General features: G+C 44.7%; 1 protein-coding gene across 5 annotated transcripts; it reads left to right on the top strand.

Moving 5' to 3' along the window:
- Window positions 1–14,772: 14,772 nt before the first annotated feature.
- LOC132906162 (homeotic protein spalt-major-like) lies at window positions 14,773–236,745 on the top strand. Of its 5 annotated transcripts, XM_060958065.1 has the most exons (9): window positions 14,773–14,783; window positions 163,422–163,753; window positions 225,445–228,987; window positions 229,882–230,015; window positions 230,999–231,274; window positions 231,697–231,964; window positions 232,518–232,666; window positions 233,119–233,292; window positions 233,861–236,745. In XM_060958065.1, the coding sequence occupies exons 2-9, from the start codon at window positions 163,651–163,653 to the stop codon at window positions 234,266–234,268; spliced, it is 5,055 nt and encodes a 1,684-aa protein (XP_060814048.1). In that variant the 5' UTR covers window positions 14,773–14,783; window positions 163,422–163,650; the 3' UTR covers window positions 234,269–236,745. The 5 variants fall into 5 exon arrangements, with proteins under 5 accessions (XP_060814048.1, XP_060814047.1, XP_060814050.1 ...); XM_060958064.1 differs by lacking the exon at window positions 14,773–14,783 and having other exon boundaries at window positions 162,783–163,753; XM_060958066.1 differs by lacking the exons at window positions 14,773–14,783; window positions 163,422–163,753 and adding an exon at window positions 223,077–223,420.
- The last annotated feature ends 1,354 nt before the right edge of the window (window positions 236,746–238,099 follow it).

The raw sequence follows: 238,099 nt of genomic DNA on the forward strand, positions 1-238,099 counted from the left end.
GTACATTTTTAGGATCGTGGAAGAAGGAGAAAAATCACGAGTCACCGAAAAGTTTCGAGTTTCCCTCGAGAGGAATATTTTAGCGTGTGGAGGAAGGGGACGGGCTGCCCTCTTGAACCAGGGGCTGAAAGTGAAAGTCGGATTCGGTTATTTTAGCAGAGGAAACGTATTTCACCAGAACGAGTAGCTTGTCGATGTTCTCGTGGGAAAAAAATATCGCCTCGTTTGCAAATAATTAAATCGAGAAACATCCCGTCGGGATAGAATTTTCTACCTACTGTCGTCGTGTTAGCTTTTAATTCTAACGATCGAAGGATGGTAGATCGGATAGCGAAAACCGACAGGAAGAGAAATTTTCCCAAGAGCAAACAGATACTCGCATTGTTGTCAAACCACTTTATGAAGAATATGCTTCCGCGTAAAAATTCACAAATCTATGGATAAATGACGAGAAAGGATAACCCTGATGGTGGAAACTTGCTCAAAAAGAGAGAGAAATTGCTTTAGAGGGGCAAGTTCATCGACGAACGCGAGCGACGGGAACAAAGTTGTACGTATAATGGCAAACCGAAGAACAAACGTCACGGTTATCTCGATTCGGGGCAGAACCGTGGGCGGTTTTGAGATCGATGCCCGCGAACGATCATTCCCGAGGACTGATCATCGCGTTAAATCCTGATTCGTGCCCGGAGGGACGGGGGAGTAATCAGAGCGGTGGAGCAGTTAAATAGCATCGCAACCGCGACCGAATTGTTAGCACGTGGAACATGCAAACGGGCACGTTGCTACGGGCCACGAAATCCCGTTTGCAAGAGTCTGCGAGCCACGGTATTACGCGCGTTTTCCTACACGTTGTCGCACACGCGCGTCGTCCAATCTGAAGTGCAATTTGTCTTTCCCGAGGTTGCTCCATCGTTTCACCGCTGCGGCATTGTTGCTCGGACAACCGATAGAATCTTCATTCAGCGGCCGTTCCTTTCTTTCCTCCCTTTTCGATTTTCATGTCCACCTGCCGGCAAATCTTGCTCGATCGAGTCGTTGCACCGATTGAAAAAATGTATTTCTTTTCCAGAATTTCAAATTTGTTTGATTTTCTCGCGTTTAATTGGAAATTAATCTTTCTAGTACTAGTTGTCAAGTGGAGACTGTATAAATGTCATCTTATCGCCACGCTCACTCTCCTTTTTCAGCACGATTCCCTAGGAATATCAAATTCTATACGATTCTTTGCGATTCTATACGATTCCACGGGATCGTCGCAGAAGCCAGTGGCCCCTCTTCTCGGTCGTTTAATTTCATTTTAATTTAATTGCACCGCGTTAATTTTCCTCACGGAACGACATCAAACAACGTCGCCGGTCGAATGCAGGCCGAACATTAACAACTATTTTTAATAGCGGTGTAGCGAGTGCGTTGGAAAATACAGGCCGGGTTGTTTGCATCCGAGCAGGTGTGTTCCGGGTTCGCGTTGATAACGGTTTAACGCAGAGAAACGTAGAGAGGGTGGTGGATGGGTGGTGATTTGAGGGCAGGGGGCAGGGATGAGGATGGCAAGCACGCGGTTTGCAAGCTTTGTAAACGATAGCGGACCGATCAATCGGCACCGTCAAATTGTAGCAGCCGATTCTGATTAGATTTCCAATTGTTGACGTTATTCGATGCCGGCCGACTTGCCTGATTGCGTCTGATTATTCTCGTATGCACCGTTTCGTGGAATCGATCGTTTTCCAGCTGTAATCAAATCAACCGTGCCGCTTTGTTTGGCAAATCCTCGTCGATGCCACCTCTAACCCCTTTGTATAGGGACAGAAAGTCGTTGAAAAGACTTTTCCAGCCCCTTTGGCCATTTGACCGACCGACAAGCAACAAACTGTCCGACGAGGTACAGCTTTCAGCGTCTCCATTGATTTATTCTCTCCTTATTATCTCCATTGATCCATTTCGAGAAATTCTTACGAATGATCGAAGAATGGGCAACATTCTTTACTAGCTGATCGATCATCGTTGGAAATTACCGTGTCAAAGTAGATTAAATTGCACGCTAAAGCACGTTAGTAATTGCAAATGATCGATTTAAAAAAGAATCTAAAAAAAGGAGAAAATGTTAAAAGAGAGACATTACGTATCCCTATCATATCTTTCTTCGACTCGAGAAATTCCTCGACGATGTATACGATACGTTATATAAGAGTATATAGAGTAAACGGAAATAGATATAGAACATAACAGAATCATCAACGTGATCGCGATGATCGGTAGAATCGTAGAGTGTAGAATCTCGGTTCGAATACTCGACGCGACGTCTATCGTAAGAGGGTTCAACGACTTTATACCTACGATGTTACGATTTTTCCCGGAAAACGGCTAGGTACGCACCAAGCGTGCATCACGGAGCGGGAAAAGGTGTAAAGCAAGCAGAGGTAGACAGATCTCAGCACTTATCGGTCTACGAGATACCCATTAACGAAACTAAAAGCCTCCCCATATATCTCACTCTTCTCTTTCTCGCAACCCTCTCTCCTCTTAACCCATGCGTCCCTCCAGCCCTCCTCTCGCTCCCTTCCCCTGTGCAACCCTCATTTCCCTCGGCTCCACCATCCTTGAGGTAGACACATCACCGTTCGTTGTTTGTCCGAAGCTTTTGTTTTACTTGTTTGATATATATATATTGGCCCTCTTCCCAACCGCTCCCTGCCCAGAAACAGCGGGGGTAGCAAGGCTATTTCCCCCCTTTAGCCCGGTGCTTGGGATGCCGTGGATCTTCCCCGGACGCTTTTCCGTTTCGCCATCCTACAATCCCTTCTCCAAGAATCTTCGTCCGTCTTTTTTCGCGCCGAATGCGATTTCGTTCGCGTCGAACCGTATATACTCGCATCGTCGATGTTGCCGGAGTAACGATCCAACTCCAAATTAATCGTAAAAGCGAGCTAGTATAAAAGTGTCATAAATATAACTAGAATGAAATCACCTATAATAGATATACGTGTTAGATAAATGTGCATTCATATGATAGATGTGAAAGGATTTCTCGATAGCGACCAACGGATAGATATTTCTTTAGAGATTCCGAAAAAATCACAGACTATCGATTACTTATACTACCTATCTGCACAAATAGCTCCGTATAATTAACGATTGTCTATCGGCTATTAAGTTTATCGGTCTATTTATCTCGTTATATCTAAATCGATAATCCAGATCATGACCGTTACTCATCGAGTAATTAATAATTTTCTGAAAATTATTTTATATAATTAGCTTTTCCTACTCGTGTCGCCCTTCTGCTAACGAATAAAGTAAAGTAGGTTTAAGGTAAAGGTTAAATAAAGCAACCACGGTACATTTCCTAACGTTGCTTAATTATCCGTGAGCGAAACAACGGCGCATCGGCTCAACATTTTTACAGTCAAACGCGAGATAGTTAGAAGCATCGTTGTTGTTTTCTGACGGATGTTCGACCGATTTCCATGTTTCGGGAAATTCTGAACTATCCGAGGCCCAGCTCCAACTCCCAAAAGAAAAACAAATATCGAAAACCAATAAACGATAAGCTGCTAATTGGGAGTCGAGACGGCGCCGGTCCGACCGACGTGACGATGCTGGACATCCATCGATTTGAGTCTCGCCATAAACCTTCTATAATAATCATCGAACGGATCGTTAACGAAGCCGTACCTTTCGAACCCGTGAACGTAAAAATCAGCCGATAAGTCTCCTTTTTTTCTCTCGACACCCATGGCGTGATTGTTTACTCGATATTTTAGCGAAGCATGCCGTACACGGTGCTACCTCACACCTTTTCGCACTGCTAACAGGAGGTTGTTTGGTGTGTTTGGTTGTCAGCCTCGTAGGTAGCAGGATTCTGACTTGAATTACGCGAGCTTATAGTCGACGGACGGACGATTACGTTGAATATGTCTACGAGTGAGTCAAAAATTCTTTGCTCCAACACTCGTATACATACATATTCCAAATAATATCAAACAGAGATAGCGATACGAATCGGTCGCCATGATTGATTTGGTTCTTTAGATTCTGAAACTTAAAAAAGAAAAAAAAAAAAAAAGAAAGAAAGAAAGAAAAAAAGAAAAAAGGAAAGAAGAAAGAATGAAATGAAAGTTTCGTTGCTATTAGAGAACCTGTTGGCGTGAAATAAGCTTTAAAAGTTTCCTTTTTTAATAAATGACTGAAATCATTTTACATTTTCTTAAATGCTTTTCCTTGCTTTTCTTGTTCTCGAAAGGATAGGGAAAACGAATAGAAAGTTGATATGATAGATACGTAGAAGGTGCAATGTTGCGAACACTTGGTAACATAAACGCGGGCCTGTAAGCGCCAGATTTAGAGAGGCGACCAACGAAATTAAGAGACGTAGCCGCACGCCGTGGCGCAATCTGTCTGGCGGCTAAGCCGCGACAAATTTTTCATAGGTACTCGCCCGTAAGTTATATTTATGACTCGACCTTAAGGGGGGAAGAACGCGTGGCTGCCGTCAGACGCTAATGAGCGCTGGAAAGTACCGCAGCGCGCGCCGTCTTCGAGGTGACGAATGCTTCCAGAGATCTTTGTGCGTTCAGTCGAGATGAAGATGAGCATTGTCGAGCAAAAATTTCGAATTACTTTCTCTGTCTATGTATTCGGATAGATTCTGCGGATACTTCTTATTGCGCGCGCGAATACGCATAAATCAGTTTACAATTTGAAATTACAGTTTGAAATTTACAAGTTGAAAGCAAGAAAGAAAAAAGAAACAAGGCATGGTAAATTTCTTACAATTAGATTCGAACGAAATTCTGCCGTTATTATCGTTCGAAGCGGAACGACACGTTGTCGATAGGATCTCTCGTTTGTAATTGCCAAAGATCGCCTTTGTCCCTTTTACCTTTGATCTTAACGGGCTATGTATACGCGCCTAAATGAGTCTTAAGCCGGTTGTCTAGCAAAGGGACCGTTTATATGGTATTCGTTCGCATGAGAATAGATGTATAAAGGCGAGAGAGCTGGCGAGCACGGGTCATTTACTGCTCGTACTCTATTTTCGAAATAGATGTTACGGGGCCCACGTAAAAACGAAAGTACGCGATATCGGCGAGAATCTGTGACTCGAGAGGTATACTCTACAACTGGACGATACGATCCAGCGTCCTGATTATCGGACCCATCGCGTTTTACAGGCTTCGTGCGTGGATCAGTTCGACCGGCCGAGAGCATGTGCCTTCGCGATACTTTATCTACGGACATGAAGAGGTACTCGAGAATCGTTTTCAGAGTAATTGAAATGGCACTCGAGTGGAGCCGGTGCCTCGATATGAACGAGGGACTCTTTCGAGTACGCCTCTATCTCGCCTGTTCATCGTTCCTAATATGTTGACGTTTTTCGCGCTGACACGTGTCCGCGCCTTTTAAATCATCGTCCATGATCATTGCATCGCTGAGAATCCAGCTTTCGATACAAGATTGAGTTAGATCGATGCGAGTGAAATTTCCTTTCAACTTTTCACGGCTGTAAAAAGGACACGCAGATAAATAAGGACGATCAAATTTATATCTTACACTTTAACCTACGTATTCTGTATAATTTAATCGTTATCGGTTCATAATCATTTCGATAGAAGACTATTTTAACGCATGGTTCGCAGAAACCAAGAGTCGAGTTTCTCAATACGTAGAGGTTTATAGTAAGAAACTCTCTTTCGATCTGTCCGAAGGTTAAGTAATTACATGGAATAGCAGCTATCGAAAGGCGTACAAATTTTCCGGACAATCTACCTAAATATCTTCAAATACAAGTACGATAAAGGGCGGAATGAGGGAAATATGTTGCGGGAAAGATCGTAAACGAGAAACAGAGAGCGATTTTGTGAGAAAAGCTTTCTCGATCTGTCCTCTCGCACGTTTTTTGAGCGTCAGGGGACCGGTGTACCGAAGACGATCATAAAAGATGCAGCAACCGATGTCCGGTAACAAGATTTCCGACGGAGATATAGCAGGGAATTGACACTGAAAGCGAAGAAAGCGCGATCGTCCACGAGCCTGTCGCGTACGTACGTGTTCAAAACCATGTCCAAGTGGTGTACCGCCGCTGTAGTAACGATGTAAGTAACGTCATCAATGATTCAGTTCAAGATGCTCGACGACACGATAGTTCTGCCGATGAAATTTCCGATGTTCGCTAATCTCTCGGGCGACGTATCTTTGTACGTTGCACTCTATACTCCGTTAGTTTAGATATGTTGACGCTTTACCAAATGTCCCTTTGCACTTTGATCATCGAAATATGATATTATTCTCGAAAGTACCCGCTGTCGAACGTTCGAGAACTTTTCAAAGAAACGCAGAATCCACCTGCAAGTATTTCAAAACTACGTAACACGTTCACCGACGTTTTATCCTCAAACAGTTTCTTCCTTTCTATCGCGATTCTCATACTTGGCACAACCAACGCTAGGCATTTCGCCTTCCCAGCTAAACCGCCGACCGAAACTCTACTTTCACTTTGAAAACCCTGAGAACCTTATCGTCGCGCGATACAATTTTACCCGACAAATGGCAAAATCCAGCGATAAAGTCCGACATCCGGCATAACCGAGAGATAGACAAAGAAACGAGATAGATATAGACACGAAGAGAGGAGGGAGAGTGGCAGAGAGAGAGAGAGAAGGAACGACAATTCGACGATAGAGAGTACGCATTCCGAATAGGGTGGGAAGGGGTGAAGCAGAGGAAGAACACAAACACGTAGCCACGATACAGAGGGCGAACGCTGGTGAGAGCGTAACCGGCCTGATAACATCTCTAATCACGACGAGGCCGGCCCAATCAGCTCTAATCCTGGCCTCTGTATCCATCCAGGAAGGCTGTATAGTCGACGGGTTCCGGGAAACCTCGCTCAGCCCCTCACCCACCTCCCCCTCCTGGGAAACTTGTGAGCCGTATAGAACATCGCGTACAATTCGTGGCTATAGAGGACTGCAAGCTCGGGGGATGCAGCTGCACCGACGGCATCATACACTGCCACGCCGTACGCTGATACCGTCAGCTCGAAATTACACGTATTGATGTATACAGATTGCGAACGGTTACACGGGTCCGACGGTTTCTGTTCCGTTTATGTTTCGGGCGTGTTGGACCGATCGAAACCGGTTATCTGGCCTTCTCTGAAGCCCCGCGTGTTGTTTCGCCCCCTCTGAATCCTGCAGCCCGTGTTGCTTTTCTTTCCTCCAGGAGCTTGCGAATCGAACGGTCCAACGACATCTGTGAATACGCAACGAACGACGGCCCACGTTATAGTATATCTACCTGATTCCTACTCCTGTTGCCATTCGAATGCCGTAAGAATGCCGACCATGATAGCCATGTCTCTCTGAATTTCAAAACGATGGAAGATGCTAAAGCGCCAGTTGTCGTTACAACGTTTTATTATATATATATACATTGCGTGTATACATGCATCAATTTCATTCGTATCGTATATTATATATCGCGTCATATATATCTATATCACAATACGTAGCTATGACGATTGTAAACGATAAAATCATTTTAGCTTGGTTTCTAATGGTTTCAAAGATAGCCAATTGTTCGAATGCTTTTAAATAGTAGCGTGACCGTATATAATCGTTAAGCTTCCACCTACCACTTTATCGACGATTCTCTGACCGTCTACCGTCTTATTCTTCGCGATCTCTTCGAGTGTGATCCTGCTTGTGAAACGGCAATTCACGCGCAAACTGTCCATCTCCGTGTTTGCAGTCAAATTAATCAGGACCAACCGATTAGTCAGGACCTATAGAGTGACCGGGGGTGGGAGGATCGAGCCTGGATACTCGGAGCATTCGAAAATCTCCCAAAGGAACGAAAGATCATCCCCCTGCCTTGTCTAGCAATCGTGTGCCCGAACATGTGGACTCGCAATCATCATCAGCGTTTCGTGATATTCCATGGCCCCTTTTTGCTCTCGTCAGCTCCTGCCAACGACGCGCGACTGCCAATAGTCGCCGTACAAGAATTAGAACCGTTGTTCCTGATGCGTGTTCGCTGCAGGGGTTGAAACATCTGCGAGAGGCGCTCGTTTACCCTTTCCGATCGATTGGTCGGTCACAGTACTGGGTCAGTTTTCTCTTTCAAGATGATCCTCTTGTTACCAAGTATCGAATTGATAATTGCTCGGCGTGAATTACCATGTAATTTTTCAATGACCATGTTAGGCACGAAGGCTATTTGAACGTTCGCTGTCGAGAGCTAGGCTGAATTGTCTGTAATCTTGTGAAAAGATTCGAAACTTAGATTTACCGTTAAATATGAGAAAAACATCATGGAAAATGTAGTACTGGTCTGTAGTTTAGGAATCGTTTTGAACAAAATTTCTATCGACCATTCGTAATATTCGATTCGTAAACCTTCGTATATCGATGCACATACAGATTAACTTGAACGTTGGAAAGGGCGAACAAATACATAATGTAAAAAAGTTCCTGCCATCTGCGTGATTCAATTATATAGTCGGTAAGGTATCGAACGAACGTTAAAGTAGTAAAATACTAGAATACCTAGATAGGAAGCGGGAAAGCTTTTATATGTATATGATGAAACGATCTAGATAAGGGTAGGAGTAAGTGGGAAGAGGGTTCGCCATCAGTCTCAAGACGAAACATTTCTCCGTTAACGAACATCGAACGAATTTCAGAGAGAAAGCACTTCATTTAGCGAGCGTATCGCTGCTGTTTGCCAGAGAGGACCATCTGGCGATTCCCTGACACCCACGGATACTTCATGAAAACCACCCTGTCCGAGTCTAATGACGTATAACGCGTCCTTCGTCCGCTGACCATACTTAGGTCCTTTCTCTCCACTTGGCCGCTGGGGTCAAGCGTTCGCTTCGTTGAACCCAGAGAACTCGTCAGAGACCCCAGGAATCGTTCACCCTCGACCTTAATAACGCAATTACCGTTATTGCTGGACTTTAGAGAAGCGCATATGTCTGCTGTGTTTCGTGTATTCTACGGTGGGAAAGCTCTACTATGGATACTCTGTTAGATACAAGTGCGTTTGCTGTTCGCGAACATTTTAATCGTATCCCAGCGACGCTGTGAGATATTTGTCATTTGGCAATTGGAGAACTGTACTTGCGATAGAATTATACGGAATTATGGAATTAGGAATTAGGAACTCTCGATCGGTATAGATCTTTGGAAAATATCTAACAGTCTAATCGTCGAAACGATGAATTTACGATTTATCGTGAAAAATGTTCTGGCTTTAATTTAGTTAGTACGACGTATATACGTATATTATACTTTCATCGTATATCTACCGATTTGATTTCTTTGGTACGTGTTTCAAGCCTCGATCGTTGGTCCTAGGGTTAACTTTCTCTCGTATCTTGAACCTATCGAGTACCTGACTAAGGTAATCGAACTAATTTGACGATCCTTCGGTCAGTATTTCCCGACGATGTATGAAAAGCTATGGAATTTCTAAAGGTAGACTCGTGAAGAATCGTGAGCCTCGAAGGAATCAAGGTCGTCTATTTTGCACGATCGCGCGTGCAAGATGCAACCGAAGATGTACCGTTACTCGATCTGCACGTTCGTCACGTGGCCATAAGAGCTTCAACATTTGCGATAGTTATCGTGACTGGTCGTGCATCGAATAACGCGCGCATGCTTTGCAGAATTATCGGCATATTACGACGCGCATGACGACAATCCGAATGAAAAAAATTCGCTGGATTTCCGGCTCGACCGATTCTCATTCCGCGAAAGCCGAAACACGCTACCCCAAATGAATTATGCCGTCGCAGATGGAAAATATGATTCCATACGCCGAGCATAATTAAACAGCCGCTTCTTCTTCGACTTTCGTCTTCTTCGTCTTCGTCTTCGAACGTATTTTTTCCCCCTTTCCTCTTCTTGTAACGCGATAAACGCACGTCTAGCAGCGGGACAAATTCTTGGACAATTATCGATTATCTTTTAAACCTTTTGTAATCGTGTTTGACCAACACCTCTGCGCTCCGGTAATTCTGTTTAAATCAACAGAAACTGATTGGAAAGCGGCAAACGTGAAAATTTTACTCTATGTAATTTTATTGTATTGTATCGATATGGATATACATTATACATATATACAAGCGCATAGATGGAAGAAACCATCTGACCATCTCTTCGAGTTGGTGGTCGACGAGTTAAATCGTGCGACTCTAATGCTATTAAAATCAACGATAGTATTCTTAGATCGAGTTCGTGGGAGTTAGCCAACACACGATGGTGTGTTCGTGGAACGAAACGGCAAGATGAGAGCGGAGACCGGCACGACCACGTGTTTTTAATAATTGATAATCAGCATGAGAGTTTGTGAGAATCCGTGGCTCTTGGAACTGTTGCATAAACGTGCTGTTCTTTTCTCGTCGACATCTGTTTATCGAGAGGATCATCGAACGAATATCAGGGCCAAGCGAAATTCCAACATTCTGCGTCAAAACGTTCGTTTCTGCCTACCCTTTATTTTTCTAATAGAAATTGTATGCCGAAAACCCAACAACTGCCAACCGAAACCGGTATCGATGATACGAGGAAATTCGAATTTCGTAGGAAACACGAAGTAAGAGAGAATGTCAGTTGGGTTTCTTCGCAACTTTAACATTCTAGATCGTTCAGAAGCTGAAACCACGTTTATTTGGTCGTCTGCCTCCACTGTTCTATGCGTCGTTCCTCGCGGATAAAATACCGACCGGCTCGATAGATTGTCCCGAAATTCTAACGCATTTCGTCGTTGGGCTTTCTCGCCGGTCTTCCATCGGACATCGTCCCCTTCTCTCGCAAGCGTTCCACCGAACCGGTTACGCACGATATAATTGTATGAATAATTGACAGTAGCTTACTTTCTCTACTTTTATTCTGATTACTTCTTCTATCGTATCGATCGTAAATAACTAAAATAAAATAGATAAATTAAAAAGGGGACGAATCCGTCGACTTTTCTCGATCGATTACCATTCTAACCCTGCGAAATAGAGGAAAATAGTGGAAAGGGCAGAGTAAATCGAAATGGATCAAATTCCTGGCACCATTCACCAACCTCCGCTCGACTTGGCTCACTTTTCCTACCACGATCAGGCTTTTTACCGTTCGCGCGCCTTCAATTTCCCTTTCGCTTCGCAATTACCACGCAACGACGACGACGCGTTATTCCAGAAAAAGGTTGAAGCCCGGACGCGAAAAACACGGACGTGGGCTAATCCCGTGAGATAAAACGGCAACGAAAGATCAGTCTCGTTCGTTTTTCATGGTCAAGGGGCGCCTGGAAGGTGAAGCTCGTTCGGTGTCTACAGGGGAGACACAAGGGGGCTGCTGGGAGTTGCAGGCTTTTCCGGTGCTGGCTAGCCACGAGTAATCGGTTTAATAGGCGGTCCATCGAGAAAGTTAAAACCGGCTCCGCGGAAAATGGTCAATGTTAATCCCTTTTTCGGGCTTCCGGCATGAAATGAGATTTCTGCTAGTCGGCCGACGTACGCCAGCAGATTTACACGCGCCAAGCATCTCGTACGTGTGTGTGTATGTGTGCGCATAGAATGGATTTAGGGTGTAGAGAGAAGTTCTCCGCAGCCATTAGCCGCACACTTGCAAAGCCCTCTACGACACGATTCATACATTTTCCTGGAGGATGAAAAAACAATCTCCTCCAGACTCTGGACATTGGAATGAGCCGTTGCTTGTCAGGCTGCAGCATAGGATACTCGCTTAGTCGTGACTGCCACGCCGAGAGTGGCTTGCCCGTCCTTTCCAACCGATTCTTTCGGACAAGCAGTAAGTTTGATGGTTGGTCGAAACGATGTAGTCTCGTTTTTGACAGATCTCGCGTAATTCTTTGTTCGAGGCCTGGCTCGGTTGGATGTGACGAGATCGAGGGATTGGAGGTACGAGGGGTGTTTTTGCCGAGTTTCGTCTTACCAATGGAAACGACAACGAGAAAGATCGCGCTTTGTCTATCGAAACTCTTGAACTGTATCGTTGGTATCCAGGCAAAGAGATCGATCAGAAAGCAGTCCGTTTGAGAATCCGGCCAACCTAACCCCCCGTAAGAATTCTCCCCTTGTTGCGTCAGTGTACGCGAGCAGCAACGATCAACCACCCAGACGCGTCAGCAGCGATACGTGGAACTAATTCCAGGCATTTACCACAAGCTTGCTTCTCTGGCGAAGATCACAGCAACCCTTCTCAGGGAGGAAGATAGACACATAGGCTGTGTGGAACAGCACGCAGATCCGAGCGAAAGGAGTCGCGTACCAGGATTTCAGGCCACTTTGCGTTCTTTTACACGGACGTAAACGTAGGTGTGTACGAATACGTAGACACGGGTTCTGTCCCTGCGGGGACGACGGCCCCTAAAGGGGACGCTAGTGTGAGAAATCGATGAACGCGATCGAGAGGTAGCCGCGAGAGGTAAAACAAAATCGCAGACAATTCTTCGGCGTGTTGCGTCCCTCCGTTCCCCCCTCTTTCTGCTTTATTTCTGTCCAGGCTTCCTTCTTCCCTTCTCTCCGTGGGCTTCAGGGTGATGGAGGTGGATAAGCTGTGGGAGGAAACGGGCGTATCCCCACCCTTCACCATCTCTATACGTACACATACATACATACGTGCGTACAGTACCGGCCATATACAAGGTGTTTTTATCTTCAAACGGTTCGTTATAGAATGTAGAAAGAATTTTCGAGTTTTCGAATGTTCGAATTTTCGAATTTTCCAAGTTTCGAATTTTCGAATTTCGGTTGAATATAGGAAAGGGGATTCTTTGATCCTGAGATTATGTCTCCGTTTCGTTTACCCTTCCACCTTCTAGTTTTCCACCTTAGACAGGAATTTACGCGATACCGACCATCGATGTTTCCAAGCTGGAGCAGTCGTTGGAGAAATTTCAAATGATAACTCGTCGCCACGTACGCGCGGTCAGTACCGCGTACATAGCTGTACATACATACATACGTATGCGTACATACGGTTTATAGGTATATATGTACGTTTCTATACCTGCGCGCCGCGGATCCCTCGGTCCCTTCCACCGCCCCCCCCCCTCGCGTTCCTCCGCAGACCCTGGCTGCCTTCGTTGGCTCCTAATTAAACATCCAGCTCGTTCGAATCCCCGAGTCGACTTGGCCGTCGATGTTCCGATATTAGTCCCCCAACCCCTCCCTTGCGCCACTCACCCCCTTCTTGTGCCGACTGCCCGGTCTCCGCGTCTCCACCCCCACGCCACCTTTGGAAATCCCTCGCTGCCTCCGCGTGCACGGAGTAAGCAACGCTCTCCTCGCCTTATAAATAGATTTCGGGACGAAGAAGAAGGAGAAGAAGAAGAAGAGGAAAAAGATGAAGAAGAAGAAGAAGAAGGAGAAGAAGAAGAAAAAAAAAGGACGAGACGGGATCGATAGTCCCTGACGGTGGATATCGCACGCGGGGATGCACGCGTTCGAGAACCTCGTCTCGCAGGATCGCGGATGCGTGATTTTCGAACGCCGCCGAATGGAAAGGTACACCAGTCTCGTGCACTTTGGTCGTAAAATTAATTCATTTGGAGACGAAAGATTCGTCGGAACGATGGCTCGATGCCTATTTTAATACTTCTTTGCATAGTAATTGTTAATATTCCGCAGGTTCCAATGAATTCCACGTTGTTCTCCGTATCGTATAAAATCTGTAAAACATCGTTCATAAATAGTTCTCCGTCTCGCTTGATTCAAAGGCGTGACAAATGAGAGAAAGACGCGAATAAATTCTCCGCGCATCTACGTATATCGCACAGATTTTGTGCAACGAGGCGAACATATGGAGGTAGGATCGGATCGAAACTTCCACCAATATTCCTCGATTCGTAATAATTTGCTCACGTAATACGCAGCTACAACGGGGAACACCCTCCAACGTTCGTACCGCGAAGCCCCATAGCTATCGCCCTCGCGACGTTCAACGTTATCAGTTTGCGCGAGTCTCCTCTAAATACTTGGAATCATCGGTTTCCTAGTTGACGATCGATATTTCGCCGTTTCTTTCCTCGCATACGTAAAGTTGCCTGCCTGGTGTACTGTGCTGGTCGCGGCGCTGACCGCGCGCTACGTGGCCGAAACTCCTTGCAGGCCAGCGCAAGGACACGCGTGCAATACCAGCCGTGTGCACCACGGGCCAGCATTCTCTGTTACACGGAGAAGAGATAGCGAGCGAGCGGAACTGTCCAGGCCCCGCACCCGGATCCAGGGTTACCAGCAACGGCAACAGCAACAGCAACAGCAGCACGCGGAGCATCTCAAACACGATCTTGTATTCCAGACCTGGCAGCGCCTACGAGCGAGAGAATAGTCATTAACTAAATAACGGCCTGATCCCCGGCATCCTGCCACTGCCTCCGCTTCTCTCTGCCTCCTGCTCCTGCTGCTCCTCCTCCCCGCCCTTCGTCACCCCACCCTACCCCCGCGCGAACCCACCGCCACGAGGGCGGAGGAGAAAAAGAGCCAACCAGCCAGGAAGCCACCCACCACTCGCTGCAGCTGGATGTTATCAGTCGGTGAACGTTTTACAGCCAATGCGATGCCTTTGCAGCTCTCTCCAGATGACTTTTTTATTGACCCGGAATCGATACACGCGTTCCTCCCCTTGCAACTCGGCGAACCTTCAGAGATTTTCGGTGAGTTCTTTTCGTCTTTCGCTGGGTCGCGAGACCCTCGTTCGAGGTCGCGGCCATATCGACGAGCCAGGCAACGTTTTCAAGTAGCTGACGAACGACGATGGAGCTTGGTTTGGTCGAGTCGCTTCAGCTTTCGCTCGAATACCGTTCGGATTAATACTTAAATCGATTCGAAGGCTTTAAAGACTTTGACGGAAATCGTATCGGACACTTTGTACATAGATTTTCTATTTTGCGTGTTGTCGTGACCACCGGTAAACGCTATTGGTAAATTAGTAAATTGCCAAGTTACAAATTGCCACTCGTTGCTTTACTACAGACGCTTGCCTTTTACGCAAGGAACAAGGCGGTCAGGTCGGTTGGACTCGTAACAAATTTGTAAAATTTCGTTCCTCTTCTTAACAAAATCGTAACTGTTGCGTAAACGAAGAAAGATATGGTTTCAGAACTTGCGACTAACCAGCGAACATCAAGTTATCTTGGAAATTTCGAAATTTCTCGTAGCGACTCCATAAGATATTTAGCAGATCGTGTCGGTTTACTCTGGCAGACCGCGTTGGAACATTTTGCTGGATAACGCTTAGCGGCGAAATGGCGGAGTGCATGGAAAGGACGGGTCGAGTGCAGAATCCCATATTTGCCAGCGTTATACCCCTACGTGTCGCATGTCCGCGAGTTTGAGAGGCCGCAGAGCAACGTGAAAAGTGGCATCGAATGGCGGTGAGAAAGAAGACGCGGCGGAAAAGTACGGCAACTTGCACACGTCGACAATAAACACGCGCCGCTCGTGTATTTCTTCCATTTGCCTCCTCATAAATCCGACATAAAGCCAGAAAGATACAATGCTGTCGAAGAAACGCGGGTTTTAGCTACTACGACAGAGGTACGTTGCCGTTCGTATCGCCTATATTATAGACAACTAATAGAAAGCGTTCAAGCGTTTAACGACAAGTAGAAAATCTTTCGGATTAATTCAATTCATTTATTCCCTACGCTATGCTTGCACTGCTGTTTTAATACGAGAACTCGCGATAATTCTAAACGCTCAAGTAAATATCTTTTACCACGCTACGCTTTTGTCGTTCGCCGCTCTAACTCTGAAAATAACGATGTAAAATGAATCGGCGAAGCCAGTATTTTTACGCAAATGGAAATATCAACCGGTTTAAAGATTAATCGACGTCACCGTCGAAATCTATCCGCTTATTAAGAAACTTGTGCTCGTATGCGATGCCAGGGATGTCTTACTGCTAGTCTAATTGTATTTCCTGGTCGAGTAGTTGTAGTGTTTTGCGGGTGCTCAAGTTGACCGGTTAACTGATCTCCGTCAGCAACCCGATTTAAGGGCTTAGTTAATCGGTTAACCGGTTTAGTTGGTTAACAGGTGCTGCCGGTTGAAAGGATGACCACGCGATACTGCCACTATGCGTCAATTCGACGCGGATCACGTAGTTTCAAGCTGGAATGTCTTTTCGAAGAAACGTTTATCGAAAAGTTACTGCGAGTGAGAATATTATTGTTACAAATAAAGCCTACTGGCGAATATTTTATATACAGACGTAAGAAAAATACGATAAATGGGAAGAGTTTATTAATTCGATAGATCGAAAATAATGCAATTAGCTTTCAAGGCGGCGATATTTTAACGCACTAACTTTTTAAGACGACCGAACCTCCTACGGCTCCTCCACATTGCAATTAGATGTACCTACCGTTTAATTGATATTTGGCTCGCTATTTCGTCAGCTTCGACGGTTCTGTGTTATTCGATTCCTCTTCGATTTACTAATTAGATAATTATTCTATCTATATTAAACCTCGAAAATACATGACCGCTAACGTAACGTACGCGTTACGTTGTTACAGGCATCGCATATCCACCGTTCTTTCACCGTGCCTTAATTTCAATCCTTTGGTAATCTGAACTTTTTGTCGATATTTTGGTTGAACAACTCGAATCGTATACACGCTCTTACGACATTCATCAGTCGGCATCGGGTCGATCGATGAAACAGACGAAATAGACGAAATAGACGAAACAGACGAAACAGACGAAACAAACGAAATAGGCGAAACATCATCGTGATCGATCGGAAAAATATAGCGGCAATTTGGTTAGGCTATGCTGCGAGGCGTCCAGCAGCGTCTATCAGCTTTATGGCAGTGGCCACGTCCGCAGCTGGGCCAACCGGTTTGGCCCAATCTCCTAAACAATTACGTCATTCCACGGAATTGCATCCCGTCCATAACTACGTGCATATTGGAGCCGCCGCGCCATGCATCTCCGCGAGGAACGCGACGAAACAAATGGCGTGCCGTGGAAAATGCGAGGCAAATCAGACAATTTCACGGCAGATAATCCAGGATGGATTCGCGAGCCACCTATACAGACGCGTGCGCGTGTATACGTGCAGGGAACTAGGACGTCTGATCGTTGTCCTCGTCGACGGCCACGAGTCATTTGGACGATGTAGAGAGATCGAACGTCGCTCGAGAACTGGCTGCTTGGACGAGGAACGTCGGAGAGGGGAAACAACGGGGGAAAGAGTAGGAAAAGGGCGCACGGATTCACCGAGCGTTATGATTTGTGCCTGTTCAGACTTCCGTCAATAATTTTCCGGCAAATTAAGCTCTAAACTCGTCCCTGCCTCGCTCCTATCGTAATTCTCGGAGGAACGAGGCGCTCGGTGAGTCGGATCGAATGCAAAAACTTTCAATTCATCGGCCTCCTTGCCGATCCCCGTGATCCGCACCGTTTGCTCCCCTGCAACGATTATTGTATCTGTCACGAGCGCATGCTGCGATACGTTCACGGTAATTAGTTGCCGTCTTACGATACCGGACGGTTAAAGTCGGTGGAAATTCTAATTTGCAGCCGGTTCGTGGCTTATATATATATATAAAAAGGCTGAGGTCAAGTCGGGAAGGAAATGGAAAAACGTTCATTCGTCGTATATTATTAAATAAATCGACATTGACAACGTTTGTTTTACGAATTCGTGTCTTCCACAAGAGTACATACGTCGTACGATGTTTTATCGTTCTTTTCTATTTCTTTGCGATACGTACCGTTTGTACGATATGTACATGCCGGCCACGTAATCGCCAGTATTTGAGATGAAATATTTTCTATATAAAAACGGTTATCGTTAAAAGTAAGCACGACGGTGCTTGTAAATATCGAGTGTACAGCTGATAAAACGATCTATTAATTAACGTATGGTACAGCGCGTTGCGTGTCCGCGACAACATTGCGTAAACAGTGTATAAAGAACAGTTTTCGGCAAGGTCGTCGTTCTTTCTGTGAAGAAAATAGGAAGAGGAAAATGGTGGAAAGGGAAAGAGCAGTAAAATGCAACAACGTCCTCGACAGCGTCACGGATCGAGAAAAGCGGTCGACTGTGAAAACGGCGTGCATCCGTACGAAATGCAGTTGGCCAGAGGTGGCGAAACGGCAGGAAAAATAAAAAAGGGCCGACGATACAGTCGTGTGCGAGGCGCTTCTCTACGGTTCCTCGTAGGCGTTTTATCGCATGGATCGTTCTAACGGCAAAGTTTCCTTAAGAATTATCATAAAAAGTGCATGAAGCAAGTATTTTCTTAAAGCCTGGCAATTGCTAACGTTGCAAATTGCGTTCGATTTGCAAGGAATTCCAAGGAATCCTACCTGTTTACTTCGTTGAAATCAGCGCTTCATCTTTGACGAATGGTAATTGATAATAGAGTAATGGGGACAATCGTAACGTGAAAATTCGTAACTGGGCAATGGTAAAGTTAATTTACGATTGGGCGGTGATGGCAAACGAGGTTAACGGTGGAACGACGCTTTTCTATGATTTCGCGTGAAACTTTTGATAGAGAAATTCCAACGCTTGCCGTGTATATATATATATTGTGCGTGTAACAGATGCGTTAAAAGAGCAGGATGCGTCGGTAAGGGGCAATCGGGAAACGCCGAGGATCGTACAATGGACAATGTACATATTAAGAAGGCGAGAAGACGCTTAACGACGCGTGTTGCGATTCGCGTGTCTCGTCCTCTATAGATAGCCGTAGAAAGCACGGCGTGCGTGAGTGTGCGCGACGGAGGACAGAAGGATTTCCGCCGGAGCGTCTCTCGATCATAAGGGGAGGAAGGAAAAAGAAAGGAAGGTGGCGAACGAAATCGAGAACGAGCGTAAGAATGGAACGGAATGAAACGGAATGGAACGAAACGAGAAGGGAAGCAAAGAGCTGCTCGTCTACTCTGAATCCGGCCACGTGCATTGTTCCGCGCTAATTTTGGAGCCCGTTGTCGCTTTGTGCAACGCTTCTATAGGCGGATCGAGAGCGGATCCAAACGCTATCTTTCCACGTCTGCACGACCTCGTGCATGCATGCATGCATGCATGCATGCTCGCGAGTCACAGAGCCACAGAGAAACGTGGTTAAAAAGGCGAGATCGAAAGGGCCTCGCGGACCTCACCGATGCGACCAACAGGCAGGGATTTACGACCGCGTTGAAGCGGTCTGGATTGTTTCGACGTTTATAGAGTAGCTCCGCGCTGCTTAGCCCGTTCCCGTTGTTTCGATGACTGCGCTACTTTCGGAGGATCGCGACCATCCTGTCGTGCAAATCGCGCAAATCGCGCATGACTGTCGCTAAATGCTTTCGCGCGCGCGATTTCTTGATTTCATCCGTTCCAAGCTTCTTTATTCCTCTTCTCTCTGTTGCAATAGTTTGATTGGTTCTCTTTCTTTTTTTTCTTCTTCTTTCTTTGTTATTTTCTTTCATCTGTTATTTCTCGTAGCATCGTAACTTTAAATGGATTCGTAAACTTCAAAATTTGTTAATATTCGCCATTCTTGGTCGCGACACGTCGCTTTCCTACTTCGTAGACGATATTGCATTAGCTGCGAGATATTTTATTCGTATCCATCTGCTCGACGATTGTCGCAACTGAGACGCGACAACGCCCAGTCACGTGTACGATAGCTTCGAAATATCAAACGAAATCCGACATAAGAGAAACTCGTGTGAATTACCTAGAAATCTAGACACGCATAAATCACGTGATCAGCAACGAACCTCGCATCGTACTCGGAATGGAAAATCAAATTTACGTTCTCGTAGCTGCATCTCCTCAAGATGGAAGCAGGATGATGAACTCACCCCAGATGTATACGTATACAGAGCCGCCTTTGGTAATATCGTTCCATACGATCTGGATAGGCGATCGCATAAATAAGTCAGCGTGGAATCGTCGCGTCGCGCTGGCAATTCTACGCGTTCACAGTCTGCAGGGAGGCAAATCCTCGAGTATATCAAGGAGAAACCATATCCACGGTCGGTGGTGGTGGATCGGATGGAGAAAAGAAAGGAAGAAGGGAAGAAGGGAAGAAGGGTAGAAGGGAAGAAGGGAGGAAAGGAAGAAAGGAAGATAGAGAGACGCTGGTTGGTAGGTAGCAAGTCCCAGAGCAGAGAGAAAACGTGAATTATCCGTGCTCGTCACATATTCCTTTTTATGTGTCCCGCGCCATAAACAGCGAAGGTGAAAGCGCGAAGGGTAGGAGGCTGGCGAGGAGCAGTTTTTGCATGGCCTCCCTCGAGGGTCATCACTCGCACTTCGGGGGTAGTCGGTGTCCAGTTGTCCACCCTCTCGGCCATTCGATCCGGCCTGACAACTGATATTGCGTGATCTATGGCCCCGAGCATTGCACGCCTGGGACAAAACTGCCCCGTACCACCCCCGTACTCGGTCTTCCTTCCAACTTTCCAACCCTCGTCGGGATCAGCAGCGGGTACATCGCCGCGCGCCATCCACACCGGGGAAAACCAGGAACAGTAACAAAGTAATAGATGTCCCCGGACCCGCAATGTCCACTTCGTCAATAAAAAATCACGGCATAATAGAAAAAGAACTCGCGGCCCGTTGCCACCCTCCACGATGTATCGCTACGAACAAGGAGCCCTTGCTTGCAACCATCGTCCCTGCCGATAGCGTGGAGCTGCGCTTCTTGAAATATTTATCGACACTTTGACGATCCGCGGATTAACTGGAATCGAATTTTTCTCTCGGTACGGTGCTTCGAATTCTCTCACATGCTTTATTATCTTTTACTTTTACTTTTACTTTTACTTTTACCTTTACTTTTACTTTTGCCACGATACGCGAATTTCTATCTCGTCCAAGCTGTCGTTCCAACCATCGTCTTAACAAAAATGCTCATTTCCATAAACGTGCAACGAGAAATCTGTCATATTTTTCGAAAACTTTTCGCATCTTTTGAACGGTACGACGGTCGATGAACCGTTGACGAAAGCAATCGGGTTTCGCTATGTTTCCCAAAAATTTCACGGTTTAGCGAAGAAATTGCAGAACGACAAGAATACCGGATCGGGCAAACTCGTTTTCGTTTAAGAAGGAAAAAGTAGTCGGAGTTTGGGAGGTGGTCAGAAACCCGTGAAGAAACGTGGGCGAGCAGTGTTCCACTGGGACCCACAGACTACGATACATATTATATTACATACGATGGGTCAGCAATGAAAACTAAGTGCATATGAGAATCCATGGGGTTGTAAGGCCGTGGAGGCTAAGGCAGAGAGAGAGAGAGAGAGAGAGAGAGAGAGAGAGAGAGAGAGAGGCAGGACCGATATCGGGCCGCGAAATCGAAAAACTCAAAGTCCTTATTTCATGATCGGAACACGTTGGAAGGGCGAAACTCGTTTCGACTTTTTTATGAGCCACGACTATAAAGACGTCGTTGTTAATTTCACCACGGTGAATTATGAACGATATTTATTTTCTCCTGTTACCCACTTTACGATTATAAGTGTATCTCCAGGATGCGGAATTTTACAAGCGGAACGCTTCCAAACAACCGGAACAAAGGAATCTTCGTTCTCTTATTGCCGCCGATTAATGATTAATCCTTTCGCCGATCTACTCATCGGCGAAATTTACGATGAATTTATTTGTCTTTAAAGCCTCGATTTTCAAAGTTTCGCGATTTGTTTCATTAGATAATCGATCGACGGTTCATTCGTTATATGGTGATTTTCGAAATCGTGAAATCGAGCTCGCTATCAACGATATTACCTCGACCAATATGTGATGGAGACGAATATTATTATTGCCACGACGATAAAAAATATAATTAAACCCGAATAACAATATGGTCGCCGAAAATGTAACGGTAGGAATAAGGAAGGTCGATTAACGAGTAACGATTTCTAAAGCTTTCTAACTTTCATAAAATATGCAAAAAGATTCAAATAGAACGTCCGTAGATAAAGACGATGGCGAAAGTAAAGCGACGAAAAGGTCGGTCGCTTCCGCTCGCCGATGAAATTCTAACCAAATGCGGCGTAAACTTTCGAGATTTTTAAAGCGTCCGTCAAATTTATTCGAGGGTCTGTTAAGTGGTCGATATAAATAAATGAATGCAGATCGGCGAAGCAGTACTGCCCGTAGGACAGATGAAACGTTGAATTTTTCATGGCTGATAAGATCTTGCAGGCGCATCCTCGTAAATGTCCACACGAATTTAGTCGGGGAAGATGGGGTGCGTGGTTTCGCACATCGGAACGTCTACGCTTTATGGCGTGTTCATGGCATATGCAGTTACGGAGGTACGACCGTATCGGAGGCGAAACCTTTATGGAAATTTCGCCTCGTTTCTTTCACCGAGAGACGACTTACAGACCACTGCGTTTCCATCGTCTATGAATTAGTTATGTCTTCGACGGCTAAACCCTTGAACTTGTCGGATAATAGTCGATATTCGGCGATTTCGAAATGGCCGAGATTCTGGACCAATAGAGTGTTCCAATAATCAGATCCTTCTAAACAATCCTTGTTTAATTTTATTTTTAATCGACATAACATTTACTTAGAGTCGCGCATGTCCTCGAGAGTATCGTTACCGAGAGTCGCTATCGAAACCCTGACGCGATGACGCATTTATGGTTCCGTCTATCGGCGTTACGACGATAACCATACGCTTGGAAATGGATGGACGCAGCACGATGCGTCCACCTTGACACGTGCATCTCCTTCGTAGAGGGATCGACGCTAACAAACTACGTAATATTGTCGCGAAATATTTTAATTGTATCAATGTTTCTATTATTTCCCGTCCTACGATTCTCGTACAAACGTTTCTGTAATTTTTAATTGTAATTTAAAAATAATTGTAATTTGAAATCCTATACTGTATCACATTATAGAGAAAAAGAAAGAGGAAAGAAACGGAAAGAAAAGAATTGAAATCGAAACGTTAAAGAAAAAAGAAGAGATCTTGTCGTTACGAATATATAAGTTACTTGATATTTGTAGCGGACGGCTGAAAGCGGTTTGCTCAATTTTGTTCGATCGTCGACGACCTTTAATTTTGTTGATGCTTTACGGTAGTTTACGGGGACGAAAGGCATTGTTTAGGTTATTGTTGGATTACAGAGTAACGGTAACAAGATTATGCTCGTCCTACTGGGACAGTATTATCTTCTTGATCCTCAACACGTGCGGACTAGTTTCTGTTCCTGGGGGTAGTTACGGATGCTGCGGGATAGATCCGACCGCACGCTTTATCACAAACACGATATTTTCCTTTTCTGTTATAAGAACGATACGGATAAACGTCAGGGCAATCTGGTACGTAATTCGTAAGTGCTTTATCAGTCAAAGCGATCCCCTGAGTCGCGAACTCTCGAGTATCGATCCGACCGGCGATGCTCTATAGAATTTTCGGTTACGTACAGCGGGTACAGGACTGACGAGTCCTCTTGAAAAATGATCAAGAATATCACGCGGTAAGTTATAAGATATATAAGTAAGTTAGCAGCAACGACGAATCACAAGTATGAAAAAGTTGTCGCGGTGGATAAAACGGATAAGTAGAAGCACCGATCGTTTCGATGATAACACCGTGAAAGGAACAAAAATCTTATTACATGTAAATATAGTGGGTGGTATGTCGCGACGCGAGGAATCAAAGTCGTATTGTGCTTCAGGCGAGAGGAAGATTCGCTCCAGCGAACCGACTCGTCCTCCAAACGAAAGAAATCACGCGGCGATGAACAGACTGGCGAGAAACTTGTCGTAATGACGCTCAAGTAAACTTAAGTAAGGCGCGTGGTATCGAGCGTTCCACTCGATATCCCCGAAAACGAAACGTCGAGCGGTCGGTCGAACCTTTGCAAACATATACCGGGTTTAATAGCAGATCCTCGAGGGATCTTAACCATTTACAAGATTCGATAGAACCTTACGGTTTCTCGAGCCACTGTATCGGGACATCTCTCTTCTCTGAACCCTTTAGAAGCCCGCGCATTAAGTATACTCGTATAAGTCTTTGGCCGGGGTGAATTCAGGCCGTGGACTTGGAACGTTTAAGCGCTTTCCAGCTCGATCGGCCTGCAACATCCACAGTCCTATTGGTCCCTGCTCGTTCTACTCCTTCGACGAGCGCAACTAGCGAGTTCCTCGAGTCGAAATTCTCTTCAGACATCCACCTTAGCGGCGTCTGCCAATAAAAGCTCCGCTCCTACGGAGAGTGTGTCCGGTGTAACTCGGTGATCTCCAACTATCCACCGGGATTACCAACTATTCTCGAAGACGGGACCATCGGGGATTAGAGCTGCCGCTCCCTTCAGACCAGCACGCCCGGTTCCATGGCCATCGAAATCTCTCTTTCCCTCGTGTTTCCTCTGGCTAGCTCCTTGTTCCTCTATCGGCGTTTCGAGCTGGTTGAACGGGCGACGACGCCCGCACCGGCGAGGCGCAGGCATGGAGCGGGCGAGGCGCGGGCGAGGCGCGGGCGAGGCGCGGGCGCGGCGAGCCAATATCAATTATAAGAGAAGACAAGAGCCCCGCAATCACGGCTGGCCAGACCTTAACGGATCAGAGGTCTTCCGGCTCGCCGTTCTGCGGGATCACCAGTTTTTAGATAAGAAATACTTCAATTAAGGCTGCTCGCTCACCGCCATCGCTGCCCACCAGCGACGAGACGCGCAACGCTGCCGCTTTCGGATTAGTCGGATATAAATCCGCACTGGGGGTTGAGAGATGTAAGCGTGTACGATGCAACCACCAACGAAACAGGACCAGTGGCCATGAAAGAAATCGAAGAACGTCAAGGAAATTTGTATGTAGGAAACCGTATATCCTTGACGTTCTTCCAATTTCTGATAAATTTCTGACAGGTTTTTCATTTAGGGAACAAATGGCGTAATTGAAGATCCGCGTTTGTCTAACGATTCGATGATCGGTATAGAGAATGTTTCTTTATAATTTACGATTAAACGTTTGAAAAAGGAAGAGGCAAAGGGGACTAGAGAGAACGTTTAGTTTTAATTAATTTCGCGATCATTTGTCTTTGGATTTATTTTAAGCCTCCTGAGAACGTTTCCAGAGACTACGACGCGTTCAGCTTCACCCTATTTCCGCACCCTTTTTATACATGTCCCTTCGGCCCTACGCATCTGACAAGCTCCGTCTGAGACTCTCGATATTCGAACATAAAAATCAACTTTGTCCCAACACGCCATAGGGGATTGGCATTGCTCTCCGCACGCAAACGCGTCCATCAACATCCATGAAATATTAAACAATAACAGCTCTTTCGTCTACGATCGTACAAATAGCCGAACCTCACGATACTCTAACGATAAGTGAATTTAGAGTGTGATTATACCCGCAACGTACTCGTACTTTGAGAAATTGCTAACAAGGATGCTCGCTTTTTCAAACTAGACAAATTTACGAGAGAGTATAATATTAACAAGTAACGAGTATTCACGTTCAAGTAACAAGTATTTGCACGCAATTTCGACGGAGATTGATAATAAGATGAAAACGATCTGACGCATCTCGCTGACTGCTACAAATGCGAAGGAAAGGGCGGCTATTAAGATACAGACGTTACGAAATCGTACCTAAAACACGATTACTTGCTTGCGTACTTGCACGATTACTTTATATATATAATATATATATCTTCGATATATCTTCCGAGGAAAAAACAAACAAATCACCCGCAACCGGTGATTCCCAGAGTAAGACGGCTCGATTCACCGGGATTATCATCTTGTTTCAGCGTGCGTTACCGCGTAATTGACCGCGTGTATTAATGCGGCCGAAGCCGCAGATACACGCGTCGCATTTCAAATTTCCCGCCGCGCCGTTCCGTGTGAATTTTTAATACGCGTCGGTTCAACGAACGACCGCGGGGCCATTCGATCGATTCGTCCCGAGAAATGATTGGCAAGTTTTAAATTGTCCCATAAATATAACCAATGCATCAATAATGCATCCGCGCTATCAATATATGGACAGAGCAGGACGGGAGGGAAGAGAGGTTATGTATCAAAGTAATGGCGGTCTGGCTGTGCCTGGTCAGGGGATCACGGCGTTTCCGGGGGAATGCGGGGCCCCATATTGCGGCCGAAATGTTTCATCAAATATTTAGGCGGCACCGTGCTGCTATCAGATACGCTTCAAAATTCATGTCGATCGCCGCGCCATGGTCGACGATTGAAAAGCACCCGTTCCGTTAAACCGTTCACGATATTGCCTCCGCAATGATTTCCCATTGCTTTATACTCGCTAATGGGCGATCCTAGTTTCGTTCTCCTGGCTTTTCCTCTCTTTACGAAAAATTTGTTCCCCCCCCCCAGCTGTCTGTTTTAATGTTTTAATGTCGAACGCAGATATTAAATCGCTTTGTCTTTCACTCCAAGTCTTTCGTTCGGCTTTCAGTTCGCGCTCGTCCGATGCTTTGTCAATTAGCGAAAATTGAACGATAAATTAGCATAAATTAGCGAGTTGGTTGATCGACGAGTCACATTGTTCGTTCTCGGAACGATACGTCGCGTTTCGCGAGATTGCATTTGAGATGCCGAACAATTAGTAAATCTGACGACTACGTTTCCATACGTGAAATCATGTGGCTGTGTAAAATCGTTAACGACCACCACCAGGAGACGTCGTTCTACGTTCCATCTCGAGCAATTGACCCGATTCTTTCGTCGATTCTTGTAACATTTCCTGTGTGCTTATTGGAGCGAGGCATTCGCGACGAGGGAGGAAGATATGTACGAAGAGGTGGCGCGTCGCGTTTGGCCTCGTGCTCGTCATACTCTCACGGCGCTAAACGATCGCGATCGCAGGCTTAACGAGTCGCGATGCAAATGCCGCGTATTGCCTACCCAGGACACGCGTGAACAGGGTGGCGATCGGTGGATATTGAATTCCAAATTCCTCGATTATCGGTGCTCTATTTGTTCTACTAGCTGGCACCGAGGCACGTAGCCGCGATCGGCTTCCCGCCACTGAAATATGTCGTTTGCGGTGACGTGAAGGTACGCGACGAGTGCGTCGCATATGTAATTCCTACTTAGAGTCGGCATTACGGTAATATACGGCGCATTAACCAAGTTTCTACCTTCGACTCGCTCGACCGCCCTTTCTCTTCGCCCTACCCCTGCCTCCGCCGCCCCGCGTCGTCTCTCTCCGCGTTCGCCAGCCCCCGTTCACCGTCCTCCACCTCCTCGTCATCCTCTTCCCGTCGCGTCGATGAGCTTCACGTGTTCGTTTCGTCAGGTGTTTTCAGACTTCTCACCGGATACGTTTTACGTTTGTGTAAAACGAAAGAGAGTATTCTTGTCGTGCGAGACCAGTGCTTGACGCAACGCGACGCGACGCGACGCTAAGATTCTCGTAACACTCTGACCGACCAATCTGCAAGTTATTCCCCTTCGAGGCGATCGATCTGTACGCGATACGGTATGAATTATTTGAATATCGTCATACGAACGTCACGGATGCTCGAAGGTGTAGCGTGTAACGTGTGTCGATTAACGTTCGTAAGCACCTTAGCCGAATTTTAACAACGATCGATCGACCTGAATCTCATCGATGAATCGATAATCAGAAGTAACATCGTTTACTCTGTTTCTCGAATCTACAGAACGTTTCGTTGCTCGATTCGTAACGTTTTTTTCTATATTAATTAATAGTCGACTGGAAACCTATCGATTCGCTTCTTTCCGCCCGCCCCCCCCCCTCTAACTTTAACAACGGAAACCAGGTCCGCAACTCTCGAGGACGTTGCAGAATGTCTTTCGAGTAAACTGATTCAGCGTGTCCTGTTATTCTTTATTTATTCAGTTTGAACGCTTTAAAGACCAACCATGCCTGATTTACTGTGTCTTTCTCGCTCGTTCTACACACGCGATTCTGACAAGTATAGCCTTCGACCTTCTCTCTTTACGGTGTTTAAGCGCTATTCTCCGAGTTTGAATTATCGACGTAGCTTCTACGTACGTAGCTGGTCGTTTGTACGTATAAAGTTCGTTTGATTCTTCTGTGCAGAAATTAGTATTTGTAAAATGAACGAGACCAACCTGCTCTTCGTATATACGTATGTAAATAGTTTGTTTTCTGCAACGATAGGAGAATACTACGATATAGAGTATGGACGTTATAAGCAGCTTCAAAGATGTAGATGATTATGTATGTACAACGCTAGAACCAGGCCAAGTAATATACCGACCTGTGATATACGTGGTGGTGTCTGTGTTGAGAGATTCGGTAGGAAAGCTTTTAAGGATGTCGTATTTTGGAGGGAAGAGGAGCAACTGTAAAAACTGCTGGCATCTGATAAATCGAAGTAATTGAAAAGTTGTATGATTTAAGAAAACGTAGTAAAAATATAAAGTACTAGGGGATAAAACGGAGGAGGACGAAGCGAAATGTCGAAGCTATCGAGCCCAAAAGGAAACAAATAATTTGAAAGGTAAATGGTCGCGCGATCCGTTAACCGTGCGAGATATGGGAAAGCCGATGCTGTAAAACGGTATATCGACGGGAACGATACCCCGGGAAAATATCAAAGGCACGATGCAACCAAGCACTCGTCAATTCTGAGAGGGAAACCGTGTATTCCATGATTCTACGCGGGCCAGCCACATCGTATTACGATCCGTCTGTCTGGCACATATTCCCTGTATATGGAACCATACCATAACTGTTTGTCAAATGTGCTTTTTTGCCATGACTCTTCCCCACGGAGACCTATAGCCGAGTATCGGCATTGTCGTTGTCGATCGATCAAATTTCGCGCGCTAACAGGTGTCATGGAGTCCGATCGGTGACAGGAACAAGTTTTTCTACTCAGCCATGTTTCGATAAGAAACGCGATCGAGCAGCGCGATCGATCATGCGAAATGAAAAATACCCGGAAACGGGACGAGCTACAGGACATCTACCGAAGCTCGCTACTTGTCTGCCTAAGAGTAAGCGATATTCACAAAGGTAAGAGAACGTAATAGCGCGTTGCCCGATTCTATGTTTCCAATGCTGCGAATAAGTTCGACAGTCGTCGAATTTATGAATGGTAAACGACGCAGTAATTAAAGGAAGTATCTATATCGTAAACGAATCGTTTATCGTTCGTAAATTGCCGAATATCGTTTGAAACTCCAGCGAGCTCGAGAAGATGGAGCACGGAGAAATTTGTATTTCCGATCGAATTGATGAACTAGCTGCTATTGCGAAACGTTACGTTTCGTTCGATAGTTGATCGTAGGTAAGCGATAAAATAATGCAAAGACCGGTCGTTTGTTCGTTCATATAATTTAATGGATAATTCTTTCGAAATAAGATAACGTATTACTTAAGTAATCGTCTTTCGAATAGTCGATTTGAAACGACGACCAAGCCCGATCACGAGGAATTATTCACCAGGCTATCGTTCACGGATAAAATCGAGGCGATATAAATTTCGGTATTCAAGCCACTCCTTCATAGTTCAGCCTAATAGTCGGCACGTGAACGGAAAGGAAACGAAATTCCCACAGCGAGCGGGAGCGGGTAGCAGTCATCGTCCGAGATCCAGTACAACGGCTTGCGTGTCATCGTGTTATTTTTCCTAAAATCGCCATTCGACACCGCCGGCAAAGAGAATTTTCATCGTTCGCGATGCTCGCCGAGGTAGCGTCCTTTGCTCGCATTCTGATCCTTCCACACGCGTGGAATGGAAAGCCACCAACCAGCCTGTCGCCCTGTGGGCATGTCTCCAGACGAGCATACACACGCTTAACGTCGATATATTAGACGCCTGACGCGCTACCAGAGAGACGTTCGACGTCGTTGAAACGAATGTGACGTTTCCCTTAAGCCACTCGGTACCCCACTGTATGAACGTTCCAAGCCATTTACATGAACGGACGCAGAGGATTTGAATTATTGGCTCCGCGGTTCCCATCCTTCGTAATGTTCCAGCTGCTTCTCTTTCTTCCTGTTGCGGTTGCAACTGTGTTGCGTGCACGTAGCTTCGTCGGTGGCGATCGGTTCAATTTTTATTTTGCAAACCAGTTTATTTCGCAGTTTGTATCGCAAGTAAGTTCAACCGTAATTGGGAATGGGAAGTTTTCAAAACACGCGAGAAATAGTTTGGAGGAAAAAGAGTAATACGCACCTTTAAGTAGATACGGACAAGATAGATTCGGACGCTTGATATATAGTTTGAGAAATCGAAGCGCTACTTTTAAGCAGATATACGTCAATCTTGTGCTCTCGTCTTTTGCAAATTAGAATTTTCTTCTTCCTTTTTTGTTTTCTTCTTTCTTTTCTTTTTTCTTTTTTTCTTTTTTCCTTTGCCAGAAACAAAGATTCCAATTTTTTGAGATCTTTCTTTTCAATCTGCAAAGTAGAAACTGCATGTGTGTATTAAGAGTTTCGTTTAAAATGACGATGCGTTTCAAGTATAACGCGGTGTTGTTAATAAATACGCGGCTAAAGCGGAATAACGACCGAGTAAAACGAGATGTAGGCTAACTTCCAAGTTACATGGAAAATTTATCGAATGATAACGATGATTGCACCAGAGATATCGATTATCCGTGTTGGCAACACGATCTGGCGTCGTATTCCGTACGTTGGATCGTTAGAAAAGAAATGAGGCTCATCGCAGATGTGAATTCTGTGATAATTACGGATTCCCTTAATCCCATCATGTTCATTCCTTACTTGGAATCACGCATGACGGCATGCGAGCATATGCAACAATTGCATCGTGCATCGACTGGATTAGAATGGCCGGGTCATTGTGATTCCTCGATTCCTCGATTGGAGAGGAATCGTAATGACGGGTCACGCGCGCTTTTCGTTTTTCACTGTAAACACCAGGAACGGTGATACGTGTTTCGTTAGTCGAACACGGCGACGCCCCGAGCCGCGTAAACGATCAAATTACGATGACACGTGTTGACGTTGGCGATTGAATAAAAGAATTGCGTATGTATATATTATCGATTTGCAAAAGAAAAAAGGAAAGAAGAAAACAAGCAGTTGAATTATTAATTATTTTCTAATACGCGGCGAGTGACGTTACATAATTTAACAGAGAGAAGATTACGACCGGAAGATCGTTTCACAACCTTTCTGTAAACAACGTTTTATCGTTATACGCCAAAGTTATAAAAGAGACAGAAATTTCTGTTTTAAAAAAAAAAGACCAAAACATTCTATCGAGACAGAACATAACTTCCAGATGAGTAAGTCACGAATCCCTTGCTATTGTATATTCGGAAACTGGCAAATTAATCAACCAAAGAAGAAACCGAACGAGAAAGAAGACAAAAGTTAACCGCGTTCGGAAACGCGGCTGTGGCCTTCCATTTACTAAATCATTCCATTAACCGGTCCAAAATATTCGCTCGCCGAGTGGCCAAGTATGGCTGACTTTAATGACCGTGCTTAAGGGATGAGATGGACGAACGGGTCATTTCGCGAGGACATTTATAAATGACATAGCAGCGGGACCAGAGCGGTATAACCCGACTTGGCTGCCGCCCTGTTCCGGTTAAAGAGGAAGCGGGGGTTGCGACGCCCGCCACGGGCAACACGGGGCGAGGAGGCGGGGAGGGGGAGGGGGAGGGGTGGGCGCAGATCTGAATCGGCCAGGGAAACTCTCAGGATAGTGGTTTTAGATACATACCCGTGTACATAGTTGGTGCACACAGACGCGACCATGCACATTCGGAGGTTGCTTGGTAATGGCTTCGGTTTATTAATGACCGGTCAGCTGAGTTAGCAACCGGCGTGTATTCCACGCGAACCGCCACCCCTCACGCACGCCCACCGATCCCACCCCCGACCGATCGTAAAACGTGCTTCTATAGAGACGAGAGTTTCCTAGCTTCAAGAAAACCTCCACCGTGGATTTTGTTTTTTCCTACTTTGTCGCCAATTCTCGTAGATCGACCGCGTATGTTTATGCATGCTGAATACGCGTCCGCGCTCTAGAAAGATATGCAAATATTTATTCACAGTTTATAGGATCGGGACAGTAGATAGGATCGATATCGAAGAAACGGTTTGCTGTACGCATATTTTCTTTATATCGGAAAGGTTTCGTTTCTACGGTTTGACGATAATACCTAACCTTTGTGTTTTATAGAACGTAACGTGTACGCCATTATTTTATTAAGTATCCTGCGTTACGCTAAATTTTCCGCTACACTACGTCCTCTATTGATCTTTTAAAATATACGATTTCACGCCTTACGTGCACGTAAATATACAGGTTCCGTAAAACTAAGCACGGTTTTTTACAGACAAAAGTATGGTCAATTTGGGTTAAGATATTACCGTTTAAAGTCCTTTTTCTAAACGTTTAAAGGAAACGCTTCACTCTGTTACAGTAATTTAAGCTTCCAATTGTAAAAAAAAAGAACCTGTATTACATGCCTGTTTCTTCGTTTAAAGGCGTCTTTATCTTTTTTCGAGGCAATTTTCTTCCATTTTCTTTTTTCGTTCTTCCTCTTTTTTTTTCCTTTTTCTTTCTTTCTTTTTCTTTTGCTAAGCAGCATTATATTCAAACTCCTAGAACAGGGCCAATAGAGAAAAAGGATTTCGCGGATTATTCGTTTGAAGAAGGGAAGATGTAATTTAACGATTCAAACTAATAATTAGAAGAGATCGAACAGTCGTCAGATATTAGGAACATTCGGTCGTTATTTGCTGCGAATGATTTAGGTTTCCGTCGGAATGTTCCGTATAAGTACGTACGTACACTCGAGTTTCTTCGCAGTCAGAGAAAAAGCGGCAAGCACTAGCCATCCATCCGGGTGATTTCTCTTCGGTGATTAATGATTATGAGTCGGGTATATTAGATCTTTACTATGTAGCCCCTTCGAAGTATCCGGCCCCCACGACCACAAATTATCTAGCAATGTCTTGATTGCGCCAAGAAATATAGAAGGGCGACCATTATTCGCCTTGTTTTTTTCTTTTGCCAGCCCACGCACTCTCCGACCACTTTGACGTTCGATACCTTCGCGACTTACATTAAATTATTATACTTGGGCTTTGTTCCGCCCACTTGCAGGTGTCCCTGCTATACGTGACTATACTATACTATGTAGGTTTTGATGCTCTTTTCACATAGAATTGAATTATTTTGAGTCGTGACACGTCGATATGTGACACGATGTTGATACGCGCGTAAAATTCTAATCCAAGCGATATCTGTTAACGTTTTTAACAAATATGTAGAACGAAATGATGTTAATAGTTATGCCCAGCAGTATCGTAGTATCTACTAGTCGCGCGGGTGAGAAAATTCACGAGATCAATTCGTGAAATCAATTGACGAAGGTGTATCAAGGTGTATCATAAGGGGTTGGAGTCGTAAGGGAGGAAACAAAATTAAATTGGACAGACAGCATCAAACTCCGGGCCAATGAATCAGTCGTTCACCGACGCGACACGACACGACACGACACGACACACGACACGATAGCCGAGACTTCCGTCAAAATTCGCGGCACACGTGTCGCGAGCTGGCTGCGTCGCATTTACAGGGAAAATCGTCTGCACGGATAAGTGACGCGATATGGCAGCTTGATCAGGTCGGTCGCATCGCGCATATTCATGGGCCACGTCTTTCTAATGAAGCTGGAATACTCCCGAGGCAGAGGGGAGATTTCTATCGAGCGATAGGATTGATGTCGCCGTGAGAATCTCAGATGAATAACCTTGCATTGTGACGGCACAATGACACCACGATCGTTTGCCAGCGAGGCCTTACCGTTATGCTGCTCCGCCGCGTCCCGCATAGCAATTTCTTCTTCTTATCCTGCTTCTCAAACTTCTTCTGCTTCTTCTTCTCCTTCTCCTTCTTCTTCTTCTTCGTCGTCGTCGTCGTCGTCTTCGTCTTCTTCTTCTTCTTCTTCTTCTTCTTCTTCTTCTCCTACTTCTTCCTCTGCGTCTTTTTCTCCTTTCACTCCTGCCGTTTCATTTGAATATCCAGCTACCTCCGTTTGTTTTTCCAATGTGTTCACATTATCCGTTTAATTACTCGACTTTGCCGCAGCGAGACGCTGGAAAATTTCAAAAAACATATCTTATTCAAAATCCTGAAAGTTGCGTATCGTTTTTTTAGGGAATTCTATGCATTAATTTTAGTAGATTTCGATTTTAGTTTTATATCTCTGTCGTTGTCCCATCGCACGTTTGTCCCATTCCCTAAGCGATAGATCTCTATTTTCTATTTAGATGGGAGCAATCATTTTATCAATAATCGAACGAAATAATGAAAATTGTGTGGTCGCAGACGTTTCCATAACGCTGTAGAACGATTAGATTTGCGTTAATTTCGTTAGCCGAATCTTTCGTCACACTGCGAATAATAAATGGTATTTGCGATTGAAAGAAGAAAGAATCTTCGACAGAGAGACGTCACTGTTGTTATTGTCGTGGGTTGGCTGCCGGGCTAATTAGGAATTATTTACCGTCGACGACGTATTTGCGAGCATCGCAGTGCTCGCACGTCCGTCGTGCTGGGTTCGCGTTTTAATTTCAGCACGAAAGGGCGTGGGCTGGAATGAAAAGCGGAAGAAGCATCGGGTCTGCGTATGCCGAAGACGCTTCGTTGGATCACGTAGGTGTCGCTCGTTGTCCTGGTGCCCATCGTAAATATAGAAGCGGCGCCAGATACAGTAAATTTCGTAGCGCCACACTAGCATCGTTTTGTTCCTGAAAACGATTCAAACGATCTCGCACTGACCGATGCGACCGTGTTTCCGACAATCGTAAGTGTAGTAGGCAGGCAGGCAGGCGAGTTGATACGTACAAGTGGAAAATATCGAATAAGACGACGGAAGATGACAGCGTAGTATACGAAACTGGAATAACGACGTTAGGATAACATTTTCTTTTTCTTTTTTCTTTTCTTCTCTTTTCTTTTTTTCTTGGTTATCGTTAGGCGATACTCGGTATATTTTATCTTACCTTAGAAATTCCTTTGCCGATGAAAATGTTGCCAAGAATCGGAATTAGTTATTATACAGGTGCGTAAATTAGCAATTACGTTGTCGATGATAAAGCGATAAAAAATGTATTGCAACGGCGAGAGGATGTTACGCTTGCAGAAACAATGTAATAGACAATTAACCTGAAATCGACCTCGGTTAAATCTGCGTGTCATGGTTTCATCAGTTTCTGAACAAAATTCTCTGCCGCGTTCTGCGTCAAGCTGAATAAACGGAGCGTCCTGTCTCGAAACTCGAGGAAAATTTTGCTCATAGTTGGGTTCAATTAATTTCACGTGGGAAGCGTAGCGAATTGAACGCCATAATGAGAACAACGCGATTGCACCGAAGCACGGGGAAGAAACATGGCTGGCTGAAATAATTGTTACATAAATCGCGGAAAGTTTTGGTCATGTTGAGCTCGAGGAAGCTTCGCACCGCATGTACAAAGTGTTCTTAAAATACAGATTATTCCGCTTAACTTTAACCATTAAGAACGTTCTTTCTAATTCGATTGGAAAAGACAAGCGGATTAAGGTTTATATAATTTTGGAAAGCTCGTCGTTCAACGACGTCGTTCAACGACGTAACGATTTAACGAGATACAATTGTATCGCTCTGTATCGTACTCTGTATTGTGAAACCAACGACGACGAACTCCTTACGCGACAAAATAAAATTGCTCGATTGATTGGCGCAAGGATTCCAACAGAACCGGTAGATATAATTTTCAAAGAAAATTCAATGGCATCGCACGGTTAACATAACGTAGGTTTATAATATGTTTACCGGTTCGGTTGGTCGGACCCGAGTGCATTGTGGAAAGTTTGCTTGGAAGCACGGTAGAGTTACCCTATATAACGCGCGCGCGAAGAATGGAAGTCGACGCGGACTGTTTGAGCACAAGGAATGAAATCTACAGTGCGGTAAATTAAAGTGCTCTGTTTTAATGCTGTTATAAGAGTTACTGCCCCCAGGCCTGCCTCTTAAATCTTGTCCAGCTACCTATCCTGGGTTACTTCTTATTCCGCGCTCCCCCATTGTCGCGTATTCTTCCGTCTTCCGTTATAATTGCATTAACACGCCGCCTAGAAGCCGCGGTGAGAAATACTCGCGAGAAGTGCTCGCGGTAAATTACGGACTTTCCGCCATTCCGTTCATGCTTCGATGAGAAACTGATACAGCTGTTCTTGGTTACGTCACGACGGTAAAAGTTTCTACCTTGTGGTGGTACCTTGTGGTAGTGCAGCTGACTGTCTTTCGAATATTTCATCTACGTCTTCCTCTTCGTTTCTACGTCCTTAAATTTTACAATTAACTTTACACATTTTAGATTTTTTTTGATTTCTTTCGTTCGTTCCTCTTTCTGTTACCTATCTTTCCGACTTTTGCAAGTTTCTTTATTTTTTCACGAGGTTCTAGCTAATAACAAATGTATGAAAAGTGTGTTGCGCAATATGTACGTTATTGTACGGTACGTTACGCAAGCTGCATTTCCAATAGAATCGAAAGTATCGTAGAACAAAGTATTATTATAACCATTACGCGTAACCATTGCTCGTCAAGGTAAAGAAAAAATTCGCTATAGATATCGTTTTATTTAACGCTCGATCGAAGATCGCGAACATCGTCATGGGAAATCAGCGTGTTCTTCTGTTGCTGGATAGTTGCCGGTCGCGAGATTCATCCGAGAACGGTGGACGAAGGCAGCGTGAAGCCGTCAGTCGAGACATAAATAAAGCGAAATTTAAGGGCGCGGAGGCAGCCAGCCAGACGGGCAGGTAGCGCGCGGGAACGGGGCTGAAGTGTATAATTACCGTTGTGCAAGTTGCCGTAGTTCTGTTCAGTTCTGTTCAGTTCGGTTCAGTTCGGTTCCAGTCTGCGCGCTTGAATTATAAGTTGCGAAGGAAGACACGAATTAGGCGCGGGACCTCGGCTCTAACGACTCGAGAGCCAACGTTCCTGGATAATCTGCGTATTAATTTCGCCTGCCAGCACACCACGTCACGTCTATCAGTTATCGTCCAATTACCTCGTCTAGATTACTTTTTTACGCAGTCTGTTCAACGTCGTATATATCTTTGATTGGGAATTACGAGTAGCTCGAAACGTGCATCTGAACGTACCTGAACATCGGATACATTCGAGTCATCGATGAGGCTTTTGATTTACGCAAGGTGTCCCGATTACCGTGCCGCTAATTCTCCATGAAGATCAAATCGCTAGGAAATAAGTACGAAGCAAGAAGTAGCGTAGAAAACGGAAGAGTTTGTCGCCAGAGAGTTTGAATGTCTGCATTTAGCTTTTAACTCTCGACAAGTTTATTAACTTTCCAGGTAAGCGACTCTCTCAACCGAATTATCCAATTATAAGGGGAGAAAATCGAACGCTTGGAAGAACTCTTGCTGGAGGTTTTACCAACGATGTTAAAATGTTTGTTCGTTTGTTCGTTTCACAGCGATAGATGTTTCATCGAAACCTAGAGATCGAAAGAAAAAGAAAAGAAAAAAGATAGATAGATAGATAGATAGAGAGAGCGAGAGAGCGAGAGAGAGAGAGAAGGAGAGAAGCATTGTAAAAAAAAAAAAAAAAGTTCTTTCTCGCTGGACCCTAAACCGAGATCCGTGACACGCTCGGTTTTCTCGGCCATCGATCTTGACCCTCTCAGGGGCAGCTAACCGAAGAACTTTCAGATCCAACTACCCCTTATTCTCGCTTGTTCAACGACGTTGAGAGAACGACGTTGCCAGTCCTCGATGTTCGCGGCAACGGATTTAACGACGTATCTTCTGGACACTGCCTTGTGTAATTAAACCGATATTATTGAAATTTCAGAAGACGCTGGTCGCTGTGTTACCACTTGACAGAATCGAACTTGATAACGAACGAGTAAATTATAAACGATAAAGGTGTAGAATAAAATTGTATAGAATTTGTTCGCGTGAAATTGTAAAATTGTAAAATCGCCAAAGAAACTATAATCTATAATTTAAATCTCGTGTAATCGAACTTGTCAACTGACAAATACGTATTGTTAGTAAATTATTGGATAGAAGGATTCTGTGTATTCGTAAAGAGAAGCAGGAGAAGAGGCGTTTACAGGGTAGGGAGAGCCGCTAAGTGACTAATTAATTGGCGATAGCCTTTCACCGCGGCGCGGCGTTATTAATGCCCCTGAAAATAATACACGCTCGTGGTAGACCATTAAAACGCCAGAGGTGAATTTACAAGTCGCGAGGCGCTTAGTTTACGACGACTCGCTTAGGCCTTAGGCCGAGGTAGCTCGTAGCGTTGGCAACGATCCCTGTTTTCTTGTCGCGCCTTCTCGACCGCTTGACACGTTCGACCTGGGCCTGCAACACAAGGCCACGGCCCTGGATTCTTTCGCGGTGAGGATTTCACGCCGCGTTATGGATACCAGATTACGCGTTTGGCACCCGTCGCGTCGCCGCCGTGCCGCGCCGTAACACTGCCATCGATTAACAGTAGATTCCTTTCCTTCGTTACATACCTAATACTAGCATTGCCAAACGATCGTTCATCGAACGATTAGCCGACGATCGTTTGGGAGATTTTTAATTCCACTCGAAAGTATCGTGCAAACGGTATCTGATTCGAACGAATTTCTCTTGCTGATACGAAGCGAGTCGAAATAATTGACGCTAAGGGACACGTAGCGTGTTCCGGTAATACTCTCCGCGGTTCGTGAAATTTGCTTGAGAAGAAGAAAACGTTGCGAATGTTTGCGAATCGTTCTCTACATTCAAGTGATCTCGCAATGCACGAACGGTTAATAATCGATCGTTTCGAAGTCGACGATATTTCTTGCATCTCACTCGTCGTCGCAAGTAGATGCTTCGTCGAATTGTCGCGTAGATTCGCACTTGCTGGCAGCGTACGTGTCAGATGGTAAAAAGTTGCTTGGTCGCGGAAAGCTAGCGTTGGCATGTTGATCAGCTGTCGGGACACGGGACGTGGAAGCTGGCGGTTCTTATCTGGCCGGCAATAACGTTGACCTATCGAACTGGACGACAGGGGTCGACCATCGATCGGCCAACTCGTGACTTTTCGAATCGTACGAACGTCGATCCGTGCGGTCCGATTCGGTTCGGTTCGGTCATCTTGCGTTGCGTGGAATGACGCGCGTCACCAACGACATCGAGCCAGATAATCTTCTGATTTCTAAGCAGGCTTCCGTGAATATCCGATATCCTGTCGGAAAACAGTGAATGAAAACTCGATAAGTATAAAGACCGATTAAAGCGATAACGGAAGGTGTGTTCTCTTTTGAAATTTACCCTGTAATTTGTTTGTTTGCGGTGGATTGTTTGTAGCATGTTGGCGAGGTAAACGTACTTACGTAAGTTCACGCATTTGGCAACAGAGAGACATGTATGTTGCTCGATTGCTCGCTGAATTATTCCACTTATTCCGAATGTTTCGCCATTCTGTTAGATTCTATTCGATTCCACTGAAAATCTATTAAATCGAATTGTTAATCAGCTCGATTTTCGAAAGGTTCGCGTCTCAACGCGACACAATTCGAGAAACACGGTTAACGGGATGCAGGGGAAGGAAGCACCTGCCACCCCCGGCTGACTCGGAATCTTTCCCGGCTGGCCGGTGATGCATGACGGGTCGACGTAGGATTTATGAGCGCGTCGCGCGCCCGCCAACGGTCCATTTATTCGATATCGGAATATGGAAATATTAGCCCGCTGATGTCTCGGGTTACTCCGTGGGATCCCTACTCACCTTGAATCCGTAATACTCCCATGGGCGAAGCCCGCATATCCGTTCCACTGCTCCTCTACTACTACCACCTCCTCTCGTCCTCCTGCAGGGCCCCACGCTCCTAATATTCGCTCTGTCGACCGCGAACAAGTTTATATTTGCAAGCGGGAAGTGTCACTTTATAGCTTCTCGCGGAAACGCTCGAACCTAGCCCTCTCGATCTGCTTCCCCTCGAAGAAAAAGTGAAAGAAAAAAGCAAAATGGAAAGAAACGAAGGAAAAAGGGAAAAGGAGCTGGTCGATAAGCGGAACGTATATATCGTTGTTGGCTTGGATGTTTGCAGCGGATTTTTCAGGGTGCTACCTCGAAGGGGAAATATATATATATATATGTAGGTACACACGGATAAATGTCAAGCGAACGTCTTCTTGCCGGAATATGAAATGAAGCGACGAGAAGCGCTATACGGGCTGTGACCTAATCGGGTCGAGTAAAACGCGCGTAGAATTCCGCTCTCGCTCCATATTTTTCAGCGAGTCGGCTGTCGGTCACCGTAACCGTTTAGCGCTATAGCTTTCTGAATGGAAATTGTTGGCCTCGCGCGATTTGCCACCCGCCGACGCTAATCAAACGCCCCGCTTCGCTTCCGTGATAATTTCCTCGTTGGACGAACCTTCACACCCTGACGACCTAGACGTACGCGATATTTTCTAGGTTATATACACTTGGTTGCGTGCGATTTTGTACCTTGGTTAGTAATCGGAATGTTCGAACTTTTTACAAAAATATGGCCTACCTATATGTGCGGACTTTCGAGTTTAACGATTTTGCGACTTGTCGTTAGACCGTGCCTGAAAGTAGAGATTCTCGATGTCGTTCCAAGTGGCAGAGAAAATTTTTGGAAGGAAATCGGGCGCTGTTACAAGTGCAGTTCTATCGCAGGTGATTTTCAGAAAGTGTCGCGTTATTCGTATGCGAAATCGTAGGTAGAACGTGATCGCCTCGGGCAAAGTATTCGATCGGTCGGGTTCGAAACTCACGCGTGCTGTCTGATATGGATCAGCCGGGTGCGGGACGTGATTCGTTGGCGTGTACGTGACATGAGCCGTGCACGGAGATGGTGGTTTGCCGGAATATGGCACGTGAAACATCGGATTCTGAGTTTATGCGCGCCAGTTCCCGTGCCGGCTCGGAGAATAACAATTTTCATGTCTCACGAGTTGCCGCGACTGCATCGTCCGCCTCTCATGTTCCTTGCTATACGCCGATATCGACTACAGACCGATATTGCACGATCCCGACCAAACGACGCTACCTTCCTGCCAATTTACGCCGCACTCGTCGCGTTGTCGTTTCATGAAAATCCCAAGATCGTGAAATTTCTTCAATTTGTCGATACGCTACCGCGACGTAAGTAAGTTTTGCTTATTTAACTTTATTTTATTTGTTGTATTTAACTTTTTATAACAACCATACATACGATTCATTTACTAGTAAATTGGAATGAACGAGGCGTTTGATCGCAAGCGCCAACGAAGCGATCGCGCGATCGAAAGTTTGCCGTGGCTGTCGAATCTAACAATAAGTAGGTAGGTAGTAAGGTCGAACGTGGAACGTGGAACGAAGCGTGACTGGTCGAGCTGAAATATATGATCGAGATTCGAAGGGGCCAATAAAAGTATAGGAGGTATCGAGCAAGGAGGAATCCCCTTTAGACGTTATGGCCATAAATGAAATAAAATGATATTTCCTGGATAAGAGCGTGGCCGTGCAGAGGAAAGCCGCTTTTATTCAGGGACGAACAAACACGTCGGACGTCGGTCTGGTCTAGTCGTTTGGACGCGGACGTGCCGTGGACGGCAGCGGATCTGGAAGCCGGTGGGGGATCTTCCAGCACTCCATCAAGTCGGAGGTGATTTTGGCTCGGAGCCGCTCGTATGTCACTCCTTCGCTTTTATAGCTTATATCGCGCACCTACGATTCCGCGAAATAATATTAAATCCTCGCTATTTGTCTTTGCTCGTTTAGAGGAAATATGATCGGTTCTAGCCGTAATTAATATTTCACGCTTTTAATTCTCCTATATACCGTATAGACCTCTGTTTTTTAATCAACCGTTGAATTCCTTCCCTCGTGTTATCCACGTTAACTCGTTAACCATTTAATCCCGTTCGCTAAATTCTAAGAGAATATCTTTATCGCGCGATTATCGTTATCCCTAAAAACGTATTTTCAACATATTAAATGCAATCGCGCAATTTTTACAGGGGGCGAACCTCGGCAGATTATATATTTCCGACGTCACCTTTATAAGATCGTAACTACGTTATACGTGTTACGTCGAAATTGATCTTTTTTCAGAACGAAATACGTTTCCAACGACGGCCTAATTTTTTCATCTCGCTGTAGCATCTGCTCGACCGCGGGACGATACAAGCCGTGTCTAGATAATTCTAGTATACGCGATAATTACGCAGCGAGAGTGAACGGTAGAGATAGATGGATGAAGAGAGAGAGAGAGAGGCACGTTGGACGACTAATCTCACGGTGATATCTCGAAAAGTCCAAACTGTGCCGCATCGAAATAAAGATTCCATTCGTATGGCCGGAACGCCGCCTAATATTTCTCCGTCGTGCCTGTGGCTCATTTCTTTTACGCCCTCGATGAATCATCGCGGCAATGTGCCTCTTTATCGGCCACCATCGCTCTAAGAATTTAAACAGGACGCGACGCAATTCCATTTTTGTTCCTTATAATAAATGTCAAGTTCTATTTCGTTCTGCCCGCCTCGCGCGCCGTCGCGTTCTTGCAAGTTGCGTGTTACGCGATTAATCGACCACGAACCCGCTATTTTTGATCATAGATTTCGATTATTATAGTAATATATCAGAATTGTTTCAATATTATTTATTCAAAGGTTTCCAAGTATTTATACTAGTTTGTATCTTTCAGGTTGGCAGATTTCCCGATCCGGCAAGTTACGATTAACACAAGTAAGTTTCTAATATTATTCGACGTTACATCCTCCGTTGGACCGTTAGCGACTAAATCGCGATTCGTCGATAAGACAAGAATAAAGCATATGGCTACTTTCGTATAGGCGGCAAGCGTGCGTGTCACGGCACGGTGATTTTATTTATCGTAGACGGATAAGGATTTTTGTCGCGTCGGAAGATCCGTCTTTTGATTTTCCGATCTTTCGACGGTTATACGTTTTCGCGAGCCGATCGAATTATCGTTATCATCGTCATCTCGATGGATCCTGGCAAAAGCGGAAGGTATCATATCTTCCGCGCGACGTGACCGAGCCCCATCCATTATTCTTTATCTCGTGGAGATATAAAAGAAATGCATTACTTATATCAAGATTGCTGGCCATTCCTTTTCCCCGAGATTCCTCTTGCGGCCTCCTTCCGCTTGACCAATACCGAATGATACGTATGAAACGCTTTATCAATTCTAGACAATTCCATATCTGCACGGTAGGTAATACCGATTACCAGATGTAGGAAAAGTTATTTCGTACGTTACGAGGGTTTTTCGTCGGGAAATGTTTGATTTAGGCGAGAGAACGAGAACTTTTTCCACCAACGATAAATATTACTACCTGCATAACTACTTCTATTCGGTATTCGGTATTCGGTATTCGGTATTCGGTATTCGATTCTTTCGCTATTCCCTTTACATTCGGTTATAGCGTCGTGTATAATTAATATCGATTATAGTATCGAATTATAAAATAAAATCTTCCAGTAGATCGATGAAATTGTAACGTGACATCGGCTTTAAGAGCGAAACGATCGACCACGTAGATGGATAGTTGGGACCGTTGTAACGGATCGAACGAAGCGTCCCGAAGGCAATCGACAAGACACTTGGCAACGAAGGAAAATAAGTAGGAATCTGCTGCGGAGTATAATTGCCCGTCGTTGCTCGCCAACCCGGGTTATCGTTCGCCGACACCGGATTTTGACACTGGTCGAAGGAAGTGTAGTTTCCTGGATGTCTCTTTATTATTGTTAACGAGGAACGCGTCCATCTAATGCAGAAACCATGTCGCAGTCATCGTTGGCTTTACCTCGACCACTCGACCCCGTTAATCGTGCGTCTGTTTCCGCAACTTTTTCCCTACGATTCCGCAAAACCGTGCATCCTACTCCTGCGAGCGCTCGGAACGGATCGTTTCTTGTCCGTAACACCGAACGATCGATCTGTTTTCCATCTGTTTTCCGTCTGTTGATTTTATTGAATTCGAACGGATGGAATAAATAAGTTGCTGGATGAACGCGAGAAACGATTCGAAAGTGCAATCATATCGAAACTGAATAGGAAATTCAACGATTGATACTTCTTCCGATCGAAAAGTAGAAAAGGAGAGAAAGAGCGTTGAAATTTTGGGCGGATGGGAAGGCAAGTGTTTTGAAATTAGATGGCGATTCTACTTCTTTGGAATAGAAGCGAGACGATTAGTTTATAAATCGACAATCTTTGATTCGATACCGAGAAACCGGTATAGGTGTTTCCAAGCTGGTCGAGTTTCTTTCGATGATTCTACGACTATAGAGATATAGGCAGCGTAGAGTTCACGTTGACACGTGAACGCTTCCCCTTTCCGGATGCGGTGCATTTCACGCTACCGACTTTCGAAATACGTTACAGATGCCTGACCGATTAATAATCACGTGAAACGACTAGAACAACGATATTTACTTTGCGTCTGGTGTCGGTAATCGGTAGTCGCCTATTCTGTTTCTTTCGTCGGCGTATCAACGTTGTAGCCTCTTTAGAAATTCCGTGTTTCGGGGCCAGAAAACTCGTTTCCAAGGAACAGGTGCAGGAAGTCATCGAGTGAGTCATTGCGTTTTACGTAACGGGTCAGTGCTAAATAGTCACTTACGGTACAACTATCCCAACTAGCCTAACTAGCGGATCGATGCATGATTTCCGAAAGATAAGATTAATACCTTAGGAATATACGAATCTGTTTTTTCTTCCAAGAATTTTCTGCATTCGGATATAAGAAAAATATATTCTCATGAGATACGTTATAAGTAGACAGAATTAGGAACTTTGTATAGCGCGCGCGCGCGTGCGTGTGCGTGTGTTCTCATTTAATTTAATTACAGAAGCGAAATAGTTTCGAAATTTCCATGCACGATACCAATGTCGAGTACAATGTCGAAAGCAGAGAAAAGCCACGGACGACGAAAGAATCTAGCAAATGGAAATATCATCGTGATAAAATAATTTCTATCGTATTATTGTTTCAATTGGAGGTTGGAGAGAAACACGCTATCGTTTTACACGGTCGGACTAGTTCGTGCGAGAAAGATTTCGTTGGATCCGTAAACACCGCGTAAAACCGATCTACATAGTCATAATTGGTCTACAGTTTACGTTATGCAACAGACCGGCTAACACATCAGATAAGCGGAAGTGAATTAAAGCGTGTCCGCAATTACGCGGCCGGGGGACCCGGTGTTTTCTCACCGCGATAATTATTTCGCGAGAGAAGTTTTCGAGCGGAGCTCGAGGCGTGATCGATCCCAAAGATAGCGATTCTTATCAACGATAGCCGCAAATCCGCGAGATCTACATCGCCCGCTGTCTTTGCAACGTGCGCTCAACGTTCCGTGTAATTTTTCCCTCTGTCTCCAGTTCCTTTTTATGAAGTCGTATTTCTCGAACAGAGTTGTAAAATGTAGCGAATATTTTCTGAGAATTTTTCGGCGAGTACGATACTGTAAAAAAGGTAAAATGTGTACGCACGCGGATTAACTTGTGCAGTTGGGACGAGTCGTAAGTAGGCTGGATGTGTTAAGCAGATACATATTTTTATGAACGTGATTAGGGCAGCGGAACGTAAATAAAGACTTGCTTCGCCATCGAGATATTACAACCTTGCGTATCTTATATATATTTCCACAAGATCCGCGATTTCGTTTGCGAGGGAGAGAACGATGTTAAAAATAAGAGACAAGTTGGAGTGGCATTATCCAACGATCGTGACAAAATTGAGGCATTAATTGCAAACATTCCTCGATATACGACTATATATTGCTCGAATTAGATGTATATACATGTATGTATGTATCTATATGTAAACTTGCATACCTTATCGAGCCTTGATCGCTATCTAAAAATCTGTCGGACGACTCGATATAACGAATTTGCTTTCCGTACAAAGTACACTCTCGTTTGATAAAGAAACCAAGCCATTGGCCATTCGCCAAACTAAAAGTTATCGTTGACTATCTTACATTCCACGCAACCCGGTACGTACTGGCTCGTTCAGCCTGCCTGCCTCCCTCCCTCTCACCCTCTTGCCCTATTCGCACCAACTACTCTCGCAGCTTCTCCACCACGAGCGCACATTCTCCGACGCGACTTGTATCTTGCTATCGGCGAACGAAGGCAAAAGTCGTGGCAGCAGGTTCGAAGCAGCGGGAATCCCGCAGGTAGACAGCTTGGCCACGTGCACGCCTCCGCAGGCATGCACGACTCGCATCATCCACCTGTACCCTGTACGGGCCGATGCTGCCCGTATTAATAATATTCAAGGTGGGAATTAGCGTCTCGGGCGTAATAGAATAGCAAGCACGGCGAAAGGCACGCGCCCCCTTCGAAAACGGGCGGAATGGTCGCGAGGTTGCGCAGGTGGTGCGCGCTCGCCCGCGGGGGTGTTAAACGAGACACCGCGCGGCGCAGAAACGAGAGAGGTCAGTCAGGTGCACGAATATGAATTAGAGAGTTCGATTCGCGGTCACGCGTGCACGTGCTCGCTCGCGAGACTTTTATCGCGCTTAACGCCTGTGGGGCACAGCTGCTTATTCAAAGGCCGAGCCACGAGCTCTTCCACTTACTTTATCGCCGCGCTTTTGGTCAGAGATAGCGAGCCCACCGGAAGTGGAATTTTAATTCGCTGCTCGTGTAAAGGAGCTGCCCGCTGATACCTGGGAGGTGACTTTTCTCTGTCTCGTTCTTTCTTTCATTCTTTCTATCTTTCTTTTTTACTTTCTTTTCTCCTTCAGTCCTCTCTCCCTTTAGCCTCGTTTCTTCCACTCCTTCCTTCTACTTTGTTCTTCCGTCGATACGCACGCGCACCTTCCTTCCACTACGTTCACTTTCGCCAGTGTTCTTGACAGCGATTAGCGTCGCTCTTGAAAATCGCTCGAGTTCGCTTTTCTGCACGGACGATACCGTGCGTGTGGTTTTCACGCTGGTGTGCGATAATCGACTGTAGAGAAATTTTCATCATTTTTAAACGAAAGTAGTCGAAATACAAGAACGTGATAAGTATCAGGATAGCGCAATACGATATTTAAGATGTTGCGATTAGAGGAATTTATGAAATTTCTGTGAAATTTATTTGCCGGTATATGTCACCTTTGGATAGTACGTTTCGCCTTTCGATGATCAAGTCGGCAGTATTGTTCGCATAACGCCGCCGTTTACCGATATCGATGTGAATGATTGTGAATGATTGTAACTATCAGTTGACCAATTTTCACTGAATTTTTACCATGACGCGTTATAGCGTTACAAAGATTGCCCGATAAGCTTTCGATAGTTTATTCCAGCGAGCGTATACTTTATTTAAACGGCTGATAGATGACCAATTAAGTAATTAGAGAAAATTGCCGAGCAACTGGATCGTCAAATTACCCGCATTATTTTCTACGCCACAGATACCAAGTTTCCATAAAAATGGTATTTCGATGCTAAAAAAGGAACAAAGCAACTGAAAGTTTGATGGCACAGACGATAGGAAAGTAAATATCGGAAAATATTAGAAAACGAAGAAACAAAGTATTTCCTTGTATAGAATATATACTTGACAATGCTGAAAATTTCGATATTTCGAAAAGTTTCACGATAATTGACGAACCGACGAAACGTGGAAAAGGAGACAGCTTATACAGGAAACACGTGCAACGTTCGAATCTCTGACTTGCCAATATAGCGTTGCCAATTTTTCTGTTGCACGCGGTCCTACAACGTTGACGCCTGGGAGACAGATATCGATCGCGAGCAAAAAAATCCAAAGAATGTCCATTTCTCGCCGGATCGATAGCGCTTCGCGTCGTTCGAAACTGCGTCGCAATAAAAGCCAAACAATATTCACACTCGGTCTTCTATCAGCGGAACAACCCCTCAAAAGCAAATATGCACGGTGGAGAGCAGCAACGGGAGAAAGGCGAAAACACGCAACCGAAAAAGAGAAAAGAGGAGGAAAAAGGGAGGAAAAGAGGAGAAAGGAGAAAAATAAATAAATAAAAGGGTGGAAAAGAGAACGAATTTCCAGCGTCCCGCCGCGCCGTGTCGCGCCGTGTCGCGCCGTGCCGTGCCGCGGCCGGTAAATTTCACAACCCACACCCAACCGCGTCCGCAACTGGCCGCGCGTAATCGTAAAAAACCGTGGCGTATCGGCCGACTATATACGTCGATATAAAAATCGAGTTGTCAGGTGCGTGCAACGTCCAGTGGATTTGTTAAGGTGCAGCAGGTTCATAAATGGCTGCCCCGCCTCATCCGCTGACCTGTCGCCTGTGTCTACGCAAACAGCGGCCGGAAGTAGCCGATTTGCCCTCTTTTAACAAAATGCCCGGCTCTGACCTCGATGCCATACCGCGTATAATATCGCCACGAGCCACGTGAGCGGATCGAGCTCGCCGAGCATTAAGCGCAATTATGCGACGAATAGGCACTGCTATAGCGACTACGGGTCTCGTTAAGCCCGGTTGAAAGCCTCTTAAGGGCCCCCACGACGAGTACTGGTTCTTCTAGGAGCATGAGCACACACCATGCCCGCGAGTACACGCGTCGCTTCTACCAGGTGTGATAGAGCGGAAAGGTAGCCAGCGATGAAACAGGGATAAAGCAAATCCTGTTTCAAACGTTGACGATACCTTTCATGGCGTGTGTATCACTGTGAAAGATGCAACGGTTGGATATCGTTACGGTATAACGTTATAAACTGATTAATCCGTGGCGATGGAATAACCTGCTATTAACAGAGTAAACGGTATACGTTACATAAAGGAAGACGTTGTTTTCACTTTGCTTCAACGACGTGATAATCGTTGAAATATTCTTCGTTTGAACAGTTTCAATTGAAAATAATTTCGAAATTCTAACGATAATACCATCGGTCACGTGTAACCTAATACGCGATACGATTGCCGTAGTTGAGGTAGCAGCTATTTTATCAAGGTAACGTATATTTTCAATTTGCAGAATTTTAACCTTAACGTTAAGACGCAGTATTGTAATGATTTACGCTTCGAAAGATATTCGGAACGTCTGAACAACCGAATTCTATTATCGGCCGAAAACTAGATTTCGGTGATTTACGGAATTAGTCGGAGGAGACTCGGAGCGAACACTTTATTGCATCGATCGATCGATATTATTTCTTTTGCGTTCTAATTGTTCGCGACGATGACTGTGAAAGTTTGATCGGATCTTGCTAGGAAACGTTACACCATACACGTATCCTACAACTGTCTGCAAACACTCGCGTTACTTTGCAAAAGTTGGAAAGATTATCGATTAGCAGAGGAATGTTTAATTAGCAGCGGAACTAGTAATTAGTAATTGGTAATTAGCTAATTCTTTGTACGCGACGCGTTAATTACCTAGCGATGTAACAGAGATGCTAGGTAGGCGTGAAAGGAAAGAAACGGCGCTGCGAAGGCCCGTCCATTATTATCACAGTGGTTCACGCGATTATTCCGAGATGCACGGCCAAGCTCCTTTCCACGGTTTCCGTCATACGTGGCAGCGTCGGAAGTGGCGGGTATAATAAAATCGTGACACGTATCGTGCGTGCCTGCAAAAACATATTTTTCATCGCGTTCCAGGAAGTTCGCTTATTAAGGGGGCTCCGGTGTTTCTCTGCCGCTCACGCGGAGGGTCGCGGATCCGCCAGACACCTCTCAAGCTTTAACCGTCGTGTAAAACGTGCGACGAATCGCCGACCCGACAAATGAGGCAATAAATTCCTTCGGATATAACCGAAAGTTGCGCGGATCACGCTACGTCTCGCCGTTTTCTGCATCTCGAAACTTTCCACGAAATGGCGCTATGCCATTCGTGCACACGCCAAATGCACATCGCCAGATCTTCTTCCTTCTCGATCGCTCGACACGGTTTTTCGTTGATCGATCGTTTCAGGCGTCGCGCTTCTTTCAACCTTTAATTCGCAACCAACTGAATGAAGATTCCACTCGCGAATTTCAAAATGACTGCTACGACAAAATAAGTACGTTTAAGTACGTTTTAAGTACTAGATAGCTTTATTTTGTAAAAATGTCGGGTTAAAAAACGTATAAAAAGATTTAGTACACCTTTTTCTACGTTGATCCGAAGTCCGAGATCTTGGTAGAATAAAGTTTGTTGTTTCGAAAGAATAATCGTTCTTTATACGTTTAATACCACGGCAGAATAATTCTTGCAAATAGGTAGGTTTCGGTATTAATGGGTACCTATATTATCGGCGCGCTACTGCGGTTAATTCGCTTTTACATCACTTGAGTTAATTTTGAGACCAGTATCAGAGACGATAACACGGGAATCCCATTTGCGTAATCTCGCGATATCGCAACCCTCGCTTTGAAATTCTATAATCCCTAATTTTATAAGATTTTCGTCAATTTTTCGTAATACGTATCCATTAGGATAAAATTTGATAGAGAAGTCAAACGACTCGAGATGCAAGAGAGATAGTGTGCAATGTATCGTCCGATTTTTCATCCGTCCCCTTAATTTTCCACTTCAAAAGAGGCAATCTGTAATGTGTAAAATCCCGAAATCACGAATATTCTGATTCGATCGATTCTTCGATCTTCGATAAAAGTAACAATTCTTATTTCTTGGATGTTAGAACATGATCGAGGCACGAGTGCGAAAACAAACCAAGTAATATGAAACGGATTTGGGAGCTTTTTCTAATAAACTGCCAAGGATAATCGTTTGGTCGGTTGGAGTTTGGTCGTATCGCCCCTCTCTAATTCCAGCGTGAAATTTTAATCACTGATTCTCGATGTATACCCCGATGACCACCCAGTGTGTACGAGGCGTGCGCCAGATCTAACCAGAGAACGTGACAAAGCGATCAGTTGTTAACTAGTAGCCGTGTTCACCTGCTACGGCCGCGTTCAACAATTTCCAAAAGGAACACGCCTCGCGTTGCTTTCCAACGCCTTCTGCGGATCCTCGACGCCATTAAAGCGGCGCTCGCGGCTCGCGTATCCTCGCAGCAAATTATTTATTTATTTCGATTTTCGATACTACCATCGTGATGCGCTATACTTATTTATACCGATGCGGGAGAAAGCATCGCGTAGATACGCCTGATGGCGTACATCGATTCTCGCTATACATTTTTATTCGGTCTTACCGTTGTAAAAATACGTCTGTTGTAACGTGCCGCTGCTATACAATGCAAAATGGCTGTGCATCGTTCGATTCTTCCCCAATGATAAACCTTCCAAGCTTTAAGCAGCGACGAATACTTATATTTAGGAAAATGAAATTCGCAATCTGTCCCTAAAGGCGATAAATTTCAAGATTCACGATGTTAGACCAATACATTTCAAAAATATTTCGTCTGGTGTAACGGTTAATAAAAATACCGAGTTAATGCTGAAACTTGGGTGAAAAAATAGAATTTATGTCGGAGGACGCTGCAGGATATCGGATAACATGTTGCATAAAAGTTTCGAGGGATATCTAAATCTTCGCTTCTTCGGATCGGTGACGTTTATTCTCTTTTTTATGGGATATCGTAGTTAAGTAGGTAGGTACGTAGCTGCGTTGTCTCGAAATGTCGATTATCTTATGTTTCTGGCTTTTGTTCGAGTAAAAAAGATGCATAGTTTCGTCCCTGTATAGTTCCAATATCGTTTGATTACTTTGTTCCGTTGATCTTTATCGTTGTTTATCATTGCGCAAACTTTGTCCGATTTGTTTTTTTTAATAATTTTTCAGTGATTTTAGTGCTAATGCTGCGCGAAGCGATTACGCTGCAATGTTTGTGTGTGTGTGTGAAAAAAAAGCAGCGTTTTGAAAAAGGTATTGGCGGTAAGGTGGATACGAAATTCGATAGGACGTTGGATCGCGACGTTACTCGATCGCCGAAGGAACGTAAAGAACCGATTAATTAAGTGGTACAGAAATTATTTAAGGAACGCTTTTAACGGTAGCAAAGAATAGTGAAATTATTAATATCAGAAGGTTGGAAGATAGAACTGATATTTCTTAATTGAAATCCGTGAAATATCATTGTGAAAGATGTAAACGTTCGATGACTGAGAAATCGTCAAATTTTTCGGTACAGTTCGCTGGAAGATCGAAAGACGATAGAACGATTAACTGGTATAATAAGAAACTAGGAATATGATAGGTGAGACGCTATAAACGAAGGATCCATTTTCCGGGTGTTCTCGTATTATGATAGCTGCGGTATACCCCTCTGCTGTCACAGCCCTCCCATCAAGACGTCGGTTTTACGAGAACGAGAAGGAGAATATCGCGTGTTCACCGAACGTTCGACTCGATCCACGCTGTTTTTATTATCGTTATGCCAGTGTTTCCGCTTTATGGAGTGATCAAGGCGCGTGCGAGCCATTGTTCTGACTTTAGAGCGTCGCGCGACCAACAAATTTTATGCAAAGTCGATGAGAAAGTCGGAAGATTCGAAGAGACATCCGCGCGAATGCGTTATTGGAAAGGTACTACGTAGGTAAGTGTAGGAAAAGGTGGAAACGCATCGTACGATGTATAGGTAGTTTGGTTCGAGATAAAACGAATCGATCGATCGGAACGCGACACCATGTAACGTATTTTCCAACAATTTTAATATCCGCTCGAATATACGATGATCGGAGGATGCGACATTATCTTAACGGTATATAATTGTATTTCTTGAACGTTGTTCGTACTCGATGGCAACGAGTTTGATTTTCCCTTATCACTGATCTGAATACGATGCCCATATCTTACCAAGTCTCGTTTACGGTGATCTAACAGTTCCACGAATTTCATTCTTCGTCTTTCAACCAGTTTTGAGGAAGATTCTCGGAATCGTTTCGTTTCGTTTCGTTTCGTTTCTCGTATTCCTGTGAATCGTAGAAAGTAGAATCACTGATCTTTAGATACGTATCTGATATTTAAGTGTTGGAATATGCTTGAAAAATATTATGCAGTATCTGGTATAAATGGTGTCCCGTACTTTGTTTCTTGAAAGAAGCTCTCGTGTTAAACACAAGACAGAAAATGTAGTACTATTCTATCAAATCTAACACACATATATACGTTATGTAGATACGTTACATCTATACGTGCATAGAGAGATATTGAATTTTGTATAATTGAAAGGGTGATGAAGCGAACGTTGTTAATTAATCGCATATCAGATGTACGTATTACGAGTACGTACGATATAATTAGAGGGCTACAAAGATACCTAGGAATGGATACTAATTCTACTTGTACGTACTCGTACCGGCCATTACGAACGAAAGGTATCGAGAAAGGTTTTAGCCGATTCGTAGAAAACGCTAATCGGACATAATCGACAAAATACAATTGGAACAGAGTCATAATAAGAAAGAGAAACGTGCTTTTCATGCTTAGATCTCTGAAATTGTTACATAATCGTTTGAACCATCCAACTGGCAAACTTTTAAACTCAACGATCGGTTAGATACGCCGAGCTACGGTTGTTCAGCTGCGCCGTTTATTCCGACTGTCTGATATATCCTTTTAGCGTGGAAATCGGCCGTTCCGTTGATCACACACGAGCCGATCTCCGCTCATCGCCGCGCCGCGTCGCGCCGCGTCGCGCGTTCGTACGGAAAAAGGGGAACGCCTTTGCCAACATGTAAATCGTTTCCCATGTACAACGTACGATCTAAAAGCAGCCAGTTTTCCGAGACGTGGGCGCAGATCCTGTTGTAAATCGAATTTTGTGGAATTCTTCGTAACACAAGACCGATTCGGTTTTACGCTACACCGCGAACGGATGATGTGCGTCCAATTTTATTGGGTTCATATTTCCAAACTGGCTCTTTACACTTGGAACCGTGCTTTTATGACGAAACCTTTGATACCAGACGTTTATAGGGATACGGCTATTCGATATGCGGATCAACACAAACTTTTTATCCGCGCTTTATACGTTTCCTCGTATTTTTCTACATTCGTTCGATCATACGTATTTCGATTACACGGCTATTAAACGTGTCTAACAGGTATCCGAAATGTTTCGTTTTTCAGCTTGCGGTTTCTTCTAACGTTCTCTGCGTTCTTCGTTTTCCAATCGAGGAGTTGGTTCGAGGAATAGGGAACGAGGTTTGTAAATGATAGGCGATAGGATGAAAAAGATTTTTTTAACGGGCAAAGATGTAAATTTCGTGAAAATTATGGTTGGAAATGTTACGAGTGTTAGTTTTCAAGGCTATCGTAACGAGTTACGATCGTAAGTACGTGTGTTTTTGATAAGCTAGTAAACGTAACGATTGCGATACGATCTTTACCGTTTGTCAATTTAATAGCGAAAAAATAAGGAAGAAGGAAGCAGAAAGAAGAAAGAAGAAAGTAGAAGGAAGAAAGAAGAAAGTAGAAGGAAGAAAGAAGAAGGAAAAAAGAAATACGAAAGATATTGAGTGGAGGGGCGTGGAAACGTAGGTTGGTCGAAACGCTTCTTCCGCGTGGCTTTCACCTTTTGCAACAGGCAACGCAGGTTGCGGTAGTGGCACCTGGAACAATAACGGGCCGGTTTAACGCCATAGAGTTGTTCCGTCGAGCGGGGATCCGCATGCATTAGCTACAGTGAGAACTACCTAACTCGAGAGCTAGATGAGAGGATCGGTTTCGATGGTATCGGCCTTTGCCACCCGTGGCTTCTCTTCCGCTCTTGGAACCGAGTCGACGCCCCCCTGCCCTCTCTGCAAACGTTAAATTAGCCCCGATGCTGAAACGTTGAGCAAGCCGACGATGCGATGACGACGATGCTGGAAAGCGAGCAGTATTTTCGCCAGTTTTCGCCGCGACTACCTACCCGCTGCTAGCGTGCTCGTCCCTCTTTATCACAGCGATATTACGACGGGCATTTTTACGGTGGCATTTTTCACTGCACGTTGAAAACTAGCTGATTCTCGTTCGTACATTTTATTCGAGGTATATTCGCGAGACGCGCGAGCAAATGTAAGAATTATATAGCGTTCGAAAGATAGTAACATACGACAGGTAGGAATTCGATGCAGCAAAAGCAAGGAACTAAATTTAGAATTTATTTGGAAAAATATAATTCCCGATACGAAGAATAAAAGAATTATCTGCGTCATTTTGGCAGAGTGACGTTCGTAGAATGAACGAGGGAGCGTTCAGGGGTGCGAGGTATCAGTGACTCTCGTGCAAAGATTTTCCGAGATGCTCCGCATAATACCGGCATTTATAACAGCGGCGTATCTACCCCTTCCGCGGCGGCGTAACCATCGTGGTCCCTCTTATCGTGGCACGAATGTATAATAAGCAGCGTCACAACCCCCCTGCGTTCACGTGTTTGATCTATGATCTTCCGGTGATCGTATCGCTGCACGATGGACGTGGAAGGATGGGCCACGGTGGAGGGGAACAGCGAAATTCGCTTTAGAAATCCTTCCGAGATACCTGTTTCATTAAGTGGGCCGCGTATCTAGGGGAAATCATAAGCGGTCGGAGGCCTGTTCTTACGAATCGGTCGGACACGGCTTTCTATCTACTTAAATTTCCACCACGCCTCGCGATTCTTCGCCTTCTCGTTTTTACTAAATCCAAATCTCTTCGATAGATTCATTTTCTTCGTTTTACAGCGCGCCATTTTCACTTTGTCTCGCTTCTTTTCTTCGATTTCAATTTCTTCGAATCGTAGATATTTAACAGGTAATCACGCGTGTACAGTGCAGAGATACGCGTCACCACGCTGACACCACGTTACGCTTGTCCACCTAAGGGGAGTACCGGTGCTAGCGAGTGAAATATTTTTCCCAAAAAGTTTCTTTCTCTGCCGCCTGTGCCGACGACGCGCATTCACGCTCCTTTCTATTCCAAGACACATCTACCTTCGTTTTGGAACGTTCCGATTTCTCTTATCTTCGTTTCGGTTTCAACCTTTTCTGTACGTGCGACTTTCTCGTTGGAAAATTTATTTGCCTTGTTTAAACTAATAGATTCTTTGGTAATCGAGTTTTAATTTTATCGAGACCCTCGACTCCATTCTCATACGATTCGTTCGATATTCCGAAATCTGGCTACTTTGTTTTACGTTCGTTTACTTTTCGCGGCGTGGAAAATGCACCATCTCCAAGTTCAGAGTAAATTTAGTTTCGACGGCGGAGTGAATCGGCCGTGAGAATCGAGTCTCCATGGTATATTCTAGCTTCTTCGGTTAATAACGCGCGTTTATTTAAGGCGTGCGTGGCCTGAATCGCGTGGCGATTCATCAGACAGGTCCATTGTTTACGGAACATTATAACACGATGTTCTCGGGGAATTAACGGCCATTCCCTTTATTTTATGTACGTCTGGAGAACGTCATAGCGAAGCTCCTTCGCTGTTTCTTTCTAATATAAGCGGAAAACACACTGCAATACCGATTACGCTTCGTCGCACACGTAGACGATACGTTATTTACCAGCATCGTTTGTATTGATACAAGTAACTGTAATTTACACGATTAAAGACCATTTACGTTTACACGCTCTAGAATAGTTTACATCGCGGATAAAACAAGATTCCTTTTTAAACGAAATATCACTTTTGGTAAAACGTGCTTTTATCGTTGTAAATTATCATTAAATATATTCCCTATGTAACTGCATAAATTAAAAATCTGTACTACGTTTTAAAGGGACGATCGGCTATTTAACTACAACTGCGATCGATAACTATAATTGAAGTGGCGATATCTAATAAAAACATAGGATAGATACGCGTGTAATTGTTTTTATCTGAATAAAGGTTAGTAGGTATTGATTTTATCAATAGCGTTTATATGTTTTAAACGAAAAAATACGCAATCCGAATGCCTCTATATAGATACGAGTTGCGAATAATGGAACTCTTCGTCGCTGTTTATTGTTATTTGCCTATTGATTTTAAGCAAAAGGACGACATAAATGGAAAAATAGGTAGAAAAATGATGTGGCGATCGTGCTGCTGGAAGGATAATAGGCATATTTGGATTAAACAAGAACCCTCACGAGCAGGAACAGACATTGAAGGGTCGGATTTGGTTTAACTACCGGTTATGATTCCACGGATCCATTCAAGAACGATCGGTTCGCTCCTATATTTTTCTACTTTGGAAATACAATAATGATCAGGTGCCTCGACGCGTTTCTCGATTCGTATAATAGACGCGTCGAAGGGAACGTTAATGTTATGCTGCCATATACGATTCGAAAGAACTCGGACAACCTTTCTATTAATCGGACCAATTATTCGTTTGGATTTTTGCTCTTCGTTTTCGGCTCCTCCTCCCGTTCTCCATACAAGACGTCGGGTAAACCGCGAAGAAAATCGTTACCTATCTTATCGAACGCGTAAATTTTGAAGAAAATTGCTTTCGATCTCGAAACTATTTGGTACGATCTATAAATCGTGTTAAGACAACGAAGAGGGTACTTCTTTTGGGGAAAACGTCTGGATACTAGAGGATTAACTGTTAAGCTGAAGTTTGATATATTACATTTTTGTTGAATGAAACCGTCGACGCGATGAAACGGTTTCGAACAAGTTTAGCGTTTGGAAGTTGCTACGTGGAAGAAGATCATTTGGATTATTCTAGGTACGTTTCAAAAAAGTGGAAACAGCAATATGATACTTTGATAGCTTTTCGTTTGCAGTTCATCGCACGTGTCGTGTCCCGATTCAAAAGAATAACTACATACTGGGTATCACGCGATATTACAAAATTCGACGACACAATTCGTCGAACGATATTCGATAAACAGGAAACCTAATTAACGATTCTTTGGAACCGTCCGGAATTTCTCAATTTCAGCGAACGGCATGAAACCGTCGCGTCGCGTTGCGTCGGGGGCAATTGGCAATAAAGAAGGGCGCGAAGTAACGCGATGCCGGTAGGAGGTTGAAACGATATCTATCAACGACAGGCGTACACAAACGTGGATCCGTTGCAGGAGAAACCATACGCGAAGGCCGGCGACCAAGGGTAAATTGGACCGCGGACGGGGGTTGTCGAGTGGACGCGACTGGAAAAAGGAGGAGGAAGGGGGCATCTGGCTCCTTACAATTAAACGAAGCCTCGGAAGCCCTCGAAACCGAGCCGTCGAGCAGTCAACAGCTGCGCATCTGAATACTAATTTGAAATGTTTACACACCCGCGTGCTGCAGCCGGCACCCACGCTCCTCGGCGGCGGCAAGCCGATGTGCTCGACAAACTTGCCCTATGAGCTAACGTTATTCTCGATTTCGTCTTCCGTCGACTTTGCTACGGGATCGAAGAAATTCTTGGAAATCGCCTGTACGTTGCCGATCGCCGCTAACACGGTCTGCGTCACGACTATGCTGGTATTTGCGGTAGCTTGGCGATTTCAACCAGCGTAGACACGAACGTGTCTTTGGAATTCGAAAGAAGCTGGTTTCTCGTTGTTCGTCGGCACGCACCATAAGCTATACGCCATAAATTGGATCAGTTTCCGAAGATCATCGGCACTCGGCGGACACTTTGCCAGAATTGCTGAAATGGCTCGCGTTCTAGTTCTCTGATATCTTCCGTTTCTACTTGTACAGCGAAACGAAACGTACGCGACACCGTCCTCCTTCTCGTTAAGAACGTCCATTTCTTCTGTCGTATATTCGCCTGCGGAGAGGGCCTTTGGGATGGCCAACCTTTCTCCTTGATCGTTCATCTGGACTATTCGAAAAGCCTTCGATCCGAAATCCCAGTTGCCCAGCCAACTTTGAAGCAGCACCCTCATCTCCATGCAGATTTCACGGTTGTCACGGGTCCCCGGTCGAAACGATCGACCAAATATTTATGAAGATGTAACCGTTATTTTGATAAGCGGCCTCGAATTGATATCGGTACCCTTTTCTCGGTCGGCACGAGGGGCCACATAAGTGCGAATATAAACGCGTCCACGCGTCTCCCCCGAGGACACGGCTAAGATCTCACTGCTGTTTCAATATTGGGGTGACTACGCGGATCCTCGCCGATCAAACACGTTAGGGACGCGTTCGTCACGCTCCCTGAAACGTATTCCAAATAAACTTGTTGTGTAATGATCATTCTTTTCCTGTGTGTGTGCGTGCGCGTGTGCGTGTAAGCGCGAACGATGTTTCCCTCGAAGATTTGCATACGTTATTCGCGACGTGATTCTAGATCAACGAACGTTTGCGCATTCATGGGAAATTCGAGAATGCAAAAATGTCCAACTTGAATTAGACGAGACGCTATCGGAACAACTTGTACCATCTTATGTTTCATTGGTGGCATAAGTCGATGCACTCGAAGTATGTTCGTATCTGTTTGAAGCATGCGGGACAGTTTGAATCATAAGTCGATGCCGTTTAATGTTTTCGCATATACTTTATAAGAAACGAAAGGTTTCTTAATCCTCAAATAGCTAGTCAAGCGAAAATATCTCGTCCTGCTGTTGTCTGGTTGCCTGCATTTTATGTTAATAGAAAAGCTTCTTTCGGTTGTCGGTTCGTACGTTATATAACTAACTTATCAAATAGGTTTCGAATTGTGCAAGCAGGATTGTACCAGGGGATGACGGAACGAATATCCGTATGTTCGTAAAATATTTATGTAGCAAACGTTGAAATATTTCCGCGAGTCATTCGTATTTTCTCCTTTTTCTATTTAGTCCCCTATTTTCCTTGGTTTTAGCAATCGTTACGTCATCCTTGCTACTATCGCTCGCTGGAACGATGTCGTCAAACGGCAATCGGATCCGCAAGATCGTGGGATAGGATTAGCGAGGAAATCGGCGGATTTAACGAATTCTCCGCGTCTCGTCTGGCCTAGGACGCTAAGGGAGTGGAAAATTAGATGCATTTTCATAAATTTCAAACGGCTTAATACTTTATGCATGCAGGATCGCGGATTTGTCTCGGTAAGCTGAGAATGTCCACGTGCGAAGGTCCTGCAGAGGACCGCACCAGGCTACCCTTCGTCGACCCCGCCACCAGAAACGGCACGCGTAGGGTGACGGCCACGTGTGTGCCGAGGGTGCACCGCCCCTACAGACGCGCAAGGTGCCTCCACGCTTATTGCGCACTGACATTCGCCACGGTGTTTTATTAAAGCTACGGGGCAATCTCGTTCTCGAATTGCGTGTCGAGTTTCGACCTGGCAGAAACATCGATAAAAATTTAGGGATTTAGGAGTTGGGCACTTCGATGACTAAAATGTAATGCATGCAATGACATCGTACCTACGCGGCATCAAGTTTTCATTATACAGTTAGACGAAAGTATTGCTAAATGATACGAAATATAATATGTTTAATACACTCGGGAGAACTAGTTAGTTAATACGTAAATGCCATAATACATTTTGTAGTCACTGTAGTAGATGTGTATAGGAAATAATTCGAATGGGAATTGGCATAATTGGTCCAATGTATGCAACATATTGGTTATTAAATTTCTTTCTTGCCACTTTATTTGTTGTACGATTGTCGTTCTAGTTCTCTCGAACAAACCATAGAATCACCGGCAATCGTGTTTGATCCTCGATAGACTATCGCTTTCAAATTCAAACGTCAAAGAAACGACAGTGATAGGTTCCATTCGAGCGCAGCTTCGATTCGATCCCTGACCGTTTTCCTCGTCCCCCCGTTTCGCGCGCGAGAACATATGTACCCGCACCGTGAATATGAACTCTCTGCATCGTGAGTAACCGCCAACCGGTGCTCCGAAAGCGTATGTATACGCGTGAACGCGAAACGTTTCAGTGTGGCTGATTCACCGGGTATCCGTTCTCAAAGGGATCCGCGCGGTGCGAATTAAGAACACCTAATCCTTTGTTCTCATTCGCTAATTTTAATTCTAATTTTTCTCTAATTTTATGAAAATTCTACTATTCCACGGCACCTGTCGTCGAAATCGGCAAGCATTCGCGCGAGTAGCCGTAAATAATGTGAAATTCGAATATTTTGCTTGGAAATATCATCACGCGTCCAAGACTTTAACATTTTCTTTATCCGTCTGTCGGCTATTGGCAAACGATCCAGAAACACCAGAAACGCATTTGTTGGGTTTCTATTGGAAATTTTCGTTCCTGATCGAACATGCTTTAACGTTAGAAGAAGGACACGCAAGTGACACACGACTGTCGTCGACCGGATGAAACGGAGAGACGAGAAATCAGCACACATTTCTACAGGTAAAAAGTATCCTGGCCGAACGTTTAAAAGCTCGCGCCGATAACGCTAGGGAGCTAGGTGGATTGATCGCCATCCGCTACCCATCCTTCTTCCTCTCTCTCTCTCTCCCTCTCTCTGCTACGTTTCCACTTTGTACCATTCGAGAGTGAAACACTGTTGCCGCGATGTTTCGGTACTTCTTTCATTTTGCAACGAGCAAACGTTGTTCTTTTTACGGCGAGTGGATTTGGTATTGTTTAGAGGAGAGAGCGGAGATTGGCGCAGACGAAGGCAAACGGCGATTCGATAAGGAAACGTACAATGCGTGATCTTTTAAGCGAAAGATCAAAGTTTCGAATGAATTGGAACGAAATAACGATAATGGAAATACGTACGTAGCGATTAGCGAACGGAAACGAAAGATAGTTCGATGCTGCTAATGGCGCGTATATGTATAACTTGAGAGTGTATTGGCTTGCGATTATAACATAAAATTTCGATCCTTTTCGCTAGTAAGGAACAAAAGAGAAGAGAAATGAAAAAGCTATTGTCAGATACTTAAATGGTCGTGATTGCAGATACTTAACATTCTGCTGACCGCAAATTGTTTCTCTTACGGACAGATTTCGTCGCTAGAGGACAAACCGGTGGTACATATAGAGATGATTAGTTTGGCGAGAATCGAGAGCAAGCGAAATGTGGAGTACATGGTCTATATCGGGGCGTATATGCTCTATCCGGTGCAACGGCAATCGGTCCGGCTCCTCCGCTCTGTTCGCCACTGTTCATGTAAACAGTTAATCTAAATCCCGAGCAAGCAGCGATGTAATGTTATGCGGCGCGCAAGACTCATTATACTTGTAAACCAGTCCGAGCCTCGACCACAGCCCAAACACACGCGAGCACGGGGCCACGTATCCTCACGTATACACATATACTACACGCGTTTTCACGCACAAGTGCAACCATCTGCGCGGGCGTGCGCGCGTATTCGAACGAGAACGCGTCTCATAGTCTCATAGGTTCGCACGGACCTCAAGCATGCCTTCGCTTCGGTGGTCAGCAAAATGGATGGTTTGAGCGACGCTTCGAAAATCCTCGTTTCACATAGTTTGAGCTATTCTACCGCGTTCATCCAGAGTAGCTGTACGTTCGAACATTTTGCGTTTCAAGCATTTCTGATCAATTTGTTGCTCCAGATAGGCTACCTTCTTTCTATTGGAATTTGGTATTATTTAATACTTTCTAATGGATTTGCTATCACTTGATACTGGAATTATCCAGGACGCAAGCGCAAACAGATGAAAACGACGAGTACGCGAGATAATATTTGACGCGGTGTAAAAATTCATTGGAATATCTGAAAATGAATTGTCGTTTTGATCATTCCGTCAGGTCTATCTAAATCTACGTATCTATTAAAATTGAACGAAATTTAGTAGAGCAAGGGAGACAAACTCGCCTCTTTCCAAATTCAAATAGAAAATGTTCTCTTCCCTATGATAGGGAAGAACCATTGCGCTGCCTTCGCGTGGAGTGGAAAGTGGAACTCGAACGCGCAACGTAACCAGACCCCCCAAGCGAACCGTGCTTCGTAGCCACGCTACTTTTCCTTTCGACCAACAAAATACGATTCCGGACAGCCGTGAAAAATCGACCAGCCAGCGAATTATCGCGAACTGCTCGGTTCGCCTGTGCCCCGTCCGCCACCGCTCACCCTTCCCTCCCGCCCCCGCCCCCTGCCCCCCGCCCCCTCCGTCCATCGGTGTGCAAATTAGCGCGAGCAACGTTGTTCAAAGCGATCAGCGTGCTTGTAGGTACGTTGAGTTGCAAGAGCGAAGCGCCAATCAGAGCTCGTGGAACCGGCCTTCTCGCGGCTTCCGCCGTCTCTGTCTGGCCTCGTGGAACGAAGCCACCGCCAGCCTAATACACACGTTTGAAATTTTTCACTGGCCGATTCCATTTCCACGCCGTTTCCTTCCTCCTCTTTTTCCCCTTTTTTGCTCAGACACGGCCCGTTCCACGGCATACGCGGAGAACAATGCCCGAGATCCGACGCGGATAAATCGATTTTTACGCGACATAACTTTCATACCACCTGCCCTCCCGCGCCTCCTCGCTCCTTCTTCTCCTCTTCGTCCAACGAGATCCCACTCCCTTTGAATCTGGATAAAAATCTGGCAAACGTGCGTGTCTTGCGTTTGCACGACTACCACAATTGCAGCCGGCTCCCGAGGCGTGAACCCGTGGATGAAGTTATGTTACGTTTCCATCGGGATTAGCAAAGCTAATTCGGCCGTTCCTCAACGGCCGGCGAGCAGTTCTAGCCGCGATGCGACGCTTCGCGGCAACGGAACACGCCTTGCCCTCGCTCTGTTTCTTCAATCGTTTCGACCATCGACGATGCCATTTTTCAAATTCGTTTCTTCATTTCCCGCTCGAACATGTACATCTCGGTTTATATTAGCTTGTATCGAATCCAGCGTGGATTTTATTTTGCCTTTAACGTACTCACCTTGTCACACAAATTTCTACGTTTCTCCGATACGATACTAGGTCTCGTCAACGTCTATTCGAACGAACAACGAGTGATAATTTTTGCCGAAAGTAGCGAGTGAAATTTTTTCGTCGAAAACGACGTGTATCGAAAGTAACGGAGTAGCGGGGACGCGTGGATGGAACGTCGTGAATGGGCTGACCACCATAGTGGATGACCTCCGTGGTAACGCGAATGTCCTTCGTTATAGTATAGATTCGGAAGCGAACAACCGGCTACATACCGAGATCCGTTGCAGTCTGTCTGTCGGATTATCAAACGACGGATAAAACGTATCGTTATCGTTGGCAAGAACGTGTTCGTTTGCCGCTTCCGTCGATCCGTTGAAAGAAAAGTTGTTCCTCGTTCACGACTAACTCGGTTCGTTCGTTATTTCGCATTTGAAAATTATTCGCAGGAAAGAAAATATTCGCTTAATTTAGAAATTTCTTTCTTATCCGTCTCGTTGGCAGAGTTATATTCAACGTAGCAACGAGGTTACGAAACTTGGGCTCGAGGGGTAACGCATCATGGCAGTTAGAAACCTACGGAAACGAAAAATCTGGCGCCCATATTGGACCATCTATATTTATAAGATCTATATCGCGAGACGCCATCAAGATCCAGCGGGTTTCGGTGTGTGGTGCTCTTTGACCCAGGAAATTATAATACATCTGGCTGAAAGTTATGCGTCCTTCTGCTCGCGAGGCTTCTGAGATCCAACTGCGTTCATCCGGCACGTTGATTCCTTTAATTTCACGATTTGCATAATTGCCTAAGGGGAAGGGCTGTTTATTTTCCCCGGCGAAGGAATGAAAATGAGACACGTGTGCGCGCGCTCCGTTCACCGGGAAATTTAATAAGCACTGTACACTGTACACAATCGCGTTACGAGCTCGGTTCGGTGAAATCGTTAAATCGCCATAGAAATCTCGCCTCCCCCCCCCCCCTCTTCCTTTCGGACCAATTCTTACGAGAAAAAACATGCTAATGCGGCCGACGATTTCAAAATAATTTCGCAAAATCTCTATCTCGATAGAAGAGAGGGAAATTTAGCGTTCAATCGAAGGATTTTTTAAATGTTATCTGCGAATTGATCGCAACTGAATGAAACGCGATATCCTATCTATTACATAACGTCTGTTTGCTTGATGAATTTTTTCTTTATCGTCTTCTTCGCACACGGCGATTTCTGTTTCGACCGTTTAAAGTTCAAAGTTATGTTTCGTACGTACGAATGTAATTAACGGAGTTTGCAAGTCTGTGATACGATAGCGTTGTGAAACAAAGAGAAATCTAATTTACGAGGCTTTCCATTTTGCATGTAGTAATATCCGTCTACGCATTTGCATTGGCAAATTTCGAAAGCATCGAAGAATTTATTGGAAATTTCCAGATTGCGTGGTGGTTTCGAATATTGCTTCTGTTATAGTGGCTGAGACAATGGTAAGAGGGACTTGGAAGTGAAATTAATCCGAGATCATTCGATGTATCGTATTTGCATATAAACGTGGAAGAGGCACGAAACTTGTCGAATCTTATGCAGACGGATCGCATGTAAATTCCCATTGAACGTCTCTTAAACGCACAGCTAAATGTTCCTAGACGTCGAGCCGGGATTGTAGGTAATCGAGGATGATCGATAGTCTGATGATAGTTTACGCATTCGTGCAAAGATACGAGAAAGATACAAGATTGTTATAATGTTCGTTAACTCTGGTTAGTTTTTGGCTTGGGTTTGCTTTGAGTTTCGGTGTTAGGTTTGATTCGATTGTATCGCGTTTACTCGGCTACCTTGGATTACGTCCGACAGACTTTGGTTACATCGTTGTTTCGTCTTTTTCAAGCGATCGCCGCTCTTATTAGGTATTTGGCTGTCGTTTGATCAATTCGGATCAGATTATACATAATTTAGTCGGTGAAACGAATCTCTTGGTATATCTTTGATGTTTACTCCGTGTCCGTGAAAATAATATGAATTTGCACGATAAATTGCATCCTATAGCAACGGATGGAAACGGTAAACGGTAGCAAAGAATTCTCGATAAAAATACGATCATGCCGATTGTCTTTGGTTGCACGGTCGGGAAAGTAAGTCCGCCTTGTCGACATTCACATATTACGATATTATCAATTCAACGCGATGCATATGGTTGTCACTCGCCCGCATCTTCTCATGGGGATGTATAATATCCGCTGGTGAATACATACATGCATGAATAGACAGATACACGTGCATTTGAATACGTTAATATACAGCCTGACTCACAATCAGCATGGATACATAATACACATACATGGACGCAGGCACACGTGAACGCGTGGGGATCGTTGTGTTTTAGAGAAGTATGTATTCGGTCGTCCCTGTGTTTCTAGCAAATTGAATGTATAGGGTGTTTCAGAACTACAAATTTAACTGTTTACGGTCGAAAGGCAATTCCGCCTGCATGCTTTTGCTAACAACCGCCATTAGCGCAGCTTCAAATTGTGGATTTTGGAAGGTCAATATACACGGGACTCGTTTAGCTTGTTGACCTTAAATTGTTTGCGAGAAAAAGCTTTTCGCATCGTAAAGAAATGACTTTTTAAATGGGAATTATCTGGCGCGAACAGCCATCTACCTTTTGTTTAGACGGAAAATCCCCAATTTGCTGATTCTAAAAGAACCAGTTAGATTACTTGTGGGTAATACTGTACCGCTATAGTAGCGTTCGAATTAATTATTCATCGGATGGACAAATTTAATTGTTCGTCAGATCCGTCAGATATATGTTTATAAGAAGTGTTCAACCTGTAAGACCCTTACGCCTCGAGCTTCGGCTCGGATAACGTTTAGAAATGTTAATATCGTACTTGGCTTAACGCGCACTGTAGCACGTCACGTGTACATTGTGCGTCACAATTTCAGGTATCGATCACATTTACATACACGTGTAGTATCGCGTTAACCGATATAGCCAGTAACTGGCAAGGGTTGTCGTAATGCCTGTTAGGTACGCAGCTAACTGAGATATTTAAAAAGTGCTAGTTTCAGGACGCGCTTTTCCTCCGCGTTATTTCTCTTACTCAGAAATTCGGAAATAACGTCCAATATAACGTTGTACTGTACGCGATCGACGTTTTAATCGCAGATTCTTTAAAATACACAGGCATCTTAAAGTACGTGATCAGTTGATAGTACGTAACCTGCACCTTTGGTTGTTGCTCGGTTGAAACGAAAAGTAAATTCCGATTTATTCCGTTGCAAGTATCGCTATAATCGTTTCGGAATAAATGATCGCGCGCGTACTTCCTTGCGAATCTAAACGATCGTAGTTGTTTGCTTATGTTTAACCGTTACTCTTTTCTCCCTTCACATTTTGTCGGGTTTGTAGACGCGTACGGCATTTAAACTCGACACGAAAAGCAATCCTATTGATTACAATGTGGCATACGAATCGAGGGGATGGCCGGTTGGTGAACGCGTACCAGAGATATTTTAATGATCCGCGTAATGATTATAGTGCGCCCGATAGACACCGACTGCATTGTTATAATGCAAATGCCGCTGTTTGTTGCTCGAATGGGAAAAGTTGTAACCGGTGTTTTTGGGATTTGTTTCGTGGTAACCGGCGTTGTCCATGTTCTCATGAATATTATCGCGAATAACGTTGCTTTACGAAAATTTTCTTTTTTTCTAAACAGCCACTTTTATGCCACAATTAGCGCGCTACCGTATCGTATGAAATTGCGAATCGAACACTAGAAACTTCTCCGCGTGTTCTTCTTCTAATCCTGTAACGTTTATTTATTCGTTTATTTATCTATTGATATCGGTACAAGTATAATAAAAAAAAAAAAAAAAATGTACAGATACGAACGGAGCACAGTGTACTAGGCTATTTAATTAATTTCCGAGAGCAATTATGCGATACACGAGTGAAAGATTGCGGTTGACGCGGTATAACTTCTAATATGTTGCCTTAAGTTTACGGTGATCGCGTGTCCTTCCGGTTCGTCTTTAAACGCAGCCAGATGTCTATTGTAACTCAATGTTCACCCTCAACGGCAACAGCTGTTCGAGTGGCGCCGTTTCCATCGGACATTCGGTATATTTCACGGACGACACGAATTAGGAAACGGCGCAACTAACGCGGCCATCAATTACTATTAGCATTACTTATTTTTGGAAAGTCACATATGGTCGGCAGAGGATGACATCATCTCCTTTTTTTCCCCCGTCTCGTACGGCCGCTCGTCCTTCCTATCATTCGTGTTTTAGTTTAATACTTGCGCTCGCGACGCGCCCTTTTCACGTGTTCTCGCGGTGGAATCCTAACCCGTTCTAACATCTTTCGGATTGTGTGCGTGCGTGAGCGCGCGCCTGTACACGTACCTATGTACATACAATACACATATACCGCGTATTGCGTAGAAAGCGAGCAGAAAATTGCTATCGCATCCACGTAAACGTAATACGCGCGTGCGTTACGAATTTATAGCGAAGAGATCAGAAAATGTGCGAAAGCGTAGAGATTGTCTTAAACACGTTCCTACGAGGCAAATAAAAGAGAGCGGTATTTTGCGATTGTTTCGCCGCGCGTAATAAGAAGAGAAAATAAATGTAGGGGAAGATCGTTATACGCATACGGTTGTAGGACGAGAGTTCGTCAAACGAAATTTGGCATTTTACCGGTTTTGCTAGTTACAAAGTACCGCAACGGCCTTGTTATGCACGCAACTGTCACTTTGTTCCCTCTTGTTTTGTAACAACGTATCGGTGACACGACACGCGGTCCGTGATTCGTTGCACTGCGGTGGCGAGCGCATTTTGCATCGCGGTAACTTGACAAGCAGCATGGTTGAATAGTCTAAATTGCATTGGCTACGCGATTCCTACTCGTTTTCAGTCTGTTCCGCAAATCCATTCGCACGTTTACGAATATTTTTCTTTGACGTTTAATAATTCATTTATAGACTTCCTATCATTACCCTCTTCTATCTCGCAATTATATCTTAATAATGCAACGCATTTTCTACGCTTATCCCCATATTTCGTAATTCGTATCGCGATAAATGATAAATCATTCTCTAGCGTTTTTCATTTAATTTCGATAGAATCGTTCAGAGATAATCTTTCGTTTCCTTCGTTAGCGAAAGAAGATCTTTTGTCTTGATCTCGCATGACCTTGCCCTTAATCCCCAGTTCCACTGGAAACGACCATTCGTTCGCTATTCGATCGATAAAAGCCACTCTCTACTTGCTTTTCTACATTCGAGTCGATTGCGCTTCGATCGCGATATTCTATATCAGATTACATCTTAATTGAATTAAATAGACTCGAGGAAGTTGGCTAATTGCATTATCGTGCGCCGGCAAATGTATTCATAAGTCTATTAATATCTTACGGGACGAGAATCCAATTTCTCACGCATTTCAGAACTTAATCTTCCCAAGCAATCGATCGTAAGCAGCCAAGTGTTCGATCGAACAACGAAAATGGATTCGCAAATGTTATCGAATTATTCTCTGCATGTTCGATCTTGCGATCATCTTCCTTTAATCTCCACGATCATGTTGATCTCAACTTATCCGATCCTTGCAAATGACAACCTATGCGTTGTGCATAATTCCCACGGAACGTCGGAAGCGCGGATGTACAGGAACGCGCGAGATAACACGTATACCGAGGTAAAGCACGCCTATTATTTATATAAACGAAACGTTACTATGATAGTGGAAAGTCGAACACGGTCTGCACCCCCTTGCCTCGTCCGACCCCTCTATACCCCTCTATTGACGAATGCTTACCCTTCTCGGATGTTCGTTGTTGGCAGCCAAGCCCTGCTAACCCAGGGTCGCAACCCTGACGTGTTCCGCGCTCCGTGATGAACTCCAGACCCGGGGTTACCTTATTTACACTCACCCGTATCGTTGGCTTGGCTCACCCTCTGTCGCACGCGGCCATGTCACTTGGCTTTTTCACGACACTTCGACACGAGCCACTCGAACGCTGTCCGAAGCGCTCGCCGCTCGCATTCCGTGACACTCGAGCCTTCCGCCATTTACCTTTTCCTTACCTCGAGATCTTTCAAAGGCGCCTTTAACGTTCCATATATGTATCCATTCGATAAATACGAATAAATACGAATCTGGTAAATACGAATCTCTTTGAAAAGATTTGCTCCTTGTTGCTCCTCTCGTTGGCCAATTAAAATATAAAGATTATTATAAGGTAATTTTCTCTGATACTTCGTTGCTTTCTTCGTACGCATTATAATCTACCGATGGATGACGCAATCGGCATCGCGGATGTAATTTAACGATATTAGTAACAACGAGTCGTACGTTTAGTCAGGAGACATGGGACCAACTAGACGACAGGGATGGATCGAACGACGAGTCAAAGCGTAAGAGAGAATCAAGAGGGTAGCAAGACGGAAGCGAGATTGCCTTTAATCCACCTAGATTTAATACAAGCGACAAATTTTGTCGGAGAATTAATTGAGCGCCGGCGCGCCGGCGCAGCGGGATTGGCGGCGGGCAGATTATTGTATACCGCTTTAACGAGCCAGGATTTGACGTAATGTTTCCTGGAGCAACCCCTTAGCCGGGACTGCGCAGTCATCGTCGACATTCACGACCGTTCGATTCACGATTGTCTCGTCGAATAGAGTTGCGTCTAATTGCTGGATTAAAATTAACATCGCGCAACTGGAACTGACCAACTCTGCTCTCGGTATTCGGCATTTAGTACGTATTCACCGATTTGCTTGCCGGGCTTTCGATCGGATCATTATAACTCGCAGAAAGTTTTATTCGCAAATATCCGTACTGCAAATTTTGGAAAAATCGTCGCTTCGGGAAAATTGCCAGTCGATGGCGATATCTTTCTACTCTAATTATCAAGCTTCTTGCAAATTTTTATCAAAACCCTGAATTCCAGCTAATTGGATCGATTATAACTAATAATTTTTTACTCTTATTTTATTTTATTTTATTTTATTTTATCAATGACTTGTACGAGTTTCGACCAGAGTAGCTTGCAAAATCTCGTTTATTTTCACGTTGTTTGTTACTTTTTCTAGAAAAGTGTGTTCGTTAAGGGCTTAATGAAAAACGAAATACACGAAAACGGTTCGAACGGTTGATCATCTTCGCGATGAATCCTGGGAAGGTCGAGGTGTCGCGATAGGTCGCGGTAGAAGGTACCGCGCCGACAGTGATAATTGAATCCAATCTTCCGTAAAATGGGGTGACGGCGATATTTTTGAATCGAATAAAGGGAGAATCGTTAGAGACGGGTCGAAGCTGCGAGGGCGGTGAAAGAGAACGACGGCGGTTGCGTATAATGGCCGACGATAATCCTGTCGCGCGGATTAATTCGCAAATATTTCAATCTCGCGACATAAAGGGATGTAAATTACATTTTTGGTCGAACGCCCCCGAAGGGTGCACTGTACAACAGTTTCAACCTGGCTGGTGGAGGGAGGGGGGAGAGAGAGAGAGAGAGAGAAAGTGTCCAGGATAGCGAGAGACGGGGTGCGGCCGGGGGAGGGTGACGATACTCTCGTCGAGTGCGAGAACCGGGATAATCGTTTTATTAACCAAATAAAATCGATGATTGAATGAGGATAATCGCGTTCATGGACCCTCCCTTCCGCTTCGAGCCCCGGGAGAATTCGCCTTATTGACACAGATGTCACCATCGGATCGTTTTATCGTAGTTAACGAGTGCAAGGTTTTTTCGGATCCAATTTTTTGTTCCGCGCCGCGTACCCCCTACCCCCGGCCCTTTCGAGCCTGTCAATTTCCAAGAGATGGAAATTGCGAACTCGCTCACTCTCTACTTGTCGAATTCTGGCCATGTAGCTTCGGGCATGTTTCTGTTTTAAATTTGATCCATTATACGTACCACCGATTCTCACATATTTTCGGTATTTTTCACGAGGCGCGGCAACGTGATTTCTTTTCATCTTTTAACTGTCTATCTATTCAATTTTCCTTCGATCCACAGTCTACGTGCTAATAATTGTTCTAAGTAAATTGGCTAGCGTCCATTTCATAGAAAGGCTAGTGATACTTGACAGAAAGATACAAAGTTCGGCGATAAACGAATAAAATGAATGGAAACAGCGTAATAAGCGTGATTCGAAATCCCATTCTAGAGGAACTCTATGCGACTATATTTTGAGTGGCATTTACTCGGCGACTTTATCTCGCTTTCGTACGGAGTAAATACACACATCTCTGTGTACCACGTTACTCGTTTCTCTGCACGTGGAAACGTACGTTCCCGTCGGTTTTCGTGATTTACGATATCTTCGCAGCGTAGGTAACGATCGATACGTCTTTCACGGATGTCGTTAACGTTTCCTGAGAGAGCAGACCCGTAAAGCCGGCCCACGACGAGTCGACAATGAGAACGAGACTTATTGATCTATGACGTGCACGCGTCGCAGCCGGACCAGCTGAAACGACGGAACTCGGGGCTGACTTTCACAAATTTTCGGAAAAGCTTTACACGGATCAAGAGCTTCCTGCTTGCTCTCGCCCTTCTCCACCTACGCTGGATAAATGTGCGCCGCTTTTAGAATCGAACGCTCAACATCGTACGCGGCGAGCTTTCCACATTAATGTTTCAGTGTTACGGAAACTTTTCATTACATCGAAAGATTGAAATTTTATCGTTATATTCGATACAGATCTCGGTATACTCGTTTTTTAAAAGTAATCCTTCCCCAGGGTACGATATGTGCACTTTGCCAACATTTCCTAGCAACTTTTATACATTTCTATCTGGACTTACCTCTTTGCTGGCAAACATGGCAAAATAGGAAAGTTATATCTTCTAGATGAATGATTTTTACTTTTTACAATTGGAATCACGTTACTGTTTTTCATCGGTTGACGTTCCTATCATTCATCGATACATTCGATCGTGATAATTTCGATAACGTTAGACAGATACGCAGACTTACAGGTGAATAATTTATTTGTAACTTGGATGGTTTCCGCCAAGTTGTATTCTTTTACCAAGTCGTTCATTTCTCGATCCATCATACGAGAAGATATGTGACCGAAGTGACGAGCCAGCCGCTCGATTATAATCCGAAGGAGCACTAACGTCAAATATAGTTCGATAATAGCGGTGTTATTTGCGAGTCGCGTGCGCTTGTATATATAAAAGTTGAATGGGCTGGAGTTATTAGAGTATAGAAAAGGGCGCGAACGTCGAGGGTTGCACGTGATCTAGTAGCCCTTGTGTTTTGACAGCGCGTCGACAGGAAGCTTCCTGCCTCCGCACGGAAACAGCGATTTCCGAAAAGATTTATCGCGATGCCACGCAACCAACGGATCATAGGGGATGATAATTTCATTGTTCTTGAAGTTGTACCTTCTTTCACGACAAGCCAATTTCCATTCGGTCAAATTCCATTTTTATTATTTCGCATAACGTTACTTGATTGTTGAAAATTGTGCCGGTGCGGTTACGAAAGTAACCTGATCGTTAGACTTTAGGAACATAAAGCTACGTTGGTCGTGTACCCATATCGAAAAATTTGTTTTCCGTCAAATTCGAAATGTCTATATATAACGCGACGATCGATCGCGTTCAGTTAGGAACAATCGGTTATTAGAACAATCGTTCGATTTATCACCGGGTGCTTACTACGAGAATTCGTATATTTTTTTCTCAATGCATATGATAAAAGATAAAAGTATCAACGATCGAGACCGTCGTTATTCAATAGTACCCACGACCTTATCTCTCGTCGTTGCATCATCGACGAACGTCTTAATCTGATCACGACTCTTCTATCTTTTTCCAACGAATGCTATGCTGTACATAAATTGTACGATGACTTTTTCAAAGAAGAGATAAAAGGTTGACGAGCTTACATAACGACTAAGGATTCCGTGGATGAGAACGGATAATTAGACGCTGTAACGCAACGCGACAACGCGACAACGCGACACGCCGTAATAATCGTTAGATGTAACCTTATACCTGGAAAAACTTAATAACAGGGTGGTTGGCGAATGCTTGCGGCTATGGATCAATAAAATACGCCATCCTGGTTAAAAGTTATATTGTGTAGCGGAGGAAGCAAAAGGAACGACGACGTTGCTTACTTTCTTGTAGAAAGCAAAGTGTGATACTCTCGGGTATTAAAGGAGATTTATATCGCGCGTTTTTATCGCGATAGACCTTTGAAAATCTTGTCCATGCAAGTAGTGGCGGTCTAAAGATTATTAAAGAATTCTTAAACGTATCTATCTTTAAGCCTGCCGTTTCTTTGTTTAGTGAGAAACGCTCGAGATCAAATTCTGATATTTAGCTTTCAAATCTAATGTACGTAAAATTGTTAGTATTTCGATTTTCTCAAATGTAATCTTAACTTTTACGTCTCGTACGTAATGTCGTTTGATTTGGAGGGCCTCTTATTTTTATCCTCCGACGCCGGAAAACTGAACAGAGCGATATTGCAATGATCGTTATGGGACTATCTATTAACAGATGACATTGTCGTGTCTAGAAATGCGATGTTTACGCTATATTCCCCGTATGATGAACGCTACTATCTTTCGAGGCAAAGAAGAAGAAGAAGAAGTAATAGAACAAAACAAAATAATAGGTACATGCTCGAATTCGTTGCAACAACAACAACATCGTAGAACACGTCGCACATAGAACGGATCATAAAACAGAAAACCTGAATGTCCATGGGTTCTAAAGTTGTAGAGATCTTTGAAGGCAAAAACAAAGTACAGAGAAGAATAGGAAATAATAGAATAAGAAAAATGTTGGAGTTTTGTTTTAATCGATATTAAATGCTATTAATTCCACTATTTACTAATTACTAACGGTTACTAATCGTGGCGATGGCGCGATTTCCCTATAACTGTGTAGTTTTTCGAACTCGGGCAGGATCTTGGCTGGCGCGCAACACTCGCCATAAGTTAACCGACCGTTGTAGGTGGAGGATATCAATTCCCGTGGTAGTAGAACCCGCCGATATTGCCGACCACCATAAAACGATTATTGTCGCGGAATGTATACGGTTATGGCGGCGTTATAACCTCCCGAGACTTGCAACGTGCCTCGCCGATGGACACTGGCCCAGGGCTTAACTTTACACCCGGCACTTTACACATTGTGCGCCCGGCCCGCGACGTTTATTACGACAACTTGTACAAGCGGGCCCGATTTATCGTTATTTATAACGAGCCAGCCTCGTGAAATTAATATTTACAGGGACGCGGGGCGGCGCGACGCGCCGATGCGTCCACGGCCAAGGTGAATTTTATTCACGTCGCAGTTGCAAGCGGAGTGCAATTAAACGGCCGTCGACAATGTTGATTTCGAGAAATTGTGAATGAAAGGTGCACGCACCACGTGGTTCTCGAATACTCGCCTTTTCATATCCGTCACAATCGCCGCCTCCGATTATGTATTTAAAGGACGTATATGTGTTACGATCTTTCGAACAATTGTCAATATTTGAACGTGATAATTTTCCAACTCGACGTGTTTGGTCTCTGTCTGCAACCTTTCTAAACATCGATCTTCGATAGATTCTCGATTAATCGTCCCTCGCCAACGGTACAAAACAAAAAAGAAATTATATAACCCTTGAAGCGTAACATGCCATCGAACAGTAGGATTTCTATTTTATTAAAATTTCAAAATATTTAAATTCGTTGGATCTTTCAATTTTCTAATATACAAGTTGATCGTAAAATAAAGTAAATCGCGGTTTCCCCATTGTTCGTTATTAAGCCGTTAAACTATGGAATCGGTGTTTTCACGGGCCGAAATTCCTGGATTCTTTCCAATTTCCTCTCCGCGCCACCGTCGAAAACCGTCTCCGATTCGGCTACAATTTAACCAGAGATCCCGATATTGATCCGTGATCCTATCGACAATTAGGTTTGCGCCTAGGTTCGCCGTAATCTTCGCAAAGGGTATCGCAATTCCATTGATCCGATAGTGGTTGCAACGATCCGCGTGCGCGCATCGAAGATGAGCAGGGTAATAAGATGCGAGCGAATGCAATCTTGAAACTAGTCCCGGCGCGGCGCGACGCGAAAACGGAGGAATACGCAAGGTGTTTCGATCGCGCGCTACTTTAACCCCCCTCCCCCTGCCAGCCCATGCTCATCGCGTAGCTACAACCCGAAGTAAAAGATTCTTTGGAGATTTACGAGCCGGGACATTTACGGGCGCGTAAAATTTGAATCGCTCGAACTCGCCTCTTCCACGTCGAACGGACATATTTTGTAAAGTGAACGTAGATTTTTGCTACATCGCTGCTTAGTGTTTGACGAGAGATCGATTACATATTACATATGGATTCGCAAAGTATTATATCTTTCGAAGGAAGAAAGAGAAAAATGTCCGCTCGACGACGATGATCGATGTATAATAGCGCGTTTATCGGAACAAATGAGAAACGAGCATTGTTGAAACGTGGAAAGAGATTATTACCATTAGCTTGCGTTATTTCTCATTATACTGGAACAATCGGCGAATCTTTTCTCTATACGTAATGTTATAAAGTATTTCATGGTGTTTCTTCTTCGTAACGCGTATCAGCCGAGTGTTTCGATCAACGAATAACGTGTGCCCGTTTTCATTGCAAAAGTAACGAACGATCTCAAGCAGCGATCTCTAGTATATCCGTTCTCGTGACTCGAAGGCCAAGTTGCACCGCGTTTCTCGTTTTCTCGTCTCTCGTAAATCGAACCAGCCGCGATAGCGTTATTGATCGGCAAAGTGAAATGTTTCGGAATTCCTAGACTCGACAATTTATTAGATTTAATAAAATCAAACGAGTTACGCGGATATATATGCGTATTCTCAGGTTGGGTGGGCGGAAGATCCGACGAGCGGAAAATATGGTGGCCATTAACGAGATTGCCTGTACCGCTTCTTCGTGGATCGCAACTCGAATCATATGCTTCGTGAACAATAACCGTACCGATTATAATAACCATTTCCTTCCCTGCCACGCGACGGATCGATACATCGTCTACGAAGGTCGTAAAGTTTGAAATTTCAAACGCGAGTTACCGGAAAATGGCAAAGTTGACGATTCCGAAGATCTTCTGCAGTGTCAAGGCAAGGTTAGTTTAACAGAAAAATATATCTCGCGTGTTTAATTATTGAAAAGGAGTAAGCATTGTCGGTATTTTTTGAAAAATTCATCTCACAAGAGGCGAATATCCTGTTTACTGGACAGATTATCCGACACGGAGTACGTCACGTAAACATTCTTTTACGTTTTACGATTATACATATATACGTACGTATATATCCAGCTGTCGTAGTTTTGAAACGCGTTGTCAGCAATGTGAGGAAGAATTCCTTCGTTTCCCTCGCTTCCCTTTTCGTCGCTTTCGTCCACGTCGGTTTCGAAGCTTCGTACAAAGAAGAACCAAGTATGTGTAAACGTCGACTACGCTTCAATCTCCCTTGTACGACGTAGCCTTGTCATCGACGATTAAAAGAGTATAATCTTACGTGAAAATCTTGACGCGAAGAACGTGAAACACACGTAATTTTGATCGCGTCATTTTGATCGAGTTGGTACAAATATCGTTCGGAGAATACTCGGGTTCAGCGCAATCGCCCACTTATACGTACACAAATATAACGGTTCAGGTTGCGTTCAGGTAGGTGAATTCGATCGACGGGTGTTTCATCGATCGGGGATCGGCTAAAATTTCCTTCGAATAAACCAAGTTCGTGGCATCGTATTTGTACGGTAGTTGTCGGATACCTTCGACATCGACCTTCAAAATCATCGGGAAGAGGGACGGGATCTCGTCATCGGACGGGCGGGAAAAACGACAGCAGCGATTCACCCTCTCCGCGATTCCAGTCAATCGTAATCATTGAAACCGGATTGCGAGCCAGCCCTTCTCTCTGCCCCCGGCGGCGCGGCGTGCCGCTCGCCTGCCGTAATTATTATTCCGCCCCTATATTGCGCGAGGAGATGCACGGCCGAGCAAACGTAACGTAACGTACCGAAACGGGGACGAGGCGAAACGAAACGGAACGAAACGAGCGACAGCATCGCTCGTACCTATCCGCCCTCCCCTCCCCTCCTTCCCCCATATACCGAAACGTCCTGGCTCGCATTCCCCCTCGAAAGCCCACCCCCGCGAAGCCCGTGCCCTCCCGGATGGCAATCAATAACTTTGAAACGGCAGCGACGTTTCGGGGAAAAAACAAATTCAGCAGGTTGCTTGATTGGAAAAAACCGTCCCCTGCCGTGCCGCGCCGCCCCCTCCACCCTTTCCCTATCAACTCTGACTCCCCTCCCTTTCTCCCGCCTTTTCTCTTTTCCTCTCTGTTTTTCTCTCGCACTTTCACTCCGCTTGCTAGCCGCGGCAGCCTCTCGCACGCGTCGACACGACAACCAGCCCCCGGCCCCGGTTTTCAACCGCCGTCGCGTCGCGACGCCTCTCTCACCTTCGACTCTGAAAAAATCGACCATGTTTCGCGGCCCAGGCGTTACATAATTCCAATCGTTTCTGCCTTTTATTTCCAATTGCAGCTATTCTAGCTGCTTGCTCCGTCTGCTTCTTCTTCTCGTCCTCCTTCCGGTTTATCCAGCCTCTCGCGAGCCAAGCGAACGCCAAGGTACGACCAGAGTCCACAGACGTATGACGCGTTCGCTATGACCGTACGTACGATTAGTTTTGTCTTCGTTTCGTAAGATTTCTACCATTTTTTTTCTCTTTTTTGGGGGGTGGGGGGTGGGGGAGGAATGTAACAAGAAAATAAAGGTTTGCAAAGGTTTCCTTCGTTTTTTTTTTTTTTTCTTTTTTAATTTGGAAAACTTTGTACGCATTGGATAAGGATTCCGGTTGGCGGGTAAGAGTAGAAAGTAAACTCTTCTCGACAGATAGGTTCGCTGTTTTGTACGATTAAAACGCTCTTAAATATACCGATATTTAAACGGATGTAAAGGTTATAAGCCCGAAGCGATCTTAGTTTTAGATAAGGAAGTATAAAACCAGAGAAATTAACTCATAGATGGATAAAAAGATACTTGAAATAGGTATACACACGCATGGAAATATAATGAAACGTAGAAAAACGTTGCTTCGTATGCAAGACGAGTCTTCGATATTTACTTGCAAGTTGGTTCTTCCTTCACATCAAATTATGCAGTGCGTTCGATGGTATTGCATAGGTGTTTATTATGCATCATGAGTTGATCACTGAACAAGCAGTTAACGCACAGCTGCAGAACGAGCAACTGTAATTTTACCGCAGGTTTTACCCAAGAAAAAAGAAACGTCCATACCACCGAATACCATGGTCTTTCGTTTAAATAAAACAATTCTTAAACACGCGTATACATTTATAAAATAAAAGTAAAGGAAATAACTTCAAGTTTATATTACACGCGATACGTACGTAACTGCTATACGTTAATAATATTAATAATAATAACAATAATAATGTAATATAATGGCTTCGTCACTGCACGTGCGATATAATGGTAAATATTTAAGTCGCGTAAATATATCAACGTGCATTTTCAGCCGAGGATGAAGAACCGGATCGATCGAGCACAGAATAAAAGTTAAGAAAGTGGTGCGGTTACACTCTTCGGGCGTATAGATACGAAAAAGTGCAAAAAATAAATTTCGGTATACGCTTCGTTCAAGTTCCGTCGTTGTTCATCTATGATCCAGGCCATTCTGTATGATAGTCGGTGTATAATATGGTTCTGCTTTTTCACTAGAAACCTAGAGCTGTATCGAAAAGAAACCACACGATCGTGATTTTCCAGGGAGACGAATTTAGTCGGAACGAGCAACAGCGTATCGGCCGCGTGTTTTAGCGATGGTTTTCGATCGCGTTTCGCTTTCCTCGTCCCGAAGGTGAGACGGTTTTTGTGAGGCCTGAGCAAGGAAACAATTGAAAATTACCGGCAGTCGGTTTGCATCCGTAATGAGAACGGGCTCCCCCATAAGGAGGCGGTCGTTAACGACCAGCGGCCGTACGAGGTAGACGAAGCGGCCGCGGTCTATAAATTTATTGCGGCTCCGCCATTTTTGTCAGCGTCATTTATACGAGTCGTAACGAGATTCGCCTTTTTAACTCGTTAAAGCCCCGACGATGCGGCGACAATTCTATTGCAAAACGAGCCACTCGTGCCAGCTCGACTCGACGGCCGCAAGACGAACTGACTACTCTTCTTCGTTCCTCGTCCACTGTCGCTTGTGCCGCGTACGATTCCGAAACGTTTCGACTCACGTTCCAAATAAAATCGTACAATCTGCGCCACGGTCGAACCACGCAGCCAATTTGTTCCCAAGCTCTCTCTCTCTCTCTCTCTCTCTCCCTTCTCCTCCTCCTCTCTCTCACACACACTCTCTCTCTCTCTCTCTTTGATTCTTCTCTCGCCTCTCCTCTCCTCTCCTCTCGTCACGTCACGTTCAAATGGACGAACGAAAGTCGCCGATCGACTCGTGTTCTTTCCTCGTTCTAGCCGCTTTTGCCTCGCTAGGGATTTTAATCTCGTTGGTAAATAAACACTTGCCAGTACGTTCTCGCGTTGGATGATCTTGTGCAACGAAATATTGCATCTTGAGGAATCATTTTACGATCACATTAAAATGGTACATTTTAAAAGACACGAATCTGGTAGGAAAGGATCGATAGGGTGGTAGAAATGAATTTATTCGGTACGCGGCAACGCTTATAGATTATATACGATAGATGATATGGTTTATATATACTTGAGAATTTTCGGATGAATTAGACGTACGTTTAAATTATGAATTATAAGATAAAGTAGAAAGTTAATAGGTGTTGGTAAGATGGTCACGCTTAGAGTAGATATAGAGAAAGAATACTGCCGATAATTGGTCACTCGTGGGTGTAAAGATTCGAAACGTTAAAGTTGTAAAATTCTAAAATTCTAAAATATTCACCAAGCGAAAAGTATAAAACACGGGAGGACGTTGATTGATTTAATCGTGGCGTGAAAGGGCACGGAGAAACAATTCCTGCATCGACGGAATAATTAGTCTCATACACATTTTTCCTTGCATTACGGCTTAATGCTATTAACGCGATAAGAATCCTTTTTACAAGCGATAAATCAATCGTTTGCCGGCGCGGCGGCCGATGAAAGCTACGCCGGCATTTCAGAACCGTAGCGCGTAGGTCGGGTGGTTAGCGCATCGTAAATTAATTCGTGTCAATTAAAAGACTATTAATGGGCCAAGTTCCGTTCATCGGAACGTTGACCGAGACCCAAAGAATTTTCTAGAATTTCGATATCTCGATGCCTTTATTTTCCTTTCGTCTCTGCTTCGTGTTTTCTCGTATTATCTCCGTTATTTTGCAGGTAACCACTTACTTTCCATATTCTTTGCTTCTCGTGACAAGATTCCTGTATTTTTACTTGTACGTTCGAGAAGGATGCGGAATGCGTGATTTGATATTAAGGTTTCGTAATCAGGTATCTGTGGTTCGTGTGTACGGGTAATAGCGTCACGAGTTCTTTTTTTTTTTTTTTGCTTTTTTTTGTACAGAAGATATTATTAGTAACGTTAAACGATAGAACGATATTATTCGTCTGGTTTAAGTACGTATTATTATTTCATTCTCGCTAATTCTTTCTAATTTGGTAAAGTTATTTTTAAAAATTCTTCGCCTTTCATTCCCCAAATTTGGCGATAATTAATTCAAACGATTCTCTATTTCCGTGATTATTCTATTTTCCCTGCTACTTTCCTTCGATTAAAATACAGTTTCTGTCAACCTGGTGCTTCATCGTTCGCATCGATTTCTAGTTTTCGCGTATTTTACTCGGAACTTTTGTCTATCGAAATCGATTATATTTACATTTGCCACATATTTTTATCGCTGTTTTCAACTTTGACTCGTTTTTGCTTAGTTTTAATTAAACAAATCTTTATCTTGTTTCAATTGGAGCACGTGCAAAGGGTGATGTAAAATGTAAAACGCGCGTGTTAAGTGTCACCGAGTTTTTGTAAAAACAATTGGAAAAACTAAATAAATTCATTAAAAAAATAAAGGTTCCGCAGGTACTCTGTGCTATCGTTTTTCATCAGCAAATTTTTTGTGCTCTTGTTTAAACGAAATTAACACAGCTGAAAAACGTGACACGCTTAAAAGCGAATAGTTAAACGAATAGGAAAAGAGAGTAGAACAAAGGAAGAACACTTCAAAGAACGGAGAAGATTATTTTGCGCCACGTGGGCTAATAAACGTTTTATAGTATTTTGCACGGTATCTCTGTTTAGAATTTTTATATAGAATTTATTTGGACAGCTAAAAGGTCTGTCTGTTCATAAAATTCCTGAATAACGGTCGATAATGGTTGAACGTGGCAACCAACTAAAGTATCGCCAACAAGCCAGGAAAATTAATTTCAAACAGGAATCTTAAGAAAGAACGGTACCAAGAATGGATCGATGGTTTGGGCTAAAGAAATTGTTCGTACACCCTTTACGCCGTAATCGCGATAACGGCTAAGATGGTTAAGATGATTAGGAACGAACGTTGCATTCGCGTAATGCTCGCGCCTTAATTGTTTAAGGCCAAGTTGGCAAAGTATCGAAAAGATTTCAGTTTTTTAAATGACGAATTTGAACGCGCTAAAAGTAAAAAGATAGTTTGGTCCGGCTAACGGTTGGAACCGGGATGCAGCGGCAGCGAAGACAAGTACACATTCCTGCCGCGTTACATCGCGACGTAATATACAGTCCGTCGGCTTTCCCGAACGACAAAGGCTCACAGGGACGACTGACAAAGGCGCACACGGCACACGGCACACGGTAGGCCGGCATATTAGGACGGTATGCGGCGTCTTCCCCACCCCTCCGCTCCCCCACCGCCCCCCTCGTATATAATAATGCGACCGCGAGGGCCAACAGCCGAGCCCAGGCCCCTTCGTTTCAGTCCTTGCGTCACCGGATGTCATCACTGGGACCCTGCGCTGATTTACATCGCACGACTACTAGGAATCCTCGCCCGCAACCGGCGATCCTTCGCGCATAAAATATGCGCCCGTCATATCGTTATGGTCCTGCCAAGACATAACTGCGCGGAGGACCGACAAAGGACCCGTGTTCCCGCTACATCCGTCCTCTATCGGAGTTTCTGCTTTCCGAGCGAAAACTTTCCGAGGGAAATCTCAATTTATACGCCGAATCACGTACTTACGATATTCGTAAGTTTCGCTATGTTACGATACCGCTACGCGAATCGAAAGGACTTTAGCGGTAAAGATGGAGGTTCTCGCTCTTGGCAAAAGTCGTATCGATGAAAAGATAATCAAGCCCGACCGACGTATGCTCGAGGCAATTGGCAAAACGATTTTACTTTACCATACTGGATGCAGAAACATCGGATGCTGGAAGAACCGCCTTCGTACCGCGTCCTGGGTGTCCCGATGCGGAGGTGTCCCGGTCGGATTGAAAGTGCACGCGGACAGAGATAAATCGTTTCATCGATGGATATCAAAGAACCGGGATACCGGGTCCAACCAGCTCTCTCTCTCTCTCTCTCTCTCGCTCGCTCGCTGCAGGCACACCGTGGCCGTACAGAGAGCCATTTGTGCGTTAAATCGAAACGCTCTGTGGAATAACGCGCAGGATCTCGCTCGCGACAAAGGATATTACTGTTGTTGCCAGAGTGTTTCCTCGTTCGTGGTGTCGGTGGTGGCACGGTGTCGCGGACTGGTTCCAACCTTTTTCTTGTGTCTCGTCGATCCGCTGTACTCTGATCGGATTTGGAAATGTTTACCGAACGAATTGCTGCTGCCGGTGATGGGTTACAGTTTGTTCGGAACGCACAGGAAGATCGTAGTAAAAGGAAATCGCTGGGGTGAGAGGTTTCGACAGAGGCGACGATGTGGCGATTTTGGCGGCAACGTTTCTGGCTCTACCGGACGATATAATTCCCATGTAGGTACTTTACGGTCAGTTTCGTTAAATCGATTCTTTCTCGTTGGATCGTGGCTAAAGTGCATTTTTCTTACAATCGTTGGTCCCTACCTTTACGATGAAAACGATCTATATACTGACAACATCTATAGGATCGATTTACGTTAATAGAGAAGCCTTGATAATGATAATAGATTCGGTGGAGGTAGAAAACGATTCGAAACTTTTATCCTGCCCAGTGCATAGCTAGCGTATACCTAGATCCGCGAAGGTATTTATCTCTATCGATCCAAAGTTGGACGAAATTGTTATCGAATAAAATCCAATTTTGCCGATTAATCTCGTTGGACGAGAAACGATTCAGCGGCTCGCTACATGCGATCAATATGGCGTACGAGTTCGGAGAGGTTCGAGGTAGCGGCAGTGTAGGTGTTCACGCTGCATCAGTGGCCGACCTTCGTGGCGTGACGTCGCTGGCATGGCCGTTTTTGCGGGGTCGGGTCCGAGACTCGCCATAATACGATTATAATATGACAACGCGCTTTTAATTCCCGGCATGCCTCTTCCCGTCCTATTCATACGGCCGCGATACGTTTATAGTCTGGTTTGCGCCGGTTGGGCTGGCCGCATCGGTTGCTGCCACTAACAGGTGTCTCCGATATGGCATGTTGTTCCTCGTGCCAACCCCAGCACCCCGCGTCGCGCAACGCCATAACCAGCTCTCACACCGGGGACGACTTTTACGTACCCCCTTTGCTCGCCTTCGCCAATCAAAGAACCAACTGGCCAAACTCTCCTGTAGCCGTTCGTGGAAATCGATCCAACTCTGCCAGCTCTGTTTATCCGCTCCCGAGGGCTGTTTCGCGTGTATCGACGTATCGTAGGCTTTCAGGCTTTGCAAACCTATATTTATAGAGCGTACAGCAAGCTTTTGACAGCGGTTCTATCAAGATCGAGAAACGTTTTAGACTTTGTTCGACATCTTCTCGCCTCTCTTTCTACACATTTCTGTCGCTTTTAGACGCTTCTAGAAAACGACTAGAAGCCGTCGGATATTTCGATCGTTAGAAAATAAAGGGCGGCGCGTTTGATATCATATTTTGCACGTCGATCGTTCATCTTCGTCCCGCGATCTCGATAATGTTACGCGAAAATGTTACGAGCTTTTGAAATCTGCATTACCGACCAAGCCGCTCGTCATCAATCTTGAACGCTATTCGTCGCGTCGTCGATTTCTCCGACACTCTGTTTTCAGTTTGCCCGGTGCTCCGAAGAGCTCGTGTTGCTCTTTCGTAAGTGGTCCCGAAAGGGTTGAAGCGATTCGGTTCATTGTCGGTCGGATCGTCGATAACAGGCCGCTCGGCCGGATTCCGTGGTCGAGAAATATCTGGATCCGGGTATAAAGGACAGGTGGCAAGCCCGTGGAAGACAGTCGCGTAGCTCTAACCGAGAGCCGTGCAGGAGAAAGACGCATATCGGCAGGACGGATGACAGTCTGGAGGGCTGCAGATAGATAATGAGGCTGACAGGGAGGAGGGGATCGGGCCGGGATGAGAAAAGGGAACACGATCGCGAGGATGGATTCCTAACCTGAGCATCGGCAGCATCAGCCAGGGGCCTAGACGTCCTGCTGGAGTGCAAAGTGTAACAAATCCAGCTTTCACCCGGGCCAGACAGGCAGACAATTTATGTGACGCATGTTTCGTTTGGTTCGAAGGCCGATCCCCGATGCTGCGACAACGAGAAGTCACTCTGGCTGTCTGCCTCTCTGCGCGAGCCTATTCCCTGGCTCTCCGATGCTTGATTCCACGCCACGGTGAAATCCCACGCGGTAAACCGTGATGGGTGTCCTGCCTTCAGCCACATCCTTGCCCCGTCCCTCTCGGGCACACACCGATGCTCGCGTGTTCCAACCTGTACGCGGATCATTCAACGATCCTTGGATCGTTAGCGGTCGCCAGAATTTTTCCATCCGTTCGAACCCTTCCCTCTCGATTATCGCCGTCCGATTGCGACACGAGCATTGCGCGCCTCGTCTCTATCGATATCTATATCGAATGACGAATATCGCCAGAATATCGTTAATAATAACGAATATCCTTATTCCCATCGAGGTTCATTAGCTTTGACATTTTTCACGGTTTCTTCAGATTTCTTCGGATACGTTTGCTTATTATCGCTTTTCGTCTTCGTTCGTAGAGAAAATACGGCCCGGACTCGAGCTACCTCCAAATAAAATATTCGAACGACTCGGATATCTTATTTGGTTAGATATGTGTACGTGTTATTCTAACGGGGTTATGCTGGTTGGTTCGTTCGAATAAGCCAGACGTTTAAATAAGAAACGAGTTTATCGTTTAAGCATGAAACGAACTGTGTAATTTTCTACTTTGTTCGATATTTCGTATATACGTTTAGTCGTTCGTATTTGCGGAGAATTTGGTAGAATTTTAAAGACAAACGCGTAATGTTAAAAGCAAAATATTGTAATGGCGAAATCTGGAGGATGAGAACACTTGTGCGAATGTAAATTTTCAACAATAGTATTAATCGATACTTAGGTACGAGGGCGTGGAAAGAACGAGTCGATCGTGCGTACATATAGGTACGAAAGGATCGTTCGTGTATGACGTATACAGCGGAACGCTAATTCGATCTCGAGAAGGCAGCACGAAGGTCGGATCGCGTCAAAGCAGAAACGACGTGCCGCGTGTAGGGAACCGGCCGTTTGTCAACAGGGTGCAGCTCTGGAACAGGTTTTCACGGCACAGTAATGGCGTCTTCGCCCTGTTAATTGGTATTTATTATAATTGGTGCTCATACTTGGTCACGGCGCGGCGCGAGATAAGCCGGTCCGGCGGATAGACGGCGACGAAGCCATCGCTTTTTGGGTACAGCCTGGCTGATGATAATTCCATAACGAGTTAGGGATGTCCCCCATTAACATGGTAAATGCGTGGCCCGTGAAAGTGACGCCAGTTCGTGGGAATCCTTAAGGGGGACCAGGAATGAGATCTCAGGACGATCCTTCACGCCCAGGTAGGTGCCAATCTCTGGGGGGTGGCCCTTTTGGAAGCCGAAACGTGCCGAGGAAAGGCGTGATTTGACGTCTCGATGCGAGCTGCCATAATTCAACCGGCTGACCCACCTGGAACACCGGATGTGGGTTAACGTTAACCGGCGACCACCTTCCATCTTCCACGCTATTATCTCTTTTTTTGGACGGTGTACGGGGTAAGCGAGCGGGTACGGTTGCCTAAGAATTTCTTTTCCGTTGGCGTTTAAAGAGCGAGCAGGAATGTGTGGACTTGTTTCTTCGGAACTTTGTTCGATTATTAAACGTCGAGGGGGTATGTTATCGATAAACTTTTTTACTACCCGGTTACCAAGCACTTTGCTGGAAATTTATTTCAATTTCTACGTTCGTTATTTGTAATCGTTAGCTGGTGGATTCGTGGAGAGAGTTGAATTTAAAGTAGTACCTGTTTTTATACCTACTACTAAAGCTAGAGAGGAAGACGAACTTTTTCAAAGACGTACTTATTAAAATCTGTCATTCAAATTTGAAAAGTCACATTTATCACGCGCAAATGTGACACTAGGCCGTAACAGTACGTAGAGAACTGTTTGCGATACCGGTATAGTATAGAATACCGCTGTACTAGATAAGGCAAGCGTTATAACCTTATAAAAGTGTCATTGAAACTCAAAAAGCGATAGCTCCTTACAAGTATCATCGCGCAACGGTACCGTCGCAATCTATTAAATTGTCACCATCAAATCAGCGTCGTTAACCGAGAAAAACAGGCCTGCATAGTGCACCTGCTACTACCAGATCCTAAGAAAGCATGAAAGGAAGCTGCGCGATCTGCCGTATCTTTTTGCCATCGATTTTCCAACCGGCAGTCTTCTTCATTCATCGAACCGCGAGTTCTACTAGTTTTACCTCTAACCCGCAACCGGCAGTTTCTCCCAAGAAAACAGTTCCATGCCATACCGTTCGCCATAAAGAACGCTTGGACCATAACAGAAGGCAACAGCTTCGAGAATTAGTTCCCATTCAAGTTCCCTCTTCCTCGTATGGCATTATGAACGTTCGCGACGTCACGATTATGAACACCTTCCGCTACGGTACCGTTGCTTTTCTTCGTCGTTCTCTCCTCTGTTCCTGGCATCTCGCTAACACAGCTGCGCATCGCTCATAAACCAACGTCTTAGTCGGACACCGACTAACGAGTTTTCGTAATTAAGATACGCGCTTCGTACGTAATATTCGAATACAGCTCCGATTTTGCCTAATTAATCCGACGAAACTCGTAGGCAGACTTGGAAATTGAAATTTATGCGTACGAATGTACGGATCGCGTGTAATGCGTAAACGTAAGAAGCGATATCTAAGGTAAAATTACGCAGAGCGCGAAACAAACGTTTTCTGTAGCGTTTATAAAAATAGAAACTCTTTTGCTAGAAAATAAAAGGCATTCCCGGTTACCGATTTCCAAGTAGCGGATTACGAGCGGTGGTGACACCGCAGCCTCCGATCGGGAATCGCGCCGTGAAAACGAAAAGGCGAATACGGAAGGTGGGAGTTGGCGAGGTTGGAAGGGATGGTGAAACAGGAACGAATAGGACTAGCAAACGGTCCATATAAATTAGACGTTTATGAATCGTCAGCAGCCATTCACCGTAATGATCGTAAATAATATTTCGAACGAACGGAACAACCGACCAGCAGGGAAGAAAACCCGAGTCTATTTTACGGCTGCCGCGCAGTCCGAATTCTAAATGCGATGGACAAAGTATTTTCGAGTTCTCGTCGGGCAAATAGATCTCCGGTGGAAACTCGTTCGAATGACAAAACCAGGCTGAATAGGTACGTCAAAAGGGGCAGCTAGCTTCGCTAATTTGCCCCACAATGTCGTGCTGTACTTGAATATCGTTTACCTGGAATTACTCTGCTAGCTGAGCGATTCTAACGAAGGTTTTAACTGGAAGAAAAGAGCGAGGTCTTTGTATGCTAAAATCGCTGCATGCATTTTGCCAAGGTGACGGAATTTCGTGGAAAATACTAAGGTTTCTTTATTCCTTCGCACATAATAATAGCCGCATAGCGGAGAAGCGTTTAACGTTGACATTTTTGCAGAATTTTTCAACGAGTGGTGCGCCAAACGGTATACCAAAAATTAGAGCGATTGATCTAGCAAATCATAAAATCGAATAAACTACGTTTATCGAATCGTCGTCTTCAACGAACGAGATACAAAACGATACTATCCGCCGACTTTGATATTTCAAAATTCTAAATCTACGATTCCATGCGATTTGTATTATCGCCATCGAGTCATTCGTCGCGGTTATCGTATAAACTAAGTCGATTTTACCAGATAAATACGCCTATACGTATATGGGCGCGTATTTTTATTCGCTTGTGCTGATGTTTACATTTATACGTGCAAAAACGTATGAAATAAAATATAGTATGGAAAAATGTAAAAAATCCTCGAAACAAAGTACTTGTTGTAACATTCGATGGATGAGATAAATCTTTACGTAGGTTTCGTTTCTTTTGTTACGACGATACGAATACGAAGTTGCGAAAAAAGTAGAAAATACGTATTATAATGAAAATCGCATAACAAATTTTTTGTATAAAAGTACTTGTTATAACGTGTTACAGGACGCGTGATAGATGCCCCGAGCGATTCGATAACACCGTCTAATACACCGAAGAAACTCCATTATCCTCGAATCTCTACGGAATCAGTTTAAAACCGATCATCCGAATTAGCGCGCTTGACCTTTCGGCTCGGACCATTCAGGTTGCGAGCGATCTCCTTTCATAAACGCACAGCTGAAATAAAAGGCGGTCTGGGGGCACGTGCAGCTGCAAGCGCGTAGGAGCCAGTCTTTCGAATATATACATGTATACATATATACATATATATAAAGGGGGAGAGAGAGAGAGAGAGAGAGAGAGTGGGTGCAAAGCAGGGATGGTACGCCCGAGGCACAGGTGAAACGCTTTTCGAGGCCCTGGCCTCTGCGCTGAAAGGCTAATGAAAATATAAGTTGCGCGCGCGATGGATTTGAAATAAAAGCGACCGACGTCGGAGCTTTGAGGCGGCGCGCGGGATCTCCGCGAGTCTTGAATTAAGTATAACTAATATGAGGAGCCAGCGGCGGCATTGAAACCAAGTTTTTGGCATTCATTGAAAGAGACGAAGCCGCTCGCGAAGGATCGAGCGAGAAAGGGGGACCACGGTATGGACGCGAGGGAGCGGTTTGCCCGGCTGAAAGAGCCGCTGAATGAGGGATGTTATCGAGCTACGGGAGGAGAGACTGGTCCGCTGCAGTCCGGCCATGGTTATCTTCGCGAATTAATCGATTTTGGGGCAGTCGTTTTTTCTACGGCTTCCCGGACAGGATCGGGCTGATTAGAAGTAAATGGGACGGTCGACTGTTTGCCAGAGTTTCGACGAACGCGACAGATTCCAGCATCTACTCTTTTTCTTCTTCCTCTTCTTTTCTTCGACGTCGAAACGGAGATTATGGTATCGAGCGAGGAACTCTGAATGAAAGAATTTGTAACTCGCGATATCGAATACCAGTAATAAATCGTAAATGTATAGAAAGTAGAGGTGATATTATAACGCGATATTTCTTTCGATGTCTCGCGCGTTAATTTCCGTTAGTGCATTTCCGATACTTCTTCGATTCGAGAGTTTCGTGAAAAGATATTTCATCGATTAAGACGGCAACGTGTCTCGGCGAAAGACACTGCGTATAAACTGCGCGATACGCGCGATGTTTGTCGCAGACGCGAACGAAACGAAGAAAATTATCTGTCAGGTGAAAACGACTCGCGGCATGTATGCGGAGGATGAAAACCCTAGGTAACGGACTAGATAACGCGTCCATTCGGTCGATAAGACTCTTCTTTCGTTGGCTATTTAAAAGTTGTTTGAATTCGTAGAAATTTGGATATCGGGAGAATCGATGAAAATTTTCGGCGATACGGTTGTTCGCGTAAACATAAACGAACGATAGAATGGATATAGGGAGGCGCTGCACTGCCAAGCTATGCACATATACCCATCCAAGCCACGTCTTGCCCGCGCCATAAACTAATACCGAAGTTAAATGAATTCGAAATGATCGATAAACTTTATCATTGATCAATTAAACTTTGTACCGTGTGAGTGACGTGCCCTGAGACAAACGGGAGAGGGTGGATACGGAAGGGGCGGCTTATTTAATGAACGCTAAATGCGGTGCCAGAGATGTCGACGACAAGGGCGACGAGGGATGTTGCCCGCCTCATTCCTCGCTTTTTTATTCCCGTCTCTGTTCCACGAGCCAAGTTTAAATTACCGCCAGCCAAATGATTTTCCCGCGATCTTTTTCAACCGTTTGAAAAATGCTCGACCAACCTCTTGAATTTGTTATAAACACTGTTAACATCGAATTAAGCTTTCGTCGCGTCGCATCCGGCAATTGAAAATCACGATTGATAATTGGCAGCCTAATCAAGTACCTATTGCACATTGATACAGGTAGGTGGAAAACATTAGAGTTGGAGTAAATTTTGAAAATCAGTGACTCGCGACACCTATACGTATAAAAGAAGTCTCGGCTTAAATGTTATCTATTGGAAAACCGTTCGGCAAACGAACAAATCGAATTTGTTCGAACCACAATCGGAATAAGTAAATCGATACGAAGATTAGGAAAGCAAACCGCAGCGTATTTACTTAGTATTCGATGATCAGTGTACCGAGTACACTTTGGCGAATGCCCGTGTAATTAGAAAATCAGACGGTGCCAGAAATTATTAGCAGGTATTAGGCGGTAGCTCGTGCGCGCATCGGACACGGAATATCGTCGACGCTCACGCGAACCGAACGCATATCGGGACTAATGCGAGGCTACATCTTCATCGTGGCTGCGACCCTCCACCCTTAGTCTGGTCGACTGGGTAAACATCGAATTTGCTCCGTATATGCCGTGTACCGGGCGTGTACCGGGCGTGTACCGGCTGTCAGCAGCCTCTATTTCCATACAGTAACCGGTTTCGGTATTTTATGGACGCTATGACGCTTTCAGGCTAAGGTGCAGGACGACCATAGCAATGGAAAATAAGAATTCGACTTTGGAACACAATTTTGTAGAAATCGTTCGAGTTGGAAGAAATCTGAACGATAAGTCGCTCAATTTGAACTTATTTACGGTGTAGTTGAAGAGAAGCTATACGCGTACAACTGTCGCATGTTAAATGCCGTCGCGCGCTTAACCTAATTATCGATTTCGATTTTCTCTGCACAGTGCGAAATATGTCTCTTTTGTATTTGTTGGCAAAAGAGAAACGCTGCAATGCGGATGTCAAACTTAAATAAATCACAATTTTACAGAGTCGATTAAAGAATGTAGGTATTTCGAACTTTCGGACAATACGATAGTCGAACTATTTGACAAAGTTGTGAGAAGCCAGGCAGTTCTCAGTTATCTATTAATTCCAAGCAGTCCTTCTTGATAGAGACGTTGCCCGGAATTAGGGTGGACTATTTAACGTGCACAGACTCTTGGTTGCGTGCCGTTGAACGATATTCCGTGCCCTATCCAAACTTGCGGTGAAGCCACGCTTAACACGTGCATCCACATGCATAGGTACGCGTATGTATCTCTCCTTTTCAACCTGATTCTCAGTTCCGACAGCGCAAACACCACCAAACGAACTTTGAAAAACTGTCACGTATAAACGATTCTATTTTCAACGTTTTCTTTAGATTTAATTAACCAAAAAATTAGAAAAACTACGCTTGACGCTTTTTTTCAAGATTGTGAACGTTGTTCGCGAAACATGAAAATTTCCAACGCAAGGATCGTTCGTTGGTGGTCGTAAAATATTTTAATGAAAATCCTCTTAATAACGTATCGTTGTTCGTAGTAAAATCGTAATTAATCGATAACACGTTGAATAATAAATATTTCTGTTCGTAATAGGTTCGTAATAAATTCATAAAAGATTCGCACCTGCGAAGGTGTAGCGCCGTCGATCGCGCGCATACTTACTTTCCACGGTATACGTGAGAGTTTAGAAACCAATAAATTACAGGCAATAAAAGTAACTACGCAACAACAACAAGAGAAATACGCGGACGAACGGAATAGAGCGGGTATCGCGTATTAAGCGCTGCACGAACAAGTTGCCCAAATAGAAAAAGAGATGCAACGTTTACTCTGTAAACACGCGTATATATTTATGATTAACACGGTCGTGTTTCGATCGTCTAGCTGTTTGCAACGTTGTTAGGAAAGGGAAAACAGAAGCGTGCCCCTTTAATTGTCAAACGTGTCTCGGAATAAATACTTGGCCGTGCTCGTATCTCCGGGGCGTTATTATTGCCGGCACGGCGTTCGAACGTTCCACCGCAATTTTACGCAGTTTATTCGCTACAGCGGCGCGCCTAATCACTCGATCTGCCCTGCGACGAGCCACCATAACCGGAACTAAACGGAAATATCCAGAAAATAGAGGATAACTGGTGTGTATTTCGCCTGGTGAACGAGCCGAGCAAAAGCAACGCAAACCGCAACAGAACGAGATTAGAAGTTTTAGTCGAATAGATGGATCAACCTGTAAGTTCGTCGCTCTTGTCGTTTTAGAACTTTATCGGATTATTTGATATTATTTGTTATTAGATCGAAAGACTTGAAAGCATCGGTATTTCTATGTGAATAAGTTGGAAAGAATTGCCGTCTGTCTATTTTTCTCACCTGTAAATTATGTACTTTTAGCACGTATCCGCTTGTAAACCCGATAAAAAATTTATGTAATACACGTTTGGAAACTTTTGGACCGTAGTGTACGTAACTAACTGGATATCCACAACGGTCGAAAATAATTACTTCTTTTGCTTGCAGCAAATTAAAAGCTCGAGATAATTAACCATTTAGATCGATGTTTTCATCTAATCGATTGAAATGTACGTAATTGCGTTCATATTGTATAGGAAGTAGATAAAACAGTTGTAACAAAGGTAATAAATATTTCGAATAAATTGTTGCTGATTAACTTGTAGAAATTTGGAATAAAATGCGAATAGCTTGCCCTCTTTGCGTATAAAAATTCGAGATTACGATTAACTATAAGCGGATATTTCGTATCCAAGTTGCGAATCGATGCGAATGAATCGAGAATGAAAGCTACTATGAGTCACGAATTAAAATTTTAAATATCGTAGATAAAAATGTTTATACGTAAGATATATTCTCGGGATACCAATTAGCGAATGTATCTGCTCCTTCGGATATCCAGGCAGTCGTTAATTACGGAATATTTATAGCCATCGTTATTGGTCGCATTATTAAGTGACAAAAAGTCTTATGCGTAGGCGAAATTATTTATAAAGAACGTTTCGATTGTAAGATTACAAAATTCTATAATTAACGAACATTTTAAATTGTCTTAATAACAATGATTAAACAGATGATATCCTGGAGAAAAATTAGTTTCAAATAATTTCACGAAGCAACGATGCTTTCGTAAATCATGAAACGATATCGATAAAAATTTGCGAATTGAAATTATCGCTGATTCAAGTTCCTCTGTATCTCATTCTGGCGAAGGAGAGGCAGAGAGATCCCTCTAAATAAACCGGAAGGTGGCAATTACGGCAGTCGAATTTTTTGGAACGGCTAAAAACATCTTAATGAACGTACATCTTAGGATTAACCATTCCACAGATATGAAAAGTTTTTCAGATAAGAAAGTAGTAGGTATGCTGTAAACTCGGTTGTTATTTATAAAGGTGTCCAACTGTTTATTTCGATACAAACTTAAGTACATTTTCTCCCTATCTTTTCTCATTTATCAGGCATTCATTCCGAGATCATGTACTAGTCGTTGACATGGAGAATTCTCGAGGGTCTAGGTGTACCAACGATGCAACGTGCGCCACGATATAGCTACGTACATACGCGTGTATAAGCTTACGAATTAAAAAATGAATATCTTTGAAGATATTTCTCTCGAATATATACGTACGTATCCACGTCCCTTGTTTTCTCCATTTGTTTAATTAGATTTAAGCGAACCGTAATTTAAGAGCTGTACGCGTAACAGCCATGCTCAGCCATGAGAGAATAAAAATTAAGCCAAGTTTCAAATGTTATTAAAATACGGTGAAAACAGCGTTCTCTTGTCGCGTTGGGGTCAGAATCGAATTATATGTGTATAGGATGATTAACATCTTTCATCGAGCGATCGAAAAATTGTTTAAACGAGATTTAAGAATAGGAAAAGTCGAGCGTGTGAGATAGTCGCGATAAACAAGCTTCTACATTTATGAGCACTCGTGTCCCATAAAGTTATTAAATATCACAGTATCTTACAATGGATTGTCCATTGATTTTTCAATGTTCGATTATACACCCACGTATGTTCTTTCATCGTTTATGGAACGACGATCTCGGTGTTGATTGACTCATACTTTAATGTCTAGCGGCCGCGAGTGGTAAAACGCCATCAATTACAGGTGAACATTACGATCCTATTCTCTTGCAGGTAATTTCACGTTTAATATCTATCGGCGATTAAGCAACTGCAGCTGCTCTGACCCGTTCGACGTGTCCGATCGAACAGGAGTTTGACGTGACTACTCGAACGTTTTATTCTCCTTAAAAAAAAAAAAAAAAAAAGAAAGAAAGAAAAAATTGTTAGAAGTTTGGCGGGAATCTCGGACCAGGTTCTTTCTATAACGTACGAAGCGTCGGACGTTAACACGAACCACGGTTCCACGAAATTTCTCTCGCTGTCCTGCAACAGTTTTTAGACTAGAACAGATAAGAGACGAGTTTTGTTTTTTTCCTTTCTTTTTTTTTCCAATTTTCCATGCGCAAATACCCCTCTACGTTCGCACGATTTTCCTGCAATGCAACATAGGACAAGGCGAAGATCCTGTAGATCGGAAACTCGAGCAATTCTCAATCTCAAATACAACGCAGCTTCGTTCCGGTGGGTTTCCACTGTGGTGTTCCAAGAACACGATCGAATCTATCAATACGTGTGAACTGATTACGTTATGAAAACAGAGATACAAACACCGATGGAAAGAGGCCGTTAGAAGATCTGATTTGGTCTATGAAAATACGAACGTGTTTCGATAGAGAAACGCGGGAACGCGGGAACGCGGGAACGCGGGAACTCGGGCTGGTAGGTTTTTAACGAGAGCGAAGAGTAGGGGGGAATGGTGGTGACGGGGCACAGATGGACAGAGACAACGCGGCGATGGCCGAAGAATCGGGAGACAGAAGGTGCGAAAAGGATGGCGGCGGTTTACACGCAGGCCTTATTTATGCGCACCGGCCGGCGACCTCGGATAAGAGTTTAACACCGCGGCATTATTTATTCGAGTTGGCGCGCGCGCGCACGTTTCTTTTAAAAGTTCCCGTGAAAATGATACCTCCGCGATGAATATAAAACGCACGCCCACGCAACCGACATGCCGACACCGACACTCCTCGGACCAACTCGGATATTATACGAGGCCCTGTTCACACGCGCGCGATCGACGTTAACACCTACACGGACATCCGCGGCTGCGGGACCGCCAGAGAAACCTGGACAACCAACTGATTGGGTGGTGGCGGAGGAGACAGGGGCAAAGGGGACACGGTGGGGGCAGAAAGAGTGTCGCGCGGCTGTTGCAGGTGTACAGGCCTAACATCCCCTCGAAATCGGAGAATTCTGCTAGGAAGGAGGAAAGATAGGCGCCCGGTTTAAAGTTTCGCTTTTGGAACGGCGCGCGCCGCTTTCGGCGCTACGTGAATCCAACTCTGTCCCTGTTTCTGCGTTTCGAGGCGATTCGACCTCGATTCCGCCACCAAACGATCGCGTGCCGTTTCCCAGCACACGGTACTCTGCAAAAAAACGCACGCCACCTACGAATCATATTTTTAGGAAATATTTTCACACAGAAGCGGATCGTATGGTGTCGTTCGTTCGTTCGTTCGTTCGTTCGTTCGTTCGTTCGTAGTCTCTCGTGGCTTACAAATTTTCGAAATTTTATGAAACTTTCGATGCCGAGGCGAAGAAAGAAACTCGTCATTTCGGCCATGTAAACAATTTGAAATTCTATTCGCGTTCTATTCGCCAGTTTTATTCGACTTTATTTCCTACGTACGTGGTATTAGCTGTTTCGCGGTTATCTATATTTCCCTCTGTAAGACACACTGTAGGTTTTGTATCGAGGCAGACACCGTATTCCAGTCAGGTATGTCTAACATCGAATAATTTTTAAACGAAGGTACACTTTAAGCGGGCAGTGAGGAATTTTCACAAGCTGGCTTTACATCGCAAATACATTTTATATGCATCTGCCCGTTTCTCTCGTTTGTTTCATCGTCAGTGTTCCGCCCTTCGGCACTCCGCGTTCGCTTTTTATTTCTATTTCTCCACCTTTTGATCCTTATATTTCTATCGTTTCCTCCGCATCATCGTTCGCTTCTCACGTTACGTTTTTCAATGCATCTGCATCCTGCTACCTTCTGCTGCTTCTGCGTTTCCCTCTCTCACAATTACCGCCCCCTTTCGCTCCATTCCAGTTATTCCTCTCCATTACCGTCCGCTTCACACACATATTTCTGCTCCACTTTTTCATTCGTTCGCTCGGTTTCTTTTCGTCGATTTGCCCCGGACGTTCTGTCTATTCGCTATACGCATACGGTCTGTCGCTTCTCGGTGCTTCCAGAATCTCTCGATTTTTTGAAATTACCGCTTTAACGGGAAAGGAATACGGCGTTCCTTCCTATTTGCCAGAAACAACGTCGTATCGTCTGTAGAAACTTGTTCAACGGTAATAGATCAAAAGGGCAGTTGCCTACTCGCTACGTATTATTCTTGCACGATGGATCGTTGCTGTTCGAAGAATGTCGAATTTGAAAACTCGATCCTTTGTACTTTGAACATTTGTACGATATCAACGACTTCAGAACGTACTTTCGCGGTGAAAATGTCGAAAAGAAATTTAATCGATACACGCGAATCGAACGTAGCGAGGCATGTTTACCCTTTTTAGAAAATGTTCATCGACTATTTGAAAGAAACGAACCTTGGATATACACATCCCCCTTTTAAGCAGTACATGCTTACCAAGGTTAGGTCAGAAAAATGAATCGACGAACCGAGCCTTAAACCGAGTAACTTTATCGCTGACTCGCCGCGATCTCCTTGTAAACAAGTGCAACGAACAAAATTTAGATGTCACTCTGGCAACGAACCCACTGAGAAATCCTGATCGACTTTGATTAAATGTTTATAAAAAAAAAAAAAAAAAAAAAGAAGAAAAAAGCAGCCAAGATTATTCCGAGTAATCGTTCTGGAAGAAAGGGAATCGGAGAATCGGGCAAAAATGTCCCGAAAATTAATCGAGCTGCGTAACAATTTTATCGCGAGCCGTGTTTATTGGGCCTTTTTGGCTGGCCCCGTGGCTACAGCAGAAAATGTAAAAATTTCGAGCGGACATAATGGTCGGCCGAGTGCGGGAATCGGGCAGAATCGTTAAGTTATGGGGCCCACGGTACCAGACGTTTTTCTTTTGTCTATCGTGTTGCGCGGAGAAATGCAGCCCGAAAGATAAGGTTCGTTAGTGGGCGAAAGGTTAAAAATAAGCCGGCGCGGAGGGCAGCCCGTCATAAATCTGGCAATCCCCGGTGAAAAGCCGACTCTCACCCTAAAAACAGGGATACATCGTTGCAGGCAGCAGCTCGGCAAGTCGCAGCGTGTTTTGGTTGCAGACACTCGCACGATTGGACGAAACAATTTTTCTTATTTATCGCAAAGTGCCTGCTTTCCTCGTGCTTTGAATATCTATCGTTCAACGCGAAAGAAAAAAAAAGATTGTATCAAAAAATTGTTGCAATCGTTTAACGATTGTCTAACGATTGTATACATGTACATGTATGTCGATATATGTAAAAGTTTGGAATTTTGTCTAGTTAAACAGCCTTGATCGAATCATCGTAGCACTTTTTCTACGATAAATCCTATGCGATGAAAGGAAATTTTTCACAAAAAGATCTACTTAAAAAATTGATCAATTACTACTTCTCCATTCTCCCTTGAAGTTTCCAATCTGTGTAGGAGATCTACTACTCCAGGATATTGACACGTATAATGCAATTAGCTAGCCACGATCTCGAACACGCTTCTGATAGCGAGGGGAAGGCATTCGAAGCTGGATAGAGGGAGATTCGAACGTACCCTCGCTGGCCAATAATTGTAATTAGTAATCAACACCATGATGCGCCTCTGGCCATCGGTCTCCCCTCGCAGTTGCCATTAAGGCGATTGTATGATTTCCTTAGACCCATGCCCCTGTTCGCATAATTCTTTCGCCGGTTTAATCGTACCTCTAAGAGGGATAAAAATGTTCTTTGGCGATTCCTTGGCTACCACGGACTCGAGAAACACGGGGTGGCTGGCTTATTAGGGAAGTAAACGCGTTCGTTCGCTACGGATAGAAGAGAACGAAATTATGCTGAAAAATCGAGAGTCGATTTAATTGAAATTAAAAGTTAGCAGGTAAAAAAGTAAACTAAGAAGAAAGCGAAGCCTGGCCAAGTTTGAAATTTACATTGAACGTTCGAAAATAAATTTTGAAAATTTCACCGATATGAAAAGAATTCGTTGAAATTAGGTATCATAGAATCGCAATGTAGTACGATTATTCGATGAGATTGAAAATCGCGTCAGCTTTGACGATTTCGACAGTTTCTGTAATTTCTGGCTTTCTGGGATATCGTCTGTCCGAGACAAAATCCTTCGTTAAAGATGGAACCGCCTCTTCTCCTGTTTGTCGAAGGTAGTGGTCATTCACTATCTTTTAGTTACTTTTTACTTTAGTAAAATTTTACGTTAGTTTCAGACGCGCTGTATGCGAATCTTCTATAAATATAAATAGCACCGACTCAGATACAAAACTCAAAAAATTTTCATGTAATTCCGATATTAAATCTGCGAATCGTTTAGAGTATTTTGAATCTTGTTTTACTTTTCTTACTCTTACTCTCATAAACTGATTCGTATTATACAATTTCCTATCTAACTAGAAGTATTCATTTACGCGTATACTCGTTTATCCTTTTGCTGCACTGTCTATTATGTCGATTACATTGGATTAGAAATATTCAAATAATTCGTACGATCGTAGGATACATCTCGGCCACGACAAAGAAATTTTCGACCGTGGAAGTCAACATCCTCCATATCCATAAAGAAAAGGCAGCCTCATCGAAGTGGAACGGTTTTAAGAGCCGATTCCTTCGGTGACCCTGAAGCTATTGTACCGTTACAAAAATTAATTATAAATTTACGCCGATAATGAAAGTTCCTCTCACAAGATATGCCATGTCATTTAGCCGCGTTATGCTTCGATGCTGTCATAACGAAGGTTAGGAATCGGCTGCCTATTGTGCAGTTCTTTCATTACAGTCCACAAATTATTTACACGGTTTTTTCGCTTCGATAATCTGCCGGAAACCAGATTTTGTCTTTGTTTTTCTATCAAAAATCAGTGGTTCGCAACAGGTTCGATGCGCTATTAAAATTACCGACTGTATTAAATTTCCACTCTGACGCGTCGTATGAAAATGGACAAATCGCAGAGTCGCGGATTGGTTGAATAACCGATCGTCCGTCGATTAAAGAAAATATACGTAATAAAAGCTGAACATAAATAATACTCTCTACTAATGAATTTCCTAAAGTAAGATACGTGAAAATAAAAAAAGAACGAGAACGTGCCATATCAACTATACGCTACCGTTTAAAAGTTACGTATGATTTTCTACTCGTTTCGAACGATGCAACAAACGATAATTCGAATCTGATCGATCGACCCACTGTTTTCCGCGAGATTTAATATGTATTCGACTCAAGGAGCCACGATCAAAGCCAAGAAAAAAGCAAAAAGGGAAAAAGGAAAAGGACTGGAAACAGCAGAAACATTGCAGGGAAAACCGCAGGTTAATCTAAATTTACAAACTCCCCTTCTCCACCGACATCCACGCCGACTCCATAAAACAATCCTCCGTGGAGGGGCACGAAATGACGTTGAATTTTTCAAGAACGAACAGCCTTTCCTTTCGGAATCCTTTTTTCCCCTCTCTTTCTCCCTCCCATCTCTGTCTCTGTTTCTGTCTGTCCGTCTGTCTGTCTCTGTCTCTGTCTCTCTCGCTCTCTCTCTCTCTCTCTCTCTCTCTCTGGGTCCTCTTTCTCCGAGCCGTTATTACAATACAGCCTTTCACAAGGACACGATATCCAGGCACACGGCAAAATAGCTTCTCATCTCTGAGGAAAGGTAATTTTCCGTGCACCCTCCTCTTCTTCCATCTCCTCGGTTTATACACCAGCAGCGCTATAATTACGCTTAGTTTTAATTAACTTCGCGTGAATTTAAACATTTATTTCGCTGGATGAGTGGAGGAACGCCGTCCGCACCGCTCTGGAACATCCCCGAGATTGCTGACGAGGGGTGGACGCGAACGAGCGATGTCTTTGTTCACGAAAGACGTCATTTTCCAAACTGTCGTCCGACTTTCTGACGATCCTATTAATTTCTTGCCCTTTAGATTCATTTCTGATCGGGATCGATCATCTTGTAAGGATAATCGCGGGAACGTATTGGAAATCCACTATTGTAAATTAGGTTGCGAGTGTTTACGCGTTTATGGAAAATTTAAAGATTTAAAGGAAATATCGTATAGCGTGGTGTCCGTTTTAGAGGAAATTTCGTAAGAGATCGATAAAATGGTTTGTTTCGTCGTTAATACGAATACTACGTTTCAACCTTTTGATCGTAATAATAACGTAGCTTCTGTTGGGGTCGGGTGTGAGCTCACGGCTCACAGGCACTTCTCCTGGCCGCAAGGAATTTCTCTCTTGACCCATTTATACCGTATAGAGGCTAACAATAAGAATCGACATCTTGGTAAAAACATTCTGTTAAACTCGCAAACAATGACTCGATTCGATAGCCCCGGTCGTCTCTGAAAGGTACGGAATAAGATTTAAACAGAATCGTGCGTTCGATGAGCGGCGGCTGAGAGTAAAACGGAAAATCGCGCTGATTTAACGATTCGCGTGTTATTAATATTCTTGGCGCGTGTCCGCAAGCAGACTATCCGATTATTCTGGGAAATTATCGCGCGGTGTCCAACCACCGTTCTGATCGGAGGTCTGGTCGCGTGAGTCCGGTGAACGCCATTATTTCGAGGCCGACAGACGTGTCTGGCCCGGACTTAAATGGGCTTGGACAATCGGTGGCCCATTAGCTCGCAGTCCGCACCATTAAAATCAGACACCCTCGGACCGCTGGACGGCGGTAGTAATGCTAAACTCGTTACCAAAATTTTCAGAGCTGATGTGCTCAGCTGGCCGTGAAGAAGAGCCAACCAAGGGGGCAACAGGCCAAGCGGACGTAAACCAGGAAACTGAGAATTACGAGCGCTACTCGTCAATATCTTGGCGACGCGTCTTTCCATCCGTTTCGCGTTTATCGCGGTAAGACGCATCGTGACAGAGAATAAAGTTTTAACTCAATTAGATACGTTTATGGTTATGAAAGTAAAGTTGTCGAACAAAGATCCAAGTTGTCGAAATCTTGACTCACGTTTGTACGATTTTCAAGCAGCCAAATATCGGCGCGTGACGTCCAACCAGTTGAGCGAATCACAATGAATTTATACCGTTTCGAACGGTCTTTTGCGCGACGAACGGTAGATACAAAAAGATATACATATATACATATATTAATTTGATAGAGGTAGGCGAAAAGTTCAATCGGTAATAAGCGTTCTGTTCGGTCATTAATTTCTCTTTAATTCTACGCTGTATGCGTTTTCATGCGACAGATGTCATTTGTGTTTCGTTGTTATAAATCGATAAAAGTCGCGGAGTATCCAGAGCCGTACGCCATGGACAAGCGTGACTCTGTTAGAACGGCGTGGTCGCCAGAGAAACCGAAGCCATCGAGCGAAGCCTAAATCCGAACGAAAGCTGACCAAGGGCAGAGGGTGAATCGGGAAACTCAGGGAGGCCTGAAAAGCGACGGGGTGAGCGTGTGTAGCGGCCGGAGGAGCATTACGGACGTTAGATTGGGACACGAGTGCAATAAACCTATCTGTATAATCTGCCCTGCAGGAATTAACAGCCCTCTGAAGGTAGCCACTAACGAAGTAATTCACTGGATGAACGTGCAGGGTGGGGAGGGGTGGAAGGAGCGCGAGGAGCACGCGGGGGTGGAAACACTGAACCCTGCTATATGTACTATATATAGGATCGTTCAAAATTGAGATTTAGATGGAATCACGGCCGAGCAACCGATTCCTCCTTGAAAATTCATAATGGACGGTAAGTAATTATTACTAATTACCGGGGTGCCGAAAGAGAACATCGCCAACCGCTGTTTCGCGACCTTTATCTATCTATCGTCTCTCTCTCTCTCTCTCTCTCTCTCTATCGCCTAATTCTAATATCGCGCGTAGCTTCTTTTAAATTGTAAAAAAGAAACAAAAGTTATTGGACGAAGGAAGGATGATTTAGTCGTTACGAAATTGGTGCTGTAGAAGCGACAAAGAAAAGTCTTGATATGAAAAGTAGACATTTTTTACGTTTGTATAGTTAAACGTGTTCCTTTTAGATAGAGAACGTATGCGAGTAAGGTGACTACGTCGGCAATAGCGATCGACCGGCGCCATAGTAAATAATAATATAAACGACGCTGTAAATAATGTAAACCACGATGCTATAAACCGTAAGTAAGGTCTGTCGCTTAGCGTTTGGAAAGCAGTGTAGCAGATTGTTCGGGATCGAAGGAGAAATAGAGGAGAGCAGGTAGATATAATAGCCACAGGGAGCTGGAAATGTGGGTAATTGCTGACTTAGGGCCTGCCATTTTCCTCATATAGTTACAACCGCGAAACCCCTAGCGAGCCACAATTTATTTATGTCGATAGTTTCTTGATTTGTCGACTCCTGCTGCTCATTTATATCCTCCCGAGGCAGCCGTAGATACATTTCACTCGGGAGCATGTTACTCGTTCGCCTAACTCGCTTTCGTACACCGCACGCTCTTTCACCCTCCTGTTATGGGGATTTTCTTTCGCGAGCTACGTCGTCCACGGTGAAAGAAGCTGCTTTCGATCGTTCGGCAATGTTTCTTGTATACAGAAAAACGATCGAAACAATTAGCTACTTCTACCAGAACGATATCTACCAGAGTTTGATTCGATTTGATTAACAAAGGTGGTGTATATTCAGGCGTTGGTGAATATGCGGCTATGCTATGAACTGTGCGAAAGTATATATGGATGCGGATTGATATTGATATTGATTTTATGCGTGTGCGCGCGTCCATCTGTGTACCATCATCTTTAAATAAAAGTATACGCTAGAGCGACTAGAAAGTATAAAAACTGACAGATCGAATAAATAATACGGTTGCCAGAGCAAGAAAAAGATAAAGTTGCAAGGCTGTTAGAGGCTAGGAGCTTGAAAATACGTTTCATCCTGTCCACGTGCGACGTCGGAGGTGTTGGTTGTTAACAGTCATAAAGTTATATCTGCCGGGTGTTACACGCATCGCGTCTTCCGGAAAGCAAGACAAGATAAATGACGAACGTCTTCCGACGGGTATAATCTGCAGACACGTGCTTGGCAACGTTATCTCGCGTCGTGGAGACGTCCCGAGCCTCGAACGTTTCTCATGGCTTTTTTGTCGAGATGACTGATGATCGTGCGGCCTACGGCGCCTTGCTCCCGTCGTGTCGCAATAATCAATTAGCCCGATGTGTTGACACGTCTAATTCCTTGTATAACTGATAGGTAACCGTGGCCTGTAACCCTTTCGTTCAGAGACTAGTAACCACGATGAGAACCGAACCTGGGTTTATTTCCACGTCGGCCACGTGTCAAGCTGGAAAAATTAGGGAAGCCAAAGGCAATCAGTCAGCAGTTTATGGTTCGTCAGGTTAACGCGTTTGCTGGTTAGAATGGTTGTTTCGGTAGTTTTTACCGTTCTCCTCGATCTGTCAATGATAAACTGCTTTCTCGCAGCTCGTACCTTCTAACCAAACGATAGACGATAGACGGATAATCTAATTCGCGTTTACGTTGGATCACTAGGAATTTCGGGGGCGTGACATCTTTTATAAATCGTTATATCGTTTGGCATTGTTAATCTCTCGCGGACGAATGCATCGTGTACGTTGTCTACCTTGTCTACGGGCAAACCGTATCCAGTACGAACGTATTGCGACCTGACCTTGGTTACGTCATCTCGAACAGAGACGATTACTTGTAAACGAAAAAGTCGAAGACGAGAAGAAACCCAGCACCGTTCGAAACGCTACGATAAATCGGAAGAACAGATTTGCGAAGAAAGGGCCAACGCGCGAAGCGAAAAATTTTTCTAGGAAAAGAATAAGCGGTCGAATGGCCGTGAACTCTGTGAATATTTTCAGTTTTCAGGGGAACAGGCATCGTGTCTCTGGGAACAAAAGAAACCATGTCGAAAGAGCGGAAGGGGTGAGCCAATTGGATGGAGCGCGGCGCGGTACCGATCCCATGCGATTCAATTTAAATTTCATCGGGTTTATAGCCCGTTCCGCTCGCTCTTATTCAGTATAATTAATTTTTCAATCGGGAAATGAAGAAGCCTTTTTACGAGGCCGTGGATTAGCGGTCGGGCCTCGGTTACGTCACTTCCGAGCGAACCAATGGAGGTTAGGTTGGACCGAGTCAATGCCATGGCGCGGCGTGCACGGAGCTCAGCTTCGGCATAAGTTTACGAGCGTCGACGCTCTGCTCTTATTGGCAGATTCTTCTCTGTACGCGGCTCGTAACACTTTGCCTTTACAAATCGTGATAAAGGCGGACGTTACGCCTCGTCGTTCTGACGATCGCATCGGTTTTACGGGGCCGCCGATGCTTTACGAGCTCGCGGAATTCAACCGAGGAACGAACAAACCGGCGATATGAAGATATTACGAGTGACGCTGGACAAGCGAACCAGTTCAAGGACAAACAGCGCCGGCCAGCCGTTTCCTGTCTTCGGATCTTCCCTCTTCCTCTCTGTTTCCCCCCTCTTCGCAACGCGTTAAAGAATAAATTTATGACTTTCGAGGCTTCGCCACTTTGCCGAAACATCGCAATCGTCGCACGTATCGAGAAACTTGGAGCAAGACGATACACCGTGTTGGCCATGAGTGCCAAAAATCTACGCTACGTGATGTTCATGACACGCTGAGCGATCTGTTTTCCAGATTCGATCGCGAACGATGAGAAACCAGCCGAGTAGACTATATTCTACGGCATAGCATAACGAAAATCGAAATTTCATCGAAATCTCGTTTGACGAGACGTTTAAAACGACGGTTCGTGAGAAAGAATATTTTTCCTACTTTCGCTATGACGACTACGAATAATATTTTACGACTCTTACGGCATATTTTGCCGGGACCTGTTTCATTTCAAAGGGCAAAGATTTCACTGTCGGTTAATCATGTTTCCTCTTCTTTTTTTTTTTTTCTTTTTTCTTGTTCTTTCTCTCAAGAAGTCGATCGAACAAAGCGCTGGAAAATCGTAGCCAAAGAGTCGTTAGTTAAACTTACATAAGTCGAAATTTATTGATTTATTGCAGTCCTAAACGGTGCTGTCAGAGATGGCAGTCAGCATGACATCCGGTTTAACGATCCGGAATCGAACGCGTAATTTACAACGTTCTCGCGACAGTGCAGTCTCCCAGCTAACATATACTTTTTTTACTCGAGTTTTTCATAATGTTTCACCTTCGTGAACCTTAAATCTGTCCGAGTCCGTCGAATTTCAATGTCAGCGTCTGGTCCGTTCCGCCTCGTTCATTTCCTCCGGTATACTTTTCCCAAAAGGATCCTGCACTATCGACCTAGCCAAGTGTGATTCCAATAGAACCCCGCTGGTCAGCTTTCTCATCTTCGTTACAGGTTGATATATGTAGCGCTGTGTAAAAGTTTTATACCACCTAACGAGCTTGAATAACTTAAATTAGCTGTGACATTTTAAATAAAATTGATATCTAACATCTATACCGTATGCTGTACAATTCATAATATTCATAGATAATTGCTCGACGCCGGAACTACCGACGATTAGACATAAGATTCGTATCGAACAGGTTCAGATCAGATTGTATTATGGGATCGAAATTTCTATGAAAAGTTACGAATTTCTCACCTCTGCCAGAATTTTTGGTATTAAAATTCTATAGGGAATGTCCGCGCACCCGTGCCGCAAAGCGATAAATCTCGTATCCTGACAAGACGAAGGCCCCTTAAATCCCTACGAATCCCTATAAATGGCCAAGTGCCACCACGAACAATACAGTCTCAAAAGTAGCGCTCGCCTGTTCGATCGAGAGTTCCAATAACCGGAAGCTGATCGCGCGAATCGTCCAAGTTCCAAGCAAGGTATTCCTTGTCAAGTATCCGCTTTAATTAAACAAAATGCAGGGTATTTGCATAAGACGCACGCACCGGTCTCTACGAAGCGCATAGTTAAGTCGGAGATATGGCGGACAGCCGTAATATACGACGAACAGGGGGACGAAGGGAAAGAGGTCGCGTCGGGGCGAGAGGAGGGTGGGGCTGCAGCGAGTACAAGAGGGAAAGAGAGGGAGAGAGAGAGAGAGAGAGAGAGAGAGAGAGAGAGGTTCATCTCGAAATTGTATCGGCATCTGTATGGCCATTAGCATACTGGAACTGACGTATCTCGAAATGTTCTCATTAGCCGAAATTCATGGGCGGCTTCTACGCCTTGGGCCCCCTTTGGTCCAGGGCTTCTAGGGACCACGGACCTACAGCCTCGTCCAGAACTGACCCGACAGTTTTGTAAGGTTAACCCGGTAACTAACCTGACTTAACCCAACCGGTCCGGGAATGTTAATGGCATCCGACTTATTGACGAGGCCCGTGCGGGGCCAGGGCGGGGGCCCGAACCCACTCGTCCTACCCCTCGTAATTACGTAAACCGAGTTTACGAGCTCACGTGACATCACAATGGCCGGATGAGCCAGCGCACGGTGTATCGAGCCTGTGCTTTCGCCGAATCGAGAGGGTTAATGGAAACGGGGGTGGTAATGACACGGCGTTATCGTTGCGCCGGTGGCAGGTGTCTAGGGTCGTATCTGGCTGTCACATCGCTAGGAACTTGTATGAAAATCCAAGAATCGCCCGTAGATGTTGACTTTAATTCTGGCATATCGAGGCGCCGTATAGAGTACAGGAACAGGATTTTACGCGGCTGCAAACAGTATTAGCATACCGTTACGGTTGCTATAACATTTATATATATATAGTGTCATTTAGTAGGATTTTTCATATTGCTACAAAAGTTTGATACGATAAATATGAAACGTAAAACAGCTGAAAACAAGAGCGTTTCATCGGCGATTGAGAGTACCTGCAAATACGCTTTTCCACTCACTGTAGATATTCGTGAAAGATGCTGATTCTCTGTAATTCTGATATTTTTTACGTCGCTTGGTAAAGCTTAATTATCATTTTCAGTTAATTGCCAAGTAGATTTAAAACACACTTAAAAATATGTTACATAAGCGACAAGATGTCTGCATACGTATATCTTATACAAAGTTGCTACTATATGCATGTATGTATGTATGTTCCTGATGCATTATTAATTTAATTTATATAGGTGCGTATACCTAATGAATTCATGGAATTAAGATTATCGGTACAGCATAAGATGCATCTAATAAGGATATTATTTATTCATATATAGTTGTTAACGTTCGCATTATGATATCATAATAACTTATTCGTGGCTTTGATTACGTAAAATATACCTACGCAGCGATAAAGTATTCGTTCATCGAGATAAGAATAACTAGTCTCGTAAATGCGGCAGTTAAATCACACGATGAATTAAATTGAATATTACAAACATTATAGCGTGCTCAGGTGACGTACGAATAACGAGATAAAGATCAATGATTACAGAGCTGCCACGCTAGGACGAGGATAGCTATCTTTGCTAGCATTGATACAGGAAAAAAGAATGCAATTCATATTCATCTTACAGAGGGTCAGGTGGTTCGATTATCGAGAGATATAGAATATCAAAGACGTTGATATAGCTTCGATAGGGAAGATACGCGCGGCTAGTACCTATATATGTATCCTCGTTAGAATTATTTTATACGGATAAAATAGTTGAAATAAAGAGAATAAAAATGTAGGACGAAATCGCGGTAGCCTAGAAAGTCCAAAGACGCGATTATTCTATCTTCGACGTTAATTGACATTAACGACGCAACGATATAACGATACGCGTATGTACGAAGGAAAAATTTCAGGAAAAAGTACGTACGATCGGGATACCATCGATGATTCGCGCAATACAAGGGATTAACAGGTTCCAACGAGGATTAGATTCGCGGTGGAAACTTTTGCAAATTAAATTCAGTTTACCAGCGTGCAGCAACAGCAGCTGTCGCTGTTCCGTTTTCATACTTGTACGTAGCAGACGCAACGATAGATTCGTAGTATTTACATGCCGCCTTCGGAACGCACGCTTACTTCCGTTGACCAGCGTACGATTGCATTTCCTCGGAAAACACACGGTGTCATGATACTGAAAGAGAGGAAAGGTCGCGGCGAGGCTGGAGAATAGAAAGAGTAGCGATACACCAGGCGAAGAATCGAGGCGGCCAGTCCGCCGTCTAGCAAATCATGCAGACCAGATTGTTGGCAGATCCTGTCAACGAGGACTTACAGTTACGCGGCCGCGGCCGCGGACAACCGAAGGAATGCCTTTATATGCAAATCAGAAGGCTGCTGAAGGCTGGCCGCAGCCGCGGAGTTTAGGGATCGATTCGCAGATATGAATGCTTCTCTCGACGTTGCCTGGCTGCCGCTGCCATTACCGCTGCGACCGATGACGGATGAATTATTAATGACCGTTGGGAGCCTCCGGGAGATCCATCAATGAGTCGGGGCGAATGCTTGACGACGCCTAGCGTCGTGCTTGCGTTAATCGCTTCGGTATCAGGAAGCGGACACGTCCATCGGGAATTCCTACGTCCGGCTCTGTCCATTCTCCCTGCCCTCGTTGCCATTCTTTATCGATCGTCGATAATCTACGGTTTTGATATAACTATATTTGATATAACTAATCTACAACTTAAATACGAACCTACGAATGTCTATAAAATAACCTGTTATATAAATATCTGATCGTGATCCGATCGTGCCGTTTTGATATAGCTTCGTCGAGAAAACTGGATCCGGTTTCCCCGTTATCGCGAGTAAAGATCGCGCAAAGATATAACGAAACTTGGATAAATTATTAAAGTTAACGATAAATTGCAGCACAACTTTGCTTGATTTTTTATCAAAATTAATTCTTATTTTTCTTTCACATCTTATGTTTCTTATTCGCGTTATAACGAGTGCATAACATCTGGAATTATTTATCGTTGTTTAATTAACATATAGATGGAACGTTAACGATTAACTTATATATATATAATATTTCATGCTTCTAATTAATTGCTTCCATAAGTTTTTAAAATCGTTAAAAGTCGATAGTTTATGAACGTATTATACAGCGTCAGAATTTTTTAATCCGCACCGATCATTAGGTAAACGTTGTTCTTACGTATATCACGTATCGAGATATTGCGAGAAACGTTACCTTTGATTGAATCGTAAATCAACTTACATATAAATTTATACGAAACTATTTAATAATTCCTCACATCAACATTATATTTTCTACTGTACATCAAGGCGACAGAATAATTACGTTTTTTCTAAAGCTAAGTGACGTCAATCATTTTCCTTTACGTGGATGCATTAAACTTGCAATTGCTAAGTAGTAATATATATTATATTATAATATATATTATATTACTACTTAGCAATTCCATATATATATATATATATACACACACGTAGTAATATATTTATTCAATTACCGATTTTATACGTGTATCAATGCAAGATAGATATATATGTGCGTGGTTTGAGGATACGAAAGAACCTTTGGTATCGGAATTAATAGGGAGCGACGATCGTTCGAACAAGGAAATTCTTCGATAGAAAAACGCTATCTCCACCTTTGCTATCCAGCGATTATTTTATATTTCGACCATTGGAAAACGAAGTAAACACACATAGCTGGCACGATGAACGAATAAATTCCGAGAGAAGCGAATAAATCACGCGTATCAAAGTCGTAGTCGGAATCGTGAAAAAATGTGGAGGAAAGAAGGCGTCGCGTCGCGTCGCGTTGCGTCGCGTCGTGGGTAGTCATTAGCGTACGTACTACGCGCGAAAGGCAATCCGAGTCGCGATCTGTCGCACGTGTCAGCCACGATGAGGAATAGGAAAGGAGTTTGGAATCGCTTTGGCCCCGAGTGCAGGTCGATGCGATGACTACGAAACGACAAAGAGAACGAACCCTTGACTCGATAAAGAAGCATTGGCAAAAGTAGGAAACCGAGAGCCGCCAGGCGACGATCTAATCTAGATGTCCTGTTCGACCGACACGTTCCTTCGTTCGAACAAGCTTCGTGAAACGCCTCGCTAACCCTTTCCACGAGGAACGATGACTTTTCCGAGAAATAAAAGCAAGAGAAAGAACTCGCGCTACCTGTACGAATTGCGTTCTCTGTTCGATTATGGATGGAATCTATGTGTATCCGTATCAGGATTCACCAAAGTTTGAACGTTAAGAGGAATTTAAAGGAAAGAAGGAAAAAACGAAATATGAAAATGCCGATATAGCTACCGACTAGTTAGTTGATAACTTTAGACGCGAACAACGACACGAATGGTTAGAATGCTCCTGTCATTTTCCTAATACGAGTTTAGATTGAAATGTGGGAAAATTTCAAGCGATCAACGATAATCTTTCAATAATATAAATCGTTAAATTTCGAAACTTTTATCCGTGCGATTAGGGATAACGAAAAGCGATCGATCGATTTGGCAAGTGTATTAACTAAACAGATAATGATAAATTATTATAGATCGGTATGTCGCATAAGGACCAAACATGTAGCGTATTCGTGCATAAATACGAAGAATATACGTATACGTTATGCAAAACGCGTAAAGCATATGATGACATTCTTACAACCTTTCAACCACATACGTTGTATCGTATAAGAAATTTCCACCTAAGTTTTCCTTATTTTCATTTTATAGAAATATACATGCATGAGTAGATATCTGCAGTTTACCGATGTAAATCTTCTATCTTGCAGCAAAGAATGTCTAAGGAAAGGTGAATGAAAATAATTTTTAGTACTTTAAAACATCGTAACCATTACTACGTATTTTATATATATATATATTTTTTTCTTTTTTTTTTCTCTTTTTCCTAACTATACGCTCTGCCTTTCTTATTGTTTATTCTATGTCATTGCACGCTTTAAATCTTTTCATCGCTTGCTATTCCGATAACGCTATTAAACGTTAACAGGTTTGCGCATAGTATCACGAGGTGCGTTTCGACGATATCTGACGTTATAACGTGTGACGAACACGATGTACGTTCTCGTGGAATATATTTATGCAGGTCTTGACATATTTTTCTTGGCAAAGTCGCTGGATGTAATACCAGACTCATACATAACGTACCGTCGATTCAACGCGAACATTTATAATGACGGATTTATCAATCTCGTGTTTTGAATGAAAAAACCTGATTATACGATAGTTTCGATGAAAAAAGAAAGTACATGTAAATACGAAATACAATGCCTGCTTTGCTTCGTTCCAAAGATAACGTACCTTTTTCTTGTTGAGCGACAGCACGTTTTCGAATCACGTACAGCTAGTGATAAAAGTATCTCGATGTTCGTCATTGAACGGTGAAATAAAAAGAACAAGAAAATCAGACGTTGTTGCAGAAAGGAAAGCGTGCATTGAAATCGATGGCAGCGAAAGGGCGCAACGAATTCGATAGTCTATGATTCCGAGTTTCTAGTGGCAGTGCCACTATGGTCGATCGCGTGCTGCTTTATGGGGTGTGTAATGACACCGTATGGAGTCTGGCAAAGCCCAGAGGAAACGTAAAAACATGCGGCAACGCGGGACACGGAGAAAAAAAAAGAAACGGGGGTTACTAGGATGAATCTCCATCCGAAATTTCCACGCTCGACGGTTGGAGGGACGCTAGCCAGAATTTGACTGGCGCGACGCAACATATGCACGCGGGTATTCTTGATATTTACGGCAGGGTCGCGAGGGTTGTAAACTGTTGTGCAAAGTAGACGTGCTGTCAGCAGTTTCCATAAGATTGGCCGTGATGCCACGACAGGGGTAACCACCCCCTCGTTCGTGAATATTCCTTAGCTATACGTACGATTCCGGGACCCGGGGACGTTCCGAGTCTCTTACGAAAATGCGGGGAGAATTTCTTTTTTTTCTTTTTTTCTTTTCGCCTTCTGGTTCGTTCTAGAAATGTACACTACCGTACAAAAGTATTCCAACATCCGCTTATTTTTAGCAGTGCTACGTAATTCGATCGGAAAATTACGGACGAAAGGAGTTACGACCCTTCGTCTTAGCAATCTGTAAACTCCAGTTACCTAATTTCTGAACTATAACTCGGACCACGTTCTTGGTTCTTCCAACCGTATCGCGATGTTTTTTTTTTTTTTTTTGAATCATCGAGGAAGAAGGAAGATTATCGTCGAGAGATGTCGTCGCGACATTCATGTCGGATCTCTTTAACTTTTTGCTCTTGTATATTGGGAAAAGAACTTGCTTTCCCTTTCGGATTACATTGCAAGTTATGGAATATCCTATACATACAGGGAGCCTGTATAATACGTCGAAGAAAATTCCAATATTGGATATTTCATCATCCTGAAAGAGACGAGATACCGTAATATCCTACAACGTCGTTTCATTTCATCTCATATGTTTTTCATGACCCATTCGACTGCCAGTCTAACGTCAACATTCATTGTTCGGACCACTGCGTAATCTAAGATTTCTCCTTCTCCGCCGTCCAACTCAGCTCCTCTGTAACAATCGTACAAATTAAAATCCATAATTTTATAACTATCTCTGTCGATTAAAGCCACATCATATACCTGCGTCTGAACATATACCTACCGGTGTTCGTTCGATAAGAGATGAAAACCAATGAACCTTTGAGATCTTATTGGCGATAGTAATGCGTAGAAACGTTTTTATATCGATTCAGTGACAGATATTTTTCTATGCTGTTGCGTTAACAACAACGGTCAAACGGTCGATTTAGTTAATCGTCGTTTGTCTTCTCGATCGTTAATCGAACAGATAGGATCGCTTTCGTTGGAGAAATTCCAAAGTCAGAAGGTTTCGATGCTCTCTATTCCTTGCATCCCGATAGATTTCCGTTCTCGAGCCATTTAAACTCCATTATCGCTAGTATCGTGAGCGGCATAAACAAGCATGACCCGTAAAAACGCGAGGTTTACGCGCTCGCCGGCTCGTTATGCCTATAATTCCACTGCCGTCCCCCGAAAGGACGTTGAGCCCCTCGGTGGAACACCGCTCCGAAGCACCCATTCAGTTTTTTTCAATTTCAGGAACGTGGGTGTGTGCCACCGTCTTACGACCAGCCGTAGATCGAAGATACATCCCTAATGTTTATGCAATGCCGGTGCTGCCGAGCGGAATTTTTCACGGGGAATTGCCGCGCGATACGAAATCGCGTGTGTGACGACGTACGCTGCCCAATAACGCATAACTCCGACAGATCGGATCTTGCCGCGGCCGTGGATCCCCGACTCGGAATGCGAAAGTTTCGCGCGATGCTACACGTCCCTTTCTGCCAAGGCAGCTCGGCTAAACTAAATTAATCGGCGTAGCTAAATTAAGCGAAAATAAAATGACAGAAATTTGATTTGCGTTCCGAACTTGGTATATCGATGGACTTAGGCGATAACGAATACGACGAATACAATAATACTTAAAGCGACTGATCGCATAGACCGAAATAAATGACATTGGGCATTGGGCATTACATAGGCAGCGAAGTTTATCCTTCGATTATCTTTCATCTCTGTTGAAACGATCGATTTACGTTTTTCTCTTCTCAAATTTAGCTCGCATAGAGAAATCATGCGAAAATTAATACCTGCGACAGTCAAAGTTTCGGTATTTTTATCGTAAATCTTAGAATCGAATATATACGATTTGTAGTAAATATTTTCTTCTTTGATCCTTCTTATCCGACAACGAGATAATGGAAGAAAATTTAATCGATAGGATCGATATCCGTCGGATTTAAACTTGCAGGAAACATAGCATATACGCCAACGTTGCGTAAATCGACCGGCAAAAGGGAAAAGAAAAGATACGATATGCGGCGAACGGATTGCTCGAAACTCAAAAGCCACCCTTGCGAGATGTTGGCCCTTGACCCGAACTCGTGCAACTCCTCCCAAATCGTCAGGCACAAAAGGGACGGGCAAAACAAAGATACAATACCTCCTTCGTTCGTTCCAGTCATCCCCGTATCCATTCACGTGAATGCACGATTACCGACCGATTAATAGGGCCAGCAGGTTGCCAGGGGTAGCTTGTATATGATTTAAAGGGCAGGGGATGCGCGACGGCACAATGGACCGCGTTCGATGCTCACGTTTCCTAACAGCGCTTGCCCAATTTCACTCAAACAGAAGCCGATTAATTCACGGCGTCCAATTTAATCCAGACCTTCCGTCACCCTCTGAAACACCCTCCATCTATTATACATATTTTAAACTGTCAATCTCTGCTGGACGAGCTGCCGTTCGGATTGGACCGGTGCATGGGGTCAGGTCGGATTAGCACCAGGGGCCAGAGGAGTAACAATGAGGACGTACAAAGAGGTCATGGCTCCGACCCTCGACGATCTCGAGACTTCCGAGCTCTTCTCGCGACCTTCCAACCCTGCTATCAACGTCCGATCACGATCGAGATGCTGCTGTTTTTTCAAATAATTTGAAGCGACGCGATGCTACGACAACACGTACATGTCTGACGTACGCATTCTTTCTTCAAATGGGTTTAACGCGAGTGAGCAAAGTTGAAAATTTTTCAGAAAATCGATTCGAAATAGAAAATTATTAATCATTTAATTAGAACCAATATTTAACGCCATGGATATATCGTCAAAGTTATGTGTGTGTGTGTGTGTGTGTGTGTGTGTGTGTGTGTGTGTGTGTGTGCGCGTGCGTGTGTGTATTCGTATATAGTAAATACTGAAACTACGAGTCTCTAATTATAATAGCTGCGTTAACGTCTCGCTTTATTATGCTCTTCTTGATGATACTACGTCAGATTAACCCAACACATTCCACACCAGTGACTCTCTGTTCAGGGAATTTCGGTAACTAAATTTTCCGTTTCGGACCAGGCTAATGGAACAGCTACCTCCAGTAAGTTGAATACTCCCCGCGACCAAAATTCAAACATACGAAAATAATGGAGGATACAGGTCGTTGAAAAAATTGGAAAAACAGTTTCTTCTGTACAATTCCGTTGCTTCGTATATTTCGTTAACATCTGTCGAGTTTTATTTTGTCAGTACCTCTCGAATTTCCTACTTTGTCAGTCCATAGTTTCGCCACGAAATAATTCGTATTCCAAGAAATATCGCAATTCGAGGGTCGTTGCTTGAGTAAAACTTTCACCTCGTGCTCGATTGCCGCGAAGAAAGTGGCGGATAGTCAGCCCCTCGCCACGCAAGGTGGAGGCTTTCGAGTCACGTGAGAGCCGGTGGCACGTGCAAGTGTAACCGTGGCAGTGCTCGTTAGCGAGGTCAGGTGGAGGGAGGGGGGGTGAGGTGAGTTAGCGGATTAATAACGCCTGGCACGAGCCTAATCAGCCGGTGTAGGGTTCACGGGTGCCTGGTACATCGCACCCCCTCTTATACAGCCCACCCCATAACAATATCATATTCGACCCTCCCCTGAGTTATTAACCTCTAAGGTTACCGCAGCCACCCTCGCAAGCCGACATAAGCCGCACTTAATTACCAGAAAAGCTTAACCACCCGTCTGTTAAGCCGCATTCACAATGGAAACATACGGGGTTCGGCTTTCGAGAAAGTTGCGCCGAGAGACGGACGACTGATTCCTGGATTTGAGCATTTATACAAGAAATTGTAGGAGCGTAGAAAAATTTAGAAAGTTGGTTGTTAACCGTTCGTCTAAAGTACGCGTACGAAAAGTGGAAATGGTATCAACATCTAAAGATCAGTTTGTTTTAGTTTTAGAATATTTGAAATCAATAGATATTAAATTAAGAGACAAATATTTTTAATTTTACCTGGCGTTTAACGGCGTTCGATAAACGATAGCATCCGATATCGATTCGTTATAAATATGAATCCTTTCGATAGAGAATATTTCAATTCTCCCTAAAGATAAAAGAAGGGAGCTGTTAAGAAGCGAAACGGACATATTTGTAAATTGCACTCTATATTCGCGCTATGCGTTCTGAGAGTATTACGCATTCTGATTACGCATAGCATTCGAGGAATGAAAACGGTTGCACACATACCAAAACGAGAAGGATGGCTCAGGCAGGAATGGACCATAACGGAAAATAAGGTCATGGTTGAAACGTAACAAAAGTAAGGAAGAGACGTGTCCCATGGAAAATAAGAATGTAGGCTTGTTGCAGCTACCTTACGAGGCTCAATGAAAATTACGCTTTCAACGTTAGCCTCGTTTCTCTTCTTAAATAGCAAGGAAGGGACAGAAATACCTGCAGAGAATTATGAAACTGCGGTATGAGCAATGGCTCGACAGTTTTTTCTTGCTTGTCTTCGAGAACTCGTAAACTTTTAAACTTTTTTTCCATTTCTTCTTTCTTCAAATAGCCGTCACGTTGAAACGTTGATATTGATATTAGAACAGCCGATATATCGGTACTAGGAGTCCGTCCAACGTACGAAGAGACACCACAAGAAAGATAATCATGACAAAGAAAGTGAAATGCACGGTATTTTTTTTTTTTTTTAGAGACAAGGAAACAAACTGTCTGATCTTTCTTCCTATTAGGATATATGCGGTGTCCATTAGTTTCTCAACCCTTCTAATTAATATCGAAGGAATGGAAATATTAACGGGCCAGGTAATGTGTAACGACGCGTCGTGAAAGGATGCGAAAAATTCAGGTGGCACGACGTAACGTAACGAAGGATAATAATGGTGAAAAATAATGCAGCACTAGGATGCAGGCGAAATTTCAAACGAATCGAGCCGGTTGCGCCGGGGATAATGGCCGAGCAAGGTTCGCGCGCTTATTTTTTAGCATTCTGCAGCTTTGCCCGAGACGGCCTGGCCGAAACTTTTCCAATTTAAAGTTTCCTTCGGGGCCGACTTTCGCGTTGCAACTACTCCCTGGTCGGGGGAGGGGGGAGGGGGTGTCTTTATTGCGCTCGACAACGTTGCCCTCGCTGCGGCTACTCGACGAGTACGCGGGGGTGGTTGCGCCAATGACTAACCTCCCCCTTTTTCGACCAAACCCCCGTGCGCCCCCGTTGGAATTTCAGCTTTCGTAAACACACGTCCTATCGGCGTTTTTCTTTCGAAGCCCTTTTCGCCGGGCGTCGTTACTGTCAACAGGTAAACCCCCCGATTCTCGTTTCCACCTCTCTCTCTCTCTCTCTCTCTCCCACTCTCCCTCCCTCCCCCCTCCATTCCCCTTCCAGCTATTAATTAACTTTCGCGAAACTTGCCGAGAACCAAGCTAGGGGTTGAATCCGCTGCGAAACGATGTCTCGCGTTGCCCGCCGTTGCTCTTCGAAAGCTTCTTCCGCTGTTTGTTCGGGTGAATTGCTTTTGGGCTTTTCCTTTTAGTTTTGAAGATTCTTGGGGAAAATGGGGTGTAAATTGGGCGTGCTCGATAAAAAATTTGGCAAATTTGGAAGATAGCGGTAAGAAGGAAACACGTTTATTTTTGATGAACATGAAACGACCTGGACAAGTTTTTAAACTATGGTACCGAATGTACGATGAATATACACATACATACGTATATCGCGAACACTGGAAGAAACATTTGAAAATTTCTTCGACGCTTTAACGAGGCATGGTGATCACGATCGTATTGGAAGTTGCAGAGTTTGATACAAATCGAAAAAATTTGCTTAGAAATTACGAGACATTTTGCAAATTGCAAACATCTAAACGGGTATCTATTTACTTGGAGCAAGCCGAGTCAATTTCATCGAACTAATAATTTATCCGCTATATAACTTTCGAGCTTTCTGTATTTATTGTACGATAACCGCGTGAGATTATCGGAAACGAAATAGGAATTTCTTTAAACGGCGTATTTAATTCTCCTGTTTGACAAGTCGGCGTTCGTTGGCTATCGTTGTATCAGCAAAGTGAAAGCAATGAACGTAAGTCATACATCGGACGATCATAAATAGCCGATATTAACATTGATACGTAGAAATTAGCATAATCATGCGCCGGCGACTGATCGAAGAGACGTTTAACCGGAAGCCAATCGTCAGATCGTTTATATGACTTTCTTACATCGACTTTATTGCTCGTATGACTTCATGACCATGTACGGATTCGCAGATCGATCGTTTCCATCTGCGATATCGGTAGCCGGCTTTAAAGTTCGTTTCATAGTGCGAAAATCTTGCGTGGACTTGATAAATTTAACGAACTAATCCTTTTTCGCGATCGATCGATGCATAAACACCGCGTCCTGAATCCAGCTGTAAAATTATCCATACGAAACAAAAAAATATTATTATGGCAATTCGATAATGCATTCCCGGCCAATGGGATACTTTTACTAACACACAAGCGGCAAATAAAAATCCACTCGGCGTCCTCGAGATGAAAAACTATTCTCTGCAAGCGTAATTTTCGCGAGGTCCATTTATTACCGAATATATCATCTTGTAGCAGACTTTATTTCCTGCAGTTTAACTGCACCGCGGCTCAACAAAGTAGCTTACGGCTTACGGTTATAATAAACGGGGCTTATAATAAAGTATTGACTGCTGGTGCCTGGGCTCCATTAAAACACGCAAGATTCCTTAATAGGCTGAGCAGCAGCAACTTTCGATTTGTCGGCTGAAAATTAAAACGGATAAAGTTTCGCCTCGGTCGTTGAAAATCTTTCGCCGTCGCTCTTTTCGTATTTTCCAAAATTATATCAAGAGAAAATTAGATAATTAAACGTGCAAAATTAATCCCGTTATAATATCTACGGTTAACCTTCCATGATTACGCTCTTTAACTCGCGCTCGCAAGAATATTAAATTACTTGCGATTAATTTCTCGATTATATAAATATGTTTTAACGAAATAGATATAACAAACGCGTAACTACGAAAAGAAAGAAACGAGTAGATATATAAATCTCACTCGTATGTCAAGCGTAAGATGTTCGATGTTTAGGTATTCCACGCCTAATTCCATTTCTTATTCCATGCGTTAAGTCGCGCAATTAGAGTGTGCGCGTGTGTACTGTTTTTAGCCGAAGATGAAAGGAGGAGATAGATAGACAAACAGGGTGGACAATACGGTAGTTTGTCTTTCTATTACATTGTCCTTTCGAAGAACGCAATTACATTTCCTCTCTGAATCGAAACGAACGTAGTGATTCTTCTTTCTGAAAACGAACGATTTCTTTTCTGATCAAATAAATTTAATCGCGATAACGCGTGTTTCGTAGTTGCGTATGATGCGGATCTGTTAATAGAAAATTATAACATCTCGCTTAATCGAGTGACAAAGTGCGACAGTGCGACAGATTTATGTATATGCATGTGACATTGTCAATATGCACGAAACGTTGGTCGATCGTTCGTCATTTTCTTTATATTTACTATTAACAAGCTATTCGATGGCAAGTCGTCGTAATATATCGATTATACACGGTTGCTTTACAATTTATAACGCGTCAGGAATTTTCCATCTTTTAAAGAGTACGCTTCTTTGTACAATTACATCAAACGCTTCCTCCAATGTGACTAATCGATTCTATATACGTAACAACATTTTTATTAATTCACATACCACTTGTAAACTTTGTTAATCTAATTCTTCTAAGAACGTCTTGCACAACAACATCGACCGTAATATTATCACAATAATATTACAAACTATTTTTTTTTTTTTTTTTTCTTACTGCGTAGTAGTCACCACATACTTGGAATACCGATCGTCACCGTTGCGCAATTCATAAATTATGTTTATCAATCGCACTATAATTTCTGTATAATCGTTCATATAATCGCATGCATGCCAAATCTTGCGGCTGAATGTTTGCCAATTAATTGTATTTATCCGGGCGAAACTATACTTACTTATACATGATTCTCTTACGGGTGTAGAAAATAAATAAATCCTTAAAATTGTAGACACTTGTTGGGAAAGTGATATTTGAAGAGCCTTTGCGTCGAGTCACGAATGTGATACTTACGTTGATACTTAATACCACAGATTATGTAACATTGTCAGAGACGAATAAAAATAAAGAAATACAGGAATATGGTGGCTGATAGAGAAAGCGAGGTTGGAAGTAGGTACGTATCAGGATGCAGGACCGTGAATGGTTAAATACTGAAAACTACTGAAAAGACGTTCGTGCGGACGACGCTCGGTCGAGCATTACGAAAGCAACGATGCGATGATATATGTGTTTTCCATCATAGTTTATGAAGCAGATAAACGCGTCCGATGCCGCATGAATTGCTAATGGAAAATGCTATTGACAAACGCGGCTCTGTAAATCACCAGGTCGAGTGGAATTTGCGACGTGGGCTGCGACCACGGTTGAAAGTTTCGTCGAGGAGGTTCATTCCGGAGGTTCGTCGACGCGGAGGCGGCAGCGCGGCACGGAACGGCACGACGCGGCGGGACGATTCGAGCAATAATCGTTGATGTTTCACTCGCGGACTCCATGGAAATCTTTGTCACGCGAACCAATCGACTCTGACTTACGCCACTCGTACTTCTCACGATGAGTCACTTATCATTTCATTGACGCTTTACGGATGATTTGATTAGTTACGGTTGCCTTGCAAAGCAAACCGTAGGTTTGGCGAAAATTTATTATAAATTCTGAAACGATCAAATATTCGCGATTCGAAGCGAATGTTTAATACGACGATGAAAATTTGATGGGTGCTGTTGGTTCGTTAAATTGAAACTTCAGAGAGAAAGAGAGAGAGAAAGAGTTATTCGAACAAATAAAAAATTATCGTTTGTTGTTTCTGTACGTCTGAATTTGTGGAAAAGGGTAGCGCTGCCAATGAGAATCGGAACTGGATCGGACGATCGAGACGATCGAGACGATCGGGACGATCGCGAATGGAAAATCTGAAGAAACGAGATTTTTCTGCGAATGGAACCCCTGCAACACCTACGGCATTCCTGCGTACCATGCTACAACGTAATTCGATAACACTCTATTAGACACGCGATAATTGCATATTTCCCTGGCTGCGCCCCATTCCGGCGACGACATAATAATTTCAGCTTGCGCGCCGACTGTTAATCGCGTCGTTTATATTCCACGGTTTTGCGCGCACGACCGCGACCGGCGCTGCGTGTCTCACGAATATCGGTCAGGGCATCAGACGCGTTGCAGTCTTTTGCACGCGATACGCATCGCGACCGATAAAGAAAGCTCGAAAAAGCAGCAGCCGCGAAGCGGCAACCGTTATCGAGTGCTTCGAACGATAATTAAACGGCCTGCGTAAATAATATCGTCGGCCGATTGTTTAGTTCATTTCAGTTTAATAAAACGGTGATCAGATCGTATCGATCGCTTGAAATCGTTTGTTTGCGGCGTTTTATGTTTTATAAACGATCGTCCGGGTAGATAAGATACAGGTGAAGTATAAATTGTTTCGAACGTGATCGAACGATTGTGGAATAATTTGTGCATAGTAGGCTTATCCCATATCTTAAGATTCGAAATACCGATTAAAGAGTCGAGGATTTAAGCGTTCGATGCAAGTGTTTTTTTCATAAAAGGTTGATTCGTTTCGTTGAAATATTACAAATGTATAATCTCTTATTATTTGAAACACCGTGTACCTATATGTTTGCTGAATTAGAGCATGCACTACGAATTGAAAGTGCCGAATAAAAAGGCTGGTACGTATTTGCCAGTGTCACAGAAGTTTTCAGATAGGTGGATAGATCACATAGATAGAAAAGACGTGTGTCAGATATTTCTATATGTACGCTCTAAATCGTACGTATCACGATCGTTTAAAAGACTTATTTTAATAATCTCGTTTTGGAGATACCAGTGAGAAATACTTTTAAGGTAACTACGGTATTAATTAAGATATGGAAATGCGAAACACAATCGTAAAGGATAATAAAACGGAAGCAAGAAGATCGTTAGAAAAAGTGAAACGATGTCTACAAAGAATATATATATCGATATTCGAGGCTAGTGAAATTCAAAGCGAAGGAAATTTCACGCGTATCGTCTCGCATGCACGAATCTAATATGCAACGTTCGAGATGCAACGAGATAGGTTGTGCAACGTGGGACTGCAATCAACTATACGATATTCGATTGATGTTGGATATTGGTTTTAATTCTGGAGAATCATCCGTGAAGGATCGGCCGTAATTGGCCGAAGCAAGCGTATCATTGGCACGGACGCGACTCGCATCAGGCAGAGAGGAACGTTTGCGATCACGAACGGCATCGGTCAATTAACGCATCGGCAAATAAACGGATGATTCTTCGGTTGGAGTTGGTTCGCGGTCAGCTGTCTCAAGAGGCCTCATTAACCGTAGTCCGCCAATTATATAATAATAAGCTAATAATAATTGCATTGCCGTTGCATCAGCCCACCGGTCAGTCGGAGTGGACGAATAAATTAAGGACTAACTTCCCTCTTACGACGCCCTCGTCCAGACTGCGCGTCAGGCTGCATCCAAACGCGGTCTTGAGTGCATTTTTAAGCATCTCGCCGTCCCCGTCGCCGGATATGACGAAACGGCACGAGAGCTTCTGCGGTGATTAAAAGCCATTGCGCGCACCGATTGATTCTGCAAACATTCCGGCTAATTCGGTATCGACCCTTCCGACTTTCCAGTCCCGCTTAATAGGGTTGAATCTCGTTGCAATATGTCGATGCGACCTCTTTTAACCTTCCTTTAGGCTTCGGACGATGCTTGTTTTCGGTCTCGCAGCTACGTACGTAGATTTACAACTCTATTGCAACGTACATTCGTTTCTTGGTAATAGAATTTCACCGTGTTCGACGCGATAATATATTACGTGAAATAAAATTTTCGATTTTTTGCGTTCTACGTCGCTAAACATATACTGGGAGATTACTACGCGTAATATTATCGAGTCAGTCCTAAACTCGCTATATTCGCATAAAGCATAAGACAAACTAAAACCAATTAGACGGGAGAGATTGCATCGTGTAAAGAAAGAAAGCAAGCAATGTACTACTGAAAATTCAGCTTCTACGCTTGGCTATCGCTGTATATAAGGTACGATTATTTTCACGAGCCTACAGTCCGAAACGGTATATCTAATTTCTAATTAACAAACTTACAACGATCTGTATCGAGTAGGTGTAATAAATCCTCGGTAACGTTCAACGAATTATGATACTTAATACGTTATCCAGCGGTAACGAATCAACCGGTGTCCTAAAAGAACGATCGAAACCGGAACTGACGACGGTACACCCACGTTCGCTTTGGTGGGCAAAAAAGATACGGCGTCGTATCACTGTCGCAACGTCCCCTTTTTACTTCGCCGATTGTCAGTAGGATGAATATTTATCGAGAATCGCGATTTTTCCTTGATCGAAGGACCGCGGAGGCCGAGCTCAGGCCGCATTTAGAATCTCTTCGATCTTATGAAACTCATAACATGGACGAGCGTGACCTTAAAGACCGCGATCGATTCGATTGTGCGGCGGTATCGATTGCATAAATAGACATAGACGCGCGTTTGATTTACAGGTGTAACGCGCCTCGTTCCCGCGTATTGTGTTTTTTAATGCGGCTGGTCGCGTTGATTTATCTGACCGCCGTTGACATTTCCATTATTTATGGGAAAATACGACGGATTTATGGATTTCGATGAGCGCGCCTCCGATAAATACACGCGCATAACTATGACTGTATTTCATCGAGACCGCGAGTATGGATATGGAGAACGGACCTTCGGACCTTGTTAGTCGGTTAATTATTTTTAACGATCCTCGCGATAGATTTTATTTTACGAAGAAAAAGTTGTTGACATCTTTTCACGTGTCTCACTATCGTCACTCTCAAATTATATTCGTTTTTATCCTACTCTTATCGCCTGTTCCTACTTCGTACGAATTAATGTTGTTGCTCGTTGAGGTTCTTTCGTACTACCTGCTATCGGCTATTGTTCAGACCATCTTATAGTTAATTTTCTAACGCCGAATAGGTATAGAATGATTAAAAAAAAAAAAAAATATCTTTCAAATATCTTTTAGAAAATATCTCTCATATTTCAGGTGTTATTTATATATATGTATTAATAGTAATTGATAGTAATTAACAATACAGTACTTTCTCGTTCAAAGATATACACATAGTTTCATTTTCCTCGATATTCACCACAATTAGCAAATATACTTCTGTTTGTACGTAAAGTAACGTAAGACGGTAATTTAACGTTCGAATAATGTTTGATAGCGTTTTCACTTTGCGCAGCGTGCATAATGACATTATACACGGCGAAGGAACTGCTCGTTGGCAATAGTAACATTGAAAGTTTGCATATGAATAGGTGATTAGAATTTACCACGCATGATTTAGTATAGTAACTTATCGGACGTGATAGATCTTTCTATTCAATCCGACTACGCGAACGTGATTCCCCCTCTTTTTCTCTCCACGCTTATCGTTGTCAAACATTAACTTTTATAATTTATTGCGATACGTGGTATACACGCGGCTGTATTAGTCGACCTCGTAGCTTTTACGTACTGGATATTTCGTTGCTTCGGCTTTCTCTCCATTCATATCGCGCTGTGCTCGCTTTCAAGAGTAACGCTCCAAATATGATACAAAAATACGATATATGATATTCCCGAGAGAATCAATTATCACGTTTACTTATTTACAGACGACAGCTTTTCTGCTTTGGTAAGAAAAGTCGTCGATTACTTAGTAATTTGTAATATTATTCTTAAAGAATAGCAGGCATTATCTTCGACTCGTTACACCAATTACGCGCATCGATCGTTCCGTCGCGTTGTTAACGACTATTTACAACTCGATCTATATCTAAGAATTCCACGCGCGATTCAACTTTGCAACGAAAAACCACGCGTCTCGCGACGTTTTAACTCTTACCAGGCCAACGATGAAAGTCGCTTGAAAAGCAAGGCATCGCGCCTACCAAACAAACGGTCGCGGTCGTACCGAATGCGGCAAAAAACGACGCGACTCCGTTACGTTTTACGAAACCATGGCTAGCTTTTTGCGATAGTAAAGGCAACGCCGTCAATGAGCAAAAGCAACCTTGATAGGGAACAAAGTTTCGCGGGGCGGCCGTCGAACGAAATTTTTCCTCGCGGTAACGCAGGTGCGCGAAAGGAGAAATATGACGTTGAATTTTTCCCGGATCCACCGGCTGGAGCCAACGGAATGCGCGTTTATTGTTAACAAAAGGACCGCGTACTGGCAAAAACCGTAGACGGGGGATTCCGTTTCTAAGGCCCAATTACTCGTGTCATTACACTTCTGGATTCCTGGAGCGAGCGAGCGCGCGCGCGCGCGCTCTCCACCGAGAACAACCAACCGAGTAAGCGAGCAACAGCTCGACACGTTCGCTCCGATCGCAGTAAGAGTCGCCGCCGCCGCGCGACCTGGGCTCGATTCGTTTTACTTTTTCTTTTTCAGGGCTCCCGGGCACACCGCGCTTATGTAGAAGCGGTTTCAAATCTGGTTAGGCTCGGCCTGCAATTTTGTAATCCATAAACGTCGCTCATATGGCTCGTGCTCCAGTTCCATGTATGGCGAAAAACCGCGGCTGCCCTTGTTGCTGATGCCTTCGCGAGCCAAACGTTGCGACAGCCATGTTTCTCCGGGTTTCTATCATATCTACGCGACCGATTACCTTATAGAAGCATCCATGGAGCGGCACATTCGCAGAAAAGTCGGCGATTCGTAAGGGCACCTTTAAACGTCAGTTCGCTCCATCGCTCGTTCGCCGTGTCTTCCTTCCTACGTACTTTCAAATGGTAATACGTCTCGATAAATCTCGAATTTTTCAATTAACATTTTCACGATACATACATACAAGACATACTTTTCAACGCGTTACGGCTAGATCGAACTCTTTATTTTCATCGTATTCGTTCTAAGGCTTTCGAAAAACGTGGACAAATTTTGGAACCTGTACTACGCTTTATCCGCGATCCTTCCTCGAGGCAAACGTTTAAACATTCCCCTTCGAAAAAAGAAAAGAAAAGAAACTTCTATTCGAAATTTGCTCAGACTATCAACAGAAGGTTAATCACGATTTTGGAGAAGCAGTTCGCAGCATCAACGCATCGATAAATCGTTTATTTGACTAACAATTACCGATATTATTAACAACGTGTCGACCACGTACTCGTATGCATCGAGAATGTTTCGTCGATATACCCGTTGCTTCAAAATGTTGTTTTCCGAATAAGTCTGTAAATCGATGTGGTGGTTCTACCGAATTGCCTGGATAATAGTGGGTAAGCCCGTAAACCTCGTCAAATCTCCCACCACGGTAAAGGCAATTTTTCACGAAAACACGAGGCTACGAGCTACGGGAAGTATTTAATCCGTAGGCACAGAGGGTTAATGAGCACAAAGCTAGCAGAGAGGCTACAACGCGGGCTGCCGGGCCCCGGGCCCCAAGCCACAGCTCCCAGCGTCTGTCCCCCGTGGGAGAGTCATGTGGTCCCGCGGTTGGAGAGGAGGGGGAAGGGACCCGGGTATATTGCTGAATTGAGGAAGGCGGTGTTACAAAGCGCCCCGTAAATCCGCACCAGCTTCGACACCCGACATTCCCTCCGTTTTATTTCGTCCTCGCGGCGACGCGGGATACGTCGGGGCATTAAAAATAATAGCTGGGCCTCGAGCAGAGATTCCGCGGAGCCTCTGCTCCGCAGGAATGTCGCTGGCCCGAATTTTGCACGCTGCGACAGGGGGCCGAGTCTCCGAAGTCTTCGCATCCGCTATCAAACACAAAGATGACGATTAGAGCGCAGCGGATTCGTTGGTAGAATCGCTGGAGCGATTTTCCGCTTTGTGTAATCTGATCTTTTCTGCGATACAAATATTTTGCAACGTTCATTGCAATTTACTATCGTTCTTGCCATCTGCTTGCAACGAGTGGCCACAAAAAGTATCTTGAACATCGCTGTACTCACTGTAGCATTTACGTAGTAATTAATTAGGTCGAACGAGTATATACTCGTATCGCTTAATATTTCATACTACGAAAATAGAAAGAAATTTTCGTAGAATTTTATCGTGTACAGCCTCCTAGCTCGTTAAATTGAAAAATTTAGGAAAAATGAAATTATATATTAATGAAATGAAATCGACGATCGACGCAAAGTCATATCGCAATTTCCGAAAACCGATCCTGGATTTGGACTCGGATATTTCATCAACGATAGATTTCTTTGATGAAACCAAGCAACTTTCACATATTTTATACGTATTTGCGATAGTTGGAGAAATAACAGGATATACTAAACTTATGCTGTGTTACACTTTTACACGTATCCCGTCTATTTCCATTGGCAAGTATCGCGACGTTCTATCGGTCGCAAACATACGTCGATGTGCAACGCGTAGTTAATATTATTGGTATTACGTACCAGCTAGTCAAAGTCCGAAATAGCGTAGCTTGTGTTCCTGTAGGTCAGCCCACGTGGCCACTTGGCAGAAAGCCATAGTGGGTGATAACGTACACGAACACAATGTGAAATTCTAGCGCCGTGTCTGGCACATCCGTTAGATTCCGACGTTGTTTGGAGCTAGGACGATGCAATTTTCCGGCGAGCAGTAGTACCGAATTAAGCGCAAACTTTTCTCAAAAGCCGACAGCTTTTTCATGACTCCTATTAACGTAACTTTCCAACTATACCTACTGGAAGAAACACCGTTCGCGAATAGACTCGCAGAAAATGTGTTTTATTTATTTTTACTTTTTTCTTCTTCTCTTCTTTTTTTCTTTCTTTTTCTTAGTAAAATCTTTCTATCAGCCTGAAAAAAAAAAAAAACTGTTTTTGCTTTAACTTATAACTCGATGAAAGAATTTAGAAATAAAGAACTTGGTAACGATTCTGTTGGATCTGGTTTAGCAGATTTGGCAATTACAAACGCCGGTTCTATTATTGCGTATTGACTTTTAAAAATCAATTTGATCGTGTCATAATATTTTATTACGAATAGCTGGAGCAACTGCTAGATATATAATCGTCGTAGTTTGGTTCGTCCGTAATTTTCTAATTAAAGTAAATCTTGTCAGATGTCGGCAACTTTTGGACGGATACTTTTGGACGCTGAATGTTCGCATATTTGAACATATGTTGTTCGACGTAGTTGCAAACGCCACTTTTCCGACCTTATCGATTAGTGGAACTGATCGGATGACTTCTGGACAGCTTATACGGGCCCCAACTGGTCGAAATTGTCGTGAAACGGTTGCACTAAAAAGAATTCGACAAAAATCGACAGGGGGTTTTAGGTGGAGCACCGAGTATCCCTTAGGGCTCTAGCAATTTCCACTCACGAAACAATTTCTCCCCTTGTCACCATTATGCCTCATAGCTAGCCACAGGCGTTGCTATTATAAACATATACAAATTCGTCAGTGGCCGTCGCAAACAATGGACCGTTTAACGGCGCGGAGATATATCATCGTGCGGCGATTCGTCGGTCGAACCGGGGACCAGCCAGAGAGAAGGAGAAACGTTCACAGAAGGAGAGAAGAGAAGAAGTCTAACCGCGACTGGATTTACGGTGATCGCGTGCAACCAGTCGTTTTTTTCCTACCGCTATACATCATCTTTACCAGGTGAGAGGATTAACCTTCGACCAAGTGGCCATTTAATAGTTGCTGCCGGCTTCTGTGCCTCTCGCCTGGCCGACGCACGAGCCTCGATGAAAAGATACCTGAACCGCCGCGCCGCGACATTACGAGGTTTCTCTTATAAACAGCCCTTTCTATTACGAGACCTCGAAATACTGCCGACAAGCACCAAACCTGCTTAAGATTCTTAAAACAGACTCTATCGAAGAACTTGGACTCTGTGTGCGTGCGTGCGTGTGTGCGTGCGTGCGTGCGTGTATGCCTGGTGGTTACACCTTAATTATGGACTACTCGTGTTTGAGAGACGATGCTAAACAATTGAGACAAAGTATTGGAATAAAAGATACTTTTCGTAATTGTGAAACATCTTGACTAATACTATCAAGTTGATTTTTCGAATATACGAGTAATACAAAGTTACAAATACGGAACGCTAAATGGCCAGGCAGCGCATTGGCCACGATCTCGTATAACACGCTGGTGTTTCATATCGTATCTGATTTACAGTAGCAATCACGCTTTATGCCACCGTATCATACTACACTGAGATACAACAATTTTCTTACTAACCTTTTTGCTTACTTTATTATCGAAAGTAGACGTTAAAACATGCATTCTATTCAACGTTGAACAACGTTTTCATCTGGAAGAATCGCTTTCGATAATTTTGCGATGTCGGAATCGATGGATCTATTGAAAATTTTGGAAAATTTTGGAAAATTTTGGAAAATTTTGGAAAATTTTGGAGCGTCGTTGGTGGATCGGCGACGGGGAACAGGAGAGAGCACCCCGAAAACGCGAACCGGCCAATATGTCATCCCTGTGGCTCGGTGTCGGGGTAACCCTGTGCTCGGTTGGCGCGGGCCGAAAGCGAGTAGAAGAAAGGCTCGCGAAGAGCGAGCGTGGATCGAACGGGGAACGGGCGGCGAACTGGGCTGTCGCCGGATCGGGGATACAAATGGGCAAAACAGCGCTCTGTGCGGATGCCGCGGGCCCGGTTGCAGGTGGCGTGGCCGCCGATAAATATGTCAGCCGGCAACACCATGCCGCGGCATACCACGCCGCTCTCGCACCCTCGATCTCCGTCCGGTTCCCCGAGCCCTCCTTCCCACCACCCCGCGGAATATCTCTGTTCCCCGTTCCCACCGTTTCTCGCCTCTGTTTCACCCTCGCCGCGCATTTGAATATTATGGAAATGTCGACGCGAGAGATAGCCGCCCCGGGACCCCGACACACTCTGCATCTGTCATACACCCTAATGAGCAGCCGGGGGTTGCCTTGCCGGCGCACCAGCGACTCTACTCTTCCTCTCTCTCTCTCTCTCTCTCTGCTATTGCTGCTGCTGCTGCTGCTGCTGTTGCTGCAACAGGTGAACTTTGGATCTACGAATCGTCAGATTCTTTTCCTAGAGGTTACACCATTGGTGGAGTAGTCGGTAGGTGACGACTTTGAATTATGCGGAAAGAAGTAATATATTGTGGAAATCTTACGGCGGAGGTTGTACGTACGTCGGAAAATATCGTGATTAGGCTTTTTTCTTGACTTTTATGCGAATTTGAATACGAATGCCATGGTAGAATATAATTGCATTTATCCGAATCTATCGGCGGACAAACAATATACGTAGGTAATCGTAGTTTATACGATAGAATAGAATACGAATGAAAGTTGAGCAGTTGTCATCGCTGTCCATAATTTTCCGCTTACGTAATAGGTGTCCACGATTAGGTAAAGACGTTCGTTGTAAAAATTTCGTTGTAATAAACGAAGTTTGGCTAAATGGAGTTCCGCCGTAACGAGAACTGCTTTGAGCCAAACGTTGAGTAAGTAGGATCATCGCGCTATAAATGTCGTCTCGATAAGTTTGATAGACGTACGAGAAGTATAAGTAGATATCGTCTGTTTTAAAACAGATTTTTAATCGAAGCGATACGAGATATTCTTTTCGTTTATAATTCCACAAGTTTGTTAGTTTTTCCAGAATATTACCAAATCGATAGCTTGTACGGTGTGATATAGATTTGACTTATGCGAACTAGCGTTTCGCTGCGAACTAGCAGCTAGCAAACTAGCTGGAAGTGAACGTGACCCAGAGAATGGCTGGCTAATATCAAGGACTGACGTTCTCCTACTTAAAAGTTCCATTATGTGCACATTACTACGTTTCTATAACTTCTTTGTAATTTCTGCGTTCTTTGAAAACAGGTATCGACACCGTTTAAAGAACATACAGAGATGGAACCCGTATGTTCAGGAAATTGTTTAATTATCATGCGTACAACGTACCACTTATAGGTATACATAAACTAGCGTTTCCTGTCGATAGAAATGTAGGACGAAACTCGAGTAGAATATTTACGAGTTTCATCGATCGTGCAAATTCGCAATTTGTAACGAACCTGAGAAAACAAAATATTCTGACATTGTTGATAATTTCACTGCTGAAGTCTGAAACCTGCAACCTGCAGCCTGAAGCCTGATGCGTGAAGCCTGAAACTGAAGCCAAAAAGCTAATGGAGGTTTTATTTAATAGAAATAGAAAGTGACAGAACGTCCCATATTGCATCGCGATCCGAGCTATGGAATTCGGAGGATTCAAAGGTTGCACCTTGTTCGGAGACTCAAGAACAGAATACAAATTGGCAAGTTTATTTTCGAAAAATAAAACTTCGATGCCTGTGATATTTAACGCTGACGAAAGCAGAATTCAGAATGTGGCGAATGCATGGTAATAAATTTCCCGGCGAAGCGACCGACTATCGAAAATCGAGGAAACAGAACGATAGAAACAAAGTACGTATAAGTAGAGCGTAATTGTAGGGGCGGTTCGCAAACGGTTGGCAGGTTCAAACCGCGATTGACAGACATTACAGTTTGGAAAAAGAGGCGAATCCTGTCGAACGGAGATCCCCGGGGCGGTCAAAGCGTCGCGTCGCGTCGCGGCGTCGAATTCACCGGACGCCGCGCCGGGGTGAACAGGATCGTGTCCGGTCTCTCTGTTGGCACGGCCTTTGGTTCCCCGGCTTGCAGGCCGTTGTTTTCACTCTGTTATGCAGCGACTGAAGCACCGTTGCACCGGAGTGCGGTCGGTTTATACACCGCGCGCGTTCCACGGCAATCGAGGCCAGGAGCCGTGCGATTCGACGTCGAGATGATTGTAGTTGCAAATGGGCAGTTTGCATCAAGAAGCGGCCGCCCCATGGCCGACAGGACATGCACGGCCAATGCAAACAAAGTTGACCCGGCTGTCCGCTCCCTGGCTACAACCCCCGCGCGCGCTCTCTCTCTCTCTCTCTCTCTCTCTCTCTCTTCCGTCCATTCTACCCCCGGCTCTGCAGCTCTCCGGCTCTTCGGCTCTCCAGCTCTCCAGCTCTCCGGCTCTCCAGCTCTCCGGCTCTCCGGCTCTGTAGGACCAAGGTACACACGACTAAGGTATACAAATAGCCATCTTTGACGCAACTCCTCTTGCCTCCTGCCTGCTGCCTCCTGCCCTAGGAACCGGCGTAATTGTCGCTCGATCGCAAAAATTCGATTACGTCCTATCGCACTCTCCGTCCGTATTACGTGTAACTATAGATCGACCAGAAGATTCGCTAAGACGTAAAAAAAGGTTTCTTGTATTTGGAATATGGAAGAGAGATATCGAAGGAGAGAGAGAGAGAGAGAGAGAGAGAGAGGATTACGTTTGAAAAGATCGGAGGTAAGGCATAGTCGACCAAGTCGCGATGAATGAGAGAAAAATGAAAGCGAAATTCTTGCCTGCTGCTTGTTCAAAATCTGTTGTAAAACATTTCGCAGCGTTGAATTCGTTAAAGCGTCGAACCCCGATGCGCTTGTTATCCGAGTGTCTAACGTTTAACTAAAGAAAATACCAAGTACCAAGAACTTGGCTCGAATTCAAAGCCACGACTTTCGAATTCCTCCGCTCCATCCACAACGTGCAGATCCGGCCGAGTGTTGAAAAATCGTCGACGATGGAGTAACTAATCTACCGATTGGCAACATACTCCGGCAGGAACTATCCCGTAAGCCAGGGTGAAAATCATTCAGAACTAGAAACTCAAAGACAGGAACGGGTCGAAAGGAGTCCGAAGTTTAGCGAATCGGCGTGTTTACACGGTAGCATTTCGCAGCCGGTTGGCCAGCCTGGCCAGTCGCCGGATTGGAGTGCGGTGTATAAATAAAGCGGGAGTTCCGAGCTGCCTTTTCTAACCGGTCCCTTTGCTGCACCGAGCGTTCTGCACACTCTATTCTACAGGCCCACGATACAGAGCTCTTTGGTCGGTTAAACATGCGCATATTGCATGAAACTGGTACCGGGAGTCGGCAGATCGACCTCTGTATTAACACCTCCGACGCTGTCCTCCACCCTTCTCCTCCAACCCTCTTCTCCTCTGCCGACACCGCGACACCCCTCCACCCTTCGTTCGCCGGTCGCCTGTTCTCCGGCCGTCGAATAGTTAAACCATTATTTTCGGCCGGACAGCCGGACAAAAGGAGAAAGGCCGGCTGCTCGTGTTTTCTGCGACTCGTGACCGGTTCCGCGGGACGATTTCCGTTCACAGGAAAAGTGTTCCTTCGGGGATAGACGTGTTACGCTCCTAGGGGAAAATTGCCTCGCTTCGCAGCCAGATAAACGTATTGGAATAGCTGACCAAAAGCTATATTTTCGATCGATACATCGTCGCTTGACCAACAGCTTATAATTTGTCGTACTGCCATCTATCGCGTATCATCTGTCATCTATCTACTGATAATATATCGCTCACCTGTTTTGCCTATTTAACGTGCACGAACGTCTGTAATTTACTTGGTACTAGGCAGAATCTGTGACGAATCAGTAGCGCTTGTGCGAATCGTTGCATGCGTACATGACGGAAAGGTGAAGAGAAACGAGAGCAGAAGGGAAGGCAGAAAGGAAGGCAGAAAGGAAGGCAGAAAGGAAGGCAGAAAGGATGGCAGAAAGGAAGGCAGAAAGGATGGCAGAAAGGAAGGCAGAAAGGAAGGAAGAAAGAAAGAAAGGCGGGAAGAATGGCAGAAAAGGGCCGGAAGCGAAGAGACGTTAATAAAAGCAAAACTGCCGAGTACATCAGTAGCCGTAACCGGTATCGCTGTAAACAATTATAAACACCGAGACCGGGCTCGTTATTGCGTTTAAAATCGCGAAACGTTTGTGTAGTAATTTACATAGGCGGGGGCCGATCGGCGGCCGCGATTATGCGTAAAATCGGCGGACGATGCGCCGCGCAAATTTGTACCCATAATTCTTTCCTCGTCGAATCTGCGAACAGCGACGGCCTCGGTGCATTTAAGCCCGGCCACTGCACCCGCAGACACTCACACCACCGTACACACGGACACGCCGTCAGCTCATACCAATTGCAACGACATGCCGCATCATTACGCCCCGCTAATTAATTGTGATTTATCGACTTCAAAATCCCCGATCGGACCTGCCTCGAGGAAATACAATGGCCGCCGCTCGCTACGACGCGACGACGCTCGCTGGCCAACACGATGACGCTTCATACGCGATCCACCACAACCGATCTCCTTTTCTTTTTGCGTCTCTGTACGTTTTCGTTACGGATCGCCGAAAGAAACGATCGTCTCTATCCTTGTTCCACCTTCCCTTTACCTTTTTACTCCATTTTCTATTCTTATTCCCTCCTGTTCTCTTTCTTTGCTCGCCTTCGAGCAATCGGCCGAACCAGCGAGACGGAATCTTCGATTTCCCAGGATTTCGACGAGAACCGAGACTGGACGGTCGATGATGATCTCTAGCGTTCCGGTGATAATTTTACGCGCGTACAGAGTCGACAAAGCCTCGAGTACCGACGTCTATCAACGGTAAATTTGCCAGTAAATTTGTCAGTTTTCTTTTCTCAACAACGATCTACGACATCGAATTCTGCTCTTCAACGTTGCGACGGTGGAAGAATGTTGCAAGCATGTGGTTAATATTTGAAACAGCTAGCGTTTATTTCCAACCTCTTCGTACTTATTTATATACGACATCTTTATCCCTCTTATAGAGATCGCAAGCAACTACCGAAGCACTAAATGTTAAATTTAACGTGCGAATATTCGCTATCGATCGCATTTAGGCGAATAAATTCAACGGAAAGGTGAACGTTCGAAAGATATCTCAAGACTATAGTATCTAAATACTACAGATGATTCTGCTAATAAGGAGAAGAAACTCGTTTACACTGTACACGGATCCCGTCCGTTGCGCTTCGATCGACCGTTCAACCCTTGAATCCGTCGTTTTCATCGATCTGGAGAACCGATCGTCCGCCTCGGATATAGCTGGCGAGATATATCAACAGCGAGGGAAAAGAAGAATCTCGAAGAAACGTTTGACAAACCAAATCCCGTCAAAGGAAGTAATTTCAGTTAAAACGCAACCCCCGTCGGATTTACCCAGCGGCGCGAGAACGAGCGTCGTCGAGAAGCACAAGGGCCACCCTGATCATCCCCGCGCGACAGATTATTTAGCGAAATGTCGTTGGAACGCTTCCTGTTGGCGTGCAGCTGCGGCAACGACAATTACGCGGGTACGTGGAGCGCCGCGAAGCATGAATTTTTGTCGTGCAACAAGTTGGCACACAATGACAGGCCACGCCGCGTGACGTCTTACGGGGCCGCGCGTCCCACTCCCATAAGAATTTCAGCCGGGTAAACCGTTTACTCACGGATCGGCGGATCGCTCAAAATATTTGTCGCGCTTGTCAGACCTTTGTCCGACGACGAAAGCGCACGGCAAATCCGGTTGCCGCGTACACCGGATCATCTTCCGGGGACGAGCTTGTTGGGGGACAGTTTTTGGATTAGTCTCTGTATCGCTTCCTCTCCGATTCGTCGGTCTCTGTCGAGGCTAGCAGGCGACGTGCTACAGGCGTTTCTCGGTTTGATCTGTACGCGAAAGAGAGACACGGTCGTACGACGAGTAACAAGCTCGTGTTCGTCCAGGGGACAGATCTCTTTTTAATTTTCTAATATGCCTGGCTCGCCGCTAATACGCCGACCCGACCGGGCAAATTTTTCGGGAAAGCTGTCGATTCTCGACCATGTTAGCACGAAGATGATTAATCGTAAACGTTTATCGGCTACTTTACGCTATAGTACTTGCACGGCTATTTGAGATTAGTTTAGAATTTTATCGAGTTAAATCTTCGTTCGGGCATAGAGGAGAGCGAATTTATCGTTGTATCGATTCCTGTCGTAGACTCTAAGAATATTAAAATAATCCTATTTAAAAACGAAAGGGTATCGACACGTGCCGCTTGCTTGAAAATCATTTCTCATTGCGGGGAACGCGTGCAGCCCTCCGGGCACATCTATTTACGGGAAACGAGTCGTCGTTGCACCTGGTGCACCGAACACGGTGGCGTTCTCGCGTAGGTCAATTCCCCCCTCCCACCGTCACTCCCCACCCCCCCACCCCCCGTTATGGTTCAACCCCCTTATGCGGAGCGAACAGGTTTAGCCGACGTTCGTCTATGTTATTAGAATAGCAACGCGTTTAATGAGTAACGGGGCGATTTAGCTGGAGCATGCGGGAATGTTGATTTCGATTTATAATGGTTTCGTGGCGATCGCGATCTTACGAATGCGGGAGAATCCACGCGGAGAGGGTAAAATTGAACGGTGCAGGAAGAACGCTGTGCAATCGCTAAGTCTCTTGGTGAAAAGTTCCCCTCGATCATATATCGTCTGACAAAATCAGCTGACACTCGAAATAATTTCAGGGAATTTTATCTTAATGGAACGGCAATTTAACCCTGAGTTAGCCTCGACAATTTCGTGGAAAGCGTAACGAGCCGTACATGTGAATTTCTAAAAAAAAAGAAAAAACCAGTTTAACTTAGTTGCCGGTATAGCTATAAAATGTATGTACATAAATTAAATAAAGAATTCTGACTGTTTGGTACAGCTGGCAATTAAGAATTACGTGCACCTTACGTATATGGCCGGCAAAAAGTACCTGCTAACTGGAATCGAATTATCCGTAAAAATGGATAGCTTCTTTGTTGTGCCAACACCTACCTGTTACTACTATCCTGTACGAATACAAACACCTTTTCCGACAAACTTTTCATCCAATTTTCAAATCACATTGATCACGTAAATTAAGATTAAAATTTCAACTAAGTAAAATCAGTGGCAGACATCGTGGCCTTGTTATAAATATACAATAACGAAAAGAAAAAATATGGTACAATGGTTGTTATAATTTTCATTTTGTATATCGCGTTATCCTGTAGGTAATAGTATTTTCCGATACTTGGCACCTAATACTCGAATTTATCGGTGCAATACATCGCGATTACGATGCAATCTGTAACAATAACGATAGTGTTAATTACAGCCATTGCGATAATTGGTTTAAATTGCTTAAATGATTGGCTTGGTGGAAACCAATGAGCTATAAAGGAGAAAAAATAAATGGAAATATACGATACCATGCTTGATATAAATATCGAGCTTGGAAAATTTCAAAGTTCAAATATGGATGGAAGCGAGGAGCAAAAGTTGAATTATTACGCGTTGTGATAATTTTTCTGGAAGATTATCGTATTAATCGTAATATCGAAGGTGGTTCCTTCTCGGAACGCGTCGCTTCTAACGTGGTTTGCTCGCTCGTCGTCGGTGCGCTTGTTATCCGCGTTATCGAAGACAGAAGGTGGAAATACTTGAGGCGTTTACGCGAGCAACATTTAGCCTCGAGCCTCTGGTCTTTCCGTTGCGTAGGAATGGTTTATCGCGAGCGTATCAACCGTCATCGTAGGGCCACGCGATTACTAAACAACGAAATTGTGAATGAATTATTTATGTCGGTCACATTTTCAACGACTTCTTGGAAACTGTGAACCACGGCCCGCTCCTCGTTAGAATCCCCATTAACAATTCAAATAAGGAATATAGAATATTTAAAAACGACCCTGTTGCGTTCCGTCGCGGTTTCACGGCTATCACTGAATAATTCTAAATGAAAAAAAAAAAAAAGAAAAATATACATACATACATACATACATACATACATATATATATGTATATATATATATCACTGAATAATTCTGAATGAAAAAAAGAAAAGGAAAATATACATGCGTACATACATACGTATATATATATACTTAAATGAAGTATATCGACTGCGAAGGTAATTGACAAGAATAATTTTGGTTACGCGATTTTCCTGTCGATCGACGAAGACGCGGAATCCGAAATATACGATTTCGTACAGATGATACGGTCGTAATTGATAGAAACAAGGACGATGCGAGCGGATAATTTCGCTGGAGACGGAAAGACGACTGAAAAATCGAGCAATCGAGCGTCAAAAGGCAGCCAATCGGGGGACAAGTTTCCTGTCTGGCGGACCTCGCAGGCGGACAAATTGCGTTGCACTCTAATTATACAACCCTGCACGCACAGTGGAAGCCTCGTCCCGCCGCGCCGCGCCGGCATCCCGACTCGTTCCTCCAAGATTCCCTAAACGGCGTTCGTTCGTGCGGCCTCTGAAAAATCGCCGCTGAATGGGACGAACAAAGAGAGAGAACCTACCACGGAAGGAAAAACAACGTTGCCAGGACAAGGACGGAGAACACACCGTTTCGCATAAGCGACAACGACGCGACGTCGGGCTTTTTTGCCTGGTCTCACCTTGTTCGATGGAAAAAGAACCGAAGCAAGGTGGCGAGGGGAGGGGAGGGGAGGGGAGGGGGGGAGGGAGCAGAAGCCTCGGTGCAAAAGGGTATACGGACCCCATAGGGCAGAAACATCGGTTTCTTCCGTCGCGTTTCCATCGAAAGGATTTTTCTGCCTAGGCAAGGATACTAACTCGCCGGTCGGAGACACGTGCGCGAGACCATTCCTGGAAGAATAAATCGCGGCATGAGTTCCTCGAACATCGTCATGGTTGGTCTTCATTAACCCTCGCCCGACCATCCTGTTTTATTCCTCGACTAATGAGCCTGCGTTTTCCAAACGTTTTCGCTAATCGTCCAACCGACGATTTCTGTTTCGCGACGTTGCGCAGTTGCTCGCCGCTGGACCGCCCGATGACTCCGCGAGTCCCAGTTAGCGAACGATTTTCGAATGTTGCAGCGTGTGGAAATCACCGGCTGGTATTCCGTACATTCCTTTTTCGAACACCGGACACATTATTCGTTTGGCATCGGTGAATTACGCGTTCGACGATATCGTGCTGGTCTTTTGGTAACTGGTTTAGTTGGTTTCTTTATACGAGATACAGCTACCTACGAATAACGATCGAAGAAGAAGGAAATTTTATCAATTTCGCTTTTCTATGTGCTTCTCTGCGTGCTTCCACGAACCACGATCCAGTTTTCCACGATCACGATCGATTCTTGTTAATCCGCGATTCGACAAGATCACGCGATCATCGAACGTACGAAACGTACGTCTCTCTATCGCTAGAATAGAAATAACATGGAAATGCTCGTTATATCGATACACGTGTATACACGCAAAGCGTATAAGCGAAGCTTCAAGCAAGGCAAAAATTTCTAGAACTTAATTCGTTCATTTGGAGATAGCGAGTGCAGGTAAACGCGCTTTGTATCTTCGAAACGAGCCTATATAGGATGTATCCTGTGAAAAGTAACAAGGTGCGTTCCTCGAAACTATTAACGGTAGGGAGAAATTTTCTTCTCGTATATTAGAACACCCTGCTATCATTTACATAACTTATAATGATGGTACCAGCGTCTATAGAAGCAAGTGACATTACGATGCATGAATATTTATGCCTCGAAACGATCTCCTTCGACGTAATACCGCGTATCTTTAATCGTTGAAACTTTCAACGATTTTTCACGACGACAATTTGCCGCGAACGATCGGCCACTTTAATCGTAACGTGGAATCGTGTCGTACGTAACGTGATAATTAGTCGTGTTTGCAACGCGTGATCGAATGCCACGTTGATTTAACGTTAATCGTTAATAACGTTTGTAAAAAAGGATATAGAAAAACGGTGTGGCGAAATGGTAGCGTAGCAATTATCCAAGTTCAGCCGAGACTAACAATCGAGAAAGTTGGCGTTTCACGGCCTGTTCAAATAGACAAACGGGCGCGGAAGGCGTCGTGTGACTGCAAAATGCGTCGCGACGTCTTGCTGGTGTGTTTCTCGCGTCATAATATTTGGAATTGTCCGAGGTCTGGTGAACGGGGTCGGTTTCACGCTTCACAATCGCCCGTTGTGGATGCAAATGCGTCTCGACGTCGATTCGCGACGCTTCGCATCCGTCGGACATCGCGGTGCTGCTTATTAATAGACCGTAGGTATTTATGCAAATGCATACCTTCGTAAAAATTAGTTATAGAGCGTGACCCGCATACATATTTGTTTTGTCTTGCGAGTCGGGCGATATTAATTACCGTTATTAAGCGCTGTTTATTTCCTACGTTTAGCATATTTTATCGTATTTTTTCCCCCTTTTATTATACAACGATACGATATCAGTGACTAGTTTCTTGATCAAATTTACGAAAGAAGAGAAAGCGTAATAAAAGCAATACCCCCTCTCTCCGATCGACGCGCGATCATCACCGTTAAAAAAAGATAAAAGTCTCATAAAAATTTCGCTTTTCCACCTACCAATGTTTCGCATAATTTATCGAGGCTCTGATAGAAAGGAGCGTAAGGGAGCGGCGAAGGGAAAAGATGGATGTAATTATAATTGCAAATCGAATCGATTCGCACGAAAACCGAGCCACGAGTCGATTTCGTTCCACGGATTTCCTCGAAAGAATATCAACGAACCGTGATCTGGCATACAGCGTTTATTATCTTACGCGAGAACAAATCAACGAACGATGATGAAAGATCGTTTACCGTGGAAGTTAATGAATAATCTGCGGTTTAGGATTCTCGAAACGGAACCATTAATCTTTTAATATCGCTGGTAACGTTAACGATCGGCCGAAGGCTGCCACCCGACGTATCTCCGGAAACAATTTCGCTCATAAATTCGCCATTGTTTTGACTAGCCTTCGCGAAATGTTATAAATGGTATATACCAATTATGACACGTAACATCAGTCACTTGTTGCGTTGCGATCTAACGTTCTCCACGGATATAACTACTTAGTTTTTAAAATAACAATTATACGTTCGCCTCGTTTCCAGCGAAAACGACACTTTTTCCCGTTTGTGTCTGTCACGTCGTCTCCGCGATGCCACTGCTTTAATCGATTTTTATACTCCTATCGGCAAGCGATATTTAGCGTCGGCTTTTCTATCATAGGTATACCGTAAGCGTTTGATTTCACGAGTACCGAAACGTACACGGTTTGCATGAAATCGCGTGCTTGCTAGTATTCGTACTCCGGTTTTGCTACGAGCATAGAACGGATAATTTAGGAAAGCGCGTTCGAGAAGCGCTGTATTTTTGCTAAAAGGAAAAGGTAATGAAATAAAAGAACGGAGAATAAAAGAACAGAGTCGGTAGGGAGATATATGAAAATTTCGAGCGGTAAATCGAGAATTTTACAGTGCAGCCTACCTAAGACGGTGGTTGGAGCGCGAGGGTATATTGTCTGGGCAGCTTGCGGCAGATAGGATCGGCGCGCAAATTTACGGCCGTCTTCCATCAGATACGCGGAAATCCCTCAAACTTTGATGACGGCTATTCGAAGCTTTTTAAATGTTCATGCTTACAAACTGGTTCACCGGTGTAAGGACCATAAAAGCCAATATGGAGTGGGGAGGGGGACCGAGAGAGCCGGAACACCCTTTACGCTCTCCCGGACCTTTATCTTTATCGTTATGCGTCGTTGTTTCAAGCTCTTTATGTCCGACAGCGGGCTCCCATTAACGTTTGATTTACAACTTTCTACAAATCTATAAAGGAGCCCTTACCTCTTCCAGGGTATAGATTTCTTTCGTTTCATCGTACTCGGTCGCAGGATTTCTGGCTGTCTTGCCGGGCCCGTCTCTATATGCATCGTGTATGCGTGTGCCGGAATCCAACGAGAAAACGACGAAGCTTAATGCACTGCCCTGTGAAGCTGCTCCCCGATAACTTTCGAGAATTGAAATTTTCCTTTCGTGGTACTTTGCAGTTTCGTTCGAACTCGGTGCGGATTAGCTCGGCCAACTTTTCAAAGTTGAGAGGAAGAAGGAAACAAACGATTTCTATGCTTTCGTAAATACGTTTATCGAAAGGCGATAGCACAAACAGTAGCGGTAAGTCGGATGGTAGAGGAAGAGAGGCAGCGTAAAATGCGAAACGATTCGGAGATGGATGATTGCCCGTGATCTTGATTACCGTATCAAGACGCATTAAGCAAAATAACGCGATTCGACGATCGAAATCGCGTCTATTCAGCGACGATGGTAAGAAAAATGTGGAAATTTTCGTTCGGTTTGCTGGAAACGGCACAGCTTCCGTCGCTGTCGAAAGTAAAAGTATCTTTAACCGATCGCCGTAGAATTGGGCCCCCTTGCCCTGTTGTCACATCCGCTCCACCGGCAGAGGACAATATTTAGCCTGGAGGGCCGCGGTCAGATCGGCAGACACGATAAAATTATACATCGAGGCCCATAAACGGGCCCGAAAGTTGCCCGTTAAAATTAAAATCTGCCGTAAGACGTTGTCCACCGATGAATTACGACGATGGTATACCTTACGAGGACCACCCCTGCATTACTTGCTTCGTCACCTCTGACGATACAGCTTTTTCACTGCGCTCGACTTGCATTTCTCCGCGCGTGCATTTACGAACGCTTAATGGTACGCTATCTATCTGCGAACACGTGCATCTGGCTGGAGAAGCGTCTTTCGCGGACATTTGTTACAAAACATAGGCATACGTACGTTCTAATAGGTGAATCGTCGAATTTATTTTCTTTCGAAGCGTGCAATTTTCGATTCTCGATAGAGTTTTCGATTGGTCGACAGGCAAGCTGGAAAACGGGAAAGCTGCGGAATTCCAGCGCTTCGAGCACGTTACGAGTCTCCGGTAAACGAAAGATTTCTCTACAGGTACACGCAACAACTTGGAAAGATCGGTCATTTCTATCATCGCTTGGAGTAACGATTTGATCGATCGTCAATAGGCGACAGATGTAAAGAAATTTCGGAATCGCGACCCACCGAGCATCGTCCCCGTCTGGATGGTAGCGGAATTTTGAAAAATCGTGAATCACGACGAAGGGACGCCGATAAACTGGACTCTATCTATCCATGCTTCGAATCGGTTGTTCCTTTATCGACTATAAACTATAAACTCAGGGAAAATGTCGGACGTAGTAGAGGTTGCAGGAATAAAGGTCTCATTGCCTGGGCCCCATAAAATCAGCGGCATCTCGTTGCTGGCCCGTTGCTTGCATATAATATGGCAGCATGTAATAAACTTGCTGTAGCGTATCCGCGAGACGATTGGGCATTGCTTTTCGTTTTATTATCACTTTATTATTACTGCGGCTTGCCTTTATGGCCGTATTAAGGCCGGAACGCGCGCAGACCTTCTGCCCGCGTGGTGCGTGAGCAGGCTGAGCACGCGGTGATTCATTTCTGCTGATCGTTCGGGACTCGTAGGACGCGAACCTTTACCACTCTATCAATTATATTATAGCACGCCAATGAACCCCGGACTTTTTAAAGACTCGACCAGTCTGACGGTAGCGCCCGAGGTGTTCTATGGGTTAACGACGCGAGGAAGGTTTGTTAACGGGGTAACAGATTTTGTCGGTGCTCGTATCGACCAAGTCGAATCCTAATATATCGCACGGTAGGTACGTCAAGTATCCGGTTACTTTCTACAATTTGTGAGAATCACGACATTTGTATTCGGACAGAGCGTGAAATTAATCGTGAATTAATAAATAACGAGATCGTTACGTTTACGCGAAATCAGCAGACTATGAATTTAAACGCGCGATTAAAAGATTAAATTAACTATATACGTATCTGCTGTCTACCACGTAGCCACTGTATAGTTACATTTATAATACTATTTAACGTTTGAACGCGACTGTATCTAGCTGCATCACGTGTTACACAACGTATCGCAGAATTCTTACGCTCGTGATTTATACAGCATTGAAATATCTCTTCTCTGAACGAACGAACCTTCGGCCTTCGTTCTCGCGATTAAAATTCAGCAATGGGATATAATTATAGGCAATTTTTAAGAAATTCCGCCTAATCGGTTTTCGTCGATTCTAAAAATAAATGAAACACCCAAGTGTACAGGTTTTATCGCTTGAACAGCTTACCAACTTGCCTACCACCGAAAATAGAAGAAAATGAGAGAATAAGGTAGAAATTAATTTGCTCGGCAGAAATTCCCTAGGTATTGCCTAAGCCCTAAGGCGACGGGACGCGTCGGTGGGCCGGCGAAGAAGGCAACGGCCCCAGAAACAGCGTGAAATCGATAGAATAAGAATGAGATGAATATGAGAGCGAAGAACAGGACCCGAGGCTACCGAGAGATCGAACGAAAGAAACGAGTTGGCAGAGGGAAGGAAGAATAAAAGGAAAACGTGGAACAGGGGTCAAAGGTGAGGCCCGGCCTCTCACACTGGCCGGACTTTGCAGATCCAATCGGGTTCCTTGCTAAGCTCCTTCATCCTTAGCCTCGACTGGCGTCATGCTCTCATTATACTCGTATCGCGAGGTGCGATTAGAGGTGCAAATTTGTTGGAATCGTCGCTGCGCTCTCGGCCTTCGTCCCCCTGTGTCGTGAGTCCCCCGCAGGATGCTACTTCTTTCGAACACGTTCGCCGGTATTTCTACCTCGCGATTGTTACCCAGAACCGCTGAAATTGCCACAGAGGCAATTAATCGGTACCGGCTCTTCCTAAACTTTTGCTGCCAGACTCGTGAAAAGGACGATCGTGCGACGTTTCACGTTTCGGAATATGTATTTATTACGCGATGCTGATTTTCAAAGAGATCGTGACGTGTTAAAATAACACGGTAAAAACTGGCATATTGATTACGACTAGTTGAATTATTCTTTCATATTCTTCCGTAAACAGTATCTATAGAGAGTCGATCTTTCGCTACTCGTCGGGTTCACATTATTTTTTCCATATAATTCAGATTCCATATAAAATTATACAAAAATAGTATTAAATAATAAAAGAAAAATAAAGGGGGGGATCGTTATATTTTAGAGTTTGCTCTCTCCCCCCCCCCCCTCTCTCTCTCTCTCTGTCTTGTACAGATTTCCTCCTCTCACGTGGAACGCGAGAAACATTTTTTCTCACCTAGCAGATAACAAATTCTATATACGTATATATTTTACCGACCTTCTCATCGAACATTTCGTTAGACAACAGAGAATTCCTTTCGATAGGTCGCTCGATAACTTTTCGTAAAAATCGTTAAACAAAGAGGAAAATCGAAAAATCGAACGTTGATCGATCGAAAGAGAAAGAAAGTTCGTTTCGCGTGGAAGTTGGAGCACGTTGAAAAACGAACAGCCGCGCGGATAAAGATCTTTATGCAGAACGGAGGGCTGGAGTAGCAGCGGGTCGTTAGAGAGGCTGAATCGAGTAGCGACGAACATTTATAATTTCGGTCGGCGTTTGATGAAATGAATTTACATTTGGCCATCCGCGCGCCACCGCGACGCCATAAATACGCGACTTTATTCGCGGCCGAACGAGAGATTTTACCGAATTCTCGTTGATTCTAAGGCAAGATAACTTTGCCCTCGCTCGATCATGCGAGCTTATTATAACAGTGGCCGCGCTGTTTGCTTGTTTTTTCGGCATTTGTAGCAGCCAGATGCCGTTCCGGTTTCAAAATGCCACGACGACTTCGATTTAAAATCGCGAACTGTCGCTCGTGGAACTTTTCTATCTGTCGGAGATCGTTTTCGTTCGCTGCGAGAAGAGCGACTTGATCGCGTGATGGAAACGCGAGAAACGTAATGCCATGTACGTATGCTAAACGAGAATGTTACGAGCGTATTGTTTGAACAACGAGACAAATTCACTGGTTAATCGAGTCAGTCTTTAATACAGTCAGACACGAAAGTGTTTGTTTCAAAGGAACTGAGAAAATTAAAACATGCGTTTTAAATTACATCAGAATCGACAACTTTTTATTTTCTCATCATGAACCAGATAGCGAGCCGTCACTTTACGCAGAATATGTATCATCGTATAATACGTATCACTGTGTAGTATTTAAATTTCTATTACATTATATATTGTATTAAATTTACGTTATTTGTAGCAACTTATTTTAGTAGTTGTAAATGACGGAACTGTAGTCGGTCCGCTTCGTTCCGATCTTGAAATATCAAAATCGATAATTCTTCGAACTCTGAAACGGCACAACTGGTTAGTCGCTAAAAAGATACGTCGTAAAGATGGTAAACCATCGCGCGCGATAACTAAAGGAACCAACGCGTCGTTACTTGCGTCGCTACGTCACAGCGTCCACTACGCGTCAACTCGTCGGTTAATTTTCGAATCGTCGTGTAGAGAAGCCAAGCGACGAAACCGAATCAACGTCTCGCGCAAAGTCAAAATCAAAATTGGAAAGCGTCTCGGAAAGAATTCATCGGCAAGCTCGTTATCCGAAGAGGGATTTGCAGAATTCGATAAAAATGATCGTGCAGTTTTACATGGAAGGCGTCGTCTCTCCTTGTGCGTTTCTGCTGGCCGCTTCCGCGAAAAAGTCGTCCGCCGCGGACCAGTGTCCTCGCTTGAATTTTTCCATTTTCTTGCCGCGCGTGTCCGCCTCGGCGGGTCGAGCCGGCGCGACAAGGGGCATGGAAGAGTGGAGGAGGAGGAGGAGGAGGAGGAGGAAGAGGAGGGCGAACGGTAGCCGTATCGACGCTCGGGATCGATGAGGATCGATAGCGACGCGGTCGAGACACGATCGAAGCTTCCTGGGTCGGCGCGTCCCGCGGCAGGACCACCGGCATCGAGCTGGTTGCATACGTTTAAAAAGAATCTCGTCCGGCCGTTGTTCTTTTTAATTATGTTTATAATCAACGCGCGGCGTGTCTATGGTAATCGGTACCCGCCTATTCGAGATTTACGGCTCGCCCCTTGCCCCTTGCCATCCACACGAAAAACTCATGACGCTCTGTTCCCTGTTCCCGTTCCTATAATTGACTTTTTTTCACAAGCTGAGACTCTTTTTTCCTTTTTTTTTTCCTTTTTACCCTGCTGTTCTCCTCGGATCTATATCGTTATCAAAGTATAGATGGTTTCTAAATATTGTAAATATTAATCCTTACTCCTAAAGGTCGTTGCACCTTCTGAATAGCTCGGTACAGATCGCAATCGAAAGACTAGAAATAATTCGAATCTAATCGTATCGAAGCGAAACCTAAGAGTCGCCAGCTTTATCTGGCTGACTTACAGTTCGGTGTAAGGGAAACGAAATCCATGGTACGTACGAAACCTGTAACGAACGCTGAAAAAAGTTCATCGATCCAGAAGAAAACACTGTCGTTCTACGATAGATCGAGATAAGAAGAAGAAAGAAAAAGAAAAAGGTAAAGTTGGTCGGTCGGAAAACCGGCAGAAATGACGCGTTTAGGCGACGTTAAACGGGTCGACCCGTAACAACGCGGCGCCATCTTTTCGCTGGTGAGGTAATTTTTCTCCGGGTAAGTCCAGTGGGACATGGAAATTTGAATTCGACTTTGCTTCTTTAAATTACATCTTGTTGATTTAAACCGGCTGGTCGAGCGCGACAAGCAACTGGCCCGCGTAAATTGGGCGTCACCAGCACGCAACGAGCAGCCACGTGAAAAAATGAATCATGCCCTTGGACGGTGGGGCCAGCAGGGAGGACGGGGTGGTGAGATTCGCTAAGGGGTCCCGGTCATGCGAGGTTACACACGTGTACCCCGCCAGCAACGACAGCGACGCCCGCTAATGACGCCCGGAGATACCAGCGATACCTCTAATTAATTCTTCCTATCTTCTCGATATACAAATGCCCACTGTTCATGCCGATTGCCAGGCCAGTGTCGATGGAAGAGATTTATCGCGTTCCGTGACCGCAGCATTGCCGAGGGAGGACCGTACACCGCGTTTTGCACGAATTTTTGCGGATTCCTTTGGCGTACGTTTTTACAGTCTAACTACGTTTACATATTTTTCGCTAGTCTTGATATTTTCGACGCTCGAAACTTCGTTACTCGTTAACGTGTCGTTAGCGTTACGACGAAACGTATCCTTTATTTCCAGCGTCGTGATTCGACCGTTTACGATTTAAGGGGCAAATTATTTTATCGCGTCTCTTTCTTCGCATAGAGCGACCCAACGAGACGCGTTACTCGCTAGCGAGCAAACAGATCTAATTAAAAATACGTTACCGTTGATCGATCGTTGATTGATCGCCACTGATACAGGCGTGGTCGTATAAATTTTCTAGTCAAACTTGACGAAAGCGATCAAACGAGGTACGGCTATTTAAAAAAAAAAAAAAAAAAAAAGATACCATAGAAGAAATAAAAATTCAGAGTGGCGGTATAAAGAAAAGCTTGGATTCGCAATCGTGAATAGTAAACGGGCGCGATATATCGTAAATCGATAAATTCGTACCATCAAATTTCCTTAGGCGGGCGAAAGCCACGCTTCCAACCGGATATGTTTCGAACGGGTTTGCTCGTACGATCGGCCACCAGACACGTTGGATAAAATTCACGTGTCCCGCTTGGCCAGGCAGGCATATAGGCGACAACGTGTGTCGACATTAAAGCATAAAGTATCGCGCGACAGCCGTGTAAACGAGACAGTGCTTTGATGCCCGTGACGACAGAGAAGGGCCGGTGAAAGAGAGAAAGAGAGCGGCTAGAGGGAAGGAGAAAGAGAAAGCCGGACGAAGAACGAAGGACGAAGAACGAAGAAGGGCGGGAGAGAGAGAGAGAGAGAGAGAGAGAAAGGGCGCTGGTTGAGGACAGATGGAGACGAAAGAAGGTGAAACACCGGTAGAGGTGCTCAGTCAGGGCACTCGAGTTTCCAACAACGTCCTTGCATCCTGAATCGACCAAAGTGGAGTAAAGACTGCTAGTTTTATCCGTTCAAGGTTATTCAGGGGCAAGCCCCGATGTACTCTTCGACGTTTCGTTGTTCCTTCTTCGCGCAGTCTCAAATACGTCTTTTAAACGTCGAGCCGATGCACCGAGTACGATGTTTCTTTGAATTTGATGGATCGATATCGTCCATCGAGTCTCTTCCATTTTCTCGATTATCCGTCGCATTCGATCGAATTAAAAATAGAAAAAGCGAGCGAACACGCGTGCGATTCTTTTGTACGAATCGTAGCTTTCATTGCGATTTCATTGCTGCGCCCGTTTAGCCTTTCACATTTATCGGAGAAATTTTCAAACGTTCGATTTAACAAACGGTCGTGACAGAAGCATCGAGACAATTTTTTCGACGCTTGTAGCGGTTGATCGAAGAATTAAACGTAGATACGAACGATTCGGTTTGGCTAGGAAGAAGAGCGAAGGAATACTTGCCATGGAATTAAACGCCAGGCTGCGAGCAGTCGTTTAATAGCGTTTCGTGCTAAATCTGTGCGAAAAAAAAAAAAGGGGGAAATTTCGAGTTTTCGACGGTTTGGTTCGCGCTCGACGTCCGGTCGGTTCCTTTCAACCGGTTTCAGGGAGCCTCGGCGCCGACCTTAACAACAATTTAATCACGCCGTCATCGAGGGTAGGCGGAAATCGTTTGTTCGACCCCCTATTAGGCAATAATAACCGGGGTGCGACGGCTCGTGCCCGCGAGATAATTTATTCCCGTCGGAGGCGCCCTGGGGCCCCGCCACGCCCAGGAGCACGTTCTGCAGCTCCATCGGCTCGTGCCGCTGCTTCTTTATGACGCCGGGGGCCCGAAACGAGCGCGTCATAAACACACCCCCTAATTCCGACAGATTTTGTCAAGAAACGGGGAGAAAGCGTCCGCCGATTGGACCGCCTTCGCCGTATAGACGACGCGAGTTTAACGCGGATATGGAATATCGTGTCTAGCACGTAAGCACCGCCGTACGATAAAAAAAGAAAAGAAAGGAAAGAAAAGAGAAAAGAGAAAAGAGAAAAGAGAAAAGAAAGAAGCGAGCGACAACTCGTCTAACCCGTGGTTTTCGTGGTATTCTTTGGCTGACAGAATCCGTCAAAGGACAATCACTCGGTCGAACACCTCTCGGTCTCTCGGCGGGGAAATCCTCGTCGAGTCTAGCGATCGAACGCAGTACGCACGGCCATCAGAAACGTCTTCGTCACCGATGTAATTCTCCGTTTTCTGCCGAGGGATCGATCGGAAAAAAAGGTCTGTTCGACGAGGAGGGGCCCGGTAGCCACGAAGACTGACTGGAGGCTCTTTGATTCGGCTTCTCAGCCGCGGTTCGTCGCCAAGGCCGCCTCGAATCTGGACGCATAAACATGCCAGGATCGTGGGACGTCACTCGCCATAATAACAATAAGAATCTGTCGGTCCCGTTCCCGGCAGTGGCTGGGCCCATGCGGCCCTCTCGCTCCTTCGGGAGCCGGAGATCCCACGTGATTACGACCACGGGAGCGTCTTCACAAATCACTCGACCGCTCGAGGAGAGCAGAGCGCTCCTTCCGCTCCTTCCGCTCCTTCCTCCGCCCCCTACGACAGATATTCCTCTCCGCTTCTGCTTTGCCCCCTTTGCTTCTCTCTCTCTTCCTCCCTCCCTCCCTCCGCCTCTCCCTCTCTTTCCGTTTCTTTTTCTCCTTCTAGGCCCCCTGTACTCGCTCGATGTCGCGAGCTATTCCATTTGCGGTGTACTCCTGCGCAACTTGCCAATAAGTTACGTCCGGTAGCCTCGTTTCGCTTATCGGAGGACACTTAACCGCGCCGCCGAGGAATGCGTGGGCCGCGAATCGATGGGGGGCAGAAACGCGCCGAGAGAACGTCAGAGTTTTCGAATTTGACGCGTCCCCCGGACGTTGTGCCGCGACCATAACCGTTGCCTCCGCTTGTCCTATCCATCGTTTTCTAGTTTTTTAGTTTAGATTAGATCGAACTCGAATTTATATCGCGGAACGTTGTTACTCGTCTTCGTCGTGGTTACCAAGAATCGTATGTACATCGGGACTTTTTAATTTCTTCTAATTTCGTTTCGATACAATTCGTTGTGTTCTCGAGTTTCGATAAAGTTCGATAAAATTGAGCGATTTGCGACGGACTCGTTACAGCGAGAGAATAACTTTTCGTTAAAGCGAAAAGTCTTTGAGCGAATAATTTGAAAGAAAACGAAGGGAAAGCTCGTTCAAGATGAATCTTTCGTGGATTGGGTAGATGGGACGGAACGGAACTAAACGAATCGAACGAATTAACTGTTTCTAGCGATTTCAAGCTATTCGATTAGAGAAACTGATGCCGTGTCTAAATCGCATAACGAAGAATTTTGTCAATAGCAGCTATATTTAGCAGAACATTTCGCGCTATTGCTTTAAAAGTATTTCGCTTGTCGACACATCTTACCAACATATTTCGTGTTCTACGAAACGTTTGGAAATTTGATATATAACGACGTCTGATGATCGCGATCGTGTTGGTAAGATTTTCATCGATTCTAATAATTCTACAAATAGTCGGCACGAATTTAGATACATTTTGCGGATATGACAAAAATATTTACGCGATCGTCTATGATATTAACGGTTTAAGCCAATTTTTTTACTAAATAAAGGTTTGCGGTAAATACGTTATAATTTCCATATGGACAGAGGATATACCGTGCCAATGTCGTGACAATCCCCTTTCATTACGGTACTCGGGATTATACACGATATTCGATAAGATCCGCGTAAAAGCTTTCTATGGTAAATGTAAGAGTACTTTAGCGATCTACACTGCGTATCATCTTTGGGAGAATCGAAATGAAAAACGTTGTTGCCTTTAAGAATGGAAGAGCGCAGAGTTTCGAAAGCGACGCCGCATTGCGAAAAATGGCACGTTTTTCTGCTGAAACTTTACGTCGAAACGTTACGAAACGCGTATAAACCTGTACCAGGCGAACGATGTAAAGTATCCTCCGTAGGGTATTGGTTTGGTCGCGGTGACGCTAAATCGGAAGAACGCGAAGGATCGGTCCGGTGCCGCCTAATAAAACATTCGCTCACTTTATCCGCTTGAAAAAAAGCCAGGCCGACGGAAACAGAGGGAGGAGACAGCCGATTATAGCCGATCGCTTTGCCCACGACGCTGGGGCACGTTCGAAGATAATATTGGGAGTATCGTCTCCCTCGGGACGCGAAGGGAAAGGACGGAGATCGCCCCCGCATAACACAGCGGCAACGTTCGACGTCGCGCCGCGCCGCCGCGGAGCCAATTAAATAAATATTCGTTGACATCACGGCCGCGTCGCTTCTACAAACTGGCCCCTCTGCGCTCGTCCGAAAGCAACCGATCCTCCAGCCTTTTCCATCCTGCCTCTCTGCACCCTGTTCGAACGATTCCAGCGTTTCTTTCTTTCCAAGCCTTTCTTTCGTAAGGTTGTTTGGAATTTTAAAAAACTGCGGATAATACAAAAAAAAAAAAAAAAAAAAAATTGATCTTTTTCGATCGAAAAAAGCCGAATAGATCGACATTATGGAAATTTTAGCATTTTAATATCACGGGCAATTGGTTTTTTGGTAAGCGAATAACCGTCGATGAGGTGGATCGATCGGTCTCGGGCTTATTAATTTATCGATTAAATTTATCGTTTCGATAATACGCTTCCGTTTCTATCGTAATCGACGTATGTATTCTCTCGGCTGCTGCGTATCTCTCCTAATCCGTACTAGTTTAATATCAGTGGAAAAGGACAGCTCTCGACTGGAATTCTCGAGGTAAAGTCCAACTCATTGGCCGTTTAAAAGTTGATTGTGGCATCGCGTTTCAGTCGTAGGAAAAATGTATCCGAAAGCGTCCGTGGGCGTGCGCGCGCGTTGTTCGAGTCCTCTATGACACCCTGTCCTTTGCCGAAGGTGTCGGTAGATGTTCCCGGAGGCCGGCCAGCGGGGACAAGCGAGATATATCGTCCGGCCGGCTGTTAATAAGACGAGACAATGCCGGGGACGGCGAATGTGTGCGTGTGTGCTTGGCCTGGTCTCACGAGTGAGGCCACGGGCGTTCATATGTTTATTAGCCGGACCCCGCATAAATAACGCGGCTATAAGAACGAGAGAAGAAAGGGTGAAAGGAGGGGCCGGACGAGGGCCCAGCAGAGATCGGCCGAGTAAATTGTCACACGCTCTCTCCGTTCTGAGGGAACAGGGAATTGGGGTGGTGGGCCCGGAGGCCCCTGATCGGCCGGGAAGAAAGAGGAGCGGGTGGAGAAAGATCCTATCCCGAGGTGGACTGCGCAGAAAAGGCTAGTGATGAGCTCAAGACGCTTCCAGTCGTCTGGAACTAGATCCGGACGTCCTTTCTCTCTCGCACCTCTGACTCGCGATAACGCTGTAACGTTGCTTTATAAATGGCTCTCGGTGAGCAATCGACGTTACGATCGAATTTTTTTTCTTTTCTTTCTTGTTTCTTCTTTCCCTCTTTTTTTTTCTTTTTTTTTTTCTCTTCTTCTTTTTTCTTCTTCTTTTTGCCCTTTATCGATCCAGCCGACCGATCAATATTTACAAGCGTTTATTAAAATACGGAGAGGCAAATGAATTCTGAGAGGAAAAAGATCGTTTCTCGATTCGCTTTAATCGCGATTGATGGCAAAGGTGTGTCGCCTTGTCCGCTTTACGAAGGATTACGTTTACGAACAGCGCGTCATATTTCAAACGCGAGAATCGTAACCGACTACGAAGAGACAGGGATATAGATTTTTATGGTTTTTTCGAGATACGGCAGAAAATGAAATAGAACGGGATCGCGCGAGACGAAGCAGCGGCAACAGGAAGAATCGGATGCCCATCGCTAGAAGCGAGCTGTCCCCGAGACGGAGGACAAGGGCCGTGGCAAGGGATGGGGAAAAGAGAGGGTAGGAGGAGATGGACCGAGAGCCGGGCCTACCTAATTTACCTCCCAGATAATACGGCATAATTAAAGCAAAATGTAACGTCGCTGGCAATTAAAACAAATTTATGCGACCGAGATCCGCGATCGGCCGACCCGAGCCCCTTTCTGCCGGCCTTGGCCGCGTCCCTGCCTCCTGTCGCGTCGCCGCCGCGCCATCGCGAACCTCGTCGGGCATTATTATCGTTATTGGCAGAGAAACAGGGTGGGATATTGGCGGACCAGCGTTCGGGAAATATAGAAACGCAACGGGGGATGAGAAGAATCGAACGAAGGTTAGCTTGCGTCGCTTGCAAATTCGTTCGTACGGTGAATCGGTTTGCGCGATTTTAGATGTACGCGGTTCGTGCTGTTTGGAAATATTTGAACGTTAATATCGGGAAACGATATAGAACAACAGGAACGATATGTAACGGATAAACAGAGTCTGTAGTAGAGATTGTACAAGTGATAAAGTATCGTCGTTCGATCGTGTACGGTACTAAAGTCACGCGGATGATAACGGAGGAAAGGCGGGCGCGGAAAAGATACAAAATATAAATACGAAGAAGGGAAGAATACTAGGTGATCGTTGTGGAAAATGAAGGTAACGTTTCACGCGGTTCGTCCGTTCGATCGTTGGAAAGTTCACCGCGAAAGCAGGAATCGCGCGACGTCGCGGTACTCGGCCGACGGAACGAGGCAAAAGAAGAAGCGGCGGCAGGTATTCTCGCAGCGACCTTCGTGGACAAAAAAGTCAAAGTGCGCGAGAAAGAAGGAAGAAGGAGGCAAAGAAGAAGAGCGGGAGAGCTGGAAGCCGCGTAAGAAAGCGATCTGACGTAGCCCGGTACTCGGAATACTCGGAAGACTCGGAAGACTCGGAAGACACGGCCGACCATCTACCATCTCATTTTGCAGCAACCATTTTTAACGAAAATTTGCACAACCAAACCGGTTTAGCCGACGTTAGCTTTCGATTTCATTCGATCTTACGATTAACTTGTTGGCTGATAATTTTGAAAATGAAATCACCGCGTTATTAATCATAGTAATATCCCTTCGAGGTTACAAGCTGAAAAGATCCGACGAGCAATTTGTAGAAGGGAAAATTACTAGCGAGGAGCAACTGTAACCGTCGTTCGGTTGACAGGCAACGATTTGCCCGTGGCGAAGAAGAAACACCATCGATAAATCCGATTCTCAATATCTCGGTCCCTAACGATCCAGATCGGTAACTGCACGATCTTATTAGCGACGTAAGTCGCTGGCAAAAAGAGCGGATGCCGGTGGAAGAAGCCGGTTGCGAGGCTAAAATTCATGCGCGACGCTGCCGTGAGTTGTGCAACGTGGAGAGGAGGAGGAGGAGGAGGAGTAGGAGGAGGAGGAGGAGGAGGAAGAAGAAGAAGAAGAAAAGGGGGCCGCCGCGGTCGCTGAAATATCCGTAGATAAATTGACGTCAAATCGGATTTTATTGGAAGGCGGAGGGGGCGAGGCCCCGAAGACGCGAAGAAAGGTGATAGAAAACAGGTCCGGTCTCGCCTCGAGCGAGCCACAACTATTTCGTGTTTTTCGTCTCGGAGGTTCCGATGCCGTGCCGCAGCCGCCGCTATCGCTGCGCCATCTGCCTGACAAACCCGCGCCATCCTCATGAATACGTCATGTCATATCTATTCTTTTAGCAAAGGGAGAACGAACGGCCACCATAAACCCACCGTGGTCCTCTCGCGCTCCCGGTTCTTCCAGTTCGCCAGTTTCGACCAATTCGGAATTCAAGGGACTCGGCCGTGAGACTGGGACCACGCTGTAACGCCATAGGCGCGGCGTGGCGTGGCGATCCCAACGGGTCCCCTGGCTACCGGACCCTCGACTGTACGCCGTGCCGGCCAACGCAACAGCGAGACTGCGGCCTGGCAGAAACCAGGCTAATTTATTCGCCTCTCGGACCACTGTGAAGCGGCGTTTTGTCTTTTGTTCGTCGTTCGATGCTCCTCCATCGGGGCTACTGCCACGCCGTTGCGCGTTCCTACTTGCCGCTACTCCTTCTCCTTCCTTCCACGGGTTTGTTTGTTTCTACGATTGACTGACGCTCGAAATTAGTTGTCGCTGGTTGGTTGTTTTCGCGACAGCCGAGTTATTCGTGCCAATCTCGTTCGGTTAAATGATGGAACTTTTATAGGTACCCGAGTGCCGGACTCTGGTCGACAGTTTCTGCAGTATATAGTTTTAAATGGAAAGTCAGATGCAGTAATTTATCAAATCTAGATTAAATCGAAAAGTTCCAGGCACGTTTATATTTATTTAAAGAATGTGACGCTTTTATCCTGAATTTTCCATACTTGCTTCAACGAAAATAAAGCAACAACTATAAGTTGATTCGTCTCTTCTTCTCTCGAGGAACGTTCGATCGGCCTTTCGTTCTTCGTACGGAGCGTAATTCCGATCATTAATATTATCCAATATTATTTCCAATATGACATTTTAAAAGGTTATCGTTTCAGGAACGAAATCGCAGCTCCAATCGTTTCGTTGCACATGCAAGTGTATTTGTCGTTTGTCACAACACCGTATCCGATATTACGTACGTTATACGTGTATAGAAAAAAAAAAAAGAAAAGAAAAGAAAAAAATACTTTCGAATCGATAAACTAAGAGGACGAATAAATTTCCATAGTAGAAGCAAGTTTTACATATATACAGATAAAAAATATCGACGCTGATATGATTCCTGGAACCGGACGAACCGGAGCTTTCTTTCGTAAAAGAAAATGTGACTCGGAGGCGAACCAACGACCGAAAACGGTGAAAGAAGGGAGGAGAGAAGAGGAAGGGTGTCGGTGAAAACGCGACTCTTTATCCGGCAGCCTAATTGAACGCAGCGCAATCTAAACGACGTCGATTTGCAGGGGTGTTAACACCGTAGGCAGAGACCTCTGCCACCTGCCGCAGCGGATTTTCTGCGGTCCTTTAACCCTTCGACGACTCGCTGAAACGTTCGGGAAAGGTAAAACAAAACTTTGTACGCCGTTGTATTACAAATTTCATCCGCTTGGCTAGAAAAAGGAATAGCTTTTATTCGGGTTGTTCGTGTAAAACGAAAGGGCGAAATGCAGACGTTCGCGAAAGGAACGACCGCTCGTAGAAAATGAACGCGAGCAACTACGAATATCTCATACGCGTGACGATATCCAGCCGTGTTCCTAGCTGATTTACAGGAATTTTCGTTCGTTCGTTTTATTATCCTCGTCTAGGTATCGTGTAATTTTTAGTCGTCCGAATAACGGAGAAACCGTGTGCCTAAAAGCGTTATCGATTCCAAGTAACTGCAAGTTTCGCCAGTTTCCGAAATACACGAAATACACGAAACGACGAAGAATCCAGCGACTAAATCTCTCGGAAGACAAAGACGACGCGAGCTAACTGTTACCGAGATACGTCGGGAACCTGAGCAGAGCAAGCTTTATCCCTGCACAGGATGACCATCCAAAAGGCAAGAAAAATTCCAATGTCGCGTAAAAATTATTTATCGCGACGGGTAAGGGGGACGCTTTAGGGGGACCGTTGAAAGATTCGGGACGGTGTTTGGGAGAGACGAGTGGAACAGGTAGGCGAGGGTAAAAATTCACCACCGCAGGTGTCAAAACCTGGCGCCGGCGCTTGCTCAGCCACCCACCCTTTTCTCTATTTTACCTGTGAGCTACGGGTTAGCCGATGGTTGCGCAAAAATTACGGGTCGTAAAATAATTCGAGACAAAAGAAGGGGCTTTCCCCTGCGGTGTTAATGCTTTAACTGTGTTTCACCGGGGTGTGTTTGTTGTTCGTTTAGCGCGCGCGCGCGCGCGTCCACACCTGAATTTTACGTCTCACAATGCGCATGCAAATACGCTGGCAGGAAAATGCGTATTTCGCCAACCGGCCCGATGGTTCTCGCCAGCGTTCCACGCTGTTCTTCTTTCCAGCTCCGAGTAAGAATTGCTTTCCGTGAAAAGGTAAAACGATCGTTCTTTGGTATGCCAAGTATACTCTTGCGAGATGTTACGAAAATTGACAGTATTTTCCGAAGAATTAACATTCGGAATTAAGAACGCTGTGAAGAGTGAAAACAAGCGACAAAAGCATCTGTCTCTAACAGATCGTTGGTGGTAAACTTGCAACGTTGGAAAAAGAAGGAAGCCGATTCGCGAGTAAAACGAGTAACTATCGATGAAAGCGAGTAACTCGGTTAACGAACAGAGAAGGCAGTGTCTACGTAAGGAAAAGATATAAAACGACGCGGTAAGAGAAACCACGTGTCGTAACGTGGCACGCTGTATACGAATGTTAAAATAGTATTGCACGTAATGTCTCGTTTCTAATAATAGAAATGTATCAATTTTATCGGCTATCGTAACACGATGCAATATGAAATCTAACATAGTAGTAGCTCGACGTACGGAATAACGTGGCATAACGTGCTAAATTATGGTACATCGCGTCGAACCACCATACGTGTTGGAGCGATGCGATGATATAGAATACGGTTATACGGCAAAGTACAAGACGGACAAATGCTACGGTACTGGACGCTATAGCGTGAAATTACCTACCTACTAGCTATGCCTCGTTACTACGCCTGAAAGGTCGAGTCACGCAATTAGGCTGAAAGTCGTATCCCGCTTTTAGATCGTAAAGAAACTTTGATAAAAAGAAGGAGCGAACGAAAGGGTTGAACGGTTTAAGGAAAATCAAACTTGTTACGTTCTGCTATTTCCACGAATACAGGTATCTACGAATCCAAGAACGAGTGTATAAAAATTTAAACACGATTTATAGTAGGATATCATCGGGTATCGTAAAGTTGATGTTTGAAACTTTTCGACGGAAAGGATGTTGGGCGTCGAGGGTCGAGTACGGTAGAGACGCGTAATTTAACGAGAGAACCGTCTTGATAACAAAAACGAAAATTTCAACGACGCGATGAATCGTTTGGTAAAATCTAGAACGCCGAATCGAAGAAAACCGAATATGTAGCACGGAGCCGCGAAACCGGTGGTGCTTCGAACATCTCGAAGCGATCGTCACCGCAAAGAAGCTGCACGGTAGAAAAGCGCAAACCGCCAAAGAAACGCCTGTTGTTGGATCGTGAACCACGAGCCTGCCATCGCCACCGCACTCTACTCTAGCTTTAAAGCGCAACTCGGAAGAAAAGAGAAATCGAGAAAGAGATAGGAGGGGAGAGAAGGTAATCCTTTCTGCGATAAAAGTGCACGCAACGACGGCGGATCTTTGGCAGCACCTGAACCTTGGACCTTCTCGCCTTACCCCATACCGTCCCTCTTCGTCGAATCGTCGATACTCCTACGATCCACCTGTTCTCTCCCTCCGGCATCGCATGATAGAGTATAACCGGCCGCTTCAAAGCGGAACAGCCGGGTAAAAGGGAGCCGGGCCGAAGCTCTCCAAGATTAAAGCGCGCTGACACCTTAAAGACGAGGCCAGAATCGGCTCTGCCGCGTCGCTGGAAGGGGCGAGTCAGCCAGCGGACAGCCTTTTCGGCATCGAACGTTAAGGGTTGAACGTACCTATCCTATTGTCGAAAATACAGATTCGAAGGAAACGTTTGTCGATTCTCCGCAAGGCAGGCGCTCCGTTTCTTCTGGAAAACAAAAGTTGCCGTAATTAAGCGAATGGAATAAATTTGTCGGCCGCGTCGGATACACGGAGAAATCTATGAAACGGTCTTTTTCGATTTTACACGAAATTGAACGTACTTTGCTGGCTATCTGGTTTTTTATTCGACGATTAGATAGGCAAGTTACCGCGCGGAGAAACCGCACGAACGTTACGAGTGTCACGAACGAAACTTGGCTGGAATTTCTTCTTCTTCTTCTTCTTTTAGAGCTCGCTACGATCGGACCGGCGCGATCGAATGTTTTGCCATCGGTGGATATTAGCCGAACGAAAAGTAGAAAAGTTGGCGAAAGTATGGTTCGTCTTCTTAGTTTGCCATATCCTCTCGTTTCGAACGTTTCCGAGTAAAGCAGCTTTTTTGGAAAGATTTTATCCGCGTTACTTTTGTATCAAAGAGCTGGTAAAAAGAAAGGGTCGTCGAGTCTATCGCGTTAATAGAAAAGAAAGGAGAAGGAACGTACCTTTTCGCGTTTTCTTTTTTATTTTTTCTCTTTTTTTTACTTTTCGTTTTTCGTGTGGCTTTTAAATTACCATGGTAGATCTATATCGGTAGGATAAGTTATTGGATCAAATATGCACGCGTAACCTATGCGTTAAAAGGATTCTCGTGTTTAGGGAACGTCGGATGTATCCGCGGGAAAGCGGGTTGCAGCTGAAAGAGTTAATTTCCAAGGCTAAGGTTTCCCGGCGCCGAAGGAGTAGGAAAGCTATACGGCGAGAAACACCGAGCGAAACATCGATAACCTCCGTCCGCGTCCGATAACGCGGAACGAGAGCGGATGGCGAAAAGACCGACGACTAGGCGAGGACGCTGAGGACGCCGGTACGATCGTGTGTATAGCGTTTGCCCGGCGTTGCTATAAAAACCGCGTCAGCGCGACGAGAATACAATCGGCGAGCGCGGCACGCGCGGTGGGGAAGCCGTAGTACAGTGGAATATTCACGCGGCATATAAAATCATAGAGACACGAGTGGCTCGCTATAATAATGCATAAGGGGGCGGAGCAGCGTGTGACGCAGGCCACGCCTCGCGCAACCTGCCGCATGGTGGGGCGAAGACGCGCCGGAAGGGGAACCTGTCGAGACCTAGCTCGAGTGGGGAGTCACAGAAACACGACCGAAGCTCGAGCAGAAAATCATCCGGACCCGTCACGCGGAAATTTTCGCTTTTCCTTCAACCTGCTGGCTGCGCTTAGCCCAAACTATGGATAAGCGATGACCGTACACGAACGATTCCATCTTTTTCTTTTTTTTTTTTTTCGGTTGTACGCGATCGGAGGGGATCGATAGGTTGGACAACGGGCTTGTAAGTTGCCGTTGGTAACCTATCCGAGAATATAATAGACGCGAACGAATGTTTCGAAAGCGACTCGTTCGAGCAATACGGTGGAATTTTCTTCTCTAAGAAGGAAGCGAGAAGGCGAAACGACCGCGACCAAGATCCAACGAGACACGGTACGTATAGATGGATAAAAGTTAGTCGGATGGCGGGCAGGAGCGAACGAGGCGAAGATGAATCGCGAGGGGGAAAACGTAGGATGGAGGATGGCGAGATACGGTGTTTGTTGGGTGCAACCGGCGATGATCAAGTTAGAAGCGAAAATCGTTTGGACGATTTGCGGACGAGACTGGATTTCAGAGCTGGGCGAATTCAACGAAAACGTATTTCACGCTGGTTTTACCGATTACCTGGAACAACGGGAGGATCGCGAGCAAGTTATCCCAACGAACGTGAATCTTTTTGTTACACGGTTGCACGCGGGTACGCGTTTCGTTCTTGCTTACGATACGTTAAACGGCGGCTAGACCGTCTACGGTGCTCTCGATAATCTCGTAGATTTCTCACCGTGATTTCCCTTCCCTTTGAAACGTCCAAACGAGCCATTTCTTTTCCGCACCAAATGCTCGTTATGCCGTAATAACGGTTAATCCGCAGGAACAAATGGCGGCAGCGAGGAAGAAGACGCGAACGAAATCGTTGAAACGAATAGGCGCATGCACGGCATAAAATTAAGTGGATTCCGCGAAGCAGCGCGCGATCCACGGCGCGGATAGTGGCGCGAGGAACTTTCGGAATTAGTATTTCATAGTTAAACGCTACCATGTCCCCGTAGGCCTACGTAGGCCGCGTAGGCCGCGTAGGCTGCATCAAGTTCCCACGTTGGCTCGGCAAGAAGCGATTAATTTACCATCACATACGTAAGTTGAATAGCAACGGAAGTCGAACGCTTCACGGTATACGAATACTTTTTTTCGACCACTGTACTTATCGAATTGATTCAGATTCACGAGTACACATTGAACTTGATCCCACCCCTGGCGAGCGTGGGTCGCGTTGGAGGGAGAGCCCGCGACCGATGGTGGGAGCGCCGGCTAGTCGGGCGGCGGGGAGGAAAGCGCGCGCAGGCCTCTCCCCTCCGTCCCCACCATGGCGCGACGGGCAGCGCAGGAGAGGGGCGCCGCGACGTCAGGCCCAGAGCTGGTCCGTCCGTCGTCCGGCCGACTCGAGGCACCAGAGCTGCGGATTTCGCGCGAGATATACAACCATAAACACACATATACACAGGTTCGCGCACGTACGTAGCCACGCACGCACGCACGACAAACTCACGCACGCACGCACGCACGCACTCACTCACTCACTCACGCACTCACGCACTCACGCACTCACGCAATCACGCACGGACGCACGGACGCACGGACGCACGCACGGACGCACGCACGCAGCCAAGCAACTACGTAGCCAAGCAGGAACGAACGTGTAAGCACGCACGCGGTGTCCCGCGTGGACAGACGGACAGAGTATCTCGCTCTCTCGGTGGTACACGTGCGCACACCGGTCTGTGTCGTAGCTGATCCACGGGTAGAAAAAAAAAAAAAAAAGAGTCGAGTGTGTGAGAAAATAGGAAACACGTTACTACGACGTATCGTCAGTGGAAGAGTAAAAGGGAGTTGGTCGCGCGCGCCACGTGCCGTCTCGAGAAACTCGACGAGTGCCGCGACAGCTTTCCGGGATGGCTCGAGTGTGTTATTACTGGCCGAGTTGAAACGTCGCCGGTTCTTTCCGCATGGGATCGTTCAGGAAGTGGATTAGCGCGCGAGGGGAGGTGTGGCTCCCTGACAGTGTCGATGGTGAAGTACAGCAGTGATTCGATTAACCTGCGACCGGAATCGTCGAGTGCGGAATCGACGCGGTCCTCGCCGCGGCGTGGACCGATCGCGTGTCGGCCCGTCTCAGCGAGACATTAGTCCCGATTCGTTCCCCGACAAACTGGATCACCGCGGTCGCCAACAATCCCAAAGCAATCAACAGGCTAGAAGGAATGTCACGGAGAAAGCAAGCTCGACCAAGCCGTGCCCACCTCGAGGAGGATCTTGTCCAGGGCCCTCTGCTGATCAATGCCGTACGAAACGTGAACCAGACCCGTAAGTGAATATCATCGAGCGCGGTTACCTACGAATCCGGATCTAGGAGAATAGCGCGTACGCACGCACGCACACACGCACACACATATATATATATATATATATACGCGCGCGCGACACACACGTACACCCCCTCTCTCTCCAGTGCTCTTGTGCGTTAGATTAGGCGAGAAAGGGTCGTTAGCCGTTGTTACCTTGATGCTGTCGAGTAACCTGTGTCGAGCCGTTTTTCTACTATTATTTCACCGTATGTCGATAGCCGTCGCGAAACAGTGAATCGAATTCTACGCACGTATCGTCCCGTTGTGAAAATGTTTTTGCAATGGTCGAAAACGGTTAGGCAAACGTGTTACGGAGTAACGAGAACGACGAATGATGCTGGATGAGAGATCGTGTCTGCGGAGAAGAAGCAGCGACCGTTTGGATGCCACGTGATGCGATTAAAATTCACCCAGTTGTCTGGTGTTGCGCTGTCAGAGTTCTATGTCGATCGAGGAAATTCCACGTAACCCGTCGATCCTTCGACCTAGCTACGTATCAAAGAAACTCGAATCCGGAATCGTTTCTCGTTGGATCGCATCGACGTTCCGTTCCCATTGATACGCAGCTCGTTATGCCACCGTGAGTGATTCTCTTTGCTTCTCCTCCAACCGCGGACAAATAATACGGAATCCTTCCGCGCAAAGGATGCATCTACGACGACGTTGCGCACGTCGTTGTTTCATCGCGATGACTTTCGAGCATCTTTTCGTCGTTCTTCTATCGTCCGTCCTGATCTAAGACGACTAGTTCGATATCCACAACTTTCTAAAAGATCTTCTACCAAGATAAGCAAAACGCTCACCATCAGGTATTGAATTTTACATCGGGGGCCTGGGACATGTCACCCGTTTCACGTCACAAAAATTGTTGGCGGAGCTTCGGTAAATTCTCCTTCGTGCCGCGTTGAATTCTACACGGCCGTCGATTTAACTACGACGAAATATCGATAATTCCGTAACGAGAAGCCAGGTTATCTAATATCTGTCAACTTGGAGAAGAAATGTAATACGTAGAAGCAACGTCAAGTGCCAAGGCAGGCAAATAATAACGAACGATAGTGGAGACGATAGAGATGGTAGAGAAGAGACGGACGTTTAGGCCCTAAAGCACGATTTATCGTTGTTTGGATAAATCGTGGAACACGAGAACTCGTAACAATTATCTACCATATTAGTTGTTAGTTGTTGGTTGTTGGTTGTTGGTTATTAACTGTTAGCTGTTAATTAATTATTAGTCGTTAGCCGTTAGTTGTTGGTTATTTGTTATTACTTATCGCTCGATGCGCTATCGTTGATTATTCCGTACTCTTAGCTTCGGTGTAACGAACGAGCTTCGACGACGTACGAATGTCGTGCATTTTGGTACATTCGAGCCACTTTTACAGGAAATAAGTGATTAAAACTGGTTGGAAAGGAAGATGATGCAATGGTGTCCGTCGGCGTGGTGGCGCGTCGCGCCAAGAGATCAGCCGCGAGTGTCATCGAAACTCGATTCACAGAAGCTCTCCGTCGGACTCGTAGCGGCGCGACCCGTCACAACCGCACCGCTTCGAATCCTATCCTCTCCGTTTGTGCCGAAAGTGCGCGAAACGTATCCTGCCGATCTCGTTCCTAATGGCATCGATTCGATCGACCTTTCGTAGCGAAAGAATAGAAGATGGTTATTTTTCACTCGCTCGGATTCCAGGCGAAGATCGAAAGGGGCAAACTGCCAGGTTCGCGTTTAGCGTTTCCCCGAAACGCGAGTGCTCGACTAGAAGCAGGCAGTTCGTCGATCGCGTTCCTTTTCAACTGGGAAACGCGAACATCGAGGACAGGTTTCTCGTTTCTCGAGTGCGATGACCCGCACGAAAACGCGACGACCGCTAAGGCCACTTGTCACTTGTGTTCGCGCGTGCTGTAGGTCGACGTTGAACTCGTTTCAGGCGTTTCAGCGACGTTCCGTGCCTGCGATTCTCCTTTCTCTGCTAAATTTCTACTTATCCATGGGTAATTTCTTTAACGAAGGTATCGAGTGGCGCTAGGACGATCGACGAATTATCCCGCGAAGGAAACGAAACCAGTATTCGTGGTTCCTTGTTTGGCGCGATAGGTTGCTCGTTTCTTGAATTTCATTTGGAACGCTGGTTCCATCCAACCAACCAATACCATCGACAAATAGTTTCTTACGCCTCGGACAAACGTAAAAGAATCAATAAACTATTATAGAGTCAAAGTAACGTTTATCGTAAAAGAAATGTGCTTTGTAACGTAGGCAGCAAAAATAACATTGACGCGTACTTCTCGACACTTGTGTCAAACGGTGGAGGTTAAGCCTTATTATCCTTCTAATAATCGAGTAAGTGCCCCATTTCTTTGTTCGCCAGTTCAGCTTCTTTTCCTTTTTGCTTTTTCACTTCCCTTGTTTCGTTACTCGATGCTCGACATAGACGTCTATTTGTCGACAAAATTGTACGTTTTTCCAATGATAAAAGATATCGAACGTTTCGCAATACGAAATTCTTCGTACATGGAAATTTCTTCGTATATGGAATATTTTAATACGAAAGTAGTTCACAGACGATAGATAGGTACTTAGCTGTCTCTTGTATTTTCTAATTAGAAACGAGGCATCGAATCCGCCAAATCTTTAATCAACTCGGTGTGACATTGTTACGTTGTTTCGCGTTCTCTTTGAATTTGGCGAAATTTATTAAACGGTAGCCTCGAATCTGCGGTATCGGTGAAAATTATTGGTGAGAAGAAACGAAATTGGCCGACTCGGAAAATTCTGACGACCCGATAAAAGTAAGAATTTGAGAATCAAAGTAACTTGTAATTTCTCGATCAGTCTTAATATGTACCGTGTATTTGTACGGTTACCGTTCGGCAACCATAACGAACAATTTGCCGAGTCGCATCAAATTGACCGCTGGAAACGTGATATTTTTTTCTTCGCGGCTGAACGTTCGTTTGATCTTCGTTTTATATATTTAATAAAATTTAGAAAGTTAAAAAAAAAAAAAAAGTGGAATTAATCGATTCGGTTTGCGACGGCCTTGTACATAAAATAATAAATTTGCCAAGTAAGGTACTAAAATAATTTTTGCGAGATAAAGTTTTATCAATTCAACGTTGACTATTAAATTCGTTTTAATTAAAAGAAACACGTCGCAGTAAAGTTTCTCCAATTGTTTTGGACGAGTTTTCAAGTAGTTTTTCTTCTGTCGGTTAATAGAAAGTTATTTGTCACAAGTTACACGGAATTTCATCGAAATTAGTGTCTTCAATTTGATCGTACTCTTAAAAGTAATTGCCAAGTGGTCGTTATTTACTTTTTGCAAGTAAACTTTTCATTCTTTCCGCTCGAGCTGAATACTTTTCGCTTGTATTATACGGAACAAGTACGTAAGTCGATGATTTTACGGATTTCTCATAGCAGTTTCTCCTCTTTACGAAGCGTAATTACGCCAATTTTTTCATCCACCGTGCTTTTTTTTCCGCGCAGCATGGAAATATGAATAGCGAGTAAACGAACGACAGACACCGGTAAACGAAACGCGAATCGTAGCTGGAGGGAAAGTTTGGGTAACAGGTCGTAGCGGAGACTTTGTTGGGCGAATGTTCGTTTCAATGCTTGACGAATATCTAGTAGCGGTAATCCCTAAAATTACAAATAATTTTCTACTCTTTCCGATAAATACTCCGTTCGTTCGGTTCGGTCAAATCGAGTGAAATTGCATGTATATGGTTCGGGTATAAATAAAGATTCCGCTGAATTATGGCGATAATATTTATTACCGGATGTAATAACGTAAGAGAAAAAGAAAGCAAAATCAACCTAGATACATAATAGTGGAACTAAATCGTGGGCATAAATTAACAAATAAAATGTACAGAGCATAATCCGTTGCTAAATCTTTTTCAACGTAGCTATATCTTATAATCGGGCCGAATATCTTAACAAACGCTTGAAATAGCGGAAAATCTTTTAACGTACGCTGTACATATTAACGCTGTATATATTAGCGAATTCGCTAATGCTGTAAACGATACTCGGTTTATGCTTTCTGGCTAATACTTTGTCCGCGATTTCTTCAAACCGATTGTTTATATTTCTCGTATCGACGATTCCTCGAGCGTTAAACGGTGATCGATTCGGCATGTTCATTAACGTTTCGATCGCTTTTCTCAAACCCGCTACCTATAGCTCACCGCGATAAACCGAATTACTTTTCTTCAAAATAGTAAACAGTTTTTGCTGGAAGCGAGGAAAGCGGAATACGGTTCTGTAACGCGATAACGTGGACTGCGCAGCTTTTTAAAGGTTTCGATCGGGTTTAATGGAATTAGAAGGCGATGAGGATTTTAGCGTGAAATTAACCGTTTAGCTGCGACGGTGTCAGGCCCTTTGAAACCATGATTTAACCATGATTCGCGTCCCTCCAACGTATACACGCCGTTTCTTATTAACATACGCGATTTCTTTCAACCGCTACCATTCATATTCACGATGTACTTTGCGATATCGTAATTGCTGTACCGAGCCTATAACGTTCCATCGAATGTTTGTCTTTCCAACGGTAGAACCCACTCTGTCAGATACTCTTTCTTTATACTCTTTTTTAACAAATTTCTAACCTACTAACCAGAGAAAACGATTAATTTTAATTGCCAATCTGCTCAACATAGTAATTTCTCTATCGCTAAAACGATCGAGTCTATCGTGACATATTTACATTTCCTTTCTTTTCAATACTCTACTAGAAGCGTGCGAATGCTTATGAAAAATTAACGTTGACGTTTATTCAGACGCTATACATAATTACATATACCTACCATAGATACCATTTCGATTATAAACATCTACATCTTCGTATACATTTACATATATATACACGTATATAATACATACTTGCATGGAATATCTATTTCCAGTGTTATTTATGGATCTTCCACTTTTCTAATCCTGCAACAAGAACGTTCGTAATTGTTGCGAGTCGCCTTCGCTTGTCGCAAATAATACGTTATACCATTGATCCAAGATATTATTTTATTCCAAGTTTCTATTCGCAGACTGTTTCTTTTTCCTTTTTTCTTTTTTCTTTCCAATTGGAATTAGCAGCGCTATATAATAGCAGCGTCTACGGAATTGTTCGATTATTTGACGTTCAATCGTCAATTTCCACGATCTATCAAACACGTTCGTCACATTGGCGTAAAATATTCGACAAACCGTTGCAATTAACATGATAACTAAAAGAGTTACAATTTGGCGAAGAGCCGTACTCGCTAGCCGGCGGATAGAGTCTCCGCGGCAATTTTTTCGATAAAGTCGACCGGTTAATCGATTAGCTCGGACGTATCCGAAGTGGTGAAATTCCTTTGAGATCGAATCCTGCACGGCCGAAGAGAAAGAGAGGGGGGGGGGAGAGAGAGAGAGAGAGAAGGAGAAAAGGGGAAGAAAAAAGGAATTGTTGGCGTGAAATTTCACGGAACCCTCGTGAATCTCTCGCGGCACGCAGTCCGAAAAGAAACGCAGATAAGAAGTGCACCGGTGAATGGCGCGATGATAGGGCTTGCTGGATCCTCGTATTTTTTGTCTTTCGCCAGGTTCCGGTATTTGTAATGCTAAACTGTGGGTGGATATCGCCAGGAATTTGACGGGACGACCACGCGAAACCGGATTTCTTCGACATTCTGTAAAAAATTAATCAGAAACTATCTATAAGCGTTACAATTTCAAACGTTCGAACTTGTCGAAAATATCGAGAAAGAATAGGCCGAGGAAACATCTGTGCGATTTTCGGTATTTTCGATCAAAGTAATTCGATGAAAAACGACTTATTAGTAATTCGATGAGAAAGATTCGGAATTCGTTGCAACGATTCAGATCTGTTTGAACGCAAACGTAATGGCATTCGAGAAACTATAATAATTTAATATTAGAACTTTTGAAACTTGTGCTTGCGCGAGTGTGCGCGTGCAACTGTAACTGACAAGAAAATGTACTAAGATGATAAATATTCGAAATTAATGTCACCGAATAGCTCAACGAAACGTTTATATCCTTTGTGTTTCGTTCGGTGTTCGTCGCGTGGAACCGCAAGTAGGGAACGCTGCGGCAAATCTAGGAAATTGTATTCTTCGAACGATACGATAAAAATGGGCAATGCTGGAAACTGTTTTTAAAAATTGTCGACAAATATTTGATAAATTGTCCGATAAATGTTAAAATATTAAGTCTCGCGACAGCCAACCAGCGTTGCGAAGATAATTTTGATGACAAATCAAAAATAACTTGACGGAAAGGGCGAGCGGTGCTTGCTTTCCTAGAAAAGTAAATAAACCAAGCTTGAAAATATTTCAAAGAATAATTCTATGGAGAATAATGCTATATGCCGTCGTATCGTTGAATAAACAAACTGTAACGTTAAATGCAACCTATGATCCGACTACTTAACAAATAAGCGTTACTATACGAGTTAAAAAGGTCCAAAATCAAAATCGAGAACGATCGAATCGTTTGTACGCGAGAAAAAGTGACATTTCCAGTGATGTTGCGCACGCTAAAAATTTCGCGTCTGTCTCGGCCATGATAAACTTTACGATCATCGTTAGAACGAGAAATTTACATTCGATAATAAATTCTCGAAAAGTTTAACAAAACAAGCTTGAACGAATCTCACGATTTTGCCGATCGCAACTCGAGAATCTTGAAGATTCTCCAAAAATCGTTTTTTACGCCAAAGATTCCCGAAAATTCTATTCTAAACGATATGCTCGTTTCTTTTCGAAAAAGTTTCCTTTCGAAAGAGCGATTCGATAATTTTCTAGAAATACGGTCGAAAAATAGATCGTACGCGTAAGAAAAGGACGCGCGTCGCTGAGTCACGAAGAAAAAAAGTTTTCGATGATAAGCGTGCCTTTTAGTTCGAACAAAGTTTCCGCAAACATTTGTCAATTATTAGTTATCCATCGATAAGCCATATCATCGATCATAGTGCACGGTGCATTGTCAATTTCTCAGGAAATATTCTTATCTCTTTTTAAGATGACGAAAAATGATCACGTCAAATAGAAACACGCCTGTACGTTGCATCGTTTTCGATTACATTTTTTACCAATCGTAATTACCTGGCTTACCCGTTCGCAAGCTGTTAAAACTTGCATTGTAAATTATCGACGAGAACGAACAACGGGTTGGAGATCTTCTTTCGTTTGGTAGGTGTCAACTACTTTCGCTGTCTAAACACTTTGTCGCTTATCGCAAATATTCCTTTCAATTCCAAATGAAAATATCTATCTCCGTTACTTTTACGTTATTACGTTATTACGTTATACAGTACTATGATAGGACGTTACGATGTAGCTTTTTAGAAACAATTTTGCGATCGATCGTTTCACAGGTAGTTTACTACGTTTACTTGCGATTTATCTGTATTCCAACCAAACTTTTCAAATCCTATCGCATATCGCGATAAAAACCTGCTTACAAATGTATCGGTAAATGCGAATATCGTTACTCGATCGATGTTACCAATCGATCTTGTGAACAGTTCTTAGAAAAATAGTCTACCTCCTATCGATCGAATTTTCCAAAATTTCACAATTACTCGGACTGGCTACTGAACTGGCGACTTGCAGCCTGTTGGTGTTAACGACACGGTTCGCATTTTCTTTTTAATTTTTTTTTCAAAAGATTCGCTTGTTTTATAAATCTTGGAAACCCTGGTGTTTCGTCCAAATTTTCCAAGCTATCTGTCTCTTGAGGAGAAGCGACTAATATTAAAATACGATTTAGCAGAGTGGAACGATTATTACGGTAAAAGTGATCATTCGTAAGATGGAAAAAATAGAGGGAGTACCATCGCTTGGTTCCGATAATCTTACGTTTCCACGTTTATCCGGGAAATGAAGTTGTTTGACATGGAGTACAGATCTGGAGATGTTGCCGATGCGACCAAGATTAGCTATTTCTTTCGCCATTTAATCTATTATAGATCTAATATTCTTTGCAACGGCAGCGTGGGCTTGCTGGTGTTCTTCCTCAAATGGCCAGGAATACGAGATTCTCGCCGCTTTAGAGTAACATCCTTTAAACGATTAGATTGGTTCGATGGACGCGCGAGCTTTATTCGCAGATTCTTCGAACATGTAGCGGAAAGTCGGTGGAGCGTTGCGAAGATGTCGATGGATAGGAATCGTTGGAACGTTCTAGCCGATCGACAGGTCCAGTTTTCGAGTTGAGCAACGCTGTCGGCCATTTATTTCGCGTTAACTGGCCGGCTTATGCGTTCTTCGATTAAACGATAAACAGAGATATCGCCGGTGCCCCGGGATACGAATCGTCGAACGCGCAGAAGTCCGTGTTTCTCGATTAATCTTCGGTCCGCGGCAAGCGTCCTTCCAACCGTTTCTTTTCCAACCGACGCCATTCGTAATGGCAAATTGTCTCGGAACCGTTGCGCACGACGATTCAATCATATTTTCCAAACGATGAATAGAATTTCTTATCGGCTATTTTTAGATTACGAATATTTATATACCTGTGACTGTTTTATACGTTTGTTAACCGAGCCGGTTAACTGGTCATTCCGCTCCGCTCCGCTGTTTAAACAGTGACACTAATACCGTTCGTATTCGAGAAACGTAATTCCACGATTACAAGGTAAGGTGTTAAATCTCGATGGGTAGCTACGTTCGTTCGAAGCTACTGCATGCGTAAGACGTAATTATGTTTGTAAACATATGTTGGCCTGGCTACCGAATAAACGTATTTATCATTCATTTACTTTTGTCCCTGGTCGCTTAGCTTCCTCCTCGAACGCAATTTTCTTCTACGGAAATCCGAATATACCTACGTACGTTTATTTCGGTTGTTCGTCAAATGTAATTTCCGTGTCTCTCCTAATCGACTGCTTGCTAAGATCGAAGGAGACTCGTTGCGCAAAAGTCTAGTAGTTTGTATTCGATGTTTCTCATAAAGAGTAGAGATTCTATTTTATATTCAAGGAGAAAAGCGTCATTTTTTCTATTTATACTTCCTATCATTCTAGTTTTATTAGGTTTCACAACGAATACCCTTTATTCGCACAAAAATAACCAATTTACATACGTACGTCCAAATTATAATTAAGACTTTGGATACGTTTACGCTCAACGCTGTTCCCACTTGTGTATTTTAGTTTTTCAAGCGTAAAAGACGCGCGAACGTGTAAACTATTGAATCTTGTTAAATATCATACGATAGTATACGTTCAAACAGGTTCGCTCTTCCTCGATACTAGAGTTGTTTTCCTGATGCTTCGTTTCAGCAAAGAAGTTGAAGTCTACTCGTGATCGATCGGTATCTCAAAATATGCTTATTACCGATTTTCTTACCGATGGTCGATTATATAAATATTAAGAATATTTATCGCCATATATCATGGTTGGAACCATTGAAACGACCATTGAATTCCATCTTCGTGCCGATCACACGGTTACTACGACTTAATGTCTTTACTTTCGAAGACAAATGTGTTTTCCAGTGCTCTTGCGCCACGAAAATATAGAATCGCGTTCGAACTTGCTCGAATGTTATTAATCGCGTTACGTTTGATATTTAATACTTTAATTCGTTACTCGTATTTCCAATTCGATTAATTTCTAATTCGACCTAATTGCATACTTGGCACGGTATTTCTAATAAAGCTCGATAACCTTGTATCTACGTATCGCACGATATTTTGCGATAATTGTTACATCGTTATGCGTTTGCGTGTTTGCCGCCGCGAATCCAAGTTACTGTCTCGATTGAATTCAAATCGCGGAGAATAGAGCGTGTAGCAACGGGTAACGTTGATCGCGATTAAAACGACGAGGAGTCGAAATCGCGGCTTCGATAGGAAAGAAACTTGTAAATGCCAAAGGGATCGGCAACTTTCTTTCGCGACGATTTTCCTACGATTTAAGAGAAGATTCTCTTGTTACGTTAAAGGCAGTTTCAACAGCGAATATGGATTATACGAGCATACCTATCTATCGTGCGAAAATAGGAAGAAGGAAAAAGAAAAGAAATCCTGTAAACGCGTTAATATCAAATACACTTCTCCGTCGAAGATGGACGAGTTTTTGAGTTTTTCAAATTTACATCGAATCGAACGGGATGCGATACTCTGTGAAAATTATTCATCGCGCAAACAAATTTACGTTTCTTTCGCGTCGTTGTATCTGCGTTTATCGTAACGTCGAATGTCACTCTTTAACAAAATGTCGTGAATCGTTTGATTTATACTTGATCAGTAGGTGTAAAATATATATACATTTATAAAAATATTTATAAAATATATATATATATATATTTTTAGCGAAATCTCCATCAAAAATGTTTGAAGAAAAACAGTAGGTGTTATTCGATCGTCAGATTTTTTCTAAAATAACAGCTTTTTCTGTGTTTGCCAGCGATAGTTTGTTCAATCTGGAAAGCAACAGGAGATATAGCCTTACGGTTTATGTTATAAATCGGCGGTCCACGTCAATAACGATACGACTGATAACGACGATCCGATTTGTAAATCCATCGACCCTAGCGATTTAGTTTACGAATCTTTACATTGTGAAAATAATAACAGTACACGATTAGTTTGATTCGTGAATTACCGATAGTTATTGATAAGTTCGTCCATAAGTCAATATTGACATATCCTTCGACGAGGAAATACGTGGAATAATAATCGTGATACGCGAACCTAGTACGTACACGAACCTAGATATTTATTACAGGAGCAATACGTTAAACCACGGCTGTGCGTTACTCAGGGTTCAAGACACGATATGGAATTTACGTATACATCAAAGCCAGACTACTAAAAATTCTCGAAAGAGACGAGACAACTTTTATTTCCAAGTTTCGTTTTATTATGCTATAAATTAAAGAAGTTATAAAATTTTTATTCCAGGCACGCCGAGCGTCGCTCCACCGATACGCGAAGCGTTAACATTTTTGTCAGGATCGCAGCAGCATCACCGATTATGCGTTTACGTTGAATTTTCCAATTTGTCGAAAGACGATCAGGTCAAAAATTGAAAGATACGAAACTGGCCGATTAAACCGATCGAACGTCGAAAGGAAATTTAGATTCGCTGTTTGTCCTATCGCTCGCTCGTGTCACCGTAATTCCTATATATATATATATATATATATATATACACACATACGTCTTAATTATTACGTTTCCATCTCGAGATAACCGAACCATCCCTCGTGTTTCAACTATCCTTTCGTGGCGAGTCTTTGATTCTCTATCGCGTTTACATTAAAACAAATTACGCATTAATAGGCCTAACACGCGTGGGGAAACGAGAAACACCGCGTTCGAACTAAAGCCATAAATCACTATAGAAAACGGTGAAAGTCAATTTCTTAGATACTCGAAAGATCGAAAGGCAGAATCTTCGGAAACGCGCGAGAGACAAAAGCGAAAAAAGCAAGCGCTCTTTCGATACGAGATAGAATTTTTAGTTTGCGAGATAGAAACGCGTGAAAACGTACGCGATACGTATGCGATACAGCGCCGTGAATCAACGGAACGTTAAGAAAAAGTATTATAATTGCAAATATTTCTCAAATAAAGCTGTAATAAAGAAACCAGGCTACGCGAAGGAAAGATAAGTCGCGAGTAAACGTTATGTCGATATCCGAGATAATACGATAATACGAAGATCTCTATCGACGCGTTCGGAGTAGAAACGCGCTTTTTGAGAACCGGAAGTGCCACACTACGCAATAGCGCTATTGCGGTAATCGACGACTTGTCGCTGAAACTTTGGATTCGGCCGTATCGACCGTTCTTGCTCTTCCTTTTTCTCCTTCGTTGTCCGATTATCGTTAACGGCGGCGGTTATTAATTTTCCTTCGATCATTATGCTTACGATACGTAAGATAATTAAGAGAAGAGATTGCGTAAAATAAAAGAAATATTTTATTTTTATATTTTACCAAGATCGAGATAGACGTAAACGTTCTCCCGTCATCCGACGTTAGTGCATAAAGTTTTTTTTTTTAAATGAAAGAAGAATTTATGGAATTTGAAAGAAATTACGTTGATCATTTCGGTCGGTTCGTCCGCGAATTACGGGTAAATTGTAATCGATTTGGTATCGTAAAATAAAAGAAAAAACGAAGAGAAAGACGAATCGCGTGAAAAACGACGGAGCCTGTCGGTTACACGGTATCGTGTGCTCGAGAATCATTAGTTGGCGACAGTTTTGTTAAACAGTTTGGCCATTTAAACGACAGGCCACGGACAGACGGAGGAACGGAGGAACGAACGCTCGTGTCGAGTAGCGTGTTGTTGACAACGCATTAAGGGGGTGTATCGGGTGTGTAATACGCGTGACAAGAGACTAAGCACCGTCTAACGTTCAGCTCGACTGCATATTAATAGATCTCGATATAAGTGTCGCTCGGCATCGTTACGTCCGGCCTGTTCGTTCCGCGAGCTCCGCGAGCTCCGCGAGTTGCCATTCGAACGCGTCTCGTTCGCTCGCCAACATCCACCTGTCCTTTTGTTTCTGCTCGTTCTTTTCTTCGTTCGTTGCGAGGTGAGCGTGAGAAATGGAATGTGGAAAAAAGTGAAATACGTTGATTATGGCACGGTGAATACGGTGCGTTTGGATCGCCACGAGGGATTTCTTTTAACCGATGTGGATACAATTTCCACAAATACAAACATATTTAATATTCGAGTCGCTTCGACTTATAGAGCGTGCTGATTCTATAAAAAGATAGTACCGCTTCTAATCGTTAATTCTAACCGTCTTAACTTTGCATACATTTTACCTAAACTACATACGTTAGGCTAAAGTGTTTGAATACCTATGAATGGCGTGTATGTCGTAGTTAGAAAAATGTTGATACGATAATGGTATTTGATACCGATGGTCGTACACGAATCGTGTTAGCGTCTGTTATTGAATTTGCAATTCGGGCGGTATTAGTAAGCCGATAGCTTGTCTAATACATAAACGCATAGCGATATTCTATCTTGTGAATCGGTTTGGAGTAAAAGTTTGCTTTGTGCGCTTCGGCGCGTAACAGCAGCCTGGTTTTTTAATCGACTCCTACTAATAATCTAATTTACGCGGTGGCCGATAGCAGCAACGCTATTTGAATCTTATCGTAACGTAAAAACTCGCGAGACTTTTATCTTCTTCCGTTCGATCTAGAACGATCGATAACTGCTACGGTAATCGATAACTGCTGTAAGAAATATTTGCTTACTTTCCAAGGAAGCCTCTTATTATTAAAGTTTTGCGTTTTATGTTCATAATAGGAAATTTTTCTAGTCACATACGGCAAGTGCTGCTAATAGGCTATAATAAATACTAAGACGAGGTATGTGCGATTGGGACAGGAGTAAGGACGAGCGTGGGTTTTTGGACGTGATGCGTGCTCCGAATAAAGTATCGGAACGAGCCAGCTTCTTCCGGACTGTGAGGATATCCACTACGATAAATACTTACTACGATAAATACTACTACGATAATCTCTCGTACAGAATGAACCTTTCGACGATCTATCGGCAGAGTTAAATCATCGAAAGCTCGGAAATCTTCGGAGATGCGTTTGCGAAATAAGCCTTCGCAACTATTTACGTGTATCTACTATGGAGCGTGTCTCGATGAAATTCTGAAAATCTAGAAAATGTAAAACATGTAGGAAATGTAGAAAATTCGGAACATTCGGATATCGTAAAGGCGAACCCAGAAGATGGAAGGGAGACTCTGCGATCGGACAAAAACTGCCGCCGGAAAGCGCCACCCCTGGGAGAAATAATACGCGAACGAGCAAACTATCGAGCCGACAAACCAGTTCCAAGATCGTAAATTAATCGCGCGGATTCCGCGCGTTTTTCATCCATTCGCGAATACGTTGCGCCCGCTTCGATATTTTCGTATTGTGGCTAGGACGCATCATGGGTCGATGGTTCTCGGTTGGTGTGTGCTGCTATTTCGGAGCCGCGATAGACATTCGCGAGAAATATGCAAATACAGAGAAACCGGCGGTCGGCGTTGCACGCATCAACGACCGGCCCACAGGATCAGCGTCGCGCTGTCATGTCGGTCGATGATCCCAGGTAGTTTATTGATAGATCGATTTATCGTGTCGCGAACGCATACACTGGCTATACGCTAGGCTAGACTCGGATCGAAAGTAACGACTTGGTTTTCTATCACGATTTCGCAAACAGTAGCCGATTATATATACTCTAAGCCGTCCTATCTCTGTCTGACTTTATTGAAATTATAATAGTTTAGTTTTGCAATAGATGGACAATGTCGAAACGATCGATCAAAGACGAAGAAACGGAGAAAATGTCAGCCCGGATCGATCGTAACGTTGCATGCAATTTATAGTAACGTAATCGTGATTTTAACCGAATTCGTTTCAAATGAATTACGATAAACGAATAAAAAAAAAAAAAAAGAAAAAAAAACACACGAAGGACGACCAGAGATACGTACGTATAACTTTCGAATAAATTAATAACTAAGGAAATGTATTTTTTTCCTTCCTTCTTATATCATTGATATATTCAAATTTATATATCCATTTGTGGATTCATGCGTGTATCAGGGATTTTATTTAAATGAAAGGTAAATAAATCTTGAATTTAATTGATTAAATTTGCCAAAGGAAGATTCCGTTCCTCTGTAAAGAACTTTAGCAACGTGTTTATCTTGCGTCGAATGTATATCACTTTTAACATTAGCATAGTTATCTAAGAAAATGAAATATTTTTTATCATATGTATACAAATTTAGCATGTTATCGGAATACCAAAATATAGCAAATATACGTGTGTTTAGTTTCTATGACATTTGCTTCGAAATAAGAATTCGCTGCTGATCGAAACACGAAGGAAATTTTTCAAATTACACAAGTACTTATCATGGCTAGAACTTACAATTACGTGTTTATCTCGCGTTAGACATCGAATTACCCTTCTTGCTTAAACGTTATCGCGTGAATGCGACACATCAAATTGATGTAAATATTTTTAGATAGCTAATTCGGTGAACGATATTTTTCAATCGTAACGTTTTCTTTCGCGTAATTCGCGACCAATCGATACGGCTATTCGTATTTAATTCGAGTTGCTCGAGTTTTTACTTTATTTAGTCGTTCGATCAAATAGTATTTGTAACCCAAGGTAAACCAAGGTTACATTATTTCCACTGAAGTAACTACCGAGAGACGTAAAATATCATCGCGATAAGAATTCTACTTGTACGCGATCTTAAAACAATCGGAGCATGACAAGTAGATGATCCACCATACGCGCGATAAAACAAACAACGATCGAGACGCGCGTAACCGGTAGTAGTAACCAGAGACACGAATGTCGGAGGAAGGCCCCCTAAGATTTTATTCTATCGAAGCTGATTCTACGGAAAAATTCAACGATTGGTAAACCGAGTGGAAGAAGGCGTTCCTGAAACGATCTAATTATCGAGCATTGGCAGCGAATCGAACAGTCTCTTCCATGCGCACGACGGTAGAAGAAGAAACGTAAACGTCGAAGAAAACTCGTCGCTGGGAGAGTAATCGAGAACAAGGGTGTAACGATCGATATCGATCGGCTTGTAAATACGGGCAGATATATAATCGCGATAATGACGATAGGAGAAGAGCAAAAAAAGAAAAAAAAAAAAAAAGTATGAAAAGGAGGAAAATGGAGAGATACGCGGTTGCATCGACGAGAAAAGATAGATGAAACGAAATAGAAAAGAGGAGGATCGTGGATGGAAATCGATATGGATCGATCGTGAAAAATTGTGAAAGTACGCAGCAAGTTGAGAAAGAAAAGAAAAAAAGGAGCGAACGAAGAGGAAGAAGAGATCGTCATGGAGGACGATAAAAAGAGGAAGAAAGAAGAGGATGAATGACAGAGCGGCAGGAATCTGGGAAATGCACAATCGCTTTTTTTTACAGTCGACAAAGTCGACTTACCGGTTTCTTGACCTCCGTCGCGCGCGAATATTTTCGGTGTCATTATCGCATCATTCTGTAGCGAGCGCGCTATTGTGCAGAAACAGGATGAAAAAGACGAGGATAAAAGTGTGACTAAGAGAGAGAGAGGAGAAAGTTTACCGATCTTCGCGATACTTGGCAAAATTGTTTCTCCGACCAGTGGATTTTGTAACGTAAGACGTTCTTTCGTACAATTAGAAATAGAGTTACGCGATATAAAAATTCAAAGACATAGACTGGATATGAGATAAGAAATAAATAACGAACGTGTAAAAGTAGAATTGATAAAAGACGTATCGACCTAATCCCTGTATTAAACAAGTACTTAGGTAGGTATATTTTGTCAGAAAAGTGCAGTAGAAGCGCGGTAGAAACAAGGCACTGCGAAAATAAGAGATAAGAAGACGCATTAGGAGCCGGATAATCCTGCTTTCGTTTGGTTATCGTGATTGCTGCTTCTTCGGGCGTCACGAACGACCAAGATCGACAGGCAGATTTTCGTGAACAAATTGATCGTGATTCGACACGGACAGTATCAGACTCGTTCGACTATTCTACGAACGATTCCAAGACTGGGAAACTTTCTCACGTCGCGCCGCGTCGCTTCGCCATTGATCATCCAAGTCGATTGTAAATCGACGTTGGAAAACGAACGATATCTGTCGCACAAAATTTTTAATTTTCACTTACACGTTCTGCCTCTTTGACCGATCATCTTGTCTAAAATATCTCTAATTGTAGAATTACAGAAGCTAAAATTAGCAAAGATGAAGGAATTTCAATCGAGTCTGACAGATATGTCATTCGACGTTTCAACTCAATTAGGTATTTCTTACAATTATATCTCAAAGATAGTGTTTATCTTTACCGAGACGTTCAAATACCTTAAAAAGATATAGGTATAATTTCCGAAACGGAAGAAAAAAGCAAAAGAACAAGTACGTTCCGGTACGGTTCATTCGTATTAGATTATCGTATTATTAAGCTAACCCGTCGAACGATCGTCGAACGATCGTCGAACGATCGTCGAACGATCGTCGAACGATCATCGAACGATCGTCGAATCCATCGGAGTTGGCAATTTAACAAGGGCAAATCGATGCCAGCTCTCTCGGCTACCGACGATTCCATCATAAATTCCGCCTAATATCGTCGTAAAGGACGCTTTTCGGAACGTGATTCCGCTAATTGCTAGCAAGAACCTCGTAACTTCCGATGTCTTTATCCAAGATCGCGGATTTATCGCGTACGATCAAACGCGGTGAGAATATTTTACGGTAAGCTACGGCACGAAATTATAACGCCGATCGCCCAATCGACTCATAACCGCTCGATATAACTATCCTGTTATTTGCATCGCTCCATACAAAATCAATTTATGATTCGACGAGTTACGAAGAAACTGGCTCGTTTCGTCGATACGCGGCGACGAGTTTGTCGTAAACATGTCCCCCGTGCCTGATTAAGATATCCAGTCTGTTTGCAAATTATGGACTCGGTGCAAACTAACCACTTTGCGAGTGAGTCTTTCTCATTTTGTTCCAGAGCAAATGAGCCGGAAATTGACCCAAATAGGAGCGATAAAAGCTTGCACCGTGTACCGGACGATATTGTATACGTTGAATCGAATCTATCGACAGATAATATTCTCTGTTTAGGTCGCGCCTTTTTCGTCGTCTTCGTAAAATTAACGAATTTCCATATGCATTTGTTTATTTATCATATACTTATTAGTGTCTGTAACGACGATTTGCATCGAATTCTTCGGTTCTTTTTGAATATCGCGAGACAGCGATCGAACAGAGCTCGATGAAATCCGACGCGGTCAATCTCTCTTGGTCCTAAAGTTCGACCGTGATAAAAGTCGCTGGAGATTGATTGAAACCACGTACGACGATAGGTATATATACCCATTTTATGCATCGTTGTTGGACGTTGTGTCAAAGCTATCGAGAGACGGACAGAGTCGTTTCACTTTTTTTAACGACGATAAAATAAGAAATTCGGCTTTACCGCGATAGAAGCTGACGCGTAAGGAAATTCAAATTCGGATATTTCGCTGTTCTTTGGCGCTCTATTTTTTCTTCCATGACGCGCTATCGTCGTTAAACCGAGATCCAAGAGATTGAAAATAAAATCCAGCGTATTATATGGCTAGAGCATTGTTGGTTATTTGTGAAACACCGTATAGAATGAAAGGAGGTTGAAGGAAAGAAAGCGAGGCGGAAGGGGGCGGAGGAAGGGGGGTTGAAAGCCGCTCTCGGAGGATTTACGAAGCGGCCGGTACACTTTGACGCCGCGCGTGGAATCGTCGCGCCAGCAAAAAGGGGGCTGAATATGACCCGTCATAGTGGCTCGCATTAAGCCGCCTTCGATAATTGGCGACCTTCGCCTCTTCCGCGAAGGAATGCCGCGCAAGGTTTTGCGCGAAACCGCCAAAGCGGCGATAGCCTCCTTTGCCAATCCTCTTTCTACCGGATCGTGATATAACCGCGCTCGGATATAAATAATATTAAGGGGTAATTACTGGACGTTCGCCACGTCGAAGGTGCTGTCCTGCCAGCCGATGGAATTTCTGGAGGGCGGTTTTGTTTTTCGACCGATCGTGAGTCAAAGTATTCCAAGTATTTCAAGATTCAAAGTGGTGAAAGACGTATAAGTGGCAGAAGCGAACATCTCAAATGGAAATAAAAAATACGTCTCCCGTGATCTTTCTCGTTTTTCCGATACCAATGTCGTCTATCGTTCGAATAGACGCCCTCCTGCACTCGAGGAAGAAAGATACTTAAATAGAAAAAATGTATCCGATCAGTTTGATCAATTTATTCGAATTCTGTACTTTGTACGTACTCGTTGGCTCGATACTAAGTACGCACTCTTCGCGAACGACGACGAAATTAATATTTTTAGTTTTATTTTCCATCGTAATCGATGTGCGCGATCGTTCTAGCGAAATGGTGAACATCTATCGCTCAAGATTGGATTGGCCAACGCGTAAATATTTCTTTTTAAACGAAAATGGAGAAGGCAAACGAAGAATGAAATATCGTTTAAATCAATGATTTTCTCAGATCACCAATATTTATAACATTGTCGGAACGTACGAGCAATTTGAAATATCGTACTTTCTTAAATCGAACGATCGAGTAGACGAAGGTTCGAGATTTTCGATCGATAGACTGCCGAGAGTTATACTTGATTCGATCGCGCGGATTATTTCTGAGATATCGTCGATTTAAATAGGGCTGGCCTTGTACCGAACTAGCGAATAATTTCACCGACGTTCGATATAATAATCTCCGTGCGATCGCGGTAAACGATGTTCCGACAATCGTGTTCCCGACGCGATACGCGATTATGTACAATTTATGGTAACGAGCTGGTAATTATCGATTCGCGAAATCGATTAACCTTGCGGAGCAAGATTGACGATCCACCGTTGAATTTTAACGGGATCTCTTGTCTTCTTTTTTTCTTTCTTTCTTTCTTTTCTTTTTGCGACTTTCCGATTGACAAAAAGCCGCGAAGAAAACGAAGAACCTAGGAACGAAGGATTTTCTAAACGATCTTTTATACTTGACATGTAGCAACAGTTTTCTATTCTCTCCATCGATCATCCGCTTCGCTACTGTTTCATTTCTATCTTCGTAGCTGGATTCGTAGCTGTTCCGAGTATATTCCGATACTTGCTGTTGTTAGCATAGCGACTATGTTTCCTAATTGATTTTAGTGTTCGACCAAGAGAGAATCGATCGTTGTCCCATTGAGCAATGCGCGTATGAAAATATATTTATCGTTTATCATGCTATTTATTGTTCGGTTCTGAGTCAAAGCAAGCAACGAATAGAGCAGGAGGAACGATAACGGTGGTTGCGCGCATACGATGTTCGAAAATATTTACGCTCGGCAATGATTAATTGTTAAACGATATTAGAAATCAGCGGTGGTGATATTTTCAAAAGACCGTTTATTAAAGACCTTTGCGTCCTAAAATCATTTTCCATTCAAATATCTACAAACGATACGCAAATTATGTACCTATCCAAACGGATACAAATATATATTTGTCTGTTATATCGGTAGATATTAGGTATTGTATTACGCAACGTTGTATCAATGGGCAGAATAATATAAACAGTCATCGTTGAAGCGAAACGTACGTTATATCCGCCTTTTTCGGGGCAAATAGCGTATTTAGGGAAAAAATACAACGATTATTGGACGATACGACGCTGAACGAGATATGAATAGTTTGGTACAAGCGAAGCTTTTCACGATATAAAAGCAAGCTGAAACGCGCGCCGACCAACCTGGCCCTTTGAATAGCTTTTAAATTCTCGATTTTTCGTTGATACCGTCGCATCGCTTCGATTCTCTTTTACTCGCGATTTTATTTTATTACCGGTCTATCGAACGTAGTAGCTACTTTGCCGTGAAAAATTCTTGCTAAATGCTGTTCAAACGAGAACCTACGAAAATGAACTAACTTGGTTTACAAGTCGAATCCAACTCGTTAGAAGAAAGTCGATTAAAAATCCACGCAACAATAGCGCTTAGGATGGACAATAGGACGTGCTCTTTCCTCGAACAACGAAACTAGCGAGCTTTTAGAGAACAATGTTCGATCGAGGAACAATTATACGCTATATTTATTATCTAGCAACCACAGTAGGAGGAACACGCACAACCGCCGCGGAATAATTATAGAATGGTCGTTGGAAGAGAAACGTAGAACAATTACGTGGTGACTCTTGCAAAATAATTATGCGAAATACAAGCAAACCCGGAACGTGGCAAAATCGTTGCAAGATGGCCGATTATCGTAGAACGGGGGAAGCGAAGCTACAAATTTTCGTGTCTCGAATAGTCATTTGGTATGGTATTAATCGTTTTTCTCGAGCATTTCTCTGCACGCGTATGAAACTGTGTTGTTTCGTTTATTGTAAGTACAAGTGGAGCTTTAGCTTTACAAGTAATATTTCTGTTACTAACTGTTTCTTTGCTTTGTTGTAACAGCGATTAGTTCTTAACCGTTACTCTTGGCTGCTGCTAACTTACGAAATACCGATAGATTGGATCGATTCTAACCACTTTGATAACCATCGTTTTCGTTATCCACACAAATGTAGAGTTACAACGACCGTTTCTATTCTCCTACGTTTCTAAATCGCAACTCTGTGAAAATGAAATACTATCGACGCTATTTCTGCCACTTACTTAAAATCCTTTCTTCAAAGTATGAAAGTGGAGAAAATTATTTTAGGATTAAAATCACCGTTTACCAAGAATAAAATTTATTATTATAGGCAGAGGATAAAACGATCTTGGAACAATCGTCGTTCATAGAAATTTTCTGGCGACCGTTAAACGGGTGGCCATCGATCATCTTTCCCGGGCAATTCCGTGCATGCGTACGAAGAACAGTATATTATCTGGCCTAAATCTAGCCGCGCCGCGGCACGGCCATAGTGTCGCTTGTAAGTGGATACGCCTGGGACGATGGGAGTTCAGACTCTCGCCTCTTCATCCTCCATTCTTTTTCGTTCAACGTTGCCCACCCCCGCCTTGCTCGGCCAGATTCATCCTCATAACTTTCATTCAGAGCTCGGCCGAAGGAATCGCAGCCAGGCAACTCCTTCTCTTCTAGCTCGTAGCTCAGAAATCTGCCAGCTCGGTGAGCTGCCTGTCGGTGACTTTGTTCCAACTTTTGTTTCCGACGCGTTTCTTATCCTTCGCAACGATCACCGAATCTTTACCGAACTCATCCCGTGGTAGCAGTTGGCTATTGGTAATCGCTAATGGAAGCTATCGAAGAAACTGTGAGATCTCCAACCAATGAACGGTTACTGCAAATAAAAACTGTGAAAAAGAAAAAAAGACGCGTGGTGTCTCGAGTCAGGTATTTACCTAGTCCATTTTGTTCAAACCAATTTCGATAGAATAGACAAATCTAACGAAGAGATTGTAAAAGAACGACGAAGCCGGAGCGTCTCGTCGAGCAAAGTAAGACGTCAGCGATAAGGATCGCTTGCATACGTATTTCTTTCTGTGACAAGAACGACGGAAGAAAAAATATCGGATCTTTGACAATTACTTGGCTACGTTTCGAGCATTTGTCGACTCGTTTGTAATTGTACCAATCGCGTTTGCGTTTCGACGACCAACGAATTTACGAGGTAAAGCGCAAGGTTCTCGAGTCGTTTTAATTTCTGGGAACGTTAGGCGATTCTGGCCGGTCGGTTCTCCGGCTCGATCTCGCGCGTGAAACTTTTCACAGGCAGACAGGGAAACCAATTTCGTACATCGTTCACTGGCATAGGTGAAGGGCAGCAGCCCAATTGGCTCGACGCCAAGCGAGCGTTTGAACGCGCGAACAGCGCCGGGACAACTTGTTTCAGGCCTGCTTTCAATGATCAGAGGGGACGTCATAATATCGGTGCAGTTGCGATTGCCGTAAATAACTATTACCGATGGTTGCCGGCGCGACGAAAGGATGACTCAGACTAGATTCGCTCAAGTTATCCAGTCGACTATCCTCGCGCGAGATCATTGCCTCTGTCTCTTTATTTTTACTCTTTGCAGTTACTTGACGTTAATGACTAGAAAATTGTGACAAATTTTTCCGACAGCTTGCGGATTCTCTCGCTTTCCCATTATTTTCACCTACCGAGAATATTTGGTCGGCGCGTATGGAATATGCTGGAATAAACTTACCTCTGTAAGTCGTAACGCTTCGACGAGGCATTCGTTCGCGTTAATCGATGGATAAAAGGAAAGACGAACGATATAAATACCACGAAGCGTTATTGGTAAGTAGCAGCTGGTACCCATTAACCGATTACAGCAAACAGTTTCACAATATCGTGGGTGAAAAAGCGACGCGATTCGCGGCCCGGAAGATTAGAGGACCGACGAGGGTGCGATTATGACACGCGGGAACGGTGACGCGGGGGAAGCTTAACGAAATTGGCTGGGAGGCGCGGCGAACCGGCGTCACATCAAACGCCGCCCGTTTAGGGGTGCCATATTATTCAGCCCCGAGCGAAAGGGTTATCATCGACGAGGTCGTATTTGCCTAATAACCAGCGGCGAGGCGGAATTCGAGCGGGCCCCGGGGCTTCGCTCCTTTCCATTTGCGCTTTACGTCGCGTTTCACACCTCCATGCGCCATTTCGACTCCCTCCATCCTCGACTTTCGACCTAACGCGACGTGTTTCTTTTTCCGTCGGCAACGCGATTTTGTCCATTGAGCGATGCAAAGACAGGATGATAGAAGAAAGAATTTTGCGATACGATGATCGACCGATGGGATCAAGTATATCACAAATGGATTAGAATCCGATTACAAAGGTTCGTACGTGTCTCACGAATACTTGAGCAAGAAAACACAGTACTTTTAAATAGATTTGAATCTAAACGAGAGATAAGTTTGAACTCTTCGTACTACCTAATTTGAATAAGTTAATTAAAGCTAATTTATACTTGGATTTCTTTAGATATTCAACTTTGTTGAATCTATTATACTATTTTTTACGACCATCGACCCTGCAGTCATCAACGATTTTCATATTTTTCTATGCGATATCCTGAACGAAATGTATATTTTGTATAGATTTATCGTGCAAAGAGTCGACGCGACACGAACGACAAGGGGCGATGATCGCGTGGCCTGGTGAAATTAACAAAATAGGTAGATTTCGGCGTTATTCAGCGTCGTCGTGTTGCCCTTTAGGCGAAAATTAGATATCTTTCAGAGATTTTAAAGACAGTGCTTTCAGAAATTCTATATAGCGCGTTAATCGTTTTAAATCTTCCAATCTCTGCGAGTTATTTTATTTATCGACGCGAGCAATACGTTATATCTGTTCCACCGATTAACCGAGGACGAAATGCAGTGATTATTCGGAAACAGAAATAAGTATATCGAGCGAATCGCGCGACACGCGTGTTAATTAAAGGTTCGTTATGCCGATGGTGCTCGGATCCCAGCGAACACGTTTCTTTTCTTTTCTCCCCTTTTTCTCCTTTTCTTTTTTTGTTTTTTTTTTTTTTTCTTTTTTGCGTCGACAGACCCAAACTATTCCGTCGTAACCGCTGGTACACGAAAGAATAAAAAAAATTACTCGAATAATCGCACCGGTCGTCACTGTCCCCTGAAAAATCACTTTGTGAACGCAGAAGGGAATAGAAAAAGCCTCTTAGCAGCCAAAATCCCTGAACGAAATAAAAAAAAAAAAATGCATGTCCCAGCACAGGGTGGACTTCATAATCGCACCACCTAGCCTGTGAGAATGATCGTTCATGAACAGAGAGTAGAAATGACAGAGAGAATCGAGAGCGGTACAATATGTCCAAATGTTTCCAACCGAGCGAATATCGCGAAATAATGACGATCCTCGAGCCGCAACATCGAAAACGGCCTCCGGCCGACTAATGGGGAGCATCCCCTGTCCCGTGTTTCGCCAGTCGTGCGCTCGTGGGCTGGGGCGCGCTCCTTGCACCGTTTTCCAGCTGACTTGGCTAAACGGGATCGCATTAGCACACAGTTTCCACCCTTCGACGCGATGCGAGAGATTAGCATCTCCGCTTTTTTCTCCTCCTCTCCGTTGCCCCCGCCCTGCCCCCGTGATCCAAAATCACCCCTGGAAGCAGCTTGGTACCAGGTGCTTACGAGCCACTCGCGAATATGCCGATTCTCCTGGGATCTCTCGGCGGATCGTTCATCGAATCGCGATTGGGTTTCCGCAGCTTTTGATCGAATGCTTCGGATATTTCTATATTTAACTTTTTGCTTTATACTCCAACTTTCGGATGTTTAAAGAGGACATTCGTCGAGGAATATCGATATATTTTTATGATTATCGCCCTCTAACGAGAAATGCTTTCGATCGTTGAAATTATTAATTATCTTTCTTTTACAAACGCGTATTTCGCAACAACGCGTCTCTATACGAGACGAGAAATCTAATCTGTCAAACGTTGTGGTCTATCAACTTAATAGAACAAAATGGATCGCGCGTGATTCGATAAAATAATATGAAAGAAAAAATGTTGTATTATTTTCTTCTAAAACGAAAGAAACTTTCGGCACAACCTAGTATCACGACATAGAAGTAGAAAATCGTGCTATCGTTATTAGTTACTAGGATTTCGGACAAATTTCTCTCAAACGTTTGTCTCAAGGATACGAGTATAATTCTAATTGTCGAATCACGCGTTACCACTTAACAAAACCGCGAGAAACCGCTGGAAGCAAAAGTTCCGATCGAGAGGAGGCAACTCTCGCGATCTTCGTTGAACGGATCTGCATCGATACCCGGACTGCGTCACGTAGTGGCCGTTCTTCGATAACCTCGTCGTTCCCTTACGCATATTTGAAATTGTACGATAATTGTTTCCTTAAGTATATTTATAAGTAGCTTCATAAGTAACTGCAACAAGAGATAGCTGAACGAACGGTTCGTAACATTTTCATTGGAAGTGGCGAAAGGAACGTTAAACGAGACGTTATTGATCAATTTATTAAGCTGACGTTGTAATAAGGAATTACGTGAGCCAGCCAAGTTATCTAAAAGATACCGAATTAAGCTTCGTTTTTCTTAATTATCTTTATCTACGAAAGAGACCCATAATCGCTATAGTTCTTCTTATACTATGTACGAGTCTATCGCACAAATTCTTCGCTAACTCGACTAAACCGATGCTTGCTACGAAGCCTACTTACCTGCTGTGTAAACCGAATAAATTGCGACACGGCGAAAAATCTACCGGCATGTGGCTATAATCGAAGATAGTATTGCGAATCATTTTCCAAATCGTCCCGAGCACGTACGCGATACGATTTAATGCAAGCAATTTCCACGCGATTCGGTGCGCTTCGTCGATAAAATTTTCGAAATCGATCGATTCTAGAATTTAAAAGTTATCGAACCGGGGTTGTTAACTTTTTAATAACGCGTTTAACGTCGCTTTTTCCAAACTTGACTCATATAAAAGAAAACCGTAGAAGCAATGAAATTATTCGCGAGAGGAAACAATGAGATTTTCGCGTGTTCGTTATGAATTTTCTCAAGGTCAAAAGAGAAACTCGTTTCGGAACCGCGTCCACCCCTAAGGAAGAAAACGAAAGATGATCGGTGGTGCAAAGGACCGTCTGGTCGGTCCCACGGATCGCGAGATTTCCGTAATCGGAGAAGTAACGGGTCAGCGTGAGTACAAGCGAGAGGAGGAAGGGGAAGAAAAAATGGCGTCCCATGCGGCGGAACGCTTTGAGCTGTCCGACCAATGGACAGACAAATAAACGGGCCATGCGGAGGAAGCCCGAATACGAATTGTAATACAGGATGCTGGGAGGGGTGCGGAGGACGAGAGGAGCCGGTCGACAGGCCAAAATGGATTGTTATTGGCCGAGGATTCAACCCTCGGGCCCCGCCACTCGTATCATATGCTAACGAGCGCGTGAACGTTCCGGGGGATGAAACCCTTTGCACGAAGGGGTTGGAAGAGCGGCCGAAAATCCAATCCCTTGACGCATCTACCAACACGGAGGAAGCCGTACCGCTACCGAGTCTCTTCCAGCTCCGCAGTTACGATTCTGATCATTCGTCGAACTAGAGTTGGGTTTCGGAGCCGAGTCTAATACGGCTGCTTCCGTTTCTTCTTACCATCGTATCGCATCGCGTCGCGTCGCGTCGCATCGCATCGCGTCGCATCGCGTCGCGTCGACGGGATCGAATATATCTATAAGTTCGAATCTGATTCTAAAGTTTCGAACGTCTGACGAGTACTTTGAAAAAGGAAAACAATACCTTTAAGTAGATTCGAAGCTTTTACGAGGACTTTAACCTCGTGCTATCAGGATTTTGTTTGCTTCAGCGTGGAGGCAAAATCTATGAAGAATCGCGAATCAATTTTAAACGTCGCGATAGTATAGAGAAATACTTGTTTGTAACGTACGAAAGTTATACGAGATCTCCGTAGAACGGTCAATCAGCTATGGAAGAATCGTTTCGTTGATCGTTACGCACGACGTTGTTCCTTCACGGACGTATCCACTCTGCGCGAATATTTCCGCGAAAGAGAGAATTTGCACGTTTTCGAGCAAATCATATCCGTACGATTCGAACTTTTTCTGTCGATCGGGCAGATCGAAATGAATTATTATCGAATAATCGGTGTAACTGCGAGTTGGAATATTCGAGGCAGCGAACGCCAAATTGTACGAGAGAAGTGTGTGTTGAACGCGTGTAACGCGAGACGAAACGAAGCACGAAACGAGGCTTGAAATCAACTCGAAACAGTGCTTGCACCTCGAAGAGATCGTCGAATGCGATTTGGCTCGGATCCAAGGTCAAACGGATTCAGATATTTCCAGTCGGCCGTTCCCCGCTTATCAGTACGGTGAGCGCGATATACGATAAGCTTATGCCCCCCAAATCACCTGTAAAATATCATAATTGTCCGGCAGCGGCGTAAAATCTTGATTGGCGAGCGTGAGCGGCGGCGGCGGCGGCGGCGTCGTCGAGTTTAACGCCGTGACTTTACAACGGCACTGAGTCACTTAACACGGACCAGCTGAATTGCCGTCGCATTTCTGCAGATAGCCGCTAGCGGTTTCCAGCGAAAGTTTCACGGGCGTCGCGTCGTGGAGACGTCGCGCGGTGGCGGTTCCTTATCTCTAAGCGGCCGAGACATCCAATTTTTTAAATGTAACGCAACGTCTTTGTGTTTCCGTCGCAATAAAAGCGGCTACAGACGTAGCGAGTAAGTTTCGATGGCGTGAAATTGTACGTCGCGATAGTTGAGAAACTTTGTACCACGATACCAAGAAATACATACATCTCTTCTCTATAAATATATACGAACTGGCATATTTATACGACACTTGCGTCAAATGATTTCAGATTAGAAATTCTCGTACAAACTTTGATATACGACGATCGATCGATTACGAGCTATAATATAGAAGAAAGTGCTTCCGCTTTGTCGTAAAATCACACTTGAATAGAATAAAACGTAGATCAGTTCCATTATTGTGCAATTTGTCGTATATATGTTCTCGCGTATTACCTATATTTTAAACCTTTCACACGTTTTATTCGCGTTATTTTAACATAAGCAAACGTTCATAGTCTAATTGGTATTTACGATCGAATAACTAAAATTTCCGGCCCATTTGCAACGTATTCCCTTCGAGCATAAAATATTCCATCGAGCCAACGCACCACCGATTCGATCAGCGATGCGCTGACCAAGACGGACAGAACAATAACCCCTCGCCGCTTCTTAATCCACTCATATACGACATAACTGGCTGCAGAAACGAGGCATAACGAGTTTTCGAATGTCTGTTCTGTAACGAGTGCCGAATTAAACAGCGGGGCCGAAGCCCCGCAGGAATCTTTGTATCGACGGTCCCCGAAGAAAGGGCGCGATCAGATAACGCGTTCGATCGCTGCCCCTCCCCCCCCCCCCCCCGCTCCTCACCCGGTTTCGAAAAGAGGGTGAGCCTATCGCGGCGAAGGTTTTGACGGGGGGGGGGGGGGTCTGGCTCAGGATTGACAGGATGTCGCGGTAACTCTGTGTTTACACACCGGTTTTCGCCAGAATGCACCGATATTGGGCGCGTTTCACGTTCGAGGGCACCCCATATTATCCCCCATTATTAGCCGAGCCTTCCTTTTTTGTCGTTTTAAAATGTAATACGTTACTGGGCCCGGAGGCCAGTCAGCGTGTCGCGATCGCTTTTTCCCATTCGAAGTTTCTGTGCCGGAAAATTTGTCGTTCGGTCCCGGTCCCGGTCCCGGCCCCGCTACCGTGTCGGTCGCCTCGTCTCGTCTCGTCTCGTCACTCCACGGTTCGCTAGGACAGGTTCTCTCTCGCTCTCTCTCTCTCTCTCTCTCTCTCCCTCTCTCGCGACCGGGCACGCGTATTCTCTCTACGCGTACAGGATTACCTTGGCAAACAACGACGAGGACAATGAGCCTCGGATAGAACTTGAATGGAGCCGCTGCACGCGGTCTATCTAGAAGAGGGAAGGAGAGAGCGAGAGAGAGGTGGATCCAACTAAAATTGTCATCCGCCGTACAGGACGTTTTTGCCTGTCATACCGCGGAGGTATATCGAATTTTCTCTTCGTCCTGTGTGTACGAGGGACACGGTCCTCCCTCTAAGGAAGAACTTTGCTCGATTTCGTGGTAGGAATGAGAGAGAGAGAAAGAGAGAGGGGGGGAGGAATGAAAGGACAGGGGTTGAAAATGGTGATTTAGGTTTTGGGATGATTCCGGGAGGGGCGGGATTCGGGCTTTGTCTTTATTCCTTTTCGTCGAGGATCGCAGGATGCGCGCGTGTGCGTGCCGAGGGAGGAGATGTTTATTTACGAAGGACGGATATATGCGTTTTCGGAAGGTTCAGGGCCATTGTAAGAATATAAGAGCACATGTTATTGTATATGCGTTTCTAGGGAAAAAATCTGTCGCTTCGGGCTATCGAAGATCTCCTATCCTCCGCTTGTCGTAGCTCGGACTACGATACAAGAGGTTTTCGTTTCCATCTCTATTAATATAGAACAAGTTCCAAGACGTTTACGTCGTACTAGGTACGACCAGTTCTTTTCCTTCTTAAAATTTTATTCGTTCGTTGACACAGCCGATCGACCGAAACATTTAAAAAGTTCTTCGATATCTTTTCGTTTCGACGAAACGAACCTCGATCTTATTACCGCTATATTTTCGAAAAAAACGAGGCATCAAGGTTGCGTGAAATCTCCATATGCCTATCGTTGGTACATTACTTACGCGTATTTCGCTTTTTTCCTGGAAAAAAAATTTCACCGTACTTTGGATCCGATTGCAACGATATCCGACGTATCGAACCTTGATCTTACGTTGACTCTACATTTTCGAAAAGACAAGACACCAAGGTCGCGTGACATTTCCATACACGTTGCATATAGGTATTTCACTTTCTTTTTTCTCTTCTTTTTTTTTTTTTTTTTTTTTTTTTTTGCCCGGGGAAAAATGCCCCACCGTACAACTTTCAGAAATCCTGCGACATTATCTCGGCTTACACGAGACGCCATAAAGGGTCCAAGCCGGTGTAAAGATCGGTCGATCGTTTAACAAGAAAGTCAGTCAGAGGCTGTGTGTCATTAGCGGAACGCGAAAACGTGTCCCGGACAGAACGCACTATTTCACGTCGCGCGGCCGAATCGTTTCCATCGGGATAATGAGAAAAATCGAGCTGGTCGCGTTCGTTAACTCGCCGTTCCTTTTCAATTTATAATCTTCGCGATTATTTACCGGTGCGTCATCTCGTTTAATTGAGTTGCCGGGGCTGCGAAGCCGACGCGAAACCTGGTCGCCGTGATTTACATGTCTCTCGCGACCGATCGCCTCCATAATCTATAATTGACCGCCGCGAGCTGATCCATGCCAGATACCGATACTTTTGCGCAATAAACGAATCTTTCGGACGTAACTCGCAGAGAATCGTATTCTTCTTTCCTGTTCTTTTCTTTTTCTCTCTTGCCAGGCACGCCGAACGCGATACGAACGTGAGAACGCGGATTCGATGGAAACGCGCCGATTCCAACTACCTGTTCTAATCGTCGTATGGCGGAACGTGGTTTTCGTGTAACGCAAAATTGACTCGTTAATGGGTTCGTGAACGAGGGAAGAAGCAATTTACGTTCCGAACAGCTACACGATTGGGATGCTTGATCGGGTAATCGGGAATAGCGTCTTTGATCGTGGTAAACGTACGAACCGTTTCTTATGCGAACATACTAGCACGTTTATCCCCTATATTTCGATTGCCGTAACTCGGATTATGCTTAATTGGAATCAGAAAAATTACGTTTTCCTTTTCTTAGAACAAGACAAATTTCCACTTCCTTTGTATACGGTCTCCGATGGATTGCAGCCAGCACCACGCGAGATGAGTCGGTTTGGCTAAAACGCACATTCCGTTTCGCCAAACATTCTCGCACTCGTTGATACCGAACGGATCGGCTATATCGGCTCTGTGTCATTTTTGGCTTTACCTGAAACGAGTAGAGAAGCTTGTTCGATCTTTATTCGCGTCTAATCTTCGTTTATACGATACGAATACGATAGAATTACGCGATATCGTCGAGTTCGTCGAAGATGAAATTTGAATTGCGTATGCCGCATTCGGAGAAACGCAGTACGCATTCGTGAAATTCCAGGGAAATTCTGGTCCTGTAGATGCGAAACGATCCTTCGATTCGATTGCTTTAATCGCCGCTAGACCGCTTATCTGTCGGAGCGTGACAGGGAACGCGGCGCAGCGAGCGAAGAATAAAATAAAAAGGCATGGCGAGGAGGAATTTTTGAAAACGATGATGGTGAAAATGGTGAAAATTGGTGTCGGACAGCATGGTGATCGGCATCCGCGAAATTGTCGCGGCTGCACGCGTACCTACGCGTGTACCTACAAGCGACCCGTGTATTTCCGATATAGCGCGCACGCGAGCCACGTACGCGCACGCAGGTGTCGCATTTAAGCGCGTGCAAATCTGATTCCGCTGTCAACGATAGCGTTGAAACGGGCCTGTGTCGCGTCGGACGCCTAGCCTCCTGGCCTTCGAATACCAAACGAAACGGAGCACATTTTCCGTTAAGGACCGTAATGGTTAACAAACAGTGTGCCGCACGAACGCCACGCGGTCGAAACACTATCCGAATATCGCGATTACAGTCGCAAATTCTACGGAATTGGATGGTAAATACGAGATATTATCTAACTTTTTAACCGGGCAATTGCAAATTGCATGTCGAATGCAGTAATCGATGCTAAAGATTATAAGCGATGGAACACTTTGTTCTAACTTTTGACTGCAAGCGCTATAATTGAAAAAGATAAAAGTGTCGGCAGCTCCGAATTTACGTGATTAGAATAAATATAAAGCCAATAAATGTTAAAAACTCTATGGAATACCGTGCGAATACCGTATATATAACGAGGCAAGTACCTACAGTAAGGAGAAACGATGGACCGAACAGAGAAAATAATCCAACGAAGAACGAAGAAAAATTAACGATGAAAAACTTGACTCGGTGACTAATTGCAAGTACTTGTTGCTGCATCGATGGAGCAAAGGCAAAGTGGCAAGAGAGTAGAACGAAGCAGGTTCCGTTTATAATAGGAGTGCGACGCTACGGAACAAAAGGGAACTCGTGAAACGTGGAACGGTAAGTCGGAACGATTGCAACACCAGTTTCCAATCGGACGCGACACCTCGTTCGAGGAATATTGCCGTGACCAATAACTTCCCGGACAGCTTAAACGTCGACCTTTAAACTCCGGAGCGTTGGTTGTTTTTTCGACGGGCAGAACGCGAGAGTAGGAAGACGAAAAGGAAAGAGAAAGAGAGAGAGAGAGAGAGCGAGAAGGAAGAGGAGGAGTGGCGTCGATCACGGCGACGCGGACGCGACAGTTGCAGCCCGCAGCTAAAGCCAAAGCACGACGAGCCGTGGCTAATTGCCGCGTGCAACAAAAAGCTCGCTCGCTCTTCCTCGGCTCGGCACACGCGTGCGTCACCGTCACGCTCGCGTATTTTCATCGGCACGCACGCGAGTAGCATCTGTCCGATACGAGGCGATGCGACGCGATGCGACGCGACGCGACGAGGTCTTCGTGCCCTCTCGCTCGTCCTTCTTCCGCTATCATCTTTTACAATTTTCCTCTTTCCCTTATTTACCAATTAAAATTTTTCCTTTCCTCCAACTCGTCCGATTTCTATCCGATTGCGTTCGAGGACAACGTTCAAAAATAACGTGCTCTCGTGAATTTTTTCCTCGGAAATATATGGTATTAAAACATCGAAATCTTTGCAAATGATATTTGTAATCGTTATGTTTCTCGACATTTTTAATTTATGCGCTTGATTAGCATTGGCTTCTGAGAGGTTCAAAATATTCCATAAAATTTAAATAAATTACGTATCGAGCTTCTTTTAAATTATATCGTTACCGAACTGCATAAAATTTAAATAAACTAAAACATTTACTACTACTTCCTTTGCTAGCTTTATTATAGCGTACGAATTTTGTTTCTATTCTTAACGATATTCCATTTTCCTTTAATCCCTTTTCGATTTGACCGACTCGACGTTTTCTTATTAATTAGACTTCTTCCGACCACGTTTCCTCTCAACTCTCAATTCTTTCAACGTCCAGAGTACTTTCTTATCTTATTTATAAGACATTGTATCATCGTCATCCCTCCATGTATTATTTCTATCCCCTATTTTTATTCTTCGTTTCTCGCGTCCCCTTAGCTCTTTCTCTTCCTTACTCGCTGGGCGGACGTTTCGATCGATTTATCATAGCGGAATGGACGAAACTGACCTTCTATGGAGGAGTTTCGTGGATGGTTGCCGGGAATCGTGTTACCTTAACGGGGTTGACTAGCACGATACCTATAAGCTTAATTTGCCTGTCGTTACGCGGTAGTCTCAGTCGCGGACACGAGGGGCCTCGAATAAGGAGCCAGTGAAATTTTGTCGATCTCGAAATCGTCTTTTAAATCGAATATTATGCGCGCGTGTAGACGTAGCGTGGCCTAAACGAAGCGCGGAATAAACGAAACGAACAAAGTAGCGGGAAGCGACAAGAGAGGAGGAGGCGAGAAAGGGAATAAAGCGAGACGAAATGCTCGATCGCGAGAATCAGAACGAAAAGGAGACAAAGAGAGGAAAATGGAGGAGCGAGGTGGGCGAAAGTTTCGTAATTGCGTGGAAAAATGGAAAAGTTAGTTGGTAAGAAAAGAACGGAAAGAAAGTGAGGATACAAAGAACGTTTGAAGACCGTGAATCTCGTGGATAATCGACGGTGAAGAAATTGGAAATTAAAGAGAAACGACGATGGATAGAAGGGAAAGGATAGTACGTAATGGTAAAAAAATAGTGAATATAGTAAAGGGGGCAAGTACGTATGTAGCTATTTAAAGTGTCGACAGTTTAAAATACCTACTTAAAAACGAACGGCAGATAGAAATATCGAAAGAAGACACCGGACGTTTAAGAATACCTAGAGAACGATCTCTCGGAGAAATTCTCACGAACACGAAATCGTGCAACATCGTTGCTATCGAGTTTCCCATTTCTCGAACATCGTAACACCCTATGCGACTGTTTCTAGCCCGCTGTTGCGTACGCTCGCCGCTATCCACGATTCTTTCGATGGGACATCCGAGTGCTTGTGACGCGTTATGGTGTCTCGATGCTTCGATCATTCCCCATGGGAAACATATATCGCCGCGAGAGAGTCTCGCGTATATACGACAGAGTGCACGAACGTTGGCGAAAGAAAAAAGAGAAATAGAAAGATGATAAGCCGATCCGGGAAAGAACGAGGACAGCTCTTCTTCGTTTGGAGGAATGAAACGAAAAACTCGATGGAATCTCGCTTTTTCCGATTTTTTACCGATCGAAGGGAAGAAAATCGAATTTACGTAGCAGAAATTATAGAATACGAATAATATTCGATACGTTAACTCGCTGGAGAACGTTTAATTGATCGTTTGCTGATTTTATCCGCGATCGTGAGAAAGACAAAAGGGAAAAATTGATTTATTGGCCTGGCGTTAATCGGTGAGAAACCGATCGACCATGATCTTTGTTCGCAAAACTATCTTACTCGTTTTTTCGATTTTCTAACACCGCGTCGGATTTCCCTGTCAACGAGTAATCGTTGCTTTGCTTTACAAGGCGAGTAATTCGCTGGATCGAAGGTAAATCGATAAACAAGAGTGGACAGGTGAGTGTTATCCTTGAATTATCTCACAGCGAAACGATGAAATCACGCCTGTATAAATAGGATTTTGTGAATGGGCAGTCGGGAAACGCGTAAAACTTGGAAACGTGTTCAACTGTGGAGGCACGATTGACCCGTTGGCGATGCACCCTTGGCCAGAAGGAAGGGTGCTCCACGAGACTAAGGAGACTCAGAGTCGGTATCTATTTATAAAAGTGCATTTCGGACGGGTGCACACAATAGTGACGCGTTCGATGCGACGCGACGGGGCGAGCGGCCGATAAATCAGAGCGGCGCGGCGCGCGTACATCACGAAGCTCGCTCTTTTATTTTCATTTCGCGTGTTGAAAACGAAAATAGCGCGAGATACGAGGCCCGTTCCCCCGAATTCTTGCCCCGGGCACCCTTCACGAGCATTCGCCTCCGAATCGTTGCCACATCCTTGCCGTTCTGACCGATTTTATTAAAACTCTGATTCCCACAGCCCACATTCTCGCGCAAAGCGACAAATTTTGTCTCCTTTTATCGATAATTCGTTTCGGAATTATAGATTTTTGCTTACAATGTTTCGTCGTTTCGGTCGACCTTTAATAGAAATTGCCAGAACGAAGGTTTTCTTAGCATCGATAACCACTAGCACGTTAATGAAAAAATATTTTCTTCGAGTCTCGAGTACCAGTGTAGTTTGGTTGTCAACGATTTTGGCGGCAATACGACAGAATATAAGAAATATAGGAAATATAGGAATTATAGGAAACAGAAGAAAAGATGTAAAGAAAACTACTATTTACGCGTAAATTCGCGATTAGTCAGGAATAAGCGTAAAAGTGTATAACGACCGCGAACGAATCAAAGGAATGTCAGAAAGAAAAAGTATCGCATCTCCGAGTTTTAAGAGAACAAACTATCGAAGATTCGCGCGCAGATCGCAAGAAAAACCCGACCTTTCTCAAAGCAAACGGCACAATTAAGCTGGAATATCGTGATCGTGGGGTACGTGTTCCCAACGGTGACGCCAATATTAGTTTCCGTCCACAGAACTGCCTAATATCCCTTCGCCTGAAGGTGAAAAACAGGGCGAAGAGGGAAGATTGAAAGGTTTGGGGGCGGCGGAGTGTTTGCCGAGTAACGCGAGACCTCAAACGACGGCCATCCGTTTGCCGCGGCACCCCTGATTTTTCAAACCCTTATTGATATAATGTAATATTAATGCTGCAAACGCTAGTCCCGGCACGCTTGCTCTCGATAAATATTGGAGAGTACCCACGACAAGGAAAATATTCACCCACCAGTCGGAAAAATTGTATCTGGCGCGTTGAAGAAACAACTCGACGCAACGTTTTCGAATTTAGCGGAGATATACGTAATTTGAGAGTATCTTTCCAGTATTCTGTCGTTCGTTGTCTAAGATCAGGTTGCCTTTTGATTTCTCGTACGCTACTGATAACGTACACGAGAATCGTTTAGCCGTTACGTTTCCTAACATCTGTTAGATTCGGATCGTCATACGCGAATAAACTTGTCTACGTGGTCGCCGAGCGAAGAATGCATAAAATTTTACGGCTATTCGAATGAAATCTGGAAACGAAAGTTTCAACGCGTCCTTCGTGTAAAAAATATAGGAGCGACGTGAAATAAGACGAATTATAAAGAGGTTATTAAATAACGCAAGGTAAAATAAGATGGAAACGGTAAAAAGTAAAAAGGATGAAAGAATATGAAATGTTGTATAACGTTGTATAAAAATAGAAGAGAAAACGTAGTAGCACGCGACAAATGCAAAAGCAAGCGATCGGACGTTCTTGTTTATGGAAAAAGTTGTCCGCCGTTCGATTTCGTTTTCCCTGGTGAAAATTCAATAGAGAGCGCGCCGCCCCTATCGGCAAAGATCGTCAAGTTTCTTATGCAAAGGCGGATCGCGTTCACCCCGTATGACTTAATGGAGTGGAAAATTATTACGATGAAATCTCAGCTGGCCCAACCCTCTCGTGTAACCGAGCCGAGGAGTTAAACCCCAACCTCCGTCGACGTACCAAAGGGGTTGTTCGCGATCGGACGGCTTCGACTCTTACGCAATTTCTTAGGACGCGCGTTAAGCTTCTCCCCGAACTAAGGGTGCAACGAAATTATGTCGTTTTTACTGGCATCGTAACGCTACCACGTTGGAAATTGCGGAAGTTGTTGCTTCTATTCCAGTTTACGCACGAAAGGATCGCGTGATTTTCCTTCTGCTACTTTTACACTCGGATTTTCATTTCAGAATTAATTTGCTACTTTCTTCGCTCTTGCTACCTTCTTGTTAAAATGTTTACGTGCCCGTTGCACAATTTCATGACGAAAAGGCGAGGATGGTAAAATAAATAATTGAAAGGAAACGATATTATCCGTTAGTAATTTCCCTGCTTCTTCGAAGAAATCAAAGAAAGTAGATAGATGCAAATGTTGAGTAAGAGGACGTTCGATCGACGTTTTATTGAAATGGGGAAACAACGTGTCTACGAGCATTTTTCTGAAAATTAGGAAACTGTTTATCGGAACGAGGGAGAAAATGGCACACGAGTGAATCTCATCTTAACAAAGTCAATTATCGTCGTAAATCACTGTCGCGAAGGTGTCGCATAAAAGTCGCATCTATCTCTTCGAACGGAATACATTTTCGCGCCGACAGAGTTCCCCTCCTAAAAAAACCACGATTTCCTGCTACATAGCGATTCTCAACCGCGATATATCAATTGTCGAATGCTTGCGTGTTAGAAAACGCGTTATACCAGATATTATTTCTCACAATTATCGTCGTTCCTTTGCGCGACGCAGATACAACTAGATACAACTACTCTGAACGACTGAAAATTCGTCTGCCGGTCATAATTGTGGTTCGCTGATGTGGAACGATGCCCGGTAAAACGCAATCGTCGCGAGAGATCTGGCAAAGTGGCAGGAGACGTCGATGCAGGGCAACGCGATCGAAAATGCGGCTGCCGTGAAACCCGCGCGATTTCTGGTTGCGCGCGTATATTTCTGTGTACGCCGCGCCGCGCCTCGCCTCGTCGCGCCGGGCCGCGCCGGGTCGCGCCGCGCCACGCCGTGTCGCGTCGGTGTGTATAGAGCGCGTGTGTGCCGAGTACAGACAGGGTGAGCCGGGTTGCGCGATGAATTACGACCGCTGGGCCGGCGAGCTAGCTGCACCACTAAAATCCCGACTGATATATTATTACGTATTATTGCTCCTGTTCGGTTATTTATACCCATATAACATAATGCCACGCGAGATTCCGGCAAGTCGGCGATACGTTACCGCTCGCGGTTCCCCCGGGATCGGGACCTCATTTTCCGCATCGGTCATAACTTAGAATCGAGCCGCCAGCTACCGTCGAATATCATTCGCGAGCTTCCTAAATTCCTAATCCTTCCTCTCTCACGGAACGAGAATCGAATTTCACATCTGTTTGCTTGTTTATCGCGTCAGATGCGATAACAAGCGGGATGCCTACGCACCACGTACTTGCGTACTTGCGCGTTTCGATTATTACGATTATTACGATTATTACGATTATTACGATTATTACGATAGATAACTGGCGTAACTTGCAACGCCAGGTACTCGAATTAAGTTTAAACAACTCGTCGCGTACATATAATTAAATTTCCTACGTTTGTTGTATTTCTATAACGAAAAAAAAAAAAAAAGAAAAAAAGAAAGAAAAAAAGAAATGAAAAAGGGAGAAGAAAAAATGGAATTCTTTGCAGAGCATCTTTATTACACGAATCGCGTACACGCGTGTCAAGAGAGGAGAACGACCGTTTACGCGGACCGCGCGTATACACCGTGTAAAAACAAACGCGCATCCGTGAATAACTCTAGCCACTTCATAGCTAACTTTTAAAATCCGTATTATCGCTACTTCAGGTATGCAAACGTAAACAAAGCTCCATCCGAGGAACTTCATTTCCTCCGGGAATAGACGGAAGCTTTAAAAATAAAACATCGTCGTTCATCCGACAATCGTAGAATTTGAGTAGTAAACGACGTTTCGAGGGAATAAAATCTTCTTTCTGTAGTAAAATGGATTAAAAACTGCGTGTTGAATATGGTATCGTGGAACGATTGAGAGAAATACGAAAGTGCCAACAGATCCAGTTCGATGCAACGATCGAATCCAACTTTCCTATATTTTTCATCGTTTATATTCGAATGCGCCAAAATTGCCAGTCATATACGCTTACTTGTTTGTTCGACGTTTAAATCGTACGCCGTTTCAACTTGTCGATCGCGAACCAAAAGCTTGAACGAATCAGCCAAGACAAAGTGCTTTCTCGCGGTTCCATTAGCTGTGGGATCTTTGAAAAAGGGAAGAAGAAAAAAAAGATCCTGCTGGACCAATTATCCGGTGGCAACAATGGTGAATCGTGCGCGCTGAAAGTTGCTCGCGAAATATAATCACGAGACGTGGAAAGATCCCGTGTGCGGATCCGTGAGGAAGAGGGGGGTAGGAGGAGGGGGAGGAAGAGAGCAGATATACGCGAAGGGGATTTCGTAGGAGGCCAGGGAACGCACACGTCGATCCCGCGGTTTTTATGAGGAGAGGATCTCCGGCGTTACGACTGGAGATCTTCAAATATTTACTCGAAACGCGGACGTCCTTCCGTCGTCGAGTAGCGGCCCGATAAACGTCGAGGTCTGGCCGCCTCCAGACGACTTCTGGATTTGTTTTGTGACTTGGTTTTAACCGCACGTGCTATGGAATTTCGTCATCTGGCAACGGGCTGCCATGCCGGGGCCTTTTTCCACAAGAATGGCCGGTTTCTTGCCGCGCCGCGCCGAGCCGCTGCCACGGTATCTTTATCGTCGACATCGCGAGAACTTGAATTCTACGCCGGACCGATTTTTTCTTCCTTTCTTCCTTTCTTCCTTTCTTCCTTTCTTCCTTTCTCTCCTGTTCTTTCTTTTCCCTTTTTTCGTTTTTGCCACCATTGGTGTTACGCTCGATCGACGGCTTCCGATTCGTTCGAATATCCACGCCGAATTTTCTTGTAACGTTTATCGAGTTTAACAAGAAGGAATAAGGCAATTAAGACACACGAACCAAAGTGTTTCCTCGCACAGAAATTTAATAACAATAACAATGTCAAATTACGCAACGAACAAATCTGAAATACTGTAACGCGAAAATTACAATCGGATCGATTGGCTAATTCGAACGGAATTAAATTTCCAATTCGCTCGATTCGACGGTTCGAATCTTCGTTTAAACATTCGGAAGGGAAATCCGTCCTCGACGAGGATTAAGTCGAATTCCTGATAGAGAGAACAGAGAGAACAGAGAGAACAGAGAGAACAGAGAGAATAGAGATAATAGAGAGAATGGCGAGAAGAGAGAGAATAGAGCGAATAGGGAGAAGAAAAAAATGTAAGTGGAATTTCGCGCATAATCGTTTTCTGCAATTCAAAGACGTGCCGCGATGAATAATGATAATCCCCGGTCGGTGCTTCGCGAACTATTTAAGCATCCCGAAGTAGAGTCTAATTCTACCCGGCCACAATTTGCATTAACTACACCCGGCCGTAACATTGTTCTCATTTCCCCGGGAACGCATAATTTATACATCGGCTATTTTTGAGCGGCCGTGTCGCGGGACCGTGTCGATGAACTTGTTCCAAGTCCAACCGGGGAGAATCGGCCCACGAGAAATTCATTGCGTGACGAGTTTCCTCTTTTTCGACAAGTCTAGCCCGGACTCGATCCTCGTTGCGCGTCTTTCTATATCCCTGCCATTCCTATACCTCTACCATTCGTTTCTATCTCCACTTTTTTTCACCTAACGCGTATTCGTATTATTTTCTTTCCTCGAATACTCTTTTCTCCCAATAAGAAATTAAACCGCGTATCGCCCGACTTTACTTCGTTTATTAACGATAACAATCTCAATAGCGTACACTGTGTGCTTTTTTTCTCAATTAAAACTTTCTTCGACGATCGAATTTAAATCGAACGAAAATGCTTTTGGGACATTGATGTTTCGGTCATCGTTACGTAGGAAATTCAACGGATTCTTTCCACTGCGTTTCCCTTTCTTTCTTCGTCTCGTTTAAGAATCAAAGGAAAGCCGATGCCTGATAAGAAACGTAATTTTCGAAAAATAAAAGAGAAGGAAGAAAGAACGAGGCGTGATAGATCGAAATGCAAAGTTTTGTCGATGCCGAACGACGTTTCTCCAAGGTAGAATGAACGCTGTGGTCGTGGCGTCGGTGAAAAAAATACTGCCGCGATTTCCGACGTATTGTCCGATCTTTACGGTCGATTTTCGTCAAAACTTTCGGCCGGTAATCCGTCCGATCGTAAAATTCTGCGACGCGTGTCACAACAGAACCGTAATCGCAGGTACTGCCATTTTCAGTTTGCTTCCCCCTTGACAATCGCGAATTACGGTTATACTCTGATTTCGAGGATGTTGCTCGCTGTGAAACACATTTAATTCTCGAGTATCGTTCGAAGAGATACTTTTCTTTGCAACTTATCAGCGAATAGACAATCCCGCAAAAATCTGAACGCAAGACGAACGAAATGGTCGTTTGGCGAATCGATCGATTCGCGAGATTAGCCGAAAACTGATATACCCTGGTGTAGACATTTTCTACTACTTAACGAGTATAACGTCTTTTTGCCTATTGATCGTTATAAATTTTGAAAATTTCGGAAACCTCGAACCCAATTTAGATTTCCATCTAAATACGAGTGATTTAGATTTAGTACGTTTAGAGAATGGAGGAAAGGAGATGGCAGATTCGAACAGCCGTTAAATTAGAAAGTCATCGACTGTACGTATTTCGCGTATAGGGAATAATGGCCAAAACAGCGTTCTAACTTTTTCTAAACGAATGTTTTTTTGTTCGAACGAATGGGACCGTCGATTCTTGTCGCAATTAACGCCACGCTCTTTACGAGTTGGTAAAAAAAAGTAGAAAAAGCCGGTCGACTCGAAGCATTTTTTCTTCGCGGTCAACCCCCTTCGAGCTCACCAGTCTGGAATATTTACATCGGTATATTTAGTCCGACGCCCACGTTCATAACAGTTTATGTTCGCTATCGCCACGCTTTTGTCGCAAGGAAAAACGTGCACGCCCGTAAAAACAGCCACGCTGACAACAGGACTGATTTCTCGCGATTCCTCGCCGATTCCAAAGATCCGATTGGCATCATGGTGTCGGGCTAAATTAAATAATTTTATACGGTCGAAGAGCAGTTAAGTTCGACGATTATCAACTACTTTAACTTCGTCGCGTGTTCTTTCCTTCGCAAATAGCTCGACGAAAATTTTACTTTAACGCTTTACATCGCGCGATTCGAGGAGGATCGTTTTATACGAGTCGCTTAAAATTATCGTCAAATTCTAGTCACTTTTTCCTAAGAAGCCGGTTCAAAGTATAAGGATATTGATGTAATACTTAGAAGGAATAACTGTCTCAAACGAATAAGCATAATTCCAGTGCAGTGCGCGCGACGTACAACACCTGTCCGTGACCGGCATACGTATGCCCGCAATTATCAGCCTCGGCTCACCGTTTTATATCATGGGAAATCGCGTCACGTACATCCGCATCGTGTTACGTATTGCCATCGGCCCAACCAGAAAGCGTCATTAGAGGCGATCATAAACCCATAAGAGAATCATCAGGATGCATCTGCGATGAAATAATCAAAAAGAAAAAAAAGAAAAAAGGAACGAAGAAGCACATACTGCTTTTCTTACTTTCGGTCGAGGGGAAATAACAATGAAACTCTTTCCGCGCGGCATCCATCAGGCAACTTAAGAGATTTTATTCCTCCGTTGAAAAATTATTAGTTTTATTTTCATGACTTTCAAGTGGCGGGTATATTTGCGAAGAGTAAAAGCTGAAGTTTTTCAACTGTTTTGTTAAAATGCGTTGTTTAAAATGCGTTTTAACTAAAATGCGTGGATTTTGAAATTAAAAGAGCATTTTGCGTAGAATTCCAATTGCGCATCTGCCCGTCGCCACGATTTCGAGTTAGCGCGATTTAAGGGATTTAAAGTTGGATCGTTATCGAAGCGTTAAGACGAGATATCTTTTGAATGGACCGCTTTGTGCATAGCCAAACGAAGAACCTTTGTTTCGTCGATTCTCCTTTCTCAATCGTGTCTTACGACATCGTCGATGAGATTAGCGGCTTCCGCGAGACTTCCGCCGGACACCGATAACGCAATTATACCACGGTTGCAGGCTAATTTTTCTGCAAGCCGAATCTTTACACCATCTTCCCATTCAATGAAAATCGCGGACAGATTTATCTCGGGAAAAGCACGCTGCCGTGCCGCTCTCTCTCTCTCTCTCTCTCTCTCCGTCTACGCTTAGACACTAATTTTAGACTCGCTACGTTGGATAAGTGGACACTGGACAGGAGTGGCAAGTGGTTTGCAACTATGGTAATGACTATTCGTCGAAAATTTCTACCACATTGTTCATTTTTATGCAATATACGATGTCACATCTGCCAATATCGCGAGTCAGATCAAGCCTTATCAAGCATTTGTTCGTTTGTAGCGATGTTTTAAAAGTGTTTAAAGTTTCCGCGTTGTTTATCTCGCCTTTTAAATAAAAGTACGTTATACGGTCTGTTAGGAAATATAATATTTTACACCGAACGAAGAGAATAAAGATAGCAGAAAGAAGAAAATACGACTAGAGTTTCGAAAGGGTAAATTGGACGATTTAACCGAGCACGGTAGAATGGCGCTAACGAAATTGCAATTTTTAGGCGTATATTTCAAATAACCGTAACAATTTTAAAGAACTGTAACGGATCATAAACTATGGAGAAAGAAAATTAGAAGAAGCAATTTTTTCCAACCACGTAACTCTGTCATAAAACTCTGTAATATCGTTGTGTCAAATATGAAATGATTTTTCTTGCAACTCGACGGATCCGTTGCATTATCTTTCGTTACTTCACCTTCGTGTTGTATATAAATTGCGCATTAAATTTAAATCGAGCAATGGAAATCGGGTTTTTCAAAGCGGTTGGACAATTTCCAATCTTGAACCAGTTGAACGGTCCTTATAAAAAGTTCCTGTCCTTATACGAATGCAACGTGTGATCCTTGATATCTGTTGTTCGACTGCTAAATACAAATTAAGCGTTCACTGTTTTTCTATATTCCAAAAGCGGGCGCCTGTTTTGTTTTCTTAAGCGATTTCTCCTTTTGTTTTTCCTCTTTAAATTACAAATAGACTATGAGTGGAAATTATGTAGTCGTATGTGACTAATCGCCAGGTAAGTTCGAAAGTCTATGTAAATTGAGCGCAGTTTTCTCGAATCGATTTATCGAATCGACAAAGTTTGTTCCTTAAAAGCTATCGTACGCGTGGAAAAATAACGCGTAATAAGTTTCGGAAGGAGTATTGTTTAGAGCGTTGAAAAATTGTCAAAGTTACTAAACAAAGAAGCAAGCAGAGCGCAAAAGAACGTCGTAACGTGTTGCGGAATTTACTTGCGACGAAATTACAAGTAACGTAAAGCGAAAGTAACGCGCATAGTAACGACACAGTGATATAAAGAAACACGAAAATGTTACGTACAAATATATAAATAAATAGAAAATTGATAATAAATTGATAGATAAATTGATTTCGAATCCATTCATTCGGAATTTTGAGTTTTCCTTCTACTTTAAGCAAGAGGCTTCCTTGCTTATTTACATCGGAAATGTGAAGTAATTACCATTTTTACTACATTAAAAAAACGAGAATTCAACAGTATCTATATAAGCCATATTATTATCGTTCTAAAGCAGTATTCTTCTATATGACAGGTACTTACATATACAAAATGCAAGAATTTGATATAACAGAAAATGATATGAACGAGGTCACGTTAAGATAAAACGAGTTAAAGTGCCGCGGTATATCGTCGATTTGTTAGAGGAACGACTGACAAAAGTATAGCTGGGAAAGGTAAACATTCCGGGAAATAAAATTAAAACGTTTGAAACACCGTTGTCATAATCGTATTAGCAGGACCAGCATATTTACATTACACCACATTTCTAGCTGGAACTTGCTAGAAATATCGGAGAACGACGTAGGGAATATTTCTTCGTTCGTCGATATGCGGCGAAAGAAGAAGGAAGAAAGGGAAGAAAGGGAAGGAACGCTGGTGTAAATGAGAGAAGAGGGCGCGTTACTGAAAAACCCGTCAATTAAAGCTGCATTAAGCGTAAGGCGGTGGTAAAATCGTAGCGGAGACACCGGTGAAATAAATGGAGAAAAGAGGGGAAAAGAGGCGGAAAAGAGAGAGACGGCTAACGTTTCTGGAGAGCTCGTCGGCCCGTGAAAGCGGTTCGAACGGGCGACGACGAATCTGTCTCGCTATTGATAGAACACCATAGACAACGGGCGCGGCTGGTTTTTCCTGAAACATGTAAAAGTTCCACGCACCATCGACCGTCCAGAAATAGACGCGCGCCACAACCAAAAACGTGAGATCCACGATTTTATTTATGATCTTGTTACACCCCTGAAACCGAACCAGCCACGCGCCACCCCCGATATCCGTCCCTCTTTTCTTTTTCGTGACCTCAGCTTCGGAACAGTTTATGGAGCACCGACAGCTCCGCCACGAAAGGGCTCGCATCGACCAATTTGATCCCTCGATGGGACTTTTGCCTTCCAACTGACTTCACCTTGGCTCGATTGACTGAACGGATTCCGTCTTTGTTGCCAGTAGTCTCGTTGCAAGATAGATACCGTTAACGTTGGAATTATCGACGACTAAGGACTAGAAAATTCGTATCGCAGGAAAGGACGATACTTTACGTTATACGTATAGTTTGGAACAAAAAAGATTACGTACTTTCCAAGCATGCACCGTTGTAAATCTGTTTTGGTTTACAAACTCTGTAAGGACAAACTCTGATTGGAGATTCTTCGAAACGAAGGGACTCGAACGTTGAAAATTCCGCGATTCTCCGCTAGATCGTAACTTCTCGCAGAAATAAGATTTTCTGATGATTGCGAGTGAAGATAATTGTTTTTATCCTTGGTTTGGTAACACAAATAGGAAAAATCCAAAGGGACGCAGACCCGTAATGGGTCACTCGCGTCAAGCGTGCTTATAAATAACCTCTTCCCCGTAAAAACATTTAAAAATAATCGAGCGTAATCGAAAGCAAAACTGGTGGCTAAGGGGATAGCCCGACTTGGGTGGTAGAAGGAAGTCGCGTGGCTAAATTTTGGGAACAGGGAAAACAGAAACGAGAAGGCAGCTGTTAGCTTTCTCACCCTCTTCGCTAGCTTTCGGGGATAAACGCGCGGAAATGACGAGAAATCCTGCGTGGCCTGTCTATTAGACGCGCTTGTTCCCCAACGTGGCGTATCGTGTCGATTCTCCTCTAACTGGAAGAGCACGAGAAATAGAAATTTGGAGCAAAGCAAATCCTCCTTCGCGTCCAATACAAGTACAGGCATGTAACGGGAAAAGGAATTGTTTAAAATTTATATTATGTATATTTGTATCATCGTTATATGTATATTAATATTATATATATATTACAGGTATAGGAAGTTTAGTAGAATTTTAGTGGAACAGAGTATGTAAGAAATTTCACTTTCAAAGTCCTTCTTCGAATCTTTAAATATCTTTGAAAGGGAAATGCAATTTTAAGTACGCGCGTTGCAAATCTATACGAACATGTTTTTTTTATGAAAGCGCTATCTACACGTTCCAACAATGGCGTCAGATCGCAAACATCACGTCAGAGCACACATGTCCATAAGAGTGGATGCATTAACGAATCTAATTGAAGCCGCAACAAAACTCGAAGGTTACCAAACCTGTACATTGTTAAAGTTTTATTAAAGCTTTGTCGAACGCATGTCTGCTCCTCGTTCGCAGCGGAAATATTTACAAATGGCCAATGGCGATTGTTCAGGCCAAACCTTGAAACACGTTGCGAACGAATAGCACATTGTCACAAACGTATCATCTATCTACGTATATCTTTGCTGTGTCAAGCAAGGCAACTCGGTCGTCGCGACGCCCTTGCAAAATTTTCATTCTCCTACCATTTCGAGATCGATGTAAGCACGGGGAATGCTGACCATTTGTTGTAACATGTCACGATACTTTATCGATCTAGCGCGAATATTATTAGATCGCGGATTATTTTTTTGCATCCACGGGAAGTATATACGGAACGCAAAAATACGTGGAACTTACGTAAGCGAGAAAGATGTACGAAATATGGAAAACGCAATGATCGTCGGACATCGGTTAATATTTGTAAAGTTTCTTTAATATCGCTTCTAAAGATTAAGATGAAGGAATTTGCAGGAAAAGCGCGCAGTCTACGTATGATTTTTCCGGTATCGTTAGGATCGTTCGTTGACGTAATCTCGTAGAACCTTTCCTCGACGATAGAAAAGTATTATATTAAGTGAAAAGGCGATTACTGTCGTAATTGAAATACCGCGCGGCGTATGTGGTTCGAGGACGCAGGATCGGTAGGACGCAGCCGCGAGTTCGTCACAATGCAATGGTTCGATCCAGAGGTGCAGCTTGCGTGGGCGTTGATTAGCTCCGCAAAAGGGGCAGAGTCGTTTCTCTCGGCCGATTATAAAATATTCCGCAGGTAGAGACCAGCAGCTAGTCAGGAATAATGGAGGATAATGGTGAAAGGACCGGAGGACTTTATCAATGGGAATTGGCGTGGTTCTAATGGGCACGAGCCTGGACAATGGTCCGCCAGGGCGGATGGTCAACGTTTGCCTCGTGTCGCCCCCACTTTTTGTTTCTCTCGTCCTGTCGATGGTCAGCTGCGAACACCCCCGCAGCTGTTCCGTTTGTTCGACGACTTTCGCAGCCTGACCGGCTACTACTTTTCCTCTGCGTTAGCTATTTCTCGCGACAATTATTGCTCTCGAACCATTAGCCAGGGCCAGTACGGCCCGCGCCCGGTGTTAAGAAAATTTTGTCCCGTGAAACGATTGTATCGAAACGCCACGTGGTTGGAAAGTATCGTTGGGGTGGGAAAGTAGAACGTTCTTCGGAAGCGAACGAAAGCATCGAGCGAAGAGAGAATCGAAGCCATAATAGTCGAACCAGATTTGGCCAACTTACTTTCTATTTTTTGGAAACTTATTATCAAGGACAAGGATAAGGATTAAGGAGATAATTTTTCTATCAATTACTTTCCAAATGAAGCGCGTAACGATATATCGACCGAGGCAATGTTCGAAATTTACCACTCGTTCCGTCAACGAAATTGTTCGAGTTAACGATATTTAATATATACAAGCGACGGTAAATTGCACGTATTTCCTCTTTAGCCAGCAGCCGTGCGATCAAAAGTTCAACGCCAACGACTCAATCGAATATTTCGAGCATCACGATTCTCTCGTGTCTAACAGCTTTTCAAGCGTAGTCGGTCCGTGCAGTCGGAGAATTAATCACACCCTGGAGGAAGGGTTGGTCATCAAGGGGCACGGACACGGGCACGGGCGAGTTGTACGGAGACAGATAGCCCGGGAATTTCTCTTAGACCGCATCAACCGTTTGCATAATAAACTGACTCGAATATCAGCTGGTTCTTAGTTATTTTTTAGAATCTTTCTTTGGTTTCGCATGCGAGAAAATGCGATTCGCCTATATATTTGCACTCGTGTAGCGTGTATAATACACAGCGTAAAAAGGAAAAAAAAAAAAAGAAAAAGAGAGAAAGCGAAAAGAAATACGCGCGGTAACGGGGAATAGATGGAAGAGCGATAAATGAACGTTAGAATTTCAGTCAACTTGCAACTTCGTTTTAACGACGTATAAAGCTACGCTATTAAATTAACACCTCAGCTCGGTTTAATTAGATACGATTGCATTTGAGTATAATTTGAAAGCATACAAGCACAGCGTAAAATTTATAATGCTAGAGACGCGATATTTTACTCTATTTTTGTCTGTAACGACCATGCTTAATGTCGTTCATTGAAATAAACAAGATTGTACAGCAATCCAGTTGGAGTAACAGCGATGCTGTTCGAAAGATGAAATATTTCGGCAATTAAGAACGAGAGGTGAACAACTCTGACGGAAATAATGGTCGAATCATTAACCTTCGTTTTAGCCTGCGGAAACGGCTTAATCGTCGTTCTTCGACCATCGTAAAAGATTGCCAGAGCTCTGAACGCAACCTGTATACTACCAGCTGATTCGAGAATAGGCGGCGATCGTCAACTTTTTCAACGCGTTCTTCGACGTTGAAAAAAAATCCTGTTACCTGTTCGTAGACGAATTATTAGCGAATTTAGCACTTTCGAACACGTTTTGCGTTGCCAAATCTTAATGCGATTTACATCGAACGGTTATCTATCATAGAGTTAATCGCGTGCGAACTTGTCTGATCCAAATTTAACTTGCTCGTTGCGCTTTATACTCGTGGCATTTGCATAGGTACGCAGCATCGATATATCACCTTCTTTAACGAGCTTTTCGTTTTATGCGCTAATCTGTGGTACGTAAAATCGTGTATCTATATTGTCATAGATACGCGCGACTCTGATGCCTCGAATTTTCTCGATGTACGCTATATCGGCGATAAATTATTTATTATAAAACAATTTCTGCGAAATTGTAACGAGACTTTGGAAAAACCTGTAACAAAGGAAGGTGATTTAACGACTGAAAAGGAAACGCTTCTCGTACGACAATCGTAAAAATAGCACTCTGCTCGTTTGCTTGCAACGCTTTTCTCTCAACGTGGGTGGGACATTTTAGTATCACCGTGTACGTATATCGTAGCGCGTGAAGTAATGGCTTTCTGTCTCTATAGCAGTACCTACTTACACCGATAACAGTAAATCCGTTAGCGCAGCTGGTTCTGAGACGTATATCCTTTCTTAATTTTCCTAGATCAAATTATCAGTCAACGATCCTCCGTGTTACGATCGTTTAAAACGACACGATCGAACAATTTTCGCGAATCGAGATCATTTCGCGAGCAGCTGGCTACGAATCATCGAGACAGCCGATCTCGACGACGTTCGAGAATTTCGTTCACGCGCGTAATTCAGTTTTCAAAGGGTGAGTTAAAGCCAATGGCAATTATCGCGAACCGGCTAAACGAGCGGCATTAATCGTCCCTCATTGGACATTGCCAATCGAGCGGGTAAAACTTGGCCTGGTCGAAGCGTAAATCTTACTAATGGCGCGGTTGCACGCGCCTCTATGAACCGTCTTCGGGGAACCTACCGTTAATTCCTTCTTTATTTATCAAACTACCGACTTGGATATTTACTTACGAAGAATAAAGTAAAGATCGTAATTCGGAGAAGCGTAGTCTTCCCTTTCTACAACGTATAGACCATCGATGATAACAGTCACCCTCGTTTGGTACTACAACGTTAATTTATCTTAACTTTAACTAACTGTAGCCGAGCTCGTGGACAAACGTGGAGTTTTCACAGTGGAAATGGATTCAAAGGTACCTAAATCGAACGAATCTAAAAATTGTTATTTGAAACAAGAAAGAAGCATTAATTATGCATTACGCGCTAAACTCGTTTCTAAACGTGTACTTAATGATAGAACAGTCGACTTACTCGTACTATACTTGCGTATTTTAAGCGTTATGTATCTATTAACGTAGTAACTTTTATTACCCATGTTTCGAGGATTATAATTATCAAATCTAGCGAAAGATGACAGACGTAAAGTAAAAAATATCGCGAAAGCTAAAGCCAAGCGGTGGTTTATTCGGGGTTAGGTGCCAGGACAGGATTCGTATAATTAGCGAATGATATCTCGATTCTTCGATGACAGCTGTGCGTGAAAAGGATTTCTGATATACGTTGAAAGATATTTATTCGCAGCAAGGTATACATTTCGCAGTGCCGTATGTATTCGGAGAAAGAATCATTCGAAGATGGTTAGTCGGTAATGACTGGTTAACGTAGCAAGAGAATTGGTAAAAATACTAGCGAAATAGCAAAGATAATAATCTGTAACAGGCGCGTACAGTTAAAATTTTGCATTGGAGTTGACAAGCGACAACCTAAACAACGCGTAAATTCATCCATCATAAATGGGATTATTTCCAGGGACCGGTAGATCGTTATTGCTTAAGAGAAAAAGTATTGAAAAACGAAGAAGAGAAAACGCTGGTTACACTGTTTTCACTCTCGCACGGAAACGCAACAGAATATAGCTGTATTCGGTGTATACGTAAACCTACCTACATGAGCTGCTCATTGAACATCCAATTAATACTATCCGAACGATTCTCGAAATGTCGAATAACCTGCCGATCCGCTCGTTCGAACGAGTGGCCTGATTTTTCAACGAAAGCGTTTAGACCGGTTTTCCAAGAGGACAGCACAGCGGCTGCTCCGTTTTCTCGCCTCTCGCGTCGTTTGGCAGAACGGTCGGTGGACAGACGGAGGGGACACTTAATTACCATGTATCGTTGTAAAATCGTTTAGCGAAGCCGGTGGAGTCGTAGTCAAAGCCGGGTCTGAGGCTGTAAGAATTAAGCGCGAGGCCGTGAGGATTATTCGCATGGATACGCGAGTCTCGCAATCTTATCGGCAGTTTATTTACCTATATTATTGGATAGCGCGACAGCAGGTATCCGCGAAGAATCGCGTACGATGTACAGAAATGAGATCGAATTTTTTCAAACGACACTGCTACTAATTTCGAAAGCACGTTAAGAAAACGAACGCTTGGATTCGTTCCTTAAAACGTAAGGCGTACGAGCATCTTTCTTTCGTGAAAGAGGCGTCGAGTAGATAGACCTGGTAAATACCGGCCGATGGAGAAAGGAAATACGATATAATAATATGCGATGGCCGAGATCTGCTGTAACTTTGGCCGGTTTGTTACAGCTAGAGAGATACGAGTGCATTAGTGACGGCAGATTGACCCGTTGGTCGAACGCCGCCGTTTAAATTGCATCGCGTCCAGAACAATGTTCACGTGTATCGCCACGCAATGATCCACTCAGGCGCGTCCTCGTCCATTCGCTTGGACCTGCCGCGCCGACTCCTTCCAAGAGGTACTACCATCGGTCTCCAGATTAGGTTAACGAAATGGTTCGGTTATAGGTTTGTAAGCCGCGTGACCGATCGGTACGTCGCAAATCTCTTCTTAACTCTCTGTTCGGCATCTCCGTTGGACGTTTAAAGCGCTGTCACGACTTGGTCCTTCGAGAACCCTCTCGCCTCTTCGATTTCATTTTTCTCGCGGATTCTTGTTAATTAGCGATTTTCAATTGCAATTTCACGCGGATTCGCGTGTTCCGTTCGATCGTCGAAACGAAACGGACGAATCGCGTATTTTTTCTTCATTTTCTTCTCGATAAACGAAAATAAACGAAAATAAACGAAAATAAACGAATGTAATCTTGGAAATAAATCGAAAACCGTCGTCGGTTTCACGATATCTGCGAAAGGTGCACACAGATACGTTATCGATTACTTGTTGAAAATCAACGTTGCGATCGTATTGGAAGAAAATCGTCTTTAAGAGATAGCGATGACGTTGCAGGTGTCCAGAAGAGATTGACCGTCTCTGTTGTTGCAATTCGACCGGGCCCCTGAGACCATTTAAATAATAAACCGTCGTAAAAGGGTCCCGTCTTGATCCTAACGCGAACACGCACGCCACCGGTTTAACACGCACGCCCCCTTTCTTTGTGCTCCCTCGCGTGCCACGCCTTTCGCTCGTTATTGCCACGATGATTATTACGATTATTACGACTTCGTTCGCGGTTGCCGTCGGCAAAGGTTTCCAAGTCAAGTACGATGACAGCGAGGTACTTTATTAGACCGGTGCCGGTAAGAAACGTCGCTGTCCCCGAAGCTTTCAGATTGACAGACGGACATCGTTTTGAATTTCCTTCTGTGCTTAATCTTTATAGGTGGAATGCGGATGTACGTGCGTTTATGGAAAATTTCAAGGTGCAAAAATGTAGACACGGAATGCACGTGCATAGAGATCAGCACAGGTTAGTTCGATAAACGCGAAACAAGTATCTTACTCGTAGTTTTTTAAATATGCGTAAAAATTCACGGTGTAGCGAATAAAGCACGTTGAACTATAAAGGGACACGTAACGCGTAACTTTAGCAAAGGTCGTTTAGATGTCGTTCGATGTAAACGTAGTGGCATTGGAAGGGAATAAGATTTGTAAAATTCGAGTCTGTGGAACTGTGAGCGAGGAACAGGCTAGCGGAAATAACGCTTCGGTAGAAAATTCTGAAGATAGGCAGGGAACATATAGCGAAAATACTATTTCAAATGAGACGATGTCGATCGTCGTGACATATCGGAAAAGTAGAGGAACAAGTTCCGTAGGAGCCGAAGGGGACGAAGATACCGCGATGTCTCGTTGCTTCGAACGGACAAGTTGGATGGATCGAAATATCGTCAAATGTTGCCAGACGCGGATAATAGATGCAGAAGTTAGCGATCGCCTAGAGTCTGGGGGAGCAGGTCCGAGGGTAGCGAAAATCAGAGAAACACGGAAAGCGTCGTGAACGGTTCGATCGTAAAGGAGTCTTGTTGGTTGGTTCTCGAGGTACACAGAGGTATACGCGTACGTATAGTCTCTTGGAGGCGGTGTAAGTGCACGACGAGCAAAGTACCGTTGGTCGGGATTAAATCGAAATTGATTCCTCGTCTGGGCAGATAAACGCGTTAACCGCGCGAGTCTGTACGGTGTGTACGGCGATATCGATGGATTTTTTCACGCGGTTCACGGGCTCGCGCGGATCCGCATGCACACGGACCGCGCGATCGCAGTTCGACAGGGAAGGAGAGAGTCGCGATCGCTCGGGCAACACAAAGGGTGTACGCCCCGGAGGGCCGCCGAAAGGCGAACCGCCAAGAAACTCGACCGGCCGCGATTACAAATAACGATAAATTCCCCGGTCCGAGCAGCGGTAACATTAAAACCCTCTCACACTGGGTGTTGCGGCCGTGAATTGGTGTAGCTGGCTGTCCCACGGGGAAGTTGGCGCGAGGAACGATCATGATTTCGCCCGAACGAGATAAGGGTTTCGCGTATGACATGCCCGGACCTGGACTCGCCCCCCGCCCCTGCTCCAACACCCGACCAACTTCTACTTCTAGATTGGAATCCATAGCAGCGACTTGTAGCGTTCTGAGCTCCGGTCCGCGAGCATCGATCGGCCTTCTTTATTCATTTGCAAACGAATAAATAAGCGTACAGACCGAGGCACGGTGTACGCGGCTGGTCGATAAGATAGAGTCCTGTAAATCTGTTGGTTACTTAACAGGTCGCCGAACGATCTTCGCTCTCCCTCTCGACCCCCCTTTTTCGCGGCCACCTCCACCTCCTTCACCTTCCTCTTTCACCTTCTTGCCCCACCTCCCCCTCCCTCCCGCCCTCCCTCCCTCCCTCTCTCTTTCGCCAGGTCGTCGCGCTGCGCCGGCTCGCGAGGTTCTTTATTACTTCATGCTGGGCAGACGGTGTTTTTCTTTCTGAGCTGCCTTCGTTCGAAGATAACAAAGCCTCGACACGGTTAACGCGTTACCGATCGCCTAACAAACACGCGGATCGCAATAACTCCAGCTACGGACTCGCGCGATGAAAACGTCGGAGATTTGAGACGAGGAGGGACGAGATCGTGTCTGACCGAGAGAACTGGCAATCGGGGTTTTGATAGGAGCAGGCAGCCGAAGAACGAGAGCGTAGCCCTGCGGAGAAGATACGCGTGTACAGTTTATTGCAACTTTGTCGTGACGGTGGTAGATCGGCTTGTTGGGAAACGGAAAGTTGGTCGAGAATCGCGGATAAACCTATCTTCGTCCGTAATTTCGAACACGTAGCCACGTATTCGTGTAACCGTATACATATATACATATATATATATAAGCATGATATTTTTAGGCGTTCACCACGCTGTGTTTTTCGACTTATAAGAATATCGGTCGCTCGATTTTACAGTCAACTCGCAACTTGTCAGCGATTCCATCTCTTTTAAACGATGAATATTATACAACAGCTAGGGCACCCAGGGTTGGACCTCCTCCTGGGCTACGTTCGCAAATGGACAACGTTGCTTTCTGTCGTGCCGTTCTTAAGAACCTCGTGTCACATGATTTACGATAATCCAAGAGCTCCGCGAATGGACTTGGTCTTTCGAGGCCAGCATTTTTTCCCGCTTCTTTATGGACCGTGCAAAATTCTGTGCAACCCATCGAACAACTACCTCACGGACACTGCTGTACCTTTGTGAAACTTTGGAGCTACTTCGCTACTACAGACCGATCGAGTTTAGAAAGCATAATTTGCCGATTAAATGATGAAAAATTACCAGCGAAATATATCGTATACATTAGTGAAAAAGTATATACCGATTTGCTTGTCACGTTATAGGACCTAGCCTTGCGAACCAACTATACGTAGGTATACGCTGGATGCTTCGAAAAACACGTAACGATATCGAGCTACCATTGCACGAGCAGACGATTGCCATTTAACAGTGGAAGGAATCGAAGGAATCGAAGGAATCGAAGGAATCGGCACTCGGTGGTCGCGGTAAAATAGCCCTTCTGCCTTGTGGCAACGTATCCCATTGCGAAGATCGAGCCCCCAGCGAAGAAGAAAAACGATCCGGCCGTAACTCATCGAGCCGACAGCAGTCACTCGCGAACAAAGGGAACCCGGTCGCGAAGATCGCGAGCGGGGTGTTGGACGGGGGGCTCGGAGTTGCAAATATGGCAATCGTAATGGAAGGAGACTTCCATCTTGCGCTTTAGTGTCTACCCGGAGATAGATTAACCGTGTGCAACCGCGGCTATGCCTGGCTGCCGCCCCCACCGTCCCCGGCGCGGCCCGCACAAAAGTATAATATGTACTATCGTCTGTCCTTTGCTCGCCGAGGAAAACCTTCCCATACCCCTCCACCTTGTTCCGGTACCCCACTCCCGGGGACGGCGACTGCGACTGCGACGGATCGGCTCGGCTCGGCTCGGCGCGGCGGAGTGGCGGAGCGACGGAGCGGCGAAGTGGGAGGCGGAGGAGGCAAACCGGGCGGTGGTGGTTCATTACACGGCACGAATACCTTGGCCCCGGTGAGAAAGTGTGTATTCACATGCACGCGGTGCAAGCAGCCGCGTATGCAACGAGTAAGAAAGCGTATTAGGTACGCAGGCATGCGATCCCGGGTAAAGGAGGGCGGTCCGAGGAGACAGGTGCGAGCCAATCGCGGCCCGCCACGTGCAATTTCCCTCGGCGTCTCTCTTTCCCCGTTCATTTCTCATTCCTCCTCTATCTCTTCCCTGCCTCCCTCTTGTCTTCCGCCGCCTCCGCCGCCTCTCGTCGTCGCCACGCCGTCACACCGCCGTGCCGTGCCGCGGCGCCGCGCCGAACCGCGCTGCTAACTTATTTAAACGAGACTCGACCCCGTCACTACGAGTACGAATCCCTTTCGTATTCGGCACCGATGCGCCGTGACTCTACGCTCCACAGGCAGATGGAGGGAGAGGGATGGGGCAGGAGGGGGTGGGGGGAGAGAAAGAGAGAAAGAGAGAGAGCGAGCAACGACCCCCGCAACGATTCTTCGCTCGCTGCTTTTATCGATCGGCCTCCTTTGTCCCGCGACCTTGTACTCCACAGGATGCACCAACCCCTTTGCTTCCTGGAAAAACCGCTTCTCCTTTGCTGCCTTCTTGCTGCCTTTATCCTACATCCGCGTTTCTATATCTGGTCTAGAAATATAGTTACAGCTGGAACCGATCTCGAACCGATCTCGAACCGATCGCCTTCGATCGTGAACGAATCTCCGTCTCTGTAGGATCTATGTCGATCGATATCCATCTCGTAGAACGTAAGACGCATCGTTCGATGCAGTCGCGAAATTAACCGCAACAGACGGAAAATTAGCCTGTGCAGCAAGCCGTGTAGCGGTGGCCGTAAATTTCAAGGAACCTCGTCAGCGGAGAGATCGAAGATTCGGCCGGACAGGAAGTGTCTTCCAGGCTGCAAGGCGTCAGCTATCCGCTCTGGCCCGTAGTGAAACTGTCGGAGAGGAACCGTCCTCCAGGCAAATTCGTAGTTTCTTCCAAGCGAAATGTTTATACTCCTCGGTTAAAGAAAGCGGAATAACTACTATCGCTACCGTTGCTGCTGTTCCTATTGCTGCTGTTCCTATTGCTGCTGTTCCTATTGCTGCTGTTCCTATTGCTGCTCCTACTGCTGCTCCTACCGCTGCTCCTGCTGCTGCTTCTGTTACTCCTTCGACGTGAATTATGACTTCCGACCCATTTTCGCATTGTCGCGGAGCCCGGGGCCTCGTTAGCCTCCGCTGGAGCGCGGCTTTCCTCCGGTTTATGATTTACTGCCGAGCGTAAATCATCCGCCCGAGGCCCAAGGTTGTTCGTTCGTTCGACAAAAGTCGCTCGGTCGCGCGCGGCACGGACCGAGACGATTGTACAGGAGGTTGCGTAACCGCTGGCCAAAGGCCTGCACATACTTTTGACCTGCAGAGAGCTGCTCGTCCGAGCAAAGAATCACGTTCGAACCCCTGCTGCAACCACCTGCGCTCTCCTCGTTGCTATACGTTCCCAGTGTTCTCTCCGATTTAGCCCCGCAATTGTTTTTCTCAATGGCGTTCGATCGAGTTGATTTTCGTTGCTTCGGAGATGATAACGATGCAAGTTGATTTCACCGTCAGTTTCGCATTTCTCTGGATGTACAACGTGACAACGTACGTACTACGTAGTACGCGTAATTTGTAAATAGCAATTTCATTAATCGCGGACAAACGATTTCTAGAACTTACAAATTTCTCTACATTCTCTACATTGCGTATTCTTACGATACGACGTCGCGTAATTTTATGTTTGCCGAATAGCAAGGATTGTTTGACGATTATCGATAACCGAACGTATTCGATTTTAAAGAGATTTAAAAAGAGACGAACGAAACGTAGAGGCAAAACTCTTTTCAAGATAGTGAAGCGTATAACGTTTGGACGGTAAAGCAAGCTGGTAGATGGTCTTCGAGAGGTCGAAAGCTGTTCACGAAGCCGTACGAAATACCGTTGTTCGCGCCCGATAACGAGTAATCGAATTAAAGCTATTTTATGGCCGGTATAGATAATCCAGTAAGGTTCTATCGAGTCGTTGCGTTCGACGCGCCCAGCTGTTTCTTTGTTCGAAAAGCCACGCTCTTAGCCAGTCTGCTTTCGTTTGTCGCCCGTGCGAAGCCTGTTACCAGCCGATCAATTCATAGGAAATTCAGACTCTCGTGTCTGGTCGTCGATCTTCGATTTGTCACGAGTTGTCTCGTGCCCAAATCGTCCACCGTCGTTCGTCGCTAATTACGCGAAACTAAATACGTTTGTAAAATTGTTTAACGCGTCGAGGAGACAAACGATAAAACGAGCTTTCCGTTTCTCGAGTAAAACGGTATCCAACGGTATCCAAGAAGTCGGTTTCCTTTAAATTCGAGCATCATTGTTTCTTCGACGCTGTTCGATTTGCTATTGGCAAATATCGAGATAAAAATTTATCGGGCAGATTTTTCGAAGAACGTCGTGCTGGTTTAAAGCGAAAGCAGCACGCCGCAGGCCTAATGGTACACAGCTGTCTTGTTGCCGCTTCGAGGACAATCGAAGATGAAAATAATTCGAATCGATTCGTCGTCGATGAAAATGGATAGTCGATATTTGCGTTGGTCGCGACTAGCAAACTAGAAAGTGCTACGCAGTTTCTGGTAAAAAAAAAAAAAAAAAAAAAAAAATACAAAACAAGACTGGAATAATTTGTAAAAAGGTCGTATCCATTGACGATTCCGAGAATCTCGAGACTAACCGGAAGATAACGAAACGATGGAGAAACGTCAGAGATAGGAAGAAGGCGTCGATAAGTAGCAATCTGTCTTCCCGTTATTTTAAGCACCTTCGTCTCCGAAGCATTTCTCCGAGCAAAGTATACGTGGCTCCTTTTTCACCGCCAGATTCTTGAATCTTTAGTGCCGTGTTCGAATCGAGAATTGCCTGTGAAGGAAAAGAGAAATAGAAGTGGAGGGAGAGAGAAAGAAGAGAGAAAGAAATGCGAAGGAAAAGAGAAGGAAAAGAGAAGGAAAAGAAGAAAGGAGAGACGTCTAGACTCTAGACGCATTCCAGAGGACCAAAGGGAGTCTATTCGACGAGCGGCATCGTCTCACACTCCGCTGCCGCCCCTCCCCGTGGCAGCCGAGAGACCGGGCTCGCGGGGAGCAAAATGAAAAGCGGACGCGTGCAGCGTATGACTCCGGCGGCCGGTTCGCACGCAACGAAGCCGTAGATCCGGAAGTCGGTTCGGCGTAGGTGGAACCGGCGAAGAAGGGGTTCCCTCTGTATGATAATTAATAACCGGGCGCTGAGTGGTTCGGCGAGGCCCCGCCTCTTACCCCCTGATTTATGAACCGCGCCGCCTTCCTTGTCATAACCGTGCGTATGTATAGAGGCTTGCGCGCGGTGGAGGGAGGGCCGGCTAGTGGGGGTGAGCGCGGGAGGACAGGGTGGGGGAAAGGGTGACGCGTGACGTTGCGCGACGCGACGCTACCTACGCCCAGGCCGGCTCTTTACCGAGCGATCAGTCGGTTCTCTCTCGTCCTTGCCGGATGACATCGTTCGACACGCGGACGTCCGGCCGAAACGCAGCGCAACTTTGACGCGCCTCCGCGAGTCGGCGCCACGCACGAGCTTCCTGCTCCGCGAACCCGTGCGATCATGCAGCTCATGAGATGGAGCATCACGCGCCGCCTCGAATGCCGCGGCATCAAGCAGGGAATCTACGGACCCTCCAGACTCTCGTGCGCACGATTTTCCGGTACGCAACCGCTGACCTTGAACGCATCTCCACGCCGCGCCGACGACTTCCCGCAAATTCGTCCCCTCTCTCTGTCCATCTCTCTGGCTGCTCTGGTCGCTCTGGCCGCTCTGGCTGCTCTGACTCCTCTGACTCCTCTGGCCCCTCTGGCCCCGCTGACCTCTCCGGCCTCTTCGGCCTCTCCGGACCCTCTGGCCCCTCTGCCCCCTCCCCGACTCCCCCCACTCTCCTCTCCGTCTTCCTCCCTCTACATCTCCCTCTCCCTCTCCCTCTCTTTCCCGTCACAGAGAAGATCACGTTCCACACGTTTCATTCTACGTTTTCCCCGTTCGAGAAAAGTTCGTCTCGCGTACTACGAGTGATGGAAAGTTGTTCGAGTTGTGGAGGTTGCAGAGTTTTCTAGTGGATGGTTACATCGGGTGGCGAATGAAACGTTGTAACTGGTGCGATTCGAACGGGTCCGGCTGGTCCGCCGGGAATAGTAATCGAGCGATTTCCATTTTTCATTGGCCCCGGTGCGCGTATTAAAAGTTTCCAGCGGTGTGGGGTTCGCGCGCCGCGCTCCGGAATACTAATCGCCGCGCCGTCGTTTCTTATCATCGACGCGAACGTGCATGATCCTCTGCACCGTGTTTATCGTCACGGGCCCCTCTGCCGCTCTTTTCCTTTCGTTCGTACCCCCGTATTCACCGGTTCGTTACATTTCTCGTGTTGCCGTTTTCAAGAACGGAAAATTGTGCGCGCCTATCGTACGAACGCCATCTATCCGGTGTCGATAAGCCTGGGCGGTAAATAAAATCGGAACGAATCCGATTAATCATTCTGCCTCGGTTTCACCGCGACACCGTACATTTTAAATATGACGCGCCGACTTGCCAAGCGTTCGGCCCGTTCCAGCCTTGGCGAGCGTTTGCTATAGTCGTGAAGCGAAACCTTATGAGCTTTCATCTTCGACCGTCAAACTGGTTCCAGCTGGTGACGTTCGTTGCTTTCCTATTCTCTCTTCATATCGAATCGAAACGTACAAATTCTCGGTATTGCGAAATCCTTGGATCGATCGAACGCTTCGAATCGGACTTGATACGACCAACGTTCACCTTCTCACGTTTCTATGTTGCAAGCTGCAAGCTCGACCAACCTAAAGTACGTAAAACGCTTGTAAAATATTCAAACTATCGCTCTGGGTTATCTAGAAAATTCCTTTTTTTTTTTTTTTTTTTTTTTTTTATTAAACCCGACTTTTCTCTATCGCTCGTAGCACAATGGCGTTGTCAATCGAGATTCGTAATCGATTCAGCCCGATCGATCGACAAGCTATTCGTCATACTCGTCACGTGCGAACGATAAAACGTTTTTCTCGGTCCAACACCTTCTTACCGATCCGTTCCAGTTGTCGGGCATGAAAATCCAGGTCTTGGACATTCGCGTCTTTAGCGAGGAAACTTGTCTCGCGGATATTCTCGTTTCTCGTTACGTTGTGAAAATTGTACGACCAATCGTGCTTCTCTCGCGAGAATCATGTACATGTTTGAACCTTCCGGATCGATGATTAGACTTGGAATAAGGAAGATGCATCGTGCAGCGCTTCCACGCGTACCATATACCCCTACTCGTCTTACTTAATACGTATGTAAAGTTGGTTCGTCGAATGCTCCTTGTTGCATCGGTAACGCGCTGAACTGTCTATTTGAAATTCATACGACACACGGTATCTCGAACGACCGATGCTTTGTATATATATATATATTGTTTTTTCGTCATTAGCGCGATACGCACAAACGATTTGAACGTCGAATACAGATGATACTTTGGCACGGTTTGTTCGCGCTGATGTCGCCTCGCTATACGGAAAGTAGCTCGATATACACATGTACATAGGAAAAGATACAAGTTTCTACGCGCAGTTCCAGTAGCAACGAAATAATATAGAATAGTCGTAGGATATTTAACGTTGGGAAGAAACGACACGGCCAATTTCCGATGACCGATCGAATGCTAATCGCGCTGTCACGTGTGCATTGCAGGTGAAGAAAATGAGTTTACGTCGGATGGCGAGGAGAGTGGCGGTGGAGGAGTCGGCGGAGACGAAGCGGTGGACCTCACGGCAGCCAGGTGCCATCAGGGCGAGGAGGACGACAAGGATCAGGAAGACGCTTTGGAGGAGGATGAAGAGGAAGGCGTGGACGAACAGGACGAGCAAGAGGACGACGAGGAAGGATCGCGCAAGCAGATGCATCACAGGCAGGATGCGGAGAACAACAACAATTTCGTAGAAGGTGGCGCCGCTGGCAGCCTGTTCCCGCCCGCTGGAACTAGTCACGTCACCCTGGAAGCACTGCAGAACACGAAAGTGGCGGTGGCTCAGTTCGCGGCGACGGCGTTGGCCGGAGGCGCGGACAGCGAGGCCGCTCTGCAGGACTTGGCGTTGCTTCAAAGCACCCTGTACACTTTGCAACATCAGCAAGTGTTTCAACTGCAGCTGATCAGCCAACTGCAGCAGCAACTGTCCATCACGCACAATCAGTCGGTGCAACAGCAAGGCCCGGGCGAGCCGTCGGATAGCAAGGAGATATCTCCGTCGCCGATCATCCAGCCTAAACCTTTGTCGAGCCTAACGTCGCCTCCGTCGTCGCGTCCACCGAGTCATCGGCAAACCTCGCCGGCTCCCGTGACGCCGAACCTGGCTCAGGAAAGACCCACGCCGACCAGCAGCGCGTCCCCGTTGAATATCCCATTGGCCTCGTCGAACGCGACCGGCACGACCTCGACTACCAGTACCAGTAGCCAGATGCCGATGTCTCATCAGATACCGCCTCTCTGTTCGATCAGTTCTTCCCTAGCTTCGTCCATCATAACCAACACCGATCCGCCACCGTTGCACGAGCCCAACACTCTGGAGATGCTGCAGAAGAGAGCGCAGGAGGTGCTGGACAACGCGAGCCAGGGACTTCTGGCGAATAACCTGGCCGACGAGCTGGCGTTCAGGGGTGGAAAAGGCTCCCGTCTCTCCCCGTACGATTCAAAGTCCGGTAGCGGTCGCGGCGAGCCATTCTTCAAGCACCGATGCCGTTATTGCGGCAAGGTGTTCGGCAGCGACTCGGCGCTTCAGATCCACATACGATCGCACACAGGTGAGCGACCCTTTAAATGCAACGTCTGCGGCAGCCGCTTCACCACGAAAGGGAACCTGAAGGTCCACTTCCAGAGGCATACGGCCAAGTTTCCACATGTTAAGATGAACCCGAATCCCGTTCCGGAACACCTGGACAAGTACCACCCACCCTTGCTACAACAAATCGCCTCCGGTCAGAGACCGATGCCGTCACCGCCGCCGCCACCACCTTCTCACCATCCCTCTTTTCATCCGGCGGCAGCGCACGGTTTCTTACCTCCTCAGCCGCCCTTGCCGCTCAGTTTAGCCCTTCCCGGTATGCCACCCTTGTACAGATCGCCGGTTGTCGCTCATCGGGACGATCAGGACGTGCCGGAGAACCTGAGCAAGCCCGTTACCACTGCCCCGACCACCTCGCCACATTCCCCCGCGGTTGTGTCCAATTCTCGTCATTCCTTTCACGACAATCACCATCACCACCATCACCACCACAACCAACAACAACAACAACAACAACAACAACAACAACATCAAAAGCAGCAGCTCGAGCAGAGGGACGAGATGAAGCTGGAGCAGCGATCGCCTATGCAGGAACAATACCAGCGACAGCAACGATCTATGAGCCAGGAACCGACCGAGAGGATAACGCCGAAGAAAGAGCCGGAGGAGGCCGAGGAGCCCACGGAGGAGGAGAGCGAGGATTTCGAGGAGACGACCAGACGGTATTTAAATTCACCCCAATCCTCCGTCAATCCACCCTCTCAACCGCAGACCTACGAAGACTGTAGCATGGACAGTAAGATGAGCGGTCGATTGGAGGGAGACGGCGACATGGAAGTCGACGAGGAGATCGAGGAGCAACCGGAGAATTTGTCCGGTCGTGGAACCATCAATCGTTTGCCGCAACACGTTGTCGCGTACCCCGGCGCCTCCCCTGCGAGTAGTAGCGCGAGCAGTGGAAGCCTTCAAACATCGTTCGCGGGAATTCTGTTCCCAGGGCCACCGGCGCACCATCAAATACCCCATCACGCCGCACCACCAGCCGTAAACGCGTCCACCGCCGTCTCTACCAACGAGATGATCGATCCGGCCAAGGATCCGGCTATCTATTCCAGTCTGTTGCCACGGCCGGGCAGCAACGACAACTCCTGGGAAAGTTTGATCGAGATAACCAAGACCTCGGAAACGTCCAAATTGCAGCAGTTGGTCGACAACATCGAGCACAAGCTGACCGATCCTAACCAGTGCGTTATCTGCCACCGTGTGCTGTCCTGCAAGAGCGCACTGCAGATGCATTACAGGACTCACACGGGCGAGCGTCCGTTCAAGTGCAAGATCTGCGGCCGAGCGTTTACCACCAAGGGTAACTTAAAGACTCACATGGGCGTCCACAGGGCGAAACCGCCGCTCAGAATGTTGCATCAGTGCCCCGTTTGTCACAAGAAATTTACCAACGCGTTGGTGCTTCAGCAGCACATACGATTGCACACCGGCGAGCCAACGGAGCTCAGTCCGGAGCAAATTCAAGCCGGCGAGGTGAACGAGTTCCCGCCTGGTTATCCGCACCATCCGTTGGCGTCGTTCCTTCCTCAAGGCTTTCCACCGATTCACCCCGCGGGACCTGGATTCCCGTTAAGCTTTCCTCCAACTCGTCAACAACTGGAGAGACAAGCTCAGGAAAACGACATCGACGCCAAGGACGAGCCTCAACAGCAGCATCATCAACAACAACAGCATCAGCATCAGCATCAGCATCAGCACCAGCAGCAGCAGCAGCAGCAGCAACAACAACAACAACAGCAGCAGCAACAGCAGCAGCAACAGCATCAGGCAAGGTACGCGGAGGAGCACAGCGAGGAAGCGGACGACCAGGAGGACGAGGAGGACGATCGCAGAGAGGAGGACGAGAGATGCAATCGCGACGCGAGTCGGGGCGACCTAGAGGACGAGCAGGATCACGAAAGCGAAGAAAACGACCACAAGGACGTGTCTTTGCCCAGTTTCTCGACTTCGCTGGCCGCTCTCGAGAATCAGGTGCGAACGATCACGACGACAGCCGCGTCGACGATAGGAAACGCAGCCAGGTCGCCGCCGTTTCACCGTTACAACGGCAGCGAGAAGAGCAACAGTCCGCCGAATCCTGGCGCGCCGTTGGATTTGACGCCTCGGGCATCGTCCACTCCGGCCTCGGTGGCGTCAGTGCCAACGCCACCTCCGCAAACCACCACCCACCATCCGCATCCGTTCGGCATGTTCGCAGGCCTGCTGCAAGCGGTCTCATCGTCGCCGTCTACCAGCAGCATCGGTTCGTCGAGCATAAACAGCGTCAGCTCGATAAACGCCGTGACTCCTGGAAGCGGCGCCGCCGGGCCCTTGGCTTCCCTGACCACGTCAGCCGTGTTGGCTGCTACGTCCACCTACAACCCGCTCGGCCTGGCTGTCGGAGGGCCAGCAGGTAGGCGCTGCTAGCATCAGGGCGAGCTGCAGTTCCTGCTACACCTCCCGATCGATCTGACACGATTCACCGATCCTCACCGCCAGTCTGACTGATTCGTCCACCTATATCCAAGCTGTATATCGACGTATCCTACTTGTGGTGTAGCCGGACCTAGCACTCCTACCCTCCCGCTTGACACTCTTTTTATTATCTCTTTGAACACCTATAATCTCTCTCTCTCTTTATCTCTATCTATCTCTCTTTTCTGTCTGTCTGTCTGTCTGTCTGTCTCTCTCTCTCTCTCTTTTCTGTCTGTCTGTCTGTCTGTCTGTCTCTCTCGCGCGCGCTCTCTCTTAATTTGAATCACACTCTTCGACATAAAATAAAGACTAGATACAAACCTTGCGTGCGTAAATATGAGTTGTTGTATTCCTTTTTTGCGTAAGGAAGAATCGAAACTATGGACATTTGATAAGTAAATAAATAAATTTCTTTGCAAAGAACGGATTGTTGCCTGTACGATTCATTTCACTCCTTTCGTCGAAGAAAACCAAACGAGACTAACGTTGTTCTCGGGGCAGCTACGGCACGCGGATAACGATCGGCTTCGTGTTCCGGAGGCTCGCGTTCGCCAGCGATCGTTCTCGGCCGGCGTCCGCTCGCGCGTTTGGCGATTAGATTAGAGCCTGTTCTCTCTCTCTCTCTCTCTCTCTCTTTGTCGCTCTATCGCTCTCTGTCTCTCTCTCTGTCTCTCTCTCTCTCTCTCTCTGTCTCTTTCTCTCTCTGTCTGTCTTTCGCGTTCGTGACGGATAGTTTACGAGAGTCGAATCGCGGTTACAAATTGCTTTCACGGACGGTAGAAGCGTGTGAAAGTGTCGGGAAGCAATTGTAAAGAAGTACGATCTGTTACAGTGCGTGGAAACACCACGTGTAATATCTGCTACAAGACATTTGCGTGCAACTCCGCGCTGGAGATCCATTACCGGAGCCACACGAAGGAACGACCTTTCAAATGCAGCATATGCGACAGAGGCTTTTCCACAAAGGTAACGTAACTTTCTTACGTTCGATGGGATCGGGACGATGGAATTGGACGCGCTCATTCCGAGAATTGTTTGCTGCTCGCCAAACGAGCGTCGAGAGGAATCGTGCAACGAATCGAATCGATCAAATACGATCGCCTCGTTCCTAATAACCTGTAAATCTATTCTTTTCTTCCGGTCTTCTTTCCTAATCGTCCTTCTTCGCGTTTATCCTTGGGATTTAAAGGTTATGACGGATTTTCCGCCACGTTCCAGCGACCATTTGCGCTGCTTACTTGCTAGAAAAAGACGTAAGACGTTAGCGAAATTTCCAGTTTGATTCGCTTTCAACGGCTCGAACGTTTCACGGTACGAGAACAACTTATCGTTACTGATTAACTAATCGTTGGCGAGTTACGCGTAGTAATTCTGTCGCGTTTAAATTCGTATAAAAGTTTTCGTTATTTTAAATTATTTTAAATTATGTGATCGCGCTTTATAAATATACGAATATGGAAAAAAATTGAAAGAAAGGAAGAACGCGAGGAAACATTTGTACACGAAGGGAGGATAGTTGTAAGTGAAGGCGTCTCGTGCCAATCCGTTAGACGCAAATTAAGATTTCGGGTTTCGAGTGCATCGGATTGCTCTCTCTGTCCGTCGATATGTACGAATCGACGTAAAAGTAACGCTATATCGTATCGATACTATGTAATAAAATACTAGGATTAAAGGATTAAAATACTAGGATAACTGATACGACGTTTAAAAAAGATACACGCATGTCGGCGATCCAGTTGCGCGATTCCTTCGCGGCGAACGCTTACGCTTTGTTGCTTTTAGAGAGGGAAATAGATACTAACGCGATATATCCGAATTAACGTATTAACGGAAACTCGAACGACGAATCGATAATCGTAAAATAATAGAAAATCACGATGCAAATCGCGCCAGTCGGTTCAGGTTTGGCCAGCTCTGTATCTTTGTTTTTTCTACGATACTTTCAGAACGATGGTTCCGGGCAGCAAGCATGCATCTGTGCGTCTCAACCGTTGCCCGCTAACAGTTCGATCACTTCACCCGATCCTCAATTTGGATCAGCGTGCGCCAGTAGTCGAGAAAAAGCGAAACGCAGGCGGCGGCGGCGACCTGAGGATCGGAAGAACCGGGGGCGGAAAGGAGCCGGAGGGGGGCGGGGGCTGACGCCTGTCTATCCTGCCATCCGCCTACCCCCGCTGATGTCGCCCGCCCTCGGACTTCTACCCTCGGCGCACGGCCTCCTGGTAAGAGCCTGCTGCATTTTGACAATGAAACAACAACTATGATAACACCACTATGTATTCTTCGTTCGACCTTACGCCATTCGTTTTCTCTTTCCTCTTTTCTTCTTTCTTCTCTCTTCTTTCTTCTTTCTTCTTCCTTCTTTCTTCTTTTTTCCTGGCAAGACGAGAGTATAGAACGTCGACTCAATTTGGGCCAGTCGACTAATTGAAAAAACCTTCGAATTTGTCGTACGATTCGACCGTGATTATTCCTTTTGTCCGAATAATCTGTAGAAAATATTTGTCCGAGTAAGGAAAAGTTGAAAAGCGATACGACGTCGAATCGCGAGAAATTATGCAGAGTGGTGTGATCGATGAAGTGATTGAACTCGAAGCTGTCTGGTTCGTGACGATGTAACCGAGCAATGTTTTCTCTCACACAGGGGAACATGAAGCAGCACATGCTGACTCACAAGATCCGCGACATGCCGCCGCATTTGTTCAGCGACTCGAAGCAGCAACACCAACAGCAATCTCAGGAGCACGAAACCTCGAGAAGTCCGATGTGCGCGGAGGATTCGAGCTTACCGCCGCCGCCGCCACCGCCGCCACCGCCTCCTCCACCGATGCCTCCGACTTCGATGGAACAAAGCATCGCCGTGAAGAGATCGCCGCCAGAGGGGGAGCTGCCAGCACCAAAGAGACCAGCCAGTAAGTAACTTGGAAACCGGTTGAAAAGCGTTTGATCGGTCTGCTTCTTCATCGAGCACAGTTCGAACGATCCAAGAGGCTTCGCTTGCCAGGTTCAACTGTATCTCGCCACCAGAGATCGTCGTCGAGCTTCGGCCGAAACGCGAAAGTAGCCACCGCTGTTTCACATATATACACCAGCTTCGCTTACTCGTGCACTCGCTTGCGCTTCCCTCCGCATCGCGCGCTCTCTCCCCTGCCGACAGGTTGCTTCGCTTTCTCTTTCATTTCTCGTTTCTTTCGTCTTCCGTCCTGAATCTCGCCCGCGAACGGATAAGTTTTCCGAGATAGAACTCTCTCTCTCTCTCTCTATGTATCTATCTACCTATCTATCTCTATCTATCTATCTCCCTCCTCTAATCTATTTCTCCTCTCTCTCTTTCTCTCTCTCTCACTCTCTCTCTTACTCTCTCTCTCTCTCTCTCTCTCTTTCGAAGAAAAGAGACAAGCTTGAGAACCTTCGTTAAACTTGCGTCAGGGTCTGTTCAGCGAAACTCTGTGTGTGTATTTGCAGGCGTGCCGAGCAAACACTTGTGCCAGATTTGCAATAAGAATTTCTCCTCATCTTCGGCGCTGCAGATCCATATGAGAACTCACACAGGCGACAAACCGTTCCGATGCACCGTCTGCCAGAAGGCCTTCACCACCAAGGGCAATCTCAAGGTATACGCATCATTTTTCCTGTTTCTCTCCGTCTGTCTGTCTCTCTCACTCTCACTCTCATTCTCTCTCTCTCTCTCTCTCTCTCCCTCTATCTATCTATCTATCTATCTATCTATCTATCTATCTATCTATCTATCTATCTCTATCTATCTATATATATACATAAATATCTCTCTCGTTCTTTCTATTTCTGTCTCTGTCCGTTACTTTCTCTGTTATCCGTCAGTTTTCCTGTCTCTTTTCTCTCTCCGCTATCCCGTTATCCCCGTGTCTCTGGATTCTTCGAGTTTATTCACTAACATCAGCTAGCTGCTACCGCTTGTACTAACGCTGACGCGTAACGTACAGGAACGAAAAAGAAAGATACTGCAAAGCTCGATGAAAGATCAGCGACACCGAAGAAGAACGTTAACAGTCGCGTTGACTGGAGGTTTCGCTTCTTCTGATCGTAGGTACACATGGGTACTCATATGTGGACCAACGGAGCTTCTCGACGAGGTCGTCGAATGTCCCTGGATCTGCCTCCCCTACCCATCACTCCCAAGGACTCGGAGTTTCTGCAGCGTCGGCCGGATCTTTTCTATCCGTATCTACCCGCGCCATTCCTTAACGGCGTGCAGCAGAAGGTGAGCGATTATTCGAAAATTTCCTATCGCGAGGAGAGATTTCGATCTTGTTTCGCCTTCGTCGTTACCATTTCGATGATATCGAGGTGGATTAAAGGAATTGAACGGTACGGCTACATCGACTACTCGTTGGCTCTTTGAATCGTCAGTGCTTGGGAACGCGCGGGGAAAAGCACGAACACGGGATCGATCGGATTTCGATAAACGGGATAGACGCGCATCGGACCGAACCGCGTACAATACGTCCTAACCTACCGTTACCGATTAAAAGCTAACTTCTTGAAGAATGATGCCAGACAAAGTACCACCACGACCAAATGACCAGATACCGCGAGAGATTAAAACCGTAATCGTACTTTTTCCCCAACGATATGAAAGTAGGCGTGATCTAAAGAAGATATCGAGAAAGCTAAAGGGCCTGGTCCGGCGTCTAGAGTCCGCGTCGCGACTCCGAAAAATAATCCGTCGCCGCGAGACGATCGTTCTTTCTTTCGTTTTCTCCTTAGTTTCGCGATTCCGTTCGATTGCCGCCGAATAAAACTAACCGGTGGGCGCGCGTTGCTTACAGCTGAACGAGATCTCGGTGATTCAAAGCAACAACGGTCTACCGAGTCACTCCGTGGCCGCTGGCAAATACGCTGGATTATTCGGCTCGGTGTACGCGGCTGGAGCTGGCTTCCCTCTGGACAAGCAACCGATGGTGGCGGCGAACAGTAACGGACCGCTGCTCGACGGCAAGTCCTCGATCCCGTCTGGGTCCATGCTCTTCCAAACGCCATCGCCCTCCCACTCGCCAGGCACGCCAAGTTCCAACGGAAGCAATCAGAGCAGCGCGAACGTGTCCTCGTGGACAGGGGACGCTCTTCAGCATCATTTCGACAGGGAGCCGCCGACCAGGTCGGAGGGCAACTCGACTCCACCTTCGGCTCGACTTCCGCCGCCCGCGGCGGCCAGGGGTGAAGGACTGGCCACGTGAACCTCCGTCAACGACACATATCCTTCTTCCTCGAGGCTTCACGTTTTCGGTGACTGAACTCCGTCCTGGCTGTCATACAGACATAGAGACAGAGAGAGAGCGAGAGAGAACGAGAGAGAGAGAGAGAGAGAGAGAGAGGGTGAGAGAGAGAGAGAGGGAGAGAGAGCGCGCGAGCGGGAGAGAACGAGCGGGAGAGAACGAGAAAGAGAGAGAGAGAGAGAGAGAGAGAGAACGAGAGAGGGAGAGAGAAACGAGACGTTTATATGGAGCCGGAAGTAGTGTTTCAGTGCATTTCGCGAGCCGAAGAACTCGGACGTGTCGAACGTCCGACGACATATCTTTCTTGATCCCCAGAGCCAGAGCAGATACCATGTTCCTATTGTCACACTAGTCTTAAACGCGATCGAGAGGACCTTGGATGGAGCACGAACTTCGATAACCGGGTCCCTCTTGAGAACTCTTCCCCGCGTCACGTGCTTTCGCACGAGGGACGACGGACGCGGTGCCTAGACTGAGTCCACGAGGGCCGCAAGACACGTGGCGCCGCGACGTCCTGGCCCTCCACACTCTGACCGTCCATGCGCGACAGTGGTGGTCACCTCACTTAGAATTATCGTACGTTATTATTATAAAATGCGCCTATACGGGGTATATTGTCCGATCGATACCACCTCCGAACGTTGTTGGTTCTCGTACGCGATGCAACACGGAGGTTAAAACGCGCGTCGTCGTCCATTTCAAAATTTCGGTGTCGATTAGAATCTCGAGCCGATCTCTTTTCAGCATTTGACTTTATTTCGTAAACGAAAATAAGAAAATAAGAGGTACAACCACCGGTTATACGAGATATCCCGTACAGGAAGATATAAATATATACATAAAGAAAGAAGATGATATATATATATATATATATACATAAATATATATAAATATATAGATATATAAATATTGTATCGGTGCGAAAAGGTACGAGTTGTATACACGTGCGAGTACATGCGTCGCTTTCTTTCTCTTTTCTTTTTTTTTCCTTTTCTTTTCTTTTTTCTTTTTCTTCTTCTTTTTTCTTTTTTTTTTTTTCTGTCCTCCAAGAGAACGGCGTTTTTAGGAGTTTCGAAGCGGGCCCGGCAGCGCCCTCGCTGTGATATGAGAGGAGCAGCCTGCAATCGTTTAAACCAATGTACTTATACTTTGTATGATAGTATTATTATTTACACTGGATGTACAGCGCGCACCGCCAACGTGTCCCGTCGTTATTTTATACGGAAAGACAGCCGACGTCGTTTTGCGTTCCCCCGATACCCATCGATCTCGAGTGTTTTCCTAGGTCCAACACCTCGTTCAACTGCCGTTCGGTCAAACTGCGATTCTTTCCCGGTCAACGATGCATCGTTACGCGTAGAATCGATGCTGCGTTATCAGGCACCTATGATCGCACGTGCGTTTATACGAAATCCACGAGACTGGTCTTCCTCTTTCTTCTAATTTCTTCTTATCGAAGATAAGTATCGTTACTACGTTGCATCGTAAACTAACTTCCGACGATGATCTATCGACGATCGAATTTGACAAAGTTACAGAGTAACTTTGGTAATGTTTATATAAAAATTTGTTTACGCTTTTTATCTGATTTGTCATCGAACGTGAAAGATCGTAAGTATTTGAAAAAAGAAAGCAATGTGATGCATCGCAGGATGGAAAAAGCTAAATCGGGACAAGCGATATTATTTTCGCACGTGCGTAGGAAGCTCGGATTCTCCAAGAGTTATCTGGGAGCGCGCGAACGATAATGTCACTTGGTCCGAGCGTGTGTTTGTTGGGAATCGTGGAAATGAAAGTGAGAAGCAAGCAAGGGTTGGAAATGGATATTAACGCGAGCTCAGTGGTAACGAAGAGACGCGTAACCTCGTTTAGCAAGGCCGCGTGGCGAAAAAGAACGGCAATTTGAAGAAATTATTTGTCATCGGTAATCGTACGTTGGGAAGAAATCTACCGAATACGATGCGAACACGATGCGAATACGAGGCGAATACGAGGCGCGATCGATCGCGTTCGTTCGTACTCGAAAAGTAATACTCTCGTGTATAATGGCTTTCCTGTATGTTCTCGCGTTTAAACGTTAAATGCGAACAAAGGATAGATAAATAAATAAAAATACTAATAATAGATGAGATACGATACGCATGTAAAGAAACGTGTAAAAAGTAACGATAGCAATGCTGCATACGTGTGTCCATTAAGCACTTTACGTAATTTATCTGATTTTTAACTAGCTTAGGTGTAACTTTTTAAGAACTCGGTCGATTCGACAACTCTCGTTGCAAAACGAGAGGATAATAACAGGAGGCACGGTGTATCGCGGTGTCTCCACGGTGGCTATACGTTGATCAAGAATTGCGGAGAACGACTAATTATTACGATCGAGGACGTTAGACAGAGATGCTTGGCGAATTTCGCACGAAAGTTTCTCGTACGAAGATACGCGGATATTGTGTGTAACGGTGGAAATAAAATATATATTTTAACGGAATTAGCCTTTTCGACGAATTGAAAGGAGAAAATATATTTGAAAGATATTCGGTAGAACCGTTTCTGGTTTTCACGCTAATTTCTCTGAATGTTTTCGTATTTCTTGATAAAGATTCGATAATTCGATGAAATTTCATTCCATCGGCGTATCCGCGTAAAAGCGAGAAAAGCGCGAACCAGATAAAAGAAAACGAACTACGGCTCGAAACTAACGGCTTCGATCACCAGGAATAAAGCGAACAGATTTGTACGAGGAGTGTATGGAACGAGCAGCCGAAAGAACGAAGGGTACGAGTGTTTTTTTAACGTTTACGCGTAAATGTGTTTCTGAAAGTATGGCTCGCGAAATGGAATCGATTCGCAGTTGACCGCCTGCCAGTGACGGTCGAATCCACGCCTTTAGCGGTATTTCGTTTCTTACGTTCGTCGTGAAGTTCGTTAAAAACCATGTCGATAAACATACGTGTCTATCTGTACGGCGGTTATGCGTTTATTTTACGATAGTGATCGTTGGTCGTGCGAATCCACGATAAAAGAAATTAACTGCGATAATTTGTCATTCTTTTCGTAAAGAAACACGGTCCGATAATGATTGTCGATTCGTGATTGCCGGAACAATGAGAAGACAAAATGAAGCAACAGCAAGAAGAAGAAGAAGAAGAAGAAGAAACGAAAATTATATGTAAATTCGAGTTAGGAAGGAAAAGAAGAAAACGATACGATTAATACTAGGAGAGAGCGCTCGAGAGTGTAAAAGGTAGAGTTTAGGGAAACAATCAAAAGTCTCCTTTCACAGTGACTATCGTATACATATATACGTGTATATAGATACCGTTGTAAATAACAAACACACGATAAGTATAAAAGGCGAAAATGTCGGGTTAGAGAAGTGGATGTAAGTCGTTAGTGTGCTATTAAAGATGTTTCGTAAGTTAAGTGGAACGTTTACTAGTTTCACGAGTGCAGATGTTTCGCGTGCTTGCACAATGGTCGTTTTTAAATTAAGGAATGGACGAGAGAAAAGAAAAAAGAAAAAAGAAAAAAGAAAAAGGAATAGGAAAAAAAAAGATGGGAAAGGGGGCACGGAAAGGCTGGCAGCTATTCCCCGATTGCAAGTCCTGTGAGGTTGTCCAAAACAAAGTATTGCTTCTACGATCTTAGGTTTTCTGTACATATTGTATAATCCATGTATAAACACGAATCTTGCTAGTTACGCAACTTGTCTCATTGTAGTTGAATTACGTTACGGATCATTATATCTATATCACTTCAACAATAAACAATTATTATGAGAACGAGTTGCAT

Source organism: Bombus pascuorum, chromosome 4 (genome assembly GCF_905332965.1).
Source record: "Bombus pascuorum chromosome 4, iyBomPasc1.1, whole genome shotgun sequence".
NCBI lineage: Eukaryota > Metazoa > Arthropoda > Insecta > Hymenoptera > Apidae > Bombus > Bombus pascuorum.

Excerpts from the sequence above, each read along its gene's own strand:
- LOC132906162 (XM_060958065.1), top strand. The coding sequence starts at position 163,651 with ATGTCACGGAGAAAGCAAGCTCGACCAAGCCGTGCCCACCTCGAGGAG. Across the intron at positions 231,275-231,696 it reads CCTCGGCGCACGGCCTCCTG|GGGAACATGAAGCAGCACAT; the intron begins GTAAGAGCCTGC and ends TCTCTCACACAG. Across the intron at positions 231,965-232,517 it reads AGCACCAAAGAGACCAGCCA|GCGTGCCGAGCAAACACTTG; the intron begins GTAAGTAACTTG and ends GTGTATTTGCAG.